General features: G+C 41.1%; 10 protein-coding genes and 1 long non-coding RNA gene across 13 annotated transcripts; 4 read left to right on the top strand and 7 right to left on the bottom strand.

The window, feature by feature from the left end:
* Positions 1–4562: 4562 nt before the first annotated feature.
* On the bottom strand, positions 4563–29216 carry sass6 (SAS-6 centriolar assembly protein). The gene is made up of 16 exons (XM_084355372.1): positions 28967–29216; positions 25421–25481; positions 25166–25245; positions 24955–25059; positions 22327–22495; positions 21772–21849; positions 19908–20027; positions 19581–19772; positions 15207–15401; positions 13475–13564; positions 13044–13223; positions 10976–11057; positions 7827–7930; positions 7006–7109; positions 6686–6765; positions 4563–4990 (listed from the first exon to the last, which is right to left on the bottom strand). Exons 1-16 carry the CDS (start codon positions 29026–29028, stop codon positions 4938–4940), a joined length of 1755 nt encoding a protein of 584 aa, XP_084211498.1. The 5' UTR covers positions 29029–29216; the 3' UTR covers positions 4563–4937.
* A 160-nt stretch (positions 29217–29376) lies between these two features.
* Positions 29377–38236, top strand: LOC311258784. The gene is made up of 5 exons (XR_014622777.1): positions 29377–29450; positions 30975–31078; positions 35183–35226; positions 35534–35675; positions 37916–38236. It is a non-coding gene; the product is annotated as an uncharacterized lncRNA (long non-coding RNA).
* Positions 34062–77316, bottom strand: slc5a9 (solute carrier family 5 member 9). 2 transcript variants are annotated; one of them, XM_084355368.1, is made up of 13 exons: positions 77293–77316; positions 76188–76259; positions 75136–75240; positions 72124–72288; positions 71930–72035; positions 69822–69902; positions 69345–69550; positions 68151–68286; positions 67542–67649; positions 53315–53465; positions 36683–36851; positions 35172–35387; positions 34062–34525 (listed from the first exon to the last, which is right to left on the bottom strand). In XM_084355368.1, the coding sequence occupies exons 1-13, from the start codon at positions 77308–77310 to the stop codon at positions 34214–34216; spliced, it is 1845 nt and encodes a 614-aa protein (XP_084211494.1). In that variant the 5' UTR covers positions 77311–77316; the 3' UTR covers positions 34062–34213. The 2 variants fall into 2 exon arrangements, with proteins under 2 accessions (XP_084211494.1, XP_084211495.1); XM_084355369.1 differs by lacking the exons at positions 76188–76259; positions 77293–77316 and adding an exon at positions 72457–72544 and having other exon boundaries at positions 34064–34525; positions 75136–75168.
* A 5340-nt stretch (positions 77317–82656) lies between these two features.
* mrpl55 (mitochondrial ribosomal protein L55) lies at positions 82657–84969 on the top strand. Its single transcript, XM_084354433.1, has 3 exons — positions 82657–82812; positions 83125–83338; positions 84512–84969. The coding sequence occupies exons 1-3, from the start codon at positions 82769–82771 to the stop codon at positions 84659–84661; spliced, it is 408 nt and encodes a 135-aa protein (XP_084210559.1). The 5' UTR covers positions 82657–82768; the 3' UTR covers positions 84662–84969.
* Positions 84970–86963: 1994 nt separating this feature from the next.
* Positions 86964–91617, top strand: ndufa11 (NADH:ubiquinone oxidoreductase subunit A11). Its single transcript, XM_084354842.1, has 4 exons — positions 86964–87089; positions 88229–88321; positions 89048–89170; positions 91427–91617. Exons 1-4 carry the CDS (start codon positions 87011–87013, stop codon positions 91537–91539), a joined length of 408 nt encoding a protein of 135 aa, XP_084210968.1. The 5' UTR covers positions 86964–87010; the 3' UTR covers positions 91540–91617.
* A 576-nt stretch (positions 91618–92193) lies between these two features.
* ctns (cystinosin, lysosomal cystine transporter) lies at positions 92194–107830 on the top strand. 2 transcript variants are annotated; one of them, XM_084355698.1, is made up of 11 exons: positions 92194–92295; positions 92948–93050; positions 93267–93345; positions 96632–96722; positions 98068–98171; positions 98763–98900; positions 101856–101955; positions 104880–104999; positions 105918–106088; positions 106603–106720; positions 107397–107830. In XM_084355698.1, the coding sequence occupies exons 2-11, from the start codon at positions 92975–92977 to the stop codon at positions 107543–107545; spliced, it is 1146 nt and encodes a 381-aa protein (XP_084211824.1). In that variant the 5' UTR covers positions 92194–92295; positions 92948–92974; the 3' UTR covers positions 107546–107830. The 2 variants fall into 2 exon arrangements, with proteins under 2 accessions (XP_084211824.1, XP_084211823.1); XM_084355697.1 differs by having other exon boundaries at positions 92254–92425.
* A 2651-nt stretch (positions 107831–110481) lies between these two features.
* On the bottom strand, positions 110482–152056 carry trappc8 (trafficking protein particle complex subunit 8). Its single transcript, XM_084355157.1, has 29 exons — positions 151748–152056; positions 145868–146077; positions 145038–145127; positions 143064–143238; positions 142524–142677; positions 141591–141687; positions 139373–139635; positions 138052–138167; positions 137001–137151; positions 134991–135091; positions 134569–134674; positions 130021–130152; positions 129465–129689; positions 126348–126453; positions 125202–125396; positions 124928–125091; positions 124739–124813; positions 123726–123831; positions 123257–123414; positions 121401–121834; positions 118405–118561; positions 118189–118285; positions 117233–117301; positions 117074–117132; positions 116350–116556; positions 116069–116170; positions 114923–115062; positions 113204–113293; positions 110482–111780 (listed from the first exon to the last, which is right to left on the bottom strand). Exons 1-29 carry the CDS (start codon positions 151902–151904, stop codon positions 111546–111548), a joined length of 4371 nt encoding a protein of 1456 aa, XP_084211283.1. The 5' UTR covers positions 151905–152056; the 3' UTR covers positions 110482–111545.
* A 4536-nt stretch (positions 152057–156592) lies between these two features.
* commd2 (COMM domain containing 2) lies at positions 156593–162808 on the bottom strand. The gene is made up of 6 exons (XM_084354381.1): positions 162642–162808; positions 161094–161171; positions 159773–159855; positions 158808–158882; positions 158591–158689; positions 156593–157082 (listed from the first exon to the last, which is right to left on the bottom strand). Exons 1-6 carry the CDS (start codon positions 162706–162708, stop codon positions 156885–156887), a joined length of 600 nt encoding a protein of 199 aa, XP_084210507.1. The 5' UTR covers positions 162709–162808; the 3' UTR covers positions 156593–156884.
* A 4437-nt stretch (positions 162809–167245) lies between these two features.
* Positions 167246–184494, bottom strand: lmnb2 (lamin B2). Its single transcript, XM_084355250.1, has 13 exons — positions 184076–184494; positions 182644–182780; positions 180204–180360; positions 179624–179749; positions 178966–179064; positions 178094–178165; positions 177759–177884; positions 177386–177606; positions 175495–175726; positions 175105–175212; positions 172580–172699; positions 172330–172407; positions 167246–171199 (listed from the first exon to the last, which is right to left on the bottom strand). Exons 1-13 carry the CDS (start codon positions 184283–184285, stop codon positions 171164–171166), a joined length of 1722 nt encoding a protein of 573 aa, XP_084211376.1. The 5' UTR covers positions 184286–184494; the 3' UTR covers positions 167246–171163.
* Positions 184495–188308: 3814 nt separating this feature from the next.
* On the bottom strand, positions 188309–211607 carry LOC311258690 (leucine-rich repeat-containing protein 24-like). Its single transcript, XM_084355206.1, has 8 exons — positions 211007–211607; positions 208711–208889; positions 206083–206169; positions 197670–197861; positions 197336–197504; positions 195421–195683; positions 194139–194714; positions 188309–192390 (listed from the first exon to the last, which is right to left on the bottom strand). The coding sequence occupies exons 2-8, from the start codon at positions 208870–208872 to the stop codon at positions 191980–191982; spliced, it is 1860 nt and encodes a 619-aa protein (XP_084211332.1). The 5' UTR covers positions 208873–208889; positions 211007–211607; the 3' UTR covers positions 188309–191979.
* Positions 211608–216361: 4754 nt separating this feature from the next.
* lonp1 (lon peptidase 1, mitochondrial) lies at positions 216362–236962 on the bottom strand. The gene is made up of 21 exons (XM_084355816.1): positions 236361–236962; positions 233924–234012; positions 233407–233526; positions 233145–233304; positions 231442–231555; positions 231274–231335; positions 230509–230638; positions 226572–226655; positions 226411–226479; positions 225936–226087; positions 225065–225203; positions 224731–224909; positions 224189–224276; positions 222033–222155; positions 221833–221949; positions 221496–221636; positions 220162–220327; positions 219913–219999; positions 219670–219797; positions 219272–219436; positions 216362–217176 (listed from the first exon to the last, which is right to left on the bottom strand). The coding sequence occupies exons 1-21, from the start codon at positions 236928–236930 to the stop codon at positions 217021–217023; spliced, it is 3039 nt and encodes a 1012-aa protein (XP_084211942.1). The 5' UTR covers positions 236931–236962; the 3' UTR covers positions 216362–217020.
* Positions 236963–243490: the final 6528 nt, after the last annotated feature.

Below are 243490 nucleotides of genomic sequence, written 5' to 3'. Positions count from 1 at the left end.
AATTAAACAAATCATATCATATTTTCAATATTATGGATAAGATTATCACAATAGTTTACAGATAATTCACAAGATAGTATAGTAAATAGCTCCACCTTTACCAGCTGCAACTGCATTAATGTTCATACTAAAACATCAGTATTTAAAATTCAAAAACATACATTATTCTGAAATGGGCCATGGTACTTACTTACTTTTTGTATAGCAAGTATATTTTTATAATGCTCAGGTCTTTTACTCGAAACTGTATTTCTACACTGTGCTGTTGTTATTTCTGCTTTATGAAAAGATCTAAATACTTCTTCCACCACTGATTTACAGTATGTGTGCCTTCATATTTTTCTTGTGCTTCTGTGGTGAGAATTACTCACATGTTATCTGAGACATTCACATAAACAGCTACTGCTGAATTTATGCCAAGAGAGAAGTTTGGTCAGTTGTGGAAAATAGACAAGGATAGCAGCTGCATTAAAAACAACAACATTGTAATATATATTTTGTACAGGAAGAGCATAGATATGTTATTTCATGAATCAGCAGTGTTCAAAGAAACGTATTCGTCATCCTACAGAAAGACAGATGGCAGAAAACAGTACAGGAAAGGCAAACGGGTCGAAAAAGGCCGATGCATTCTTCAACTGTAACAGTATGATGAAAAGGAAATCTGGACACCTCACTGTGAGCGCTCAGTTCATTTCACCTGATGATCAGTGCTCAGAACATCTCCAGACACACACACACACACACACACACACACACACACACACACAAAATAATCACAGAGTCAAATTCTTATCCTAGCAAATACATTGAAACTCCATGCCACAAATAATGTCACAGTTACTTGAATGTTTTGTCAAGATTATTCCACTGTCAGAGGCAGACCATATCATAGACCGCAGAGAAGACTGCGTCTTGAGATGAGTCAAGTTTTTCTCTGCTGAATAGAACCAGGAGTGGTAAAGAAAGATGCAACCCTGCTAAGGTTACTAAATTAAAGGACATATTAAATACACATTGAAAGCCAGTGTTACCCAAACATTTTCATGAGATTGAGATTACAAAAGTGAGCATAGACACGTAAAGTTATGTCCATACATATTTGGACATTGGCATGATTTCTGCTATTTTGACTCTGTATTCCAGTACAGATACTGAAATTAAATAACTATGGGATTCAACCGCATTCTCTCCACTTAAATTGGTGGGTAATGTCAGATGAATGAAGTGAACCATGCTACTGGACAAGTTGCTTTTTTTTTAATTTGACCAAATAATAAATACCCTCATACTGAAGCTAAAAGTCTGTACATTCTGTACATTAGACTTCTAATCTAAACTTCTAAGACTTCTTCAAAAAATTGTGTCACTGTCATTGCCACCTAAACTTCTCCTTTCTCCAATGACAAGGGTTTGGACATCGTAACCTGGAGAATTTACTCACCATCAGTTCATCCTATGCAACAATTTTGTAGTTGACTCTATGCGCGACCAGCGCAAAGCCCCATGTGGACGGGTCTGGTGACAAGCCATCTTGCTAAAAAAATTTATGAAACACAGGCTTAAATCACTTTTGAGATTTGTTTTATTTAGGTCAATTAATTTGCTTTATTGGCATGAATGTAACAACAACAGTATTGCCAAAGCATCAAGAGTCAATGAATTGTGTGTGTGTGTGTGTGTGTGCGTGAGTGTGTGTGTGCATGTGTATGTGTTTGTATGTGTCTGTATATAAGCAGAAAATTATCATTAATAGAACAAATACAAATAACATAGTAATTGTAGTTGCCACAACTATTATAAACAACCCATCAACAACCAAATATGTCATCTCACCTTTGGGCTTTGGTCTGGCTGTCATGTTCATGGGCGGCAGTAGCTCAGTAGAGACTTGACTTGGGAAACGGAGGGTGGCCGGTTCAAGTCCAGCTACATTCCATAATATGGAAGTGGACTGGTAGCTGATCAGCTACCAGTCCACTTCCTGGGTTACTGCTGAGGTACCCTCGAGCAAGGCACCGAAACCCCCATGTGCTCCCCGGGTGCCAGCCCAATGCTCCTAGTTTGCAGTGTGTGTGTGTGTGTGTGTGTGTGTGTGTGAGTGTGTGTGTACTTACAATGTGTAGCTAGGTATGGGTCAAATGCAGAGGACACATTTCAGGTGTGTTTGCATGTAAATAACTGACAAAATAAAGATTTGATTCTATTGACCACACAGTGGTCTTCCAGGCAGGGCCTCCGTCCTCTCCTGATTCATGGCAGAACTATACCTCACATAAACACAACAACATACTGAGAGAGCTGCACTCATTCATTACAACAAGCTTTCTCCTACAGTGTAAATTCATTTTGTGGGAAATACTGAACCTGTTACTACTTCTGCATCTCAACCCAGTGTGAAGTCTTCCCATGTAGAAATGACTACCGTCATCATTTTCATCAATTAAACAGCCAAAATAGCTTGTCACATACATTTCAGCACTGTATAAACGATCAAGACATTTTCGACACCATACAGTCTCAAAATTGTCAGTGATGATGACTTACAGTCAACTGATGGAGCAAATGAATGTGTCTCTCTTGCTCTTCACACTTCTCTATCACCTTCTAAAAGTGAGAAAAAGTGTTATCCTGAGGCAATGTCATCAAAATATACTAAGTGATGTTGGTCCAACAAGCACACTGTAATGTTCTCTCTAGGCAGAACTCTACAAAAACTTCATGCACACAATTGTTTAATCCGTTTAGTCATAGAAGAGCAATAATTCCAGCTCCACAGTAAATGTCCCCTTTTCACTGAAAGATATTCTAGTTTTGTCAGTGTATGCATTTCTTAACACACAAGGGACTGATGGGTTAAAGTGTCACCTCAGCAGAAGTGTACAGTGCTTCTTCCAGAGAAAGTTGGAATCACCAGCATGTGACCCTTCTCTTATTTCTTTAACATCCTTACAATCTCCAAGCCATGATTGGGAAATAAAAAAAATATCACCACCATCAGTCACAGGACGCCATCAATATGAGGAGTTGTGTTGTCCATCTTAAATTCTGTCACTGCATTCTAACCACCTTTAAAAAATATGGCTTCAATTTTGTGGCTATGCACAAGCAGCTGGCAAAAGCTGCCTTGGATGTTTTCAGTTATAATTCTCTCTCTGTTGACTCTGTAGCTGCTTGTAGCTCACATTACTTGTATGTCCCATTTACACTATTTACATTGATATCTGCCCAAATGTGGAGGAGTGCCTGTCCGGATGGAGCCGGTCGGCCCTATACACACTGTTCGCCCGCTCCAGCAGCTGCCTGCCACTAGTTAATCCAAAACAGAGGCCTCTGTTCCTCCACTCTGGTCTTTAAGCCAAATTAACAACAAAGAAAAACATATTATTTGTTTGACATTTTGCATATCATTTTCTCCAAAAGTCACCAACACCACAAATCCAGCCAAGAGGTGGATATAAGTAACTGAATTAGCTGAGGTGAAGTTCAGCAGAAGCTGTAACTCAAAGCGAGCACGCCCCTAATTATGTGTAACTTTAAGCCTTAATACAATAACACGAGTTCTATAAAAATTCACCCCCCGTACAGTTGTCATGATGGGATACATAAGCTATAGAGACCAAAACTGTTTTTCATACCAGGCTGTAAACATGTTTATTTCTACTGTACCTCTACTGTAGAGGTTGCAGCTTGGCAAACATGTAGAAGCAAATGCCACTACACCTTTAGTTTAATGGAGACTTCTGATGACAAAATTTAGAAGAAATTCCCAGATCCCTCACGTGATCTTCACCAAAAGTTAAAGCGATCTACTCTGGGCTGAGACTCATCCTCAATCCAAGTTTCGTGGAAATCTCTTCAGTAGTTGTGAAATCCTACTGGCAAACCAACCAAACCACCAGCATATCATGATTGTTTTCATTTCAACATATGTAAGCAGTGTGCCACCTAAATTTTAAATTAACTCCCATCCATGGAGCAGCAGTGGCTCTGATTGGCCAAAGGATTTTGACCAGTCATGGTTCTTGCTGCTGCTCTGTGGGTTGAGCATTCAACCTCAACGATAAGAACTGAAATTGTACCACTAGAGGTTTCCTGAATGAAATAGTAAACTAGACAATCGAACAGAACCGACATTTACATTTGACACATTTTTAATATATTCCTTGGAGCCCCAAGGTGAGAACACAACAATTATTTTATTTGAATTACAGCCTCCGTGCACCACTCAAAATGCTGTTCTGAAGCTATGACAATCAATTGCAGGAAAATTTTTATCCTATTAGACACTTGTGTAAAATTTCATTGTAATTATCGTACAAATTGTTGAGTTATGGCCAAAAATGTGTTCTGTGAGGTCACAGTGACCTAGACCTCTGGCCACCAAAATATAATCAGGTCATCCTTGAGTCCAAGACTATATTTGTACAAAATTTGAAGAAATTCCCTTGAGGCATTCTTGAGATATCACCTTCATAAGAATGGAATGGACAACCTGAAAACATAATGCTGTTGTGGAGACATAAAAACACAGCAGATATCCTGAAAATACTGTGAACACCTTTGAGCATGGAAAAGCTGTTTATTAAAGCCTACACTTCATTACTGAAATACTACAGAAACAAAAACATCAGCTAAACACTTAATGATGGCAAATTTAATAAACTGTATCAGGAACAACAAATAACTTAAAGACATCAATACATTTATCATGATCCATGGAAACTACCAGGAAATAAAGTTTAATAGAATTAATTTGAAACACAAAGTAGAAGCTTGAGTCGTAGACAATTGGCACATATATTAAAAGCAACAACTCAAAACAAGTTTATTCAATAAAGCAGGCCAGTAACAGTTTTGGACCCGGGCTCATAACATGCAGTACTGGTGAAGTCTGGATGGTTTTACTTCCACCTTGTTCTGTATGTTGGTCTGCATCATGCAGAGAAGTAAGCAGAAGTCAAGGAGGGCTTTGTTAGCTGAGGAAACTCTAAAAACAGAAGGAAAAAAGGAAATGTATTGAAACCTCTATCACATTATCCTTACTATCATCTAACATGTCAATTCTACAACAAATCAACATTTGAATGCTGCACAGCATAACATAATTAGCTTTCAGTGGTGGCTGTGAAGAATTGTTTCCAACTCGTGTGATTCAAACATTTTCATAACTCCAGAGGCTTTTATTACCATTTCTACGTATTATTATCGTTGTTATATTCACTAAAGTCGCTACATAAAATAATTTTTAAAAAATAACTACAAGCGTCAATAAGTGGTATTTTCTGAATTTCCCAAAAATCGAGTCAAAATCTATAGCTCCTAAACCACTTTTTCAATTACTACTAATTAGGGGGGATTTACAAATACAGTTGATTAATTTCTCTAGATAAAATTAAATTAAATTATACAATTAGCACATTTTACTGCCTTTGGCATAATGAATAAAGAATGATGGGGTATATTAAATGTGGAATCCCCTCTGACATGAACAACAGGATTCTACCAAATATGGAGACATTTCTTAAAGGATAACTACCGTTTTTTACAACCTGGACCTTTTTTCTAGCAAAAGATATGGTAATTTACTCACCCAGATAACTTTGGTGTCATTTGGCGTCGTTTGGACGAAATTAGATCCAGTGTAGCGCCGATATATCCATATAATGCGAGTAACGGGGCAGCGACACACAGCCTCTATATAACGCATTATCTGCCACGAAACTAGTTAATTTCACTAACATTTTGTTACGATATGCTAGCGCTATTCCCCTCTGAGTCCGGGCTCATCCGTTATCAACATCCGGGGTCAAACTAGCAGTAGCAGCTACAGGTAAACAAGCCGGGCTGTCGCGGGTGCGCGTGCAGCTCAGAGACGACATCTTCCAGGTCAGAGGTAGTAGGTCAACCTACAGACCCCGGATGTTGACAATAGACGAGCCCAGACTCAGAGGGGAATAGCACTAGCATATCGTAACAAAATATTGGTGAAATGAACTAGTTTCGTGGCAGATAATGTGTTATATAGAGGCTATGTGTCGATGCCCCGTTACTCGCATTATATGGATATATCGGCGCTACACTGGATCTAATTTCATCTGAACGACACCAAATGACACCAAAGTTATCTGGGTGAGTAAATGACCATATATTTTGCTAGAAATAAGGTCCAGGTTGTAAAAAACGGTAGTTATCCTTTAAAAGCCAGCGGTTTAACGATTTGTTCATGGCATCAATTTAGAAACATGACAAATTCTTTATCCAAAAATATTGATGAACTGAAATCAAACATTTCAAGGACAATTCGTGTACAATTATAAATATGCCTGCCTTTAATGCTGACTGGTATCTCTCAACATCTTAAATGCCCGTGTTGATTAATTCACATTCAGGTATGAACCATTTGTTTTAAACATATCCTAAATGGATTTTTAAATGACTTTTTAAAAAAGAGTTGTTTCGATTCCGATACCAGTATCGGAAATGCTGTCGATGCTGCCGAAAATGCAGGTATCGTTAAGTACGTGAGTCAATGCACCGATCTGATACCAGGTAATTTAGAAACAGGACCCTGCTACTTCCCAGTTAGCTCCATTAGCTCTGCTTAACGTTATACACCATGAGATCCCAAATATATGCAAATAGCTTATAGTCCATGCAGTGCTCTAAATGATTGTGGTTTTACCTCTGTTAAGATGATTAGACAACAGACCATTGATTGGGATGCTATCATCTCTCCTCTCAAAGTACTTAGAATCCAGACCACTGAGGACAGAAAGAAAAACACATGAGCACACTTTCAGTCCTCATGGCCTTAGTGCTGTTCTACAACAAAATCCCTGTACAGACAAAATAAAAGCAGACTTTATTAAATTTTTAAACAAAATTCTCATTCAGATGCTAAGTTCTCTTCAGACTGAATGTATTCCACACAGTATATACCTACACCAGCATATACAGTAGAAAAAACTAAAATACTTGGGGGAGGAGGTCATCCAGACTCACATGTGTCTGTTAGCTGGCTGGATTGTTTGCTGCTCAGCAGGTGTGACATCAGCAGTCGCCACAGGAGACAGAGCAGGTTTGCCTGTCTGAGGATAAAAGAGTGCCTGGAAAAATACATCGCTATCGTTAACTCCAGTCCGTGATAATAGCTTGTAAAAGGTGAAAAGTTGTATGTAATATCTTGTTTTTCAAGCCAGGCATGTACCTTTAACAATAACTCCCCTAGACATTTTATATGAATAAGCATCATTAAGTTGACCAAATTAAAAAGGTGATATATGTAAGAATTAGTCACCTTGAATTTATACTACCAACAAATTTGGGCAGCATATCACCAGAGTAACTGCTAACTGCTGCGAACAGTCTATGTTTTTATGCACTCATGACTGTAGCTACTGTTAGCTTATTAGCGCAGTTAGCTGTGCAGCCAGCCAGACTACCAGCGGAGTGTTGGTGTTTTCACTGCTAGCGCAGGAGCTTTGGAATGCTGAGAGAAAGAGGTTTTCAGGCCCAGGGCTGACTGGCTAGCATGTTCAGTATATGTCTTCAACACAAATCATAGACACCTTTAACATTACAGCCAAACAGTTATTTCTTCACATTCTGTTGACAATTTTAGTTAATTTTTGAACATTTTGAAATAAGATTCTTACATACTGCACCTTTAAGTTCAAAACAGTTGCATTCTATATTTGATGCAACGTACAATAACACTGCTAATGCTTAGAATAGTGTGTATGTGGGAAGAATAATGCCAACATGAGCCCATGAATAAGTTTGGCTTAGTATGGCTATAAGCACAGCCAAGAGATCTCTCTTACCCTCTGTCCTGTTGTGGCGGATAAAACTGAAGGACTCTCTAAAGATTCAGGTGGCTCTCTGGACAGCTGCTTTTCATTCAGCTGCTTATTAAGCCAACTAATAACTGTAGAAAAGAAAAATATACATTTAATAAATATAAATGCCAACACTTTTATGTTGCTTCCTTTTTTCACGGGTTGAAGTAAAAGATCTAAGACTTTTTCTGTTCACATGAAAAGTTTCTTTCTCTCAAATTTGGGCCAGAAATGTGTTAAAATCTATTAGTGAGTAGTTGTTTTGTTTTTTTCAAGATGATCCATCAACCTGACAGATGTCCATATCTGGTGTGACCACCATTGGCCTCAACACATCTCTTTCACATAGAGCTGGTCAGGTTGTTGATTCTGGCCTGTGGAATGTTGGTCCCCTCCTCTTCAGGCTGTTGTACACATTGATCCAGAACATCCCACGCATGCTCAATGGCTGACATGTCTGAGTATGCAGGTCATGAAGAACTGGGATGTTTTCAGCATTCCAGCAATTGTGTAAAGATCATTGCAACATGCAACATGAGGTGAATTGCACAGGGCCTTAGGATCTCCACACAGCATCTCTGTGCATTCACATTGCCATTAAAAAAATGCACCTGTGTCCATTCAAAGCTTATGCCTGCTCATACCATAAACCGACCGCCACTATGGGACACTCTGTTCACAACATTGACATTAGCAAGCCGCCCCCCGACACATTGTCTGCACTCAGCCCAGTACAGTGAAGAGAACACTTCTTCTGATGCTAAGTAGCTTATGGTAGTGAAATGAACATTACATTTACAGTGAACAGCTCTGCTGGACAGCATGCCAACTGCACACTCCCTCAAAAACATGGTGGTCCAGTCTACCAGTCTACAGCGACCTGTGCAATAATCATGCTGCTTAATCAACATTGTGAAATGTCACACCTCTCAGGTTGATAGATGATCTCAAAGAAGAAATGCTGAGGAGTTTAACAAATTTCTGCTCAAAATTGGAGTGCTATAAACCTTTTGTGTGCACAGAAAGAAGTCTCAATCTTTTACTTCAACTTGTGAATAACGGGAGCTGAATGTAATATGAAAGTGTTGTTAACAACTGACAAGGTGCTTTAATCCTCATACTTTTGGACGAAGATGTGTTATCATTATCAGTGTGATGTTCAATGTTAGGAATTATCCAAGTATTGTAATTCACTGTTTTGACACATCCAGTTCTCTACAACCTACCTCGTCTTTGTACTGAGAGGACAACACCATTGTTTCTTAGCTTTATTACAATGTCCAAACAATCATTCAAATATAATGCAATAGATGGTTATATGCTTCTTGTCAATTGTTTTAATTGGATTTACTTAATCATTAAGAAATAGTCCCTAATAGGACTGCTGAAGATAACATTTTTGTATCTTCCAGAAGAACTTCTTCTGACTTCTTGCTTTGTTACACTGAACCAAATTATGCCGACATAATGCCGCCCTGATGTGTGATTGTAAACCGCATGCTGGAATTTCAGAATCATACAAGGTGTGATGGACATGACGTGTAACATAATGGCGTGGGCATCTAGTGTGACAAACAACATACGTGTTGGGTAACACTTTCTAAACAATAACTCTAACCCTGTTTTATGGCCATTGATCTCTTCCTCTGCTCAGAGGGAATGAAGTTTAGAGACCTTGCTGGGCTCTATCAAAGCGGCACACAGCAAAGCACAAGTGTCATTGCTAGTTTCTGACTGACACACTTGTCATTTTCACACCCGGTGCCACATCGTGTAAGCTGCAAATGTACTTGTGCCCATCTGTGCACCCCTGGGCACGATGGTCCTAAATGAGGTGGGGTCAGATGCATCATTGGTGCACTGCTGTCTTTAGGTCGCAGAAAGCAACTAAACCATAGACCAACAAAAACCTGGTTTAAAGTCTGGCACATGTTTTTCCTGCTATTTAAAGGAAGCATGAGTCAGATAGTAAGATGCACTCACTAAGGTGGGTTCACAATGCTCGTACGCTCAGTTTTACTGATTAGAGATGCTGCTTTCAGTCAGTTTTCCATGAGCGCGGTACATTTTAGAAGCAAAAGTAAAAACAGAAAATTTAAACTTGACAGGACGGAGGGAACTCTCCAGAGGAATTAAACTTTTATTATGATTCTTAAATAATTAATTACTGATGGACTTTAAGACAGCTGCTTTACTCCAAATAATTTTGATCCGTTGCCGTGTCAGGAGATTTACAGATTCAATGACATAACTGTCCCTCAGTGAAGATGAGTGCCACTGTTTAAATATGTGGAGAGGACACTACTTGGTTTAAATGATGTTATGCTGAAAACACAACTATGACTTTTTTAGACTCTAAATATAACCCCTTTGTACCTTGCGCCTTACTTTGCGCCAAGATTTTGAGCCGTTTAGTTAGCAAAGGGGAGTTGGTAACGCGCTAAATGCACTTGCGCTGACTTTAGACTATGTGTTATAGATCATTTGAATAGGTCCCGTTATCTTCCCATTGCAGGTATTTTTGGTTGCTGTCTTTTTATTTGAGTTAGCTTCTAACTGCTGCTAGTTGCTTTTTAAATCCCCCGATTGTGGGCTGCAAACAACATGTTATAAAATCATCCCATCTCCATCCCAGCTTGCTGGCTCACTCTTTTTACTCAGATGTTGATACTCTGTTACTACCTCCGCTACCGGCTTTAAGATAAAATATATAACACAAATCTGTGATTTTACTCTCGGTAACGGTGCATTTCATTTGGTCGCCTCTCACTATATCTTCCAAGGAAACATCAGACGATACGCCAGAGAGGGAGGATGGATATTGGAAAACGCGTACGAGCGTAACATGAACAAAACAAGATTTTCTTGTCCATGAACATTTCTGACTGAATCACATCAGATAGATCATTGGCAAAGGTGGCTGTTAAACAACCCCCATGATCCTATGCTACTTTACGTCATTAAAAACTACCATTACTTCAACATTGTAAAAAACAAAACTTAAGAAAGAAAAACATTTCCAAGAAGTGTTGGTATATAAAATGTCTCCAGTGGATAACAATACCATATAACAACACCAATACAATAATAGTTAGTCCAGTTATCACTGGAATTAGTGAGACAAATGTCCTCACCATTTTCATTTGTTTTTAACACCTCTCTGCTTTCATTGAGCTTCTGCACCGTCGTCTCCAACTGCTCTTTCAGTTTTGAAACCTGTAACATACAAATTATATTGTTATCAAGTATACATATAAAAAAACAGAATGCAATGCCTTGCAAATCCTTTCAAACCTAGATTCAATTGAATACGGTTAAACTTCATTTGATTGTAAATGTACACATTCTGAATTGTCTTTGGACATCACGGACATCATGTACTCTGGACCACTGCAAACCACTTCGTACAAGCGTACTTAAAGGATAACTACCGTTTTTTACAACCTGGACCTTTTTTCTAGCAAAATATATGGTCATTTACTCACCCACAACTTTGGTGTCATTTGGCGTTGTTCGGATGAAATTAGATCCAGTGTAGCGCCGATATATCCATATAATGCCAGTAACGGGGCATCGACACACAGCCTCTATATAACGCATTATCTGCCACGAAACTAGTTCATTTCACCAATATTTTGTTACGATATGCTAGTGCTATTCCCCTCTGAGTCCGGGCTCATCTATTGTCAACATCCGGGGTCTGTAGGTTGATCTACTACCTCTGACCTGGAAGATGTTGTCTGAGCTGTGCGCGCACCCCCGACAGCCCGGCTTGTTTACCTGTAGCTGCTACTGCTAGTTTGACCCAAATGTTGATAACGGACGAGCCCGGACTCAGAGGGGAATAGCGCTAGCATATCGTAACAAAATATTAGTGAAATTGACTAGTTTCGTGGCAGATAATGCGTTATATAGAGGCTGTGTGTCGATGCCCCGTTACTCGCATTATATGGATATATCGGCGCTACACTGGATCTAATTTCGTCCGAACGACGCCAAATGACACCAAAGTTATCTGGGTGAGTAAATGATCATATATTTTGCTAGAAAAAAGGTCCAGGTTGTAAAAAACGGTAGTTATCCTTTAAGGGTCAAAATGCGTGCCGAGTACGAAAAATGCGTAGGTCTGCGGCTTCGGCTTGTTATAGGGGAAGTGCAGTTTTTCTGAATAAAAAAATCTTGCATTTACGTTTGTCAACTGATTTAGCTTTATGAACTACATTGAGTAGGATAACATTTTGTCTCAGTTACTTAAAATCCTGATTGTTAGGCTAAAATTACTTCTATACCCTCAAAAGAGTGTATCAACACAATTTCTTGTGCTCCAGTTTGTAACACAGCCTATTCACTTAGAAACGATGAGAAAAAAAAAAACATGCAAAAAAGTGCATCTGTAAGTACTAATAATTGTCAACCAAAATGGAACAAAATCAACAAATACAGAACAAATAGTACGATACTGGTGATCAGTCTGCTTTCTATAAGTTTACAGCCGTGAATGGATACAAATACTGTATACTCCAAGTGAGACAATCGCAAAGGAAGACAATTATAAGATAGAAAGAAATAATAATATGGTGCTGCTATACTGTACTGTAGTTGCACTACTCCAGCAGAACACAGTTCTTAGAGACCATTTAAGATGATGGTTATGTATCCCTGACGCTCACACACAATCTCTCTTAAGCATCTAGCAGCGATTATAGCCCAACTTTCGAGATTCAAAGTAACTGCAGGTTTTACATTTTTTTGTAGCTACATCATAAACCCTTGAATATAAAAACGACTCATCGAAATCAGTTGAGAAATGTAAATGTAATGTAAATATGTTTACAGGCCAGTCTTGCCAATATGGTGGTGATGTTGACATACAATTCAACTTCATTACTGTATTCAAGTGGTGAGCAGTGCTGGCTCTGGCCTGTGAGAGCTAACCAATCAGAGTAGACTGGGCTTTTTAGGAAGGGGGCCTTAAAGAGACAGGAGCTCAAACAGACAGACAGTTTCAGACACTGAGATAATATTGTGGGGCAGCAGTGGACATTGTGAGGAAACTGATTTATTTCTTGAACATAAGAGCATAAGAACCTATTTTAGTAGCAACCCAAAACCAAGTATAAACCTGAAAAATTTTAAGATATTATGAAAGGCCTAAAGACTATAAATGTATCTTGTCTGCAGTTCCATGATTTGAAGACGTACCTGCTCATTCTTGGTGATGACCTGCTGCTGAGTGCTCTGCAGATCCTTTGTAACACCCTGAAGTTTGTCTGATACATCCTGGAGGACTTTCTCCTGTGACACAGTCACAGTGTTTTTTACTTTTATTTTTCCAACTAGGCCTCGGACCTCCCCCTGCAGCTTCTTAATGATACCATTAGCCTGGATAAAAATGAAGATAAAACAAGTTAACATACTGGATTGGACCACATTCAACATAAAGTGAAGTAATACACCGAGTTGCCAGTTTATTAGGTAAATGAGCAAGTGTTACTATTACATAATGTCCACCCAATTTATTGCAGGACAGTTGGCTGTTGACTATCTAGACTTTAACAAGGTGTACCTTATAGACTGCCAACTGAGTATATGAAGAATACCGATATACAAGCATAGACTGTTTTTTCACTAACCTTAATTAGCTCCTCAGACAGTGATTTCACCGTTGCTTCAAGTTTTCTAATCTGGAGTTCTTTACTTTCAGCATTTTCTTCCACTGATTCCTAAAAAAACAAAAAACATTTATGTAAAATATATATAAACAAGAAGTACAAAGAAAACCCTTATTTACAGAATAAGTCTGGTGTTAGTCTACATTTTTCTCACTGCCTATAAAATCTAAATGAACAATACCAGCACCGTAGGCTGTGCAAAGGCCCCATACTGGAATTGAAGGAATCACAAGGTCCCAAGCACTGACCGGTTTGAGGACCCTATTCGAATGATTAGGGCATTATTCATCTATTTATTTTTTGTCCAAATAAATCATATTTTTGTCATGCTTGAAAAGTCATGAAACTTTGCACATATGGGCAAACATTTAGAAATGTTATAGCGCATGGGCGGCACACAGTGACTCGGTAACACCCACTAAACAGCAGCCCCCGTGGCTAGTTTGACCAATATGCATGAAATTTAGGGCACATGTATGTTATGGAGATCTACAAAAAAGTCTCTTGGTGCCATGACCTACAATACGGTGACAAGACGTCCCCATTTGCCAGGGGTACTCCCCGTTTTCCAGGGGTAGTCCCCGTTTTCCGGGGTTTGGCTCAGTTTTGGCCGCCTCTCCCCAGCTGCAGCTGTCCCTGGAAATGTCTGGTAAAAACAAATATATCTTGAAAGACCAGGGAGCAGACTTGACGTCTCAGTCACGTTGTACTTGTTTAGCCAGCACGCTTTGTGTTCCTACCATCCTCTTACACCTACCGCACATGGTCTTAATGTCTATGGTAAATGCCAGCCTGATTAATTTACAATACATGTGAATAAGTAATAATGAAGTTGATTTAATGTCCGAATGAAAATCTATTTTGTAAGAGACTGGGATTCGTTGGTGGGCCTTTGCTTTGCTTAAATTGCCTACTTTTAGACATTACGAGAAACCTCATCACACTCAACTTCTACCTCTGCAGCCGTGCATTGAATCAGAATCAGAATCAGAATTTCTTTATTGTCATCGCACACAAGTACAACAAAATTGAGTAAGCAGTCCTCCTGACTGGTGCAGAATTCTCCCATTATCTGGCTGGAGAAATACTGGTACAGCATTGACTTGTACATTGTAGACTTGTAGTTCTCGAGACTGGTCTTGGTCTCACTTTTTTGTGGCACACAAAAGCAGCACACTATATAACTTCACATAAATTAACGTGAATTTGCCAACCTAAATGCCTGGTGAACAAGCATGCTAGCTTGCAATTTACATTAAGCATTTGTCATCATGATCATACCCACTTCATATTTGGGTGAAGGCAGGGGAATAAATCCGGCACTATGATTAATTAACTATTCTTCTTTTGCTTTTCTTAAGTCTAGACGATGCTGCCTCTTACCACCAGACTTGAGTACTGCATGTGTACAATTCAACTGAAAGGCAGGAAAGGCTTTATGTGCAGTGAAGAATGACAACTCGTACCAGTGTACCTTGATGTCAAAATGCATACAGGTTAGCAGGTCTAGAATATGCCAAAAGTGTAACTTACTCTTAAATGAGATAATATAAGATGTACCTTTAATGTATCCCCTGTAGAAGAAATTAAATTTACTTAGCTGTAATTTACTGTTATTGTGCTGTTCTTTCTTACACTATTAAAGCTTTGACGGTAATTTGAGAAAATATGCATTCGAAGTTGCAACTCATACCTTCTGCTGCTGAGTGGCTTCCAGCATCTCTTTTGTGCGCCGCATGAGCTGGTCCTTATCTTTGATCTCCTGTTCTAGAACAGCTACTCTCATCTGCAGCTGGCTCAGCAAACGCTCCTTCTCATGAACCTCTGTGTCCAGAGTGCTGTTCTCCCTCCTTAGAGACAGGACCTGCTGCTTCAAACGCTGGCACTCCTACACACACACAACAATTGATGTTGTCAACAATAATCATTATTCATCTACATAGTTAGACAAAGAACACAAAACACCCCACCACACGAGCCCTGCATTAAAGTCTTTCAATCAAAGATGGTGGTCATTATAGAGGCCACAGTTTGTACTGTTATTGTACAAATATCCCACTAAGTGTCTGTCAGTCAGTCTTTGCTGGTGCAATTTTACTATAACATACTGTATAACCAAAATGTGGGAATTCCCAGTAAGTCATAATTGAGTGTATGCGTGTGTGTGTATCTGAGAACTAGAGATCATGTTATGCATATCTCTGCTGCACAGATGGAGATGCGTCTTTCTATATTAGGTATGTCTGTCGCAATTATAACGTGATTGCCTGATTGTCAATCAAGAAAGTTTTTGCCTGATGTTAAAAATTACAATGAAAAGATTGAAAATAATATGCATTTATATCAGCTGGGATGAGGCAAATACATTTCTACCTGGGCACAAGGCAGGAAAATATCATGGTAAATATGCTAGAAGAACTCACCTAGAGTCTCCCTGTTAATGTTATAGATTTTATAGATCTTGAAAAAAATCATGTTGCAAAATCCCATAGCTGTACTCAAAATACTTTTTAAGTTATGAATTTTGGCCCTCTGAGCCCTCACTAAAATGCTAAAATTTCTTATGTGTATTCTAAACCCTTGGCAACTTATTTGGTCCTGAATAAACAAACACTTTTTGGATTTATTATACTATTTTTAGTATCCCACAATGGGGAAATTCTCTTTTCCACTCACATTACACACACACACACACACACACACACACACACACACACAGTGTATAGAGGAGATGAGTGAGGCTGAGGGGGCATTGGGCTGCCACATGCACGGCGCCCAATGAGCAGTGTTAGGGGTCGGTGCCTTGCTCAAGGGCACCTCGGCAAGGCCCAGGATATGAACTAGCATTCTCCATTACTAGTCCACATCACACTTTTTTTTGGTCCAAGTGGGACTTGAACCAGCCACCTTTGAGTCCCCAAGCCATGTCCCTATGGACTGAGCTACTGCCGCCCCAAAAGAATTATTTTGACTGTAGATTTTCCCAAGAGGAATTCATTTAATGTCCTTGAAACTTTTGTTTGGGTTTATTTCCATTGTACATTTTGTACAAAAAATGAATAAGTAATAAAGCATCTTTGAATTTTTATATGTGTGTATTGTTTTACTCATTAACCAAAAGATATCAACAAAAATGCATATTCTAACTGAGGAAAAGTTAGGACACCCTACCCCCTAATAGCTAGTGTTATCCCCTTTGGCTGAAATAACTCCAGTGAGATGCTTCTTGTAGCCATCTACCAGTCTCTGACATCAGTCTGAGGAAAGCTTGCCCCACTCCTCAACACAGAATTCTTTCAGCTGTGAGATGTTTGAGGGGTTTCTTGCATGTTTCTTCCCATTGCATCTCAATGGGATTAAAATCTGGGCTTTGACTTGGCCATTCCAGGACTCCATTTCTTAGTTTTCAGCCAGTCCCTGGGGGATTTACTGGTATGTTTTGGGTCATTGTCATGTTGCAGGGTCCAGTTCCGCTTCAGCTTTAATTTTTTTTAAAGATGGTCTCACATGTTCCTCAAGTACCCTCTGATACACGGTAGAATTCATGGTGGATTCTATGATGGTGAGCTGGCCAGGTCCTGCTGCAGCAAAGCATCCCCAAACCATGATACTTCCACCTCCATGCTTCACAGTTGGTATGAGGTTCTTTTCCTGGAATGCTGTATTTGGTTTACGCCAAACATGTCCTCTGTTCTGGTGTCCAAATAATTCAATTTTAGACTCTGTCCAAAGAACATTTTTCCAGAAGTCCTGCTCTTTGTCTACGTTCTCTCTGGCAAACTTCAGTCTGGCCTTCATGTTTTTCTTAGAGAGCAAAGGTTTCCTCCTTGCACACCTCCCATGCACACCTCCCTCTTTCTTATTGTAGAGGCATGCACTTTCACATCAACAGTAGCAAGAGCCTGCTGTAGGTCCCGTGATGACATTTTAGGGTTTTTGGTGACTACTCTTCGCAGCTTGCGGTCTGCTCTCGGGGCATTGCTTGGACGACCAGACCTGGGCATGTTGGCAGTTGTTTTGAATGTCCTCCACTTGTAGACTATTTTCCTAACAGTGGAATGGCTGATTTCAAATTCTTTCAAGATCGTTTCAAATCCCTTACCAGACTCATAAGCTGCTACAATCTTCTTTCTGAAGGCCTCAGACAGCTCTTTCGATCTCACCATGGCGTTCAATTCAATTCAATTCAATGGGGGCTTTATTGGCATGAAAGTTTAACAACAATTTTGCCAAAGCATCTGTCCAAACACACCACCAAGATTGATTTATATTAATTATATATACAGTGTGTGTGAGTGTGTGTGTCGGTCACTCACTGTCCCTCAGGTTGTGGCATGTTGACACATATTGGGCAGCAATGTATGCCCTGTCTCCTTCTCCCAGGAGTATTTTTAATTTTGATATGTCTTTCAGCTCTTTGAACTCTGAGATTACCGAATTCAATTTATTAAAATAAATGTTCCTGGTTTCGTTGAATGCTTTACATTGTAGGAGAACGTGCATCTCTGTCTCAACCTCACCTGTCGAGCAGTGAACACATATTCACTCTCACTTCAACAGTCAGAAGTACACCAAACTAAATGTCTGAGGTTTAAATAGGGCAAGCCTCCTTCAAAATGCTGAGTAATTATGTTCTTACCTATTACCTATATTGCATATAGGGGATGTCATCCTGTTCTGTATGTCTAGACAAAATGTTAATCGTAGTTCCTTAGCTCAACGCACATATATTATATGACAATTTCAAACTCTCTGAGCTAATTTCTGACATAATCAAGTTGCACTGAAACAATACAGAAAGTCTGCAATTATCCCACTTGAAACAGGTTTTGGGTGGATACTGCAAAATGGAATGCAAAATAACCAGAATTATTTAAAAAGTGCAGTCATGATTTATTCCATCATTAAGCAGTTTGATGTGATAGTGAGATCATGGAGCCCTGCTCAATTAGGAAATCCTAGAAAAAGAAGCCAACTGTCACAAGATAGCCTATGGAGAAGTTGATTATTTTTAAGTTTCCCTGAATTGTTGATGTCAGAAATTAGCTCAGAGAGTTTGAAATTGTCAAATAATACGTATCTTGGTCATCACACATCACCACCTGGTTTAAAAAAAAAGCACAGAAAGGCTCTTCCTACAGAAACTTAGGAAGGCTAAATTCTGGAGCAAGATTCTGGTCAAGTTTTACAGAGGAGCAATAGAAAGCATCCTGACTGGAAACATCACAAACTGGCATGGCTCATCATGGCCCAGGACAGGAAGCTCTGATTAAAACCACCCAAAACATCAATGGTACCATCTACAGAGCATCAGTGATATTGGTGAAGTGAGATGTCTTCAAAGAGCCCAAAGATACTAAAAGACAACACCCACCCAGCCACAGTCTGTTCACCCTGCTGCCATCTGACAACAGATACAGAAGTATCTGCTGACATACCACCAGACTACAGAGCAGCTTCATTCCCCAGGCTGTGAGAGTCCTCAATTCATCATCACCATCATATTTTCCAAAATAGATGTAGCAGGACTCAAACATTGTTTCATTATTTAAACCCTTGTGATTTAAAAAAAATACAATACATTTAACTTGGAACCTTGTAACACACACACACACACACACACACACACACACACACACACACACACACACACACTATTTACGTGTGTGTGCAATGTGCCATTGCTTTCTGTGGCTAATGCACAGTAGATTTGCGGCGAATAAACACTCGTTAGAGAAATGTGAATAAATACAAATGTCAAACTGGTTTCACTGGTGGTGAACATACCATTAAACAAACAAAACTGCTGATGAAACTTCCTCTCAGGCCCAAATGTTCTTGGATAAGGTAATGGTCCTCACTTTTTGGATTTCAACAGGCAATCAAATGAAACGCACTGTTATCTTGAGTTAAATTGTGGTTTTCTCTGGTTAGAACATTGTTGGAAACATTTGGGATAATGTACGTACACAGCTCAACAAAATGTACAACGAAGGTCTAGTTGTTTTAAGACATTTAAATGCAGAAATGCCAAGTCATTCCTCACCCACACTCTTTATTCGCTTACCTCCTCTATGCCTACTAGTTTGATCTTCTGGTCTCTGATGACAGACTCGTTCTTGTATTTCCTCTCTGTTAGCTCTTTGCAGGAGGCCTCCAGTTCTGACAGCCTGCTCTGAAGCTGTTGGCTGCTCTTCTTATGTGCACTATCCAGCTCCTGACGCAGCTGTTCAGTCTGTTGCTGAAGCCTGCCCTGTGACTGAAACAGCGTAAAGACAAAGAAAAAGAGACCAAGAGAGTTAATGTCTGTTGTAGAGAAAAAATATAGCCAGTACAAGCCCTGTTTCAATCTCCATCAATTTAAAACATACTCCATGCATGTCAGGAATCTTACCTCTACAGCCTTTTCTCTTTCTGATTGTAACTCCAGAGAATGACGGCTGGACAGACAGCTGGTCTGACTAGTCCAGTCTGAACGCAGTTTGTCAAGCTCTTTAGTCTTCTCAGACAGAGTCTGTGAAGGAAATACAGAGATGTTAAGTAGTGTTTCTTTGTTAATCATGCTAATAACAGTGATAACATACTAATTTTACATAAACCTCTGTTTGTATACATCATTCAGCATCAAAAATGTCATGAGGTTAAAGCAGTCTGCAACCAACTATATATTAATATAGGTGATCGTTACAGTATCTGTTGTCAATAGCTTTTTTAACGGATTGAAAAAAAAAGTATCCTCCGCGGTGGCAGTTGAGAAAAAACGTAATTTCAGACTCTGTTCACATGGCTTTTTTATTCCCTGAGAAACTAATGATAGGCTTAATGATATTCCAACTATCCAGTTAAACCTGATCTGTTATTTGGCATTCAATGACATGCATTTTGAATGATATAAACATAATTATAATGGCATTAATATTCAGGAAATATAATTAGCCTGCATTATACTTGATGGTTGGAAGTAAAGGACCTGGACAACAGATAGAGGGGCACTAGCCCAAAAAAGGTTTAATATTTTAGACAGAGACCCAACAATGTGGTGTTCTGTAGAATCTGCATAATAGAAATGGCTTAACACAGCAGCACAACTGCTACGCTAGGACACTAGAAGCTAGAGTTTCCCTAAGTATTTTGTCAAGGCGGCAGCAACAGCAATTGTTATTTGTAAATGTTTCTCCATGTTTAAAAGTAACCTCTGCACCGCTGCTGTTACAGCAACATAATGTGACATCATTTAAATAACGAAATCCCTGTTGCCACCTAGAGGCAGCAGGACAGATTTGTTGATTAATCTGTAGCCTCCTATTTGTGGCCCCACCAGATTGCTAAAACCAGATTACTTAACCATCCCTATATCTCATACGAGGGATGCACTGGCACTATGATAGAACGAACTCCACATTCTCCCATCAAATGCAACGTGACTTAGGTAAGCACGTTTCCACAGAGTATTCCGTAGCAGGGTAAACAGTCACAGACCAGGAAGTGTCCTTCAGAACTGGCAGCATTGCATTGTGTTATAAAATACTTCAAAGTAAGTTATCACGTCTCCTGAATCTCCTTTCTCACCTGGGTTAATCAAATGAACAATAATGCATCAACACAGGCTGCTAAAGAATGATCCCACACACCTTTACAGACATCAAAAGTCATCGGTTATAACCCATAATTATGCCTGTTTATGGGAAATATTGGATTTATCACAGCCCCAAAAGGTGCATGTTGGCACTACCTAATACATGCACTTACACAATTAAAATAATGCAATTGCAAACTCAAACTCCACTCACTTTTTCTTTTCGCTGCTTTGTTATCCACTGTTTACATGACGTTGTACATTAACATCAATGTTCACTCTTGATGTACAAGTGACATTCTTACAGGGTTTAAAGTCTTTACAATATCATTTTAGACATCTTTTATAAATTAAAGATTTTCTGACAGCCCAATTTTACTCCATGCAACAAAAGCTACAGGCGTCGAGACTCCAGCCTCAACCTCAGTACATGGGACACACACTCTACTAGTTGAGCTATCTAAGAGCTATATTAAATTCAATTGCTCATCCTGCCTTCAACAAGTAGGCTATTTTTCCTAAAGGTTGGATGACCATAACGCAATATTCAATAAATCTGAAAACATTGTGTGGCCAATATACTGAGGTTGAGGTTGAAAATTGGGCCATCTTAAAAACATTATATTTTGAATTGTTCACCAGAGAAAAGGCTTTCAAACATCAAGTCAATGACAAAGCGCACCTGTTGGGCATAACTCAGCTGCCTGGACAAATCATCTTCAGTCTTCTTAAGCTTCATCTCTAGGGCCTGCTTTTCTGCCTGAAACATTGAGAAGACACATCTTTATAAACATGACTTAGGAAATGAATGCTCCACTGAAAGCATTATTTCATCAGCTAAAACCTACATATTTCTAAAGATATCCATGTGAAGGTTTGCATATCTGTTGATTTTCAAATTTGAATAGATTTCTACATCTCTTTCTCTATTTGTTGTCTAATATGTTGTTATGACTTCTTAAAAGGTAGGTCAATACAAGAGCATCAATTCATTGAACTGCTTTAACTGAACCAGCTGATACTGTATGTACAAGCAAATTACATAAGTAATGAGCCCAGTCAACCACTTCAACACCAGATATAAAATCTCTTGGCATTGTTTTGATCAGCCTCTCCCTTTAGAGAACTCCACAAGACAAAGTCATTAGTTGTTTTGATAAGATACACTTGAGTTTTTAAAGGTTTAATCAAAAGGCCAGACAGTATTATAATCATGAATTATGCAGAATGAGCTGACCTTCAGAGAGGAGAGACACACTGCCAGATAGTCTTTAATCTCTTTGTCAGAGCCTTGAGCAAGCCGTAAAGACAAGTGGTTCAGGTGTTTGAATGCGTTTGTCTCTACAACACTGAAGTTGGCAGGGCCTTCAAGCACTGGAGACTGACACGACAAGTGCAGAAGAAACCTGTGGAAAAGGAAAATAAATAGTCATGTAGTGTGTGATGTTGTTTTATTTGAGTACATTATCATGAAATGTGTCTAATACTTTGTATACTCCACAGATTAAGGGTGCAACACGTGGAATTGGCCATCTGTTGAATTCATACTCCAAACAAATAGGAGCAGCATATCACCATTGTAACTGCTTACTGTATTCAGGAACTTCAAATAGTCAAAAAAGGGTCATCCAAATCCATAATTCTCAGCATTATTTGCATTTTTTTATGGTTTTAGATATTGTTACAAATTTAGCATTTGTTGCGATTCCTTGTATGAATATTCTAAGCATCAGCAATCACTTATTTTTCATCAATGAAACCCTAAGAAAGCCTGACAACATGTATGCGTATATATACACACGCATACACGTATATATACATACACACACGCATATATACATACACACACACGCATATACACACGCATACGCGTATATATACATACATATATACACATATACTGTATATACATATACATATATATATATATACATATACATACATATAAACATACACACACACACACACACACACACACACACACACACACACACACACACACATTAAGAGACCACTGCAAAATTATTCTAACATCTCTGATGTTACTATTTATAGGTATGTGTTTGAGTAAAATGAACAGTTTTGTTTTATTCTATCAACTACTGGCAACATTTCTCCTAAATTCCAACAAAAATATTGTCATTTAGAGCATTTATTTGCAGAAAAGGACAAATGGTCAAAATAATGAAGATGCAGTGTTTTGAGACCGCAAATGAAACAAAGAAAACAAGTTCATATTCATTTATAAACAACACAATACTAATGTTTTAACTTGGGAAGAGTTCAGAAATCAATATTTGGTGGAATAACCCTGATTGTCAATCACAGCTTTCATGCGTCTTGGCATGCTCTCCACCAGTCGTTCACATTGCTGTTGGGTGACTTTATGCCACTCCTGGTGCAAACATTCAAGCTGCTCAGCTTGGTTTGATGGCTTGTGACCATCCATCTTCCTCTTGATCACATTCCAGAGGTTTTCAATGGGGTTCAGTTCTGGAGATTGGGCTGGCCATGACAGGGTCTTGATCTGGTGGTCTTTCATCCACACCTTGATTGACTTAGCTGTGTGGCATGGAGCATCGTCCTGCTGGAAAAACCAATCCTCAGAGTTGGGGAACATTGTCAGAGCAGAAGGAAGCAAGTTTTCTTCCAGGATAACCTTGTACGTGTCTTGATTCATGTGTCCTTCGCAAACACGTATCTGCCCGATTCCAGCCTTGCTGAAGCACCCCCAGATCATCACCGATCCTCCACCAAATTTCACAGTGGGTGCGAGACACTGTGGCTTGTAGGCCTCTCCAGGTCTCTATCTAACCATTAGACAACCAAGTGTTTGGCAAAGCTGAAAATTGGACTCATCAGAGAAGATGACCTTACTCCAATCCTCTATGGTCCAATCCTTATGGTATTTTGCAAACCTCAGCCTGGCTCTTCTTTGCTTGTCATTGATGAAGGGCTTTTTTCTAGCTTTACATGACTTGAGCCCTGCCCCTAGGAGCCTGTTTCCAACCGTTCTCACCATGCACTTCACCCCAGCTGCCATTTGCCATTCTTTTTGTAGGTCACTTGATGTCATCCTACGGTTGCTGAGTGACATTCGAATGAGTTGACGCTCATCCCGGTCAGTGGAAAGTTGTTTTCGCCCTCTGCCGGTCTGTAGCTTTGTTGTCCCCATTGTCTGCTGCTTGACCTTGTTCTTATGAACCGCCGTCTTAGAAATTTTAAGGATGGAAGCAACCTGACGCTCACTGTATCCCTCTGCCAGTAAAGCCAGAATTGAACCCTTCTTTTCCTCACTCAAAACTTTTCTTTTCAGCTCTTTTGACATGGTCAATAGTTATTTTTTGATTCCAATTACTTTTGAGGTACTACTAGCACTGTATTTGCCATCCAGCTGGTCCTACTGCAAGAGGATAGTGATGACCACAGCAGTGGTTCTTATACTTTTCCTCGTTAAATAAGATTTGGATACAGGTGATCACCTAATCAGTACCTTATTAAGTAGAATGAGGTGTGCTTGTGTTGGGATTCAACAGACACTGGAATGGAACGGCTGTCATACATGTAGAGATGCTGATTTCAGAAAAATTTGCAGTGGTCTCTTAATTTTTTCCAGAGCTGTATATACTGTGTATGTATGTATATATATATATATATATATATATATATATATATACATATATATATATATATATATATATACACACACATACGTATACATACATACAGACCCACAATATTATTTTAAAAATGGAATTATTAGGAGGGACAGAATTAAGTACTAGTTCATAGAATTAGCGTGATTGAATGCTGTTTTTTTTTTTTGTTGACGAGTGTGATGTAGTGCAGTGGTTTGCATTCATACCTTGGATTGTCTGACTCCTGTTCTGAATAGCATAGATTCAGGAGGTCAATAAATTTCTGAGGAAATGAGGCAAAGTCTATCAGCAACCCCTGCTGGACTTTCAAACTACACAAACAAGGACAGAGAGAGAACAGTGAGAGTTAAAGAAAGCTTGTTCATCTTAAATTCAAACACTGAGCAATATGATTTATGCAATTCTACCAGTACTTACCTTTGGAAATCTTCTTCTGATATAGAGAGGTTGAAGAGGAAATATGGATCTATATCATCTGTTAGTTTTACTAGAAGATCCTAATATAATCAAAAGAACAGAAGGTTAGTCACCAGGAAAAGAGCCTGTCTTTTATAACAGTTATACAATAGAGGCTGAAGGGCTAAAGTGTAGTGTTGAGAGCTGCCATATTTTTACAATTAGCTGACTACAGAATTCTCAATCTCAAATCGTTAACACCAAACTCCAACTCACCCTTTTGTGTACTGGACTTGATGACATCTGAAGGTCAATGGTGACACGGATATTTGCTTTTCTGTCAAATTAAGACATTTAAACAGATGAATAACAATCAGACAGTATGCTGATGTAGGTTTGAGTCATCCAGGTCATGGTGATCTTAAGTGCGGCAACTGGACTAGTTTCAGTTTCTTGAAGACGTTTCACCTCTCATCCAAGAGGCTTCTTCAGTTCTAACTAACTGGAGGGGAGTTTGCAGGCTTTAAAACTCTGTGTGGGAGTGTCCTTACAGAGTTGATAAGGACACCTCTTCATTAACTAATGGCACAACACAGGAGGGCCAACTCCTCAGGTCAAGACTCTGCTGTCCACTTATATCTGAAGGAGAAAAATCATTCCTTTGAGGACAACAATGTAAACATCTTGGCCAGAGAAGAGAGATTATTTGAAAGAGGAGTAAAAGAATCCATCTGTGTCAAACTGGAACGACAGTCTTTGAACAGAGGAGGTGGCCTACGACATTACTTATCACTAGAGTTTAGATTCTCTGCCCGAGCCCGAACTTGGCCACCGGCCCGCTTAAAACAACAAGATTAGTGCTACATGTTTTTTCTGTTACCCTCAGTGATTCACAGACAAACGTGAATATTGTATTGGACTCATGATAATACAATGTTTTGCATGTTAGTTTCCACGATGAGAGCATTTTTGACTCTGATGACGAAGACACGCCAGAGCGAAGCACATCATCCCATCAGAGGATGACGTGAGGGCAACCAGCAGTGTCCGAGGACAAGAGAGAGGTTGATTTAGTCTCTTGAATATAAACTGAACTGCCATTTTGGAACTCTGATTATTCAACTTAATGACGACAACCATAATTACCATCAATAGCTAGTAAAAGTCAAAGGATTTCAGAGTGCTTAACAGAGTAGAGATTGGCGACATTCACTTTTATTCAACATTAACTAGACAGCATGGAGATTCAAAAGCCTTTCATTTAACACAAACAACAAACAACTTATCTAGCTAAAGACGTATTAAATACAGGTGTGGGTGCGTGTCTGGAAGCACCAAACAAAATGGAGTTTCGGGTTCAAAATGCCATGCACCATGGAGAGGATAAAGGAAACTACAATATGGCCAACGAGGGATGGATGAAAACAAAATATGTCTTTGTAAGGAGAGGGACAGATACAAACTCAACAGAGGACTGACTACAAGAGTGCATCTTCTCATGCTGCTACCATAGTTATCTCTGTCTCCAATACTGTGTCAGTACTAGTTACAATCCTTGGCTGGCTACTCAGCGCAATATGAAGTGTTAATATCAGAAAAGATGCAGTAAACTCTATTGATGTGTGCCTCATAATATTTTGTAATGTTTTCAACAATTCTGTTTTGAAGTTGTGATTAGCTAGCAGCAACTGAGCAGCAGAGCCCTGCTGTGTTTGGTTAATGGAGCAAACAGCTATGGAGCTAATAGCTTACGGTTAGCAAAGCTGATGGAATTAATGTCTAAACACACAACAGGACTGGGTTTTTGTTCAGAGGAACATCAAGCGTGAACTGCAGTTTAATGTGAAAACTAATCAAGTTGACTACTTCTTTAAGTTTTAATGGCAGTTGGCAAACCAGCCTATAGGTGCATTACCGCCACCTACTGGACTCAAGTTTAGCAGTAGATTGGCAGAAAAAAAACAAAAAAACAATATTCTCTTTTTAAGTCCTATGTTTACATAAAAGAAATAATTAGAAGATTAGGTGATTAGTACAGAAGCCCTAAAGGGCCATGCATTCATACACTTTATTTCCTCCGTTTTCCCATGATAACGAGTTAATTTCATTTGTTTTCTCGAGATCTCAAGTTATTATCTTGAAATAACAACTGCCGTTTTCCCGAGATAACGGGATAATTTTCTCGAGATAACGAAACTTTGTTTTCCCGAGATAACGATATTATTAATTCGAGATCTCGAGATAATGACTGTGATATGATAGGCCTGAGATTATGGAGACGCCCGGGACCTCGTAGCTGGTCAGCTATATAGTTAATGACGACATCAGGCTCACTTAGATTGCACCGCCGATATAGCTGAAGCCTTGCTAACCGTCTTTTTAGATTACACACACTAATGTGTATATTATCTGTAATAGCAAGGCATAATGCTATTTCAGCCTGTGTCAGGCCTTGATTGAAAAGATATGTGGCGCGGTGATCAATATGCTCCTGCTCCTCTGTCATTGTTACACTGAATGATGTTTCCTGCAATGATTTAATATACAACACTATTGTTTTGTTTTCTCAAGATCTCAAATTAATTATATTGTTATCTCGGGAAAACAAAGTTTCGTTATCTCGAGATCTCAAGAAAATTATCCTGTTATCTCGGGAAAACGGCAGTTGTTATTTCGAGATAATAACTCGAGATCTCGAGAAAACAAATAAAATTAACTCTATCACTGAAGTACTTCAGCTCAGTACAGATTGGAGGTAAAAGTTCTTTGAATGCTAATACTTTGCATTAACAACTATAGATGATGTGGAAAAAAAGTCTTACAAAACAATATTTTGATTCTGGGACGATTTATATTCACTTCGGGACAGTTTAAATAGTTTTTTGGGAGGGTGGTGTAAAAACTTAGTCTGGAGCCTTGAGATTAGATATTATAAAACCTTTTTCGTTGGAGAAGAATTGTTGCACTGAAGGAATGCATTGAAAACAATAATTTAATGTCAACCACAGAGCAAGAAAATATTACCCTGTTATCCAAACCTGGTAAGGACAAAAAATATATGATAACTTGGGACCAATAACAACTGAATGTGGATTACAAAATATTCACATGTTACAGACAATAGGTTGAAAGTGAGTTTAGGACAGATGCAGGGTTTCTTATAGAAAGACATCATATATAATAAACACAGTAACACTAGGGTGGTTCTGGATTTAATGGATTAAAATAATCTGATAAAAGACAATGGTTTCATTTTGTTTTTAGATTTTCACAAAGCCTTTGATTAATTTAAACATCCATTTATAAACTTTTGAATGTGTTGGTTTGGGTTTTAAATGTATTAGGGTAATTAATATGATGTATTAGTTATGTCCTCTTCCTCAGGGTATATCCAAAAGACCTGAGGTTAAACAAGGAATTCTTCAAGGTTGTCTTGTTATTTATTTTAGCTGCAGAAGGGCTGGCTTTTTTCTATTTAATCATTAGTCCATAACTCAGCTGGCAGATGATACTATCATCTATTCTATATCAAGACTTCAGGACAGATCCCGCTTGTTTTCAACAGTGCTTAGAGGCGACTACACTTAAATTAAAAGGACGTGAACTAGCTAATCTGTATAACGCTACCTGACCACCCTCTCATAGACATTACCTGGCTGGTCAACACTGTTGTTGATGTACACTAACGCTAGGTTACATCGACAGTGCATAACAAAAGACAGAAAGCGTTTTTTTAATGCTGCCAACAGATTAGAAAGAATTAATCATGACTCTCGAATGTACTTAAGATAGGCAATTTCACGTCAACGTCCACAGTCTTACCTTTCCTCACAGTCCGAGCACCTCACCTTCACTTGTAATACCTTGCTGAAAAGTTTCTCCATGTTTCTACCACACTAACCGAGTCGCTCACCGGGGTAGTAAACTGACGCGTTCGTACGCCGATTAATGTTAAAGGCACAAATACGTGTGAAGCGGTTAATAATGAGAGGCGTCTGCGTCGCACGAAACGTTCACATTTTCATGTAATCTCCACAATATTATTGAATTGGCGCTTTTTAGCCGCCAACTGAAACGCTCTGGAAATTGAACGTTAACTATCTTCTTCCTCCTGACGTATAACAGCTTTGGGCAGCCGTAAAGCCCCTTACCGCCACCTACTGGCTGGGAGTGTAACATACGTGTATAACTGTCGGGTATAACCGCTGACACATGGGTTCGGCCCACAGCATCAACATTATTAGTCCCGCCCAGCTGGAAGCAGTAGGGAGAGTACAATGGAGTGTTGAGAATTGGTGAACCACAGGTAATTAAGATTAACGTTTTGCAGCAGCTTGCTGCTAGTAGTAGTAGTAATCAGTGATTCAGCTGTTCACAGTGGCCCTAATCCTCTTCTGTATGTCATTAACAACTGAAACCACCATAACTTTTGGTAAATGTTTTTTTATTTGTTATTTTTCCATCGCTTCTCTACTCATCTAAAGTGGACATTCCTTGCACTTTGCCATGGAAAGTGGGATGTCTTGGTTTATTTTTTGTTGGTTTGTTTTTTGGTGTATGACCAAATCGGTGATAAACTCAATAGAATGCCTTTTTTGCTGGAATTAGACTTAGCCTATTTGTATTATATTTTGCTATAATGTTGTATCATACATTGTGAAATCAATAATTTTTTTACATAGTAGCCTACTCTGAACTGCTTCTGAGTAGGCCAGTTTAAGGTTGGTAATAGTCACTCTATGCACCAGCAGACATTTCCTCTAGTACTAGAAAATGTTCCTGTGGGATTCATGTGGCATTACCATACAGTACAACAGGTAAAGCAAAGTCTGTGGAAACGTATCCCAGAACCTGTGGTAGATTGACCCTACAGTAGCCAACATGCCCTGTGGTACTGTACCACAGATGTACCTCACTATATGCCCTTTGGTATATACCTTACCTTTGGTAGTATACCAGGTTAGCCACAAACTACATTTTCTAAAGTGCTGTACAAAGTGTAAGTGTTGTGTAGCTGGTCCACCAGCATGGACCAGCTTGATTACCAGGCTCTCCAGCTGTGGGCAAGCTGGTTCAACAGCAAGGTCTCATTCATGATGCTGGTCCACTAGCAAGGTATTGCTGCAGAAGCTGGACTACCATTTTAGCTCATTATTTTGTAAATGTTTAGGCAGACAGTACTTATAGTCCTTGTAGTTGGCACTTCTGATAGTTTCTAACCCATTAATCTTCAACCTCAAGCACATTCAAGTAGAAACATTCAAATTAAAGCTGCAAGCAGCAATGAGTAGGCACTCACACCTTTGTGCTTGACATAGTGTGGGGCAGTCGCAGCCTCATTGCTGGATACTGACTGGTTGGCACAGCTCTAAATATTTATGTGAATTCGACGGCGCACCAAGAAGTTAAATGTCACTTTCTTGACGGGGACATCCTTACAGAATTTAAAACAAAGTTGTGAGGGCTATTTCTTTTGAAATTTTCTAGGGGGCACTATTACACTATTTTGCCACACCCGATCCTGAAACTCATATCAGACGTCTTCAGGCCAGGACTTTTTATCAAGCATGTGAAGATTTGACCATGCGCAGTTTCTGATAACTCATTTTTAAGGTCTATCGTATAGGCCGACCAATCGGGTGGATTGGATTAACCCCCTAGTCCTCCTAGGGAGTTAATCCAATCCACTTGAAAGTGGCCAAAAATACACCCAATTTCACACAAAATTCAAAGTGGCTGACTTTAAGATTGCTCAAAGAGACTGTTATTTAAAGCCCCCCTCCAGTCAATTTTTCTTCCAGTTTAACAGTCAACCTTCTTTCTCAAACAGATTGAGGCGGTGGTTACTAGTCGTGCTGGACCTCAACTCACAGCTTCCAGCTGTGCTTGGAACAGTGGTGGCACATATTGGCAGTGACCACGCAACTTTTTACCGTGAGTCTAAAACTTTAAAGTAAGATTTTAATACTTTTCTCACTCACCTTAAATCAATTTGATTGCAATCTGCTAATCAACATTGCAATCTATGGACCCTCACTGACCTACAAAAGGGGCATTGAAAAATTCAGTTGTCTTTTCTCTCTTAATTCATGGCTAAAAACTGCATGTAGCAATTTTAACTTCAGTTCTATCGATAACTGATATTTTCTGGGGTCAGCCTGGGTTTTTTTTAAACATCCCAACCTCAGGGGCTCTCAGGCGCTTGTCTACAACATAATGCACCATGACTAATTGCTCTCCCACCCACCACCGTTTATATCATTAAACCCATCATCTCAGCTAGACACATACTGCCAACAGAGCTACAAAAGGACCAAACATGAAAAACCTGGTTACAGTGCACATAAACAGGAACTCTTGGGCAGAGATCAACATGGCACTGTTTAAAATAACAGTGATAGCAAACAAATCTTTTCATATCAATTAAATTATCACAATCTGGACTGTCTTTTTCTGACTGAGACTTGGCTGGGCACATCCCTCCAGTAAAAATGAGTAACACATCATTCAGTACACAACATTTTGAGGACAAATCAGGAAAGACATGGTGATTATATGTTTGTGAAGCATGACGGAGTCTAATAAATTTCATTTTGTTATGCCAAAATAATAAATAAAAATTAAAAAAATCACCTGGACCCTTGATTGGTCAGCCTGTGCAGCTGGACAGGAGAGGAGGAGATTCCTGTTAGTGCTCCTGCCTGACACTCCCTTAGATTTGAAGCACAAAAACTACCACTGCTCACCATGATCTACCTTCAGTCGAGGACACATAGTCCAGGGTCACATTTGAATGAGGACTAGTGTTACAATTTGTAGGTGAAGTTGAACCCAAAAGTGGGCAACAAGGCAGACAGTGTAGCAAGGAAATGTACTGAGGCTTCACAGGGAGTATGCAGGTATGAGTAGTCACTGGCTCTGGCCGGAGAGGAAGAGGAGGAGAGGTAGCTCATGGTGGCGCAGGTGGATAGCATGGAGTGTGGAGCTCAGGGGAACTCAGGGCAAGGCTGTTGGCTGCAGAGGTGCTGAAGGCTGGGTAACTGGAAGTGGAGCCGCTGGTAGATGAACAAGGTCCAAACACTGAAGGCAACATGAGCAAAAAAGTAAGATGTCTTTAGTAAAAGTCAACAGGAAAAACAAGAGAAAACAATCAAAGAGATTAGCACAAGCAGGGGCCATGCACCACGCAGTACTGACCAAATCATCTGGCAGCAGGTAGAGTGGAGACCAGGGCTTATCAACAGGCGCTGGTTGCTGCAGGTGTGTGAGTCAGCGAGGGGAAACCCCGCCCAGCCTCTCAGTGCACCTCTGCAAGCACAACAAGCACAGAAACAAAAACACCACAGCACAAATCCACCACAGAAAATGACTGACTGTGACAACCATCCCTTTTCCACTGCAGAAATGTAATGAGTAACCATTGTTACTGTACACCTGCTTCTGGACAAATTCCCACATCTACATTTTAGAATTTTTTAATATTCCATACTTTGAGGGACTGGTGACAGTGCTGTAGATTGTGAATGGTCAAACAGATTTGATGTCATATTTAAAAACTGACTACAACAAACACAACATCCGGTGTGTTAGCAGTATTATAAGCTCACCAGATCCAGGATCCGCATCAAATTCTACTCACTCATAGATACCAGCCATCTACATATGCCTGCTTTTCATCAAGGTCCATGCATTATTGCCTGAGAAATTAACAAAAATGTGGAAAAACGGCCCGTCTCTCAATGTTAAAGAAAGTGAGAAAACATTCCTGGATTTGCCGAGACCCACACCAAAAGTTAATGGGGTCTATCCTGGGCCAAGACCTATCATCCATCACAGTTTTGTGGAAATCTGTTTAGTTGTTTCTGTGTAATCCTGCTGACAAACCAACCATACAAACATACACAGGTGAAAGCATAAGTAGTAGGACCTCAGTGTGTACTGTGGTGCAAACTGAAACATTACAAAGGGGTTCCACAACAGCTCATGCTGTTTTGTGTAGCATGAAGGAGTTTATTAACTTTAATTCTGTTATGCAATCCTGTGTTTTATAATAACAAAAGGAAAAAAAAGTCACCAGGACCCTTGATTGACAAATCAGCAATAAGTAGCTCTTGATTTCTGAATCAAGAACTAAATGAGGGGTGATTGATAAGTTGATGGCTGAAGGTAGGAGTCAATTTCAGAAAACTGAGTGCATTTATTTTTCAACACAGTCATCTCCTACATTTACACACTTCGTTCAGTGGTGATGGAGCTTCTTTGTAGAAGTTGGTGTCTTGGACCTCCAAGTGGTCTACAGTAGTCAAAATGGCGACCACTGAGCTCCTTCTTCTAAATCTGAGGGTGCTAAATTGGGTGAATAGGGCAGGTCTGCTTTCATGGATGGCAGACGGATGGATGGGCTATTCTGTGCTGACTTGCAATTTTAAATCAACTGAAATAGAAATACCCCAAAAGTTATCAACTTCAAACTTTCAGTAGAGTTGAACTGCATGGAACAAGGACTTATCAATCACCCTGCATAAAACTGATAATATTGACTTAGTAGAGAAAATATTTGAGCATACTATAATTGTAGAAAGGGTCAACAACAGTGGTAAGTTAGGGTAAAATAATCATGAAGTCATTAGGGATTGCTTTGTAACCACTATGTTTGATGCACCACCACACAAAAAGGGAGCATTATTTTGATCATGAGCACAATATGGATTGTGAGTTGCATGAAATATCTTCAGAACAACATTTTTCTTTTTCAAAATGTCCCATTTATTGCCATCACATATTGCAACCCCACTTCTGGGATAGGTGTCACAATCAGTGCATTAATGCCACTTAGGTAGAGCGCTCTCAGGTTTGTTTTTAGTGTGGTTTAGAATGTTTAAACAGTTGTTAAATCAGACTGTGCCATGATCATTGTTATTTGCTAATGTATTTCCTGATAAGACACTTTTAAATAAATAGTCTGCTGAAGCATTGAATTAACATCCAACATCTAGGTTAAGCCTTTTATTTTATTCATTCATGGTTCAACAAAAGTACAGTACATCAGTCACACACGTAACCTGCACATTAGGCAAAGTATCCCCAGAGAAACACATTAACGGTCAGGAGCAGCAAGGCATTAACATTACAGACTTGTCTCCAGAGTGGCTCCTCCTGCAGGGAGTTTAGTTCACTGTTTTCAGTTACTGGAGATAGAGACTCAGAGCTTGAACCAGTCAGACCACAGAGCCGCAGAGCAGTTCTGCACCACCAGGAACCTGACAAGCTGTCAGAGTCAGGGCTGAGGTCAGAAGGAACTGGGTTGGAAGTCACCTGGGGACCTGTGAGGTCAATCCGGGGCTCCTGGCTATATCTGGACCACCAGGTCAGCCTGTGCAGCTGGACAGGAGAGAAGGAGATTCCTGTTAGTGTTCCTGCCTGACACTCCCTTAGATTTGAAGCACAAAAACTACCACTGCTCACCATGATCTACCTTCAATCGAGGACACGTAGTCCAGGGTCACATTTGAATGAGGACTAGCCATTTTCCACTGCAGACATTTGCATAGTTTCCATTGTTTTATATCTGCTTTGGAATAAATTCCCACATCTACATTTTAGCACTGCCCAGGGGATGACACTAAAGACATTCTTAAGCTCACCAGATCCAGGATTTTTTCATCAAGGTCCATGCATTATTCCCTGAGAAATTAACAAAAATGTGGACAAACGGCCCGTCTCACAATGTTAAAGAAAGTGAGAAAACATTCCTGGATTTGTGGAAACCCACACACATTACAGATGTTGTGATTGTTATTGAGAGCAGCAGATGTGTGTTGCAGTTGGAGTCTTTATGTCTCGTCTGTCTGTGTGTTTGACACAGTTTGGGTATAGGACTGTTGATGGCTTTGTAAACAGAGGCCAAAGTATGTGTGATGTTCCATTCTGCAGTGCAGTAACTGTTTCAGTTACTACTTCTGTGCTTCTGTTTTGTTTTTTTAAAGATGAGAATATAAATGAAATGAATTTAAGACATGTTCCTTACATGTTCTTTAGGTATCGGGGCAGTAGCCAAGCTGACAGCAACAATGATAAGGCAGGTGAGAGTCATCAGGATGAGAGCAAAGTACAGGTAGTGTACATCAGCCAGGATAGCAGGTCGATGATCAGGCTGACCACAGGAAGGAGCTTGATAGGAGAACTCCAGAACCATGCGGATCAGTCCCACCACTAGCCCAGACATCAGACCCCAGAATGCCCCCTGAAACACACATACACAAAATATTAGCTGCACAGTCATGCAGAATAGGAAAAAAATGTGATTTCTTCTTCTGTGATCACCTCTCTAAACTTTCATTCATTACTGGACTTTCTGTTTGCTGTGTTGCTGTGTATCTGTGTTAACAGGCTTTTAGACAATCCTTGCCTTAAAAATAACTGAACTGGGATTTTGGACCGTAGCTTTTCTGCCTCTGGATAAATGTTGGCTTTCACCAATGCCTGGACTACAACAATGGATTAAGAACACAGACTTGAGCAAGTAACACTGGTAAGCTTAAAAGCTAGCTTAGCCTGGCTTTATAACCTTATTATACCTGAAACGTGGATTACTATTTAGATCTTGTTTGTTTTCAAGCAGGAGGGAGCTTCACCTCCTGGCTATGGCTTTTGCTTGGTTTGTTTTATAGCTTTGTTGCTATTGCTAGCTGACCTCAGAAACAGCTTTGCATCACCATGGCTGTCAGGGCTTCACTTGTAAATTGACCTCTCTTTTGTTTAGGAATGTCAGTTGTCCAGGTAAAACTGACAATAATTTATTTTTTCATTTTGTTCGTGAATGCAGAATTCAAATGAAAAACAGATCTGAAAGCATCCATACAGTGTCAACATATAAATGCTTCAGTTTATTTCATTTTTGCCTATGTGTGACATTTTCACCTCAATAAATCATTTTATTTTATATTTATTTAGAATGCAATGGCAAAAGAGAGGGATACCAGTAAATTGTTGTTGGTTGTTTGTCAGTTTCATTGATTGTGTTATTTTGCAGTCAACACAGCATTCAGTGTCACTGAGAGGAGCATTTTAAAAATTCATTTTAAATTATCGATGAAAGTTATCCTTATATTTATTCATTATTCACATTGAAACTATCGTCTTCAGCTACGATCATCCCTCTGACGTTCGATGAATGAGATCTCTCTGGTTTATAGGCACATGTGATGAATTAGTGGTACAGGTGCTATAAATATCCACATCCATGTGTAACTATAATGACAACTGTTCTGATGCTGTAGGAAAACCTCGCTTGTGCTCTTTAGGTTGAGTTTGTTTGAAAGCAAAATTTTTAATTAAAGGAAAAATATATCAAAAAAAAATATATTGTTAAATTACCCCCCCAAAAAACCTACAAACCAAGTAACACATGATTCTTTCCATATGTACTTGGAATAAGTAATGAATGTTTTTTAAGGGTGGGGAAATGTAACAGCCATGTAAGTTTGTCAGTGAGTGAGTGAGTGAGAGAGAGAGAGAGTGAGAGAGAGAGAGACCTACCTGCTCGTTGGCACGTGGCCAGAAGATAGCCATTAGGAATACAGCGGTAATGGGCGGCGCTAGAAAGCTGGTCACTGACTGGATATAATCAAATAGCTGTCCACTATTAGCTGTTTGGATGACTGGAATCCACATCAGACTAACACACACCAAGACCAGGATGAACAACCTGAAAATACAAAGAATGGTATTATAATGTCAGCTTTGGGTGATGTCAAAAGAAAGGAAAGTTTCAGGGAGATGTCACAAAAGTAGATTCAAATGGCAACTGAAAGACAGGACCATTATCTGACACTCTTTAAGTTGAGTTTGTTTGAAAGTAAAACTTTGGATTAAAGGAAGTTCAGAAGGAGGCCTGGATCAGAAAGGAAACATATATAAACTTATAATTTACTTATAATCAATTAAGAACTCAATCCTCACTCTCTCCAAGGTCATTTTTAAGAGATGCCTGTTACTCAAAGACAGCTCTGTTTTGTATTCGTATTTATCCAGTGAGACTGTATAGAAATAATTGAACAGGCCCCATCTGGCACCAGCAACATCACATATTTAGGTTTTAACATTTCTCCTAAGCTGTCAGAGCAGTCCATCCACAGAGCAGCAAAGCTCAAAGCAAAAAGTTCATGGTTGTAAACAATAAAGGATTATTTAAAGTGCTATCATTCATGGGAAGAAAAGCCACAATCAAAAAGACAATACTACCAACAGTTAAAAAAAATAACCGTTAAAAATGGGAAAACTGATGGAGGGCCTTGGGTTTCAATTACACAACTTCCCTCAGCTAGAAAGATTGGGGCAGCAAAGACTGACACACATTAGAAATGTTGAATGAAAATAGGATGTCATGTTATATTGTATACTATAGGGCCTGATTATGGTTTGTTTGCTTTGTTTATGTAGAGCATACACATCAACACATGTTGAAAGAGGAGTTGGAGGAAATGAAAATGATGTACTCTTACCCCTTTATCTAGAAATATAAATTAATTAGATCATCATTGTGAAGGTTTGAATGATTGTAGATCCTGGTTGTCTGCTAGACCCAATAGCAGACCACCAGGCTGGAGAAGGTTTAATGGTGATTTATTTAACAATTGATGAATGAAGTGTAGTTCAGGGGTAGCTCGTTGAGGCAGGATGAAGAGGGCTCCGTGAGAATGCAGAGAAGCATAGCGGCAGGCTGGGTGGTGGTAAAATGTTCTCCCATGTCTGCCTCTGTCTTGTCTACAGGTCTTGCATTCACAACGCCTGAGTGAGGAACCACTCAAGCCTTGGGCCATCATCATGTCATCAGGGGCTATAGCCTCTGGTCACTGCACTTGTATGGCTGGCATAGCGGAGACATGCCCACATGTTGCAGCTATTCTATTTAAGTTGGAGGCGGTAGTCCGATACAGGGAAACAGCAACCGTGTCTGGCCAGCCTGAATACTGTATGATACCCATCAGCATCACAAAGTGGGAGCAGGACACAGAATAGACTTCATCTCCTCAAAATGAAATGCTTTTGTATGCATGGCACAACACCTTGCTAGTACAGCGAAATGTTGATTTGAACAAGGGAAAAAATCAAAAACACATTTATGGAATAGTCTTTTTGCATACTTTATTGATTATGTAAGAACAGGATAAATGAGCACAGAGAAGGTCATTTTAAAAATACAAGAGTATTGATTATTAGTGGGAAACTACAAAACAGAGTGTTTAAGAGTAACTGACATACTGTAAAAGAATAATGTTACATAACTCATGGAATTCATCAGCACACAGCACTTTTCTAAACAACAGTTGGACATTGGTTTGTTAGTGCACAGCAGACAGTGACAATCTTGTCCAAAAACCATCACATTGACATCATCACCATCACATGGTGCAAGGTACATCTCCTTTCTTTATTTGATGTTTCCTCGCTCCTCAATTGAACCAGAAGTCGTTCCTGTCCGCCATTTTGCAGGAGTGAGGACTGTGGCATCGTTAGCCCTGGGCTTCCGGTAGGGTTGTCAAAAGTATCGAAATTCAAAAAAGTATCGATACTAAAATGTTGTATCCGGATACGATACTCATTTTCAAAAGTATCGATACCACCCCACCCACACCCCCCCGCCCCCCGGCGCCGAGCCGGCGACGCTGCGTCCTTCTCCCTCTCTGCCTTCACACACAGCAGCGGCACCCTCCCCCTCACCGTGACGTGCACAATAACAACAGAGCATGGCCAGTGCTGCTGCAGGAGGGCCAAATCAACCAGTTTTGGTTGAAAATGAAAGAGGGAAAAGTGTTGTTTGGAGGTATTTTGCCTTCGAGTCTAACGAGCACGGAAAGCCGAAGGACGTGGATAAGCCTGTGTGCAAACACTGCTACAAGGCGGTGGCGACCAAGTCAAGTAATACTTCCAACTTCGCGAAACATCTTTAGGACCTACACCCTGCCCTTTACAGTGAATTTCGACAAGTTAGTGTCTTTCGTTTCAAACTTATTACTGATGTTATCGTGGCCGGTGGCCCGCATTGTTGTTGTCCGTGTTATTATTAGCCATTAGCCGCAGCTAGATATTAAAGGCTGACGTCACGTTAATGATTATAAACAACGTAAAAAAAATAAATAAATGAATCGGGCATGCCCATATTACGTTAATAGACACGGTGTCAGTATACTAAGTTAACATAGATGTTGGTGACTGAAAAGTGTTATTTTCTCTGTTAAAGTCCCAGAATGAAGCAGAGAAAAGTCGACCTGCAACCAAACAGCAACACACACAGCCGACTCTACCATCTGTGTTTGACCAACAACGAAAATATGATGCCAAGTCCCCAGAATATTTAACGTGTGGTTCTGTTAATTGTTACATGTTGTAACAGAGGTTATTTTTGCATTTTTCTCGTTAATAAAAGTATTTCTTTTAAATTTTGGGGTCTTTTTTTTTATCCTTGTGGTATCGAAAATGGTATCGAGTATCGAATATTTTCCTGAGTATCGGTATCGAGTTGAAAATTTTAGTATCGTGACAACCCTAGCTTCCGGGGCTAGAGCCCCAGATGTTTTAAACCTAGCCCCGGACGTTTTTCTCCGGCAAAAATTACAGTTTTTAATACAGAAATAGACACATCAAATCGCCCACTTCAGACAGTCACAACCCTATGACTCTGGTCACAACAGTTACACGCTGCTATTCCGACATGCCCCTATTTAGACAGTGACCTCTAATTGTCAGAATAGCGGCATTAAAGTTATTTTTCAAGCGTCCCACTATTTCGACATTGCTTTTTGTCATTGTCGGAGACATGTCAGAATAGCGGCATGTCTAAATAGAGACATGTCGGAATAGCGGGATGTCGGAATAGCGGGCGGACCCCGGTCACAACTCTCACCCGCCCTCACAAGCCCAGACCTAACTGCACAGATCACTGCGCGTGAGAAGTCGCCTCAACAACGTAAAAGTAACTCCTTCACAGAGCATGACAAGCATGTGCAGACGTCGCAGACATGGATATCCGTAGCTTTTTCAGGCCAAAGGCAATGCTGGCAAAGAATCAAGAACCAACTTCAGGTAATGTTACCTTAGGTAACGATAACGTTAGATAGCACCTCACCTGTAGGCTTTTCATCTGCACAGTGGTATTTTCTCTTAACGTGGAAACAGAGTAACAGTTAGGCTAGCAGTAAAATATTGTGTTTTGTTATGACAGTTGCAACAACAGCTTAACCTCAGTTTAATTGCAACCACATGACATAACGTTAACGTTACTTGGCTAGGCAACTGTTTAGCACAGCTGCCTGCACGAAAAATTAAAGAAAGCAGCATACATCATAAAATGTTGACGCTCATGAAGCTATAGCTTCTATGTTTCAACTGTGAATACTCTGATTTCACATTTTTAGAAAAAAACATTGTGCAGATGTGAGTGCAGTTTTGTTGTGATTGATAATGTGTAGGCCCAAGTCACATAAATCCATCTTGGTGCAGCTAGTCGAGCTAATTGTTTATTTAGTGACATATTGTTACAGGGAGGAAAGCAGGGAGAGAGAAGAGAGGAGAGAGAGGGAGCACCAGGCCCCAAGACGAGTCAGGGAGGAGAGCAAAGAGCGAGAGGAGAGTGGAGAGAGCTTATGAGGAGCCAGGAGGGAAAGCAGAGAGAGAGAGAGACGACCTGAGCGAGAGAGGAGCGAGAGAGGAGAACGGAGAGAGAGACAGGGACCATCAGAGACAAACAGGGGCCAGGGAGGAAAGCAGAGAGAGAGAGGGAGACCACTACAGCGAGACAGGATCCAGGGAGGAGAGCGGAGAGAGAGAGGGACCAGTCAAGGATTAAGGGAGCAAAGAAACTGGCCCAATGCAGATTATTCTCGACTTTCCTTTCACTGAATTTGGAACTCAGAGGAGGGCTTTTCAAAAGACCTGGTACGAATCTTTTGAATGGATGGAATTCTCTGTGAGTCATGATGCAGCTTTCTGCTTCGCTTGCAGGTTGTTCGGGAAGAGTCACCACACAAGAGAGGGCAGAGACTCCCTCATCAGGGCCCGACAGTGCGAGCACCTCGTCGCAAATGCTAGTAAAAAATAGTTCAGTGCGAATTGTGAAATGCAATTAGTAGCACGTGTGCGACTACCGAATTTTACCGTTCAATAAATGTTTAATGATGTGTTGCTGACGTTTGGAGGTTGTGGCCGGTTGTGCACTTGAATGCAGCCTCAGCTGAAAAAAAAAAAAACGTGATTTACACGTAGTGAGCGTGCTTGCCAACGTGCTGCGGAAGGAGGGAGAAGAGGGAGTATCTATGGTAACGAGGCGAAGCCGAACAAACGAAAACAAAACGTATGAACTATGAAGCGCATTAGCGATTATTTTAAAAGAGCGACAGAGCTAGAAGCTGTGGACCCAGGCACCGAGGCCGAAATGGTGGACGAGGACGAGGAAGAATTAGAGTTAGATGAAGAAGCTAACGTGACTGAAGAAACCGGAGGAGCAGGTGATAACGCTACATTCCCAGCCGTAAAAAGTGTAGGTTTAATGCTGACTGGCAGAAAGCATTACCGTGGCTCCTTTACGAAAACCAATTAATGTATTGTAAGTACTGCAAAGCGCAGAAGCAAGCAGCTGGAAAGTCCGTTTTTGTCACAGGCAACGCGAACTTCAAACAAGAAAATTTAGTGACACAGTAAATCGCATAGGCATACCGCGTGCAGAGATGCATTCATAGCGGCACAACAAAAACCCTTGCAGGCGGCTGTGAGGAGACAGGTCGTGCTCTCTGAAGAGGATAAAAGAAGACAGCTCAAGATCAAATTTAATATCGCATATCATATTGCTAACGAAGAGCTGCCCTTTGTGAAGTTTCATCCACTGATGAATCCACCTAACCCTGCCTGTTGTATGAATGTTCTATGTTATAACACAGGCCAAATAAGCTTAAGTCTGTTGTCAGTACTTGTTACAGTATTATTCTCTGCACTCTTTAGAGAATATAACTAAAACTTAAAAAGCTATGAATTGAATTGTTTTGCTTATAAATGCCTCCTCGTTGACCTCATATCACTTTATTAAAGAAAAACACATTATTTGGTAACTTTTCATCGTGCCCCTAAAATTATTTGTGTGCTACTAGATTTTTCAACTTAGGAGCACATGTGCTACTTGGGAAAATGCTAAGCGTCAAGCCCTGTCCCTCATACACACTGGATTTTCAAAGTGGAAAAGAGCTCTCGACTACTTTAAAGAGCATGAGAAGACAGCTCTGCACAAAGCAAGCATGATCTGCTGGAAGAGCTTTCAAGCAACAAATGTCCAAGGCGACATTGTAGAGCAACTGATGACTGCCAACATTGGTGAAATCACTGAGAGGAGGGAGTACCTGCGCCACATAGTAGCCGTTACAGCCTTATTGGGGAAGCAGGGACTACCACTCCGTGGTCACCGTGAAGGAGAGGAGGGCCTCAACCAGAGTAATTTCCTGGAGACTATGAAGCTACTCAAACAATTCGACCCCTTTCTCCAAACCTGCACTGCACCATCAAATGCAACATACTTGTCTTCAGAGTCACATGAGCTCATTACCTGTTGCTCAAAAGTCATCACAAACAAGATTGTCAAAGAGATGACAGAAGCCAAAGTCTTACTGATGGCAGATGAGGCCAGGGATGGCCTGTGTGAACAACTGGCAGTGTGTGTGCATTACGTTGCTCCCGATGGAGAGGTGAAGGAGCAATTCCTGGTTTTGCAAAAGCTTGACCATTTCGATACCAAGTCCATCACTGATGCCATAGAGGAGGTCCTGGTTTCCAATGGCCTGGACGGTCTTACATGCGTGGCTCAAGCATATGATGGTGCCTCAGTCATGAGTGGGGCGAAGGGTGGAGTACAAGCACGCTTTCGAGAAAAACACCCCCAAGCTATATATGTGCATTTCTATGCGCACGAGTTGAACCTCGTACTATGTCACACATGCAAAGCAATTCCAGAAGCCACAGAGTTCTTTGAACTTTTGGAGAGCATGTACTCTTCTTCCACGTATCTCTAGTTTACAAGTTTAGACAAGTTTGCTGATGTCCAGAAACACTTGGGGTTGGACAACAGTGAGCTCATTCAGTTATCAAAGACCCGGTGGGCATGTCAGCTGCAATCTGTGATGGCCATGCTCAACAACTTTTCTGCTGTGAAGCAGTCATTGGAGAGCATTCATACAGCAGTAGCTGTAGGACTCCGGTCCAAGCTATGCAAATTCACCACAGTCTACATGCTTGTTATGTTTAAGCACCTGCTCAGCATCACAGAGGAACTACACAAGTACCTGCAGAGGGAAACTGGGGACCTTGCACAAGCACTGCAGTACAAAACAGCTGTCTATGACTCCCTCAAAGACCTGCGCACAACTCAGACCACAGAGGAGATCTATATGTATGCAAAAGCCATCTGTGAAGCACATGACATCCCAGAGCTCACTGTTGGTCAGAGACAGAAACAAAAGAGGATGGAGGAGTATGTCATGGAGCATCGTGTGGAATGCGGTGCAGCTCAGATGTGAGTACACCAGAGAATCTCAAACAGAGTTTGTTCTTTCCCTGCCTAGATCGTATGACACAGGAACTTGAGGATCGATTCTCAGGCGTGGAAGCAGAACTAATGATGGGCATACAGGCGTGCCACCCAGCCTCAGAGGCCTTCCTGTCTGAAGAGTCCCTCACACCCCTTGCCACACACTACAGAATCCGGCTTCAACCAGAAGAGCTCCTGGTAGTGAAAAGGTACTTGGCGAATAAACCAGCACAAGCCATTCCTGACATTCTCAGTGTCTTTAAGCTCCTGGATGCTGATATGTTTCCGACCCTAAAATCAGTCTTCCAAGTGGCACTGTCCCTGTAAGTAGTTGCAGCTGCGAAAGATCTTTCAGTGCTCTCCACCGGCTCCACACATGGTTTAGACTGACTATGGGCCAGGACAGGATCAATCACCTGGCATTGATGTCCATTGAAAGGGGGCTTCTGGATGAACTGGATCATGACAAGGTGATCAATACTTTTGCACAACTAAGCAACAGAAGGCACAGTCTGATGCTCCCAAAAACCTAGAGAAAGACTGACAGACGTGAAGAAAGAGGAGAGACTGACTGACAGACAAGGACATGAATACTAGACAGTACGGAAGACAAGACCATGGAAGACCAGAAGAACAGAGACCAGGAAACAGAAGTCACAAGTACAGACAGGAGACTGGCATAAGTACAGACATGTCACAGATAACAACAATGATAAAACAGAAGACACACAACATGGAAGACCAGGGATAAAAGAGGAAAATGGAGACTAGGAAACAGAAAAAAAGAAACTGTCATCTCTGAACTAGACCAATGAGAAACCAAAGAGAGACTGTCAATCTTTATTTTCTTTGTCAAATGGTAAAAGTCTATATGCTAATGCATCATGTTTATTAATCTTATGTACATGCTGACTGGATTGTAATTCCATATCTTTGTGGTAGTGTTTTTCAGGTCTTAGGATGGATGAGAGGGAACTGTGGGGTGACGTTAGAGACGGGAGACTTTACCACAACTATCGTCTACCAGGCTGGGCTGGACTGCATCGCTGCACCCTGATGGTCCAGTTCAGGTACTTAACTAAACCAATGACAAGAGAGACTGTCAATTTTTATTTTCTAACGGTGAAAGTCTTATTAGTTTTATTGTGCTGACTGGATTGTAACTCCATATCTTTGTGATTATGTTTTTCAGGTCCTGGGATGGAGGAGAGGGAAGCAGAGCAAGCAGAGTGTGAGCACACACACACCCACACACACACACACGAAGCAGACCAACAAGGAAGACACACACACAAAGAAGCACACTGACACTCACCACAAATGTTCCACGTGCGCGTAAAGCGACGAAAGTCTTTTGACCGGCCAACACACCCCCTTAGTGGATATAAAGCTCATTCGGGAGACAAAAGGAGACAAATCATTCCTTTGAGGACAACAATGTAAACATATTGACCAGAGAAGACAGATGGTTTGAAAGATGAGTAAAAGAATCCATGTATGTCAAACTGGAACGACCGTCTTTGAACAGAGGAGGTGGCCTACAACATTACTTATCACCCACCTACAATGCAGTACTGAGTTCTCTCCCCAGACAGTTTAACAACCATTCACACCTGGGCTCACCTAGCCCTAGCAACCCACATGAAGGCCGGTTGGGTCAACGACCCACAAGTGGCCCTAACAACTCTGAAACTCAGAGCTCACACGTGTCCTCAACGACTCTGTAAGGACACTCCCACACAGAGTTTAAAAGCCTGGAACTCCCCTCCAGGTAGTTAGAACTGAAGAAGCCTCTTGGATGAGAGGTGAACCGTCTTCAACAAACTGAAACAAGTCCAGCTGCCTACGATACAGCACTTAGAATTAATAATCGTTGTCTATATTAAAGCTCTGGTCTACGATCTGAGAAAGGTTTGAAAAAAGCATCCCCCCCACACACACCCCTCCCCTCTGTGCTCCTTAACCCCTCCCCTCCGAGCTCGTATCGCTCTCCCCGCGGAGCCTCCCGCACCACACCCCCTCCCTCAACAAGCACCAAGAGCAACAAGCCGGCCGGCAGAAACCAAATACAGCCCAGCTTTGAATGCAGAGTAACGATGTCGGATTCACAGGTAAAGTTATTACAATGCACATTGAAACTCACGTAAATCTTGTAAGTCATTACAATGTCCACAGCTAAGCTCCACAGCCAAGCTAGCCTAACGTCATTAGCATGCTACAGCTACGTTACCTTACAGCTACGTAATAAGTTACAACAGCTAAGTTAGCCACTTCTAAAAGTTATTGAGGGCCAAGAGACTAACAGATGCTGCCGTCAGCTTTCATCACAACGACTGTTTCCACATTGTGGCTGAAAAATAAACCTGTGTGAGTCTCAGACCAGCTGTGTCCCAGCTGTTGTCTGAGTAGCACCAGACGGCGACACAAACGTGCCCGTAAACCATAATCTCTTGTTTATGACAGATAAGACACACAAATACACACATCGTAACGCCTATATGATAATCCATCATATTGATTTAGCAAAGGCTTCGTTGAAAACAAACGGACAAGACCGGGAGGAGGGTTAGCAAAACAGTTGAGTAGTGACCGGGCGAGAGGTTGTTATGGAGAAATAAATCCGGACAAATAAAATAAAAATCCGGAAATAAATCCGAAACCCCTCCGCTTCGCGTTGGGGTTTCATTCATTCATCTTACTTGCTGCTTCATTTAGCTGCCACGAGCAAATAAATAGGCTGATTTGGTGTAAACATGATAGCAATGTTAGCTTGTTGTTAGCTTACAATGCTAGCATAGAGGCTAACATCTCTGTCGAACAAGTAAACAAGTGTTGACAATACTGCAGAGACAGAAATCGTCTCGACGCCGTTTAATAACACAGAAACAAACTAACGACAGCTTTCACAGTCATAAGCCAGCACCAGCATGGAAGTTATCTGTGTCACAACATCCACAATAAAGACGAAAGGTTACCTGCTCAACAGAAACTCCGCTGTATCAGCATCGGGTCCATATCTTCACGGACCTTTCGCCACCGTTCAAATGATGACCCGATGTTTATTTGGCTTTGAGCCCTCTTTGTTTCACATCTCGCTTTGTGTCTTTTCAGTGACAGACTTTCTTTCTTTGACTCTTTGTCGGTGGGGCAAGCAGAGGCCGCTGAACTGCTCAGGGCAAAACAAACCTCTTGTCCGCTTGTAGTTTCAAATGCGGAAGTGGGTCGGGACCAGACGTGAGCAGGAGCAGGAGAGTGAGCGAGGATTGGATCGGAAAATCGATCCAATAGGAGCCATCCGGGCCGGATGGTTCCTATTGGTCAATTTCTTTTCAGTTTTACAGGCACTAGAGAGAATGGGTTTATTTGGTTCCTTTTACTCTTCACATTGTGTAGGTGGTACTATTGGGTCATAACCACCATCTAAATGATGTTAATAATAATAACAAATCTTTCAAATCGTAGACCATAGCTTTAATATTGGACTAATTTAAATCAGCCTGTAAAATATTTAACAACACAAAAACTTGGTAAGTGGGATGTGAGGATTCAGATGTGAAGCCCCGAGAGTATAAATATCTGACAGATCAATAATGAAAACTATTGTCTTGTATTTCTTTCCTTCATGTTGTATTGTTAATGTATTCCATTTATTAATGTAGTCTGAGAGGGACAGGTCTGCTCAGATGATTTATAAACAGCAGCACACTGACATGCTGATTTACTTGAGAATTTGTGTAAAATGGAGGTTGATCCATGAACAGAAATAACAGATTGCCAGTGTAGCATTTTAATAGGCTGTCATGTCATAGTTAACTACAATTGAAGACTGCATACAAACTGATAGATGTATCATGTAACATTTAAATCAATCGGTATCAGATCTTACAGCATGTGAGTGTTTCTGTGACTTCCTGTACAGTAGTGTTAATTTTGGCAGCTATTTTAGATGTAGTCATGGTCTTAGTCTTCAAACAAAAATGCTTGTTAGTTTTAGTCACATTTTATCCTTCATAGTTATAGTCTAGTTTTAGATGACGAGAGCTCAAAACATTTTTGTCCAGGTTTAGCCAAAGAAAAGTCTTTACAATTGAGTCAACTTTTAGTCATCAATTTTCAATTTTCAAATTTTAAACTTTTTTAAAAGTTGTTGTCTGGCCGACTGACCTGATGAAGCATGAATTCAGGCTTTTTACAAGGCGGCATGATGATGTTATTTCAGCATCCTTTTAATCCATTTACTGCAGTCAGATCACAGAAAAAATTGCTTCACTTCAAACAGATTAATTCAGTCTACATCTACTTGCTGGTCACAGTAACTACTCATTGATTTTAACACACCAACTGAAAAACTGCCCCTCACTGGAGATGGACAGGCACTCTGCAGCTGAGAACTGGGCACTGGTCAACCTCGGGTAGCGCTGGGAACAAAGTAACGCAACACAAATATTTTCTCCGCATTTGGTCTGAACTGGTACAGTTTAGTCCCGCCCTTTTTCGTAATTAGAAACAAAACCTATATTTCGTCACAGTTTTTATTATGAAAGATCTATTTTTAGCTCGTCAATGTCTTGTCAGTCATGGAAAAAAGGTCATTGACGAACATTTTTCGTCATAGTTTTAGTTAACGAAATTAACACTGTCATTGTCTCTACCATGGTTCTGAGTCGATGTTTGCTGATTTTCCTCTTGTTCGATTTACCAGTGTTTAACGTAATTCTTCCATGTGCCTTGGGATCGCCTCATCTGCCAGCCCGTCTGCCAGCTTATCCACCGTTTATCAGATCTCCATTTTACCAATGCTCTGCCTTCTTCTCCTCACCACTGTGACCGGTGCTAAAATAAAACTTTCTTATTGCATCTTTCCCCATGTCTGTGTCTGCACTTGAGTTCTCTTAGCCACATTGTGACAGAATGATCCAGCCAGACATCAACCCAGCAGACTCATTTGATGATTTTGGACTTTATATGCCTCAAAGATATTTAAAGGCTATGAGTGACAATCACATAGAGGCAGTCATGTCTTTTGCACACAAACATTTTTCCTTAAAGCCTTGGTTGACTCCATACCTGGAGTGGGCCACAGACTTCCTCAGCAAGCCCTTGGTCTCCAGCTGTCAGCCCAAGCCCCAGCCCCCTGTGTCAGCTAGCTGTCAGCTTGCAAGACTCCAGATAGAGGCCCCTAGATTGCCCCAGTTGACATCTCGTCTGTTCCTACATCGGGGTCCCAGCTGACGTCATTTCTCCATCTGCGTCTGGGGTCTGGGTGAAAGCCTCTTCTGTTCCCGTGTGCAAATTCCCGGTCGACGCCTCTTTTGTTTCTGGGTCGGCCATCAAATCTCCTGTTCCTGGGTCAGCCTTTGCACCTCCTGCGCCTGGGTCTACCTATGCCTCTCATGCCCCTGGGTTGACCAATGCCTCTCCTGCCCCTGGGTCTGCCGACCTGGTCGGTGGTACAGCGGACACCTGCTCCTGGTTCCCCGTTGGCAGCCCAGCCAACTCTTGATTCTGGTTCTCTGTTTGGGGCCTGCTAGTCTCTAGTGCTGCAGTCAGACTCCGGTCCTGGTCTCAAGCCTGGTTGCCCGCCTTTCAAGGGGTTCTGCCTTTGTCACCCACCTCCTGCCCAACCTCCAGAGGGGTTCCGCCTTCACTGCTGGCCTCTGGCCTGACCTCCAGAAGGGTAAGACCGATTTCTTAACTTTCTTGTTGTAGATGAGGTTATCCTCTTAGAATTAGCTTTGTAGCCTTAAAGCTGGGGTTGGTAAGATGGAAAAAACATCAAGTCCAGGCAACATTTTGAAAGTATCCAGCCAGTAAATACCACCCCCTGCACTCAGGCCTCTCTCCAAAACCATTCCCCCCAAACCATGAACGTGCACTGTTGACAACTGCCAAATACCAGCAACGGAGTCCAAGTCGTCACAAGCGGTCGGAAGAAGAGTGTGTCAGTGTATTGTTATCATCACAGCATCTAACTACAAGTAACTACCTCATGTCTAATATAATCATATTGAATGTAAACAACAAAAACAGCCATTGCTACTACTGATAGCCATCAGGCTAGCTTTGTTAGCGTTCAGAAATTGTTTTGAAAGTGTATTTTGATGTTGTAACTTATTGCTGGTTAGCTAGCGGCAGCTGGCTATGGTAATATTAGATAGTGCTAAGCGAAACAAGATTAGTAATGGGCCTGCTACACGTTTTTTTTTCTGTTACCCTGTGATTCACAGACAAACGTGAATATTGTATTAGACTCATGATGATACAATGTTTTGCATGTTAGTATGTAGGGATGTGCACGGTTACTCGGATACTCGGGTACCCGAGTAGACAATCTGCTAATCGGTTACGAATTATTAACCGGTTAACCTAGGATTATTTCATTGTCGGCGATGCCGGGTGTATAGTCGCTCTGTTTCTTGTCTATTTCAGCCTTTACACCGACCCCACCGGTGTGTTTGTAACGTTAGCTTACCCAGAAGCCGAGCAGTCAAGCCTGTCCAATAGGGACCCGTGTGCCGTCACATGACGGGCTAAAATCCAATGGGAAAACATGATCTGCCAAAGATCGTTTATTTACATCAAGATGGTTGCTCTGTTGCCGTGTGTGATCACTACTATCAGGAAATCTCCCGTAAATCCTAATAAATAATGCGTAAATTAACATGTATGCAATATTTCGGGGTCCGCCTGCTATTCCGACATGTCTCTCTTTAGACATGCCGCTATTCCGACAAGTCTCCGACAATGGCAAAAAACAATGTCGAAATAGTGGGACGCTTGAAAAATAACTTTAATGCCGCTATTCCGACAATTACAGGTCACTGTCTAAATAGCGGCATGTCGGAATAGCAGCATGTAACCGCATTTGTAACCTTAAACTGGCTTACAACCACTCAACGAGTTCGATGCGAAACCACTTAAGGTTCAAGAAACACGAAAGCATAAGCACCGCTAATTACTGAAAAAAAAAAAAAAAAAAATCCCGGGGTATAAATGCGCTCCGTCCAGAGGGGAAACTTTTTTTTTTCCCAGTCATAAACTCATATGTGCATCTTAAACTCCAATCTACTCTTATTAACCACCTGATATTTTGTCTGACGACGCTGTGTGTCAGCAATGCGCTGTCTGATGGACAGAGCGCATTTATGAGTCATATATTTTATTACTCGGTTACTCGATTAGGACCAGGTTCGGGTACTCGGTTAGAAAATTACTCGAAATGCCCATCCCTATTAGTATGCTGAGGTCAGTGTTGGCCAACAGGTTAGGCTGTTGATGTCATTGTTTTCTCAATCCTCTACTGTTTTGGCAGTGAATCTCCTGTAGAAAGAATAGCACAATTACTTATCTGTCAGTAAATGCAGCTTTTCAAAGACCTTGAAATTATTATCAATTTAAATCAAAATCAAATCAAATCAAATTTTATTTGTATAGCCCAAATTCACAAATCACAGTTTGCCTCAGAGGGCTTTACAATCTGTACAGAGACGACACCCTCTGTCCTTCGACCCTCGATTCGAGTGTGGTATTATCACACCACAACTTTGGTTGCATTTTATGCAGTGACAAATATTCCTGACATCAACCAGACATAGCCTGTTACATTCATTTTTACCAATTCTACTTTTCTGTGGGGTTAGCAAAATTTGGTGTAATTTTCATAGTTTCACGTTTTTATTATTTTTTACTATGCATTTTGACAGTAGTGTGTACAAGCTCTACTTTTTTTGTTGTTGTACATCTTGGAGTACCTGGCATAAGAGAAGGGAGTTCCAGCTTGGTGAAACTTTCAGATTACTTTACAAGTTTACCTGTCCAACTCCTCAATTCCTGTGGCAGTCATCATTCCTGCAAAAATTATAATAATTACAGAAAACCGGATATGGATGGAAAACTAAATGTGGGTGGCAAGTGATTATTTGAGGGGATTGGAAGGTGCATTGTGTGTTTCCCACATTCTACGTTGGTCAGCTGACACACAGAACATGAATTGAAATGCAAAGTCTACTTTCTTAAAAAATTTCTTATTAATATGCAATAGTCGCAAGCGGTAGGCTAACAAGTGACTGCTAGGACCAGTACTTGAAGCATTTTCCTGGTGCAGCATTTTCCTTTTTGTATGGTATCCATGCTAAGGAGCACATTCATGCACATTAAACAAACCAACTTGATATTAAAGAAGTACACGTCTTTATGAAATGTATCCATCAGAGATACATATTACATGAATAACAATGGTTTGATCCATGTTGCTATCAGCATCACGTTACCCTCATCTGTCAGGAGAAACATCAGGGCATGGTTCTGCTGTGAACTGACACTTCCAGGCTGGAAGTTGATGTGTCCCTCTCATAACTATAGGACACATAAATAGGATACATCAGCACATTTGTGAAACATCCAGTCTGTCTTTATGAATGAACGTCATATAAATACCATCTAACAACATCTGCTTACAACTACAATGCAAACTATATTCACAGATATATGTAATCTCCCCAGGACCTCCGAACAGTGGACTTGGCCTTTCACACGTGTAGCACACAAGAATTAGTCCTCTCACATACAGCTCGTCCAAACAGCCCAGGGTAGCAGGTCATGTGTGAACACTGCTGTATGGATTAGATCCACAGTACGTGTAAACGTTGGCCTGCGTGTAAACGGTGACGTTACATGTAAATATGTCTTATACGGCAGTCGTCTGTCATAGCAAGCTAGCTAACGTTAGCTTCAAGCTGACGATGCTAACAATGTTAGTGTTGAGCTAATACATATGACAGCAACATTAGCTAACGTTAGCTACGTTGACTACATAATGCAGAGTAATAATACATTTCCCCCAACCAAAACAAAGCAGCTCATTACCTGTCCAACAGAGACACAGCTAACATGGCGTCCGTTTTCAGGCCTACAACTCCATCAGTTGTCTCCATCGTTGAACAACCACTCCAGTGATGACTCGTTTCACCTATTGAGCCATCCAACTTCTTTTTGTTTGTAGCCTTCTCCAGTTCCGTCTTTCTTTTCTTGCTCTGTTTGGCAGTGCAAGCTGCTGTAGGTACAGCTGCTAATGAAAAGTGTGTCTGTACTTTCTCTGTCATTCTCGTCTGTAAACAATGACCTCACTCCACCACAGCTCCAGCAGTGCAGTGCGTAGACTCCGGTCACGTTCAGTGAGTGATGGCGGAGTCAGCGCAGGGTGGGCAGGTAAGGGCAGATTGATGTTCAAGGCTGACACTTTGATATGTCTGGGTCATTTGTCTGCAACCCTAGGCTGCAGCACCCTACTTCCCATATGAATTTTCCTTTATGCAGACATATGCACAGTTACATGAAACAAACCAGTACAATAAGCACTCCTCTTGGCCCTCGTTAATGCCAAGAAAACAATTCTCATGAACCAGAAATCAAGAAAAAACAATCAATCAATTTGACTTGAACTGGCTACCACTCATCAGCTTCCTGCTATCTTGACTCAATGTTTTTTTTAACTTCTCTTTTATTTTAGCATATATTATAGTGTACCAACCATTCACACTGACACAAATCTAAACAGCTGTATTGGTTTTCCATTATGTATGAGTTGGCCTTAACACCCCTACCTTCCAACAATCATGAGTTCCCTCTCTGATGCTTTTGGCCTGGCTCTGTGGTAGAGATCCAGAGTAAACAGAGTGGAGCTGCTGTTAAATATGGAAGTAAGAGATGACATCAGAGCAGCTAACATGACTGCTAGCATCAGACCACGAAGACCTGCAGAGAGAGAAGGGTCAAAAAGATGGCACAGTCATGAGAAAAATAGGGTGATTAAACATAACATTGATGTTTACATACTACAATCTAGGGTTCCAAAAATTGTTAATTTATTATTAAATCATTTTGTATATTTTTCCTTTGTAAATGAACAAAGGGAAAAACAAAAAAATGCAGAAGCAAATACAAGCAGAGCAAACATTTATTTGACACTGATTTGATTTGACTGATCTATACACTGTCTCAATCAGAGTTTGTTGCCCATGTGTTAGTCACACACTTTTTAAGAGATCATATGCAAAGACAGAACATTTCATATTCCGTTCTGTCATGTGGTGGAACACCAATAAAGAAAAATAAAATTAAAACTGCAAGTAGTGATGAATGGGCCCTCACATGGGGCTTGAGACAGCAGCTGAACTTCCACTGTCCAGAAGAGGTCAGCGCAACTTCCTGTGGCCACTATGTGGTGGTAGAGAACACTCACTAATTACACATTAGGTCGAAGTATATCAAGACTAGACAGAACCATGAAAATGTTATATGAGATCATGAAAGACCAGGAAACCCCAAGTATTTTTGTTATGTTATGGCATGGGGAAAAAATAGAAGACAGACTTCACCCTGAAACCACACTGAGGGCAGGGCTGTCTTCTCCTCACTGGCTGTTGCCAATCATGATGGTGATTCTGATTTTTGCAAAAGACTCAGACAATGAACGAACAGCTGCATGAACAGACATTTTGACAATATTAATATTCACTGTCTCACAGAGCCAGGCCCAGGTACCTCATTGGCAGTTAGGGGGAGAAATATGAAATTATTACTTTATACAAGTCCTGGTTAGGGTTCGGATAAGTGCAAAGGATAAGTCTTTGCAATCTCCCCAAAAATGACATGAATCGTGTGTGTGACATGAATTGGACGTAGACAAGATGGTGCTTGTGTGTGGCCTGCAGTCTGCTGCTGTCAGCTTTGTTTGTGTTTATGTTGTTTCTGTCACTTCTGTCACAACTCTGCACTGGTTTATGATCGCCAAGCACTGTTTAACATCTGACTTATCGCTGAAAAGCTGGTGAAATATGACCTGGGTGGGCAGAAAACATGTCTTCCCCCACTCCTATCAGCAATACCTGCTGGCCTCCACCGCAGTCAGGTGCCACTGCTCCTGAGGAGGCGTCATAGGCGCCGGGGAAAATGCGGCGGTCTGTCAGTGAAAATGAAATCCTGCCTGGCACTGTCTCCCAGGACTAATCTCCATGGCGTCTTGGCAATATATGGATCAGATTTGGATCATCATTGTTTCTGGCGCTCTCTTGATCCTGTGTACACCTGGCTGGTACCTGTTGTCGGCCGGGTTGAGGAGATCCAGACATCCTTTCCTCACTCACCTTGCCTCCGCAGAGCTGGGGTGAATCCCCGAAGCCTTTGGCCGCTGGGTCAAGCACCCCTGACAGCAAAAGGCCTGGCTCCAACCAGGTTAGCCCTGGTAAATGCTAGATCGATAGCAAATAAGACATTCATTCTGGATGATTTCTTCACGTCCGGTGGATTGGATTTTCTTTGTGTAACTGAAACCTGGCTGAGTGTTGGTCAGTCAGGCTCTTTCTCTGAAGTTTTACCTCTGGATTGTACATATTTTAGCTCCCCGAGAACTACTGGTCGAGGAGCAAAGGTGTAGTCAAGGGTATACGCGGGTATACGGCGTATACCCACTTATTTTTCAGTCAGCATTGCGTATACCCGCTTCTAAATCCCCCCTGATGCACACCATTCAGTAGTATCTGCGAGCCAAATTGCCCATTTCCCCCCAGTGATAATGAAGCGAGCACCCACGCTACTCTGCCTCTAATTGGCTAGTACTCGCTGCCTTTACCGATTAGATTGGTTAACTAACTTTAGGCATTAGGACTGATGAGCCAATCGGTGGCAGAGAAGGGCGGGTCATGCCGAGGTAAATATTGCTAACCGGCGAATTTACTTTTACGAGTTTACTTTAAATGATTTGCCGTTAGGATTTGTAATGAACCGGTAAGATGAAGCGAGCTATTCAAACAAAAAATTAATTTCACAATTACAAACGTCCTCGCGAATCAACATCAGCCAGCAGCTCAGCTAATGTTAGCGATGCTACACCGGTAAGCCCAACGTCACCGCCCTCTCTGGCCCCCACCTCCGTCGGAGAGGATGCTGTCAGTGAAGGAGATGCTGCCTCTTCGCCCACAGCCAAAGATGCCTGTACAACTTCGGCTGAAGAGGTCAACTACGGTAGGTGGGCGTGGGCCCTTTTTTTTTTTTTTATTGCTGGACCTTGTAAATGATGTTAATAACATGTCAGGGCATGTGTAATTACGGAGCCCTGGAGGTGACATGGATGTGGGGGTTTTTTTTAAACCCGCGCGCGACTAGCTATCTCGCACGCGCAACTTACTATCTCGTGTGTGCGAGATAGTAAGTTGCGCGTGCGAGATCCATATAGATGAACGCATCTTTATGAAATGGACTAAAAGAGCGGTCATGAGTCGTGCTGTAGCCAAAGGTTTATGTATTATATAAAGAGACTTGCTCCTTTTGTGATGAGATGAGAGACTTGATGTTTTGTGATGAGATTTAAATATAAATGTCTTCTGGTAATGGCTTACAATAGCAGCCAGTATGAATGAAGTCTGTTACAATACTCTCACACCTTGGAAGAATTGTCAATTAAATCAGGCAAATGTTTATCTGTTTCTGTGTGTGTTAATAACACTGTGTACATATAAGATCAGTTTCAGTTCCACTTGTGTACTATTTACTCTCAGCTATTCCACCCCAAAGCTGATGTGTTACTATAAACTTTAACATATAAGTTATAAGATAGTATGTAAAACATGCTGTGCAAACATTTTAAATAGGCTGCTCTATCATAAGAGTAAGCACAACTACAAGCCAAGTATACTTCAACTTTCTATATAAAGCAAGAATACTTCATTATACTTTTCTTAAGTATATCTCGATCAAAAGATTGTACAAGTATAGGCGATATATACTTAGACTTTTCTGTATACTTATATAAGATAAGCCAAGTATACTTAAGTATAATTTTGTTAATTATATCTCTGATTAGTACATAAAAAGTATACTGAAAGCATACTTTATTATTTTAGTTTAAAAGAAGTATACTAATAGCACACTTGAATAAACTTATTTTTCGTAAGGGCATGACCGCTCTTTTAGTCCATTTCATATAGATGCATTTATCTATATGTATCGCACGTGCAAGATAGTAACTCGCACGCACAAGATAGTAAGTCGCGTGCGCGAGTAAAAAAAACAAACAAACAATGTCACCTCCAGGGCTACGTAATTGACTGTTTAGGGGGAAAAAATTAAATAAATAAAATGAAACGGATTATGACAACACTTTTGAATGGGTTGTGGTCATTGTTTCCCTTGTTTCATTTATAGCCTGTATCACCTAAAATCACTTTTGTTGTTTTTCTGTAGACATTAATAATGACTGGCCAGACCTGTGGACTGCCAAACAAAAAGAAGATTTTAAATCCAAGAACCCCTGGTTGGGATCCAAAAACAAAAAAATGGGTAAGTTTAGGTAGATTGCTAGTTTAGGTAACTTCTGAAACAGTGGTCACAGAGAAATATTGTGTATGTGTGTGTGTGTGTGTGTGTGTGTGTGTGTGTGTGTCCTTGGATGTATGTGGAAGAAATGGAACATGCACACATACAGCTGTGGATACAGTAGTTGCATTGTTTGTTTATGCTTCACAGGATGTCTGGTCTGTAGCAGTGTGAACTCCATTGGGATCAACAAGGAGCAAGGTGTATCACTCTCAAGAGAATGGAGGAACTTTGAAATTCAAGTGTTTGGCCAGGGAAGTAGAACAACAAGTCTGTCAGCCTTTAGAAATAAGGTGAGGAAACATGCTTTGTCCAAGGCCCACACTCAGGACTCTAAAGGTGGCAGAGCAACAGAACAAAGCTGCCATTGAGAATGCAATGGAGGCTATGACTGAGTCCTACATGAAGGAAACTGAAGCTGTGTTTCGAACAGCCTACCATCTGGCCAAAAAGAACCGACCCTTTTCTGACCATGAGAGTCTCGTTGAGCTGCAGGAACTGAATGGTGTAAATATGGGCTCAATACTTCATTCACGTTACAGTGCAACACAAATAATACAGCATGTTGCCAGTGAGATGCAGAGAAAAATCGTCAGTAGCATTATAGCATCATCCAGTAAGTTAGCTGTCCTAATTGACGGGGCATCTTCTTTAAGTCATAAAGCTGTCATGACAGTTTCTATTAAAGCATCAATTCAAGAAGAAAGCCCTGAGTTCATATTCCTTGAACTTGTTGAACTGGAAAATCAGAGAGCAGATGGCATAGAACAGGCGTTACTCACCTGTTTAACTAATGCTGGCTTTACAGAAGAGTGGCTTCATGAAAACTGGGTAACATTTGTATCTGATGTAGCCAGTGTCATGTTAGGAAAGAAGTCAGGAGTAGCAACCAGGCTGACCTCGAGATTCCCAAAGCTTTTCGTATGGCACTGTATGAACCATAGACTTGAACTCGCTGTGTCAGATGCAGTTGATGAGGTAAACTCTGTCAATCACTTCAAAACTTTCATCCAGAAGCTATATTCTCTGTATAGTACGTCAAACAAAAATGAACGTGAACTCATAAATGCAGCAGCTGAAGTAGGCTCACAACTTCTTCGCATTGGCAGAATCTTGGATGTACGCTGGGTGGCCAGTAGCTTTCGGACTGTTCGTGCTGTTTGGACATCCCTGGGAGCTCTTGTGCAGCACTTTAAAAATGCTTGCTGTGATGAGACAAGGTCCACCAAAGAGAGGCAAATGTACAGAGGTTTACTAGACCGTGTTCAAAGTCCAGAATTTATTTGTGACCTTGGGCTCATGTATGACACTCTGCATGAACTAAGTCTCCTGTCACAGGAGCTTCAGTCTCGTTCAATAACTCTGCTCAAGGCAGAGCATCTGCTGAAACGCTCAATCAGAGTGATCCAGTCATTCAAAGAGAGTCCAGGTGAGAAATATAGTGAGGCTTTAGAAGCAAAACAGACTGGGGAGTATCGGTCCACAGCACTGAAAACAACTGCAAAGCTGAAGTCTATCAATCCAGGCCAGTTCTTACAAAGCCTTGTGAACAATCTGGAGAAACGCTTGTCTTTTGAGGATGAGACCATCAAGGACCTCAGCATCCTTGATCAGAGTAAATGACCATCAAAGCCCAGCATCCGCCATGGTGAAGAGCAAATTAAGCGACTGTGCAAGCGATTTAACTTGTGCACAGACCAAGCACTGAATGGGATCCGGGACCTACTGGAAGACCCCAGTAGTGAGCCCAAGGACCTAAAACCACTCATGAACTGTATGAAAACATTCCCTGTCAGTACAGCAGAGTGTGAGAGGAACTTTAGCCTTATGAACAATATAAGCTCAGACAAGAGGGCTGTCCTACTGATCTCAAACATATCAAACTTGATGATGATTAATATCAACGGCCCGCCTACTTCCAAGTTTGATCCCAGGAAATATACAAGGACCTGGTTGAAGAGCCATCATGCTGCCTCTTCTGCGCGTTCTAGACAGTTGCAGAAAGCAAGTCTGTCTGGAATATACTGTAGTATGAGCAAAGGTTAGAAACCCAGTACTGGGTTGAGAGAGTATATCACTGTTGATGTGTTGTAAATGCATATATATTGTTTCATTGTTAACTAAATATTGTTGTTTTGTTACATATTGTTTTGTTGAATAATTTGAATGATGATGTTCAATCATCATATTATATTTATATATATCTAAGGAGTTATGCTAAAATAGTGTTTATTTCAATTTTACGCCAGTGCACTTTTGAGTTTATCTGATTGGTTTTGATGTGTGGAAGAGAATGATTTTTTTTTTTTATCTAAGGTGAAATATGAACAAGGATGCATTGTCAAATTCAGATCTTAAGTATTTTATTTAAATAAATGTTAAAAAAACAACTGAAACACCATGTTTGCCTCATCTATATTTTACATTCATGCATTCAGGCTGCCTGTGTGACCAGTAATACCTACAAACTGCTCCTGATCAAGTCATGTTAATTTTATAATAGTGGCACACTCTGGCCCACGCTATCTGTTGCAAATCAGCTGTTCAAAGAGACAGTTTGCAAAAGAAACTACTGACTTGCCAAGTGAGAGAATAGGTGTCATTCCTTATTCCTTAGTCCATCCACAGTGTGGATGGACTAAGGAATAAGGAATAGTTCACTCAAAATGCATAGTTGTCTCTCACTAGTCTGTGGGCCAGTATTGGTTAAGTAGTTTCATAATCCTTCCTCCCTGAGATCAAGCAGCAGAAATTATGTGACAATAAGCAAATACTACTGATGGATTTTGGGGTAAACTAAATAGAGTAGTCTTACATGTCACTGTTGCTAAAACAGGCCGTTTTTCTGGGCTGCGTTAAAAAAAGGGAAAAAATTAAGAGTATACCCACTTCTCCAGTGACCACTACACCACTGTCGAGGAGGAGGAGTAGCGACTGTTTTTAAGGGAAGTCTTAACTGCAGACAACTGTTGTCAGACTTTTACGCCAGTTTTGAGTTAAATATGTTCGAGTTGGATCGATCAGTACTCTGTGCTGTCATATACTGACAACCTAAAAATAACAAGGACTTTATAACGACTTTTCTGACTTTTTGGCTGGAATGATGACAAAATATGACAGTGTTCTTATTGTCTGAGATTTCAACATTCATGTTTGCTGTCCGACCAAGCTGCTGGTTAAAGACTTTCTAAATCTTATTGACTCATTCAATCTTGTACAGTGTGTGACAGGTCTGACACAAGAGCGTGGACACACATTAGATCTTGTGTTAGCATGTGGTCTACCTGTTTTTAACATTGCACATGCAGTTTTCTCTGATCACATGCCTGTTTTATTTGAGATCTCTCTCCACTGTTTTATCGCTAAACCGTTTGCTCCTGCTCAGCGGCGACGTTTGTTTAACCCTTCCACTGCTGAACAGTTCTCTGCTACTTTTGAGCATGTTGAGACTCACTCAGCCCCCCTTTGTTTTAATACTGAGGAGGTAACCTCACTATTTTATTCCACCTGCCAAAACATCCTGGATACTGTCGCTCCATTTAAAGTCATGCGCTCCAAACCCAAAGCTGAACCATAGCTGAATGACTCTACTCTTGCTGTTAGACAAGAGTGCAGGAGAGCTGAACGCAAGTGGAAAAAAGAAAAGCTGCAGATGTCTTTTGACATCTTAAAAAAAGGCTGGTGCAGATATCAGAGAACTGTCAAAGCTGAAAAAACAAAATATTTTCTGTCATCATTTCTAGGAACTCAACCTCACAAACCTCAGGTTCTTTTTAGTACTATTAACAGTATTCTTAATACTCCCAAATCTGCTTGTCTTGATGGTTCCTCTGAGACCTGTGAAAAATGTATCCTATTTTTTGTTGAAAAGATTGCGACTATTAGAGCACACATCTCATCCACCTTCTTATGACCCGTCCATCACTATCACCTGCTCTGCTGTTTTTAACCAGTTTGAGCCTGTGTCTCTGTCTCTTTTAAAGTCCGTGTAAAGCAAATTCAGCCATTTTCTTCTAAACACATTAAATAGGTTATAAATGTATTTCCTTAAAACATGTAAAAAGCCATTCAGCCATTTATAATTTAGTTATGGAGCTAGGCTGCCAAACTGTATTTCAACATTTCTGTGTTCAGGATTTAATGGGCGGGTCAGAAATCATAGCCGCGTTACGTAACGCGGCTATGATTAGCATAAACCCCGCCCTGCTGCGGAAGCAGTATAAGTACGTTCAGTGCATTAGCTTCGGTGGTTTTCCGCTAGCTCTCGAGTCTCGGATAGCATCGCTTATGATAGTCTGCAGCTAGCTAACCAGTCATATCTCCTCCACGTAGCTCATGCATCTTTCCTGGATGCCACAGTGTGCAGGCCAGGGTAACGGCTCAGTTAGCCTATTTAAGTCTCCTACCGAGACAACGTAAGGAAATGGTGGATCGATGTTGTCAAGAGGAGCTACTGTGGAGAGTTCAAAATCACCACCAACACCAGTCTCTGCAGTGTCCACATTACCCCCGATAGTTACAGCACGGCCACAGGCATTACGTGCCCGCCACCGAGCCTCTCCGTCCGCCGACAGCGGCTGCTACCATCACGGCCACCAGAGAGAGAGCACCTGCTGTCGGTGGCGGGCACGTAATGCCGGTGGCCGTGATGGTAGCAGCTGCTGTCGGCGGACGGAGAGGATGTGCCCGCCACCGATCCTCTCTGTCCCGCTGACAGCAGGTGCTCTCATCTCCGCCACCGGCATAACATGCCCGCCACGATCTTCTCCGTCCCCGGCTTGCATCCTCCCGTCCTGCCGACAGCGGCTGCTACCATCACGGCCACCGGCATTACGTGCCCACCACCGACGGCAGGTGCTCTCATCTCCGGTGGCGGGCACATAATGCCGGTGGCCGTGATGGTAGCAGCCGCTGTCGGCGGGACGGGAGGATGCAAGCCGGGGACGGAGAAGATCGGTGGCGGGCACATAAGGGTGCCCGCCACCGATCCTCTCTGTCCCGCCGACAGTAGGTGCTCTCATCTCCGCCACCGGCATTACGTGCCCGCCAGTGTAAGTATGTGCTTATGTTATAAATATTGTATTCGTTTAATTAAATGCATTTTGCTGAAGGTGCAAATCCTGGAAGTGATTTTACATCGTGCCCATGTAATGTTAGCAAATGTTATTGCATTTAATCATGACATGATTTGGCCTGATTCCCTGAGCGAGTCCATCTGACAGCACAATGATAATCCACAGGTAATATTTTATGTGCACCAATATAGCTATGACAAGGAATTATATGTAGACTGGGGTTTAAATTACTGGGAAATAAATTACCATTCTGATGGAGCCTGTGAGGAACGAGGCTGAGCACTATCAGTGTCGGACTCAGAGTCAGTTTCTGGCTCTGATGGCTCAAACAGGTAGGGCTGGGTCCTTCAGACGATGCTGCTAGCACTAGCTTCCATTGTTGCTAGGCTACGTCCTTGTACACGGAGGGCTCCCCTCCCGCGCGTGGGCGTGGTTCCAGCGCCTCTAACTGACACGCCCCCAGCGTTTCACAGCAGAGAGAAGTGCTTGTTTTTCCATGATTTTGAGACCTAATTTTATATACTTAGCAATTTTTTTAATCTTTCAAATTTGGCTCAGTGGTCAATGATACATGCTACTGTGGTGTGACAAACTCATAACACAATTTTTTTGCTGCTTTACACGCACTTTAAAGGAAACCATTGGTCATATGAAACCCTCAGCTTGTCCCACAGATTTTGTCCTCTCTTGTTTTGAGATACTTGTGAGACTATGGGACCAAACATCCTGATGATTATAAATAGCAGTCTATCTGCAGGTGTTGTGCCAGCAACTTTTAAGCATGCAATAGTACAACCTCTGATCAAAAAACCCAATCTGGACACATCAGTCCTCTCCAATTTCCAAACTCCTGTTTCTTTCAAAAATCTTGGAAAAAGTTGCTCATGCAATTGCAGTCTTATTTAGACATACATGGCATCCTTGAAGTATTCCAGTCTGGTTTTAAACCCCTGCACAGCACTGAGTCTGTAAAGGTTTTTAACAATCTTTTATTAACTACTGACTCAGGCGATTCCGCCATTCTTATACTTCTAGATCTTACGGCTGCATTTGACACAGTAGACCATAGGATCCTCATCTCTCGCCTAGAAGGCACTGCTCTGGAATGGTTCAGGTCTTACCTGTCTGAAAGAAGCTTTTCTGTCAATTTTAGTGACTCTGTCTCTTCCTCAGCACCTCTCCCTTGTGGAGTCCCTCAGGGGTCTATTCTCGGAACTATTATGTTTTCCCTCTACCTTCTTCCCCTAGGGTCCATCTTCAGAAAATATGGCAACTCGTTTCACTGCTATGCAGATGACACTCAAATTTACCTGCCTTTGAAACAGAAGGATGAAAACTCTTTCAAATTATTGTTTGATTGTCTTACAGACATCAAAGCTTGGATAGCCTTAAATTTCCTAAACTTCAATGAAAGTAAAACTGAAGTCCTGATTTTAGGACCTAGTGGTGCCCGTGATGCCCCTCATATGCATCTGTGTTCCCTGGAACCATATGTAAGACCTGCCGTGAAAAATCTGGGTGTGATAATGGATAGTGATTTTAAGATGGACAAACAGATTAACTCGAGCTGAGGCTTTTTCTAAGGTCAAGCCATTTTTATCATTTCATGACTTGGAAAGGGTTATACATGCTTTTATCTCTTACTGGATTGACTACTGTAATGCCATTTATGTTGGTGTTAGCCAGGCTTCCCTCTCTCGCTTGCAGTTGGTGCAAAATGCTGCAGCTCGTCTTTTAACTGGAACAAGCAAGCAAGAGCACATCTCACCCATACTGGCCTCCCTTCACTGGCTCCCTGTACGTTTTAGGATTGATTTTAAGATTTTATTGTTTGCCTATAAATCACTAAACGGGCTAGCTCCAGCCTACCTTACTGACCTTTTACATCCAAATGTCCCATCAAGGTCACTCAGGTCCACGGACCAGCTGATCTTGGTTGTCCCTAGGTCAAAGCTGAAGCACAGGGGAGATTGTGTGTCTTGCCTCTGTGGGCCCCAAACTCTGGAGCGAGCTGCCTCTAAATGTTAGGCTGGCCCCCACACTACCTGTTTTTAAAACTCGCCTTAAAACACATTTTTATTCCTTGGCTTTTATTTCAGTATGAGAGTGGCCCCTGTCTGTCCTTGTGTCTATCTTAACTGGTCTTTGTGTTTTTACTGTGTTACTCGCAGATTCCACTGGATACGGTATGGCTACGGTATGGCTGCGTTACGGCTCCGGCACAATTTTGCTCCGTCGTTCTCATCCGGCAACCCCCACCAGCTGCGTTTTGAGTCTGCCATGGCGCAGCTCCGCCGAACAGCTGGAGTTATGAAACCGAGGAATTCCTGCGATAATTACATAATCACACACGACCGCAGTTATATGTATGTGTTATAAACACAACAACACAAAGTGTTCCCGACCGACGGATTAGAAGAAGAGCTTGTATTTGTCTCTTTTTTGAGGTTTTTGTGTTTGTATCAACACAGAGTGTTTTATTTTGAAAATCAACCGGATGTCTTGTTGTAGTTTCGTGTCTGACTTCCTGTCTGCTCTGTGCTAAATTCGGCTGAATTGCTGCATTGTGTTGCAGCGTCCGCCAGAATAGAAGTCCTGTGTATCTGATCCGCAGGGCTGCGGACTGCCGGAGCTGGGACGCAGCAGACACGCAGCGCAGCGGACCTGGTGGAAGTTAACACATAGACTAGAGTGCTACGGATCAGCTCCGCCGCCGTGGCGGAGCCATAACGCAGCCGTACCGTATCCAGTGGAATCTGCGGGTTAGCCATTTCAGTTTTATTGTACAGCACTTTTGTCAGCTGTTGTTGTTTTTAAATGTGCTTTATGATTTCCTGCACTTAATTGACTCCTTTAATTTAGTGCAATCTGTTACCTCCCCAACACATGTAAAAAATCATACCTTGGACCTAGTATTATCCTTTGGTCTCTCTCCTAGCAATTTTGCTTTTCATGATATCTGTGTGTCTGACCACAGGGTTATTCTATTTGACACTGAGCTTTTCTTACCTGCACCAAAACTCCCTGTCCCAACCTGCGTCCGCATACTAAATTCCACCACATCTAGTTTATTTTCCAGTGCTTATACTGCCGATCCCACTGTCCCTGTTATTGAATCTCCCTCTACCTACTTAACCATTGATGCATTGTTAGACCTCTTCCATACATCATGCCTGCATATCCTAGATTCCATCGCCCCTCTCAAAGTCAAAGCTAGGAGGAAAATAGTGAACCCCTGGCTGGATGAACCCACACGCTCTATTCGCAGGGAATGTCGGAAAGCAGAGCGTAAATGGGCAAAAGACAGACTACATGTATCGCATGAAATATATAAAGAACTTTTGTTTACATATCAATCCGCTGCTAGGCATGCAAAAACAAAATACCTCTCAGATATCATTGTCAAGAGCAATCATAATTCCAGAATTTTGTTTAACACCATAAACTCTGTTATCAACCCCCCTGCTGATTCCTCCATAACCCCCTCCCAGATCAGCTGCGAGCAGTTTAAAGACTTCTTTCTGAACAAAATTGATAGCATCAGGTCAAACATCCCACACTCAACCCTGGTTTCACCACTTCAACTTGGACGCATAATTACAAGCATGAAGCCAACCAGTTGCAAACTTGATATAATTCCAACAAAACTGTTAATACAATCACTTGATGCAGTCTGCCCTAGCATTCTGGCAATCTTCAACAGTTCCTTAGCCACAGGTGCTGTCCCGTCTTGTTTTAAGCATGCCATAGTCCAACCACTCCTCAAGAAGTCTAGTCTCGACCCGACTATTCCAAACAATTTTAGGCCAATTTCCAAGCTTTCCTTTCTGTCCAAGGTTTTAGAAAAGATAGTTTTTAATCAGATTTTGTCCTTTTTAAATCAAAACAATATGTTGGAAAAGTTCAGCTCTCCTAAGGGTAACTAACGACCTCCTCTGTGCAGCAGATGCCGGCAATTGCTCCATCTTGATTCTCTTGGATCTTAGTTCAGCCTTCGACACGGTAGACCACAAAACTCTCCTCCATTGCCTGTCATACTCGGTCGGCATTTCCGGTCCTGCCCTTGACTGGTTCCGCTCATAGATCTCTAACAGAAAATTCACGGTATCCATTGGTAGCTCCACCTCTTCAGTTGCAGACATTACATGTGGGGTTCCCCAGGGGTCAGTGCTAGGTCCACTTCTCTTCAGTCTGTACATGCTCCCGCTTGGAAATATTATTCAAAGACACAACATCTCCTTTCATTTCTATGCAGATGACACGCAGATCTACCTCCCCCTGAACTCGCAAAGCCAGTCTGACATCACTCAAATACAAAACTGCTTCTCCGACATTAAAGACTGGCTGGCTCAGAACTTCCTCCAGTTGAACGAGGACAAGACAGAAGTCTTACTTTTTGGTCCCCCACATCACACCACTGCTATCACCCACAATCTCAACCATCTCTCCTCCTTCATCACACCACATGCAAAGAACTTGGGTGTTTTATTTGACACCGATTTAAGTTTTAACAGGCATGTAAATTTAGTTGTCAGGTCCAGTTTCTTTCAGCTCAGAACCATCTCAAAAATTAAGCATTTTCTATCCCGCTCTGACCTAGAAAGAGTCATTCATGCACTCATATCATCAAGACTGGATTATTGCAACTCTCTCTACTCAGGTATCAGTCAGACCACCATCTCTCGCCTTCAACTAGTCCAAAACGCTGCCGCCCGGTTATTAACACGATCAAAGAAGCGAGACCATATCACTCCCATTCTGGCATCATTACACTGGCTCCCTGTCCACTTCAGAATACACTTCAAAATTCTTTTGATCGTCTACAAATCCCTTCATGGCCCCGCCCCTTCATATATCTCCGAACTTCTTACCCCCTACACTACCACCAGAACCCTCAGATCCTCAGATCGTGGCATGTTGGCTGTGCCTCGCTCACAGGAAAAAAAGTCAGGGGACCGGGCCTTTTCTGCTGCAGCCCCTTGACTCTGGAACAGCCTGCCAGAAGCCATTAGAAAAGCTGACTCTGTTGAGGCTTTCAAGAAGCTCCTTAAGACCCATTTCTACGTTTTGGCTTTTAACTAGCACTTAATCTGTTTTTTATATAATGCTGACATTTAATAATTTGTATCTCTTCCTTTGATTAATTGAAGTGTATCATGTTGTTGTGTTGTATTGATGTTGGTTTATGCTGTGACCTGTTGACTGTGAAGCACTTTGGTGCAAATGCTTTTTGCTTTTAAAGGTGCTATATAAATAAATTAAACTTAAACTTAAACTTAAACTTTATAAATAGATTTTGATTGATTGTGTGTGTGTGTGTGTGTGTGTGTGTGTGTGCGTGCGTGCGTGCGTGCGTGCGTGCATGCGTGTGTGTGTGACTTACCCACAGGCATTAGTTCCACCACCAGTTTAGGGTAGGCGATGTTGGAGCAGCCAACCGAAGCTCCACAAACACTCTGACACACTGCTGGATCCACGCAAGCTACCTCATCTACACACACACGCACACACACACAGAATGGTAGGAGAAAAAAATATGTAAAAATACAGTGATTGAGGGGTGGGGGGTATTCTGCAAGCACAATTTCTGTTTAATTTAAACACATTTGTGTATTTTCGTCAGACAAGTACGAATATGGTTGGTCAAATAACCTTATTTGAACTACAAATTACAGGACCAGCCGTATGGCTGTTTACCCTGCTGTAAATGGTTGTTTACCCTTTTTTGAAAAAACAATAAACACGTTTAAAAAAAAAAAAAAGTAAAACATTAGTTAGTTAGTAAGTTACCTACTTACTTAGTTACTCAGTTAGTTAATACGAAAAAAAACAAGATTATGGGGCCATTATTAAGATTTTTTTCAGACAAAAAATACTTTGACAGTAACAAATCGTAATTTGTCAGGTAATCAGTAATTCAGTGACAGTGAGATTCTTTAACACAAAGACGCATTGATATGACAGTCCAACAGAGAGAGGCAGACAGACTGACCTGGGAACAGTGCTCGGCTGATCATGCCTGGCATGACAATGAAGAACATGGGCAGCACTTTGAGGTAGCCTCCCAACACACTGCCTCCTTTGGCATGAGACAAAGACTTGGCTGACAGAGACCTCTGGACTATAACCTGCACACACACACACACACACACACACACACACACACACACACACACACAAAACGTAGGTGTTTTTCTTAAAATGTTTCTGAGGGTTGCAATTGGCCCACAGGCCACACTTCCTAACCCAGAATCCCTGCCCTAGACCATACCCCTAATGAGCACAACTAAATATGTAATCCCAACCCTTACAGGCTGGACACACAGGAGATGCATGATGAAGGCCCAATCCCTTTTCCAATTTTTGTCCATGCCCTTCATTTTCGAGTGAACCCCTTGCCTCCCAGAACAGAGGCATCATATGCCATCAAAGAAAATGCAACATTGAAATTCGGAAAAATGTGGATCTGTCATGTACACGTAAGCACTTACAATGCAACATTAGCTAGCCAGTTGGTTAGCTACTGAGACATCAGCATACTGGCCCCAATTGTTTTGTGCTGGTTATAAAGGAAAGGGCCATAAAACACTGGAACTGCAGATCGTTCTCGTAACCTTGGGTTTGAAGTGTGCATCGGAAAAATCTCAGTTTGGAGGGCCATGTAGCCCTACGCATCACACTACCACCCCAACAAGAATCGAGATAATCTATCCCTAAATGGAACGTGAAAAACGGAGGGGTAGGTAGTGCTAAGGGGGGTTATTTGGGACCCGGGCATAAAGTCCCCAGAAATAAGGAGGGCATGTCGGTGCTGTGTCTGCTAGTAACTGAGTAGAGGACATAACAGGCTGCATCGGCATCAGCAGAGGAGGGAATAAATGTTGCTATTGCCATGACATGCAAGAATTCCCTTGGTAGATAGTAAGACCTTGTGCTAACAGCTAAAAGCTTGATGTTTTTACAGCAGACCTGGGACGACCAACTCCAGATCTGTTTGTGTAATATTTTCTATCTAATGGTGATGTAAACCTCCTGAAATCAAAGCACAAAGTCTGCAGTTTAACCTCATGGTTGTTCCATGTGCAAAAAATACAGCTAAAAAAAATTATCTTTTTACTTCTCTTACTACTTTGGACTACATGCATGAGAGTATAAGATTAAAATTTACTGGACTACATAAAATCACCTGATCTGTGCACCAGACCCATGTAGCCAGTACAGTGAGCCCAAATAGCAGACCTGGCCAGGGTAAATCCCCTGACACTGGGTCTCTGAACATGTGGAAGGCGTCGCTGCGAGGTAGGTGGCAGGTAGTGTTGGCGACTGTCACTGAGGGAACAGCTGACATATAACGCTCCACAAGGCCTTCATACCATCCAACTTTGGAGAATGCTGGAAAACAAATACACACACACACGCACACACACACACACACACACACACACACACACACACACACATCATTGGAACTGTTGGAATACAGAGCTATATAGCACTTATTTTAGAAAAAAAATCAGCAGCTTTAAGTGTCAGTTATAAGTCCACACAGAAGATTGAAAATTATTCAGTAGGCTCCTACTGGCTCCACAAACTGTGTACCCAGCATGTTGGAACCTTTATTGACCATGTGTGTATACAGTATGCGTGTGATGGTGCACTCTACCTATGAACATTAGTGCAAAGGATCCCACAACCATGATCAAAGTCTGGAGTACATCAGTGTAGATCACTGCTGCCAAGCCCCCTAAACAACACAAACACACACACACACACACACACACACACACACACACACACACACACACACACACAGTTATTGTGCACATTGTGTCTGAGTATAAGGACAATTCTGCAATTCAAACTGGGCAATAAGAAGCAGTATTCATCAAGGAAGTGGCATCAGTCTTATTTGTCAATTTTAATTATCTCTACAGTGAACATCCCAACATCCTTTGACCAGAGACCCTCAATTTGAGTGAGGAACAAATTCCCAGAAGAAAAGCCTTGTAACAGGGAAAAAGGAAGATGGGCGATTTAGAGAGAACATACACAACATGGAATGAAAATATAATTTTAATTATTTGCTGACTTGAAATTGACAAAAAATTAATGATGCAAGGTCCAACACCAGACACCATCTCACCAAATTAAAAACACACAAAAAAATCAATACATTTCTAAGAAACCACAAACACCTGTTGTAATGTGACTTCCACACTTACAGTATTAGGTGCATCTATTTTGCCTTATTATTACCTATTCTAAGGAGATGATAGATTTGGTTGAGTTAGTTTTTTTGTCAACAAGACACAATAAAAGGCCACTCTAAAATGTGTAATATTATCACACATCACAACACAATGCTAGAGAAGTTGTACGTTTTGAGGCAGCGAGCAGTTGGCAAGCTGACTGCAGGAAAGTCTACCAGAGCTGTTTCCAGTGAACTGAATGTGTTGACTGAGTATGGAACCTTTTTTTCTGTTGCATTTGTTTGTCTGTGTATATGGTTATTCTGGGACCCAAAGATGAAGTTGTTCATTGTGGCTTTCAAAATGGACTCTGAACTGAACTCAGTTCCCCAGAATTCCCCAGTCTTCACACCTAGGTGCAAAGACTGCCAAGAGACCCTACTATATTGTCACAAGTTCCACTGATGAGTACATGGCTTTCAGCTGATGATTTGGCTAATGCGTTCATTAGTCCAGATAATTTGGAAAGTCTGATATTACCCAGCGGAGGCGTGTTATTGCAGTATGTAGATGATTTGATGATTTGTTCTGCTTCAAAGCAGGCCTGTCAAACAGCAAAAAAGCATTGTTGCAACATTTAGCAGACAACATTCACATAGTTAGTCTTCGTAAATTAGAATGGGTTCAGCCAGAAGTGACCTTTTCAGGACATGTGTTATATTTCACGGATTCAGATCACCTGTGTGCAGGGTGGGGAGACCAGCTTCTAATTAATGAGTGAAAGCAGCAGAGGTCATTCCCCTACCACGTTCTGAAGACGCCGTTTTTGTGAAATCTTAAGAGAGGAGGGGAATGGCACCCTGGTCGGACTTATTCCCATTCTGTTTCTGTCCATGACACACTGCAGACCCGATCCCAATATACTGTCAGCCAGAGACTCTGGTCAGTTTAGGCCCCATTGAGATTTCTTTGCTGCCCCATTCTTTCTAGTTGAGGGAAATTGTGTGTGTGTGCTTTCAAAAACCCAGTTGAGTGACCAGCCATAGTCACCTTTAACTAGGCTCCCATCAGGGCTGGGCTTACGGTATTTGTGCAAGTGTGTTTCTTGCCTTTCAAACAGCCTGATGCCCGCAGGTTTTCTTTTGTTTTTATCTTTTGTTTTGAACCTCTTGAAAATCAAGCCCCTCCATACACCTTCAGTTTTCCCATTTTATTTCATTGGGGATTTGACAGGTTTTAAAAGCATATTTCAGTTTGATTGTCCCCTGAAGAGCCATTTGTTGATAATTATCCAAGTATTTGGCATTCCCTGTAAATGATTATATTTTTTATTTATATTTGTATGTGTGTTGGGGCTGGTTTATAAGCATTTTACTGCCAGTACTGCCACAAAATGGTGACTACTGATTGGTAGGGGCAAAATATCAACCCCTGCCAAGTGGTAGTCAGCTGACTGAATCAGACTGAATGAACAAGATAAAATCAAATGGACTTTTTATTATTATTATTATTATTATTATTATTATTTGTGTTCAAGATAATGGATTAATGGACAAAGAACTGTGTGTGCATGTGTGTTTACCTGCCACTGTATAAATAGCAGTGACCAGCAGCAGTATGCCTGTGGACAGATAGAGATCCCAGCCAAACGACATCTGGATGAACAACGCCCCCGAAAAGATATCTGTCTGGGTAATACACACACATTTATTTGTACACATTCTATGTTGCTTAGGACAAAAGAGTATGCCAAAACTATAAATGTGTTTGTCTTACAGATATTTTGGTGAAAACGTATAGGATGAGGGACAAAACGGACATGTATAAGCGTATCCTCTGGCCTCCAAAGCGTTTGGCCAGATATTCAGGCATGGTGACCACACCAGCAGAGATGTAGACGGGAATAAAAATCCAACCCAGAGCCACCAGGACCCACGCTGCCTGTACACACACACACACACACACACACACACACACACACACACACACACACACACACACACAGGTTTAGGTTATAACACCACATTGTCAGTATTGTCTTGACATTAAACCATTTTTTTATTTGTCTGTATTGAATGCAGTGATTGTCACAACCTCTGCACATTCTACCTGTCTGTCCCTCCTTTCAAGGCGCAAGGTCATTTATTGGTCAACACAGGGTTGCATAAGGAAATGAAAGTTCTTAAACTCCTTCACACTATACAAAACACAGAACATATACACAGTTATTTATAAACAATATGCATAAACACGTAGTGCATCATTTGAATTTGCATCAGGGTGTATGTAAGCAACAGCAACAAGAAGGTGATGATAATGTGGTCGGCTCCTCGACATCTGGGAAACACTGTCCACCTCTCCTCGTCCAACTGTAGTCCTGCTCTCTGTCAGCTCAGAACATGGTTCACCTCGACTCTGTGGGCACAACCGTCTCTAATTTCACATTGTTTTGTGTTGAGTCCCAAGGAACCACGAACTGGGCCAGATGGGTCCTGGTACTTGGACCAACACTTCACCAAAATAGTAGTCTTCAATGTAGGCTGTAGTCAAGAATTAGGCTCAAAGACGATCACTGGAGAGGTGCAAAGTCTGGTACCAAGGAGTTTATTGGGTTTTACAACGCAGCAACACCAACAAACTGAGTGTGGTTCCGGAAGCAAACTAAACCCTTGTGTCTCGCGTTTGGGTCCTCACCATTTCATAAACTGTCTCATTTGTCCATTTTCTTTTCCTGAGACCAAGCATTAGCCAGGAGCAGCCTTAAACCAAGCTGGATTAGCATGGCTCTCATTCCTCCTTAGAGTGGTCCGGCTGGTCTGGATGGATGGTTGAAAGATGCAGTGGGCAGTGATTGCCCTAAACTCTGCAGCACTCAATCCAACACACCCGCTTTCTTCTCAGGTGCTGATGAATATATTTCTATATCCAACTGCAAGAATCCCACTTCCTTCCATCAAGCCTCCCGTCAGAGCCACTCCCTCAAAACCCATGAATGTACACTGACTGATGACAGACTCCCCGTAGTGTTCGCTGCTGGGCAGCTGGGAGATATATTAGCATCTACTTCGCTACGTCAACACACTCTCTTAGCTTTTCAGACAACTAAATACATACTCAAACAATTCTGTTAAATGTTGCAATAATGTAAACACAAGCAAAATAGCCATCACAAATGTACCTCAGCCCGAAAAGGCTACCCAGCTTTATGCTAACACTGGCCGCTACAGGAATGTGTTGCTGCCGCAGAGGCTTTTATTGCACTCAGGGGCAGTGTACTTTGTGGTGCTCAGTTAGCAGCTGAACAAGAGTCTGTCACTGCCGTTGCAGCTCACTTGTTCTTTGGCTCAGGGGCTGTGCTTAGTGCTACTGAGCTAGCAAGCTAGTTAAGAGCTGGCTCAGTGGCTGTGTACTGTGTGCACAGCACTTTCTCTGCCATGCTTGTGCCAGTAGCTCACTAATAACTTTAGCAATACATCTGCCTAGCCCTGTGGAAGACCGTGCACAGGCAGGCAGGTATATAGCAATGTCCTGTAAGTAGACAGACAAGTAGCCTGTCCAATTGTTTCTCATAGGCTGAATAAGATTGAATAGGGTTATTAGAGGCCTGCATCAGCCACAGATACTGCATTCTCTTTACTTGTATTTGTCAGAGTATTCAAATCACTGATTGCTGTTGGGATGTTAAGAGATTTTCAACAAATATAACAAATGCTGCTAGAATAACTTACCAACCCTAGCTTTAAAAAAACAAAAAATAAAGCGAAAATGTAGTGCATCTTCATGTATCACCATTGCCATAGCACAGCCCCACTTCCCCAGGGCACTGCAGCTGTATTAAGTTTTGCAGTCACTGCAATTCTCCACCTGTCCACCAGATGGCATCAGACTATCCCTCATGTGCCATTCCACTGACTCCCACATCCACTTATACAACCCCTTGTCAATGTTGATTTGTGTATTTGAAACCCAAAATCCAAATCTGTACCTAGCTGTCTGTCTACCAGTAACTTTTACTTGCCCATGCTTCAGAGGTTGAGATTGGAGAGACTGTGTATTCATCAACAGTTGGCTGAGTGCTTCACCAGTCCCAGATTTATGAGAGGGAACCCCCTTTAAAAAAACAAAAAGAAAAAAACTCTCGACAGCTTCGCTGTGGTTTGCCAGAAGGGAAGCACTTAACAATATAATACCATATTGCGCATGGGAGACACTGACGTCATCTGGATGAAGGTGGTATGGTCTAATAAGACCTAATTTGCGATTTCTGGTCATAATACTGTTTGGCATTATTAAACAGTATCATAAAGATGAAAAACCTGCACTACCTCTTGAGTCACAGCCATTAGCAGTTAGTCATGACTGATCATCTGAAGGCAGTGCGTATTCTTTGCAAAGTGTGATGCATAGTATTTTCAAGATGCTTCCTTGAAGTGCATTTGGCATTCTGGCATTCCAGGTGAACTGTCCAAATAATTACAATGTTTATGGGCAAATGCCAAGTATACTGTTGTTCAGTGTTAAATTGCATGGCTGTTTCTTTCACTAAAATATGCACAAATCCAGAACACATGATCTTCTTCCTGTATTTATTTTCTTGCTCCCACTTGAGACACATATGACAAAAGTAGAGTGAACGTTCTCATGTAGCTTGTAGTGATGCATTTCAGCTCGCTTAGGTTTTTCTCGGTGTGAAAAACAAACATACCGAGGGTAAACACTCCTAGTTCACAAACCCATCAACTGATTTGGACCAGAGCAAACAAACCATGGGTGTGAAAATGCACTTACATTCCATTCAAATCCTCCAACAGCAATGCCTTCAGCTGCTCCTGTTCCCGCTAGACCGATGAACAAACCGCTGCCAACATTACTGGACATCAGAGAGGCTCCAATCTGTAAACACATGAGAATAATGCATAACAAGAACATTACTCTAAATAAAATTACAGTGCTTGCTTTACTTAAAAAAGTTATGTTGGAAAAAAGTTAATAAGCCGGTACTTTTTGTCAAATTAGACAAAAACTAGAAATAATATGGTCTTCATTAGACAGTTAACAACAATAAACTAATAAGACATATAAAGCCATAATTTGTATCAAATTATGCAAAAACTAGAAATGATATGGTCTTATTAATAAAAAAAATAAAATAAAAAAGTGTTATACCCTATTTAAAAAGACAAGGTAAAGCAAATTTTATATCAACTGAGACAAAAACTAGAAATACGATTAAAAACTCACCCGCTATCATCCTCATACACAGAATACAACAATGTCTTAAGGCAAACGTCTCCCTGACATCTACTATATCTAGTAATCTACTGTATATCAAGTAATCCTCAACTAATATCCCACGCCAAATATTTGGTGTGGGATATTAATTGAGGGGCAATAAGACTGTGCATGCATGAAAGTCAATGAAACACAGTATATTAAAGTTTAGAATCATATAAAAATAGGCTATATTTTACTAAGGGGAAGTGCCACATGTAAATTGGCTCCCTATTACTTATTTATAAAACATTTTGCATTATTATTATTTATTCTGTTCTTAAAACTCAAGGCTGAAGTTCCATGCTAAAATATCAACATCACAATACCGACAGTTCTGTGCTGTTACTGTTGGTTTAAGAGTAGACAAATATAACTTATAGGAGCCATTCCTATGTGGGATGCTAATCTGCTATATAACTATTCAGTACAGAACAGGACTAGACTAGAATTCAGACAATAGAGTAGAACAGTATGTTGACATAGCCATACAGAATACAGCACATAGCACATCAACATGGAATTGAGAATAAAAGATCATGCACACCAGTCACAAGTTTGGTACTCACAGGCCACCAGGTCATGGAACGGCCAGCCAGGAAGTACCCCCCCACAGTGCTGCGATTGGCTCTCACTGATGACTAAAGAAGAGCCAGATGTTACACCAAACAACACTGAAAATGCCAGTGTTGTCATATGCTATATCACACATTCGCAATCAATATAATCTTCTTCGTAAGTATTTGTACTGTATTTGCACCTTTCTGGTAAATGGACCTGCTTATACTGATCACCTGCCCTCTCGTCCTGCTTCGTCATGGCTTTGCCAGCAAGCCAGGTCGAGCAAGGCCGGTGCAAGCAAACACCACAGTTGTGGGAATAATTAGAGGACCAATCTTTAACAAATGACTGTGTTTCCAGTGAGCGGTCACAGAGCGAGCAAGGCTGAGTCATTTGTGCTTGCGATACTGTCTGATTTAGGGATGTTGAGTAGCAGAGAGGATCCTCCTGCATTTTCAACTTTTCAAGTGTCCAACTTTGGTGATTTTTATCTTTTGCAGTGCTTTGTTTTATTGTTAATGTTAAGTCACCATGTAAGGTACTGTTTGAGGTACTGTTCACTGTTTACAGGACAGAGCATTTGGCCACTGTTCCCTACTTTATAATAATATTTTTTAGAAATGTCTGATCTTTCCGTACAGAGGTGCTCTACCTACGGTAAAATAGGAGTATCTTCCTGTTACATGACATTCATAATGACTGTACACACACTGACTCATTAAAAAACAATAGCCAACAAGAACAAGAGTCAGGTAGCCTAGATTATGAATGAAGATGTTTAGAATGTATAGAAACATGCTGTCATAAACAGGACACTGTCACCTGTTCATGTCAGCTTTATTTTTCACATAAAGTCAAGTACATCTTTTAGAGGTGAAACTGGCCTTTGATCGGGTACCTTCAGTGGACAGGGTTAAGCAGAGTTCCCCTCAGCATGTTTCAGGATACTTCAGTGGTATTTATGGAATCATAAAGAGTTATTAGATAACTTGACTGTTATATGTAAGCATTCAAACACCTGCTGTTCACCAGAGATAGGTCTTAAGACATTTTTAAGATTATATAAAATAACTGGGTTAGTGCACAATGAGTTGAGTCACTTCCAAGGCTTACCCAGATTCCAACCACCATGACAATGATAAAGTAGATGACAACCACAGCGATGTCAGCAATTTCCACTCCGAGGTCTTTGCTTGGAGGTGCTGCAGTGCTGAAGCCAGCAGAGCTGCTGCCTGCATTCCAGTTACAGAAAATAATTTCATTATGTTAATAATGTTCTTTGAAAAACACCCCATACCCAAATGTGAAGAAAACATGTATAAATACAAACTGCCGTTCAACAAGACCATAGGTAATACAAGTAAACAAGTCAAGTAAACAAGTCAGAATTGACGATGGTGGGTCAATTATATCCTATTATGAGCAACTGTGACCAGAGCTGTTCGGTGTTTCAGCAGTGCTTGTTTCTTTCCCATGAGATAATGAGCCGAGAGAAGTCTGCAAGCCGACTAGGAGACTGGGTCAATCTGACCTATTTCTGCTTTTGAGTTTTCTGAAATACTGGTTACCCTGGGTGATACTCTGCCCTGGCTCACAGCTGTCATGATGAAGCAGAGAAGGTGGACCCAAATGCATGAGACAGCAGGCAGGAAGAGCAATGGATGAAATTTTATTCAGGATAAAGGCAACGCGAGGAACAGGCAAACACGCCAGCAGAACCAGGGAAACTCAACAGATGGCTCGACAACAGCTGACCTAAAGACTGGACTTACAAACTAAATTAACAGGGGATGATGTGCAGGAGGAGAGAGGTGGAGAAACACAGGTGGGGGTAATGAGTGGAAAACTATAGGAACAGAGAAGAAGCTGATTTTTTGGAATAACACTGGGAACAGGGCTGGGCTAACAATAAAGATGCAAGACAGGTGTGGAGGGAACATCAGACTGTGAGGAACACAAGAAAACAGGAGGGAAAATGACACAAAAACCTTTAAAACACATGAAACACAAATAAAATGAAACTGACATTACCATGAGAGCAGCGATGGGATTTTTGACTGCAAGCCATTGTTGGAAATAGCATATACACAGTACTACTACTACACTGAAGAGTAGCTTCACACAATTGACATTTGATTTCATTGGCTTTCTGGAGGAAATGTTCCCACACCAAACTTCGTTGAGCATGCTTCATCTTTATCTTGGGCTGCTAGCTATAACTAAGCCATTAGCTAGCTTGTGTGTTGGTGTGTGTGTGTGTGTGTGTGTGTGTGTGTGCGTATATTTATTCATAAGTTTCTTTTAAGTATCCTTAATTGTTAGTCTTTGTACTGCTGTGATACATGAATTTCCCGTCTTTGGGATCAATAAAGGATTATCTTATCTTATGATGACAAATAAAAACCTTGAACCTTGACTTCAATTCAATGGGCTCATGCTGCCATCTCCTGCCTTATGCAAGTGCCAGGACATTAAAGCATACATGACCACAATAATCCAATAACTTGGAATAATCAGGTTTTGATAATTATCTGATTTGATGTGTTTACATGCACTTTAGTAATGTGATAATGGGTTTACATGATTCAGTCAATTAGTTGGATTTCTTTCCAAGTACATAATGTAAAACTGTTTTTTTTTTCATAACATCCCATTAACATGAACGCTTATCACGGTGCTCTACCGTTCAGGGCTGCCCTGTGGATTTGTTAGGTTGCAAAACATGCAAAATAATGCTCTCCTTCTTTGCATTATGCACATGAGCAGAAAATGCTTCCGCTTGTGACTGGTTTCTTTTACATTTTAACACATGCGCAGATATAAATGAACGAAAGAAACCGGTATACACGCACCAAATAAAACAGAATATCTGGCAAAGAACGAGGTGTGTTTATCGGATTTCCCATAATCCGATAACGACTTTTATCTGATAAAGCATTTCACATTATGCTGTTTACATGACCACTTGAATAATCTGGTAACTCCATAAATCAGATAATGATTGGTTTATTAGTGTGAAACAGCCAAATGCACAGAGCGCAAAAAGGTCACGGTGGGATTTTTTTCTTTTAATCTTTTACCCTCACAAAGAACTTTGCACTCCTTCAGTTTAGTTTTGCACTATCTTGCAATACATTTTGCTTTTTGTCAGACTCAGAGAAAGGCTGAGCTGGATTATGATATAGTAAGGTTGTGACCACAGTGCAACTGGGCGCATCCTCAGCTGTGGTTGGCTCAGGTGTAGGTCTGTATCATGGAAGCTACATAGATAACTGTCAGTAGATCACAAACTTCCTGTGAGGTTTGGAAGCAGCAATGAGAATGAAAATTAAATCCACCACCAGGACAAAACAGCTTGCCCTCAGGTGCGGTCATAACCACCTGAAGCTGAACTACTGTAGTGATGACTATAAAGGCCTATAAGAACAGCTGATAAGATAAATGCAAGAAATATCCTGGACCATGTGTATACAGATATTCCTGGTGGCTACAAAGCCCTCCCATGTCCTGATGTTGGCCTATCAGATCATATTTCTCTGCCTCGTTTACCTACTTACTCCCAGTTGATCAAAAGGTTCAAACCATCAGTTTGTGAAAAAACTACAGCTTTTGAGTGCACAGACTGGCAAATGTTCATAGATGCTAACATCATCTATCAGCAATTGTGACGTGGTGATCATAAAAACAGTAAGATCATTCCCAAACCAGAAGGCCTGGATGAATGGAGAGGTCAGGGCTCTATCCAGAGCCAAAAACACTTTCAGTCAGGTGACAAGGAAGCATACAACACCGCCAGAGCAAGACAGAAAGCTGGCATCAAGGAGACAACGAGGAGACATCAGCAGAGACTGGAGAGGGACCTCAACACCAGAAGGATGAATTGAGGGGCCCTAGAGCCTGAGAAAAGAAGCTGCTTTGTAGTTGAGTGGTACAGTAAATAATATCAAAATATGTTGCTTCTTTCTTTCACTCATTTTCACAAATGCACATGTTAGCCAGATCAAGATCTTTAGAAACAAGGCATGGTGCTCGTATTGCTTTTGTCCACAGGGGCCACCATTATAGAATAAGATGCTTCCTCAAAGCAGCCTTAAAGACAAACGCTTGATAATCCAAAGCTTGCTGTTAATACGGCTGTTGTATTGAAAAGCCGTGTGCTGCACAGGCATGTTAGGAGTTGCTAGATTAGTTATTTTTCTATTTATTCTCATTATAGTTTGAATTTCTGCTTTCCCATTTTTTAAATGCTGGAAATCTGTCTATAAAATCTGCTCCTGACTGCATTAAAGAGTAGAGTAGAGTGCATACCTCTGCCAAGGCACAACAGTCCCCTTTAATTCAATTAGGCTTAAGACAATATCAAATAAAACATGTTAAAATCTGGATTTTAATTTGGATCTGCGTCAAATTGTACTCACTCATCGATACCAGCCATCTGAAGACGCAGGTATTTCATCAAGATCCATGCATTAATCCCTGAGAAATTAAGTGAAATTCTGAAAGGACCCTATCTCGCAATGTTAAAGAAAGGAAAAAATCCTGGATCCGTCCCTTTATCTGGATCTGCACCAAAAGGAAATGGGATTTATTCTGGGCTGAGACCCATCTTCCATTCAAGTTTCATGGAAATCCTATCAGTAGTTTTTGTGTAATTCTGCTGACAAACCAAGCAATCAACAAACAAATCCACGGACACGGGTGAAAACATAACCTCCTTGGCGGAGGTTATAAAGCTTGTTGATGTAAAAGCAGAGCCTACAGTCGTAAAAGTAAAGTAAAAGAAGAATCAGACCTGTAGTCACACTGGCATACATGTTGACTTCAATCTTCCAAACTGTGTTTACTTCACATAGATTTCCAGTGTTTCTCCTATGTATGAGTTCTTCAAACTTATAGTTTGTCTACCCTGCTGGTAAACCTGACAAAGGTATGAGGAAACCTGAAGCTTAATCATTAATCAGTTGGTTCTCGAGACAGTCAAACTTCACTGGTTAGCCATTATCTCTTGGCAAAGACTGGTATACATGTTGTTTTAAAAAGGGGTCCACAGTTTGATGTAGTTCGATTTTATGAGCTAATTAGACCTGTTTCATTTATTCATTAGTTTGCCATGCTATTCAAAGTGTGTAAATTTCACAAGTGTCAATCGGCTAGTGTGTGCTAATGAAACCTTTTCATTCATATCACAATTTGTTACGTTGCAATGCAATGAGGAAATAAATAAATTACACTTAAAAATACACTGATGACAGTGCTAGCCTGCTAACTTAATCATCATCATCATCATCATCATCATCATCATTATTATTATTATTATTATTATTATTATAATTATTATTATTTTCAGACCTTGATCAGTAGAGCAGCACCATCTAAAGGTCCATTTCCATCTTTTTTTGAGTAATTCCTCAATAACTGATTTCAGGACAATATAGTAGATAATGATGAGTTACTAGAGAACAGGCTGGGATTATTGAATCATTAGGTAATGATTCATTCATAAATATCTGTGAATCAACATATTGACCACTTTCTTCATGAGTTGGTCTTGATTAACTATCAACGAGCCGCTGAGTGGCATGAACTAGTGACAACTCATAAATTCCTAATTACTTAATCATTAGTTACTCTTTTTGTGTACCTTCAAGCAAAGTGGAACATCATACCGAGTAGTTACCCAATACAGACTCATTAGTCACTGTTTCTACATTTAAAACGATACATAATACTGACTAGTCTCATTTCTTAATGATTAGGTACTGAGTATTTCCAGGGAGTTCACAATTAGTTCTTTAATGACAGACCAGACATAGAAGGACACTCGAAAAACTAACTAAACTAATTATATTCACACCACATATACACCAATATTCACATCCAAGTCATATTCTTTAGCATTAGTGATGTTGACCCTATAAAAATAGTTGTCAGTGCTCCATGAAGTCCTTACAAATACGAATACCTAGATATTTTACACATTTCTTAACAGGTATATTAGATTGTATCATCAGCTAATTGGGTCAATGAAATTTCCTTACCAAAAGTAGATAAATGTAAAATTTGCAATAAAAGGAATACAGCAGCAATCAAAAACCAAAAAGGAGTAAAGGAACATCCGTGATGGACTGATCTGAGAGCAGGAAATCTTTCTGAAGTGTATGGATACAGTATGACACAACAATAATTATTTTTATAAAACATTTCAACTGTTGATACATGTTTTTGTCCAAAATAAAAAGTTTGGAACACTTTGAATAAGAAACAATGTTCCACAGTATCAAATGCCTTATAAAAATCAAGAAATGCTATGAGAGTTTGAGTGTCAATGTTATGCTACCAAGTTTAACACCAATCAGAGGTAGATTACACACACACACACACACACACACGTAATTAAAAACCAAAAATGACGTCACAAACGTCAGTCTCCCGGAACTATTCTCTACATTATTTCAGCCGGACATCTACTCCGTGAACTCCAGTGTTTGACTTCCGGTTTCCTGTCAGTGTAAATGACGGACTGTACCACCACCTGACTGCAGTTTAATGAGCACTGAAGTCCTGATTTACACATTTCTTAATCGCGAACATGTTTCTGCTGAAGCTGTGCGCCTCACGGACTGTGTTACCACGGTGAGACTCTTGAAATAACGTTTGGAAATGCTGCTCTCTCGGTGATAAGGCTTCTGACGAGCAGGGCTCGTGTTAGTGCTCACACTCTGCAATGAAAGGTCACGTCAAATTTCGCTGAAGTCAGTCAAATGTTTAATTTCCTGCTGTGAAATGGCACAAGATAGCTCATTTGTGAACGTTACATGATGGTAATGTGCTCTATACTTACTTGAAGCAGACTTACGTGTCAGTTAAGCTTGTTGTGGTGTTGGTACGTCTGACATTAACAGTAGCTGTATTCTGTGTGTGGTGGTCGTGTGTATGGACGGACAGGTGTGTTTGCCCCACGCTCAACCGGACAGCTCCCCCGGCCCTGCTGGGCCAGGCTTCACTGCTCCACACGCACAGTCTTCAGCTCAGCTCCAACAGGACGTCAGTGGTGCGCTGTGGTCGGCAAAGGTATGAGAGACTGTACCCTGTGGTGCTGGTCCAGCCCGATGGATCTACAGTCAACATCAGATATAAAGAACCCAGGCGCATCCTCATGGTTAGTGCAACATCTTCATCCTCTGCTTTGTTTCTGGACCGTGCTTTAACCACTGATTTAGGAGAGATACAATCCAAATGTCTCATTTGGAAACAGTCGAGTCAAGAGAAAATTCTGCATAGTTTTGTAAATTCTTCTTTCTAATGGTAACCTCACTGACAAACTGAATTTGAGCTTTGTTACATGAAGGTAAAATGTGTGAGAACAGCATTGTGGGGAAGTACTGCAGTGCTGCAGAGACGTGAGACAACATGTTTGTTACTGCAGATCCCAACAAACGTCACATCATCATGTTTTAGTAGTTTTTTCGAGACTAAATGAAAATTGTGATAGAAAAAATATCATTCCCTCTAATCCTGAATCAAATCCCAGTATCTGTCCAAAATAACCTGTCTTTTTTAATTTAATTTAATTTTTTATTTTTTTTTTAACCATATTGTGCAATCCTAGTGTGATTACATTCAAAGTAACTGTTGCACTCCTACATTCAGCTGACAGGGTACTTTACACCAGTCAGCCACAACACTGAAACCATTGACAGCTCAGCTGAATAACATTGATCATGTCATAACATTGATCATGTCATATCAATGCTATGTTCTGCTGGGAATCCTTGGGTCCTGATATTCATTAGGGAGCCACTTGACACACACCACACATCCAAACACCATTGTTGACCACGTACACCCCCTCATTGCAACAGCAGTCCTTGTCCTAGTCCAGGTCAGAGTTGTACGAGAAAGTGCTGAAATAGACAGATTTTGCAGATGAACTGGTACATCATAATAACAACTTGTAACTTAGTAATATTTATCCTTTTTAATATAAAGGATCAGAACATGTACTGACAAATTACCTCTATTTAGAAGTTTAAAATAAGATTTCAAAGACATTGAAGTGTCCGTTAATTTAAATAAATTCTTCGTTTTACTTTTTAAAAATCTATATCTTGACAGGTGCATGTTGTAGATTCATTGAATAATTATAAGAAATAACTATAAAATGATAAAACATTTTTACATTTTTTTCTCCACAACCATCTGGCAGCTCCTGGAAGATAACCTGCTAACCCTTTGGGGGTCCCAACCCCTAGGTTGCGAACAGCTTTAGCATGAGTTTATTCATATTTCATGTATTGTAAGTTTATTGGTGTTTCTTCCTGTGTTTTTAAAGATGCCAGTCAATCTGTCCACTCTGTCTGAAGAAGAACGTCGAGCGAGACAGAAAAAGAGAGAGGCGAAGAAGACAAAAACACTGACAGTAGACCAATATGAGGATGACTTCAAAGCTGATAAATACAGCCACTTCTGGAAGAAGAAATAATGTCTTTTATATGTGCATGTAAATATCAGACTCTTACTCACTCTCAGGTTTCCATTTATATACAGGCTGTTTAAATTGGATTGTATTCATGTTAAAAAAGTGATTCCTCCTTCACTCATAGAACACTGAGACTCAGACTAATGACATTCAAATGGCAGGATGACTGACTGAACAGCATGTGTAGCAGTGGTAGCTCTGCTGCTCACATGTACTCTGACTTTGGGGTTACTTTCCTTGAAGTGTAAATAACGATATAATGCTGGAAACCATTACAATGTAAAATTAATAAATAGTTTAAAAGCTGTGTATACCTGTGGTTACTTTTCTTTAAACACACAAAATTGTTGTTCGAAAATCTCTAAATTCTGCTGTTGAAAAATGCAGTTGGGCTTGATGAGCACGTTCCCTGGTTGATAGGCCATCAAAACAGAAGACTGATGTGTTGCATTTATGTTAACTGAAGGAGGCTGAATAAGTTCATGTGATGACAGAGTTTTTCTGTTACAGTCAATTAAGAAAATGGCTGAACGCAGGTTTGTCACCTCCACCAAGGAGGTAATGTTTTGGCCAGTGTCCACTTGTTGGTTGATTGGTTTGTCAGCTGGGTTCCAAAAAGACTACTGAACAAAATTTCCACGAAACTTGGATCGAGGATGGGTCACAGTCCAGAACAGACTGCATTAACTTTGGTGCGGATCCGGATAAAGGGATGGATCCAGGAATTTTTTCTCACTTTCTGTAACATTGTGAGAGGGTGTTTTTCCACATTTTCCTTAATTTCTCAGGGAATAATGCATTGGTCTAGATGAAATACCTCCATATTCAGGTGGCTGGTATCAATCATCAAAGTACAATTCGATTCAGATCCAAAAAAAAGTGTTTAGATTAAAATGTTTTATTTGATATTGGATTAGAGTTGATTGAATTTAAAAGGACTGTTGGTGGCCTTGGAGAAGGTGCATGTGCTCTACTGGCATTATGTTTCCAGGTTGTCCATCTGTCCTATTCTTGTGGATTGGATATCTTCAGGAACGCCTTATGGGAATTCTTTCAAATTTGGCACAAAGTCCACTGGGACTTCGATTACATTTTGATGGTAGAAGGTCACAGTAACTTAAAAAAACACATTTTTGGCCATAAGCCAAGAATTCATACTCTAATAATTATGACCAATAATTTTACACAAATGATTAACAGGATAAAATGATGACGGGATGATGTTTCATATCTAAAAGGTCAAAGGTCAACTTCGCAGTGACGACTAACAAAAATACTTGTCTGGCCATTATTAAACACTAGCTCAAAACAGAAGGGCAGATTGTGACCATATTTTACATTTGGTCACTGAATTGGTGACTTTAAACTGGGCTGATTGTGGAGATCTTCTGTGCTGCCGGGTTACACATGTGAGTGACGCATTTATATTTTAGAATGTGTAGCTTTGCTGTCTTCTCTCAGAATCAGTTTTTTTGGCCAAATGTGTGAACACATACAACATACTCTCAATGAGCTTACACACTAATAGACAGACATACAACAACAGTAGTCATCTATACTGTAAGCTCATTGGTTTTGCTGATGTTCTTCAGGTGATGGTCGTTGCACCATATGATGAAGCTCTCTATCAGTCCTCTGTACTCCTGTAAAAATAGTCTCTATGTGAAGACAGCATGTTCTTCACTATGTACTCTGGGGCTTTCCAGGACTCCAGGTACATGCAGGACTGGCTGTCAACTAAAATTCTACTGCCCACTCCTCTCACAAGAGAAAATACTGTGTTTGGTGTTATCATGAAGGACACTGAGAGTGGCTTCATATTGAACAACCTGGTACTCCTGGTTATCATCAACCATGCAGTGAAATGGAGGACAATGAAAGCTCCTTTTTTTAAAAAAAAAGAAAAAACAGTCATTGTGGACAATAACTTTAGCGCTTTGGAACTGAAGGGCAAATATTTCAGTTCTTCATAAACTCCTCAGAGCTTATGAAGAACTGAAATATATGATGACCACTGGGACAAATAGATTTAGTATTATTGTATAATTATTATTTATTGTATTTCCTTCATTTTTTGACTTATTTAATTAACTTGTTTTCTATTTTCTACGTCTTTAGAGTTATCCCTATTACCTAATGTGCCTTGTATGTTAAGAGCTGTTCAGTGTTGACATCATTTCTATGCCTTAATGTTTGTAAATTAATTCTTTTTTAATGGTACCAAAGCACCGCTTCACACTCCATCCGGTAGGTGGTGGTAATGTTCCATAAACCTTGGCCGCCAAAAACCTACGAAGAAAACGATTCTCGCGACACTTCCGTTCCTTAGAGCCTGTCCTTCCTACGACCGAAATGGGGTACTGGGACCTACCAGAGGGCACAGGCTGTGTCGAGAAAACATGGATCACTACCAAACTGGCTACGGCTCTGGGTAAATATCAGCAATGATAAAGTATACAGGTGCAGGGTGCTGCGCTGGGCCGTGACAGCCAACGAACTGTACTGTTTAAGCATCAATATTTTAGCTAAAGCGAGCTAGCAGATTAGCCTAGGACTGATGTAAAGCAAGCTGCTGTCATGTTAATACACAACGCTAAACTAAACGACTTTTACTAAGTTTTTATTGAGAATTTGCAGGTGTTGTTGCAGTCAGTTTTCTTTTAAAGCCTCAAACAGCCACCGTGAGTTCCTCCAACATCAACGCGACAGTAACTTGTAGCACTTTAGCTAACATTAGGATGCTTGCTAACGTTACAGAAACACCAGTATTGTTGTCCCAAATAAGGATGTCCCGATACAAGATTATTCAGATGTTGACAATACAAATCATATGAATGTTTTCTTTTTAAAACAAAAAACCTGCACACAGTGTTGAAACTGAAAAAGTAGCTGAACACACGCCGAACAGAACACTTGTTGTTCTGATATTAATATCCGTGCAGCTTTAGCTGTACGCCGAACACTTTCTTGGTTCCGATTTATTTAAATGTTGGGCCCTCAGAGGTCTGGCTATCATTGGATAACCCGTAATTCATTTGTTATTTAAAAACGAAATAACCGTAGAGAGAAAACGGAAGAAGCCCTGCCACACCACTTTTCTATAGAACCATACAGGACTTTCTTCCTCACAGTGGATGACACAGTCCAGAACATGGCTTTGCCTTCATCAGAAGTTCAGAATCAGAGTTCATTGTTCTGAATGGAGAATCATCCAGAGTACAAACTCAATTAAAACTTACTTTTACTGCATATACATACATTTATTTCAGTAAAATAAGCTAAAGGTTTGCAATGCAGCATCACTTGATTATGTCTCTAAACAAACACAGGTTTGCTTGAATTAAATACAGTATGTAATTTGCAAAATGATATATCTGATAAGAAAGTAATCAAGACTATTGATTGAAAAATTAAGAACCAATTTTCAGTTCTGAACAGTTTTTCATGTTTCTGTGTGGACACAGAACCGTTTGACTCAATCAAAAAGAAATAGTGATCCCTGGAAGAGAATTGTGACTTTGTTTTGTCGAATTCATGTTTGTTTGTTTGTTTGTTTGCACATGTTTTCAGGCCTGGTTGGTTCAGCGTACCACATAGTGGCATTCCAGCCTGATTCTGCATTGGCAGCTGTACAAAGGGCTACAAATACAACTGTAACCATGGGTAAATATTGATGTTATCTTTTTTTTTAAAAATACACAGTAACCTGGTCTACAGACAATAAGTCCAACTGCATAGATTCTGCTCCTGGATAAATTGTGGAAACTGCAAATCTATGGAATTATCCCAAGGAAATATTTTGTTGGCAGGTTTTAAAATGCACTTGATTGCTTTGTCACAACCTAAAATAAAGACTGTCTATTGTCCCTGATATACCCTATAGAGAAGGTTAGTATTTGATATGCTCAGAAACCATTCATGTGTGTTGTTTTTCAGTCCTACTGCACATGCATCTCCTGGCAGGCACACAGAACACAAAAGCTATCTCGGCCTCTTAAGACAGCCTAAAAGTAACTGAACAATGTGATATAACCAATAGGAGCTTTGTAAAACCTACCAAAACGAGAGACAGATTTCAAACCCCAATTTTTATTTCATGACATGGTCCACTATTAAAATGAAAAAAGAAAAAGAAAATGGACACTCCACTACCAATAATAGAAACACAAGATTGGAGGTTGCAGTGAAGTATTATAAACCTGCTGCATTATCCTAAACTTTAAGCTGGAAGTAGGCACATAACTTGTTTTGTTTCCAAACTGTTGTAGTATTATGGTGTGTCACTGTCCAAATCTCAGTCATTTTGATCTTAATGTGTCCTAAGTACTGATCTTTGGATTCCAAAAATTGCATAAAATTTGAAAATAAAATCTGTTTGTGTTGTACTAGCCACCATGGGCGCCATCTTTGGCATGGCAACATGTCTCAGTGCTCAGGCTCGTGAAGCCCCAGATGACCCACTGAATTACTTCATCGGGGGCTGTGCATCAGGGATCTTCCTGGGAGCCAGAAGTAAGTATCAGTCCTGGCAGTGGCAGCTCTGCGGGCTTTCCATTAATTCATTTAATCCTACTACCTCGAGACCTCGCTCCCCCAGCATGTTACCCAGGAAAGTGATTCACATCCAACATCACTGAACATCTCTTAAATGCGTCTCAGAGGAGATAAGCAGGGTGAAGGCTCCCAGAGGAGCTTAGAGTGAGGAACCACAGGTGTATCATATCCTGTGCTTGATTTGTCTTTAATTGAAATTTATTTAAGTGGCCATCTGACCTGTTGGGATAGTTCAGAAAAGCTGCTGGGTTGCTGTGAGAACAGGAACCCTGTAATATTCACAATTTTGCATGAATGTAGTACAAACCCAATTCCAAAAACATTTGGAAGCTGTGTAAAAACAGATATTTATGTAAACAGAATTGCTAATCCTTTTCAACCTATAATCAGTAGAATTCAGTACAAATGCAAGATTATTAATGTTCAAACTGATAAACTGCATTGTTTTTTGCAAATATACACTCATTCTGAATTGTATACCAGCAACACGTTTCAAACAATTTGGGACAGGGGCAGCAACAGACTGGGAAAGTTGTGTCTTTCTCCAATAATGTCTGTGTGGAACATTCCACAAGCAAACAGGTTCATTAGTAACAGGTGACGGTGTCATGATTGGGTATGAATGGACCATCCTCAAAAGGCTTTGCCAGGTCACATTGGCTACTAGCCAAAAAGTTGAACAAAGGATGGAAGACTATGGAGAGAGGTTTACTGTCAACAGCTAGAAGCACTGTCATTATTTTGAGTTTTTCCTCAAAGATGCAAAGAACATTGTTGTTGTGCGAGCAGCAAAGCGCTTGCAACCGTGAAAAATACAACAGTTAATTTACTGAGTCATCTGTCAAGGCAGTACAGCAATGTGAACCTCCTGCTGCCAATGAAGCAGCATCCGAGAACGGGTTTCAGGGCAGGACACGTCTTTGGAGAGATGTTAGGTGCTAAAGATCCAAAGCAGCTTGTTTGCTGGGTATATCTTAGAGATGTTACCAATGTCCACAGTTGACTCACGCTTAGATTGATGTACTATAGCAAACGTACCCACGAAGGGTAATGTCGGCTCGGGGACAGCTTGCCGGTATGTCACCAACGTCTGCTGTATATCTAGCAGACTTAAAACAGTATCTGGTTGAGTCACAGATGGGTCAGGCAGCCGGGAACAAGGCACTCATTTTCTCTGTCCTCTCCTACCCTGTCAACCGCAGCAGCTCTCTGAACCCAGTCTCGTCGGACATCCATTTGTATAGAGTGGCCACAATAACAGCCTAAAGTTAATACCAGAATTCATACACACAAGCGTGGAACCATGAATCCTTGCTGAACCACAATATGAGCAGGCCGTTTCACGTTTTCAGTGCAAAAATAATTATTGCAGTCCACACATCATAATCCGCCCTCTCACCCATAATATTTTCTTTTTCTTCCTGTTTTTTTTCCACGCAAGTCAGTGCACAAACAGCTTGGTGTGTGTGCGCGATCCTTTAGTGTGCGAATCCCTATTGCTGATCAGTCACACAGTAGATTTTTGTTAAGCAAATCCTGGCAAAAAAAAAGCCAGAGCAGCGTGTCAGCCAAAGGTGGGAACGCGACAAATTTGTTTCACCGCTTCAAACAAAAGCAGACCATCGAGTACAAGCAGACTATGAAGGCTTGCCTGGAAGAAATGGCAGCTGATATAGCAGCGTGATGTAAACAAAGCATGACTTATGTTTACACAAACATTAGAGGCAAGGCAACTGTATTTTAAGTTTTGACAGTATTTGTATTTTATTTTTAAAAGCAGTGAGTGTTTATATTTTGACTGAAAGTCTGTTTGGATTGCTGCAGTTTGTTTACACTTGTACTTACAATTTGAGGTAAATGTTATGAGGTGATGATAATGTGCAGGCCCCTGAAGTTATATAAATCTACGATCTAGTATAAGTTTTTAAATGAAATGTTAAGTTCTGTTATACTTTTACTGAAGATTCCAGTAAAAGTATAAAGGATGAATGCACTTAAATTTTGTTTGCACTAATAAATGCTGCTGCCTGCAGCCATCGACAAAACATTGTTCATTGTTGGTTGATTCATTAAGTTATTTTTGTCATATTTATTACTATTTTATGGGGGAGAAAGTAAGAATTTAGCTGAGATTGCCTAACTAAAACTGTGTGTGTGTGTGTGTGTGTGTGTGTGTGTGTCTCTGTCTCTCTCTGTCTCTGTCTCCTTCCCTAGCCCACAGTGCTATGACTGGTACATCAGCGTGTCTTGGTCTGGGTACACTGGCCTTCTTTACAAAAGTCGGCAAGATGGAGGGCTGGAAGCTAGCTGCACCCCCCAAACTATGAGGAGGAAGATGGCTGTATGATGAGCTATATATTGTACAAAGAGTTAATGTAATAATAAAGTTCTTGTGAGAAAGTAAACTCTGTGTCCGTTCACTTAATTTCATCTGAGTTGTTGAAAAGTAAAGAAACTTTGATTTACTCTAAAGTAGCAGTGTCTTGATATTTCAGACCTTTAAATGATTATCATCCTATTGATGATATGAGTATTGTCATTATGTTGTGCATGTAAAAATAAAATTCTGGGTAAGACTCACCAGTTTTGAGAAACCTGGATATTGATCAACGTCGATTGGGTGCCTGCCCATGTGAGCATGAAAGGAAAGAAATGAAGGAGCAGACAAAATACCCCAAAAATGCAACAAATAGAACTATTGTGGATATTCCTACCAGGAAAGGGGAAGGAAAATAAATATTTATAAAAGGAATAATGAAAAAGTGGCAACCAAGATGGGGGAAAATAAAGGACATCATGAAGAAGTTAAGAAATTCATAAAAGCACATGCTGTCAGGAGAGGAAATCTGACCGTACCGCTTAGGTGGCGGCACGTTTAACATCGTAGAAGAAGAAGAAACGGACGGATTGAGTTTTCTTTTTTTTTGTCTGCCAGTCTAGTGCTCCACATACCAGTCCGGTAGGTGGCGCTAATGCACCTTAAGCTGGTTTGCTGACCGCCATTCAAATCAAAAGAAGAAGCAGCAGCAGAAGAAAACACTCGTGACCAACGAGGAAGTAGCCGCGGAAACACCCCAGCAGCTGTGAGTTGAACCCTCTTTTACTGCTCCGCAGAATGCAGCTGGCGGCATTAAGCTCCCTCAGTTTGCTTCCGACGTCCAGAATCTCCTGCAGTCTGTTGTGTGCAGTCGTTACAGCCTCCAGGACCAGGCGGTGAGACAAACAATGATGTAGGAGTCGGTGCAAGTTTTGTTGTCAGGAGTCAGTTGTCATGCAGAGGGAAACTGGACAGTAACGTTAAACTGTGCTTGTCTCTCTGGAGATGTTAAAGCTTTAGATGAAACATTTGGCACGTTGGTGGATCTGACCACCAGGTGGTTGTTGTTGCTCCCAGAACATCGTACCCTGATAAATGTTCCAGCCAGGAACATCATCACGGCGACAGTCCTGCTCTGGCGGTGTTGTATGCTTCCTTGTCACCTGACCATATGGCAGCTTTTTTGTGCACAGCAATAATACAAACACTGAATTCTCTGGGCAGATGATGGTCCACATCTAAGCATTAAAAACTTGACATCTGGTTAACACTGTCCATCCACTTTACTGTTTGCTCTGGTAGTTTCATGAGCCCAACATTTCACCTGAAGCAGTCTTCACTTGAATGATTTCACCTCATTCATGTGAATGACATTGCTCTGTCTAACTGAGAAGCTTTGTTTGCCTTGTGTCCTCTAGGTTGGCAGTATCCATCCTTTTGCAGAAATGTCTGGTCTTGACTTAGCAAAGAGATGGCTACCTGCTCAACTGCTGCTCCTGTGGATGCTGACCAACTTATCTGGTGACTGACTGTTCTGACTTTTTATATTGAATTCACTTACTTCACTGTTAAAAGTCCTGTTTGTAAGAAAAGTTGATTTTGAGTCTCATTCCCAACTCATATACTGGCTCTTTGGGATATATATATTTCTATATTTATATGTATATGTGTATGTGTATGTGTGTGTATGTATATATATATATTTATATTTATGTATGCACTTGGTCTGCTTTCCAGAATCCAGAGTGGACCTGTCTGTTCCTGATGCCGTCACACTGGAGGAATTTTATAAAGCCAACATCACCATTACCTCAAGGTAACCACAGACACACAATCTGCACAAGGTTTAATATATATATTTACACTACTAGTTATATAGTTTTTATATATATATATGTATGTATGTATGTATGTATGTATGTATATATATATATATATATATATATATATGTGTGTGTGTATGTATGTATGTATGTATGTGTGTATATATATATATATATATATATATATATATATATGTGTGTGTGTATATATGTGTATATATATATATATATATATATATATATATATATATATAAATATAAATAACTATATCTCATCCTGTATCTCGTTAAACATATCTTGATAAACCACCCAGCCCTAGATCAAGCTGTCTTGGTAACAGGGCAGTGCTCTGAAGTAACATATTTTAGTGTAGCTGTAATATGAGAAAGTTTCCCATAAACTAACGCACGCTCACAGGCACTAACATGCACGTGCAGCTACTAAACCAAAGAACAGAAGATCAGTTTACAACACACACAGATGGAGTGCAATGTCGTTCTCTGTACATAGAATAGAGTTGTTTACTCCTTCATTATTGTTCAAAATCTCATATATTAACCTTCAAAGAAACATTATGTAACTTTTTTACCTTAAACTAACAGCTTCAGAATCATGTTGATGTTACAGTGTCTTGTAATAAAGTGAATGGTGTATCTGTCACTTGTTTCTGCTCTATGTAGTGAGAGGGTAGGATCACAGTGTTACATACAGTCGTGGTCAAATGTTTATACACACTTGTAAAGAACATGTATATCATGGCAGCCTTGTGATGGAATGAGTGGAACACATTCTACTTTGTCACGAAAAACATTAATGAAGTTTGATTCAAATCTGAATTTATAATAGGTCTTCTGAAAATGTGACCAAATCTGGTCAAATCCTGCCTCAAATCTGGGCCCATTTTAATAGGGCTTGTTTGATACAGCCATTAGACTCAGCCACACACACAACAATGGGAAAGTCTAAGGAGCTCAGCATTGATCTGAAAGAGTGCATTATTGATTTGAACAAGTCAGTAAAGTCACTTGGAGCCATTTTACAGGTCCCAAGATCAACTGTACAAACAACTGTAAGTACAAAGTGCACTGCACAGTTGTGTCACTGACACCATCAGGAAGAAAACACAAACTATCACCTGCTGCTGAGAGAAAACTGGTCAGGATGATCAAGAGTCAACCAAAAACCACCAAAAAGCAAGTCTGCAGTGAATCAGAAGCTGCTGGATGACAGGTGTCAGTGTCCACAGTCAGGTGTGTTTTACATCAACATGAGCTGAGAGGCTGCCGTGTTAGAAAGAAGCTCTTGATCCAGACGCAGCACCTTAAAGCTCAACTGAAGTTTGCTGCTGATCACATGGACAAAGAAAAAACCTTCTAGAGGAAAACTCTGTGGTCACATGAAACTAAAACTGAGTTGTTTGGGAGGATTATCTCCAAATTCTTCAGGAAAACCTAAAATCATCAGCAGAAGATTGGCTCTTGGGTGCAGCTGGTTGTTCCAACAGGACAATGATCCCAAACACACATCAGAAGTGGTAAAGGAATGGATCAGTCAGGATATAATAGAGGTTTTGGATAATCTCAAAGTCCTGACCTGAACCCCATCGAGAACATGTGGACTGTGCTGAAGAAACAAGTCCGTGCCTGGAAGACAACAAATTTAGTTGAACTGATTCTGTCAAGAGGAATGGTTAAAATTCAGCCAGAGAACGACCAGAAGCTTGTGGATGGCTATCAAAAGCACCTGACTGAGGTGAAAATGGCCGAGAGACATTTAACCAAATATTAGAATTACTGTATGTATATTTTTGAGCCAGGAGGTTTGGTCACATCACTGAAGCAAACTTCATGAATGCTTTTGTGACAAAGTAGTTGAGTTGTAGAAATCATTGGAATTTAAGACTGCCATGATATACAGGTCAATCTAAAATAATTAGAATATCACGGAAAAGTTTTTCTCTCATTTAAAAACAGTGACACTTTCATATATTCTAGATTCAGTACACATAAAGTGAAATATTTCAAGCCTTTTTTTGTTTTAATTTTGATGATTATGTCTCACAGCTCATGAAAATCACAAATCCAGTATCTCAAGATATTAGAATTTTACATGAGAGCAATCAAAAAAAGGATTTTTAATACAGAAATGTCGTCCTTCTGAAAAGTATGCTCATGTATGCACTCAGTACTTGGTTGGGGCTCCTTCTGCACGAGTTACTGCATCAATGCTTGTGGCATGGAGGCCATCAGCCTGTGGCACTGCTGAGCTGTTATGGAAGCCCAGGTTGCTTTGATACTGTTGGGTCTGGTGTCTCATCTTCCTCTTGATAATAGCCTATAGATTCTCTATGGGGTTCAGGTCAGGTGAGTTGGCTGGCCAATCAAGCACTGTAATACCACGCTCAGCAAACCAGTTACTAGTAGTTTTGGCACTAATCAGCATCTACATACTGTATGGAGAGCAGGAGTAGTAGTGGTAGTGGTAGCACTAGCAGCAGTAGCATGATTATGTGATGAATAAAGATCCGTTAGAGACAAGGGGAAAAAGACGAGACGGATTCAATAAAAACCTGATAAAGTAAAATCATCTAAGACAAAACAAGGGTGGAATCAGGGGAAAGAATTGGCACCAATCTTCTTCCAGTCTGCTGAAAGCCTTTACTGTAACTTCATGATACAACACAAACATTTTTGGGGATATGTGCAATGATATGTGAGGGAAAGTTGTATTTGTTCAGGGTCTGTTGAGACATATTAACTGATTGTTTTAACAACCCTTTGTTCAGCTACAAAATTTCTCATTAATCAACTGATTATTAAACCAAGTTTAAATCTATAGTAGGCTACATTCTAAAATTCAGTCTTGTCTGACTTTTTGTGTTTTTCTTCAGTTTACAAAGGATATAATAGAATAATAGAATAATAATGTTCCCTTATTTAAAAGGTTCAAGCTCTGTCCAGTCTACATAGACTGGTACCCTAAAACATGTCAAACCAGGCGTGCTTCAGCTGTGTTTCTTTCTTAAACCAAAGAACGTGTCCGCACCGACTGTGTTAACAGCTATTGCGCACTCACACTTTACACTGTACTTCAGTGCTGACTGCACAGCTGTACTGAAGCTGGTGATGTACATGAATACAAAATAGGGAAAAGCTAAAAAAGCAAATATGCTGAGCAAGTTAAAGAAGTAAAATCCACATGTTGGTTTCCCTTCTAGTTTGTAAAAGCAGCTGTCAGGATCTGTGTTGTTCTGACTGGATTATTGTGTCTTTTTCTAGTTCCCCTGTCAACCACTCCGCTGTGATTCAGTTAAATGTTACCTACAGCTCCAAGCAGAACTACTCATCTGTGATCACAGTGCCTGAGCAGGTAACACATGTTACAGAGTTGTGCTACATTTTGCAGCTGCGGTGAAACAAGATTTCAATCTAGTCTTCTTCTGGACGAGTTTGGATGTGAGCAGATGTAACTGCACTTACACTAGTAACAACAAGCTTCTCCCTCTCCCTGTGTAGCAAGTTGGTCTGTTGTACCAGTAACCACACCCAGCTGTGATGTTTCTCAACATGTTTCCATGAAAATGACCCTTTCTACAGTTAACACTTTCACTTTTCTTGGGCCAAATTGTGAGTCATTGTGCACCAAAGATGATAAAGGGATGTAGAAGAGGATCAGTGTCTTTGAATCTGAAATGTTTTTGGTCCCCTCACCATCATAAAAATAGGATATTAATATATAAATTATATTAAAATATCCAGTTATACTCTTCATATACCCTGCATATGAATCCCATGAAATGCAAACTAAAGATGTGCTGCAGATACAGAATTTTGTACAAATCTGGGGGGATATAAGCAACATTAATTTGTCCTGCTAATCTGCATAGCCATAGCAGTGTATTTCTAGCTTATTTCTCTGTGCCATAGTTGCTCCATTGTTGTCCAAAGAAGACTTTAAGAAGCCAATACAAGGGATATAGCCCTGAATTCTGTAAAGCTGAACCACATGGATGCCCTCGTCACATGGGTATCACTCTAGGGTTGGAGGATGTTAACTGGATTGGCATATGATCATGTCCACAGTGAAAAATCGTGATGGATGATGACATCGTTGTTGGTGGGTGGGTGACTGTGAGCTGTTATTATGTGTCTCATAATTGGAGATGGCGTGTCCCCTAAGAGACACCACAAAGCCACCATCACACCAGCACACTAGTGTAATGGTGTGCTAGTGTTTCTCACTGTGTCTTTGATGGCAACCTTCAACTTTCTCACCCAGCCAACAAAACAAAAAATAAAAAGAAACACAAGTAACTGGCACAATTGAGAGAAACATGCTGAAAAGAGAAAACACTGTCACTAATGTGAGCGAGTGTCTTGGGTTCACCTAACTGGGCGGGTTTAACAAGAACATAACAAACGGGACATGAAGTTGTAATGTCAGTGCACTGAGCAGCAACAAACTTCTTCAGTCTCTTCCACACGTCACAAATGCCAACAGGTCCTGACTTTCAGCCTCTCTGAGGGGACACACTACTTTTCTGGGCACTCTGGTGGGGCCTTTGCAAAATGAATATCATGGATCAACTAAATCAAACACCAGGATCATATTTACTTCTATGTGCTCATTACTTAACCAAAAAGAGGATAGGTTGGACTGTCTGCCAATAGGTTTGTGACCAAAACCTCTTGGTGTTGTTTGTGTTTTTCTCTAGGTGTTGCTGCCAGTGGGTGCAGCCTCAGTCACATTCAATGTGACATCCCATGCTGTTGGCCAGGTGACCACATACCTGCTCAGCAACGACACAGACCTCAACAGGTTGGTAGCAGCACAGACGCAGCAACTGCTAAAAGCCTTAACTTTGATTAACTGTGTTGGTCCATTGTTCCATCACCCAGCATGATGATAACAATAGTTTTATCCAATAAGTACAGTAAATGAACAGGGCTTTGCCAGGGCTGCAGTGATGTCTGACAGCCAACACTGGTACAAAAAGCATTAACATAAGATGGCAGCTGTCCTAAAGGAGACTAACTATAACAGGATGTTGATTCAGCAGATCTGGCTTCCCTTTTTTCTCCCTCGAGCAGTCCTTTGCCTCTCAGTCCTAAGTGAGCACAGATCTGACTGTCCAGGTCAGGTCATATTAATACAGTAAGCACCAGTGTCAACAAGAGCTAAGGATGCTGGACTGAAACTACAGCCTATGCTCAGGATGAAATGCAGGGGTCTAGTTTATAGTGATAGATAGTGTATTAGCACTATATGTTATGTACTGTGTGCTGAAATTACATGAGAATACACATTCAAAAGCCTGTTTTGACAGCGTAATGATGATGCTACTGATGAGTACAATTTTGGCATTGTCCAGTATCTTTGTATATGTAAACTTGATTCTCTCTCTCCTAGTTTGTCCCTCAGGATTCGCTTTATGGTCGTCCATAGCAGCGTCCTGTCAGTAATCAATCAGGTGATTGGCTGGATTTACTTTCTGGCCTGGTCCGTGTCCTTCTATCCACAAGCCTGGGAAAACTGGAGAAGGAAAAGGTAGTTTTCTGTCTGCCCTCTGCCTTTCTCCTTCATCTAGGTTTTTGGATATTTCTCTCATGCGGTTTTGCTGAAGTGAACTAAATGGGAGCCATCTTTATATCGTCAGATATCAACATCATGACCTTTCATTTCAAAGGAACTTTAATATACACAAATGAACAATGGTAAACCTGCACCCAGAGGCCCTTCCTTTTTCACTGGCAGAAGTCAACTGAATGAAGCAAAATGTGTCATCTGCACAATTCCAGGCTGTTGTATCAACTATAGATTGTTGTTCCAGATTTTTGTATGCCCGCATCCACGGACAGAGTATAGGGTTAAGAGCACTGGTCACTGACAGGCGGACCACGGTCTGGACCCAGACCCAGACCCAGAGTTTGTGCTATCTGGACCTGCACCTATAACAGATAAATTATAAAGAATTATTACATTATTATGTGACGCTACTCAACCAATCAAATCTGTGCATTCGGACAAGCAATTGGCGACTTGAGTCAGTGAGTGAGAAGCACATGCAGAAGAGAGACAATGGTTGGATAAATAGGTGAGTTATAGATGAGGTACTTCACATGCTGTGCTCTGAAACAAGATGAGTGAACAACGAAAAACAGGGCTGTTAATCAAGAAGGGACTCTCACATGTTCAGTCATCCCATCGGCAGTTCGAAATCGGTATATACCACATGATCTGAGAGCATGGCTATTATTAAAAGCAGCTATCTGAAGCACCACTGAAAGATGAAGCAGCAAACACACCCTGAGAATACAGTACAGACCAAAAGTTTGGACACACCTTCTCATTCAAAGAGTTTTCTTTATTTTCATGACTATGAAAATTGTAGATTCACACTGAAGGCATCAAAACTATGAATTAACACGTGGAATTATATACTTAACAAAAAAGTGTGAAACAACTGAAAATATGTCTTATATTCTAGGTTCTTCAAAGTAGCCACCTTTTGCTTTGATTACTGCTTCGCACACTCTTGGCATTCTCTTGATGAGCTTCAAGAGGTAGTCACCTGAAATGGTCTTCCAACAGTCTTGAAGGAGTTCCCAGAGATGCTTAGCACTTGTTGGCCCTTTTGCCTTCACTCTGCGGTCCAGCTCACCCCAAACCATCTCGATTGGGTTCAGGTCCGGTGACTGTGGAGGCCAGGTCATCTGGCGCAGCACCCCATCACTCTCCTTCTTGGTCAAATAGCCCTTACACAGCCTGGAGGTGTGTTTGGGGTCATTGTCCTGTTGAAAAATAAATGATGGTCCAACTAAACGCAAACCAGATGGAATAGCATGGCGCTGCAAGATGCTGTGGTAGCCATGCTGGTTCAGTATGCCTTCAATTTTGAATAAATCCCCAACAGTATCACCAGCAAAGCACCCCCACACCATCACACCTCCTCCTCCATGCTTCACGGTGGGAACCAGGCATGTAGAGTCCATCCGTTCACCTTTTCTGCGTCGCACAAAGACACGGTGGTTGGAACCAAAGATCTCAAATTTGGACTCATCAGACCAAAGCACAGATTTCCACTGGTCTAATGTCCATTCCTTGTGTTCTTTAGCCCAAACAAGTCTCTTCTGCTTGTTGCCTGTCCTTAGCAGTGGTTTCCTAGCAGCTATTCTACCATGAAGGCCTGATTCACACAGTCTCCTCTTAACAGTTGTTCTAGCGATGTGTCTGCTGCTAGAACTCTGTGTGGCATTGACCTGGTCTCTAATCTGAGCTGCTGTTAACCTGCGATTTCTGAGGCTAGTGACTCGGATGAACTTATCCTCCGCAGCAGAGGTGACTCTTGGGCTTCCTTTCCTGGGGCGGTCCTCATGTGAGCCAGTTTCTTTGTAGCGCTTGATGGTTTTTGCGACTGCACTTGGGGACACTTTCAAAGTTTTCCCAATTTTTCGGACTGACTGACCTTCATTTCTTAAAGTAATGATGGCCACTCGTTTTTCTTTACTTAGCTGCTTTTTTCTTGCCATAATACAAATTCTAACAGTCTATTCAGTAGGACTATCAGCTGTGTATCCACCTGACTTCTGCACAACACAACTGATGGTCCCAACCCCATTTATAAGGCAAGAAATCCCACTTATTAAACCTGACAGGGCACACCTGTGAAGTGAAAACCATTTCAGGTGACTACCTCTTGAAGCTCATCAAGAGAATGCAGAGTGTGTGCAAAGCAGTAATCAGAGCAAAAGGTGGCTACTTTGAAGAAACTAGAATATAAGGCGTATTTTCAGTTGTTTTACACTTTTTTGCTAAGTACATATTTCCACATGTGTTAATTCATAGTTTTGATGCCTTCAGTGTGAATCTACAATGTCAATAGTCATGAAAAGAAAGGAAACTCATTGAATGAGAAGGTGTGTCCAAACTTTTGGTCTGTACTGTATATACATACCTAAAACAAAATATTATTCCAGGCTCACAACGAGCACCTCCACATGTGCATGAGGATGACTGTGACACCTTTGCAGCCCAGATGTAAAATCCTGGCAGGAAAGCTTGAGCTCACTGCTCTCACTGAACAACACACAGTGGGGTATGTTGAGGTTGTTTTTAAAAAGTTGGTTGAGAGTGTTTTTACTAGATGACAGCAGATAATGGGTGGCTTGTTCTGTCTGTCTGTTGATAGCTGACAGTTATTGAGGGGAGTGAGATGGAGTGTGACATGCAACCAAGGTCCTTGGCTGGACTCAAACTTGGTTGTTCCAAATGAATTGAATTAAATCCCATGGCCACCAGGAGGCCTCAACAACATGTTATAGATGGTATTCATATCTTTCAGTCAGCCTGTGCAGATTTTTGCGTAGTCTTTTAAATATGGTATCATAGATTCTAATGAATGTGTTGTTCCTTTGCTCCTAAATATATTTTTGGTGATATTTTGCTGCATATTGTCTAACTGGCTCTCCTGGGCTGTCCTGGTAACTCCTGGTATGTTTTCAGTGTTGTAGGTCTCAACTTTGATTTCCTGGCTCTCAACCTGACGGGCTTCATTGCTTACAGTGTCTTCAATATCGGGCTGTTCTGGGTGCCCTATATAAAGGTAATTTCATCCTTCAAAGTTTTTATACACACTAGTGCAGTGCCTGTTCAAAACAGGCTGGTCAGAAGGGGCCAATTGGTTTATCTGTGGTATTCCAGGAAAGCTCATTCTAACAAAATGACACCTGACACTGCATCCTTGGGTACTGAGGTATACACCTGCCATGACATTGTTGCATCCCCTAGCAGTGCTCGAGTGTGTACATCATGTGGGTTTCAAAGTTCATGGCTTCGATGAAGTCAAGGACTCATGTAATGTGTATTGCAAACACCAGATTTTACACGTATCATCTCCACCAGGTGTGGCCATAAACAACTCCAACCATAAAAATAGGTTAATTAGTGGTTTGCATTGACGTTACCACTGCTGTTATTAAGTATGCATGGATTTAATCAGCTTTGGTATTTTGCTGGTAACGTTGGTGTTACAAACCTACATAATTTGAGTTCCAGTGGATTCGAGATTATTTGTGACGTTCGTAAACGTTTGTAACGTTGTCAAAATGAACTGCAATCAATGAGCGGTGTAGAAAGCATCTTGAAGATGCACAGAGAAAGGTCTTGTAGACATGTGGAGAATGTTTCACCTGCATAGGAACTATACTATTGTACCATCAGCCCAATAAATATCAGACCATGCAGCAAGCGTAAGACTACAGTATCTGCAGAAGAAAAATAAATCAGGATATGAAAACTTACAGAGAAAATATGTAGCAATAAACAATAAATAGTTAATAGTTGTTGAGTCCAGTAGCATTGAAGGTGAAATAAAATTAAAGGAAAAGCTTCTTGAATTTGATAAAGTACGTACATTGGACATTGATACATTTAATGAGGTTTACTCCACAGGAAAGTTTCAATGGTGGACCAAGACAAAAGAACAAGCTCTATATCACACAATTAAAAAGCTATCAGTCAGAAATAATAACTGAAAAGGACTGCTGAAGAGTTTGCAAATTACTACAAAACTTTATATAGAAAAGAAGCAGGAGTGGATGGAAATCAAATTAAGATGTACTCGAGACATTTTAAACAACCAAGACTTACAGGAAAAAAACAAAGTACTCAGCTAATAAAACCAACGACTTTAGAGGAAACTGAACAACAAAAATGAAAAACAGGAAAATCTCCAGGATTTACAAATTAGTTTTATAAAACATGTAGAGACCAAATAACTCCCTTACTATTTAAAGCATGTAATTATGCATTCAATACAGGACAATGGGCACAGTTAAGCTACTAGCAGGTAATATTAGGTGATCAATAACTCTAACTGATTATGCTCAAAAGCACAACAAACACTTTTGCTCCTACAACATTACATGCAGAGAAGGCTGTCCATGTAGTGAGCTGGTCTTTTATGTTTGAGATTCTAAACAGCTGTGGCGTGGACAAGAAATGTTGCTCATGGTTACAAGCAATATACTCTGATCCAATCTCCAGAGTAAGATTCACAATACAAAGAGGAACCAGGCAGGGAGATCCAACTCCCCCCCTTGCTATATACATTGAGGTGCTAGCTATAGCAGATAGGCAAAATGTAGATATAAAAGTAATCCAGCTGAGAAAGGAAATGCATAAATAAGCACTTTATGCTGATGACAGAATTGTTGATCTTACATCACCGGAGGAATCAGTGAATACCATATCCTTCAATTGTTTTCCTAAATGTAAAGTCTTGGGATACAAACTTAAGGAGAACAAATGTAAATCATTAAAAATAGGAAAACAAGTTAGCCAGGCCTTAAAGGATGGTTATAAGATTGAACAGGACACAAAGAAACTAAGAAACTTGGGTATTAATATCAGTAAAAACCTAGGTGAAGTGTTTGAGAGTAATTGTGTGGCGAGTAAAATAAGAAAGGATTCAAATAGAAGGGGATTAAAACCAGACGGAACACTAAGCAGAGTAGAATTGATAACAACGCTGATTTCTATTTCAAGCATTACCAATACCAGTAACAGGATCATACTGTAGTACATGGAATAACATGACTACAAAATGTATTTGGAATTACAGAAGACAGAGAATCAAACTTCAAACCTTACCAGGACAGAAAGATAAATGCCAATTAGGTGTTCACTTGTACTGTTACTTTCATACAACACAAATCTTCACAGTAATGACATGGATGAAGGAAAAAAGGAAACTAAATGGATCAATATAAAAAAAAAATGGCAACAACATTAACAGGGACTTCCTTTATAAATGGCGAACAGGACAGAACCAATGGAGCAGGATGTTACTTAAGTTACAAGGGGTTTGTGTGCATCTGTTTGTCCAGCACTCACAGCTCCAGGATAGTTCCAATAACGATGATCACTTTGGTCACTTTGCTTCAGTAGCTGGCTCTGATGCCACTGCTCCAGCACACTGCAGCAAACAAATTTGCCCTTGCAACAACAGACCAATAAAATACATTCAACACATTGTTCTACACATTAAAGGAGCTATGTTTCCTCAGGCGGTGGAGTCTGTTCTGCCAGCCTGTGTTTCAACTCCAGTCAGGTCTGTAGGACCACTTGCACCTCTTCTCCATGAATGTTAATGGGTTTGTTCTCCTGAAGTCAATGGATTACAAATGACCGTATTATTTTCCTAATCAGACACAGTTCACATTTTTGTCTGATACATGTTGCTCTCAGGTTACTGTGCAAGGTTTGAAGCTCAGGTCACTTTGCAGAGTATGTTCACTCCTTGGGACAGAAACTGTGAAACACACCAATAGTCTGTATTTCATAGTAAGTGCAGCCACAGGCCATATTGGGCATCTCTTCATGTTTATACGATGAGTTTCGACCACTCATAAATGGCTGAGTTGTTGCTCACCTTGCCTTTGTTTAGACTTCCAGTAGGTTTTGAGTGAAAAATGTACAGTATATTGTGTCTGTTGGCTGTTGAGCTGCTGTGTGTCTGCCCTGCAGGAGGAATATCTGAAGAGGAACCCTAATGGAATCGACCCTGTAAATGCTAATGATGTCTTCTTCAGTCTCCATGCCGTCCTGCTCTGTTTGGTCTACGTTGGCCAGGCTGCTGTGTATGAGGTGTGTGTCTGTAATGTAGGGAAGCTTGTAATAGAGTGGACTTTAAAGGAGACACATTATGCTTATTTTCAAGTTCATACTTCTGTTTTGGGCTACTACCAGAACAGACTTCCATGCTCTCAATCCTAAAAACAACCACACAGAGTTTCTCATACTGTCCAGTGCTGCAGCTCTGTGCTCTCCCTCCCACATGATGCTTTAGCGCCTGTTTCTCTAAGGCCCGCCTCCCGAAAAGCCCAGTCTGCTCTGATTGGTCAGCTCACACATGCCTTCCTGAGCCAGCACCCCTCACCATGTCTCCAGTCGCCTCTGTCATGTTTTTAGCTTGCAGTTAGCTTCACTTGTACAGTTGTGAATATCATCACAAGAGCCACTTCTAAACCAAGAACTTCACTACGGTGCATGTTAGAGAAGGAGTATGATCCGTATCAGCCCTACAGCTTTGTAACAGTCTCTCTATGGTGTTGCCAAGCAAATAAATTCCTGCGGTCCTCGCTCGTTAAAAATGTGCTAGTCTGTGCAGCCAACAACAGAGCAGCTGTGCTAAATTCATTCTTATGAGCCAAACTAGCCGCTAGCTGCTTTTTTAAATTTCAGGACCTTTTACATACACAAGAACTTATTTAACAAAGGGGAAAAGTATTTTTAAAACGTTGTCTTTCTTTCATTTGCTTTTAAAACAAATGCTACTTTAAAAAAGAGACATGACGTGACATGTTGTTGTTCTGATGAAATTACCGCTAATTCACCATCTGAGCCATAATAATACTATTGAAAATAGACATTAACATTTTTCCATTTAGAAATGCATGTGTAGAATGACTTGTAGTTGTTTATAGTAGTTGATTCTGTCATATGTTGTGTGTGATTGTTTGAAGCTGCAGATCAGTGTGTAATCTTGTTTCTGCTGTCTTCCAGAGGGGGGGTCAAAAGGTCTCCTGGACGGCCTTGTTGTTGTTGCTGATTGGCTGGATATTTGCCCTGGTCATCTTATTTGTTGCTGTAGCCAAACACATCACCTGGTTGGATTACCTCTACTATATCTCCTACATTAAGTTAGCCGTCACTCTGATCAAATATGTGCCGCAGGTAAGCTGTACACAGACGCTGAGGACCAAAACATGGCAACACCCTCACTGAGTAATGCATTTCACTACAGTAGCCATGCAGTAAATACTATCTCTGTCAAAATGTTCTGTTTTTAGAGACTGTAATTATGGTAGTGGAATATTTTAAACAATACAGTGCAGTTTAATACAGCAACAGCACAAACTACAACTACGTCAACACATTTGACAGTGTCAACATACAGGTTGGATCTGTGATGGCTGCTGAAGTGAAATGCAGTGCAGCGTACACATGTTGCTGTATTTTTCTACTCACTCTGCACTGAAGATACACTGATTAACAGGATGTAATGCAGTGTGATTTGTTCCCTTCATTCCATGTTTGTCATAAAAATAATCAATACAACTGTAAGAGTCAGTTTTGATGCTAATCCACAGAACTCTTATACTTACTATTATATGTAGTCGTTTTACTCATTTATCTTCATCAGATGAATTATCTCTAACAAATGGTCACACTGTTGGTGATTTTCCAGGCATACATGAACTACAGAAGAAAGAGTACTGAGGGGTGGAGTATCGGCAACGTGTTGCTGGACTTTACTGGTGGAACCCTGAGTATTCTACAGATGATCTTACAGTCTTACAATAACGGTATACTATACCTTATAACTATACCTTTTAATATTTGATACTGTGTCTTGTGCTGTACTTGGTCTGATATCATGTGGAGCATTTGGGCAGCCACAAATTTAAATGTACTGTATGTAACTTCTGCTGCTAGGAGGCTCTGTATCAAAGCAAAATATGTTTTGTATTGGAGAAGAAACACCTGGAGTCACTTCAGATTCTGTTCTGATCCAGAGCCGTTTACCAACAGCAGGAGAGCTCAGAGACCACTTATTAACTTTTGGGATTAAAGAATGGATTTATGTTCACTCCTGTTTATAAACCTGACTGCAGCAGTGATCCACATACAGTTGTGTTCATTTATACTTGGTCGGTGCTCCCCACCAGTTACTTGTCCTGCTGGAAAAGGAAATCAGCATCTCAGATTTCCTTTTCCAGCAGGAACTACTAGCAACTGGTTTGCTGACCTGGTATTGCTTTGCTTGATTGGCCAACTCACCTGACTGATTGCTGGTCAGGCGAGTTGGCTGGTGGTCCACAAATTATTGTAGGGTACACAATTTGCATAAAGACTCAAATAATCAAAAAACGAAAATCCTTTCACCACCTGCTGGGGATAATGCTCATACAGCAAAGGATATAGTGTATTTGGAGTGAGCGAGCATGTGGTTTGTACTGACTGTCATGTGTTTCTCCACAGACGAGTGGAGGCTGGTATTCGGGGACCCTACAAAGTTTGGTCTGGGACTGTTCTCTGTGGTGTTTGACATCCTCTTCATGACTCAGCACTATTGTCTCTACAGACAGCCACCACAGTACGAAGCTATTTCAGATCAACAAGACGAATGATGTTAATCGGTGCTGTGTGGAGGAAACACAATCACAAGGGAGCACACGACCGATATCTATCAGCTGTTTCCTGATTAAACAATGTATGACGCAAGCTGCAAAAGAAAAAAAGAGCTCATGTTGGAGACACTTATACACAATGTGCCTTTACTTAAATATCTCAGGATCAGCACTTGTCTCTTTTTTTTTTCCACTGTCTGATAATTTGGGTTGATAGAAGGTATAGGAAATCTGATGTAGTTATGTCAATGTTAACACTTTTTATTAAATGCAATATCACAGCCAGACATGTCTAAGAATGTTGGATACATTGTCTCCATTGCATAGATTGCTGAGCAGAGAACACTGACATGTTGACTCTTCCACTGTGTCATTCTGGGGGATTGGTTTTTAATTTTATCCTGATGGATGGCGCCTCCACAATGACCATTCTCTCATACACAGCACATGTTGGCTCACTGAATGTGTGAAAGTGAATCTTCACAATCACCAGATCTCAACCCGACTGAACACTCACAGATGTTGCAGCAATGTGTCAGTCATCAAAACATTAAATGAGGGAATAAGTTTTACGAAGACTGCTGTTCCGTCTGTCCTATATCCTGTAAATTCTGCACAAAAAGGGCGTGCACCTCGTCTCCCAACCTGACTTCACTGCTTGTGTGACAGAATACCAGGAGAAAACCATGGAAAACAGTCTAAACTGACTAAATCCAAATGTGAAACTCTCATGTGAACTAGGGATGCACGATAACCTGCTTCTCATGGCCAATACATACATATATATATATATATATATGTATATATATATATATATATATATATATATGTATATATATGTATATGTATATATATATATATATATATATATATATATATATATATATATATATATATATATATATATATATATATATATATATATATATATGTATATATATATATGTATATGTATATGTATATATACATGTATATATATATATATATATGTATATATATATATATATATGTATATATATATATATATATGTATGTATATATATATATATATATGTATACATATATATATATATATATATATACATATATATATATATATATATACACATATATATATATACATATATATATATGTAATATGATTTTTATATATATATATATATATATGTATGTATACATATACATATATACATATATATATATATATATACATATATATATACATATATATATATATATATATATATATATACATATATATATATATATATATATATATACATATATATATATATATATAAAAATCATATTTAAAAAGTTCCTAACCTGTTGTTTATGCACACCTGAGGACAAGAACGTCTCAGAGGTCTTGAGCAAAGATGATAATTTAGTGTTCCAAAGCTCTACTAATGTGTTACATTAAAACTTCTAGAATATGTTGGAAACTACAATCTGAAACTTGCCAGGCTGTCCTTGTTCTGAGAAATGAAGACTATTCTAAGCAAGACATTCCCAAGAAACTTTAGAACTGTGTGTAGCACTGCCTTCAGAGAACAGCACAAAGAAGTGGGCCCAACTGAGCAAGAGGACAAGTACATCTAGTCTCTAGTCTGAGAAACATGCTTCACAGGTCAACTGGCAGCTTCATTACATGACAAACATCAGTATTGAAGTCAACAGTACAGAGATGACTCCAGGATGCTAGCAGAGAAGAAGAGAAGGAAGCCACCTGAGACCAATAAATGGAAAAGATTAAGATGGACAAAAGAACACAGACACTGGACAGCTTGAGGTGTTGGTCCATGGAAGAACATTTGTGAGATGCAGAACAAATGAAAAGATGTTGGAGGCGTGATGACTCTGTCAGCACGGTGGAGGACGTGGTGGCCCGGGCTGCTTTGCTGCTGGTAAAGTGGGAGATTTGTACATAGTTGATTGAGTAAGAAAGGCTATCACTCCACTTTACAACACCATGCTTTACCCCATGGACAACGCTTGATTGGAGCCAACTTCATCCTCCAACAGGATAAAAAATAAGAAAAAAAATGATTTTTAATACAGAAATGTCGTCCTTCTGAAAAGTATGCTCATGTATGCACTCAGTACTTGGTTGGGGCTCCTTCTGCATGAGTTACTGCATCAATGCGTTGTGGCATGGAGGCCATCAGCCTGTGGCACTGCTGAGCTGTTATGGAAGCCCAGGTTGCTTTGATACTGTTGGGTCTGGTGTCTCTCATCTTCCTCTTGATAATAGCCTATAGATTCTCTATGGGGTTCAGGTCAGGTGAGTTGGCTGGCCAATCAAGCACTGTAATACCACGCTCAGCAAACCAGTTACTAGTAGTTTTGGCACTGTGGGCAGGTGCCAAGTCCTGCTGGAACAGCATTCATGAGTGTGGCAGCGACCCTCCCTCTTCTTGCCACGGCCCCGACCTCGGCCACTGCTGGCTTTCTGAAATGACCGCTAGTCGACCATTTCATTAAAGACAAGAGGGAGAGTGTGCATGTGCATGTATTAATGAAAAATGGAACCAAACTGCCCGTACGGGTCAACATACTTTACTGTTAAAGTGGAATTTGATTCTTATAAAAGAAGTTGTCGTGAGTATAGCTGGAAAATACCTGAGTTCACGCCCTCCCCCAACAGACCCCGCTGTGAATACCTGCACCAGACACTGAAATTACTTACTTAAATGTAATTATATATTTTAATTTAGGTTATTTTGTAACTATTATATGACAAGTTATATCATCAAATCAATTACAGTTACATATAGTGTTATAGAGGGCTGCAACTGTGAAGTCTGGTCTAAATGCCATTTCAGTAAAATTATGTAACCATTATGTGTTTTTTTGTATTTGTCCGTACTTTACAGTTCCAGGTCCTTAAAATGTCATTTTCCCTGCCCAGATATCAGACAGTCTCTCATAGTACATACGGTATCATTAGTTACATTTTTATTTTCTATTTACATCCAATTTGTTATATAAATATAATACATCATTTCCAGAAAAGCTGTCCAGTCAATGCATACAAGAGCTCAATCACAATATGGTGAGGTTGAACACACAGGTCATGGGGAATGCTGATTGGATAGGTGGGACTCTAGAAAATCAACTGCATGCATATGAGGCAATATGGGTAGTGTGTTGCACTGGTGGAGAACGGGCAGTGTTATGGGGCGCAGTACCGGCCTCTTACCGAACACTTCAGGAGGAGCTGGAGACCCGGAGAGAAAACAGCTGGATTGTGAGTTGAGGTGTACAATATTCAGGATGTAAACAGCTCTTGTTAGAATGCCACGGTAAGTGACGTTTGTAACTACTATCAGTCAACTGAGGAATTTTTTCGCATCTCATTTCAGCATATTTACAGATCAGACAGCATCAGTCTATGAGTCTGGAGCCACAGCTGAACTGGAAAAAAACACACAAACTGATTCCCCAGTGATGAAAGTATTCTTGTGATGTAGCTCAATGTGGGCATACACCTTGTTCAGAATAAGAGCAGAAGTTTGTCTCTGACTTTGCTTTAAGGCTTACGATCAGAGGCAGCATTCTGGTCTACCTGTATCCTGTGTCTGCTTCTGTTAGCTTCCAAACAAATATTTGAGATGCTGGTGAAAGGTGAGTGAAACAGGGTGGGTGCAGACAGGAGAGGTACAGAGGGATGGATGGTAGGAGGGTAAACCTGTGTGCTGATGAGAGGGCCTCGTACAGAAAAAGTAACATGCAGGTGAAAACTCTTGATGCTTGGCAGGTGAAAATAGTTCTGAGGTCCATACACTGCCTGACCACTTCACCTGGAACATCAGCGCATCAACTTCTATAAACTATAAACTGTTTTCTAATTTACTAATTGATACAAATCATCTGGATTTCCTGCTGTCCCGTATTAATCAAGAAGAACTAGAATGGTCATGTGTGTAGAGGACTCTGCTCAGTGGTTTCTGTGTCCACACACTCCAGGATCTCCTGTCTGCAGGCCGTCATGCTCCGTTCAGGCGTTGTTGATGAATATGAGAGCAGGACTTGCTGTCTGCTGACTTGTCTCACACATGGCTCCCTGCTCTGCCGGCTTGGCGAAGACTCTCGGTGTGTTAAGGTTATAGACTCCTGCCTGGAGGAAACATGCTCGCAGAGTCAGACACAGCACCTCTTGAGGCTTCAGCTGCAGCTTGTATTGGGTCTGACCCACCCAGGTGAAGGAGCTGTGGACCTCCAGAGTCTCTGGGCTGAAAATGACATGAATGGATGGAGACCTTAGAAAACATGTTCATGATGACTTTAACTGGCCAGCACGTATGAGTCCTGCAGTAAACCTTTCCACTGTCAGACAGCAAAATGCCCTCACTGTTTTACAGATTATCGGATATACGTCTGTAAGTCTACATTTATTGGAATTTTACAGCATAGCATTCTGGTTATGTTAAAGTCATTGTAATTAAGTTACTTTGTATGGTTGAGCTATGTGATGGCCAGTTATTCTTCTGACAGAAATATGTAATAATTATACACAAACTAGAGAAGAGGGGGGAATGGGAAGAAAGAATAGTAGCAAGTCTATAGGATCAGCTCAGGAGGAAGGCTTTGTTTTGGGCACTCCACCAATAACACATCAAGATCAGTTAACTAACATCAAGAGCACACCTCAGCCTGTGAACACAGCTGGCTCTGGAGAAACACTGATTGATGATAGCCTTGATGATATCATAAGAAGTGCTTTTTGGGCTTAGAGGCTACAAGACGATACATAAATGTTGAATGGGGTTGAGGTCAGGTGACTGGAGCAAAGTACATGACAGTCAGGACTCCTTGGTCTTCTTTGGTCTTCAAATAGTTCTGTAGAAGCTTTGAGGTGTGTTTGGGCTCATTATCGTGCTGCAGCATGAAGTCAAGTCAAATCATGACTGAGGGGCAGTGCATGGAACTCTCAGATGTTTTTTTAGAAACTGAATCAGTTGTATCCAAAGCGTCACCACACCATCAGAAGATCAATACATTGAGTTCACTGACAGATACTGTAGAAAAAAAACTTCATCACAGATACAGGATTTAGTAAAGGCACAACACAAGAGTCCAACCAGCAGGCGTCCGTCAGAAGAAGGCTGTCTTGTAGTGTCTCAGAGGACGTGGAGCAGTTTCTAAACCACTTCTCAGGAGGAAACAAGGACAAACACTTGAGGTGGGCTCAGAAATACCAGATTTTCACAGTGGATGATGAAAAAAGTCTATTTACTGATTAATTCCTGTGATAGCTTAGTGTCAGTAACAGAAGGGTGTGTGTAAGGAGGCCAACAGGAGAGAGAATGATACCACAGTGTTTCAAAGCCACCCTGGAACATGGTGCTGGAAGATTCCAGTCTGGGGCTGTTTTCAGACTCTTCTTCAGAGACATGCTCCACCTTCTGGTTTGATCTTTGTGAAGATGGATTGATACTGCAGCAGGACAATGAGCCCAAACACCTCAAAGCTTTACACAACTACTGAAGACTGAATGGGGGGACATATCAACAGTCAATTTTTCACTTGGATTGTTAGGCTCATATAATCATTTGTAATGAAAAACAGTGTTACATTCGAAACAAATGCAAAATAGAAGTATCTGTATATGAAACTTTGGACACTGTGTGTGCGTGTGTGCACGTGTAAACTTACCTGGTGCTTTTGTGCCGCAAGTCTATGATGACATCCACTTGAGCCAAGGAACAGTTGGACAGAGTCAGAGTAACTGGCACCACACAGAGACTAGAGACAGAGAGAAAACCAGCCATGAACCAGCTCCTGCATGTGACATGAAAACTGGACTGATCAATTATTGTGTGGTTTGAATTATTTAAAGCTGATTTGATAAAAATGTTGTGATACGAAAAAAAAGAGCCATGTTTAATCATTTACTGTGTCTTCCATTCATCATTTATCATTCACAACACAAAAAATATTATTTATCATTTAAGGAAGGTGTCCTCCATAGTGAAAGTAACCAAAATGGAAGTGATGAAGTTGCACGGGGCTACTATTCATCATTCACAACACCCAGCTGACATTTATAGTTTACAGCGAGAAATTTTACTTACTTTGTTACTAAATTCACTCACACTCTGCAAACTTCCTTCCTTTTTTCTCTTTCCTTCTTCTAAGTAAATCACATTTCTGACTAATGGTGCTCAAAAACTCACAGGAAGTCTGCCATTTTAAAATTTATAATGAAGACTGAGGGCATTTTGGGGCATTTTCAGAGGTCATATTTGAACAAACTCCTCCGAGGGCGTTAATCTGATCCTCTTCAAACTTGGTCAGCCTACAGACACACATGCTTACCGCGGCAGAAGAAAGAAGAAGAAGAAGAAAAAAAGTTGTAAAGGAAGTTTTATGATCAGGCCAGGGCAAAGAGCTGTGTTCACAATGGTGACACTTTCCAGTGTAGAGTGAAGAGACCTCTGAGTTGAAAAACTGCAGTCAAGATGTATCACTGTTTGGAGCTGGTGTGCTGGCTGTGTTGTCCTCTGCATGTTAACTGCGCGTCCTGAGATCAACAAGAAAAACCTTTCTCCAGAATCACTCACCCCACCTTTAAAGCTCCCATGTTAGTCACCTACAGAACTACCACAGACAGCACAAATCTCTGCCTGTCTGACCGACCTGACTCAATGGATGCCTGCGCTATTGTTGTCAAAAATATAAATTCTGAATATTTGAAATGCTTTCTATACCGTTTCAGCAGAACACTAGTACCAGCAGCACCCTCTAATCCTCCCTTCTCTCCAACAGGAAGCTGACACTGCTGCAGATCCCACATGGCCCTGCCTCCTCCCACTCACTCAGTGCGAGCTCAGTAAAGATGACACGTGCTGAGCCTCCACAACCAGTTATGGTTGACAAAGAAAACAGCAGGAGTGCTGTTTGTAAAAACTGCATTTTAGCCAAAAGACCAAGGAAAGAGAAAGGATAAAAGCGAGCCCATATGCAAGCTGCATGTGGTGCTACAGAGCAGCTCTAACCAGATGTGCTAACACAACAAATTTAGCAAAGCAGCTGAAGGACTGACACGCTGGAGCTGGAACCAGAATTCTTACAGAGACATAAACAACAGAGTCATTTTGGACCTGACAAACATTATAAAATCATTGATAATAGAATAGAAGTATGTCATTTCTGTAAAATCATTTGTGAATTTACAGAAATGACATACTTCTATTCTGCACCATTCTACAAGCTCTGTATATGTTTTTTTATGATTTGTCTACATGAAAAAGTTATCAATATGATAATAATTTTAGATGTATCAACATCTGTGTGTGTGTGTGTGTGTGTGTGTGTGTGTGTGTGTGTGTGTGTGTGTGTGTGTGTATGTGTGCACGTGCGTGGGCATCCCACCTGTCCAGGACAAATGGATGTGTGTAGGTCTCAGGGTAGTGCAGGTTGGTTTTGACCAGTTGGGACAGCTCTGCAGAGGGCAGGACGACTGGAGGAGGTATCTCTGATTTAAACTTGAGCAGCACCATCTCCTGAGCTTCCTGCAACAAAAACACACAGACAGACTTAAGCCCCTTTCAGTTAGAAAATGCGCCACATTTGCAGCCAGGTAAAGTCTTGTCTATGTGAAACGGAGGTGTAACATTCCTCCTTTTCAAAAAAGCCACCACTGCGGTCGGCGTAAACATGTGATGTGACGTGAAACACGAAGTTGGGTGTGAAGAGTGACGAGTGATCTGGTTGTTAATGATTCTCTCGGATGTGATGGTTAGCATCTCCCGGATCTCAGCAGCTTTCCAGTTGCTCATCTTGCCGTCCGTGGATGAAGTGATGAACTGACAGCTGTGATCAGCTGTTTCCTGCTTTTAAAACTCCCGGCTGTGGGTCGCACAACAGTGCACGTCAGACACCTCCCCCCGTGTCACGCAACTGCCGGCACATCGATGACTTGGATTTACATAGCAATGGAGGCGGCAAAAAGTGTACCCTCTGAGGCGTCATATTGGCGGACCAAAACAGACCTCCGATATCCCGCGCTCTGTCTAAATTTGCGGACCTAGCCGCAAAAAGGACAGCCAAATTGGCGGCTTGCTGCCCAGTATAAAAACGCTTTCAGAGTCACAGTGCACAACACGTGCTCTGATCTCCACCTAATCAACCAATCACTTTATAAAATGAAGCCCAGCGGAGATATCACAACAGATTTGAAGTCTAAAGCTGCTCATTCTGTATTATTTTAAAGATGGTGGATTGTCTTAATGGCAAGATTACTATTTGTCTGGATATGTACTTCCAAGTCTAAAACCAAGCAGCAGATTATCTGCAAGGACACATGCTTTCATTTTTGCTTTCATATGTGTGTGTGTGTGTGTGTGTGTGTGTGTGTGTGTGTGTGTGTGTGTGTATATATATATATATATCTATATCTCTATATAGATATATATATATATATATATATATATATATATATATAGATAGAGATATATAGATATATATATATATATATATATGTGTGTATGTATATGTATATGTGTGCGCATACTGTACCTCTCTGGGAGTCAGAGAACTGGCCTCTTTGCCAATGGTCTGCAGTGCCACATGGAGCTGGCCCTCTAGGATCAGCTGCTTGTTGTCCTCAACCACATACGCCTGTAAAGACACACATCAAAAACTGTGCTGCTCTCTGCTTTCTTTGGTTAGATCTAACCAATGTGGTTTATCCATAGTCTATAGAACACAACATCTATATCACTAAGGAAAGCCAACATTAGGCCCTTTCTGACATTCTGGCTTCATTAAGCCTGACACTGTGGTTCTGTTATATGTACCTTCCAGATGACAATAATGTTGAGGTCCAGCTCATTACACTTCCTGACAATGTTAGTGATGTCAGAGGCTCTGTCCTCAGTGGAGACACAGCTCTGACTCTTGCTGCTGCATGATGTTCTGGATGATGGCACATCCAATCGCTGAGACTCTGATGTCCGACAGCCACGGAAGAAGAAATCTCCACAGGGTGTGGAGGAACTGATGATCTACACAGAGGGAACAGCAAGAGGTGAGGGGGAGGCAGATGGGGGTAGAGAGCAGAAACTACACAGAAGGAACACACAGACCATGGACTGTTACCATCATCACCTCCATACCGGCAATGTTAATCTTTTCATCATCCTCCCCATCTGTTACCTGTGCACTGCCACAAGCTCATCGCAACAGCTACAAACTCAAAAACTTTATTTCTTCATGAATAAAGTTGTACTAGGTAGCCCATTAGTAAGTACACCTGTGTACCAATTATTACATGCTTGCCACAGGCTACAACCTCCAGGGCTGAAAAATGAAGCCAACTTAAATTACCAAAAAACTACAGTTCCTGGAATGGCCACTTGAGGCTGGCTACAAAAGTGAGTCAACCCCCACAAGACCCTGATCCTTTGGAGATCAGATGACAAATCATTAGAGTTCTTTTACATAAAGAAATTACAAAGAATGAGAACATAAATAAATTAGAACATATCTGTGAAAAATGACAACATTTTGCTTTTGATTTACCCGTTCATTTCCCAGATTCAGGTCTGTAAAGCTGTATTTCTTTATGGCATCTGAGGTAGCTAGAAACGACAGACGGAACACAGAGAAATCAGTGCTCATTCAAAACCATAAATTGAAACGAAGCAGGTTGATGTGGTTTGTTTATTCTGTATGGGGTACCTTTGTGGGGCTTGCATCGTGTGGCCCTAAAACACAGCTTGGCTCTTTCTCTGCTGGTGAGTTTACAGTCTGGATGGGAAGAGGGCAGACAGAGAGAGGCTGTGATTGACACTGACATCAAACAGGTTTGTCTTGGGGAAAACATCATGTGTGAGCTCTGTATAGAGAGACTATAGCCAGCTGTAATAGATATATTCATGCCAGATGGTGGTGGTATGTGTTCACGGTTGAATGCGGACAGACAACACAATGTGTAGACATTGCATCACGGTGGTAACGTTTCAGAAAAGTTCATGGCGACTACTGACAGTTCTGTTCATTATGAAGACTGTGTGATGTTGAAAGTTCCAAAAAAAATGTTATATAAGTGGACCCTGTGAGCTGGGCTTTATTTATATGAGAACAAATATGACATGTACTACGGCCATTTTGCAAGATTTCTTTCTGTTTGAGATCAATTATTTATTGATTTTAAGCAAGGGGAAGCATCATCACAGTCACAGAACTGACACATGGAAAACAAGGCAAAGTGTGACACACCAGGCCTGTTTCTGCACTATGTAACTTGTAATGTTTTACTGCAGTACATCACACACAGCACCAACTATCAGCAATTTTGGTGAAACTGGATCGTATTTTATGGACACATTTTTTTCTGGTACTCCCTCTGATATCCTCCGGCTGCCCTGCCTCAACTCTCTGTGATTTACGGAGAGTGTTCCTGAAGGTAACTTGTAACTGCTGCTTAGTGTAGCTACACTTTCAGTTTTAGTTACACTTTTAGTTGTATGCAACATCTTCATTAAATGAACTGTGCAGACACTGACAACAGACGCCATGCTGGATTTTGTTCCTGTTGAATAGTAAGCACAGTTAGCTACTTGCTAAGTTGTATGTCTTGTGTTTTTGCATTTCTTGATGTTTGGCTACATTGAAAAAGTAAAGTTGGCTGGCACCTTTATCCTTGGCTGGGTTGATGCACTTGTGGAGGCGCCAGTGTTGACTGCTGCTGGACACCTGTACGATGTGGAACTCACGCATGCCAGCTTCACTCTAGGAGCCAAGCGTATTAAAACAAGGCTTGAACAGTGATAAGTTGTTTAACTTGACAGCAAGAGCAAAAAGGTGCATACGTTGTGTATTGGAGGTATGTTGCATGCTGTGTATCTCACCGTATTGATGTTCTCCACATCAATAAAGACCAGTGTTCCACCACCCCCTTTATCATCCAGACTGTGATGGGGGGGAACACAGCTGCGGCAGGCCGACGCCTGCACACTCAGAGACCGACTGGCACAGATAAACACTGTGTGACGTAACACCCGATGACTTCACATGAAGAGAGAGAAACAGAAATAGATGATTGAGATGAGTTGTCTGCACACAATAAGCATTCTGAGCTGCACTCACTGCTGAGTAAGTGCAGTGTCAATGAAAAGGCTTCAGACATCATATCTTAGATCAGTAACTAAGTTATGACAGAACTGTTCAATTCATGCATGATAAATTCATTTTAAATGCTACCTATACTATATTTCACGCTGTCAGTCATAATCTGTTTAGGATTATCTTGAGGCAGTAGAGACCAAACATGTCGCTCCTGACTATTAGTTTATTACCTTTAATACAACAGAGCTTAAAGCTGCTGTAAGCGCTTTATTTCTACTTTAATGAGTTTCAAATAGCTCTATGTATATTCCAACAGCAATCACTGTTATAGAGTGTTTGGTCAGTAACCCACATCTCTCCTTCCCCTGCTCATGTATTAAAAGAGAAAAGAAATGTTCTGGTATCCCTGCCCACTTTATCCAATCAGGACAGAGAACTCTGTAAAGACATGGTCCTGTCTGCACGGAGAACTGGCAGAGAGCAAGATCCTCCTGTTCTGGTACCTACACTGGCAATAGTGGAAGAGGGGAAAGCTACCAATTCCAGTACTCCTGGTGACGACTTATACTACCATACAGGCCAAATGAAGAAGAAAGAGGAACAGACAGCTGCCTCGAAGAAAATAAAGGAGTTGGGCAAGTGTGGTGACTTAGAGACGAGGGAGGGGAGTGCTACCTGCAAAACGGACAGGAAGTTAGCTGCAGTAAAATGACAACAACACTTACAGCCCCACTCCAACAACCAACACACACACCTATGAACGTCTCCCAGGACACTGTTGCATACTTCATGTGTGTGCAATGTGTCTCTACGATCCTCTTGCTCTTCCGTGCCTGAACATTACTACTTGTCACTTTGATTATGAAGGTGAGTATAGGCTGCAATTAAATGTAGAATAGAGTATTTATTCATGTATTTATCCATACAGAGTTCAGTTAGGCTGTCATGGTCAGGACCATAGCTTCTAACTCACACAAACCTCAGGCAGATAAAGGATCAATGACTCAGGCAGACTAGACTGTTCTGTAAAGTTAACCTAGTGCTTGGGGTGCCAGTTAGGTCAGTGCCTAACAGTTTTAGTCAGAGTCAAAGTTTGGAGACAACCACACACAGGAGTCAAGCATAGAGCAGAAAAACACACTAAAATCTTGAAAACTCAATAAGAAATGACCCAAAGCCCCATTAAACTAGGCTGAATAAACTCACCAATGCAAAGGCAAATTCGAGGCAAATTGTGTATTTTCACGACAGGCGCAGGCAAAACAATAGACAAACAATGCAGGCTTAAGAGTCCAAAAAGCCACAGATTATTCCCAAAAAAAACCAAATCCAGTCATCATTTTCCTTCAGACCACCAATCCCCGAAACAAAAGTAACTTTTCATTTTCACAGTTTGTTCAGTTCCATTCAGATCAATGCTTTAGAAATCAGTTGAGTGCAGTGCAGTTCAAAACTAAAAATAACTTGGGAGGAAAGAATAAGGAAACAAAAAGAGGCTTGTGGTTTTTAGAGATCTCTAGAGAGTGTCAATACCAGTCCGTGTTATCTGTACAAAGAAGTTACACCACTGCTGTTAAGAGATCTCTAAGGTTCGTGGACTCCTCCTGCCCGGAGGTAATGACCAGAAGCTACGACAAGAAACAATGATGGTGCGATATGGGACGAACCAAAGTATAATAAACCTCAGGTGGTAGGGATAACAGATAGCTACAGTTCAACATGATAAAGATACTAAGATGTTGCTGTGCTTTCACATTATTTAAAAAAAATGAAAAAATACCTGAATTGACAGAGTCAGTTGCAAATGATATAAAGCTTAACTGACTGAGCAGTGAAAGGTTTACATGAAAAACCTTTGTAAAACAAGTCCAGGAACTCGTAAATACATTTATGAATTTTAAAAGAGAAAATAACTCGCTCCTACCACAAGCACATTATCTCTGCAATCAGGCTGGTGGCCCCCTAATGGAGGGAAGGATCAATCGTGGTAATACGCAAAGACTAAACGGCAACCAACAAATACCAACGGCTGTTTTAGTGTAACAACTTTGTTACTCATATTACACATCCAGACCAGACAAGATTGTTTGGAGAGGAAACAAAAATCTTGTGATGTGATCACACCATCATGTTCTGACCAATCACAACTCAATAGTCATTACTACATGAGTACTCAGTACTCATGGGGAGGACCATGCCCAACTTCCCACCTGTAGTTTCCTGAGTGCATCTTGCACAGTTGTGACATTATAATAGAAAGACTGACATATAAACACCAGGCGAAATGCTGTAAACGGCTTCTCTTATCGTGCCTGCTACAAAAAGTGTCTCCAGGATCCATGTGCAGAGTGTGTCTATTTAATTCAGCATTTTTTATGTACCAACATGAAATTAAGATTAAGTTTTGATTCTCTCCTTCACTCACTCTCAGACTGTCTGCTTATACCATCCTATTTAATATGTTTGGCAATCGGGGCTGTTCATTGTGTGAATTAACCCAGGCACAAGGTCATTGTACCTAGGTTACATGATGGGCTACATGACAAACTGTGAGCATGATTCTATGGCTATGCTTCCGGTATGGCATTTTGCTCAGGTGTGTCTGAGCCCTTAGTGCCATGAGTCACGGGTTGGTACATATAGATTTCCTTTAGCTATTTATTTTGAGATTTTCCTTTTGTGATACAGGCTACGAATGTCTATGTGTAAAATAGTGGTCTGCACCGTTTAATCATATTATGCATGCCCTTAAACCAATTCACATCCCTTTAACTTTTACCTGATTTTGTTTCCTTTGACTGTGCTCTCGTAGTAGAAGAGGAAATTGATTTCATGGACTCCTTCCTGGTCGGGTCCTCTGAGCCAGAGAGGAAGCTGGGTAGACTCCCCCGGTTGCAGTGTGCTGCCATCTATTGGGATGTCTATCACGCCGGATGGCTGGCTGAAATCCTCAGCTGACACTAACATCTCAGATGCGGCTGAGCCTGACTGAGGGGGTGTGGCCAAGGTTTTATACGCAGAGTTGTTTTCAGCTGAGGTCGGGCTGACGGGTGTAAGAGGTGTTGTGGCCTGGCTGCCAAAGGTGAAGAAGTCGGGGTGTGTGGACACCACTCGAAGGCCGCACAAGGCAACACTGCTAACATTACAGAACTCAACGTAGGCCTTTCGGATCTCACCACACAGCAGAGCAGTGGGAAACTGCAGGAAGAAGACCTGACACACAGACACACATAAGATGATTACCAGGCAGCATTGGCATAATTGCATAACCTTCTTTAGCATTTTGTTTTGGCATGATGACTACAATGTGATTCTGAATCTTCAAAATATGATCTATAAGTTTATGGAAAATGTTACTGGGAAAAAACTTAATCTTGCTTTTTAGGGAAAATGCCTTGATTTGACACAAGCTGCATGGCCAGACCTGTTAAGACCGGGACTCTTTCCATCAAATTTAGATCCAAGTCAAGATTCTTGTGATCACTTTTAAAGCACTGCATATGTAGGCACCTGACTACATTAGAGATCTACTGCAGCACTACACTACGATCAGGATGTCTCTGAAGATTTGGGATCAAGGTTTGTTTTGTGTTCCTCACCACTCCTTCACACTGTATCCCAAACATGAAAGATCAGAGCCATGGCGACCGGTCAATGTTCAGTGATGAGGCAACTGCTGCCGCATGTCCAACAGTGGTGCGGAGGCCTGTTCAACACTGATTGCAGTTTTAATTGTTTGTTTTTTTTACTATCTAGTACATACTGTTTGTCTTTGTAAAGTCTACTTTTAAAATGGGCTATATAACATAATACTTAAACTACAATTATCGTGGATGGCATTGTGCTGGTATTCAGGCAGGGCAGGAGCTCGGCTCCTATTAGACTAAACCTCCTAAAAGTCGAGCTGTTGGACAGGAAATTCAAATCAACTATGGTTATGGCTTGGTATTTGAAGTAAACAGAATAGTTCAACATTAAGGGAAAATATGCTCATTGCCTTTCTCTCCGAGAGTTAGACAACAAGATGGATCACACTTTCACATGTGAATGTTAAAAATAAAGCTGGAGCCAGGAGATGATTAGCTTTTAGATTTAAAGATTTTGCCATGTTCATTTTGTGTGTCTTGTACCACCTTATCTCCCTTTCATTCCCCAGGCACATTTTAAAGGCTTCCTTCGACATTAACAAATCAGATATAAACACTATATTATAAGACTTTTTCATCAGTAATAATTTCAGTACTGTAGTAGTAATGTGCATTGGAAGTGTGTTTGTTTGGAACTTCTGAGAGAAATTCAACCGCTGAACTGTGCCTCTGAAAGACACCATTAAAGGACAGCTGAGATCATGCTTCATTTTCTCAGTACACAACTATCAGTCTTTATATTGAATGTGAAATGGCATTCCTCATAGGAAAGTTTGCCAGGTGTGCATTGGGCAATTATATTATGCAGGAGGATCTTAGAAGTAAATGCATTTAATGATATTCTTAGCTCATCATTAACATTAAATAACTTGGTTGGGTTCAGGGGCCATAAAAACCTGATTGACATCCTTCGTCTTAAGATATGATACATTCTGCTAGCATTGCAGGACTGAATGACTGTAAGTGACAGTCAGTGAGTCAATGGTACCTCCATTAGGGGCATGGGGGATGTTATGATGAGATTCAGCCGTTGATCAGGACCATGGCGAACCGTCATCTTGTCCTCTTTGGTCTGATTGAGTCGAGGGCCCTGGATCTTTAGGTCCTGTTTGCCATGAACCACCATCAAATCAAATGTCTGCTGGCCTATAGACAGGAGGGAATCCACACTGTGTATTAGTGTGGCAGCAAAACACAAAACATCCTGAATAATCTGTCACTGGAATTATTTACATCTTTGATAATTTTTTAGAGAAAACATTTATCAGAGAGAAGAAAAACTATGAGCAATACAGTTCATTTGTATCACATGAGTCAGAAGCATGCCATTAAGACAGTAAATCAATTTAGAATACAAAACTACATCTCAATAAAATATCACACATGTCTCCTGACACCAAAATGAGTAGTGATACTAAAGAAGCCAACAATAATTAATGCAAGTACATGTGCATTACCTTCACTGTTGGGAGCCATCTCTCCAGAAGAGGCTGCGGCTAGGTTGTACACCACACCCACAATGTTCAGCTGGCCTGTTCTGTGCGGCAGCAGCCTGAGTCGAGCCTAAGATCCAAGGTCACAGTGACTCTTAGCAGCACAACATAACAAGATTTGTGTTCTGCAAGGAGCATGATGTGAACCAAAGAACGTACAGCCTTACATTCTAATCTCTCTTCATGCATTTTTATGAACCATGTGAGCAGGTTTTTTGAGCATCTGGGACCTTCAATCTATACACACATGACCTCACATCTCCTGGAGATAGCTCATTAGTTGGCCAGCTGTTCATGCATTCTAGTTCCTCTGTGACTTCTTACATGTGAGCATGTGCAGGGCAAAGACTTCTGTTGTGAGGGGAGTTATGGTGTGAAATCAGAGTGCGTAGAGAGTTAATTAGCAGTGCGTTCTTACAGTCAAAATAGTGGCAGGGTTTATAAAATAAGCCTCACATTAACTCAGTTTCTGACTTACTCAATTATGTTTGTCCTGTTTCTTGGTTTTCTTTACAATTTTTTTTATGCTATTTCATCACTAACTTCACTTCTGGGAATATTTTACGCAAGAAATCAACTGTATAGATTTCAAATATGTGCAGTTATACTAGAATTGATGGCGAATGGAAAATATGCCCCAATTTTTTTGGAAATAAACTTTATAATAGCGTAAATGGCCAGAGGCAAATCCTCCTGACTCTTTTTATTCTCAGTAGCTTCCTCAGCCCAGAAGCCTGAGGAATGGAGCATATTTTCCATTCTCCATGAATTGTACTACAACTGTGTCATATTTAAAATCTACACAGTTGATATCTTGTGCAAAATATTAAGAGAAGTGAGGTATTCAAAATTAAATTGAATTACCATGAAATCATATTCAATTAAAGAGTAGCATATCTTGCTCATAAAGATTCTGCACTTTCAATAATGGTCAACAGTCCACAGTTAAGCTTCAGTGTGTCTCGTGAGCACCTTACCATTTTGGTCTCCTCTGGACCCATATGAAACTCCTGGATGACTTCGGTGGTGACAATGTCATCTTTCTGTGTCATCTGCGAGAGTAAACATATTAAAGAGAACATTAAAATCATAGATTTGGTTTTTATTCAGACTATCTACCAAACTGAATAAAAAACACAATTTTTTCAAGGATATATGCCCCCCACCCCTAGAGCCAGGGTCTCCTCATTGGTGATAGCCAACTCTTCAGTCGTTTTCTCCTTTGATGGAGGCGCATCATCAGCAGTGAACTGCCAGAGGAGTGAGAGGTTGGAAAGAGCCAGAGAAACCTTCAGAGGGTTTCTGAATGTCACCTCCACTATGATTGGTTCTGCAGAGACACAGGCAGAAAGAGGGCTGTACTTAGGTGTAGACTAGAACTAAGTCATAGTCTAGGTGTCATGTTGAATACAGTCCCACTGTCAGCTGAGGATCTCTTACCCTCCACCACAGCCAGTGGGTGGCGTTGGTTGTCTGTCTGGCTGTTCAGGCAGCACTGGGTGGGCTGGAAGTTTACTGGGACAATCCCCCGGTTGGCAGCAGCCACAAGCTGTTCCTCTAAGTGGCACCACATGGCTGCCAAATCCTGGTCATACTCCTGGTCCAGGGACACATGAGTGGCTGCCTGCTTTTCCCCTGCACACAAATAATTGGGATCAAAAATTGATGATTTATTGCTCAATATAATAATAATGATAATAATAACAACAACAACAACAACAACAATAGTTGACAGTATTTGCTTTTTCATGTTTACATATGACACACAATCTTTGCACAAATGCACCTCAGTAGTGGAAGCTGCTTTGATTTCTCAAATCAAACATACGAGAGGGGTTTGTGGTCATCCAAACACGGTATGTACAATGTTTGGTGAAGACTGGGTGAATATGTAGAATAGGAAGTCATTCATTAAACAAGCTTTCATTAAACCAGCCTTGGGGCATTTCCGCTGGTTTGGGATTTTTGTGGACTAAACTGAATTTGCCAGCTCTGGATGGAGTGGCTCACTTGGGTGCGTTTGTCATGCATTTCAATCATTCATATCTACAGCAATACCTTAAATAGCTGAATTGTTGACCCCTAAAATCAGCATTGCATTGGCCTCAAAAACACAGTCAGCTGTTGTAAATGCTGGAAATCTGTCAGGATGCCATTAAGGGTGTTTTCACATTAAATACGATTGTTGTGTACAATGACAGAGTATGATTGCATCCTTCCTCATTTTTCTATCGAGAAGAAACCATTGATCTAATGTGAACTTGTCTTAACAGCTGAACAATTAATGAATTTCTATGAAAAAGTGTCTAAGTTGTGGCTTCTTCAGGCAATAAAGTGTTGTAAAATGATGCAATAGGACTCAAGAAATCGTGTTGAGAATGGAGAATTTGTGGATGGGGTGAGTGCCCCTTTTTATGCTTGAGCCCCAGCCACCCAAAATGTCAGTGCACATCCCTGCTGCATCCCATCGTGGATACACAAAAGTGCTGTGTCTGTGTATGTTATGCATGAAAATCCCTGAGGAAGAGCCCAAAGCAAAGAGTCAAAGGTTTTGGAAGAGATCACAAATTACTGATCAGGTTTTACCTTCTGCAAGGCGGCGTTCATGTCCGAAGTAGACCCTTGTGGTTGAGCAGTGGATGCAGGGCAGTGGCAGCTGGGGAAGACTCACTTCATTTCCCTCTATCACACTCTGAAAAACAAAAAACTTGGTTATTTATGTGTCACTTAATTTTTTCCGCCTCTGCACCTATTTTTATTTTCTTAAATTTTCTTGTCTTTTTGTTTTTATGGCTTTATTGACGGGACAGCTCAGAGAGGTGACAGTAAATAGGATGAGAGAGGGGGGATGACATGCAGCAAAGGGCCATAGGGCGTACTCGAACCCTGGGCTGCTGCAGCAGGGGGAGAGGTCTATGTACATGGGATGCACGCTCTACCAACTAGAGGTCGACCGACAGTGGATTTTTAAAGGCCGATAGAATAGATAGTTGGGAGAAGGAAAAAGCTGACAGCTGATTAATATATATCTCCCTTTCATATATATATATACACATATACATACACATACACACACATATATATATATACATACATACATACATACACACATACACATACACACATACATACACACATATATATACATATACAGTATATACATAAATATACACAATTAAAATACAGGTACAACATAGTCATCTATATTCATATTTCAAATGTTTTAATTTCTGTTTTTTTAAATGTTACACCTTCAAAATTGAACAATCTTTGGTATTAACTTTATCAGAACTGTTGAACTGAACATTAGGGCCCTCTCTCTCTCTCACCCTAGTCCCTCCCACCCTCTCAGGCGTTATTACGTTAATAAATTAGAGTTACTTTAGAGATGTTCAGGACACAGTCTTAAATTTGAGTTGTAAAGCTAGCAGTAGCTGTCTGTTTGATATCAAGACACAAGATCTGGAAACGTGTGATTTAGTGGATTACATTGTTGGAATCTGTTCTATTTATAATGGATGATGCACTGTTCTGTGGCTGAACTGGCCAGGATTACTTCTGTTGTTTGCCCCGTTACATTGTTAAATGTTGTTAATGTTGGTGCATATTCCCGGGGTAATGAGGCTCCTAAAGTGAGCGATTTAATTTAATGAATGGATGGATAGTTACGTGGCACCACATTGGTAAGTACAGTATAAAGTAACGGAATGGTTTATGTTCCTGCCTGCCTGGCTGTCTTCAGTGCCCTGTCCCTATCATGGACAAGGGGATGGTGTTGCGTTATATATTCGATACTAGATAACTTTCTGAGAGAATAAACTGAAAACGGGTCAGCTACGAGACTAGATATGACTTGAATGCCACACTTATCAGCCTCCGGTAAAATCAGCTGTTCCAACGTTTAATGTTACCTCGGGACCGCAAAGATTTAATTGTAGCCCTTGTTTTCTAACCCTATCAGCAGAGTATTGCGTGGAAGGTATTTCATGGAGTGGAGAATTACTTTATGCGAAAAATAGCTCTGATGTAAAGCTAGTCTCTTAGTCTACATTGAAAAACCTGACATTAAATAAAGTCTGTTGTGCATGTATGGCTGCTGCATATCTAAGGTTAACGTACAGCAGTCACCTGTCTGTGTCAATTTGTATACTTTAGATTAAGAGGGACAGGGAGATAAAGAGGAATTTGATATTTTCAGCAGGAGTGACCCTCAAATGATAATGATTGACTCAACATATCCTCCATGCAAAATAGTGACGTACTCCCCCGCAGTCGGTGGAGGCTGCGCAGCCATTGGCAGCTATCGGAGTCAAGTTCAGCCAATAACAATAGTTTGTAAAAGGTCCCATCAGCGCTGATTAATCGGCCAAACCAATTAATCGGTCGAGAGGTAGTGAGCTACCGGGGCACCCCTAATTTTTATCATTTTCATTTCATTCATTCATTTATTATGATTATCCATTTTGAGAGTGCCATTATGATAAACATATTTAAATGTGATATTATTGAATGCTGATCAAGCTTCTCTTGTTTTTAAGATGGACGAACAAACTTCTCCCCAGCTGGCCCTCCCCAACTTTGGTTATTGAAGGGGACAGAATACGAAACTCAACCAAAGCGAAGTTTTTTGGACTGATAGACTGGATGCCCTGAAGTATCCAGGGAGCATGATACAAAGCATGATTTGTGCTTAACGAGGTAACTTCGGGGTTAACCCTGGGTTTTCAGTACTACAGAGGTGGAAAATGGGAGTTATTATTCATTGAAGATCCCATGGAGCTCCGTGCAGAGCTCATGACAGGTGTACTCCTGTGTAGGAGAGCCCCCTCCAGTCGTCTCGATTAATTTTTTTTCCTCTTGGCTGCAAGCAATATCAAAGCCTTTTTTATTGTGTTTTATATACCAATATTATTTTACAACAGAGACAGATGAAGCACTAAAGCCTTGTACTTGCTAAGATATGAAAGTGCCACCGTGAATTATGCTTTGATATGATTTATTTTGTATTTGCTCCCAAGTCCGTTTGACACCACAGGGGTTGCAGCTGAAAGAATGAGACTAAAACGGTCATACACACCATAAGAATACATATACAATGCTACATATTAATTTCATTGGAATGCATAAATGTCACTTTAGTCAGATGTACTCATGCCCTCATGATGGGGCAGTGATATTATAAGACGGATAAATAATGCTTTTGCACAGTCTGTGCTATTTCATTGTTTCACTATTTTTTTGTCTAGCCATTACACTATCCGGGACATGTCAATGCCTCCTGTTGGGAGTGGCTTCTGTATAGGAGCCACATCGTTCTGTGTGAAGGCCTGATGAAGACCTAAAGGTCAATTTTTTGTGTACATCGTGGACATAGAGCAACCAGTTATCTTTTTGTTCCTTATTTTCCCCAAAGAAACAGGTTTGTTGGCTTTATAAGGCAGACTAAGAATCATATTGATGGAAGAAGGATGTGATTTGGGTTGTTCACTTGCTACAAGATGAATAGATGCATTTTTGGAGGGCAATTTATGTGTAAAGAGGCTTGTGCCAACAATGAGACCTTGTTATGCATCATCTTTTCTGCACATTACATAACAACTCTGCGTCACAGATTTTGCAGGAGACACACCGAATGGCCTCCCAGTATTTGCCCTGTAAATTCAGCAACATTAGCATACAGAAATAGTCACAAACTGTTGTTACCTTGTAAACATAGAGATACTCTCTGAGAAAAGCGCTTTGCTGCGTGGCTGTCTGTCTGCTGTCATTGGTCAGAATCTGTCTGAAGGCTATTACAGCGTTCTCTGGTTGGCGAAGAGTGAAGGACTGACGGCCGATTGTGAAGTTGATATGGTCCTCTGCCAAAGACCAGCCCCTCTCCTTATAAACCTGCATGGCCTGGCAGTAACAGCGTAGTGCATGCCTCCGCTACATGAAGAGACAGTTGAGAGGGAGAGAGACAGGAGATAGAAGAGGTTGTGAGGTACATAAGGCAACCAATGAATAACAGGAAAAAAAAGGAGAGAGAAAAAAGTTTGATGTTCTCTAACAAAATATCATGCGAGTGTTTGCAATGCAGCACATTAAAGATGAAACTTTGAATGACACAAACAAATAAACATGGTTATGAAAATTTTAAGGTGTAGATGTGGGCAAATGTTGTGTTCTCACCCACTTTGTCACAGAAGCCTGTTCACAGGTATAAACCTGTTAAAAGCTCCAGGGCACCACATAGGTCAGTGATGGTTAAAAGGCTCACCTGTCCTGCTTTGCTGAAACGATGACCAGCCAGGATCATATGGAAGGCAAACTTGCGTACCATAGGGTTACGCATATTAATAAAGCAGTGGGCAGCCTGTTCCAACAGCAGAGCGCTGCGCAGATCAGAGTCCTGGACAAGAAAATAAAAACAAAAGGTCAAAACAGAATCAATACACCGCAATTTACTTGATTATTCTACTACACTTATTAACTATGAATGAATCCAACTCCATAAAAATGTAAAATAGTTTATGGAGTAAATCAGGCATCCAGTTTCTGGTGGTAACAGAAGTATTGGAAGTTTCCACAGTACCCGTTTTGAGTCAGTTCAGGCAGTGCATGATGGTGACCATCAATTCTACATAATTTTGAATACTGCATTGTGAAATACATTTTGTCCACTGTATAAAAAGGGGTCAGGGTGCTGACGTGCTGTAAATAGTAAAGGGTTTTGCCTTATTTCCGGTTGCTGTGTGTAACGGGTAGCCTATTTTGCTGCTCAAGCTCAACTCTGTTAATTTTGTTTGATTCTTCACTCCAGTGACTAGATTTAAATGTATAGCAGGTAATTATACTTGTTTGGCTCAAGCACTCATAATTGGGGGTGTAACTGTACATGTACTGAAAGCTGTTTTCCAGCCACCAATAAACAACAAACAGCTGAAGGTGAAGAAGAAGACACTGTTATGCGTAGGGCTGCACAATTAATCACAAAATAACTGAAAATTGCAATATGACTGAGTGCAATTATTTTCTAAAGGTAAAGTGTGTCACAAAACAGTGTTTTAATGAAATGTTGTAGTGCTGAAGAGATGCCCTGGCCTACAAAGCTTGTTCTCCAGATGTAATAAAACATGTTTGTTTGGCAGAGACCAGGAGAAATGCCTCATCATCATGATGTTTTTCAATGACAATGAAAACTGTGATGTAAAATTTAATTACCCATAATAATCATGAATTACATCGCAATCGCAATATCTGTCAAAATAATGGCAATATCACTTTTTGACCATATCGTGCAGCCTTAGTGATGCGCTGTGCGCCAATTCACATGAGACAGTGGATCGAGAGAACCCACCTGCTGCTTTCAAATCAGCTGTGAGGGAAAGTTTCAGAGATTTGTTCAACAGTTGTATGCGAGTAGAAACACGTCACACATGCTATCACATACTTGTAAGGGTCGCCCAAGTCTGCCTTAAGGTGTGGTAATTGTGGTGATTAGCATGTTTCTTGTTTAGTTTTTCTGCCATAATTGTAAGTGCTGTAAGGGTTAAATCTTATCATCAGGAGCCTATGATAAGTACACGGATTATTAATATGGACTGTTATTATTTATTACTTAATCATTTTAACCAAATGTCATAAATGGGTATAATAAACCTAACCATAAACCTAACCATCTGTGTCTTTTCGTTTCTATATAATTTAGGCCAAAATTATCATAGGTATAAGGGAGAGCTGTTTATTTTGGTGGTTTAATCTTATTTTCGGTCAGCCGTCAGTGTCCGTTCGTGGTAATTATCAAGGCGCCCGTTCCCTCAAAATCTGCATTTGTACTTTTCGTTTGAGTCATCACTCAGATGTGTCAATCACTGGAGTGATGCAAAACATTTACAAATAAACAAGCACTAGTCCAACAACATCCCCGCTGTTTAAAAGCCACCTTTAGATTTTCAAGCAGACAGGGCCAACAACTTTCACTAAATTATTAGCATATACATCACGTTTACATTTGTTTTTATCAGCCCTGCATAAAAACATGATGCAAGTGTATATTCACCGTTTACTGCTTAAAGGATAACTACTGTTTTTTACAACCTGGACCTTATTTCTAGCAAAATATATGATCATTTACTCACCCAGATAACTTTGGTGTCATTTGGCGTCGTTCGGACGAAATTAGATCCAATGTAGCGGCGGTATATCCATATAATGCGAGTGACGGGGCACCGAAGCGCAGCCTCTATATAACACATTATCTGCCACGAAACTAGTTCATTTCACCAATTTTGTTACGATATGTACGATATGTTGACAACAGACGAGCCCGGACTCAGAGGGGAATAGCACTAGCATATCGTAACAAAATATTGGTGAAATGAACTAGTTTCGTGGCAGATAATGCGTTATATAGAGGCTGCGCTTCGGTGCCCTGTCACTCGCATTATATGGATATATCGGCGCTACACTGGATCTAATTTTGTCCGAACGACGCCAAATGACACCAAAGTTATCTGGGTGAGTAAATGATCATATATTTTGCTAGAAATAAGGTCCAGGTTGTAAAAAACGGTAGTTATCCTTTAATGCACTACCAAGCAGCTTCTAGTTTCTATGCTCTCAACCTGTGGACCAAAGCTACCTGAATACCTGAGGTCTGCTAAAAGTCTCATTTACAGTTTATTTAAATCAGTGCTTAAAACTTTAGTGTTAACTGTGGCTTTACAATAAGTTAGATTGGCTTTTGTTTTATTGTCTTTTAAAATGCAATTTTTAGAATTTCTAGTGTCTTCACTAGGTGAAACAAACTGTAACTGCACTACTGAAAATATTAGAAAACCATCCTAGCCTTTTGGGACCCTTTTACTGTTTACTTCACATGTTCCTTCTTTACCATTTCATTTCATCCCTTTCTTTCTCTACCTCTGTTTTCATCTTTTGTCATTTGCCATCTTACTTACCTCTTTCAGTCAGTCTGCATGTCAATCTGCCTCGGTGCAAAGTAGCAGTAAAAATGTGGTATGGAGTTTCATTAATTTGGGCATTCTCTGGATTTAGTAGCTAATGACGCACAAATGCAGTGACCAAAGTAGTTCAGTCATGGCCAGCTCAACTTGGTCACTGCTGCTATGATGTTTGCCCCATTGTCCGTAGTTACACAGGCCAGTTTCTTTTCATCCAGGGACCACTCATCAAATGCATTGTGGAGAGCCACTGCAATGTCTTTGGATGTGTGGTTCTGGGTTAGATAATGCTAGACTTTTATAAGGAGTCATACTGACCACATATCAGTTGTGGCAGCTAAGTAGTCGATATTTTGGAGCTCACTTCTAATGGATGCCCTGACTGAGCCACTGTGACTTGCTTGTCAGATTTTTTTAAACATTGACTTGAATGCCGGTTTCCCCATGGTCAATAGGACCATCTCCTTAACCAGATATTGTGCAAGAGCAGCTGTAAGGCATTAATACCTGTCACTTTCACTGCTGTATTTGGCAACTCAGGCAAAGGCTTCACGGACTCCTAGCTGTCGGCTGGCACCAACATGAGCTGCTCTGCGACTTGGTGTCAGAGGGGGCAGTTTCGCCTCAATAGCTGGATGGTAGCTTGCTGGGTGAGACCTATGCTGTGCGAGGTTGTGTTTCCTTGTTTCACAGAGATTTCTTTTGGTGCAGATTTTAAATATTGCCTAATCTAAATCAGCTAGCTCTACCTTTTCATTTGGCTGAAAGTCGATATGCTCCCAAAGGGACAAAGTGACATTCAGTTTAGCCACCAGTGCAGCTGCCATTGTTTCCATCGGAACATGAGGTGAGGTGAGGTGACGTAAAGTGCGGTTGCGACAGTGAAGATGTATGAGGATTTCCAAAAAGGCTTTAGAGGGCATCAAAACCGGTTTGGACTTTGGATCTGATGAAGGACTTGTCTCTGAACTAGTGTTGTTAGATCTTAGTGCAGCTTTTGACACTATTGGCCATCAAATCCTACTACAAAGACTAGAACATTTTAGTTTCAAGTTAGTCACAGAGTTCCACAAGGTTCTGTGCTCAGACCAATACTATTTACTTTATATGCGCTCCTTTTAGGGAATATCATTAGGAAACACTCACATTAATTAACTAATGTTCATTATTATGCAGATGATACACCATTATACTTCCATAAAGCGAGATGACAGTCAGGCTTAATCACTTAGCTAAACTTCAGGCATGTCTAAAGGACATACCATCATGGATGGCCTACAATTTTCTGCTACTGAACTCAGACAAAACAGAATTTATTGTGCTGGGCCCTAAACATCTTAGAGACACATTATCTAATGATATAGCTACTCTGGACAGCATTACTCTGGCCTCCAGCACCACAGCAAGGAATCTGGGAGTTATCTTTGATCAGGATTTGTCCTTTAACTCAGATAAAACACATTTCCAAAGACTATCTTCTTTCCCCAACAGAACATTGGTAAATCAGAAACATCCTGTCTCTAAATGATGAGGAAATATTAGTCCATGCATTTCTTACTTCCAGGCTGGATTATTTCCCATTATCAGGCTGCCCCAATAAGTCTCTAAAGTCTCACCAGCTGATCCAGAATGAGCCATCCAGGTTCAGTCTTTCAAGTTCTCTGCCTGGATGTATTCCAGTTTCCACCTTTTCACAGCCATCTACACTATACATGTTTGTAATCAGGGTAAAAAGGCAAGCTGTAACCATGGTAACAACTTGACAAGGTAACAAAAACTCAGCGCTGCATCAGACTCGGGTTGGGTTTGGATGTAAGAAACAGAATGCCTGTTTAGTTCAGTCATGTTGCCGGTTTCCTCACCTCGCTGGTCATCTTAATAAGGAGTGTTGCAGCCTCTGAGTATTTGCCCTGGCTCTTGAGTATCTCAGCACTGAGTAACGCACAGCGCTCAGCCAGCACCATGTTCCTGTAGCAGGCAGAGGCAAGAGATGCCAACAGGAGAGAAAATGTTAACATGCTCGATAAAAACCAGAGATACTGGCTTGCCATAGACACAAAAGGAATTTCTGAAAGGATAAGAAAACTACATTGGAAAATTTGGACTTAAATCCATTTATTCATATTTGGATATAACAAATATCATTAAGACATATTAAGCACCTGAAACATTTATTAGAGTGCACTAAGACAACTTCACTTTAGTGACAATAGCACAATAATCTGACTTTGAATATCACTGAATTGAAACAGTGGACACAAAAAAAGATGTAATAAGGTCATACTTGCAGACATCTCTGTATGTCTGTATAGCCGTGTCCATGTAGTGCGCTGGATATGGTCTTGGAGCTCCAGCCTGCAGAAAAGCTGACACTGCAGCCATTTCCTACAGAAGATGCCAGGATAAATGGACAAACATGAGAATAGATGGGGGGATCAAGAAAGTAAGGGTAAGGGGGACTGAGGGAAATAGTCATGATTATAGATATGCCAGAGTAAAAGTTAAACTATAGCCCCTTTTACACGTGCACCAACTCGGGATTTATCCAGAGTTAACCTGGAGGAGTTGTATGTGTGATCACGAATGTCAGCATTATTTGCCCCAGACTTTACCCTGCCAGCTACCTAGTCCTAAATCCAGGTAATCCACATGTCTTTTCTGCTTGCCTGTAGATTACTTTCCACTCTTTCATTGAAATTGTGGATACATCAAAATACATGTAGTACTGACATCAACGCAAAAACAGTTATCATTACAGAGCAGTCTGTAGCCTCTTACCCAGGCGCCAACCCTCGTATTTCCAATATGTTTGAACCTGACAAGGACAGTCTCCTGTTGTGTGCTGCATGTGTGCTGCATGTGTGAACAAGCATATGTGGACCATATCCTGATGTGATTCTCTGGATATTGTCTGGAGTTCATATGTGAAAGAGGATTATGTGACTTTTGAAAGAAGAAAGATTCTTCTTTTTGAATTGATAAGCAGTAAAACACACAATTGCTAAATTCAATCCATGCAGTGGTTTTGCTGTTACAGCTTTGCTGGGTCTGGTATAAGCAGCAGGTTATGTAGCTTATTTTATACATTGTTGGGTATTACTGTGAAACTGAAATAACTGAGTCAGTTCAGTGACGTTATGATTTTTCCATATTGTCAACTGTTACACTACAGCCACATATTTTCAGCATTTTACTATGAACTATGGGGTTGTACTTACCCAGTTATATGAGAAAACAGCTTTCATTTCAATACCCATCCTAAAGCTAGATTTAAGACTTGCACTTGATACAGAAAACTGCAACCCACAAAGTGTCCTTTTTTAGGTTTCATGTCAGTTTTCTTCAGACTAACACGTTTAGCTATACTGATTAAGTTCTTCTAAGTTCTTTTCCTAATTCACATCACGGGGTTTCTTAAAAAAAGGATCATATTGAAACTTCTATTAAATTCATGGGACCTTGGAAAATCCTATAGCTGTACTCCAAATACTTTTTAAAGGTATGAATTTCTTTAAGATGGCCCACTGAGCTAAATTTCAGCAGTTTTGTGATTCTTTGTATGTGCTTTCTAAGCCTCAGCAACCACTTATTTTCTACTGGATTGGGTCAAAACCTGTCCTGAATATCCAAGAGGCCCAAAGGGAACTTGGCAACATGTATTCATTTAAATAGTTGTTGCTGAATGGTTACAGTGATCAAATTAATAACAGGAAGTCATTCTTTTACCAGAATGAAGAATCATTTTCATAAATTCACATCTCCACTAGTTTTCACTTAATTGCAATCATATTGATTATGTGTGGTATTGATGCAGTTCCATCACATCCACAATTTAATTGGTCCTGCAAAAAAAAAAAAAAAAAAGGGGGGCGGGAATGCTACAGGGGCTTGCTAAATATAGCTTTGGAGCTGAAATACACACTTTTGGGGTTATTTTGACTGTAGATTTCCTTAAGAAAGATGACTTTAATCTGCTTGACTCAGTACAAACTAATTTTACACAATGGTGCAACTGAACTCAAATTACGAGTTCCTCCTGTTTGGCATATTGAACAAAGATTAACACACAGCAAAAAATCTTACAAATGACTGAGAAATTGTCATCTGAAATTGAGATTCCTATTAGAGAGGCCTGCTTGAGACCAGGCCTCCTTAATGCAGCTTTAAGATTGAGGCCATGGAATTACTGCTATCAAGGCACGGTCCTCATCAGGGCATAGAGAAAGCTGTGTGTGTTTGTGTGTGTGTGTGCGCAAGCGTGTGTGTGCGTGTGTGTGTGTGCATGTGTTCTTACCAGTGCCCCTGCAGCATACAGCATGGCCTGGTCTGACAGGAAGTCTTTCTTGGCAGTGTGGTAACAGCTGTAGGCCAACTCGTAGTGCTGAACCAGGAAGCACAGGTCAGCCATCTTCCTGATCTGCAGCTCAGGGGCTTCTGGGGGATATCTGACATCACAGATGTGAAAGGTCAAATCAGCAATGTTTAGTGTTTATGGTGTAGCTTGGCGTTAATGTATAAATGCATGGGAGCCCTTTTTAAAGCCCCATTCACACTGGCCTTTCAAGGCGGGAATCATGCGTCGATACTCCACCTCGCCTGTGCTGTGGTATCTGGCACCAAGACATATCCTTCAAGCCCTGTAAGTTGTGAGGTGGGGCCTGCATGGATAGGACTTGTTTGTCCGGCACATCCCACACAGATGCTTTGGTAAGGCAACTGAGATCTGGCAAATTGTTTTTCATTCACACTTTTCTTTTTTACTTTTCAAGGCGGGATTATTCCACCTCCCCGTTGGTGTGAAAGTTACAGAGGCGGAATGGGGGACAGTTTCATTCCGCCTCTGATCCGCCACTGGAGGTAGTAACAGAGCCACAGCAGAGGCAAGAGGCCGTTTGTGTGAATGGAAAAGCCGGCAGCGCAGGAGAGGGGTGTGTCGGTCTAATGGTGTTCACAGTCTGACAACTAAATAGATCCTTCACTCATCAATTGAAAGAGAACTGACCCACACTTCAACACACAAAGCAACGTTACAGGACCAAACAACAGTAATGTGGTAGCAGGTAGTGTCTTAAGCATTTTATACATGGACCTATAGACTCTTCGTCACATTTCTGCCCAAAATACAGCGCGTGTCCTCGGCAGGCGGCTCCCGCAGTTGAATGGCAAAAAACATGCCATGAAATTACACACTGGAGCGGCTTTAAGTCAGTGCTACTTGGTTCAGTGTGAACAAACAAAGGCAGCATAAAGGTGAGCTTTCTTTGTAGTGATAATGTGGAATCTCTGTGTGAAAAGGGCTTAAGTCTCATATGAAGTGTGATGGGGGAGGGTGCTGGGGAGCTTACAAAAGGCCACACGTGCTCTTTGGTTCACTGATGCTCTTCTCTGGAACTTTCCCTCCACCAAACCACTTCTTGGTTGCAGTGAACAGAGATCGACTCAGACCTTTCCTGGAGACGAGCTGTGGACAGAGAGACAGATTCTGGTCAAGTTTTACAGAGGAGCAATAGAAAGCATCCTGACTAGAAACATCACAAACTGGCATGGTTCACCACGGCCCAGGACAGGAAGGCTCTACAGCAGATGATCAAAACCTCCCAGAACATCACTAGTACCATGTACAGAGCATCAGTGACATCGGTGAAGTGAGATGTCTGTACAGAGCCCAAAGATACTAAAAGACAACACGCTGCATTGTGGCAAGTAATACAGAAGTATCTGCAGCCATACCACTGGACTACAAAACAGATTCTTTCCTCAGGCAAACAACCACTGAACACACAGTTAGGAAATAATAACATGTCAGGTACACTGACAGGGGTTTTTGTGGCCTGGTCATCTCCTGGACATCAGGAGATAGAGATATCGGTGGGACCCATGGCCAAGTGCATGTTCTCGGCTGTCCTCCCAAGTCACACCCCCCAGGGGACTTGGAAATGCTTTTGCATCCATCCCCTGACTTATGCTTTTCAATTACCTTTTCACAGATACTACAGTCACTTGAGACACATTCACTGCACTCAGGTGATCTCCATTTCACTAATTGTGAGACTACTAGCACCAATTGGCTGGACCACTGTTGAATTAGGTCAGTCACTTTAAAGGGGGTGAATACTTATGCAATCACTTATTTTACAGTATATATTTTTAATTAATTGAAATTACGTTGTACAAATCTGTTTTCACGTTGACATTAAAGATTTTTTTGTAATTTTTTTGTTTTGTATATTGACCATGATTCCATTTATAAAAACAATAAAAGGGGAAAACAATTAAGGGGGTGAATACTTTTTATAGGCACTGTATATTGACAGACAGACTAGATGCACAATTGTGAGGAAATATAATTTATTTGTGAATGTCCAATAGTCCACCACAAACATTATAGTCAGGCGTGACTGTAAATGAATAGCAGTAGAGACTCGCACACTGAGCTAAAATCAAAGGAGTGCATATAATTGAGGTAAATTATATAAAATATATAGTTCCTCTCTTTCAGTTCATGCCAGCAGCCTACATAAAAGGTTCTGTATAATCTCTGCTTTTGTGAGTAGCATATGGGGAATATAAACTTCATTTGAATACACACCTGTTGAAAATGATAAAAATGAATTAATCTTGTATCTTTAAGAAGGTATCTTTGAGGTTGAAGAATCAGAGGTTTACCTGGTCGTTGAGCTGTCTGATGTTCTTCTCTATGTGTGGCAGCAGGCCTCTAAAGGTGAACTCTTGAATGAACTGTCTGATGTGGTCGTGGTCATTCAGGGTCAGACATGCCCCGTGGCTCCCTGCTCCCCCTGCCAGACTCTCTGGATCTCTTGCCCCCTTCTTCAGTTCAGTTTTGACAGCACCAAGGGTGTGGAGGCTCCCCGAGCTGCTTGGTATGTCCAGCTGGAGAGGATGGCTTTCCAGGCTGTTGGACACTCCATCTGGTAGGAAACAGAGTCAAAAGAATGCTTAGTCATTTGACCAGAGCTTTGATTTGTCACAGCAACTAAACAATCCTGTGCAGATCAATCAGGATATTATAGAAATCCATTTACCCTCAACCTGACAGATATTCAGGTCAAATCAAATAGCCTTCAGTATTGCATGGTGGGGTAGCAATGGAGTAAGCCAAGAAATATCAAAAGCTTAACACTATAATTGTGATTTACTTTTTTGAGATAACTACACACACACAACCGCACACAAGTTCTCACGCTACAACTCTAAAACCCTTTAATTCCACAAATGCGTCGCTATATAGCCAAGACATTGACAAGGTTAGAAATAATGATGTACTTGAAATAATAATTTTGTCTTTCAAACTTTGCTTTCCATTTGCAGCAATTACAGCCTTGCTGCCCGTCAGGTGGGTGGTGAGAATCAAATGCATTCCAACAAATTTATCTGGTCTTGATTTTTGACAAAAGTGACAGCCCTAATATGTATATAAGATGATCAGCCACAACATTCCACCTCTGATCCACCAGTGGAGGTAGTAGCAGAGGCGAGATGATCTCAGTGTGAATGGGAAAGCTGTGGGACAGGGGTTCGCCGGTCTGATGGTGTTCAGTCTGACAATTAAACAGATCCTTCACTCATCAATAAAAGAGAAATGTCCCACACTTCAACCCAAAAGCAAAGTTACAAGACTAAACAACAGTAATGTGGTAGCAGGTAGTGTCTTCAGCATCTTATATTAGAAAAAACATACAGAATTCATACGTGCAAAAGTCGCTGTCATCCTGTCTGTCCTACCAACTCTTTGTCACATTTCTGCCTGAAAAACAGCGTCCGTCCCCAGCAGAGAGAGCCAGGTAGCTCCTACAGTTATTATATGATGCGATTTTAAGCAAAAAACTTAAACTCACCATGTCTCCTTCCACTATTAGGTTGTTGTAGTTACTGTGTCTGGCAACTTGTATATAAAAAAAACACACTGTGACAAGCTAAGCTCTTCCAACCAAGTCTTCAGAGAACTTCTTCCCGGAAAAAACGGAATCCTTCCCCACGAGTGAAAGCCAGACAGGGTCCGGTGTTTATTGATGGTGATTATGTGATGTTATTAAGAGCAAAAAACTCATTCCACAATGCATGGTGGGTCAGGATTTCAATCATTGCACTTTATCACAGCATCTATATGATGATAAACAGTTGGCGAATGTTTAGATTTACAGGTGGAAACCGGTGGAAACCATTGCTCAACAATTTTTGCAGTGAGGTAGGGTGCATTTTACTGCTGAAAGAAGCCACTGCCATCAAGCAATATTATTGCAATGAAGGTGTATACTGGGTTTCCAACAAAGTTTAGGAAGGTTGGTATGTAACTTAACATCCACATGAATGCAAGCTTTTCTAGCAGAGCATAGCCCAAAGCATCACACTGCCTCTGCCAGCTTGCCTTCTTTTATTCCCACACGCATCAGTCAGCCTGGGATGTCCATGACCCTGTCGCCAATTCAACAGTTATCCTTCTTTGGACACTTTTAGTTGGTGTCAACCACTGCAGACGGGGAACATCCAACAAGACCTGCCTTTTTCGGGATGCTCTGACCCAGTCGTGTAGCCATCGCATTGGCTCTTGTCAAGTCGCTCTGATCATTACACCTGCCTGTTTTCCTGCTTTCAACTAATCAAATTTAAAGAAGTTGCTGTTTATTTGCTGCCTCATGTACAGTATCTTCTCCCTTGACAGGTGTCATTGTAACAAGAGGATCGATGTCTTTCACTTCAAATGTCAGTGGCTTTAATGTTTTGACTGATCAAAACAATTCAGAAAGGTTAAAAACCTACTTTAATAATTTCACCTGAAATTTCTGTAGGATAAAATGATAGCTATTGGTTATCTAACAAGAGGAAACTAAAGTTACTGCATTTAAGAGCTGCTGAATTGACCAACCTTTGTCTGTTGAGTAATGGCAGTCCACTTCAGCTGCACCGATATTGTTCTCAACAGTAGCGCTGTTCACAGCTGGAGTCACATCCTCGAGTGTATCCTGCAATAAGAGTCACTGTGTTAACACCAGGCTTGTTTTTGACAGAAGACATAACAGACTAATCCTCTGGCTGATTCATGTGTAGTACTTTCTGGTTACCCTGCCATTACTGTTGTGACAGAGCCGTACTGAACACAATTTTAATGAAAGTGAAAGCACTGTGCTGATTACTGTAATGTAGTACTTAAACTGGCATCACTTGCCAGTTTATTATTATAAATCAACAAACTTGACATTTCTGATTTCTTGCTCACTATTTAGTGGTCCTCATACAGAGGCCTGCAGATTTTGCTTTCTTTCTTTATACCTCAACGCCAGCAATAGCCTTGGCCAGGGGCATGATGTTTTTTTTTTAATTTAATTTCCTAAAATTTCAAACAAATTTACACTTGGATTAAAGGATGGACTGATTAGATTTCCAAGGTCAATGTGCCCTCACAAAACACATTTTGGCCATTGTTCAACAAAACATTTTAGCAAAATGGGTGGAACATTTTTTGGACAATATTGAGATGTCATGGTGAAGTTGAAGTTGACCTTTAAATATAAAATGTCATTTCATTACTTTATCCTGTTAGACACTTGTGTAAATTGTTTTTCATACTTATCATATGTTTTGTTGAACAAATGATAAGTATGAAAAACAATTTATTCTCCAAAAAATGTTCCACCCATTTTGCTAAAGCCACAGCTCAGGAACAGCATCTTGGCTGGTGTACAGAGGCACACAACCCCAAGGCGGTAATTCTAGTTTAATTTATTTTATTCTTTAGTTGAAGTTTACTGTAACTGACACTCATGATGTCACTGCATGTGGAGGAAGCTACAGTTCTTACCTGGGTATGTAGAATATTCCTGTGCAGGTATTGACTCCAGGGGTCGGGAATTTGTTCATCTTCTTCAGCTGAGAAGCTACGAGTGTTCATCTTCAACAGGTAGCAGCCCTGAGAACCATACCTCTGTTTCATATCCTCATACACAGCATCTGCCCTGGAGAGGAAGTAGCCACAATGACCATATAAAAAACAGCTTATTCTTACTCAAATACAACCAATACAACAGCATGACCCACTTATGCTAATTTATCTACAGGAGTTGATTTTTAAAATGTTCTACATTGCTACATTGTTGACTCTTCGGTAGTTTAAAGGAATTTTAAATACATCACTTTTAACACTACTTTCTTTATTCTAATCATACATTGATGCAGTCGCCACTGAAATGCCATGAGTAATGCCATCCATTTGTACCATAAGAGTATTATGATGATGTTTAACAACCTTAGATGGCACAATTGTATCTTGTTCAGTGCTAAAACACAAACTGGCAGATCTGCAGAAATGTATGCATGCTGATAGTGAAGCATCTTTCAGTACCTCTGTTCATCCCCCTCACTCATGTCATGGAGTAAGACGTAGTACTTGAGTGTGTTGGGTATAAACCACTTGGGGTTTGTGTATTCTCCACTGTGCTGAATCCTGTGCTGCTCCTGAGAAAGCTTAAGGAACTGCTCCACAGGGACTGCTTCAGTGGAAGACACCACCAGCAGGCCTGTCAGGACCAGGTCGTCAAGGACTCTACTATAGACCATGTGGATCATCAGAGAAGAGCAGATAGGCTACATCACGAGCAGCAGACTAAAAATACTACTACTACTACTACTACTACTACTACTACTACTACTAATAATAATAATAATAATGATAATAATAATAATAATTGTTTTTTCTGTTTCTCTCAGGACCAGGTTCAGTATCTCTGTGTGGGGGTGTTACATGCTTCCTCTCTGTGGCCAGGATCTGTCACTGATTGGCCTCTTGCCTGGCCAGGTGATAGCGGCTTGGCTGATTGGTGGAGATCCTATAAGAGGGGGTAGGGCACTAGGCTCTGGCTCTCTTGCTCATGCTCCTACTCCAGTCCACCTGACGCTGACGAGGGTTGCAGTGGTATTTTGTTTCTTTGTTTCGTTGCTTGTTGTTTTATCTGATGGGTACGGCAGTCTAGTTTTCGCGGTTTTATTTCAAGTAGGGTTAGTTGTTCCTTTTGTAGGGTAGAGGGTTAGCCTCCAGATCTGACGGCCCTGGTGGGTTGGTCTGGATGGCTGCCCTTCTTTTGTTTATTTTGGCTGGCCTATCAGTAAATTTGTTTGTTTGCTGTTTATTTAATAAATGTATCTTTCTTTAACTACAACTTGTTGGTTTATTTTATGTTGCGTCCTCTTTATGAGCCTTTCTTTTAGAGGGTCCGTAACAATAATAATAATAATAAAACAAGTACTGGTAAACTTTCTGCAAGCACACAGCCTAATTGTTTTGGTAAGCACTGGTAACACAATTGCCAAGCAACTGTCAAAAGAGTAAGGCTTATTCAAAAAAATGTAATTCATTCAATTATGCCTCATCCTGGTTCACAGCTGCAATAGCCTATACTACACAGATTAGATATAATATCAGCAATTCCCAATCATGTAATAAGGTATTACATTATCGGTGAAAATATTATCAAGATATCAGTTAGGAAATTTTAATTCATTTTTAATCAAGTCAATAATTTTCTCGAAATTATTACATCATCGGCTGCTACAGAGTATGATTCTGGCTGTCATGTATTTCTGTGCACCAATCAGAATGTAGCAACATTTGAATCAAAATCTGATTCAATTTAGGATTAATTGCATACTATTGTTTGAAGCTCCTACAAGGGGATTTTATTCTGGTGGCCTCTGTGAACAAAAGAAAAATTTGTTTTAGTGCCATACCACCAGACTAGGGAGCAGCTTCAGGCTGAGAGACTCCTTAATTCGTCTTCAGCACTCCGCTGCTTTAATCAAACCTGGATAAGAATAACTTCAAAGAAAGGGGCAAGCTTCTTGGTAATGGTCTCATTTGCTTATATAGGTCATATGGAGGTATGAGTATTAATATTGTTTTATAACACGTTTAAATTCAATGTAGTGTGTTTAAGAAGCAAACACCGATTTAAAATTTAGAACTACATTTTGTGAGGCTTTAAACCTGTAGTGGGGGACTTTTACATAAAAAAATGAACGTCCTTTACAAAATAGTTCACACAATTCTGATAAAGCCGTCAGCACCAGGTAAATTTCCCTGCATTTCTCAGTAAACAGAGTTTTTTGTTGCCTGCAGCAACTTTCCTTCGCTGAAAGCAAAGACTGGTTTGCCAGAGCTGAAGGGGGGAACTGCAGCAATGGAGTGAATAGGAGACTGGTGGAGCATATGGCGTTATAAGCACTTCAACAGTGTTAGTGTAGTTACTCTAACTGGCAGAGGAAGGAGACAAAAGTTCCACACTGCAGGTTTAAGATGATTTGTGTGCTGTTGGAAGGATACAAGCGAGGTAGTGGTTGAGGAACTCGTGGTCAGAGGCAGGCATTGACTGCAGGAAGTTCTCCCTGTAGGTTTCAAACCAGGGCGTGGTTGCTAGAGAGAAAAAAAAAAAAGGAGACTATTATCCAACAACCCACCACTGTCTCATACTGTTTTTCCTTGTGTACCAGATGCTCATGACAAAACTGTTGCTTTCACTTTATGATTTTAGTCATAGTCATATATCAATCATACATGTCGTTTACCATTAAGCAAATGCCACAATTGTATCAAGAAAACACAACATGGGCTGCTAAATAAGATCTAATCTTTTTTCTTAAAGTCACTTTGTGTAATTACTTCTTATAAATCACTTTAACTGCACAAGTTTATATTTGTTGAGAAACAATGCCATTGAAAATTGGTGCAGTCTTTGTGTTGCTTTGAGCCCATTCATCCCAGTGTCAAAGGGTAAGGTCTGTGGGTGGTTCTGTGATTCATTCTGTGATTCAAATATGGGATGGTTTCGAAGTAACAAATTTAAGCTTATATATAACAACCAAACACTGAAGCTATTATTAAAAAATCTTTCATGAGAAATTCTTCAAATGTTCATATCATATGTAAAAGGAAAGTGGTTGGTTATAAGCATTTTCCATCAATTCTACTTGCATGGTTTAACCAAGCTTCCACCACGAGGTGCCATGGTACACATACACAAGCTGGAATAAATCCAAGAAAAGGTTAGACCTGTGCAGGATTTGCAAAGTGGCATTTGTTAATCGGGATTTCCTAAACCTTTAATATCGGCTTTGACCTTAAAAAGCCTGAACCTTTTGAGCTCTAGTCCTTACCACTGAAGTTGAGATCATAGTCTCCTGCTGTGACCACATTGTTCACAACTCCCTCTTGTGGCTGGCAGGATAACACAACATCATTGAGAATTCGGCACTGGGCAGGGCTGAGGGCAGCAGACGGTGTGTTTGGACTTGTCACCACATTGTTGACACAGATGCGCAAGTTTTTCACAACTTGCACCTGGTTGTTGGGGTCCCGGATGTGACCTGAAGAAGAAGATGAGAACAACGCTTAGTTCAACACCAGTATCACTGCAGTCACAACATCTCTGATAACATTCACACATGTGAGGCTGAGGTTTGGAGCCTTGTAACATATTTATTTATTGCCATTAACCTCCTCCTATTCATTGCAGTTGGGTTTATTTGTATTCAAAGAGCAAACATTAAATCGCTTAATTAGCATATGCCCAAAATGTTTTCCAACAGAACTTTCTACCCCATTACCACAAAGTTGTTAGAGCTGAATGATTACTTTTATATTGCAGGTAGGGCTGCATGATATGGTCAAAAAGTGATATTGCACTTATTATGACAGATATTGCGATATAATTTATCATTATCATGAATTGTTCAATTTTAAATCACAATTTCATTGTCATTGAAAAACTAGTAAAATCATAATGATGAGGCATTTCTCCTGGTCTCTGCCAAACAAACATGTTTTATTACATCTGGAGAACAAGCTTTGTAGGCCAGGGCATCTCTTCAGCACTACAACATTTAGTTAAAACACTGTTTTGTGACACATTTTACCTTTAGAAAATAATTGCAGTTCTTGCGATTTGGATATTGCACTGAGTCATATTGCGATTTGGATTATTTTGCAATTAATTGTGCAGCCCTAATTGCAGGTGCTGATTCAAATGCAGTGTGGGAGCCGATCCTTGACAGAACACATGCAACATTCTTAGGGGAGCAGGACCTGTCTCAGTTTTTTCAATGCATTATTAAGTTTAACTCACATAGTTCTATCAGACCATAGGGTTCTGTTCTGCCACTTAAGGTCATCTGTCTAAGCAGCCAGATAGCACTTTAAAACTACTGTTATTGAAAAACAAAGCATATACAAATCAATTCATAGCAGAATTCAGTGAATTTTTGGTTTTACTGCTGGTACTGTGAAGGGCCCCAGATTACTATGGAATGTGAAAAAGGGCTTCACAGCAATACTGTTTAGTTCTAATGTAAATAAAGCTAGATCTCCACTTTACAAAATCTTGAGGCAGAATTTACTCTGTTAGATTCCAAGATGCGTCGAGAATTATTTGCATTAGAAATGTTTACAGCTGAATCATAATTGCGTTGTAGGGCCAGTGGGGATTCACACCTTTCAAGTATACTACAGGGCAATGTATGAAATGTTTACAGAGGTGTCTGGTTATTCATGGGGTGGCTCAGTGGCGACAACTTTTAAAATATCTGCTGTATGACTTCAGGCAATAGGGGACCAGTTGGGTCTGAAATTATAAATATAATTTCTACATGTCTGAATAAAGAGCAGACCAGAATAAAAAGTAAAGGGTTTACCCAGATCTATGATTCTAAATTTATTTGCAAAGCTCAGCGGGTGGTCATTCTTTTACAAAGAAATGTGCTGTTTAAGGAATTAAGCATCCTTCGAGACGATGATGGACGATACATAATTGGTCAGGGAACACCAGTGACACAGGGGACATTTAAGATATGGTAACAGTTTTGGATTCACTTTAAATATAGACAAGGCCTTCCCATGGCCTTTGAGCAAATGCTTGGTTTCCCCCCTCTCTCACTGACTCAGCATTTTCTTTGGACAAGAAAGGGTGTAGATTCTGTGAGTGATCTTTTAAGAGATGGTACTTTTATGTCCATTGAGCAACAAAAAATATAAATCTCCATCTCTTCAGACCCCACAGAGCAGCTGGATAGATGACCTCTTAATTGTAGACCCGTTAAAGAGAGGAGCCATATATATGAAAAATGAGTTTTTTTACATAGCTGCAGCCCAGTTGGGGGTGGAACTGGGCTCAGATATATCTGATGCAAAATGGCAGACTATGTATCAGGCATGGATTGATACAATTTAAGGTGATTCATAGGCTCCACCTGTCCAATAGCAAGCTTGCCAAATTCTTTCCGGGTACAGATGAAAATTGTGCAAGGTGCAGATGAACCCAGCGCTCTCAGCCATATGCTTTGGGCCTGTCCAAAGTAGGCAGGTTTCTGGGCCAGGGTCTTTGATATCGTCTCCAACGTTTGTGACAAAAGCTTCCTACAAACCCTATGACAGCTATGTTTGGGGTGGCCCCAAAAGTGTCGGAATTTCAGTCAATCAGGCTGCAAGGTGAGGTGACCTTCTCCACCCTTCTTGCATGCCAACTCATCCTGGTCAGATGGAAAGAGACCTCACCGCCTTCCCATCAACTTTGGGTGGAGGATGTAATGAGGCACCTCAAAACTGAACAACTCAAGCACACAATTAAGGGTTCACTTTAAGCCATTCTATCCACTATATGTTAGAAGAATCCTTGTTCCTTAAACAAGGAATGTGTGTTTTGTTGGGTGTGTTTATGCTTTTTTAAAATCATTATTTTCATCTTACACCCCTCTTTATTGTTGATTTATGTTTTATGGCTGTAGGCAAATGTGTTTATTGGTATGTTTGCCATATTCCCATGTTGCCTGTGGACGTGTATGCTACACGCGCAGCATGTAGCATACATGCCTCTGCCACAGTAGGTTAACCATGCCGGTCCTACAGTGACCGTTGACATCCACAGATGTGTTTTAAACTGGTGCAAACTGAATTAATACACACAACATATTACTTTACACTCCACTGTTGCTTCAGTCATAGGCTGATCACCATCTTATGTGATTGGCAATGTGATGTCGGGCTGCGTTTCTCCAAAAGTTGACTCCGTCTCAAACTTTTCAGCATGCACCACCGCAGCCAAAACGGACTACCCTCATTAAAATGAATGTGAAAACCTGTGTTTTCACCACAACGCCAGATCCAATGTGAATCCACTCACTGCCCTACAACATGCTGTGTGTTTTTTTCCCCCCTCTTGGCACACCTGCTGGATGTGACACTGGGGGCATGACTAAATCCTCCATTCCACTTTTGATTTAGAAGGTCAAGATCGTGACATAATTTCGATCAATATCCGACTTACAATTGAGATTGTGACACTCCTAATTGATGCATAATCTACCACGTCCACATGCCGATGTATCATAGAACCGAGACATTTCCACACTTCTAATATTTAGACTTAAAAAAAACTTTCAGTCTCCTTAAACTCACAGCTTCAGGTCTCACTACTTTGTCAGTCTTTTTCAGACATCAGATTTAAAATGTATCAAATCAAATAGAATATGAGGAGTTTTGTTTTCTGTGACTGAGGAAAAAAACATCCAATATTACTGCACACATAATTCCACACATGGCGACTTTTTCAACAATTAATACAAGCAGTCAGATAAATGTGAGCTCCCTTTTTACTTAGAAAGTGCACACTGTTACAGCTTATAACATTAAAAACAAAAGCTGCATCTAGAAAATGTGGCCCCCTCAGTTAGTTCAGATTTATTATAAAATAAAACATTGTCCATTTCTGCAGTGCAGGTGTGCTGTTGTCCACAAAATAAAATGTTCCAATAGCAGCTCTGAGAAAGGGCACTGCCTGAATATGGCAGCAATCACAAACATGGCAAAATTAACAGCGCCTCCTCAATTCCCCTATGATTAGCCAGACTCGCTGCAGTGTTATGCTCTGCATTAGCACTGGCAAATGTTAGCTTCGGGTGAAAACGGCTCACGTGGTTCCTTAAACTGGTTGTATTCCCAAAGTAAGGTAAAGGGAGTTACTCGCTCCCACAGAAAACACTGATCTTGCATTGCCTGAAACACCTGGTTTGGAGTCAAGCCTTTGCTTCTGTAACTTATGTGCATCACTATGTAACAGGCATTATATATACATATACATATATATATATATATATACACATTAGAAAATATATACTGCTGTAGCACAGCCATGCTTATCAGCTGTAGCGACATTGTTTTGGATCAATTATAACATCCTTTGATCATACTACCTTGCTCGGCATGACCCACCCTACTCTGCCTCTGATTGGCTACATCCTGCCCATTACGTAATGCGCATGTGAAACTCTCATCAAAGATTGAACAGAGGCAAGTCTCAATCCATAGTTAAACAGAGCTTTCAAAACAGTGTATAAAGTGGTGCTGAAGCAATACACCATATGAGAGAGTGTGTATGTACAGACTCAGTGACCACAGCCTAGCTGTAGAGAAGGGTCGGCATAGACAGAGCTGGCTGCCAGAGGAGGAGAGACTCTGCTCCCACTGTGACAGACAAGAGGTAGAGTCAGAGCTACACTTCCTCACCTCATGCCCCAAATATCAGGCTCTGAGAAATCAACATTTTCCCCAAATAAGAAAAATACACCCTGAATTCGAAAACCTAACAGACACAGAGAAACTCCCATACTTACTCGGAGAAATGCCCAAAAGTTAGAGTATTGCAGCGAAATTCATCACGTCATGTCATGACCTGAGGACAGCCAGTGGAACCTGAGAAACTTCATTGTTTCTTTCATAATTATTTATTTATTTATTGTATATATATCACCAACATCAACACACACACACACACACACCAACATCAACCCACGCACACACACACATTTTTAATTATTATTAATTATTAATTGTCCATGCATTCTTTTTTCTGTAATCTTTTGCTTTGGCAATATTGTATAACACATTCATGCCAATAAAGTCTGTTGAATTGAATTGAATTAAACTGAGAGAGAGAAAGAGAGAGAGAGAAGTTCTGCAAATATTTTTTTTAGCCTACTATTAATACTATATTTATGTTTACATAACTACTTTTGCGGGCTGTTCGCCAGTTTAACAACTCATTGTTACCACCTCCAAACATCCCTTTGCCACCCAGTCTTACAAATTCCTACAACCACCCCTACATACTGCAGACAGCAGTGACTAATGAAGTATCAACATTGCTTTCTCAAATTTGCTTAAAGGAGCACTCTGTAGTTTTGGGAAGAAATGTTAATGAGATGAGAAAGAGCTTCATTTTTCTGCCTAAACAAACTAAATAAACAAACCCTCTTTGTTTTCATGACTGTATAAGCAAACTGACCGTAAAGGACAAAACAATTTACACTGCTTTACTTTGTTTATATGTGGCGGACCCTGCCACCTTTCTAGCTTCAAACAGTGTTCTGGGACCTTATTTCCCTCTGAGAACATCTTGTTTATTCCAGTATGGAAAAAATACATATTTCTGTTTGTGTCATTACCTCATTAATATTGCAAATATTAAAATTATGAGTTTGAATTTCTTCTCCAAAACTACACAGTGCCCCTTTAATGTCTTCAATGCACGTTTGTCAGTGCACCCTGCTGCCATCACCTGCTCGCCTTCAGACGGGCAGTTCATCTGTAATACTCTCCTGACAATGTTGTGAGGAAGCTTGAGTTAAGTTAGCCCTCGTGAGTGACTGCAACTAACCGAAGCAGCTTGCTAAATAACGTTACTTCAGAAATATTATTTTGACTGATAAACCTACATCAACAGAGCTGTTCTTGTCAACATTATTCCGAGGCTGAATAGTCAGGTGTCACTTGGCCCTCTCAAATGTCAAGTCTGGACTTCATCTGTTCAGTCAACGCACAGCTGCTTAGTCACAATCCAGTCTGCTAGCCGGCTGTTAGCGCGGAGCTAATGTCAACTGTCACGAACGTCAGGCTTAAGTTGCTAGCTGCCTCGCTTGAGCTTGATTTGTGACGGCTGTAAGACTGACAGTCGATGGTTATGGTGGGTTTAAGATAGTTGTTCTTACCTTCTGACGTTAGTCTGCAGAAAGGCCTCAGCAGCTCAGCGAAATTCAGGTTGTTCTTGCGAGTCACTCTCTCCGCTTCTTCACTACATAAGACGGCTACCATCGGCACAAACGAGTCCTGAACGAACTCCTGCACAGACTGAACACACTGGGCCATGTCGGACCGGCGTCAGAACCAGCTAACACACTGAACTGAGTCAACTGTCCTACGGTTTGCGAAAGCCTGATTATTTCATTGCTTAAGACAACTCCTCATCTATTTGCAGACAACAGCCATGTTGTATTCGCGAACCAACTTCCTGTGTAGAACTGAATCGGTCAGGTGATGCCCGACGTTGCGTCATTTCCTCTTTCCTCTCCTGTCTGGTAGTAACCTGCATAGACATATATACATGTATATATGTCTATGGTGACCTGCCTTCAACAGGAGGCTGTCGTGTCTTCGCTCATGATAAACAATGTGCTGAGGCTGGAACGATTTTCGCACCAAACTGGACCGTATATTTACTACACAAACATATTATATGTGAAAAAGCAAGACAACACAAGAGATCATACTGTGAAATCATGTGTATTAGCGCTGATGATGAGCAAGAGCTGCTATAAAACAACATGTAACAATTAAATAATTACATAGAAAACGCATTTCCTGCAGAAAATATTGTGAAGGCTGACAGCTCAACTGAATCTCAAAACATTGCTACAATTACAGAAATGTGGAATAAACTGATGAAAATCTTCAAGTGGAAATGCATTCTGCACTGCTGAAAACCTAGAAGCAAAGAGTTGAAATACATTACTAGAAAAGTTGGAGGCTAAACTTAAATATGGTCAAAGCTTGGAGTTAAAATGAACTGCCTTAAAGGCTAAAAGAAGGAGTGCTCTGTATTATTATCACACAGATGAACTGAAGTGTTAGCACTCTTGAACAGAAAAGGCACTGGCCTAAAGAGCTGAGAGTTGCCTATGACAACTCATGGATAGTAAAACGTTAAGCCATACCAGATAATAATAGTTACCACATACCTAAAAAAAAAAGGACAAATTTGTTGCCAGCCATTGAAAATGAAAACTATTTCCCCTGTACTAGTCTCATACATAAGCAGACCTCCCTGAGGCCCTAAGCAAGATCCTGCCAAGAGGTCCTCCTCCTGAGCCTGAGCCATGTTAACCATTTGGCACTAATATACAGTCACACATGACACCCCAGTGCTCCCGCTACAATGCTCCCTCCTTCAAACCAGTTTGCTCCATCTGTCTAAAATATGTAGGGCTTCTGTATACAGAACAGTATGAGGTGTAAACAAACTTTATTGGATTTAATATTGCCATAGAATATTGCCTTAAGTGAATTTAAACATTAACATAATTAAGAGGTTGTTGTAAATAAATAATAGAGAGAATAATGAAATAGAACACTGGGCTTTAGCTCTGCTGCCTGGTGATAAGTCCAGTCCTCACAATAATATACAATTAGATTTGGCTTAACAATGTAAACATAAGCCTGTAGGCTATGGCTGCAGCTTTATGTCTCAAATGGTAAAATAAAGAGAGATGTGCATCCATATTGCCCAGCTAAACAACATTTTAACTTCAATAATTAAAAAATAGTTAAAGTCAATCGAATGCTTTCCATCTTGCCAGAGTTGTAACCAAACCTTGACTGAGACTGGTGCTGCTTTGTGAGAGCACCAGTGCATGGTTTAAGTTGGATGTTGGGTACAGTAGTTTGAGGGAAAAGTACAGTGCGCATATTTAAGAGGACCACAAGAATGGTGTATGAGTGGGTGGTATCTGACTGTCAGGGCCAAAAGGGGCTGATTCTTTTGTTTGAGTCAGGATATACACAAGCCTTGTCAAGCTGATGTTTCAGAATCCTGTGGTGCGTTCCACTGTGCTGTCTAAATTCCTGTGAAGTTCGCTGGATTTGCCACAGGTGTCAGCAGGAAGGGATTAAAGGCAAATCTTTGGTCTGCGAAGACGCACATGGTTCAATTACCACAAACTCTGGATAGTTCTTGTGTAATAGTAAGTGTGCATTTATCAATAAGCCAACCAATCACCTGCAACAGTAGTTGTTGCTTCAATGATGAGAATTCAGAATCGAATAAACGTGTGTATGGGATGGCCTTTACAGTATGTGAACTGTTAGCCTGTCCAAAGCCAGGATGAGCTGCTGGCACAGATCAAGGTTGGCCTCGGTAAACAAAACTGACTTAGCAGTAGCCAATCCCTCTCTGCAACAAGGTCCCTAAGAATAAGTCTTCTGTGCACAGCACTCCATTTGCTAAAGTGCAGCCATTGTCTCCATTTTATTTCAAGCCAATTTCTGGATGTGCTTCTTTTTTTTTCTTTTTTTAACTTTTTTACTTACATTAAGTTACCCTAAACCATATATGATCTGTGAACTTTAATTGGTAGCACCTGTGTAGACTAATTTCAATAAATGATCTAGACAGCCATGGCAACAGTGGCGCATCTCCTTTATTGCTCCTTTAATCTTGCTACATTTGTTATATTTTGCTACCTTTTTGGCCCTTTCTAATGAAGCACACATTGCCCTGATAGAAATACACCCATCAACATCGGAAAAAGAAGTGTGTGGTTGCAAGTGAGTGAACAGGATGGAATTTTTATTGTAGAACTGTTGTAAAACCAACAAGCATCCAGGGAGCACAGAGTGCTATTGTGCACAAACAGCTACTCATAAATCAACAAGGTCACTGCTTAAAAGTAAGGTCATAGTTCACAGTGCTAAGAGGTGCAATAAAACGTGAGGTTATAGATAGATACGCGAAATAAAACAGTGCGAGGTAAAAGGTAGGAACAATATGTGGTTAAGTGCAAATTATACATTTTGCTACTACATCCTGTACCTAAAAAGTCTGCTGTGTCTAGTCTTAATGACTACCACCCTGTGGCCCTCACCCCCATCCTGATGAAGTTCTTCGAGAAACTGGTTCTCCAGCATATCAAAGACAACATCCCTGTCAGCCTGGACCCTCACCAGTATGCTTTCAGAACCAACGGATCCACAGAGGATGTCATATCTACTGCCCTTCACTCAGTCTTCACACACCTGGAGAATAACAACAGCTAATCAGGATGCTGTTTGTTGACTTCAGCTCAGCATTCAACACAATCTCACCATGAAGCTGATTGAAAAACTAAACTCTGAGCTGCAGTACAACACTGGACGACACCACCATCATCGGCTGCATTATAAACAACGATGACAGTTCATATCTTCAGAGAACAATCTACTGCTCAACACCAACAAAACCAAGGACCCCACTGTTGATTTTAGAAAAAAGGAGGCAAAGACACACACCCCTGTCTACATCAGTGGAGCAATTTTAGGTTCTGAGGAATTACCATCTCAGAGAACCAGAGAACCAGAGAATCATGTTAATCACACATCACCACCCTGGTTGGAAAAAAAAAGAAAAGAAAAAAGAAAAGAAAAAAACTTGTGAAGGTTAAATTCTGGTGCAAGATTCTGGTCAACTTTTACAGAGGAGCAATAGAAAGCATCCTGACTGGAAACATTACAAACTGGCATGGCTCATCATGGCCCAGGACAGGAAGCTCTGATTAAAACCACCGGAACATCACTGGTACCATCTACAGAGCATCAGGGACATCAGTGAAGTGAGATGTCAGCACAGAGCCCAAAGATACTAAAAGACAACACCCACCCAGCCACAGTCTGTTCACCCTGCTGCCATCTGACAACAGATACAGAAGTATCTGCTGACATACCACCAGACTACAGAGCAGCTTCCCTCCTCAGACTGAGACTGCTCAATACATCATTCCACACTCCGGTTCACTCCACAAAACAGTTTTGTAAGTGAGTTTGTGGGAATTGCTTTTCTCCTATGTAGCATAAAGGACCTTAAACTAAATTTCATTTTGCAACCAGTATTGTAAAATGACAGATAAATTAACCATGAAACTTGAAGACCAGCTGGCAATTTGCATTTTGTATGTGACTCCAGGGGTATCTGCATACACTGAGTGCTTTTAAATTTGCTCAAATAGAAGATGATTCTGATAAATCACATGCTATGTATTGAAAACATTTGTACAGTTTACATACAATGAGGTGTGTAATTCTTTAAAGTTTTTACTGAGCTTAATGTGCCTTGACAAAGTGGAGCTCAGGATCAACAGACATTCTAATTTCCTTTGAAAACTATTATGCAGCATGCAAACTGATCTGAATAAACAACCACAGCCTTCCCTGAAAACTGCAATCTGGGCATAAAAACTCATCAGCAGCATCTTACTGTGTATGTTATGTTCAAGTTCTTTACTTTCAACAATTACAGTGAAACAGTCGTTGGCCATGATACTCTTTCATTCTATTCCAATTAAATGCTGATACAGATGTACTCTGCCCTGCGAAGTCAAAGTGCATTAACCGTAATTTTACTCAAGAGTGAGTTATGACTTCAACTTTTAAAAATCTGATTTCTCTTGTGATAAATTGTGTAGGTTAAGCCTCGCTTTATCTTGCCTTTGCACTACCTATATACTGTATCTTTTCAAGGTAATATAAAAGGCACCATCTGGCACTTTAGAGTCATAGGTCAAATAATTGGTCATGATTTTTAAGCCATGAACATTACAGAATAAAAGAGAATACATATTTAATTAAAAAGGACATAACTGCTGTTCTAACTGTAACACATTTGGCTGGACAGTCGTGATCTTTGAAGCCATTTTTTTCACGATCATTGTTTGTGTAGTTACTGCAGGTTGCTTTCATAGGGCAGGACTGTACTCAAAAGTCAGGGCCTTCCTACCTTTATATTGTTGGCTTTCACAGACCACAAGACAGGTGTTTTATCTCTGTATTACAGTTTTATACAATAACAGTAGCAATGTAGAAAGCTATATACAATACAGTCAATATCATTTGGCAGACAGAAACTCAAGGGTAATAAAGTGAAGACCAGTTGCCAGTCAAATGGGCAGAAACTTGACTTACCATCCAGGATCAAATCAAATCAACATTCAACACTGTACTGAAGAATACAGACACTGCTTAATGTTCCCAGGTATGAAGGCAGTAATGTGGTGTTTTGCAGGTGGCAGGAGGCACACGTCATATAGAATGTGACCTAGGGGGTTATTTGATGTTGCGTAATATGCGGCGGGAGTGGCTGGTTTTCATGGCAGCCAGCGCAGCCTCCAGTGTGGAGATGAGGTGCAGGAGAGTGCTGGGGTCTGTCTGGAGAACCCTGCTGCTGCTGTCACAACCTCTCGTCAGGAGGAGATGCATCGTGAGCATGGGAATGACCTGCTGCCGGACTGATCGACTCGCCAACTGGCAGGAGGAAATGGGGAGTGACATAGATGCAAGGGGGAGAAAGGCAATTAAAATCTGAATATTGATAAACAGATCCTAATCCTAAATATTTAGAGTGCAACCAATGCAATGTATATGGGACTTCTAGCCATGGCTAATCTGCAGTCCTTGTCCCTGGTTAGGCTTCTGGAGAAAGAAACATGATACGACACAATACTAAAATAGACATAAAAGCTAACAATCAAGCTGACATAGACAAGCAGATTGATTGTAATGACTAAGAATGACAATTAAAAACAAACAAAAAGAAAAGAGAAACAAAGGTGAAATATACAATGTGGTATAAAACATAGTTAGTGTTCAGAGATTTGCCATTGTTTAAGCCATAGTTTTGCCTTAGTATTGAAAGCTTCGAAATCATTTGTTCATTTCTGATGCTAGGGTATTCCAAATCTGTGGGCCTTTCACTGTAAAAGAGGACTGGCCAAATGCTCTCTGGCATTTTGCTGGTTTAGTCTCCACTAACTGCACCCCTTATGGTGGCTTCTTTACTGGAGTATTTTAGAATCATATGACTGACTAGTTCTGGGACAAGGCCATTCACACACTTAAATATACATTTTATCAGTGAGAGATTTCTGAAATTGTCAAAGCTTAATAGATTATACTTTTGTTGATATTGCAATAGGGCCATTTCATTGGCTTCTGTTCCAATATTGTAAGGGATTGTTTGTGGAATGACAACATAGGTTTCATTGCTGATTGGGTGGCCTGGCCCCAGGCAGTTACACAATAGGAGACGTGTGATAAAATCATGGCGTGCACATATAGTTGGACAGCGTTAATTGGTACACAAGATCTTGGCATTGTTGTGGCATGTACGTGCCCAGGTTATACATATGGACATATGTATGAGTATGTTTTTTCAGTTAGAAGTGTACTGTCTCTGTCCTTTCCATATTTCATACCTGTAGGCTCATAGGGTCTGATGATAGGAAGTTATTGATTGACTGATGGTCTTATCTTGGTAACTGATTAATTATAATGACTAAGGGAAGTGAAAAGAGAGCACATGGAAGAACATCACACATTCTCATATTTACATTCTCAGTTTTAATCCACAGCAGCTGAATTATATTCAGGGTTCCCACACTTTTAACCACTGAATCTTCAAAACTTGTCCATAACTTTTCTGTAATATTTCAGCCCATTTCTGTGGATGATGGGACAGCACTTCAGTCCTGAGCCCTGCAGTACACTATGAAGAGAAACTGTCTTGTGCATATCTCATGGGCTCTCCTTTTCGGCCTTCATAGTGACCACCGTTCAAACTATTTCAAACAAAAATCGGCTAATAACAACCAGTGGCTGATCAATTAACACACTGTTCGTTCATTTCAAACCCTTTTCCAGGTCTGGAAACAGTCTTTCTAATTTCCTAACCCTTCTAGGAATTTCGTGACCAAGGGAACCCTGTATAATTTCTATAATATATGGTATGCACATGAACACACACACACACACACCTGTACATCCAGTCTCCATTCTAGGCTGTGGTAGGCAGGCAGGTTAGAAGGCAGCTGACTCAGGATACTGCGGATCTGACTGTGGTGCTGCAGGTACAGCTGCAACAGAAACCCTCACACGCTCAGCTGGAGTGCAATGACCTGTCCAACATACTGACTGCATAAAGTCAAACAATGCTCAAATCATGTCAGATAAATCCAACTGATTTAAAGTCACCTGTAAGAGGATCTGGTTAAGCTCTTCACTGAACCCCAAAACCAACACCGAGTCCAGGAAGTCCACTTCAGAGAGCTGCATACACAAACACATACACACAAGGAAGAGTGACACTGGGGACAAGTGACTCCTTCAGTATTGCAATACACAAATTCATACATTTCTGGTTCTTGTTATTCACCGTTTTCCTCTTGTAACAAAAGGGAACCATTCATTAAATGTACTGTAGTTGTTCTCCTTGTACACTACAGTACAGTTATGGTTACGGTTCTCACTAACATCTAACAGAACTCTTTCTGTGCCTCTCCTGCGATGACAAGTGAAAAAGTCTGCTGCGAAAGGAAAAGGGAAACTGATCTATTAACCCGTACACACAGTACACACACCTGTAGATTCGAAGTTATAGTTATTCACCTACTCACACTTACCAAAGTTTTCATTAAAAGTTCTCTCCTTCTTCCTAAGTGTTTTACATCACAACACACTGTGTAATACTTCTCACTTCATTTTTTCATATGAAAATAAATAATAGAAATATTGAAAAATGAAGTGATAAGCATTACCAGGACCATGACAGAATGGGTTTCTGAATAGAGTGTTGCAAGTTAACAATGAATCTGTTTGGCCACCTGTGTGATGGATCATGGCATGCAGAACTTAAGAATGAATGTATGTAGTAGTGACAGAGCCCAATTTGAAGTTGGAAAATCTTCTGGGGCCCTCTTTACATAACAACTCTGATCAACACATGAGACTAAACTGACACATTTCCCTAAAGCTTTGGATAACTATTTCATAAACAGGACAATTCTATGTGAATCATTGTAAATGACCTCTGGCAGCCCACCTGCAGTCGCTTCAAAGCCCACACTTTGGGAATCACTGGTCTGGACCATATCAAAGAGTGTTAATGAACCTCAGCCATTTCAAACACAGAGACAAGTGTTAGAGTGTGAGTGGGTTACCATGTGTTTGGAGCTCTCTGTCATCAGGAACATCAGGCCCTCCACTCCATGATGCACCATTTCCACAGGAACACACAGCTTCCCTGAAAGTAGTGGCTCATTATGGATTACTGTAAAGTCCTGGCAGGTTTGTAGTGTGTCATTATGTGAAAGAATGTCTGACAGCTGTCTCACTCTGTTTACATGTCTTTTGTCTGTTCATTTACTTGGTTCAATAAAATGCTTGAATTTATTAGCTGTTGATTCTGTGTTATAATTTCAACACTGCCTAAGAGGAGCTGTGAGTGGGCTGTTGTCGTATTCACACCATAACGTCTGCAACACTGTTTGTAGTTTATATCTGTCACACTGTTTATTTAGTGCTGTGTATTTATTGGGGTTTAAAGTATACTGATTTTTATAATTCACTGGTTTTGCAAAAGAAAAACTGAAGTTGCTTTGTGTCTTTGGCATAAATGTGGAAAATACGACACTGGGCAGGAGCGGATCAGTGAAGATCTTTTTTAATGCCACTGCCGAATAGGCTTTTTGTAGTTTAAATATGTTATATTAATATGTATATTTTTGTTTTCTGGTGATCCATTTTCTTAGTCTGATCTTAATTATTATAATTATTATTAATTTGAATTCCACAAATGAGGCCATCAAATGTTTATCCTTGATCTGACTTGCTGATAATATACAGTATTCCACCCCCGAAAATAGCGGCAGGTTAGCGCCAAGTATTACATATCCCTCGCCGAAAGACATGACAGTCATGTTACATAATCCTCGAGAGAGAAATTACACTCACCTGGAAGAACATGGGTAGTTCTCATCCTACTTAGAACATGGGGTAGCGGTGCACTTCAGCCTCTTGTGGTCAAAATTTACATTACAAAAACAAACAGTTATGCCTTACAAAGAAAAAAACATGTTTTCCTCTTTAAAAAAAAAAGATCTTATTTTTCAGTTGGTTCAACACACAAAAAGAAATTGTCCTGAATTTTTTTTTTTAATGTTTCACTCGGTTCCACACATGAAAAAAAAAAAAGAAAAGTTTTTTCAGGTCCTGCAATTTCATTATTTTATCCTTGAAAAACTTGTTATTAAACTTATTTAAAACTTTCCCCAAGTCATAAACACAGGAGAGAAAATTATTTAGATCAGACTCAGAAAATGGATGACCCTCAGGGCTTCTATAGCAAATCTATACTGGGCAGCCCAGTACATTTGTGTGATGCTGTTTTACACCATATGGTTCACGACTAGTCCACTACTGCCCACAGTGTAACTGGTGCTGGTAGATAAGGGGTGTGTAATAAAAGGTGCAGAGTCTTACTTGCTGCTCCCTCATAGATCTTGGGGCTGGTTCCTCTCCTCAGGAACTCCAGTGCTATGCGACCAAACTCTCCAACCACTGAAGACAAAAAAACACATGGACATATGAAATGATGTTTTTTATATGTAATAAAATTGAGCACATATCTGGGGTTAGGACAATATATAGAAATAGTTGATGCCTGTGTGTGTGTCTGTTCACTTTAACAAGATATAGATCATCGTCATAATGACAGCCACATGACAAGGCTGCGGTGTGATCATAAATGGTTTGACTGGTTCAGCATATCACAGATTCCAATGACTGTGCTCCAAATCATGACTGCCTCTCTCTGTCTTTCATTCATGTATTTCCTCTCTTCATTAGATTTACTATTCAACCTTTGTCATTTAGTAAGATTCCTACAATCCCATGTCGACACGTGCCAGTTGACATGAAAGAAAAGTACACAGTAACATCAGATTGTATGTTAAACACAATTCTTCTGGAAAAATATATGCCAACATATTTTAAAATTCATGGAGTGCAGCTCTTGCACACCTTAAGGTCAACAGGTGCGTAGGAGAAGACAGAAGGCTGACAAAAACACTGTCCACTTCACCTGCAATTAAGTGGATTGACAACAACGTTTCAGTACTTAGACCTTCATCAGGTTATCTTACAAGACAAAGGGAAGGCTGTCTTAAGTAGGGTTGTGGACTGGCGTGGCCCAGCAGACATCCCTCAAAATCTCTCGATTGCAGTGAAGTGGACAGTGTGTGGGAGGCTCTTTCTTAACACATTTCAAAATAAAAAAATCTTATTCCTCCATTGAATGCCTCATTTCTCTGCTACTTTTCTCCTCTCTACGTGACTCCAGTCTACCTGTTTCACACAGATGGTTTTAAAAATTGTGTTAGTTAGCTCTGGTAGAGTTTCACTGAATGTTTCCACACACCAAGAGAAAAGACTACAGCACGCACATTCTTTTAAACAGGCTTAGAAACAGATTGTGAATTTGTGAATCACTTTACCTTACATTTAGTTAAGAAACAAATATTTGTCTCAGATCACAGAGAGGGCATATATTTTTTAATGAACGTTTTTTTCTTACAAATATTCTCACGTCTGACGGAGGTTCTATGACTGATGTGACGAGAAACTTCTCAAATTGAAGAATTCAGGTAAGAACAACGGCAGCACATGCACATCTCATTTATAAGCCAAACAAATACACAAAAGGAACATGAACAGAGCTATTCAAAATGAATAATCAACACAGGTACATAAAGTCCCACAGACACAGGGTTCAGGACTCTTATTAACGGGCGGAGGGTTTCAGACTATGACAACTCGTGACGCGCACGTGCAGCTTCGTATCCTGATGTTGGTGATACAGACAGACACATTCTGTCCAGCAGAACATCCTCACCGGAGACATCCTAACTACTCCTGTCTGGTCACAGTCAGCTGACGGTCACACATTAAGAGAAGAAGCAGCTTCTGGGTGAGAGCAGCCAACACGTCGGCATGCTCCGGACCGTGGGTCCGTACAGAGCGCTGCTTTACCTGCGGTGTCAACCTTCGGCAGGAAGGCGAGGTGTTCTTTATGGTCCTCAGACAAAACCAGCAGCATCCTGGACAACTGCGTCCTGTTCGACACACACACAACGGTTCAACAGTCACGGACAAACACGTCCATTAAACCGGAAAGCCGTAGCTGTGTCTTCTTCTGTGGTGTCTTGGTGCAGCTACTTTTGTTATTATTGCATTACTGCCATCTTCTGGAGCTAACCATCTTGTCATTATGTGTTTGTGTGCGTGCGTGCGTGTGTGTGTGTTATTCCCCTGGGAAGTGCATGAAGCCTGTGTATTAATCACCATCACTGGAGGGGAAGTTTCCAAAATGTGCAAAACCAATTTATCCTCAATAGGATAACACAACTATTTCCCTAATCCTGCTGTTGAGAAGAGACATCTGGTGATATTTCATCATAATAGTGTGATGCCTTTAAAGGAGGGATTATATTCTGATATCACTGGCATTCACTTGTGTATGTCTGTAAATGTAAATATGTCAATCTCTTATATTACCTCAAAATGCTAAGTGACCAGTCAATGTTTATTTTGTTTGTGAGTAGAATATTACTACATATCACTTATCATGCCAATTCAAATGTCAATTTTTAACCTCTAAACCTGTGTGTTTTGCTGCTACAGAATTAGCAGTACAGGAGACTTACAGTTTCTTACCTTACAGAACAACAGCAAAACTGCTGTTGATCCAGTTAAATCCAGTTAAACTTGACGTGCCATGGCAGTAGGCTTAGCATAGTACTCCAGATGTCCCTCTGCCCTGCAGTGCTTTCCAGCACTTCCTGTTGGATCCCAAGGTGTTATGAGGCCAGATGAGATATGTGATCCCTCCAAGTTCTTGAGCTTCTTGGAGTCTGCTCCCAGTTGGTTGTGCTCAGAAACCTCCAAAGAGAGGCGCCCAGGAGGCACCCGTATCAGATTCCCTAACCACCTCAGCTGGCTAGCTTCCACATGAAGGAGCAGTGGCTCGATTTTTAAAAACAGGTATAGATGGGGACATTTGCATGTCTCCATCAAGATTGTTTCACACCTGTGGACCTTTACAAACAATACTGAGGCTGGTACATTTGAGTTTCCGATTTTTTCCCTTAATAAGATGCTTCTTCTTAGTCTGATATGAATGCAGAGGAAAGGAAATTGGAATCAGGTCACAAAATCTTTCATTGAGCTTATTAACAACACAAAACATGGTACAAGCATTAGGAAAAGTATTAAGTTCAGTAATTTTCAGAAGGCCATAGCGATGAAAAAGCGGGTCGGAAGGAGCGTCAAATTTAGCCCAGGACATAGCTCGAATGATTTTCTTCTGCAGAATTGTCAATTTCCCTAAATGGCTGGGTATTGTATTGCTCCAAATAATATTGCAGTAATTAAGATGTGGCTCAAATAATGACCGATATAATGTTACAAGTGCTTCACCAGGTAAGAAATGCCTCAACTTAAAGAATAGTCTGACATGTTTTGATAATTTTTTGGTTAATACATCAATATGCCCCCTGAAATTTACGAACTCGTCCATTTGAACCCCCAGGAATCTAGTGGTCTTCACTCTCTCAATAGGGCTGTCATTTATTTTAATATCAATAAGTTCAAGGTTGCTTCGATTTCTGTTGGAACGAAAAATTATAAAGTTTGTCTCAATTAAATTTAGTGACAATTTATTGCATTTTAACCATGTATCAACCTTGATCATTTCATCATTTAGATTCTTTTGCAGATCGTGTATGTTCTTGTGTGATAAGAATCAATTAGTATCATCTGCGAACAGAACTTTGTGTAGAATGTTAGAACAGTGTATAAAGTCATTTATATATAAAATAAAGAGGAGCGGTCCGAGGATAGATCCCTGGGGGACACCGTACTCTACTGTTCTACATTCTACGTTCTACATTAAGTGTGTGTGTATATAATACATTTAACTTTGTTCTTCCAGTGTTTTTTTCTTTTATATTTAATTATTTATATGTATTTATTTATATGTATACTTTCTACTGTGTGTGAAATAGTGCTGTGAGTGACATGGAGCTAACCTCCCAAAAGGATTAATAAAGTTGTCTGAGTCTGAGTCATATTGTTTCCTCCCAAACATGTAGCTATGAAACCAACTGAGAGCAGTACCTCTGACACCATAATATTTGAGCTTATTCAAAAGAATTTCAAAATCAATCGGTCAAAAGCCTTTGACAAATCAAGGAAAACTCCAATGCCTAATTCGCCTTTATCAATACAATCATGAATTTTTTCCGAAATATTCAACATCGCCATAGAGGCCGAGCTCTCTTTCCTAAAGCCATACTGTTGCAGAGATAGGATTTTACATTTTTCTAAAAAATCACTCAGTCTACTATAGACAACTCTCTCCAGAACCTTGGAGAAGACAGGTAGAATAGATATGGGTCTATAATTATGTAAGCTATTTTTATCCCCTGACTTAAACACTGGTACAATTCTTACAATGTTTGACATATCAGGCACAACTCTGCAGAATAAGGAGAGATTGATAGAGTAGACCAGCGGCTCCAGAATTTCACTTATAATGGCTTTAAGAATTTTACTGCAAATGTTATCTGCAACTGCTGTGTAAGAGCTCTTCATTTTCATAACAATTTTCAACACTTCGATGTCTGAGCTCCTCACCCCATCTCTATGAGCTCAGTCAACCTGACGTGGCAACTCATTTCAGTCCCCTGTATCTGCAATCTCATTCTTTCAGTTGCTACCTGGAGCTCATGACCATAGGTGCAAGTTTTAATATAGACTAACTAGTGAGTTGAGTTTTGCCTTCCAGCTCAGCTCTGTCTTCACCTCGTCAGTCCAGCACAAGGCCTGCATTACTGGTGACACTGCACCCCTGTCAATCTTGCACTAAAGTGTCAGAACCATGGCCTCAGGCTTGCAGGTCTGGACTCTCTTAACAGACACTTCACATTGACTGATGAATGCAACAGAACTATATCATGCAAAAAGGAGAGACACATTTCTGAGGTTCCCAAATCGGACACTCTCCTCACCATGGCCATGTCTTGAGATCCTATCCGTGAAAATCATAAACAGGATCGAGACAAGGGACAACTTTGTGCTGAGGATTTGGACACAGCTTTAGTTATATAGGGACCGAATGTGCTGTAGCAATGGCCCCAGTTTTTCATTCTAATGCAGTGCCCCCCAGACCAGAACGCAAGCCATATTCTTCCCTCTGAATCTGAGGTTTGTTAAATCAGTCTGAGCCTCCGTTCCAGCACTCTGGAATACACTTCCCCAGGGAGGCTAGGCAGTGTGATGCCCTGATAGCTGGAACATACCCTTGGTTTCCCATTTTTGAAAATGGGAATCACCACCCCAAGGTTACTGTCCCCAACTTTCCATGCGACACTGAAGTGTGTTGACCAAGACAACCAGACAATGTCCAGAGCCTTCAACATCTCAGGGGGAATTTCCTTCACAACTTATGCTTTGCACCAAGGAACTACCTCAATGACCTCTACCAGGGATATGGATGAGTCTTCCCCCAAAGTTTTCTTTCCACTGCCTGACAATATCCCCAGTCTGAGTCAGCAGTTCTCCTCCCCAGCTGAACACAGCTTAGGCCAAGCATTACTTTCCCTTCCTAAATTGTCAAGTTGTTTGCCAGAAGTTTTTGCTTCAGCAAGCACCTAAGATGCAGACCTTCAGGCCTCCCGGTACCTGTGTGCTGCTTCAGGAGACCCCATTTGGGTTAACCAGGTCTGTCTGGCTGCCTCCCCCACCTGATCCAATTCAGCACCAGGTAGTGATCAGCTGACAGCTCTGCTCTTCTATTCCCCAGAGTGTCCAAGACATATACACTTATGAACAACCTTATGCTCAAACATAGTTTTCTTTATGGCCAATCTATGACTAGCACAGAAATCAATAACAAAGCACCGCTCAGGTTCAGATTAGGCACACCATTCCTCTCAATCCCCCCCGTTTGTCCGTCACTGCCCATGTGAGGGTTGAGGTCCCTTAGGAGAACTATAGTCCCCAGATGAAACTCCTTCCAGGACCAGACCCGGGGGCTTGTAAGTATCCCAAACCTGCCCGGCTTTCTTCACCCTGAGCAACTCTTGCAAAGATGAGTCCAGCCCCTCTCCAGGAGTTGGGTGGCAAAACTGGCACCATGAGCCACCTCCCGAACAAGCCCTGGTTCCTTCTCTACCAGATAGGTGATGCTCCACACTCCTAGATCCAGTCTGTGATGCCAGGGCTCTTGATGTCAAGGTTCCCACTTTCACCTGCCACATTGCACCCAACCCTCTTCAGGTGATGGGCTGAAAGGGTAGTGGCTCCATGTTGTGTTTTGGGGCTGTGCCCTATTTTTACCGGAGATGTCACAAATCACTGTTTCTGGTACATGCTACTGGTGTGAGTCAGATATCAACATTTTGACCAGTTTCTCTTATCTGGACCATGATGGCAGAATAATCAGAATAAATCAAATATAAACCATAAGTGCTTGCGTGTATGTGTGTCTAAATAACATCCTTGAGAAGGATTCCTCAGCTCAACCTCTGAACTTGTCTCTTGTTTATTAATAACCCCCAATGATATCAAATGCGTATATGTAAAACATTTATTTTGTGTACAAAAAGTAGTTCAACAACAGTTAATCATGAATGAAAATTGACATTTAGCATGCTTCCCCCCCCCCCACACATGAATAACACCTGGCCTGTTTCAGTGATTAAAACTTGGGTGTTTTCAACAGAACTATCACATAGTTGTAATCACATCAATTTACATTTTAAAACAATTTGTCAGTTCCAAGTCATCAGTCCCTCCAGGACCAGAGTTGTTTTTTGGTTTTATTTTGCTGTTGTTAGTGCAGCTAAAAGTAACTGAATACACAGCATATTTTCTTAAAAAACTGTCAATGCATTCACTTCGGCCAAATTTTGTTCTTTATATGATTTTATAAAACTCTTCTGTGATAAGTTTAAAAATTACATCACCTGTAAAATGTTTAAAAAATGAACTAAAGATATTCCTTACTAATATGCAACAGAAGGCTAAGAAAAACAACTTACTTGATTCAATTACAAAGAAGTTGTTATTAAGATTGAAGCTTATTTGATTTGAGGTGAAACGTTCTATATTAAATTTAATTCCATACTAAAATTGCAGTGAGTGGCAAAAATTAGATTGTTTTTGCAAATGAAAGATATACAAAAAAAAACTTTGCAAGCTCTTGAAAATATTGCAGGGATTGGTTGAATTTGCATTACTTCTTGTGGTTTAACTGAAAGATTGAGAATTCCTGGAGGGACTGAATTACAATTGTATATCAAAGCATCAAAAGACAATGTTTCAGTTTAACAGAGCAATCAAAATCAGGTCAGTCTTAACTTAAGAGTCGCAGTTCATTAAAAACTGCTGGACTTTATCCAATTCAAAAATGAAATTTGCTCATTTATAAATTAGCTTACGGTTTTTCTATCCTTCTCTCCCCGAGTCAAGACGTTAAACTCTCAGAAGAACACTACAGCAGTAGTGTTCACCATTGTTTTATCAAAATCCTGCAATTTATCCAAAGCCAGTATCAGCTTCTGTGTAGGTCATGAACACCCAACCTTTATCACCAAGAAATCCTAAACACAAAATATGTAAACAAATTGATTACATAAAAAAGAACTCTATAAAAAAAGAACTATAGAAAAATAACTAAAATGCAACACACAGCATACAAACACACAAGAAAACTGAATTTGAGATGACACACAAATCGTGAGAGCAACACTCCAACCCCATTTCCAAAGAAAGTTGTGGATGTTGTGTAAAACAAATAAAACCACACTGCAATCATTTGTGACTGTTTACTGACAAGTTTCATAAAGTGATCCTGAGCCCATGTAGTAATGTCCTGATAGCAGGGCTGCTCAAAGTGGGGCTGGTGGGCCAGAGTTGGCCTGCTGTATGGTTCAATTTGGCCCATCACTTGTCTACAGTGGGAAAAACATTTAATAGCTGGTTGCTTTTTGGCCCTTGGCCCACCATTACATTTCAGTTTGGGCCCTCTAAGGGAAAAAGATTGGGCAAACCTGCTTTATACAATCATGTGTTTGACAAAGCTGGCCCTGTCCCAACTTACTTAAAATGTGTTGCTGGTGTAAAATTCAAGATAAAATTCAACAAGCATGTCTTTACAGAAATACATGTTGATGAGTTAAAACATCGAATACAAGTTTTTGTACTGTTTGCAGTTGAGTATATGTCACACTGTTTGACTTATGTTTTACACAGCATCCAAGCTTTTTTGGAATCAGGATTGTATAATCCAAAATAATGTGGGAATACAGTAAGATGATGATGTTGCTTTCACTGTTTACCTTGTGTGTACTTAAAATATAGCCAATGCTTTGTCAGTTTACTATGTCAGATTGCCAGAGCCAGTCCCAAGGCTTTGCTTTAAGTTTATACTTTTAGTGGCCCAACTGAGGATCGAAACATCAAAAGCACATCTACCAGATGTAACTCAAACTACTTTTTTGGGTCACTCAGTATTTAAGAGCAATGTTGCTTTGAGTGGTTCAAGGAGAAACGAGCCAACAGAGAAAACCTGATGACTGTTGTCTCAACAGAGGTGACAAACAACATTTTAAGATTTAACCATGAGTGAACAAGTTGTATGGCTATAAACTTCACTAACAAAACAACCCTTTCATACAGGAGATGTATGTGGGTCCATTCCTATGAGACAGCTGCCCAAGGGTCAACTCTGGTTGTCAGTGTTAGCAGAGCCTCTGCAGTCAGCAGTGTAGTTCAACACAGTTCACTGCTAGTGACATTGCATGATTGCCAGCAAAAGTTAGCGTTTAATTTCTCTCCCCGTCTGTATGCACACACTTCCTGTTACTTTAGCTGTGTATGCAGGCCTGCTAACTGCTTTGGCTTAAAAAGACTGAACATCTAGCAAGCCTAAGAGTCACTAAATTTTCAAGTGTTTGCACACTGAATCAAAGCTGAAACATCAGTGAACACTGTAATGGGCTGCTCATGGTAAGGAACTGTTAGACATCTGCCAAAAGCAAAAACCCTGATTAGCTGAAAAAGAAAATGATGGAAGATTTTACCTAAGTTCCATTTGTTGATGGACTTCAGATATTAGTGAGCACAAAAGGTTTTCCCTAGTGTCCCTAGTGTTCAGAGAAATCTTGCTGCCACCAATGCTAGCAGGGAATCAACATGTCCTCGAAGGGCTCGAAGGCAGCACAATGGACCTTTGACCAGTTTTCAGTATATGCAAAAACTGCTGATCACCATTATGAAATTCACAAACTTTTTTTGGGCTGCATGAAGGCATAAACAGCCCGCTCTCTGACACAGATCATTTTCTTTCCACTACAGACTACACAACAGCAGGACAGCTAACCCATTTACCTTTTCCATATAACTGCTTGAAATCAAAGGTTGTCAGTCAAAATGAACCTTTAGTGTTTCTGGTTAAGAGTTGGCCAGCTGCAAGAAGCCCCTACAGGTAACAGCAACAGTTCACTGAAATACAGCTTCAACACGATCTGGAGTTTAGTATTACATTGGCTTTAAAACACCTCATCTTCCCCAAACCTTTATAGTAAGTTTCAAATGTCTTCTGACAAATCTGATGAGCTCTCATATTTCACTACCATCTTTGGAGGTTTGGAGTTAATTTGTAATGGTCTAAGCTCTGAAGTCCAATACCTGCAAACCAGCAGTGGATTTGCTGGCTAACTTTTGATTAGGGAAATCGATTGCAATTCCCTCAAAATCACCAAAACACATAATTTCAACAGGCTTTGCGTTCCATCTGTAATTTCAACTGCATATTCATGCAGATCTTTCAAAGGAAGACAAATAATAATATAAAAGCAAAATGTACTGTGGTGCAAAATCTATCCAGGTAGCACCACAAATAAATGGTATAGATGCAAAATACCTAAGACCTCTGTGTGAGAAAGGTCACGATTTTTGAGGAAAAACAATCCTTCAATTTAGTTCAATTACAAGTCGCTCATCATTTGTTCAACACTAAAGTTATCCATTCATTATGTCTCAATGGCCATACAGCTGAGGTCCTTTATCTTCTGAACTCAAATGACAGGTTCTTTTGGATGATGTCTGTGCAATAGTTACACATTGTGTTCTAGTGTTCATAAAGGATGAAACCAAAATGTTTACTGCGGAAGATTCAATGTCAGTGGAATAAATGACTGACATGTAAGGTACTATTAGTTAAGCAGGGAATATTTAGCTAAACCCCAGAGTTTGACTCAATATATGGATCCAAAATCGTTGCATGACCCACAAATGTTGGCATTGTTAGTAATAATTAAGCAAATGACTCATATCAAAGCAGGTCCAGAGAGTCTAGTTCAAACATTTCTTACATTGTCTTGAATAATGAAAACACCAAATGATGAGGCAATGGACAGGATCATATCTGATTGGCTCTAGAGCGAAAAAAGTATAATGGCGAAAACAAAGAAATCAACAGGAAGGCTTCACATGATGGCACACTCTCTGGATGACACCTTGCCCTGCAGAAGAAACAAAAACATTCAGATTATCATAAAATATCACTAATTAAATACTTTGAACCAAAAAGGAGTTTTGAAAAACAATTAGATTCATTTATAGTTGGAGCCAGATGTATAACCTTTGTGTACACACAAAAACCACACGTTGAGCCATGCGTCCGCACTGTTGAGGACGTTTGTCAGTTTCACTGCGTGTTATTATTTTGCAGTCTACACAGTGTTCAGTTATTATTTTCTGTTCTTCTGGGTCGAATCAGTGGCGGAACAGGCAAAAGTATCGATATAGAAACAGATTATCAAGGTTGTTTCTACACCTACTTATAGATAAATGTGGGAGTGGAAATGAGGCTTGTGCACGTTTCTGTTATATAAAAACAATATCAGGCATATGGAAAAAGTTTAGAAAGCTGATGAAAGAATATGTGTCGGCTGTAGCTCAGTGGGTAGAGCAGGTGACCAGCCACCAGAAGGTTGCTGGTTCGAACCCCGGCTCCCCTGGGCGAAACTGAGCTACATGCCGAAGCATCCTTGAGCAAGATGCTGAACCCCTACACTGCTCCTGATGTGCAGTTGGCACCTTGCAAGATGCCATCAGAGGGCCCTGGATGAACTGGCGTCTCATTCAGGGGTGTCCCCTGGCCTTCGCCCTGTGAGCTGGATTTGGCCCCAGTAGCCCCGCAACCCCCCGAAAGGGGGGATAAAAGCGGCAACACCCCGCGACCCCAATAGGGAAAAGCGGAAAGAAAATGAGATGAGATGAGATGAAAGAATATGTATGCACGTTTCTTCTTTGTGCGTACACACAGTTTTAGTTGTGAATCTACACCAAGTTTTGTGCATCTGCATCACAATTGGACAATAAATCAACTAGGGATGGGCATTCCAAGTAATTTACATATTAAGTACTTGCATTCAATTATTGTTGCGTACTCGAGTACTGACATTAAACATAAGAATAACGTTGGGAATGACCACAAAGATTGGCAAGCATTTGAACCTTCTTGCTGTGAGGCAACAGCGCTCATTCCAGGGTCAAAATGTGTACAGAAAGATCAAGAGCATGAGGACACAAGAATAAAACACAAAAACACGACCCTAGTCACCAGTGTTTCTATGAAGTCATAGCTCACCATTTGTTCAACATCCTCCTCTTCCTCTCCATTCTCTACATCTACCTGAGTCTTGGTTACACTTCTTCTGGCCACCTCCTGTAATACAGTCAGTAAGCCCACATAATTGTAACAGAAACACCATATGCAAAGCTTAAGTACATAACATACACGGACAACGACAATATAACATGTGGTGGCCTGCCACCAAATCAAGGACATTAAAATGAAGAGGAAACGGAAATAGTAAGTCATGCACGGATGCCCTTACCTCGCCATCGGCGTTGATCAAAGAGGTAACAATATCACTTCCTGTGCCCCAGGAAGCCTGGCTCTTCCACAACAAGTCAGATGGTGGACTGTGGGCGACACCGGCATCAGCAGACCACACCTGTAAACACAGTCAAAGTACATATGTTACAATGTCAAAGATAGTTTTTATACTGAAGAACTTCACAGAACCATTATAGCCTCTGAATTGCAGATTGTAATCAACTAGTGCCCAACCATTCTACAGGTGCCTTTTCAGAGTGGGCCCACTGCTTGTGTAATAGAGTTAGAAATAACATCATCATGAATTCCTTGAAAACGGATGTGCTTTGTCTTTCGTGTATATAGTTTTTAGAGCAACCTGGTGGGGTGCTCGCCCACTGAGCCTCAGCCAGAACACCCCCGAGAAGAAGAATGGTGCACACAAGCAACATGGCAATCACCGTTTCTATGTTAGATGCTTTAAAGTTGTTCTTGCTGCTGTTAGTGACTGAATGTATTTTGACACTGAAAGTTTTGACACGCAGATGCATGTGCAGAAATACTAGCTTGATCCACAATTAGCACTTTTGTTGACATGTTGAGCTACCTAGCCATGTAGTTCCTGGCTTGCTCAGAGCCATGTTTTCTTGAATTTTAGATTGCAATTCTTCAATTCTTTGTTACAAAGATCTGAGTGCTTGCATTTGCATAACACACTGTTGATGACGACTGTGTGCTGTTGATTTTTATATCAAATAGGCTCAAATCAAACAATCAAACTTGGACACCCGGTTCAGCAGTAGCAGGACAAAGACCCAAGACACTCCCAAGTCCCACAAGAATCACCTGTAGGCCAAAGAAGACAACGGGGCCCTGACCGCCACAAACTCCTCCTCAACCCCACCAAGTCACAACAGGGGGATGAAGACTGAGAAGGCCAGACACCAGACCTTCAGAACACTGCCAAATCATACCAATATACCATGAGACACTAGGCCTTGCACAAACCCACGGATCACCAGGACTGCCCAAGACCCATGCGCACCCCCACAGGGACTCAAAAACCAGATTGGATTTTCCAAAATAATGCGCATCTTCATAAAATCATTTAACTGATTAAAAACAAGCTTTTCTAAAATTTTACTTTAAAATGGCAAATTGAATTAAGGCCTGTAGTTATCTATGAGTGATGCACCTAAACTGTTTCTCTTCAGAAGAGGTTTAACTATGCCAGTTTTCAGAGCAGTAGCAAAAAACACCCGTCTGAAGTGAATAGTTTACAATATTGATTAAATATACATCCAAAAAGCTGTAAGCTGTTTTAAAAAAAGAGTGGATGGAAAAAAGCAAGTTTTAATTGGTAAATAACAACATCTCAGCATCAAACAGGTCAAATTTCTCCAGTGTTTCCTCACGTAAAACAAAGGTTCTGGGGTAATAAAATCATAGGCTGACATTGACATAAGTTTGATGCCTCTCTGAAGTGGATGGCAAAAAATTCACATGATGAATTGTTTAACATGCTGCTAGACGTCATAAAAACTGGGTTGATTAGTCAGTCAGTGTTTGAAAATTGGATCCTGGGGTTATTCCGATTATCCGTTATTAATTAAGAGGAGTGCTCAGGGTTTCCCCCAGAAAACTTGTTAAGCCCCACCGGTGCCCAAGCGTGTTTTTTTGTGTCAGGGGCCTGACCCTGACCATTGACTGATGGCAGGGCACTTTAGGTAACAGATTCATTACTGGAGTAGTAGAATTTAGAAGGAGTGATTCCATAAGGCTTTAAGATCAATGTTAAAAGTTGACTGGAAATTTGAAAATATTATCATTATCATGTGTTATCATAAGACATTTATGTAACACCAGGTCTTACAGATTGCACTCTTGAAATGCTGTTCAACCAACCACAAAAATAAATAAATAAGGGGCAAGTAAGACCTGGCGGCCTGCCAGGCTTGTAATACACTGGGGGAAACCCTGAGTGCTCTTGGTCTTGCATATTTAAATGCCTCATTGAAGATAGTCAGCTGGTCACAGTAAATTTGATAATTCAATTGTTGTTTCTCCATCTTCTTTAAGCAGTTCAACAGTTTTTCCAGCAGCACCAAGATCGAAAAGTTGCTGATGGTATGCTACTAGTGGCTCAGCGGCACATGCCGATACCTGGAGTGGTATGTCACTCTTGTTCCACCAACACAAGCCGTTTCTTTAATGCAGACCTGCCAACCTTGAAGAAATTTCATGAGTACAACTGCAGGAGCAGCTCAGCCGCCACGCACTACACAGGTATCCAGTGTGGCCAGCTTGTTACAAAGACTCTTTCCTGAACTACTAACACTTTTCACATCGAGCTCTGTGGATTATCCTGAGTGAGGTGGTTGGAAAAACACACTGCTGCTCAGTGTCTCAAATGTCCTTCTTCAACTGATTCCTTTTACCTCCACTGCAGTAATAATCATTTTAAAGAAACCTGTTAAGAAAACACAAGGCCTCGCCACATGGAACACAGGACATACACATTCTATTCTACTTCATATTTCTCACCGTGACTGTCTGTCCTGCTTTGAGGGTAAACTTTGGGGAGAACTTGTAGATAACCTCGTCCCCGTCGTCAACCTGTCTCTTCAACCTCCAGTTGCCCAAAGGCTGGTCCTGCAACACACAAGGTAGTGTAACACACAAGTAAAGAACCAAACCTATTGATCAACACATACACTTTTCTGCTCAACTTATTGGAGACCTCAGGATGCTTAGTCTACCTTTAATGATCAGCATTTACCGCTACCATAGTAGAATAATTCCGACCTTCATAAAAACTTTTATAGTCATTTTTTGTTGTAATACGGATAATCTACTAATCACCAGGTCTTGGTCATCTAAATAGACTAGAAATGCAACAATTAACATTTCTAGTCTTAGTCCAGTCTTACACACCTGCTCAGTCTCATTGGTCAGTGTGACTGCATTTCCATCCATGTCAGTGGGTGATATGGTGACCGCTCCGCTAGCTGTTGCCTCTTCTGACACCAGCAGCTGCCCCTCACCTATTCCCACCTCTGGGACATCCTTAGCCTCCGCTCTCTTCCTCTTGGAGGAGCGGGAGGAAGAAGATCCTGTTATCCTGGAAACAGTGACTCGAGGTGATTGGCTGGGGGACAGCTTCAGTCTGAAAGAAGATCACCAGTTACTAGTTAGTGAGCAATGCAACACCAAGCAGGGTGTGAGCTGTCAGAGGTTAGCAGTCACTTCCTGCCATTCAAATGAGACACTGAGAACAGAAATTAAATAACATCTGTTATCACTGATCTCACTGATAAGCATTTTAACTCCAGGAAATCATAAACACCACTTTGGCACAATCAAAATTCAACTGTGGAACTGGCTTTCTTTTAAAACATTTAGCTCTCTCATAGTATGTTAAAACATCAAGTGTAACCCATTGGTTTAATGGGTGACACCATTTTGCGTTTTTTGGAGCCAGAAATGACCTTATTTGGACAAGATTGTGGGGCTGGGAAATATACACATTACTACACCCCTATCAGGATGATTGGATTTGACTGTGAACCCTTGGACAGGTCATTGTAGCAACTTGTCAATCACATGGCAACCATGCTCTAAAGAATACCTTGATTTACTCCAAATTAGGGATGCAACAGTTACCGTACTGGTTTCATGAAAAACCAGCAAAATTCTAGAGGATTAGTATTACAGTTTCAAATTCTAATTATCATTAATATTGTGTTTGATTATCTCGCTTTAAAGAACTCACAGTAAACGCTGTACAGCATCAACCAATCAAATGTATTATTCCATTAACAAGTAATAAAGAGTAGCTTATTATACTTCCTGACTAACTTGCCCAACACTGTGACTGACAAATAAACAGATCAAGAGATATACTGTCCAGCTCACTTAAGGTGAACAGGACTGACAGACTAGTGAGAAATTGACTACAAGCTAGCACATCAACTTAACGTTACTGTTATTTGAGACCACAAGTTCACCTGATAGCTGTTCTGCAGCTTCCTTGTGGTGTTTTTTTCTTTTCTTTTCATGACCAGAAGGATAGTTCCGCCCAATTGAAGATGTAAACTCTAACACCAGCTTTGATACAACAGGAGGCGGCGTGACTCGTTGGGCCTCGGATCGGACTGTGTGTGTGTCTGTGTGACTGCACGTGTGACTAGAGCAAGGAGGGGGGAGTGAGAAACGCTTTGCTAAAGCAGCGGTGCAAAGAGCTTTAAAGTCATTATGATAAGTGAAAAATACTTCTGGATCATTATGAAACTATGGCGACACATACTAGACTTTTGCAGCCTGCCATAGTCAAGGTAATTAACGGAAAACATTGCACACCACCAACACACCAAATTCAGTTATATTTACTGACACCACGAATAATTTGCGGATTCACTTATTTTACATTATATATTTTTAAGTTATTGACATTACTTTGTAGAAATCTGTTTTCACTTTGATGTTTGTTTTTTGTAAATTCTCAAAAAAGCCAAATTATATTGACCATGATCCCATAAAAGCGATAAAAGGGGAAAACATCCAAGGGGTTGAAATGTGCGCAACTACACATGAGGGACGGCAGGTTAACTTCACTGATTATTTTAATCTGCCAACAAGCCGTCAGGATCCAATGCTAATTAATGTTCTGTGTTATTTACACACACAGTTCAGGTCATACAGTGAAACTGTTGAGAGTGAGTCAGCCGTCCACCTGATAAATCCTGACCTCCATCAGAGCTGTTTAAAAATATTTATTTCAGAAGCTAAAAGTTCCTTGTCGAGTGCGTGTGTGTGTGTGCTGTACCTGTGCTCCTCTCCCTCCAGCAGTTTCCTGTATGCATTGATCTCCATGTCTAGGGCAAGCTTCACGTCTAACAGCTCCTGGTATTCACTGAGCTGAGCATTCATTCTCTCTCTCAGTTCGCTCATCTCTTGTTCTTTTCCTTCGATGGCACGGCGGTGCTTGTCTCGCTCTGCTGACAGAATTTCCTCCAGCTCTCTTATACGATCCTCTGAGGCAGCCACCTACAAACACAAACGTACACACATTCAACCAGAATAACCCATGATTAGCTGATGAGCAATATAATTCATGGAGCTACATGGCATTAATACCCAAAATTGTGAGTTGTGGAAGAGGTCCAGATGTGTGTGTACAGGCAATAATTAAGCAGTACCTGTTTCTGCAGGGCACTCAGCTGATATCCAAGGCTTTCAATTCTCATACGGGACTCCTGCAGCTCCTCCCTTGCTGTGCCTATCGCCTTGTCATTAATCTCCGAAGACACCTTGGCATTTTCCAACTAGGGAGAGAAAAACTATGAAAAATAGTTCTCGGTGCATCTTCAAGCAGTATAAAGCTGAATCAGCTGCTTCTCGGCTCCAGGACAGCCATTTTACAAGAGAAAAAACTGAACTGGACCACACTGGAAGATTTGCAGTATTTTTTCTCTTGGAAGGAGAAGAAGTGTGAGATTCAAATTGTTAAAAGGAAAAAATAATTGTCTCTTACCTTGGCCTGGAAAGTTTGCTCCAGTTCTTCCTTATAAAGAGAGACTTGCTCATCATGTTGCCTCCGTAGGTCCTAGTGGGATCACACAAACCTAATTAATGCAAATCCACAAATAAAAGCACACAGCACTTTCACAAACTCAGAACCAGATCATTAGCTGCCGTCTGTTTCTCTGCTTGACAGATTTCTGAAGTCACACAAGATGTATGCTCGTATCAGATATTTCACTTTATACCCCCTTAAAAAATTGTCCGTTGGTTTCAGCTAAATATAGGTTTAGCTGAAATATTAAGTTATCTCAAATATTACCAGGTAAGTGTGGTGCTGTAGTGCAGTGCTAAGCATTGGTTGGTGGGTCTTACTGCTTTCAAAACTCTTGATTTTTCTTATGATGACTCCATCAATTAATTCTAGCAAAAACATATGCACAATCTGCTTTTTTAAATTTAGATTTGATAAATTCAAATCAAAGACAATTAAATGATTTTTACAGCCTGGTATTTGTTCAATTCAATTGAATACATTTAAGACTTTTAGGGACCTGCAGACACCCTGTCATATTCACTGTGGGTAAACTTGTTTTAACGGCGCTGCCAAATATAATCATATTTTGTGCTAACGTGCAAGTGTGATAAGATGGTCGTAGCTATATTTGTAGCAGTGTAACATGCATACTTGAACATTTGTTGAACAGCATTTCCCAAACACAGCTTTAAAATCACAAATGTATGACATTCATCTCTTTGCATCTTTGACTGACTATCACTCTTGTCAGGCAATCAACGGTATGTTGGAATATACAGTGTATTGCTTTCCATTGCCCACCTGTACCACAAACACAACAGCTTCTGTAAACTGACCCCTGAACATACCTGTAAAGCTTGTGCCAGTTTGAACTCATAGTCCTGTCTGACTCCAGAGTCCACCTCCACTATTCTCTGCTCCTGTCTACGCCGAGACTCACGCACCTCCTGAACACAAGGAGAAAGATGTGCAACTGGGAGAAACTCTTGATGCCACAGAAATTGTACTATTTCACACCTGTTAAAACAGTCGTTCTGCGTTGGATGCGGGTGTGACTCTCTAAGTAACTGTATTTTATTCCATATACTTTGCATGCACATGTTTTACGGTAAAAAAAATCAAAACATAAGAAACATAACTAAAGCATTCTGCCCCCAGAAAAAAGAAAACAACATCTTATTTTGACAAACAATTGAGTTTTATAGGAGGGAGAACACACATTATGATCAAATGCTTTTTTCATCTCATTAAGTACATACTGCTTGGTTGCTTGTGAATTTCCCCATTGGGACCAATAAAATCTTACTGATTTAATAATATCAGGACATATTTATTGTTTATATCTGACAATCAATCTTCAATCAAATAGACAAATCTAACAACTGATTGGTTGTCAATGTCATTTGTGCTCTGGCAACCTGAGAGGGGAATCAGTCATTCATTTTATAATAAGTAACAGTCCTGTGCACACATCACTGCCCTTCACACAGCACACACACTTCTTACCTCTTCAAACATGCTCTTCCTGAACTCTAGCTCTTCACTCAGTGATTGACAGCGGTTCTCCAAGTCTACACGCATCAGTGTCTCTGCCTCCAGCTGGCGCTTAGCAACAGCATGGCTGTCCTCTGCCTATAGAAGACCAGGTCATAAGAAAGGTTAGCACATGGACACTTTAACATAAGTTCACCAAACTGCTCCTGATGTGCTGGTCGGCACCTTGCATGGCAGCCACCGCCATCAGTGTATGATGACTATGTATAAATTACTGTAATTCACTTTGGACAAAAGCGTCTGCTAAATGCCCTAAATGTAAGTGTAAATACAAACGCGTGGGTAGAACGTTGAAGAGAGAACCTGAAACCTTGGATCGATCCAAGTGACACTGGAATCGATCCTTCAAAGGAGTACGGACTACCAATAATATTGAAATTTTGGGATTGACCCAGCCAGCTCATGTTTTGGTCTCTATAAAGGCTACTGAAGAACTGTCTTTCATTAAAACCACAGTCAGACTTCAGACTATGTATCCCTTCTATTTTCATCTTTCCTCCTTTTTCTGGAGAGATAATGTTGCAGAACATACCTTAGCCAACTGGCTCTTCACATCAGCCAGCTCAGCAGTCAGAGCTGCATTCTGGCTTAGAGCTGTAGAGAGAGCTGCTTCACTCTTGTTCAGTTGGCCTTCCAAACCACTGGCCCTAGACACCGCTGCAGCAAGGTCATTATCCTTCTTCTTGGCACTGGAAGACAAGGACAGAGGGAGAAGACAGTTACTGCCACAAACTGGTAAAACAGTGCATTGATAACATTTCCATTAGGAATTATAAATAAGAATGTTTTTGTGATAAAGTATTATGTGTTTCTCTCATTCCATCACAGAAAAATGAGAGCTGTAGAAATCATTGAACCTGAAAACTGCCATGATATACATGTTCTTGTAGTGTAGGTAGTAGTGTAGCGTAAACTTTTCACCATGACTGTATGTGACAGTCTAATTAGGAAACATCCCAAAATTGAGGGCAAATTTAAACAATAAACGGTTCTATTTCTGTTGAAAATTAAGGTTGCTCCAATCAGGATGATACCAATAAGAAGGATGTTTCCTCACTTTTTGTGATTGTTAAAATTGTACATAGTTGTTAGTTATTAGTGGCATAGTAAAATCATCATTAAAATGTGGAGGAAATAAATAATTATATTTATCTTATATTGATTCAAAGAAATAGGTTCAAAACAAAATGAAGTTATCTCCAAACGGTGAAATACAGAATTCAGAAAAAGTAAATAGGATAGAGAATTTAGGAAAAATTCTGTGTTTCCATCTCAGTTGTCTCGGTCTCTGGTCTTTGTGCCCTGCTGCGACTACGCCACCACCTGCTCACTGCTTGTACCTGCTTACTTTAGATTGATAAAATGTACACTGATGTAAAGTGTCTCTAACTTCAAACTCAAAGTACTTTCACCTACAACACTGTACTCAGCTAAAGAACTTAAGTACATTTATTTGTGTAAATTGTTGTGTTGTCACATGAGGCTGCAGTTCAGTTTTCACACTTTCCACTCAAGCTATTAGCTCAGTCAGCTGTTAGCTCCAGTTGCTGTTAGCACTCATGATGCAGGGCTCGAAACAAACAGTGTTACACTGTCCACCCAGACAATCCCAAATAATAAATTGAACTGTAATAATAATTCAGTGGTCAGGTGGTCATTGCCATACAGACCTCAGAACCGTGCTGGCATTTTTGACAGTTATTCTGAATTTAGAACAGGATGTATTCCATACAAACTAGCTCATATTTAGATTCCTAACTTATTCTTCAGTTTGGGTGGTTCTGTAGCCAATTTCTAACTATCCTAAGATTAGATAGGATTTTTTCCTCAAAGCAGTCAGGAAACATGTTTCTGCAATACAAAACCCCCTAAAAGGCATCTTTAATTGATGTAAGATATAGGGGTGTAACAATACACAAAAATCGCGGTTCGATACGTACCTCGGTTTTGAGGTCACAGTTCGGTTCATTTTCGGTACAGTACGGGAACAAAATGCAAAACATAAATTTGCTTGTTGTTTATTCGGAACTTTTGTAAACCAACAATTTATTGTAACATTATACAAAATATGAAAATAAAATTAAAAAATAGAATACTGTTGTAAAGTGCTGCCTGGTAATAAGTTAAATAAATAATTTTCACTGTCTCTTTAAGTCCCTCTGCCAGGTGTGCACTGGTGTGTTGTTCATATGGGCTGAGTTGCTAGGGAAAGGCTGCTTGATTGCCAAAGTCAGCTGCGTTTGCACTAAGGTCATTTTTTTTTCTTGTAGCAGTGATATTCACACTCGGGTGGTGCCGTTTCAAGTGCCGCGGCACAACGCAGAAATTCAGCCGAATTTAGCACAGAGCAAACAGGAAGTCTGACACGAAACAACAATACATCCGGTTGATTTTCAAAATAAAACACTCCGTGTTGATACAAGCACAAAAACCTTAAAAAAGAGACAAATACGCGCTCTTCCTCTAATCCTTCAGTCGGGAACCCTTTGTGTTATGTTTATAACACGTATAACTGCAGTCGTGTGTTATTATGTAATCATTACGGTTGATGTTTCGGTTTCGTTTCTCCAGCTGTTCGGCGGAACTGCGCCGTGCTGGACTCGTCTTTCTCCGTTGCAATATTTAACCAGGAAGCCGAAGTGTTCCCAAGCAGGAGGCTTAAGCGACAAGGGAGGGTCTTCAAGCTCTGGTTTCGCGCTAGCGTTAGCCATGATGTAAACGGGCTGCACGTGTAGCTGCAGGCAGAATATAAACACAGCAACTTCTGTTCTGGAAACTCACCCGTGCACAGCCCTGTACCGAACCGAAAGTCCTGTACCGAAACAATTCAATACGAATACATGTATTGTTACACCCCTCGTAAGATAGCATTTAAGACTCGAAACGTCTCTGTAATGAGCCCCTGGTCCCCTGATTAATCTGATCTCAACAATGTGACATGTATGATTATTGAGTTTACCGCATCATATTACCTGCGTGTGGCTTCGTCAAGGTCAGCCTGAGCCTTGCCCAGGTCTATCTGGAGCCTGGCTCTCTCTCTGGCAGTTTCATCCAAAACTCGTCGAGCATCAGCTAACTCTGCCTCATACAGAGACTTCAGGCCCGTCACCTGAAAAGAAGGACACATACATTACTCGAAGGCCTGGCTAGGTGGGGGAAGAAAAGAAAAAAGAAACATTTCAATTCACTGACTGTTGTGGGGTGGATTTCTTCCAAGGTGTGACATACTGGAAATAATATGCACACTTGCAGTTTTTCCCCCCCTCCAAATCCAATGTTATATCACAGGGACAATCCATTCAGCAGAGAGGTGCATGTTTTTTCACTGCTTGTTAGCTCACCTGAGTGGGATTGTAAACATCAAATAATCTGCCTAACTGCAAAGCTAGCTTTGCTGTTTTCTTTCAATATTAAAGTCATTTTCTGATTTTGAAGGAATTAAACTGAGCATAAAAAGTCATCATTTGTTGTTAAGTCATTTGTTAATCTCTATTTTACATGTGTGTGTGTTCATTCAGTTGGACGCAGGAAGTGTGTTTTGATACAAACAAAATCTTTCTCAGGGCCTGCCCTGCTACTCAGTACTGCTGGAAGGATGAATGGAGCTGTACACAAACAAACCACACAGTACAATCAATGGTGTGGAAATATACATTTTTAATAAAATATAGCAGGTGACAACTAACTAATGTAACCCGGGGGAAACCAGAGGGACCTAGATCTTCATCAGTACTTATGCATTACATTACAGAGAGAGGGAGGAGCTTCTGGGACATTACGGATAGCTCGAACAGTTTTCCCTCAAATATCTATGGATTCAGGGAGAGCGTTAAAATAATCCAAGTTCTGATTTCAGTTAATGTTTGTGCGGAATTTGAGAACATTGGTTTCCTGTTATTCAGTAGGACAGAGACTCAAAGCGGTGGCAAACAGCACTAACTGAAATGATATGCGGCTTAAATTCAAGGTTCCTGAAAAATGTTGCAATGCTTCCACGAAGTACACATAATTAAACTCACAGGTCATATTCATAGATTGGCGCGCATAGCTCACCCGCTCAAACCCACCGGTCCAGTTATGCAATCACTTCACATTTAGCGTGAACAACGTCATCTGTGATCGTAAACTAAGGCATTTGGCCATAAACACAATATTCAAGCAAAACTGTTAAAGTTAGTTTACACGTTTTATGACCAGTTATGGACCATTGTTAACTAACGTTGCAACTAACGTGGGTTAGTCACCATGTATCAGTAGTATGGCTCACTTTTATTGATTCCTTCACAACGACAGCTTGTTTAACTTGAGTCGCGCTAGCTAACATCTATAAGGACTTTGACTCCAGAGATCCGATTGCTTTAAGTGTGGACTGGTGCAAACAGTTCAAGCTGGTGTTTGACTCACCTCTCTGGTAGTCACCTCCTCTTTCTCAGACACTTTGACCATCAACCGGTCGTTCTCCAGTTCCAATGCCCGGACACGGTCAATATACACGGCCAGCCTGTCGTTCAGGTGCTGCAAATCTTGTTTCTCTTGTAAGCGAGAGATCCGGGTCGGGGAGAGAGGTGTAGAGGCCGACCGGCCAGCTTCACGGCTTGGAGTAGCAGTCGCCATAACGGATCTCTAAACAATCCTGAGTTTGCTTTACCACTTGGTGAGCAATAGAAAATAAACGTACCTGCGGTCTTCGTTAAATGAGGACGCAAAAACAGTTTATCTTCTTAATTAACGATACGATGTCAATCAATGAGTAGTAAGCTCATGCAATGTCTCCGACAGTTGCCAGAAACAGTGATGTGATTCCAAGATGGCCGACACCTCTATCAGAACCGCGCCAAAAGCAGAGAATGCTTCCTGTCTTGCAATGGATGATGGGAAAAATAGAAAGAAATAGGCGCCTCCCCTGGACAGCAGAAAGAACAGCAGGCACCGTCAACAGGAATCAGGTTGGACAGGCTTCTTTACAGCAATGTGCAGATAAAACCAAATATCAAATTGAATAGTCTTAATGGATGTTTCCCCGTTAGGTGAATTGATTCATTTAACTCTGCATCCTAATCTCAGTCTTGATATGAGTGTTTGCTCTGTCGAGTTCTTCCACTTTTTGCCTTACTTTAAATAGATGCTGTGCTTTGATTCCTTCATCCCAGTGCTTTTGCCAAGCAGTCATTTTTGCTCCATATTTAGCTTAAGCTCTGGCTAAACTGAAAGACACCTCAAATGAAAGAGTCATTACAACACACATTTTTGGTTTCTTTACTTCTTCAATGATTTATGTAAAGAAAAGGTTGACATTTCGGTCACAAAGACCTTTCTCAAGACATAACGTTCACAAAGTGACATAGCTTAAATCCAGCCCATAATTAAAGGACGATCCAAAGCTGACACCAACCAGAAAATTTTTCACTTGTAGTATTATATATACAAAAAAGAGTCAGGTAGCATACAAATTCCCTTAAGGGCTCCTATATGGAGTAAGATAGCTATCAAGTAATCCAGGTGTACGTATATAAACAGAACTACCAAAATACTTTGTCAAAAGGATCACTATGGAGGAGAAACTTGTGCATAATACTGCTGAAAATAATATGACCAAGGGTATTAAAGGATTCAGATCACTTATAGTAAAATAGAAAGGCACAATTCTTTTAAAAATGAAAATATATTTGAAAATTAGAAAAACTATATACACATATCTGAAAGACCAAATCTTAGTCATCTCTGTAAAATATTCTACATCATGATACAATAACTTTAAAAATACACGTCAGAAATAGAAAGTTTATTTAGGAATTTGGCCATATATCTGGTTAGTTATATTTCACGGGACATTTCATGAGAAGACCCTGAGATTCAGGTCTTCGTTCATTTCCAAAGGTGCAAGAGTCTCTAGTTCAATGATCCACTATGCTACACGCTTCATGAAAGCTTCCTTTAAGTTACCTCCTCGTCTGTAAATTTGAACCCTCTCAATACCAGCATACCAGTATGAGGTTGGGGGATGTTTCATTTGCGCAGAGTGGAGGGCAACTGGACTTTATCCACAGTTTGAATAGTGGAATGATGCTCCACCATTCTAGTCTGTAAGGATCTGGTTATCATGCCGATTTATACTTTACCACATGGACACTTGATGAGATAGATGACTCCATTGGTGGTACAGAAAATAGTCCCCCAGATTTTGTACTCTTTTCCTATTATAGGGTGAGAAAAGGAAAAACAGATGTGTGTTGGTATTGTGTGCACCGTCTACATTTGAAATTTCCTTCTGGTAATGAGGACAACAGTTGGGTTGGTTTGGTATAAAGGCAATCTGAGTGTACCACACTGTCTGTGAGGTTTCTTCCTCTACAAAAGGTTATCCTAGGAGGTTCTTCATACAGTTCACCAACTGTTCACTTGTGGTCCGCTAGTTAGGATATGCCAATGTTATGTTTGATTTGATTTAATGTTGTGTTTAGCTGCTCATTGACATGAGCACTGAGTGCAGTGAATGTGTCTCAAGTGACTGTAGTATAAAGAAACCTGTGTCTGAAGGTCCAGTCACTGTTAATCAGTATTCCTGGCTACAAAAGGGATACAAAAACATTTCCAAGTCACTGAACATCCCCCAGAGTTCAGTTAAATCCATCATTAAGAAATAGAAGGGATATGGCACATGTGTAAATCTGCTTGGAGCATACCGTCCTCACAAACTGAGTGACGGTGCAAGAAGGAGACTAGTGAGGGAGGCCACCAAGACACCTGTTACTACTCTGAAGGAGTTAAAAGCTTTAGCAGCTGAGATGGGAGAGACTCTGCATACAACAACTGTTGCCTGGGTTCTTCACCAGTCAAAGCTTTATGGGAGAGTGGCAAAGAGAAAGCCACTGTTGAAGAAAGCTCATTAAATCTCCACTAGAGTTCACCCAAAGGCATGTGGGAGACACCGAGGTCAACTGGAAGAAGGTTCTTTGGTCTGATGAGACCAAGATTGAGCTTTTGGCCATCAGACTAAATGCTATGTTTGGCGAACACCAAACACTGCACATCCCCACAAACACACCATCCCCACCATGAAGCATGGTGGTGGCAGCATCATGCTGTGGGCATGCTTCTCAGCAGCAGAAGGTTGTAAAGAGGGTAAAATGAATGCAGCAAAATATAAGGAAATCCTGGAGGACAACCTGTTTCAGTTTGCAAGAGACTTGGAAGAAGATTTATTTTCCAGCAAGACAATGACCCAAAGCATACAGTGAAAGCTACACAGAAATGGTTTAAAGACAACAGGGTGGATATTCTGGAGTGGCCAAGTCAAGACCTCATTCCAATAGCGAATTTGTGGCTGGACTTGAAAAGGGCTGTTCACGTCCGTTCCCCATGCAACCTGACAGAGCTTGAGCAGTTTTGCACAGAAGAATGGAGTAAAATTTGCAGTGTCCAGATGTGCAAGCCGGATTGAGACCTATCCACTTGGCTTAGTGTTGTGATTGCAGCCAAAAGTGCATCTACTAAATACTGACTTGAAGGGGGTGAATACTTATGGAGTCACTTATTTTACATTATATATTTTTAACTAATTGGCATTACTTTGTAGAAATCTGTTTTCACTTTGACATTAGAGAGGTTTTTTTTGTAAATTCTTGTCTAGAAAAGCCAAATTATATTGACCATGATTCCATTTATAAAAGCAATAAAAGGGGAAAACATCCAAGGGGGTGAATACATTTTATAGGCACTGTATATTTCAGTAAATACAAATTCATAAACACAAATCTATTGGATGTGTTCCAGATGTTTTAAGGTTGATTTAACTTCACTCTGAGGGCAGCATGGTGACTCAGGGGTTAACATTTCTGTTCTCTCCATGTCTGTGTGGGTTTTCTCTGGGTGCTCTGGTTTCCTCCCACAGTCCATATATGCCAGATAAACTGGTGTGTTTGCTTTGAATTGGCATATTCTATTTGAATTTGGCTTATACAACAATAAAGAGATTGAATTGGAACTTCTTTACCCTGTGTTGTAGTCAATGATAAATGCTCTCATCATTCATCCATCTTGCAAAATCACAAACTGATCATGTGACAAATCCAATAGCCACATGTATAAAATAAGTGTAACTACCTAATGCAGGCCTTGTTGGCTTCAGAACACAATCTTCATGTCAAAAGATCCAAATCCAATGTGCCCTCAGTTGCAGCAGAACTTCCCTGTTATATTCAAACTGCAGCTTCTATATGAACAAACTGCATGTTGGCAACAACAATTATTAATCAGGAATTATTCACTGTCCTGGTTGGTTCTCGGGTCGTTCTGGCAGCAAAACAGCCCCACAGCATAATGCTACTAGCACCATGCTGGACAGTAGGTATGGTGTTCTTGGTGTCCTGTGTCTGGATCAAGAGCTTCTTTCTTACATGGCAGACTCTCAGCTCATGTTGATGTAAAACACACCTGACTGTGGACACTGACACCTGTCTTCCAGCAGCTTCTGATTCACTGCAGACTTGCTTTTGGTGGTTTTTGGTTGACTCTTGACCATCCTGACCAGTTTTCTCTCAGCAGCAGGTGATAGTTTGTGTTTTCGTCCTGATCGTGGCAGTGACACTACTGTGCAATGCACTTTGTACTTAGTTATTTGCAGTTGATCTTGGGACCTGTAACTGCTTTGAAATGGCTTCAAGTGGCTTTCTTGACTCGTTCAAGTCAATAATGCACTCTATCATATCAATCCACCAGAGCAAGACTGAAAGCTGGCATCAAGGAGACAAAGAGGAGACTGGAGAGGGACCTCAACAGCTACAGCACTAAAGATATGTGGCAGGTGATTCAAAATGTCACAGGAGCGCCCCCATCTGTCAGTAACCACAGCAGATGTGAGAAAAATCCTGCTGAGAGTGTCTATAAATAGTGCTGCTGGTCCAGATGATGTACCTGGCCATGTACTAAAAACATCTGCTGATCAGCTAGCTGATGTTATTACTGACATTTTTAACATCTCACTCTCACAGGAGACTTTTCCTTCCTGCCTCAAGACAGCCATCATCGTTCCTATTTGTAAAAAGTCTACTGTGTCTAGTCTTCATGACTACCACCCTTTGGCTCTTATCCCATCCTGATGAAGTGCTTTGAGAAACTGGTTCTCCAGCTCATCCAAGACAACATCCCTGCCAGCCTGGACCCTCACCAGTATGCTTTCAGAACCAACAGATCAGTGATTTCAAGCAAAAAACTTACAATGTCAACTTACACTGTTGTGTTATTGTAGTTACAGTCTTTGGCAACTTATACAGAAAATAGAATCAAAACATTTTGTGTGAAATAAGCACTGTGACGGTCAGCCCTCCCTACCAAGTCTTCAGTGAACTTTGTGGGAAATAAATAGCTTTACATTCAGAAATGTACGGTAGAGAATATATCAGGATGTGAGAGGAGGGGACATCCACTTCACCTCAGGTATGGAGAGTTGTCAGGAATAAACAGGTCAGGACGTCATATGAGGGGCAATTCTCTGGGGCAAGGAAGGTAGCCAAGACACTTATTGTCCTGTAAAACATCAACAGGTAACTGCCTGGGGAAGGCATAATAAACACAAACATCAGAGGATCATTGCTTTGGGAAAGGCATGGATAACAACTGTCATAAAGTATAATAAAGTATATATAAAGAGATCTGATTCATCACACAGAGAGAATTGGCACCTCTCCACCTCAACAAGGAGAATTTCTGTTACAACTTCCTCCAGAAAACAGTCACAATCCCTCTCCAGGAGTGAGAGACAGACAGGGTCCGCTACTTACCTTTTGTTACGTCCAGCCAAAAACGTTTCTTTGCCACCTTACACGATGCATGGTGGGTCAGGATCTCAATCACAACACATTATAACAGCATCAATGCGATTATGAACAGTAATCTACCCCCCCCCCCCCACACACACACACAGATCTCAACATTATGATGTATGAAATGACACACTGGGTTCAGTGTGAACAAAGGCGGCGTAGAGGCGAGCCTTTGTTGCAGCACTATTGTGGAATCTCTGTTTAGAAAGAACTACTGAGAACCTATCATGTTCATCACACATCACCACGTGGTTAAAAAAGCATAGAAAACAGAAAAGGCTCTACTTCCTTCAGTAACTTAACAGGGCTATAGTCTAGAGCCAATGATACGTAAATGAACACTGAACCTTCACTGTCTAATTTTCCATTTTGAGAGCATTATGCAGAATTCAAACACAGCTTTCTGATGTTGCCACTTTGCCTTTCACTTTCACTCATTGTGAGCATCAGAGCATTGTATCCCTAACCATGCTCAGTACCATTCTTCAAGCATGTACCAGACTATAGAAAGAGCTACAGTTGATAACCAACATGTCATCCTGTTTGAGCTTCATAAGGGCACAAGGTCATTTTCTTCTTTTGGTTGAGTATGGATAGTCAAGCCATTTCTTCTGTTCAATTTGTATTTAATTATGTAAAATGGTATAAATAAATAAATAAATAAATAAATAAATAACAGAAGAACATTTAAACATTTAAATGCGGATTCAGCTTTCTCAGCCATTAAGTTGCATTGCATCATGTCACAGAAGAAGCATGAATTTTCATCTGAGATTATGGCACAAAGGACTACAACATCCAACTCTGTAGACTTAAAAATGTCAACATTTCTCACAGTCCCAGTGGACTGATAGCAGAACTGTATCATCATGCGAAATTAGTGTGTTAGCTATCTTTAATCTTATTTCAGATCAATGTTGATGCAATTGTGATTTTGGAAAAAATCATCCACACACTCTTATCACATGGACTGCCTTATTAACCATTCCTTTTCTTCCATTCTTCTAGCCTTTATGGACAACAATTTCCTTTCTGCTTTGGCAGAAGAAGTGAAGGGAAATGCTCATCCGAATAGTTTGTTTATCCTGAGACACTAGAATACGGATCATGTTACTGGTCATTTCAATAAGGGGAATGTATAGTAATTCCAATAATTTATGTTGGCGTCACTATAAAGTGCTATTTCTTTCTATAGCTTCTCATTTAATTTAAAAATATTACTTTCTGCCACTGCAACAGCCTAATTTCCCCACTCTGTTAACATTTTCATGTTATTATAGTAGTATATAGTATACATATGTTTTTGCCAATGTCCCTTTGTTGGTTGGTTGGTTTGTCAGTAGGATTACGCAAAAATTACTGAGCAGATTTCCACCAAAACACTGGGAGACTATTGTCTCACCCAGTATTTGGTATTTTCAATATATTTATGTTAATGTCTCAGGTAATAATGCATGGATTTTGAGGTGGCTGGTATCTATGAGTGAGTACAATTTGATGCAGATCCAAATACAAATCCGGATCTCGCACATTTAAATATATTTTATTAGATATAGATTTAGGCCTGATTGAATTAAGGGAATGTTGGGCCTTGCCGGAGGTATGCACTCTAATTTCATTTTAAAGACTCTGCTCTCAGTCTGTTGAAGGTGCATATGATAGGCCTTTGATTAGGAATTCTGTCTGTTTTGTGTGAAGACAGACAGAGTTTAACTGTTTCACTGAACAGGAAGTTAATCAGAAGTGATCAGTGGGACAAAAATTAGGAGATTAAAACTCAGAAAATAACCAGAACTTTCCTTTAAAATCCTCTCTCTGTCATGATGAACATGTCCCCACACTTTTAAACAAATAGTTACAAAATTCAGTTGTTGCTGTCCCATGCTCACCGAGATGAAAGTAAAACATGGCCGGACATTAACAACAGTTATAAAACACACTAGGGTTCTAACGTAGACTGAAGATTCCATGATTGCCCCTTTTTATTATGTTCACCCTACAAAAACAATGAGCTTTGAGTTCTTGAGAGGACAGATGTTAACTCCTGTACAGCTGATGGTGGAAGGTTTCTCGTAAGAGCTGAACCACATGCTCATGTACAGGACAGACCAGCCATGTGTGACTCTGTATGTACCCATCCAGTTAAATTGTTTATGAGTTTAGGGCATTTTGCCAGCTGTCTACCCACCAGCCGACTCACCACCGACGTGTTGACATCACTGTATGTCCACTGAAAACTGTCAGTGTTACTGACTTATGAAACCAGGTTGTGAGCTCTGCCAGGTATGTAAACGTTCTCCAGTCATAGTAAAGCATAGTTAAGTCTTGTAGAAGGTCAGTGGTTCCACAGGGATGAGTTTTTCTGTCAGTTACTGGTAGATTCCAGCAGTGGCACTCTGACTTTCTTCAGATAAGATGTGACAGGCTTTGCCATTAACCGTGTAATGCATACACAAATGCTCTGAGCTACAGTGGACACTCCCTACTTCAGCAATGGATCTCATAGGCGATCTGAGAGTCCATGAACAGACCTGTGTGATTAAGAAACAACCCTTCAGCCTCTGATGTGATCACAGGCTCGGCCTCCCCACCCTCCCCTGCCATTCTCCTCATGGTCCGTATATCACCCTCCTGCTGCTGCTGTTGCTGTTTGTTGGGGGCCAGAGTTGGACTCATGGTCTGGCCTGGCCCCGAGGACAGGGTGTGGCTGGAGGTGTCAGATGGAGCAGGGCATCCCAGGCTGGTGGTAGAGACGGCTGTGGGTGGAGCAGGAGGCAGCACAGGCTTGGCCCTGTTGAGGACATACATCTCATGGCCGCGCTCATCACGGTACTCCTCCAGCTGGGCGAAGGTGGTGGGGCCGTCAGAGTAGTCGTTCACATAAAGGATGCTCTCCTCCTGCAGGTTACAATTCACATTCATCACTATCGAGGTACAGCTATCGCTTATAAATTATTATTAATAGAAATGTTGCATTTGTACTGAATATCACATATTTTCATTGTAATAGGAGAAGGCAAGATGTTGGAAAGACTTTATCATGCCAGGTAAAAAGGTACTTATCCATCACAGTTTTGTAGGTGATAGATTATATCATGTATTCACTATTTCAGCACTCCTGTAAGCCTGCACACTGTTCACAGAGTTTGAGTTGTATGTGGACCCTCTAATGATGCTGTCAGTTTGTTCTGTATCAATTATCATAACTACATGCCTGTATATAATATGTTTATGTTTACTTATCTTTGTTGTTGTTTCTTGTCTTTGTTTTAGCTGTGTGTGTGTGTGTGTGTGTGTGTGTGTGTTTGTGTGTGTGTGTCATCCTGTAAACTTAATTTATGTACAAGGACAGTTCATTTTCTCTTTACGTGCTTCCTCACACATCATCTATAAGGTCAGTTCTTAGAATTAATATTCAATACAATAAGATCAAGTTCACACAGGAAGATGTCAGAGGAGACAGTCTGCCCTTCTTGGACTGCACAGTACACATTGAAGAAGACAGAAGCCTCAACATTGAGGTGTACAGAAAACCTACACACAGATCAATACTTGCTGATCGACTCTCATCACCCACTGGAGCACAAGCTGGAGGTCATCAGAACCTTAAACCATCAGGCTGAGACCGTGCCCACTAAGACAGAGGGGAAGGAGAAGGAACAGAAGCACATCAGGGGAGCACTTAAAACCTGTAGCTACCCAAACTGGACCTTTGTCAAAACCTCTAAAAGATCCAGAGCAGACAGAGAGGAGGAGATGTTAAAACGTAACAACATCATCATTCCCTATGTCGCAGGAACATCTGAGAAACTCAGGAGGATCTTCAATAAACATCATATTCCAGTTCACTTTAAACCTACCAACACACTGAGGCAGAAACACCCAGGCATAGGACAAAAGGACAAAACACCCAGGCATAAACAGAGTAATGTAGTTTATGCTCTTCACTGCAGCCAGGACTGCACAGATTTGTACATTGGGGAGACAAAACAACCTCTCCATGAACAAATGGCACAACACAGGAGGGCCAACTCCTCAGGTCAAGACTCTGCTGTCCACTTATATCTGAAGGAGAAAAATCATTCCTTTGAGGACAACAATGTAAACGTCTTGGCCAGAGAGGACAGATGGTTTGAAAGAGGAGTAAAAGAATCCATCTATGTCAAACTGGAACGACCATCTTGCACCTACAATGCAGTACTGAGTTCTCTCCCCAGACAGCTTAACAACCATGCCACCTAGCCATAACAACCCACATGAAGGCCGATTTGACCAACGATCCACACATGTCCCTAACGACTCTGTAAGGACACTCCAGCACAGAGTTTAAAAGCCTGCAACTCCCCTCCAGTTAGTTAGAACTGAAGAAGCCTCTTGGATGAGAGGTGAACCGTCTTCAACAAACTGAAGTCCAGCTGCCTACGATACAGCATATAGAGTCCATATTACCTAGTGTGCTTTAAAGGGTTTCTTTTTTCATCTTAGCCTCACACAGACATTAGATCATAGTTCCAAAGTAAAGAGTTTAAAGCTTGGAAACTGTGAATAGCCTGCTTTCATCCACGTAATATGTCAGAAAACAATTGCTTGTTATGCTAAATGTATAAATGTGCCATTTTCCATTGTACAGTCAAACAGACACACACCTTCTCAGCTCCATCAGCTTCCTTCTCTCGTTGGTGATGACGGCTGTAGATCATGGCGACCAACAGCAGAGCAGTCAGAGCCAGCAGGCTGATGCCCACAGCAATGGCAGTCTGAGTGGCAGCTCCCAGAGAGCTGAAGGCCATGCTGCCCAGAGCGTACAGGGGCTCCCTGCTCACATCTGAGCCCAATGCAGGACCGTGGCTCCTTAGCCGGGGCCAGGCAGGGGAGTACGGCGAGGACACCTGGGACCATGTGGCCCAGATGGAGGAGGAAGAGGAGGAGGAGGAAGTAGATGAGTTGATGGCAAGCTGAAAGGTCACCCTGGCCACACCCCCTGCATTCCAGGCTTCACATTCATAGAAACCTGCATGAGCCACAGTCACATTACTGAGAAACAACATTCCACTGCCAGTGTCAGGGTCGAAGCGCTCGCCTTCAGTCTTCTGCAGACTGACTCTGCCTTCCTCTGACGGCTCCTCTGCTCTGCCTACTGCACCTCCTCCAGCACCCAGCTCCTGAACCAGGCCTCTGGGAGAAAGCACCACTTTACCCTGGGATGCCTTCCTCCAGGTCACCTGTAAAGATTTTTAGTGTTTCATCAGTGGTCTTGTTAAGAGGGTTATAATTACATTATTAGTAATTTTAAAAAATGACGTTACATTGTCTGTCTGTCTGTGGAGAGATTTTTGGCAGCGAGATAGCATCACAAACATGAAATGTAGTCAGTACTCATGCAATAATGTAGTAATGACTACTGAGTAGACATGGGTCTACAGACATCGTGGCTGGTGTGATCACATCGACAGATGGTCTCTTGGTCTATTGTTGATGGTCTATCTTTATTATCATTATCGTTATCACTGTAGTTATAATAAATGATCATATCTTTATCATAGTAGTTACTTATTAGAAGCAGCTAATAGTAGCAGATTAACAGAAATCTCAGCACGACGTATCTTCCTGGTAAAAGTCAGGTTTTCCTTGGCGCTGTGGCCAAATGCTTGCTCTATGTCTCATGTTGACCTGCTTAATATGGAAAGTGTCATGTGATAACTGCTGTTGTGATATGGTGCCATATAAATAAAATTGACTTGAGCTGACCCAAGCCATCTGTAACCTTTTTTGTGACAGTAATGAGTCACAAATGACTTACTTCAATGAATTATACAGGCACACATGAAACTTTTATTGACATCAGAATGGAAGTTCTCTCACACTCTTCACATTCTAAAATACAGCAAGTGAGTAATCTTCATGTAATGACATGCAAACTTTCCCTACCTGTGGCCGAGGGTAACCAGAAGCGTGGCAGGACACCCTCAGGCTCTCTCCGAGGTGCACAGCTAGCCGCCTGGGCTCCAGCTGCACCAGTGGTGGGATACACACCAGGCTATTGAGAGGGACCTCCACAAGGCTTAGGTGGGAGAGGCGTGGTGGCTCTGTGCAGACGAGCCGACGTTCTGCAGAGCTGAGCAGCCGCTGGCCCTCCTCGTCAATCCAGCTCCTCAGCCAGTGGAGAGCACAGTCACAGCGCCATGGGTTGTCTGCAGCAGAGCACAGGACAGGGCCTTAGGTCAAAATCACTTGATGCTGAGCAAGTTGGGGTCCTGGCCATTGGTGTTGGTATGAACATGATGAACACAGGACATTTCAGTGAACTAAAAGACAATGTTTTGTATTGAGTTAATAAGGTACATATAAGGCACATAAGGAATGCATATGTATTTATGTAGAGGAGAATTTTGAATGGCTTTGGACTGATCTCTAGGAAACAAGGACACTTCACATAGTGTATTCATAACAATAATAAAAATATGTTTTTTTATAGCACGTTTCAAGAACAGACAGCGCAAAGTGCTTAAAATAAGAAGAAATAAAGAAAACCAAAAGCAAACAATGAAACAAGCAATAGACTTTAAAAGCAGACAACCAGCTACAACAAGAAGGGAACAAAGGGAAAAATAAACAAAGAAATCTAAACAGATGGGTTTTTAACTGCTTTTTAAAGGTGTCATTAGTGTCCAAAGGGAAAATAGTTCCAGAGAGCAGGAGCTACTCCTACACTCTCCTTTTGTCTTGTGTTTTGAGCCTGGAGTGAGTAACAGATAACAAACCCTGATCAGAGAACTCCAAAGTCCTACTTGTGTAATATAGCAGCAGCAGCTCTTTAATGTCGGCAGGTGACCGGCCATGCAGGGCTCTAAATGTGATAACAAGGATTGTAAATTGGATTTTGAATGGGATGGGCAACCAGGGTGAGTTTTGCAGCAGCATTTTGTGCAACTAGTAAGCGTTTTTTGGATGTCTTGCTAAGACCGGTGAAAAGAGAGTTACAAGCTGTTACAACGCCATCTGGGGCAGAAACAAGAACTTCAGTTTTGCCAGTGTTAAGCTGTAGACAATTAGCAATATTTTACAGAGTTGAGGCAATTTAGTAGAACAGAGAATTTTGAAACATTATCAGGCTTAGGAGAAATGTATGATTGGATATCATCTGCATAACAATGGTAGGCAATATACTTAAACTTGCTTTTCATCTGCCAGAGAGGAAGCAAATGCAAAGCACACAGCACTGGGCCCAGGGCAGAACCTTGGGGAACCCCAGAGAACAATGACTCAGTTGATCAGGCGTAATTATCAATTGGAAATTGAAAAGGTTGTCTGACAAGTACGTGGGGAACCGATAATCCAAAGGCGATCCACCCACTGCCTGAGCCTATCTGTCAATACATGATGGTCCACAGTATCGAAGGCTGCACTTGGATCTTGCAATACCAAAACAGAACATTCTCCTGTATCAGCCTGCTTTGACAGATCACTGGAGAAATTGAGAAGAGCTGTTTCTGTTAAATGCAACCGACAGAGCCCAGACTGAAACTTGTCCAAAATGTTAAAAATGTTAAAGGTAACCATCAAGAGAGAAATGCATTTAGTGCATAAGGAATAACCTCAAGAAGAATGTGGAACTAACTGATCCAATAAAACGAATTTATCTGAATTTGACAACCAGTGTTCAGTCACAAGGGGTCTGTCCCCTTGGTTCTGTCTTTATGAACCATGCATGGTACAACTCATTGTTTACAACTGTGCACAAGCAGCCAGTTGCAGTTTTAGGACAGTAAAAAGACAACCATGACCGTCAATTGTCTCTAACCACGTTTATACATTAATATGTATGTCGGTAATCCAGTCTCACCTGTGATACGCAGCACCTGCAGGCTGACCAGAGGGCGCAGGGATGCAGGGCCAATTGTGTGAAGATTATTCCTGCTCAGGTCCAACAGAGCCAGAGAAGTCAAACCAACTAGAGCCTGGTCTGCTAACATCTCTATACTGTTGTGCTGCAAATGGAGCTCCTGCAGACGCTGCACAGACATGGAGGAAAGGGTACATATCCATGGAGCTTCATTCAGAAATGAAGAAAACTGCTGTTCTGAGCAGGAAACAGAGGACGCATCCTACATAGCTCTGTACTGAGCTTATTGTTAGAAATGTAATGGACACCAGACATATTCTCTAACATGCCTTACCTGTAAGCCATGGAAGGTATAGTCCAGCAGGCGCGTGATGTCATTTCCTGCTAGGTAAAGAATGCGCAGATGTTCGAGCCCCTGAAACATGTCAGCTGTCACAAGGTGGATCCGGTTTCCGTTCAGAGCGAGCTCCAACAGCTGACCCTGGTTCTGGAAAGAGCCAGGCTCCACTGCTGAGATGGTGTTGTTCTGGAGGAGGAGAAACACAAGAAGATGACCAAAGAAAAATATAAGCTGCTGGTTATTGCTCACGGACTGCAGCTTCTACTGTCATACTGCTTCACTACATTAAAATTAGTGGTCAGACCGATGGAGCCCATTAGTCATCTCTGCTTCGAGCTAGTGCCTGTCGTGGTTTGAGTTTGTGGTTCATATTTGCTTTTCACTTCCTCCCATTGTCTGTTTTCCCACCCTTTCTCTGTGTTCACCTGTGTCCCATCAGTTTATCACCCCCTGTGTATTTAGGTCTTTGTCTTCCCCTCTCTCTTTGTCTGTTCTGTTTGTCATGTGTCTCAATCCTGTTTAATCCCGTGTGTCCTTCGTGTTCCTGCCTGCGTTTCAAGAGTTTCTTTGGTTCTTGCATTTATTTAGTTTTTGTTGTTCTTTTCTCTTGGTTTTGGCCTGCCTGCTCCTTCTGTTTCTGTTGCCTTTTGTTGCCAGTTTTTGTGCTTGAACTTTGTATTTTGGACTTTGGTTTTCAGTTTTGATTTCATTTGTTACGTTACCTGCCTGCCCGTGTGTTTCACATTTGGATCCCTTTTAGTTTCACCCTGACAATGCCTTGAAACTACATTAGCTGCTACTAGCATAACACACCTGAACCCCTGACTGCACTGTTAGCAGTCAAGAAGCATTGTGGTAATGTAGGTGCCAGGTTGTGACAAGAAAGATGAGTGGGTGGAATAAAAAAATGGTAAACGCACAGCATTTATATCTCACAGTGCTCTACAATACTAGTTACATAACACATTCACACACACATTCATACACTGATGGCAGAGGCTGTCATGCAAGGTGCCAACCTGCCCATCACGAGTGATACAGTGCCCCTATCCAAAGCACCACACCATATTACCATGCTCAGCCATTCACACACTAATGGAACAGCTATCAGGAGCAATTTGGGGGTCCAGTATCTTGACCAAGGTCGCCTCGACATGCAGCCACAGCCTGGGATTGAGGTAGAGTGGGTAGGTGACCCAATCATATCAGTATGAAACCATGGTTTTATATCCAAAAAACAAGTTAAAGCAGTGTGGAAATAACTGTTAGTTACTGAGTTATGGGTGATGGTGTTCCTTAAACCTGGAGCAGCATAAAGTTCAGCTGCTGGTGCATTCAAGCTAGAATAACTGAAAGAAAACATCTGAATACAAATGTAAGTGTTTTCCTCTGTTCTGAGTATTTATTTCTGACTATACAATGTTGAGACTACACTGGACTGGAATTACTTAACACAGTTAAAGTTTAAATATCAAAAACTGATTAATTGCTTGATGTTATTTGTTTAGTGTTTTATGGATTTGTCATAAAACCTGAGCCTTTCACATTGGAAATAAAGTATCATTGAACTCTTTAAAAGCTATTACCTACCGGCTTATTAAAGTTTTTTTTGGGCCCCTTCATGATTTGGAAACGTGGGTACACAGATTTCACACAGTGCCTCATTTATTATTATGTATTTGTTTCATTTTTTTCTTGTTTTAGGAGGACGGAACTATTTGCATAAATGGAATACAATATTCATAATTATGTTTTCACAAGTGTATAATCATCTGAAAAATAGGAATGTCATTGTTCTGTTATTTTAGAATGAGCCCTTTATATCTACAGAGAGAGCGGGTCCTCTTCCTTCCACAATTTAGCTGCCACTGAAGGTTCATCTACACTGGGGGTTCTGAAAGTTATTACTCAAAGGTACGCCTCGGATTTTGTTCAAGGTTAGGGTCCAGACTGCACATCTCACGTCTTTAAGGTACAAGGTGTTTTATGCATCATTACACAACACAGGGTTGCATAATGTAATTTACATTTGTAAACTCCTTCATGCCACACAAATAACAGAACATATATACAGATATATAGAAATAATAATATAAAAATATAGAAATAAACAGAAATACATAGTGCATCTGTTGAATCTGCGTCAGGGTTGAATGTGAGCAGCAGCTTAGATGATGATGTAGTCGGCATCTTCATATCAAAAGTTTGACACTGAACTTTATATATAATTATTCACATTTAAAAAATAATAAAAATAAAATAATTTTAAAATAAATCAAAGTTAATTGTTTAAAAATTCAGCAGTAAAAAAACACTAAAATGATAAAAACAGGTTTCTTTTGTGGAAATGAATGTTATTTTAGCATCTCATTATTTAAAGTGTTGTTGTGAGACAACAAGAAAAATCCAAAACTTTCCCATCTAAACAACCTTCATGGCCGTGCAAGTAGTTTTTTTGAGTTTATGAGGTGCACTTGAATACACCATGATTTCCTTGTTGATGCCAGACTGCCATTTAAAGTGACGTAGATTTCAGAGTTTATAACCTGAACCTGAATGCAACATGAAGTCCTGGTCCATCTTTGTGTGTCTCAAACTCTGACACAAGACAACGAAGGACAGAAGCACATTTATATCTGTGAACTTGGATGTGTATTCAGACCGGAGTTGTGACTTTGAGAAGCCCTGTTCTACACACTTGTAAGGTGAGGGTGAAGGGAGGGTTATTCAGGTCTATGCAATCTACAACCTTACCGGTGGATGCCACTAAATCCTACATACTGGACTTTTAACTTAGCACATCATTTTTTGCTTTTAGTTTTCAAGCCCCAGAAGGACAGAGCCATATTGTTTGGGATGGTTTACTGTGTGAATGCTGCAGCAATTACACTTAGTGTTCTGTGCTCTGTACTTTCACTATTCTTACTCTCTCAGCTGAGTACTCCTGAGTAGTCAGACAGACAGAATTCAGTATTCACATTGTTGTTCTTCTAAGCGTTATTATTATTATTATTATTATTATTGTTATTATTATTGGAGGTAATGCTTGTGTAGTATTCACACTATTGTGTGCTTTGGTATTTGTTTTCATCTTCTGTACATTCTTTTGATCAACTACAACTTCTTCATACTTTCAGTTAAAAAAAGATTTAAATATTAAAATGTTCAGATCTTTTGCTCTTCCTCCTCCTCCTCTCCTTTCCCCCTCCTGTTCTTCTCATCTCCTACTCCCTTTCTCCCTCCTGCTCTCCTCCTCCTCCTCTTCCTATTAGACCTTATTTATATACAGTTAGAGCATTTGCAATGAAGTCACCTGTCTTCAGACCCCGCGGGTCTCCAGCTGCATTTTGAGGAATAAGAAACTACACCAGATTTCTCATCAGCATGAGGGTGAGTCGATAATGACAGAATTTTGTTCTAGAGTGAACTATTCCTTTAAACTTTGGTGAATCCAGTACAGATGAGCCCACATCTGGTCCGTCCAATCACATGAAGACAGTAAGATTAAAGATGTGTCCACATCAGTCTGTCATCTTTCTGAAGATGTCTCATATCAGACAACTCATCTGACTTCATGTCTTCACTCTAACCTGAAGACCCTCTGTGGTTGAAACATTACATCAGTAGTTTGTTTCGTGTGAATAATTTGGTCTGTGCTTTTGTCTTCATCACTACACCACTGAGCGTGACTAGTTCAATGCACATTTGGCTACATTACAGCAGAAATCAGGAGTAATATTCTTTTTGAAGCATGTACGGTGTGTATACATTAAACTTATACGTTTTAACACAACACACACACGTACTGCTCCTGTCAGCTCGGTGCTCTGATGCCTTCACAGCTGTAGCCTGCTGCACTGAGCACTGGTAGCTCATCTGTTAATGTTAGAGGTCAGTGCGATTTGAAAACCATCCTCCTGCTGCAGCGTCTGCCATTATGCTGCTTTGAACAGTCATGTGGAGGAGTGCCTGTGGTAGAATAACCAGCAGACCTGGGACCAGCTGACCAACTCTTAACGTATTATGCATGAATTTATAAAATAATAGATTTATAAAAGTAGAGCTGCCACACAGACATTAAAGGACTGGCCAGACATTTCAACCCCTGATTATACAGTTATATAGCATCATTTTTTATTTTAATATTTAGGACACAATTACCGAGGTCCGGACCTTGGTGACCTCATAGCTGGCTATGGCCATGCTTGGCAGGTTTGTTGCTGAGGACCCAAGGACATGCAGTGTCAAATTTGGTGCGAGTTAGACACACAACACGGTCAATACTAATACAATTTGAATAAACACCGCTCTGTGAAGCAGTGGGGGTGGGGAGTCAGAGAAAAGGCTTTTCACACAGTGTGCTCTATAAACAAAAAAGTAGACAGTGAAAACAGAGATTGCAGTCAGCATGCCCCCAGTGTGGAGAAGCAGTGGGAGTACCAGTGTAGGAAGCTGAGCAATAAATGCACTGCTGTGTTCAGGAGCAGCAGCAACCTAAAAGAGGGTCCACCGACAAAAATCAATATCACTTTGCTCACTGCTTTCTCCAAAGCCAACAGTATCTTCATCGCCCAAATGTTAAAAGTCATTTCTATACTGCTGCTGTTATGGTGACGTAAAGTTACACTGTTGCACCATCTAACTTTGTTATTCGACTGTTTTATATTATTTTTGTTCACTTAAAGGCCATGTATGAGCAAGAAAAATGGCTTAAACAAATGCTGCAGACAGTTTATAAATAATTTCACTTATTTTCCCAGCACTGGTGCAAAAATACATTTGCCAGTAAGTCTCTTAAATGCATGTTACTCAAGTGTCATAACCATTTTAAGTTTTAAGTCAAATACTTAACTAAAGATAGTTAATCTCCAGTGTTGAGAAAGGCTTTCAGTGACATAGTGATGAAATGAATGTGTGTCACAGCAGCTTTTGAATTTGAGGTCCAGTATTCTTCTGATCAGGCATCTGACAAATAGGGTCTATTATTAATATTATATATTATATTATTATAATATCATAACACAGAAGTGACTTGGATATTAGATGATGATTATTATAAGATGATTAAAGAAAAATGTTTGATATTTATTTTGAGTAGATTCTAGTTATATTAATCAAGTAATTCAAAAATAATCTTCAAAGTCTTTACTAGCACAGTAGTTAAAAACATGGCTTGCCGACAATTACACCTGCACACACTAACATATGGCTGTGTTATTTTGCGTCATGATCATGGATGCTGCCTGTCTATACAGTACGTGATGTCTGTCCGCACTCCTGAATGTGATTGTATGTGCTGATGTGTGATTATGTTTTATGTGCTGCTTCTGTGTGTCTCGATTATGTGTTGTCTCTGCATGATTGTACTGATGTTTCACTGTTCTCGCCTATCGTCATTGATTTATCTTGTCTCCCAGCTGTCCTAACGCTCTCTTTTAATCAATGTGCTGTATTATATTGTTTTTGTTTTGCTTTTTAGGGTGCCTATTGTCATCTGGCCGGGGACTGCAGCAGGATATTAGCCATGTTGCTAAAGCTGCCCTTTTTACTGTTATTGATACAGTTGATTAATTAGGATTGTCTTCGACATAATAAACTAATAAACTAAACTAAACTAAGTTAAACAAAGCAGCAGAAACACAGCAACAAAAACAGAAGCAGATTGTGCAGGTGAGGCTCAGGAAACCCCTGGAGGCTTATAGAAGGAATCTTACCTGAATGTGCATTACAGGCAAACAGCGTAAACATAGGATCAAACATAAGGTAGCCCACATGGAGCAGCAAAAACATAAAAAAATACAAATATTCACAGAGGGTCTGTGGACTTTTGTGCGCATGTGTAAATGTGAGTGAATTCGTATATTCATTTGCATGAATGGGAGTGTGTGCAGGCCAGATACTAAATACTAAGCCTCTGCTAATTTCACTTTTAATGTTGACCTATGCAATCAATGTGGAGTGTGAAATAGAGGCCAGGCGACAGTCATATTTTTGGGCACTGCACTAGTTTATTACAAAAGAAAGAATTTGACAATAATACCATTTAGTTTCCAGTTTTATCAGCCATGCATTACAGCTCTTCGCCTCCTTTGGTAATGCAATTCAGTTTTCAATTCTAGCTTTTCATTTCACACTTCTGAATTGCTTTGCAACTCTCAGGCCTTTAAACCAATCAATGCCTTTTCTGTGTCAAGCAATTTATCTGTGCTATGACGCTGCATTCCAGACAACCTGGAACTCGAAAATTTCCACCCTCCTCCCAGAAAACGTTCAATGAGGGAGCAGTCTGTCTGTCCTCAAACAATGGCAGCACCCATGGAAAGGGTGTAGGGTGTAGACTTCATTATGTGTAAAAGGCTAGTGAATAATGTGTGTTGATGCATTTCCAAGTATTAAAGTGCTGAAAAAAAATGCAGTCTGTTATCTTGTGTCATTTTTCTCCTCTATTTCACGTATAATGCAAGAAGGCTGCACTGCTGAAGGTACTATTGTGTGTACACTTGTCAAATAGGAATCAAGGCGTCTTGCACTTGGAACACTTTGAGGTTGGAAGCAGCATTAGTATCTGTATGATTTTAATATAAGGTGTTTCGTTCAGTTATTTCAGGCTATCCATTTCAACTTCCAAATTTGACAGTGGTCAAACTTAACCTTCAGGGTTAGTAGCTCTGCATGCAATGCAGCTCCAAATTGAGACAGTTTTAGATTTCAGCTTCCAGGTTTTTCAGCAGCACAGTGCAGTTTATTTCATTTTTAAGATTTTTCAGGCATGAAATTCATGTTAGGTGTCAGACACTGTATCCACACTACATTTTCAGATTTTTTTTACATATACAGCATACTTGTTTCAACTTAGCCCTTTCTTTTGATACGAATATTGTAGTGTAATAACTTTATGAACGGCCATCCATAGGAGTGTGCACATATTCATCAGAATTCATAAACTTAAGCATTCTAGTTTTGGCTAATAACTCATGAACCATTGGGAGTAGAAGAAACATTTTGGTACAGCGGGTTCTTTGGATGAACCTACTTTGACCATGGGCCATGTCGTACTTCATCCAATCCTCAACACATTTGGTAAATACCATATTTAGACTGTTTGTCTTTAATTGGTCTTCTAAATTTTTAAGGTGTAGCCTGATGAACTTAATAAGCTTTAACTTGACATATTGAAGCATGGTACCAACAGCGCCACCTTGTTGCCATTTTTATAAAATGCAGCTTTATCTCTTAAATGCATGATTCAATTGCCACCAATTTTGTTTCTATTATGAGACTAAAGTCACCAACGCTGCTGTGAAATGGGATGTCGATAGCTGGCGTTAAAGTACACATAAAATTTATCTGACAATGCCAAAGCTCTTGATCACATAATTTTGTGATAAACTGACCAATTACAGGACTTTGATTATTGCACACATCACTCACCAGAAGCAGCTGATCCACCAATAACCTCCATTTTCTTCATGGAATGCAAGTATTCTAGTTACTATTACTTGTCTGCCACATTGGCTCAGATTGCCTTAAGGTGGAATGTATAGTCAGTACATGACCATTTAGTTAAAAGCAATAAAGGGTTTGATCGTAGCCAGCTAAATATTAGTACATACATTTTTGAACATTTTTTCTTGAGAAGACTGGCTTATAACTCCACTGTTACAACTTGTGAGAATATGTACCAACAATAATATGAACAAAGAATATCTTTACTTGGCCAGTGTTGGGACATGAGAGTGCAAGCTTAAACATTTCAAATACATATTCAACAAAGATTAATTAAATGGTTTCCTAATTGTTGGTTGAATATTTGGGGAGCATCTGTATGGCATGGGTTGAGTGAATGACAAGAACAAAATTATTCTGAGAAGATGCTGGTATGTTCATGAATTGTCACATATAGCACAAAAAATATAAAACCAAAATATTTACCTCAAAACCTGATGCAGGAATTTCACTAATTAAGGTCTGCATGCTCTGGTGGCAAGTATTAACCACAATCTGAAGTGCCATATTGTTTGGTGAAAGTGAGCATGATCAGTTACATATTTGTCATATCTCAGGAGTAATTCAATTAACTGGGTTTAGGTTTAAACATCCTGCATTATCTCCTGAACACACACACAATTTTTGTTTGAATCTGATGAAGGGGGGACAAATGGTGGAACTTTGAGCACACAGTTGAAATGCCACATGCTTTGTGATGATGAACCAACTGTGTTAGTGGTTTCCCTCCTTTTTTAAACAGAATTGAAATAGCTGAAGCTATGAATGCGTTTCGCAAAGCTTTCATTGCTGCTTGTGGCTTGACGTAGACGAAAGCTCAGTAGGTAAAAACTTTGCACTTTACAAAACCAGTTCTTTATACCCAACCCTTCAGGTTTATGTGTGTATGCTGTGTTATTACCTGCAGGTACAAGTAGTGTAGGTGCCTCAGCAGAGTGAGGTCCTGTCGCCGGATCTGGCCAATCACATTGTCCTGGAGAAAGATGGTCTGGATGGAGAGAAGACAAAATAAATAGGGATAAAAAGAGAGTTTCAGGAAGTTTGATGTGTGAAAAGCCCCAAAGAAGTGTTGCCTATTCTGTGTTAACACCAAGCACTCACTCAAGAACTGCTCCAACGTATGTGGGTCCAAGAAAATAACTACTACTGGTGCTGTGGTAGAAACTATCAAGCGGCCAAGTGTGACCTTAAAATCTGTTGCAAAACTTGGAATAATCAACAACGCCTTGCTCTACCCGAGATCCCCCTACCTCAAGGTTAGCAAAGTGGTGCTAAGGAACTGATGTCAATCTCTGGAGACATAAAGGTGACAGAGTTCATTTATTAATCATTTTACAACACCAGGGCTGCAAAATTGAAACTGAAGTTTAGTCTCTTTATGCTACATCACAGAAAAACGATAACTAAAACTACTTTAAAGAGTGGAGTGCTGATGATGAATTGAGGACTCTCACAGCCTGGGGAATGAAGCTGCTCTGTAGTCTGGTGGTCTGGCAGCAGATACTTCTGTATCTGTTGTCAGATGGCAGCAGGGTGAACAGACTGTGGCTGGGTGGGTGTTGTCTTTTAGTATCTTTGGGCTCTGTGCAGACATCTCACTTCACTGATGTCCCTGATGCTCTGTAGATGGTACCAGTGATGTTCTGGTGGTTTTAATCACCCGCTGTAGAGCTTCCTGTCCTGGGCTGTGATGAACCATGCCAGTGTGTGATGTTTCCAGTCAGGATGCTTTCTTTTGCTCCTCTGTAAAACAGAATCTGGCTCTGAAAATTAGCCTTCTTCAGTTTCCTTAGGACTGTAGAGCCTGTGCTTTGTTTTAATATATGAGTGAACGGCAGTAGATATGTACACTGGTGAGGGCCCCGGCTGGCAGAATGGGGTGAGAGCCACAGGGTGGTAGTCATAAAGACAAGACACAGCAGACTTTTTAGGTACAGGAACGATGATGGCTGACTTGAGGCAGGAGGGAAGAGTCTCAGAGTGAGATGTTAAAAATGTCAGTAATAACATCAGCTAGCTGATCGGCACATGTAATTTAAGTACATGGCCAGGTACATCATCTGGACCAGCAGCACTATTTATATTCACTCTCAGCAGGATTTTTCTCGCATCTGCTGTGGTTACTGACAGTGGCCGGTCCTCTGGAGGTGGAGTAGACTTCACAGCTGAGTCTTTGTTGAGGAGAGGAGAGCAAAGCCAGCATAAAATGTGTTCAGCTCATCCGGCAGCGTGGCCTCACACATGATGGGGGCGCTCCTGTGACATTTTGATTTGCCTGCCACATATCTTTAGTGCTGTAGCTGTTGAGGTCCCTCTCCAGTCTCTGCTGATGTCTCCTCGTTGTCTCCTTGATGCCAGCTTTCAGTCTTGCTCTGGCGGTGTTGTATGCTTCCTTGTCACCTGACTGAAAGGATAGAGCCCTCACCTCTCCATCCATGCAGGCCTTCTGGTTGGGGAATGATCTCAGTGTCTTTATGATCACCACATCATCAACACACTTGCTGATATATGATGTCACTGAAGATGTATATTCCTCAAGACTGATGTTGTTATCCTGAGTGCCAGTATGTGCCAGTCTGTCAGAACAGTCCTGTAGGGCTGCTGTAGCTTCATCTGTCCACACTTTAACAGTTTTTACCGATGGTTGAACCCTCTTTATCACCTGGGAGTAAGTAGGCAGAAGAAGCAGAGAAATGTGATCTGATAGGCCAAAGTGAGGACGTGAGAGGGCTTTGTAGCTGTCAGGAATATTTGTATACACATGGTCCAGGATATTTCTTCCTCTGGTGGCAATATGAACACGCTGGTGAAAATTCCATCCGCTCGCTCTGTCATGTTGCTGCTGATGACATCATACATTATTAAAGGCAGCAATATGAAGCACCACTGAGGGACGATGCACAAGTCTTTTGAGCAAACATACCCACTCATATCAGAACTAGAGGCACAGAAAATAAGGCATTTTTAAACCAAACTAGAATGGCATTTAGTAGGGTGCATACCTCCAGCAAGGCCCGACAGTCTCCTTTTGTACCAGCCACCTATATGTACCTTTTATTATTCATTTTAATTGAATACCACTGTTTTAGTGATACTTTGGCATTATAACTGAGTTTGATGTGTGCAGTGTGTACCAAAAAGCTGGATTGTAGGTTCACTCATTAAGTGCAAGTCGTGCACAGCACATGTAGCTCAGCAGGTAGGGTGACCACAGGTAGTACTATCCTGCATTCATTTAATCAGCCAGTAGAGAGAAGGGCTGTCTCGGTTGTGGTGGTGGAAATAAAGGCTTTGGAACTGAAGACTTCTGTGTGGTTCTGATCAATCACCTGCAGTGAGTTACTATTTAAGTAATTCCAGCATAGAAATAGCAGGGAAGCTGCATCTTTTACACATGGTGAATGTTTCACAGAATTATGACTTATGGTGAATTGCATGTCATTGGTGCTTTAAGTCTGGTATCATTCCCGATTGATATGACATTCGCTGTAATGTCAGTGAATGTCTTCTTTCAGTACAATGAAACTACCTGTGTGGATGCAGGAACATGTTTGGGGATGTCCCTCAGGCTGGTGGAGCCACATTCCACCGTCAGGCTGTAGCAACGACAGCTCAGCGGACAGGAAGGAGATGCACGACTTGGAGTGTGGAGGGACAGGAGGAGCAGATGAAGTACCAGCAACACAGCCATCACACCAACAGACAGGACTGAGCATGAGGAGAGAACAATGAACAGGTCAATCATGATCAACATTCTGCATTAACAACTGAGTTTAGCTTTTCGACTGATTGGGGCCAGGCAGAAAGGTCAATCCAAAGGAAAAGACTTTGAATGTATGAAAGCAAGTATCAGTGTAGCAGCTCAGCTTCTACAAAAACATGAAAGAGAATTATTTTACCAGCAGCCACAATGGTCATGTCCATCAGACCAATCATGGTGACTATCGTATGCTCATTGGCCACTGTGGCCTTGGTGCCTTGCTCTCTTTGCCGATTCTTTTCAAGTCTTACCATCAGCAGAATTTTAGAACTTGTACTTGATTGGACTGCAGTAATGTAATCAACAACTGCATATGTTCAACTCTCAACAGAGATGGGAAGGAAGTGAGATGGCTCACTCGTCATCAGCTCCGGTAAAATACAATGTGTTTAATTACGAATGTTAACAATCAAGTTTTAATAATGTTTAATGTTTAATGTTGTAAAACATTAATGTTTTTCAAACGTCTTAATCAGCAACATTCTGAGTTGAACACTAAGTTTTTTTCCAGAGCTGATGATGCAAGTAGCTAACAAGTGAGCCATCTCGCTTCCATTGCACAACAGCAATTAAAACATGGAATGAAACTTGAACCAACAAACTTGTGTGAAGGATTTTTGACTTTAACGTGTCTGGTTATGAAAACCTTTGAGGAGGCTTCACTACAAAAGCCGGGTGCAATTCCAGAGCCTTGAAAGATATTGAATGTGACCTGGTCTTCATGATGCCAAAGGCCCTTCCTATCTCAGAGCAGGCTTTGTATGATGCCTGTTGAACTTTGTTGCAAGTGAACTTCTCACTAGCTCCCAGTAGGTTGTTATGACCCTTTTTTTGAGCCTGATTGATTTGTGTATGACCCTGTGCATTTTTGCACATTCGGTTCCCCCGTCCTGGACATCTCTACATGAGACAAACTTTCAACAGCGATAGCTAAATGTGTGGCTACAGCTTGCAGGACGATTAACATTGTCTAGTTAACCTTTACAAGTGTAGAGTTGGACACTACATTGTGTTAGTATTACTAAGGACTGTCACATTCAGGTCAGTATGCCCATCTGTTGTTGCTTGTTGGGCTTCAGTTTGTCATGTTATGCTTTCAGCATATTTTTTGAGCATGCTATGCCTTTGACATTATTCTGGAGAATATTCTGGACAGTATTTGTTGTTGTTTTGGATTGTTGCAATAATAATAAACATACATTTGCATGAAGCAAGTGTAATTATCCACTCCCATGTTGATAAGAGAATTAAAAATGATCCCTTTAAGGTACATTTATTAATTTTGATTAATTGCGAGTGAACTATGGGCATCATGTGATTAATCGTGATTACATATTTTAATCGATTGACAGCCCTAATATATTTCTTTATTTGGTGTAATACATTGTTGGACACGGGGGGCAGTTGCCTGGGACTGCATGTATACACGAATGGTAAATGCTGCCAGGTGTGTTTGGTACCAGGTGTGTTTGGTGCCAGGTGTGTTTGGTACCAGGTGTGTTTGGTGCCAGGTGTGTTTGGTACCAGGTGTGTTTGGTGCCAGGTGAGGCAGGTTTTTTTGCAGCCCAGCTGTCGCTCAGATCTCCTGAGGCTACCAAACGGTGTGATTGATGGTGGTGTTTAACATGGAGGCCAGCAACTTCGTTAATACCCGCTGGCAATAAATAAAGCAGCAAAAAGCAGAGGTAAACATCTGGACACTGGTTACACAGCTGATGCCACCACATGAACTCTGGTGGAATCAGCCGCTCAGTCATGACATGATTTCAGATTTGACTGAAGTCATTTTGATCCTGTTTATCTCAGCATTCATTCAGCCCCCAGCTCCGGTCAGGGCTCTACAAGCTGCAGCTGCAGCAGCAGTCACTCCATCAGGCTAATGTGGACACAGTCAGGTGCATGTGTCGTCTGATGGCAGTGTGAAATGCAGTGACTGGAGGCAGAATGTAATCCTGAGAGCTAACGCGTCTGAATATCCAGCGGTGCTGTAGGCCATGCCACATTAACACACAATAACAGATAACAGGATCTGATCCCAGTACTGTGCATGCCCATCAGTACTTACATGACCACAATGTCGAAAAACCCGACAGCAGCAGAACAACAACGTTCCAGATGTTTCTGTCCAAACGGATCAGGAGGGCTGATGGTTGTTTCTCAGCACGCTGAGGGAGGACGGAGCAGTGATGTCTGCCGAGCACGACTCCTCCTCACTCCCTCCGCCGTGTATGATGCTAATTCGTATGGTTTATTTCTGGCGTTGAAGATGGAGCTCCGGGCGTCCAAAAGCAGAGCGGCAGAAACGGATGATTCCACAGTGCGCAGAGCACCGCGGGCCCGTCTCATCCTGCGGACACAGGAACCGATGGAGGCAGTAAAGGGACCCAAGCGACGGGCAGCGGAACCTCAGGCGGAGCGTCAAACAACGGCAGGCCGGACGGTGTATTCTGCAGCACTAACCCGGTTTGAAGCGGACGGAGGGATGAGTGTGTTTAACACCCTCCTGCCAGGACCACAGTCACGTCAACGCGCTCCGCCGGCTCCAAGAAAGCACTTCCGCTCGAGCCAAAGCCTTCTGACCAAAATCTGAACTGGATAACAGATTACATGTACTGATCTCACACTATCACATGTTAAATGTACTGATCTCACACTATCACATGTTAAATGTACTGATCTCACACCATCACATGTTGATCTCAAACTATCACATGTTAAATGTACTGATCTCACACCATCACATGTTAAATGTACTGATCTCACACTATCACATGTTAAATGTACTGATCTCACACCATCACATGTTAAATGTACTGATCTCACACTATCACATGTTAAATGTACTGATCTCACACCATCACATGTTAAATTTACTGATCTCACACCATCACATGTTGATCTCACACTATCACGTTAAATGTACTGATCTCACACCATCACATGTTGATCTCACACTATCACATGTTAAATGTACTGATCTCACACTATCACATGTTAAATGTACTGATCTCACACTATCACATGTTAAATGTACTGATCTCACACTATCACATGTTAAATGTACTGATCTCACACTATCACATGTTGATCTCACACTATCACATGTTAAATGTACTGATCTCACACTATCACATGTTAAATGTACGAATCTCACACTATCACATGTTGATCTCACACTATCACGTTAAATGTACTGATCTCACACCATCACATGTTGATCTCACACTATCACATGTTAAATGTACTGATCTCACACTATCACATGTTGATCTCACACTATCACATGTTAAATGTACTGATCTCACACTATCACATGTTAAATGTACTGATCTCACACTATCACATGTTGATCTCACTATCACATGTTAAATGTACTGATCTCACACTATCACATGTTGATCTCACACCATCACATGTTAAATGTACTGATCTCACACTATCACATGTTGATCTCACACTATCACATGTTAAATGTACTGATCTCACACCATCACATGTTGATCTCACACTATCACATGTTAAATGTACTGATTTCACACCATCACATGTTGATCTCACACCATCACATGTTGATCTCACACTATCACATGTTAAATGTACTGATCTCATACCATCACATGTTGATCTCACACTATCACATGTTAAATGTACTGATCTCACACTATCACATGTTGATCTCACACTATCACATGTTAAATGTACTGATCTCACACCATCACATGTTGATCTCACACTATCACATGTTAAATGTACTGATTTCACACCATCACATGTTGATCTCACACTATCACATGTTAAATGTACTGATCTCACACTATCATATGTTAAATGTACCTATTTCACACTATCACACGTTAAATGTACTGACCTCACACTATCACATGTTAAATGTACTGATCTCACACCATCACATGTTAAATGTACTGATCTCACACTATTACATGTTAAATGTACTGATCTCACACTGTCACAATAACCAAGGTGGAAAAAAACCTGAGACACTTTGACGTAATACATACAGGCTATTTAAGGGGCACTGTGTAATTTTTGACTCATAATCTTAATATTTACAATGTTAATGAGGTAATAATACAAACTCAAAAATATGTTACATTTCTTTCTCTAATGATTAACACTGAGTGCACCTTGAGAGTAATATAAAGTATTTATTTTAGATGGACCATTACTACCTTAGAAATACTCTTCATGGAATGACTGAGCGTTTATCTGGAGACACTGAAACACTGTCTCCAGTAACTGATCATGGTGGCTGTGTGTAGGGAGGGGGAGCTGAGCATGGGCTTTGCCTGGATGAGTTGTGAGTGAATGTGAGCAGAGCAGGTTCACTAAAGAAAGTTATGTGTTATTTGTTAGAGACCTGCTTATATTCTGGACCTGACAACAGTGTTAAACAATGCAGGGGCCAAGGGGAAACACCTGGCTGTGACCAGTGACGGCAGCTCATGGAGACGTGGATGTTGCTGTGCAGGATGCGTTAACCGTGCTACCTTTGACCAAGAAAATCAAAAAGAGAGGGGTGGGGCTTGTGTGGTCTCACAGAATTAGAACTTACAACATTTGTTGGATTTGCGAGTGGCAAAACACAGTGGTTGAACACACCAGCATCCTATGAGCGTGGGTATACGGGTGTGGTTTAGGTGTGAACCAGTGAGAGAAGCATCTGTTCATTTGAAAACCACAATGGCAGCTACTGAAGAGGTGAGTGTAGATGCTATAGTATGAGTTCTATTGAAGGAGAGAGTATATTTCATTGAAGGAAGAGCAAAGAACAGCCTGAAGATGTGTCAGCTCTTCTCTCTACTGGCTACAGTAAGAGTTTGATATACCAAATGGCTCAGGTGGTGGTCGCGTCTGCTCTTACTCATTTCTGATTGGTTAAAGTTAGCACGAGATATACAGTAATCCAAAGATGGTTTGTCCAATCACCTGCCAAGTATCTTTTGCAAGTGGCTGCCCTTTTCCAAACAGTTTCTAAGGGCACCTTCCCACATGGTTCTGTGTAACAAACCATGTGCCACCTCAGATTATTTACAGCACACTTATAACTGAGAATGGATGACACGGGCCTAATTTAATACTAAAATCAGGAGAAGAAATAGAAGTCAAAGGCCAAAGGGGCAAGTGCTTGGCCCCCCCCAGGGTCCATATGTACACATACCTGCCTGAGATGGTACTCCAGGGATCAGTAAAGACCTTGCCAGTCCTCTGTGCTCTGGTAGTGTACAGATGAGGGCCAGTCACAGGTAACTGATCATCTGTCAGCACAGTGGACTGCAGTGCTACATGTTTTTACGATTTGTCATGCATTTTCAGTTCTTACAAACAAACAACTTTGAAAATGTAAAAAACAAACAAAAAAAACCCAAATGGCTCCATACAGGAGGTCAGGCATAACCCAAGTCTCCAGAAGCCCTGAGATCCCAAACTGATTTCAAAAGATGTTTTACTACAGTTTTCACTGTAGCTGCTAAGCTAAAAGCGTTAGCACACACTATCTGATGTGGGTTCACAAGCTTGATTGCACGTCAAGGATGTAAATCTTTTCAAATTTTTTTTTTCTTGGTTAAGACATGTCCATTATATGCCCTGTTTATCGTATGTGAGAATTGCTTGCCTAGTGCATACGCGAATGAAGTTTTCTGGCTTCCGCATTAACATCCTGGTTATGCAGCCCATTGAATAATGTGCAGGAGAGTTTCCCCTGCTCCACGCATAGACTTTACATTGTGATGACGACATGGATTTTTAAAACACTTTTCTCAGCTTGAGGGAAGTTATACAAATATAAAACCTCCATGGGTCAAAAATTCATAATAGAAAAAGCCATTATCTAGCTTTTTTACAGTTCTTGGTGTCCTGTCACTTTTTTCTTTTACAGACGTCTCTTTTATAATGGCGCTCTATGTGGGAAACGCTTTTTGCTTTTGGCTGCAGGGGAATGTTTCACTGCAGTGGCCACCAGGCCAGATTGGAAGGCTGAGCAGCACCCTCCAGGGCCTGCTCCTGACCCTGTCACATCCTCAAACCGGCCCTACACCGCTGCTACCGTTCATGTGCATGTTCGTGCATATGCATTTTCTGAGGACGTGCACAACTGACAATCCAAACAGACACAGGATACACGAGCCAGCACTCACATGTACCCCAAACGCGTTGTTAAAGCAAGTATGTGTTCAGCATGAAGACTCATTTATACTCATTTAAATATGGATACGGACGAAGCCTTCTGTCTACACCCTGCATTTATGTCATCTGTATTTCTGCACGCTTTCTAAATGCCCACGGTGTGTCTGGCCAATAGTTCAAGCGAGACACAACCACAGGACAAGAGGAAGACGTTTTTACAAATGGTGGAACTATTTCAGGAGAGGTAATGGCGCTGTGGCGCTCTCTACTGGCTGTATGACTTAACATCCGTACCAACCTGAAGGAAGCATTGAAGTATGTGGGCAGTGAAGGTAATATTGTTTGAAACAAACATATCTATCTTTGTACATAAAGAGAGCATATCTGAGCCTTTACAGTTTTCATGTGATTACTCACACTCGTAGATTTGTGAAATGCCGGTTTGCTTTGGCATATCCAGTACTCAACTTTTTGGGGTCATCTTTGCAAATTTTGAAGTTATTCTGGCTGTCACACGGTCACGTGTCACTGTCCAAGGTTCAGTGCAGTGCTGATGATGCACAAAAGAATCCAGCTTAAATCTCCTTGACTACTAACGATCATTAATGCAATGCATAATAAATAATGTTGCACTTCTACTACTGGGTTATTTGGGATTGTTCGATGTAATGCACTAAAGACAAACAAAAGCAAAAGCAAAAAACAAAAAAAAAAACCACAGATGCCGTCAAATACTGATGTGGGCGTGGATTCCCATGGCATTCAGGTCAGCCCGAATGATTTCAGCCTTCCAGTACGAAGTTTGTTGCTGATCATCTACAATACTTCTCTTGTGCCTCTCTTAACTGAAATGTCAGCATTATTTCCAATTTCTTGACCTTGGCATCAGTAAGCTGTGACAAAATAATATTGACTCGATGCTACTGACAACCCCAAAAGGGAATTTTGAGTTGTATGGAGATCTAAACCATTTAATAACCAATAAATAAGACAGAGATGAAAAACAAATCCTAAGAAAAAACATACATGCAATTTTAACATAAACTTGTTGTATAATCAAACACATTTTATGAAAACTGCCACTTTTCAAGTCAACCAAGATAAATGTGGTATTTGAATGGTTGTTGGTCCGTCCAAACAAAGAACAGTTCTGCTGTATTAGCTGTGGTTAAGTGTACAGTCTCCATCACAAAAACAGTTTGAATCAAACTCAAAAGAAGCAGGATCCATTCACAGGTTCGGAGGTTGTTTAGAACAGATAACAGCAGCTAGCTGACAGTTGTGATCAATATTTAATTTATTTCATCATCATCATCACATCTGGCCAATAATAATATAAGAAATATATAAAAGAGTCCTTCCACGGTCCTGTCTAATGAGAGCTGTGGGTTAGAGGCAGAGACAAGTTTTCACCACAGCTTCTGTATATTGAAGACATCATATCCTGTGACACAGGCCAGTGTTCATCATCACCATCACTTTACTGTGTTTGTCCATCTTTGGCACAGTTAGCTGCATGGTTTCAGTCCAGTGATGTTGTCCTCTGTCACATGACGGTCTTCCTACATTCAGGGATCCTGCGGTGGCTGAAACTGAATTATATGTGAGGGATCACCGAGCCAGCTGTTCCACTGGATGATTTTGGAACCGATGATGTGGAGCCGCTCTCCACATCTGCATATTTGCAGGAATCAGTCAAAAATAAATTACTGGATTTCAATAACTATAACCAGAATGATAATCAGTGTAACGTGGTGACAAACTGGTTCTGTCTTCTGAAGTGCCATGGAAAATAGACCTGGTCCACTGGTCCTTGGCTGTAACTATTCTTGTGTAGCATACAGGGCCTAAAACTTGTTATTGTACAACCATGTGCTGCAGAATGACAAATAAATGAACCATGAACCTTTTAGTGTAGTAGTTCAAAGCAGGTTATGACTGGTTCTGTGGAAAGACAACAGGGTAGATTTGGCTGTAGTGATCCACAAAGTGGACCTCCAGGCCCTGGGTGATGTAGTCTGGCAGGTCAGAGAAGTCCTTCCTGTTCTCAGCTGGCAAGATGATGCAGGTCACACCGGCACGACGGGCCTAACAGGGACAAGACAGTCCAGGTCAGATTCTGGAGCACATTCATTAGAAACCTTGAAACTTATTTCAAAATGACGTTTACATAATGTTGTTGTGTCATGTTACGATATTATGTTGCCATTTATGACATGAGATTCAGACATACAGTAGAATTAAATCTGAAATAGCCTAGCATGTATGCAATCATATAAACTCCACTAATATTTTTCATTATTTCTTTCTATCTCTGTGTACTAAATAAAGAGAAACTCAGCACCACAAATCTGCAGGCAAAGACAGATGGTGTATGTATCCAAGTTGTGTCGCTCTGCACCATGATATGATGATATACAGTATACACCGATGAGCCACAACATCAAAACCACCTACTTAATATTGTGCAGGTTCCCCTTGAGCAGCCAAAACAGATCTGACCTGTCGAGTTTGGAGGCCAGGTCGACACCTTGAGCTCTTTGTTGTGTCCCCCAAGCTTTTCCTGAGCAGTTTTTGTGGTTTATCAGGACACGTTGTCCTGCTGGGGGGTCACTGCCATTAGGTAGTGCTGTTGTGATGAGGGGGTGCACGTGGTCAACAACAGTGTTTGGATGGGTGGTGTGTGTCAAGTGGCTTCCACATGAATACCAGGACCCAAGGATTCCCAGCAGAACATCGCATTGTAACGAGATGATTAATGTTATTCACATGAGCTGTCAGTGGTTTTAATGTTGTGGCTGATCAGTGTACACCTAACTACCCCCAAAAGACAATAACCACTTTTGTTTTTGCTTTCATTTTTCAGGAGTTGTAGTTGAAGATACAAGACTTTTTCTGTGCAGACACAAAATTAATTGCTCTCAAATTTTGAGCGAAAATTTGTTGAAATCCATCTTAGTGGGAACTTCTCCTTTGATATATCAGGATATTGATTAAACAGCATGATAAGTGCACAGGTGTGCAAAGTGGCCACTCCCTTAATTAAACATAACCTGAAAACGTAAATTCTCCAGCCATTTTGGAAAACAGTGTTTCTAAATCATTCTCATGCTTTTTACAGAACCAAGCGTCTTTCGTAGTTTCGGTCCTCGTCTCAGAAAAAGAAAAAAATCAGATATTTTCGTTGTTTTATTTCTTCTGGTCAGCCCAACACTTTCTCCAGTTGCCTCAGTTGAGGATGGGAACACTTCTGATAGCAATAACCTTGTTGGGGAAAGATTTTCCCCAACAAGGGGCAGGACTCTGTAAAGAAGGTATTGATGCTTTGGGCTATATATAAAGTTATTGGAACCAACATTTTGAATGCAGGACTCTTGCCATCTGCAGCACCTGTGATAGCTTATATTTCAACACGTTTTTAAATCATCTCTTCTATCTGGGACTATGCCTTCACTGTGAAAAGCAGCACATGTACTGCCTGTGCATAAAAGTGGTAACGCCAGCTATAAAAGCAACTTTTCTAAGCATTGCATTATAAATCCACTTCACTGGATTCACTTAACATATGTGCCCCTGTGAACACGGTCGAGTTCAGTGGTTGTAGGTTGTGTGTGTGCACTGATTTTGTTGTTATGAGAAGCATGGCCCGGTAAAGGAATGACTACACCCACAGTATTTAGAAATACCCGCGCCCTCCTAATGAACATGAAAGCTTGGAGACACCCACACAGCTGTGCACCCACACCTACCACTCTGCACTCACTGCACTTGTGTAGTGTCTCCAGAGGGAGCTGTGTGAAGTCTGATAAATGTCCTCAAGTGATGTCACTTGTTAGAAAATAAGAAATACCTGAGGGTGTGGAGGATGGATGTGAGCTTACCACACCTCTCTACCCCTCCTCATCTCTGCTGTAGTTTAGCAGCTCAAGGCTACATAAGCATAATCATAACTGGGCCGAATAGTGCTGAGCTGCATTGTGGGTAATGCAGGTGCCAGCTTTTGAAAAACAAGAAAGTTTGGAATAACAAAAGACATGTCAGAAGGTACTATTGAAGTGCAATGCTGAATTGGAGGAAGAACTCTTTCAAACACTGGATATATGAACTGAAGTCAGATAATGGCCTTGTCATTTTATCGCGTTGTCGCTGTGTGTGTGTGTTTGTGTGTGTGTCTTGTACTTACAGCTATAGTTTTCTCTTTGATTCCCCCTACTGGCAGTATTTTGCCAGTCAGTGACACTTCACCAGTCATGGCTACGTTGTGACGCACTGGCTGGTTGGTTGCCAGGGACAACAATGCCGTGACAATGGTGCAGCCAGCGCTTGGTCCATCCTTGGGAGTTGCTCCCTAGAGACAAGTAACAGTTTCAGACAAACAGACAGGAATGATCATTGCTGCCAAAGCAGGAGATTTTCAAACGTGCAGATTTATGCACTACTGTTTTGAAAATGCTTCACACATAAAATGTATTTTCAGTTGCAAACTATTTAGCAGTTAGTATAAACAAGTTAAAAGAATAAAAAGATGCTGCAGAGTGAACAGTCTGTCATTTATTTACAGCACTGTGTTGCCATGGTTACCTCAGGAACATGCAGGTGCAGGTGGGAGTTGACCAGGAATAGATTTTCTGGTTCTTTGGTCATCAGAAAGGCTCTGGCAAAGGTTGAAGCAATCTTTGCACTTTCCTTCATAACGTCCCCCAGCTGACCTGCAGACAAGCATAAACATCTTCAGTATGCTTTCTGTTCAGAGAAGATATCAGAGCAGTGCTCGATTAACCTCTGGCCTGCAGGATGACTCAGTTCAAGGCCTTCCTGACTGACCTGTGACCTCCAGTGACCCCTCTCCTTTAGAGTCAGCTCCTCCAGAGGGACGGCGCAGTGATGTCTCGATGAACAGTGTCGTCCCTCCTACAGAGGACGAAAAGCAGGCAGACCTTCAGTATGTTACATTTTCTACTGACATAGGTGTGTGTATGTATGTATGTATGTGTGTGTGTGTGTGTGTGTGTGTGTGTGTGTGTGTGTGTGTGTGTGTGTGTGTGTGTGTGTGTGCGCGTTTGTCTCTCTCACCCAGAGCAGTCCAGGCCAGCCCCATAACCACACCTGGTGGAGTGACATTGTACATGCGATCCACTGTGAAAACAGGTTTACCCACATAGTCCTGCAGGTTGTCAGGTGTAACAGTCACTGCGGTGTTCTCAGCACTGACGATACTGAATGCCACCTTACGGAAAACCTGACAGGTATACAGAGAAAGGATTACATGCAAAATAAGAATACTGGGGATGTGCTACTGTCCGCTGTGACTCACTGTGCCTTCCTTTGTATACATTACACTTTATATACACATGCACACACGCACGCACTCTCTCTCACACACGCAAACAGCATGTCCTGGTGGTCCACTCAAAGGATAAAAAAGGAGCAGGATTCAGTTATTGTGACATGCAGAATGTTCTGCTGACTAAGACTGAAATCCAGATGAAGCCTGATTCCACTGGCACATCTCTGTGAGCGTATGCAACGCGGTTTTGTTCTGTTCTCCATGCAGCTTCATATCCCACTGGGAGGGTTGCAGGAAGGGAGCGTCATGCCTGCCTGAGTTGCTTGGATTGTGTTTGTTTTGTCATTTTGCTTGATGTTTGTGCTTCTACGATGAGTGAGGAGGCTGTGTAGCTGAATGGTGCTTCTGACCTTGTTGTCTGCTCGGGGTGTTTCAAACTGACTGGATTCTCTTTGCTGTTCAGTTGACAATGTTCAAAAGTTATCAACAAAATGTGAAGAAAAAGCCAGTTTGAAATTATGATATCTATGTATTGTGTTGGAGAGATGTCTGCTGAATTTAGCATGCTAACCAGCTAGCTCCGCCCACTCTGTTCCAAAAATTCTACTAGTGTTTATAACACTAACACTTCCCCGTTCACAGTTCTCCAAGTCTGGACCACTAGCTGCACAGCTAACTGAGCTAACTAGCTAAAGGCAGCGACAGTTAGCAGCAGTTAGCGGTTATTCTAGCAATACGCTGCCACCTACTTGCTTGAGTATGAATTTGTCAGGTGGTCAATTTTTACAAATTGCACCTTTAAAAGGCATCAACAGAGACAGTGTCAGAGCCACCACTTCAAACACACACAGCCCTCCAACACCCCCAACATACAATGTCCCAGTATACCATTTGTTTGCTAAAAAAAAATAGACTCTACGATATTCTCTGGTGAGCAGAGCAGAGAGCTGCCTTCTCTTTGTGAAATGCAGCCGGCTGAACCACGAGCATTGTTTAGAGCGGCCATGATCGGCTCTGGTGGCCATGTAGTGGCTGGAATGTGACACTTCTCAGTGGCCTAGTAATGCATGTGAACTCTGGTTCAGTAAACACAGAAGAACAGAACTTGACAGCATTTTACCTTTTCTACTTGTTTCTGCAGATTCCTGACTCCAGACTCCCTGCAGTACTGTCTGATGAGCAGACTGAGGGCATCAGATGAGATGGAGGCCTTCTCCTCAGTCAGGCCACACAGAGAGCGGAGCTGAGGGACCAGGTAACGCTGCACAGAGACACATCAATGCAAATTAAAAACGTGGTGTACTAGTAAGGCATATTGAATGTATATTTCCTACTTGCTCCTTAACTGAGAGAGCAAACAATCTGCTATTCTTAAAAATATACAATAATCAGAATAATGACATTACATTATTTAAACAGATAACCCTTCTTTCCCTATCTTGTCAGAGTCGTGTTACCTCAGCAATAGCCAATTTCTCCTGGGCCACATATCCAGATACATTTATCATCTCCATCCGGTCTCGTAGAGGCTCTGGGATGGTGTCAGTCACATTGGCCGTGCAGATAAACAAAACCTTCATCGGAGCAGAGAGTGATGGATGGGTCATTATTTACTCCAACTGTGGAATTGTACAAAAAGAACACACACTCTTCTTACCTTTGACAGATCTACGGGAACATCGAGGTAGTGGTCGAGGAAGTTGGCATTCTGTTCAGGATCCAGAAGCTCTAGTAATGCAGAGGACGGATCGCCCTGGTAACCACGACCAATCTTATCTACCTGGTAATGACAGGTTAGAGAAATACACATTATCATCATTATTCTCCAGCACAATACCCGACCTACATCTCCCCACTATTACTTTACTCACACACACTCACACGGTCCAAAAGTCTAACACAACTGGTCAGATTACTTCTGTTTGACATTTCTTGCAAATACAAATTTTTTTTTCATCACAGACGATAACATCAGCTTAAACTGGCATTGGACAACTTTTTGGCTTCTACTTCTAACTCAGCAGTAAATACTGATGTCACAGTGTAATGTCTGTAGAAAAATGATACCCTCTGCGTAAGACTGGTTCCCTATAAACATCACTTTCACTCTGCTACTCAGTCTGACACCAGGCTGAATTTTCCTGGAAAACTGAAGGATGAATACGGCACAAAGAAAGCACGTCTGCCATTGCACAATCTAAACAGGAGGAGGCATTGTTTTCCCCTGTCCCCGCTGGATAGGGAACGCTGGAACAACTGGAAGAACCGTGGAAACTCTACACTGCAAAACAAAAAGAACCCCGCTGATGGAGGAGGCAAAGAAGGTGAAGTGAAGTGATACAAAACAAGGTAAAACAGGGGTCAACAGATGGCATTCACTGGATGGAGAGGGCTTGTTAACTCTGCCTGTTCACAGCACTGAGATCAGGGTTTCTAGCTCGCGCTAGGATTCTTATGGGTGGTTTATGCATTGGACAGTAGCCATGCTGCTACTGGTAGCCAGGTTGCTAACACTGTGTTTGCACACATTACACATCATGACGTTGAGATTTGCGTTTTTTTTTTTTTCAACTATTGTCCCCCAGTTCCCAACTGTTAATCTAAGCATGTGTTCAACGTCTGTTTCTAATCGTATGGATGCAGTTATAATGTGTTGTGATTAAGATCCTGACCCAGCATGCACCACTCAGCTCACTCTGAGTTTTGGCCTCAGGATCATTTCAGACAGAGATAGGAGAGAGGTCAGGCATTTCACAGTCCTCTTTGAGCCTGAAAGCAATAATATCATTCATGCCCCAGTACATATCATTCCTGTACACTGCTAACCAGCAGGTAGAGATCAAGAACGCTTTTCTTTGTTGTAGCTCCAAATATCATTGGTGCTGTAGACCGCACGCATATACGGATCAAAGCACCCCCTCCAGATCCATTCCTCAACCGAAAACTGCATCACTCTTTTAACGTCCAAATAACATCAGATGCAAACTGCCACCGTCTGAATGTGTTGGCCTGTTGGCCAGGGGGAGCACACGACTCCTTTGTGCTGCAGAATAGTTCCGTCGGGAGCTGGTGGAGATGGGTGGCTGATTGGTAAATCATTTGTAATTCTAAAAACCACCATCCAGTTTAACTTTTATAAAACTCCATTTTATAAAAATGTAACAGGTGGCCGAGGTTATGCCCTCACTCCATGGCTGATGACCCCCTGGCAAATCCCTAGATGAGACAGGAGCGTCCTTACAACCACCGGCACACCTGCTCTGTGTTAAGAGCGCACAATTGGGCTGAAGGCCAGGTGGATGTGGCCTGACACTGTGTTTTTGACGTTCCTGAAACGCCAGTGCTGACGCTGTGGACGGTCACGTGTTCACGTTGTTTTATTTGATTCAACAATACCTCAAGTTCACTGCTGCTGACATTCTTCTTCTTCTTACTACCTTTATTTGGTGGCATCTCTCCAATCGCTGTGCCAGTGTAGGCTATTTGCACACGGCACAACACCCTTATATGGTGTTTAGTGGGCACGACCTATGCTAATTACAAACCACATTTAAGAGAATGTTGCTGCATGAGGCCCAATGTTAGAGATTTCCAATGTGGTCTCAGGCTTTTGGACCCTACTGTATATACATATATATGGATACACTCAGTCACCTACAGTGACTTAAGTTAACTAGTTGGCAGAACAAATCTGTTCATTGCAGGCAGTAAGTACGACATGAGCAGACTTAATCCAGTATTATTAATGTTGCTCTGATACAGATTTATATTAAACTCAACAGACAACTACAGGAGCAGCATCAATATACTGACCTCATCTATGAGCACCAGAGGGTTCTCTGTCTTGGTTTTCTTCAGACACTGGATAATCTTCCCTGGCATGGCTCCTACATATGTCCTCCTGGACACACAAAACACATTTTAGAAAATCTGTTAATGGAATTTCAGCTGATGCAAAGTCTTCTAATGCAGAGTCATGGCTGTAGACTGCCTCTCTGCTTCCTGTGCTGGAGCCTATTCTTTCCCCAAGAGCTTAGAGACAGAAAAGAGATTATACTCTATAGATTTATGCAATATAAGACTAACATTATCTGTTACCATATCATATCAGCAACAACAAACAGGTCATTATAAGTTATTGTTATCTGCCCTGAAATTTTACATAAGTGCATCTCTAGTTGTCACCCATCACATAGTTGTTTCTGTTATGTTAATTCTAGTGTACAGCTGTTGCCTCATCAATCTTCATAACCATTTCCCACCCAGCATCTGCCCAATACCAGGGACAGAGCTCTGCACAGGACACTGACACTGACAGTTATCATCAGTAATAATGACAGTATAGACTTCCTGACCTGTGTCCTTTAATCTCAGCCACATCGGTCATGCCTCCGACGCTGAACCTGAAGTACTGTCTGTTGAGGGCTCTGGCTATTGAGCGGGCAATGGAGGTCTTTCCTACACCCGGAGGACCATAGAAACACAGGATCTTCCCCTGGGTGGAGCCACGCAGCTGACTCACTGCGATGAATTCCTGCACAAGGACAGAGAGGCGTTCAGGCTCATTTCTACCAGAAACACCTGCACAGTTTTGAGGAGCTAACAGATGTATCTGAACATTTGCCATCTGAGTAAACAAGCAATTTTTCAATCCTTGTCATTTTAAATGTTGTGTTTGCATTTGCTGACCAATATGCGTTTCTTGACATCGTCCATTCCATAATGGTCTTCTTCCAGAACCTCTTTGGCTGTCACCAATGATAGGTTCTCTTCACTGTTGGTACCCCAGGGCATGCTGGTCAGCCAGTCCAGGTAGTTACGGGTTACACTGAAACACACAGTTGTTGTTCTTTGTTTGTTATAGTGTAAAGCAGAACACAAATATGTTCAGTATCCTCAGTGTGAAATGTGTCCTGCAAACGTGCTGAGGGCACTTCCTTCCTCATAAAACAAAATTCAAATTCAAAGTCATTTTTTGGAACATAGACGTAGATATTGCTACTCTTCTTTCCTCACTGCAACTGATACTTTCTTGGCATGTAATCACTATATGTTAACCCTTGGGATAATGTGAACCCAACAAGCTACAGCAGCAGTTTCAGATCTGCAGGTTGAACAGGTGATATGCATCATCTTCTGTTAAAGCTGTTGCAGTGACATAAATGCTACTTGCATGCATTAGTTCACTTTACTATGGTCTGGCCTCGAGTACAGCTGCACAATTAATTGCAAAATAATCGAAATTGCAAGAAGCTGCAGTTATTTGATAAAGGTAAGATGTGCTGCCTACAAATCATCTTATCCTGATGTAAGAAAACGTGTGTTTGGTACAGACCCCAACAACTGTCACATCATCATGACTTTAATAGTTTCTTTAAGTAAAAGTGAGAAGTGTCATGCAATAATGATCATATGTACAGCCCTAGCCTAAAGTATCCAACATGGAAAGAGTGAATTTCCTGTGCAGCATGACTGTCCTGGTGAAATTGGAAGTAATATTTGAGAGATCATAAATACTAATAACAAAAAAATACAAAAAAATACACAAAAAAAGACCAACTTGAACTCTGACGAGTGGTTGTCCAGCAGTCCCAGTTTGTTGAGTTCTTCATTGATGACGTCCATTATGTGCTGAGGGACGGTCCTCTCTTTGAGTCTCTCTCTAAACTTCTCCTCGATAGCTTCTTTGTCCTCTTTTTCCAGACCCAGCTCCTGAAAACCCACAGCCACTCACATTGTTTAAATGGGTCCAAGTTCAAAGACCTTGCTCTGTCTCTAGTCTCTGTTCTGGGATCAGCCTCAGTGGTGGAAATCACAGCACAGCTAACATAAAGATACCACCACCGTACTGTATGCTGCCTATCAATGTACAGCTGATCGTGTGATATACGGCATTTTACAGTCACATTGGTGATGTGATTGTCTCACAGTAACACACAAACTGTAAAAAACATTCTGCAATTCAGTACAGTGGCCCTGCAATTACTGCATAGGACAGGGTCCCTTTAAGGAAAACATGGGGTCCACGTGCCTACCTTTTTAATGATCTTGAGCTGCTCCTGCAGCAGGTACTTCCTGTGAGTCTGTTTGATCTTCTCTTCCACCTGTAAGCAGAGCAGGAAGACAGATGAATGACTGAGAGTGATAGGTGATGAGTATCGTAGCTGATAAACGTTGATCTCTGATGACCTCTGACCTCTCGGCCCAGTCGCTGCTGCAGTTTACTCAGCTCATACTCCTTCTTCAGCAGAGACAGAGCCTTGTAGAGACGCTTTGGGATCTGTAGAGACACACAGCAACAGGTTTCAAGGACATGCACATACAGTAATATGCCAACCTAAATGTAAAGAAGTAAACCAGTGAAGGTGGATGATCTGATCTAATAGACAAAAAGTATTATAAGGGAAGTCCTTTTGTTTCCCGGGATTACTAAGGATGCACAATTACAATTTCTTTTTTTAAAGTTTGACTTGCCAATTCTGATTTTGATCAACTCCCATTGTCTTTCCAAGGACTATAATTGACAGTATACACACACATCTGTATGTTCTGAATAAAACATGGACTATTAAATAGGCCTTACTCTTACAGGACAGGACCTTCTCTCATTCTTCAAAATAAAGTGCTCTTTTTACTGGACAGAACTTTTTGTACAAATACAATCAAACCGAAAATGGATTGCAGTGTATCCCGGGCAGCAGATACTTCTGTATCTGTTGTCAGATGGCAGCAGGGTGAACAGACTGTGGCTGAGTGGGTGTTGTCTTTTAGTATCTCTGGGCTCTGTGCAGACATCTCACTTCACTGATGTCCCTGATGCTCTGTAGATGGTACCAGTGATGTTGCGGCTGTAGCTCAGGAGGTAGAGCGGGTCGTCTAGTAATCGGAAGGTCACTGGTTCGAATCCCGGCTCCGCCCAGTTACATGTCGAAGTATCCTTGAGCAAGATACTGAACCCCAAATTGCTCCTGATGAGCAGCTGGCGCCTTGCATGGCAGCCTCCGGCATCAGTGTATGAATGAATGGGTGAATGTGGCATGTGTTGTAAAGCGCTTTGAGCTGTCCGAGAGGACTGGAAAAGCGCTATATAAATGAAGACCATTTACCATTCTGGTGGTTTTAATCACCTGCTGTAGAGCTTCTTGTCCTGGGCTGTGATGAACCATGCCAGTTTGGGATGTTTCCAGTCAGGATGCTTTCTATTGCTCCTCTGTAAATGTTAACAAGAATTTGGCTTGGGGTCTGCTTGTAAGGAAGTCCATTAGCCAGTTGCAGAGTGTTGTACTGCAGCTCAGAGTGTTTAGTTTCTCAATCAGCTTCATGGTGAGATTGTGTTGAATGCTGAGCTGAAGTCAACAAACAGCATCCTGATGTAGCTGTTGTTATTCTCCAGGTGTGTGAAGACTGAGTGAAGGGCAGTAGATATGACATCCTCTGTGGATCCGTTGGTTCTGAAAGCATACTGGTGAGGGTCCAGGCTGACAGGGGTGTTGTCTTTGATACGCTGGAGAACCAGTTTTGGGGGCCTCCAACCCCCTACTGGTCTCTTCCCCTTCCTGCCTTTGGTTTTTTATTTGCATTCAAACTAATCAATGCCTTCCTTTTTTATTTTACCTTTTTTTTTAGTATGACCTACAAACTGGAGTGGGATTATTTTTTTGTCTACGGTATACAGTCGTGGTCAAAAGTTTACATCCGTTTGCACATTCACGAAGTTTGGTTCAATAATGAATTCATTACAGGTCGTCTGAAAATGTGACCAAATCTGCTGGATCAAAAAAACCAAACAACAACTTGAACAATCAATCCCGGTTGATTATAGAAAGTTGTGTGAATCAAATGTTCTCTGTAGCATGGCCTCTTGGCATGGTACTGCTGATCTAATCAGCAAGACATTAGGCAACAAGTAATAAAAGGGGAAGTCCTTTTGTTTTCCCATGATAACTAGAGATTACAATTACAATTTTCTTGGCTGGTTCTTCTTCTTTTCTTTTTTTAAGTTTGACCTGTCGATTCTGATTTGCATCCTTCTTTGTAGCATGGCCATGAGCCAGCAGATTTGGTCACATTTTCAGAAGACCTATAATAAATTCATTATTGAACCAAACTTCATGAACGTTTTTTGTGATTTCCATCACAGAAAAATGAGAGCTGTATTACTCATTGGTACTGAAGACTGCCATGATATACATGTTCTTTACAAGTGGATGTAAACTTTTGACCATGACTGGACCTGGTCAAGGATATTTCCTCCTCTGGTAGGGATCTGGACATGCTGGTGCAATTTAGGTAAAACAGTTCTGAGGTTTGTTTGATTAAAATCACCATCTACAATAAAACATTCCATCCAGTTGATTTGCCATGATGCTGCTGATGACATCATCCAATCCTGCAGTGCATTTTTTGAGTTTGCATCTGGGGGAATGTACACAGCAGCGAAAAAAAGAAAAAGAAAACAACACTGGTGAATTCTCTAGGCAGATAATATGGTTGAAATCTCGTGAATCCACTGTCCATCCACTTTAACTCTGTTTGAGCACCAAGCATTATTTATGTAGATACAGAGCTGCCCTCCTCGCCTGTGTCCTGTCGTTTCTGAACAAGGTCCACTCATCCAGTACAACAGCTTATTCCGGGAAATTCGGGTTTAATCAGTTCTCTGCGAACAGAAGTCTCTGATTTCCCGTTCCTATTTGAGCCTCAGTTGCACCTCATCCACGTTATTCTCCTGTGACTGGACATTAGCCAGAAGAAGGCTTGTTAGAGGAACTGCTCTTGGTCCAAGTTGGGTCAGCTTAGCTCTGATGCGTTAATTCCCACATGTCTGGCCGCTCAGCAGATGTTCAGATCAGCTCACAGTCTCCTGCACTTAACACAAAAACCACACTTCCCTTGTCTCTCTATCGCAGGCAATGCGTGCCTTGGTAGGAAGGGCCTTAAGTGTAGTGTTTGGTTTTCAGAGGAAAAGAACTGTTTTTGTGACTATTGTAAATACATGTTTATCAGTTCTTTGAGTTATTAATAAATAACTATGCATAAAAATATGACAGCTGTGTGATTATTAGTCATGATATACACTGTTATGGAGCTTAATAGGGAATCAACCTAGCAGATGAACCCTTGATTGTTCTATGAATTAATTCAATGTGAGTATAAGTACAGGAATCCTGCTCCTACCTCGGCCCGATATTGCAACATTTCGCGAAAAACTTACCAAAATGTAAAACATTTGAGAGCCCTTTTTCTATACTTTTTTTCCCCCCATGGTTAAATCCAATCACGTGTAAGTTTAAAGTTAATGCTGGATAACAGTTTAAATTGGAGTGAAAACTTTTGGTGCAACAGAAACAAATTTAATCCAGGTTTAGGTTCTAGGTTAAGCTAAACTAAGGTTTAACTTAAATCTTTCTTAATTTTAAAATAGTTAGAAAAGGAGGTTTAACAAAATAAAGCATCGGTGCCCTAGCACCCTGTACTGAGTAGCAGACATTGATATAAATCTTGTCTCTGTGCCTGCAATTACAAATGTAAATCTAATCTAATGAAAAACTGAGACGTGTTCTTTATAAAGGTTGGAAAGTCTTGTTTTTACATTTGCCAAATTCACCACTTAGTTCACATCTATAAATTTGTTCTCCTGTAACTAAACATACTGCTTGAAAAAAACAATCTCATACATCTCACCTTTGTGTCATTTGTCCAGATGTGTTTTTTTTTTTGTTTTTGTTTTTTTTAATTGTAGAATGGTCTCATTGCTGCCTCGTCTGGCTGATGGGGTAAAAAAGAAGCACCTACTATGACTGTGGTTCACACCAACCACAGTTACAGTGGGCGTGTCCTTTCCCTACTAATGCTAATACTACCATTCTCGCCCTGCACATCAGAATGTGGAGAACAGGACTTGATACTTGAAATCAAACTTGGGCAAGCTGTTTAAAGTTGACACTCACGCTTAATGTGAACATTTTTCAAACAGTATGGTTCAGTTGAAGTTTCTGGTTTGGTAACTGCTGATTCATTCAACTTTCCCGCCTCTGTTAAAGAGCAGCACACAGCCACTTCCCCCAGCTTTCATATAACACAAAGTAGATAGGACAGTCCCAAACAGGCCTTTAAGCATGCAGACTGCTCACATTGATCTCCTCCAGGACATCCTGTAGTTCATGCGACTCTGCTCCAGTCAGAGCTGCTCCCATGTCGCTGAGGTAGATGGGATTATCGACAACTCTCTGACCAGCCTGCATCATCTGGAGGACTGACTCTCTGACACACACACACACACACACACACACACACACACACACACACACACACACACACACACACACACACACACACACACACACACACACACACACACACACACACACACACGTTTAAATTATTTTTCCAGGACATGTCTTTTTCTCCTACATGTGTTTTCCATGATTGGAACAATTGGTAACTGTTTTCCAGGGTGTGTGGGAACCCTGTTCACTGCATCACGGTGCACAGTGTTGTCATTGTACACCATGTTGTTCCAGCAATCATCATCATAGTGTGATCAAAGCTGGGAGACTCATAACAGAGATACCTCACGTGAATGTGCACAGGTCCTTTATCGTTTTGGGTTGGGTAGTGGTTAATGAGTTCAAGAAAATATAAAAGGAGGATGTAAACATCTAAACCCTGTAATAATATTACTTAAGGATGTCTCAAGCATACTAAAATACTACAGAACACTATGGGAAATATTATTAGGAAGCTGTGAAAAAAGAACCAAGTAGTTGTCAAAAATAAGAAAATGGCTTTACTAACTTTAATTAGCCTATAGGCTGAGTGGAACTGCAAGATGTAAAATGTAAATACACATTTTTATAAGGACAGACTGTGGACAGGAGTTTAGTGTCAGAACTGACCTGTAGAGGGGGTTGAGTGCGATGATGTCCCTGATGGTCTTCACTATCTCTGCTGTCAACGCCTACGGGACACAAACATCGCAGAGATGATAGTTTTTACATTTTACTGCTGTCAGGATGTTCTTTACAAGTTTTCAGCACAACTGTGTTATAATGTGTGTTTTGTACCTTGACCTCCTCTGTAACAGTGAACTGTTCATGTTGAATATTGTCCACTTCGACCATCAGAATGTTGGAGGAGGGCAGAGGCTGGAGCTCTGGACTCAGGTCTGCTTCTGAAATCTGAAAAACAACACTGTTGAAATTCTTCCTATCCATATGAAAATGTATATAAACTATAATTACATGTACTATCAGCCCTAATAACCTGTGGCCCTGGCTCTACCCAGTTGCAGCAGTTTGATGTCATGAGCGCTGCAACAGCGTGCTGCCCTTCTTTTTTTCTTGGGTTAGCAAATCAAGTTTAAGGGTGCATACCGCCACATACTGTATCGCAGCAGATGTAGATGAATGAGAGTGGTTTTGTATTACTGGCTGTATTTATTGGATAGAATTTCATACTTGGCCAGTAGCTGATAACTTACATTTCCCATTATTGGGCTGACAATCTCTAACCTGATGTAAATCAGGCACTCGTCCATTGTAAATGTTCCCCTCTGTGTTCAGTTAGGTCAGGTTTGTGTTTGTCAGTAGGGATGCACAATTATTTTCCTGTTTACTTTTAGTCTGTACTGCAGCTGCTCTTACAAAGTACATACTGTTACATGCAGCATGCATACAATTGGGACATACTACTTTGTAATGACAGTGCGCCTTGAGCCCTCTTTGCCTATATCTGTCACAGCCTTAGTACAACATTTTCAAGTGCAAAGAACATTGTACTGACACTTAACTGAGTCGTCATCTGTCAGTGAGCTGTGAAATGTTCTCTCAGCTTTGTTTATATTCATGTGTCACGTCTTCCGATGAAACAGAAGAAGAAGAATACGAAACAGAAGAGGAAACAGAGGAAGAAACAGAGGAAACAGAGGAAACAGAGGAAACAGAAGAAGAAGACGAAGACGAAACAGAAGAAGAAACAGAGGAAACAGAAGAAGAAGACGAAACAGAAGAAGAAGAAGAAACAGAGGAAACAGAAGAAGAAACAGAAGAAGTAGTAGCAGTAGAAGTAGTAGAAGGAAAAGAAGTAGCAGTAGTAGTAGAAGAAGAAGAAGAAGAAGAAGAAGAAGAAGAAGAAGAAGTAGTTGTAGAAGAAGAAGAAGAAGAAGAAGAAGAAGAAGAAGTAGTAGTAGAAGAAGAAGAAGAAGAAGAAGTAGTAGTAGAAGAAGAAGAAGTAGTAGTAGTAGTAGAAGAAGTAGTAGTAGAAGAAGTAGTAGTACCATACCATGCATCTCTATTTGTTAGGTCTGTGTAGTCTGTTCGAATCAATTTATGTTAATCTAGCAGAGTTTAAGTTCTGTTGAGTAGACCTCTTTGTGTTTTGTAATTTTGGGGTGGATCAGCTGTCATTTCTGCCAGCTATGTCTCTCACAGTCTCCCACGTGAAAAGGATTAATACAAATAACACTCAGCTGCTGTGTGTCTGCACAGTATCACCCTTAAGGCCAGTCATAGACTATTTTGTCAGAAAACAATTAATGACATGGGTTTTTTGCGTTCCATCCGTTTGTCCACTTCTGGATAAGCCAGGAGCTGGACGGAGTCAGACACTGCCAAGACGGTGACGACACTGAGCTTGGGTGATGTCATGGACATGATACATCCGGATTCATAGAGTCCATGCTAAAGTGTTTGAATAATGCTTGAGGGCTATTGACTGACAGCATGTGTAGAAGGCTGAGGAGGTGGCATGTGACGGTCATGTTACAGACCTTGTCCTCCAGCTGCTCTGCCGGAGAACTTGGCTGGTCCTTGCGGCCTCGTTTGGCTTTGCGTCTTGGTGGAGGTTGGGGTTGTGACTCAGACTCTGTCCACTCAGGGGATGTTCCTGTCTCCTCAGGCTCCACCTCCAGCTGTCTTGTGATCTGGATCCTGACAGACCAGAGAATACATATAGCAGAGGCTACAGAGTGCCATGGAGAGGATCATTCCAACCAATCACTACATCTTTTACCAGTCACCAGTGTCTCTAACCTGCGGTGTCCCATGACAATCATCCTCAGTTTGTCTCCCAAGTCCTGCATCTCATGAATCTGAACAAAGGTCCCTGTTGAGTAGATGGCATCTAAAGACTCCACCACATCTGACTCATTACTGCAAGAGACACAAACAGTCATTACTACCAACATGCAGGCAGCACGTCAAGTTCTTAGCACATTTCACTGATAACTACGGACAGTCTACAGTTAGTACTGAGGCACTGTCCTAGTTAGTAGATCACATCAATTTATGGCATTTTTCTAAATGGATAAAAAATAGATTGCATTCCTGAAAGTATCCTGTTTCGCACCCGACAAAGCTTTTATTGTGAAGCAGCAGCAACACAAAATGTTCAGTTTGCATTACATTAAAGGAGAGCAGCCAGCCCATTAACAGGAAGTTTTACAAATCAGGTAAAAGCCAATAAGATCAGACTGTAAAGCACACGGTCAAGGCAACAGATGTCCCTCTCAGGCCTGTATCCACCGGAGGAGGGAGTCATCTCACTTACCTGTCATCTTTTTTCAAGAAGACTCCAGCATACGGCTGAGCCAGACGAACCTTCCTCCTCAAGAGCTCCATCAATGCTTTATTCTTCACCTAACAGGAAGACAAAAATAAGCACATCGAACACACAAGTCAGATCTTAGGTCTTTGCCTGCAATAACAAATCTGTAAGTCATGCTCTGTAACATGGAGGGAGACACAGCACTGCTCCTCTGTTATAAACAGTGTGTTCATTAGTCTTCTCAGGGCTGGACAGTGGGACACAGGAATCAGTCTGTGCAGGGTTTCCCCCAGTGTACTACAAGCCTGGCAGGCTGCCAGGTCTTACTTGCCCCCCCGCCAGGCTAAGCATCGTTTATTTATTTTCTTGAAATCAGTTTTTGCGCTCCATCAACACGTGATCAGGTGTCTTTTTCATCACCTGACAATGTCACAACTTCGTCGCGCATAACGGGACATGTCACGGACATCATGCTCATCAGACCGCTGCTTCACCAGCTGACCGAGAGGAACTCGACGTCGACCTCGCAGCCGTTACCGTGAGCCGAGCCACGGCTCTAGAGGCTCAGCCAGCTGCTGCAGCGGCTAGTAGCTGTTAGCTGTTAGCACGTCGTCCCCTGCAGCGTCAGAGCTCCGGACTTCTGTGAGCCGAGCTGCTTTCACCAGATGTGAAAATGACCCAGCGTTTCATTTCTCAGCTCGTATGGTTCGCGTTTACACACGTTTGTTTTCTCTGGTCCAAACAGTAGATTACAGAGTATCTTTGGTAGATCCGTGATTGTCACGTTTCCATGACAACCGGAAACAGACGCGTGGTCATGTTTACGTGACTCCAGATTGTAAAAATCTCTGAGGAAAAAAACAAAAATCTCTGGAGACACCAGGCAGTTGTTTTTTAGTTTTTAGTGCAGACAGTTGATATTATTTATCTAAATAGTGTTTTTATTATTTATTTATTTTTGTGGTTGGTTGAACAGCATTTCAAGAGTGCAATCTGTAAGACCTGGTGTTACATAAATGTCTTATAATAACACATGATAATGATCATATTTTCAAATTTCCAGTCAACTTTTAACATTGATCTTAAAGCCTTATGGAATCACTCCTTCTAAATTCTACTACTCCAGTAATGAGTCTGTTACCTATAGTGCCCTGCCATCAGTCAATGGTCAGGGTCAGGCCCCTGACACAAAAAAACACGCTTGGGCACCAGTGGGCCGCTGATGGGCCACCCTACCACCGGGCTTAACAAGTTTTCTGGGGGAAACCCTGTTGTGCAATGAATGAAATGACCGCAGCAGCAACAGTGCAGTCTCTCTCTCTGTCCATTCATTATTAATATGAAGAAAAGAGATTTCAAACAACATGAACAAATTCAGACATTTTGTAAAGCCAATATAATCACCTGAACTCCTTCCTAAGAAGTTTTACAGCACTAAAACAATGTCACACTACTTGTGCCTTTGCTTCTAAGAGAGGCATCACATATTTGAGTAACTATTTGCATGATTTGCACTTTAACAAGGAACACTGTGCAGTTTTTCTAGGAAAGACAGTCAATGGTTTACATCTGAACTACTGAGAGCTCTGCGAAACAGAAACTGCAAACATTGTTCTTAGATCAACGTGTTTTTAGGTGATGACTGTTTAAATAAAAGTGACATCTGTGTCACCAGCCTGAAAATATGGAGTAATGAGGGGACGGTCTTTGAAATGACCACACAGGGAACACAGTTTGGGGACTTTCTAATGATTGATCATATTATTGCCATGATAAAGCAAACACACGTGTCTTTGTTTTTTAAGACAACACTTTATGTTTTTGGTTGTGAAGCGGTTGTTGAAAAACACATCCTAGATATATAACTGTGGACAGCTTTACACTGTGTGGTCCAGCTTCAAACTGCACTTGGAACACAGGAACAGTCCAACACAAGAGACTCCCACTAACACAGTCCTTTTCCTCTACATGAAGACCAGGCAGACTTCATCTGAGGAGCAGCAGGGTCACTCCATGCCAACTCACAACTCTTCTCAGTTCATGTCAGGGACTTATAACAAGAACAAGCAAACTCCTAGAGCTGTACTCCTGATGCTTACTCGAACAGTATTTTAGTTATGATTTGAAGTCCGGTCCTCGAGCTGAGGATGATTGTTGTCATGATTCTTTGTACTACTGTAAGTCACCAACTGCTTATTTTTCACTGGGCTGGGTTGAATTTGTACTGATCACTGTGGAAACCCTCAGGGTAGTGAACAACATGGATTCGTTTTAATAGTTGTTGCTTCATATTTCACAGTAATCAAACTAATATCAATAAATCATTTTGCACCTCTCATTCTTAAACATGTACTGTATATCCAAGAGTTTCAGTCCAAACGGTTTCATCATACCCTTCAGCCCAATGACAAGAGGACATGCAACGTTACATCATCCTCACCTCTATGATCTTGATGAAGCGGGGGAACACCGGGTTCCTGCTCACAGCGATCAGCGGCACGTTGGGAAATACCTCCGGGACCATCATGGGGGTGAGAGCCGTCATCTGAGCTCCACTGTACGGCACTCCCCCATCTCCCCCGGACTCTTCTCCCCCGGAGCCTTGACTTTCCCCGCCGTCCTCTCCAGAGAAGCCTGCACCGCTAGCCCGGTTCCCGAACCTCCTGTCCAGACTCACGTAGGGCGGAGGGGCCGGTGTCAGGAGATCGGCTTGGCCGCGGAGAACAGCCCCGACCCGCATCCAGCGATGACATCTGGGGGTCAGCCTGCTGCCAGCTTTCGTTGATGCGCTGACTTGGATGTTGGAGAAGCGGTTTGTGCATGTTTTATGTGAGGTCCTGGTGCTGGTATAGAACCACGGGGGCTGGAGCTGGCTGTGGGCCGGAGTACCGCTCAGGGGGTACCGAACACAGCCGGTTCTGAACGACGCTGACGAGTTTGGTTTTACAACAAGGGCAGAATTTCTGTACAGCTGTCTCGCAGCGCCGAGCATCCTTATGCAGGTGGCCATGTTGGTCTAGAGCTTTCTAAAACACGTGACCAACCTTCTTCCGTCGATGTTTGATGACGTAGTGGTAGTTGCATCATGGATCTATATGAGTTGCATTCATAGACATATATACATATATATGTATATATGTCTATGGTTGCATTTTACTCTGGTGCGTTCCATTGCACTCGGAACTTCTTCGATTTCCTTTATTAATAAATCACATCATTACAATAATAACAGCAATGAGAACAAATCTTATCTTACATAGTTTTCTTCATAAAAGGAGATTATATCTCTTTTTCTTCATGTTAATCTTGGTCACACGTAACATTTCAAAAACATTTATAACATCAATCCAATTTTCTTTTTTACATGAATGCATTCATAAAGTAGATGTAGAATAGTTTCAGTGACAGTATTACAGAATACACAGGATTCAGAAATATTCATTGATTTTTATTTGATTCATTGATTGAAATCTTTATTTCGAACATGTACATTTTTTTCATAAACAAACAAAACAACAAAATAATAGTGCATATGAAAACAGGCAACTCTAATGACATTTTCAAAAAGGAGTGGGAAGAAGTGTAAACTTATCTAATCTCACTCCCCCTCTATTAATCTTTAGCTAATAACTCAGCATAGGCTTCCTTATTTAATAATTACTAACGAATAAATAGATAAATACCGTTTATATTATATGTATATACATATATGTGTGTGTGTGTGTGTGTGTGTGTGTGTGTGTGTGTACATATGTATATATGTATATATATGTACATATATATCTATATCTATCTATATATATATAGTCTATGTATATATGTCTATATTGCCAAGTGTCTGGCAAGAAATGATGTATCAATCCATTCAGGGATTTTATTTGTTCAGTGTTCAGTATAAGGTTTGAATAAGTTATTTAAGATATAAGGAAAAAAGATGTGCACCAATGCTTTAAAACCTGGCCAGAAAAATGGATAGAAACTCGTTGTTTTGTTTTTTTTTTGTTTGTATGAAAATATGAGCAGAAATGCAAATGTAATTAAGTACAAATGTATTCAGTGATTTCATTTGTTAGTTCAGTGCAAGATTTACTTTCATTAAGTTATATATGGACAAAAGTTTTAAACAGTTAAAAAATGAAAAATGTATACAAACTGGTGTTTGCATTTAAGTAACATTCTGTTTTCAGAAATATTGTGCTTTCTTGTAGTACCAGAACGCTGAAGTGGCCTTTCTACAAAATAACAATACCAGCAGTGGCCCCCAGCTTATTTGAGTTTGAGACCCCATTAGGCTTATTTATGTAGGCTAGGAGTAATTGATGATGAAAAAGTTCTCTCATTTAGTTCTCTCATTAAATGGAGTCTGTTGCTTGTAAGCCCAATATAAGTTCAGTGCAATATTTTTCAAAATTACTGTGTCAACAAGTCAGGGGTCCTCAGCATTTTTGTCATCAAGTCTCAAGTCAAGTCCGGTCTCACAACATACGGACAGCTCAATGACAATCGAAGCTGCTGAAAAGACATTTAAAATGACTATAACACCTGTAATCTGTATGTAGTCTTGTAAACACTCATGGCAGCTGTGCTTCATATCATCCTCAGAATCTGTAACTGATTTTCATAATATTAATAACAAACTGAGTTAAAGTCAGTTGTTATTCTAAATTATTCTATACATTTTAACATGACAACTCCCCTGTCCCAAATCTGAACTGCCAGTGCTCCAGTGCAGCAGCCAGCCCCTCATGGGGAGAGTCTCCAATAAAAATTGGCGAAGAAAGTAACATTTGATGTGATTAGAGCACGACTGATATGGTGCTAAATTCACTGCTGAATAATTGGAAAATAATCTTTATCGAAATCAACTGCTGACATTGTTATGTAGCCTATGAAAGCAACATATTACACACAGGGTGCAGAACATACAGTCAATCTCTTTTTTGTCCTCTCTCTGGGTAAATACAGCCTTCTTAGGTGTCACTTCAGGTGTGGCAACATGATGACATTGCCGATACCAGCTTCACTCAACCCTTTACCGATACGCCACACCTGTGGCACACAAAGCCCAGAGGGGCAAGAGAAGAATTTTAAAATCTGATTTAATTTATTTCTCTCCTGTGTTTATAACTTGAGAACTGGTGGGGAAAAATTTGCCACAATAAGTGTTAGTAACAAAAAATATTACACATAATTACTTAATTCCTTTCCATCTGTGAAAACATGTGGAAAAGAAAATCCAGAGGAATAAAAACATTTCCATGTTTGATTTTATTTCAGCAGGATTTTTTTTCATGTGTGGAGGCTGAGTGATCTTTTTTAAGGATAATTAGTTTTTTATGTGTGAAAAAGAATGAAAAAATATTTCACTTTATTTTGATAGGCTATTTTTTGTTTGTTTGTTTCTGTAATAATATTCATTTACTCCCCCATGTTCTAAATAGGACCAAAAGCATTCATGTTTTCTTCCAGGGGAGTTTTAATTTCTCTGTGCAAACTAAACACTAGATACATTGTGTGTTAGCAGCTTATGTAATAATACTGCCATGTCTTTCTTTTGGCGAGGAATGTATTATAATTGGCACTAATCTGCCATCAGTGCTACAGATGGACTGTGTATTATCAGCAGTCCCATTTACTGGCCTCATTCTGATATGAGCCTTTTCATGTTACATCATAGTTTATGGTTTATAATGGATACTGTCAGTTGCAGCAGAGAGTACAGTACTTTTCTGTTTTCTTATGGTTTATGTTCAAAGTGCCATTATAGCACCAAGAGTAGTGGGTACCATGGGGCTCCAGCAGGGGACGCGTACAACTGTTGTGGGACAACTGCATTGTGGGAAACCTGGCTATATCCTTTCAGTCATTATATACTTGTTGCCCACCATATTTAGGTGATCTTTTAAATTTGTTACATTTTTTCAAATATTACTTTGCTGCTTTTGCTGTTACCATTGTGTTAATTATTTTGTTCTATTGAAGCACTTTCTAACTTGAAGAGTATATAGTAAAGGTTTATATCCATATTTATTCAGCAATAACTCATGAGAATATTCATTTATGAATTCTTTTTGTGGAATTTCGACTTGATCTTTATGTAAGATTTATGAAATGTCTCATTCTTTCAGTCTGATATTATTTACTGTATCAAATCAAATCAAATCAAATTTTATTTGTATAGCCCAAATTCACAAATCACAGTTTGCCTCAGAGGGCTTTACAATCTGTACAGAGACGACACCCTCTGTCCTTCGACCCTCGATTCGAGTGAGGAAAAACTTGCCCCAAAAAAGGCCCTTTTAACAGGGAAAAAAATGCGGAAGAAACCTCAGGGAGAGCCACAGAGGAGGGATCCCTCTCCCAGGACGGACAGACGTGCAATAGATGTCGCATGTACAGAGCAGATCAATGAGATCACAATGTATTCAATTATAAGCGATGGTTGACAGGAGTGAAAGTACATAAAGATGTATTACAGCAATAATAATGAAATGCACATGGAAATGTGATTACTAGTGATAACAGTAGTAGTGATTAATGGTAAGGATAGTATGTAGTAATGCATTAAATTAATAGTAGTGGAACATATGTAACAGATGTGACTAATATTAGCGACAGTAGTGGTGGGTGTCAGGCAGGGTCATGGCAGTAGGCGCATCCACGATCCGGCAGGGTCATAGCAGTAGGCGCATCCACAATCAGGCAGGGCCATAGCAGTAGGCGCATCCAGGATCAGGCAGGGCCATAGCAGTGGGCGCATCCACGATCAGGCAGGGCCATAGCAGTGGGCGCATCCACGATCCACGACCCGGGCGCGGCCAGGATCCATGGGAGCCTGTAGGACTAGAAAGCACAAGGACTCCGGGGAAGAAGTAAGTCAGTGACATGCAGAGATGGGGCATGTATACAGGCATAATGTATACAGATGGAGAGGAGAGGAGAGAAGAGGGGAGGAGAGAGAAGCTCAGTGTGTCATTGTCCCCCGGACTAGGCCTATAGCAGCATAACTAAGAGCTGGTCCAGGACAGGCCTGGGCCTGTCCTGGACCAGCTCTAACTATAAGCTCTATCGAAAAGGAAGGTCTTAAGTCTACTCTTAAAGGTAGACTTAAGACTCGAGGGGGGGGAGAACCCCCCCCTCGAGGGATGGCCCCCGACATCCTAAAAGCCATCAAGCTGGGTGGGAGGAGGGGGAACGGAGGCGGGCCTAAAACTCCCGGGAGCAAGACAAGTCCATCGCCTCAGCCGGGCGGGTGGAGGGGGTCTGGAGGAGGGTTTCCCTGACACCTGACGTAGAACGGTCTCCAACATCCCGAACAGGCGGGGGCAAGATGTGGGTCCCTGGACGAGCCGACTCCTTGGCTGGCTGGTCGGGGTGTTGCTGATGAAAGTTGGTCACGAGGGTGGGGTCTACAATATGGCGAGCGGGAACCCAGGACCTTTCCTCTGGGCCGTAACCCTCCCAGTCCACAAGGTACTGAAGACCTCTACCCCGCCGACGAGAGCGAATCAGGCGCCGCACTGCATACACCGGACCACCATCGACGATATGTGGAGGGGGAGGTGGTGGTGCCGGAGGGACCAAGGGACTGTTGTGGACTGGCTTAATCCTGGATACATGGAAGGTTGGGTGAACTCTCATGGAACGCGGGAGCTTCAACCGGACTGCCACTGGGTTGATGACCTTCTGGATCGTGAAAGGCCCGATGAACTTAGGTGCCATCTTTCTTGACTCCACCCGAAGGGGTATGTCCCGGGTGGAGAGCCACACTTGCTGTCCTGCTTGGTAGGTAGGTGCAGGTGTACGGCGCCGGTTGGCAGTGGCAGAATAGCGACCCACGGAACGAAGGAGGGTGGAGCGAGCTTGGAGCCATGTTCTGCGGCAGCGGCGGATGAAGGCTTGGACGGACGGGCAGGAAATCTCCTTCTCCAGGGCTGGGAACAGTGGTGGTTGATAGCCGTATGCACACTGAAATGGAGAGAGGCCGGTGGCAGAGCAGACAAGGGAGTTGTGAGCATATTCAACCCACAGTAGTTGTGACGACCAGGATGAGGGGTTCTGGGAGGCCATGCACCGTAGGGCTGTTTCCAGTTCTTGGTTCATGCGTTCGGTCTGTCCATTGCTCTGGGGGTGGAATCCAGAGGACAGACTGGCGGTGGCACCCAGCAGACTGCAGAACTCCCTCCAAAACACAGACGAAAACTGGGGTCCACGGTCCGACACCACATCAATGGGAAGGCCGTGCAGGCGGAATACATGGAGCAGGACCAACTGAGCCGTCTCTTTAGCCGTGGGGAGCTTGGGCAGAGGCACAAAGTGGACCATCTTGCTGAAGCGGTCCACGATGGTCAGGATGACAGTGTGGCCATCAGAGGTGGGAAGACCAGTAACAAAGTCCAAAGATATGTGGGACCATGGGCGATGAGGAACAGGAAGAGGTTGAAGCAGCCCAGCAGGAGGCCGGCGGGAGGATTTGTGTTGATTGCAAGTTGGACAGGCTCTGACGAATTCCTGGATGTCCTCCTGCAAGGTGGGCCACCAGAAGCGTTGGAGAATGGCATGCCGTGTTCGTTGAACCCCCGGGTGGCAGGAGAGCTTGGAGGAGTGGGCCCATAGTAGCACATCTGACCTCAAGGCTGGAGGGACGAAAAGGCAGTTAGACGGGCAGGAGCTGGGACCCGGCTGTCCTTCTGTGGCTGCTCTCACCCTCTCCTCTATGTCCCAGGTCAATGTGGCAACAAGGCAAGACGTAGGAAGGATGGACTCAGGTTTATCAGCGGATTCCTCTGTCCTCTGGAACTGGCGGGAAAGGGCATCGGGCTTAACATTGCGGGACCCTGGACGGTAAGAGAGGCTGAAGTTGAAACGGGCAAAAAACAGGGACCAGCGGGCCTGGCGAGAGTTAAGTCTTTTAGCGGAGCGTATATATTCCAAATTCTTGTGATCGGTCCATACAAGAAAAGGCTCCTTGGTGCCCTCCAACCAATGGCGCCACTCCTCTAGGGCCATCTTAACTGCCAACAATTCCCTGTTGCCAATGTCATAGTTTCTCTCAGCAGGGGACAGGCGGCGAGAGAAGAAGGCACAGGGGTGGAGCTTATGGTCAGTACCAGAGCGCTGAGACAGGACAGCCCCCACCCCAACATCCGAGGCGTCCACCTCGACCACAAACTGCCGTTCAGAGTCAGGCATCAGGAGGATGGGTGATGAGGTGAACTGATCCTTGAGGATCTTGAAGGCTGCTGCAGCTTGAGGTGACCACAGGAAGGGCACTTTGGAGGAGGTCAGGGCGGTGAGAGGGGCTGCCACTGAGCTGTAGTTGCGGATAAAGCGACGGTAAAAGTTCGCAAACCCCAGGAAACGCTGAAGCTGTTTGCGGTTTTCAGGAACAGGCCAGGAAGTGACAGCAGAGACTTTGGCGGGGTCCATCTGGATGTTGCCTTGTGTCACAATGTTCCCCAGGAAAGACACTGAAGAGACATGGAATTCACACTTCTCTGCTTTCACATACAGGGAGTTCTCCAGGAGGCGCTGAAGGACGGACTGGACATGGTGGATGTGTTGCTCCTT

This window comes from Pagrus pagrus (assembly GCF_965226575.1).
Source record: "Pagrus pagrus genome assembly, chromosome: 6".
Classification (NCBI taxonomy): domain Eukaryota; kingdom Metazoa; phylum Chordata; class Actinopteri; order Spariformes; family Sparidae; genus Pagrus; species Pagrus pagrus.
This window is presented reverse-complemented; position numbering and strand designations above follow the sequence as displayed.

Bases quoted from the DNA above. Each gene is read 5' to 3' on its own strand.
- lmnb2 (XM_084355250.1), bottom strand. From the start codon at position 184,285: ATGGCGACTGCTACTCCAAGCCGTGAAGCTGGCCGGTCGGCCTCTACA. The intron at 182,781-184,075 runs GTGAGTCAAACA...CCTTCTTTTCAG, and splicing joins AGGAGGTGACTACCAGAGAG to GTGACGGGCCTGAAGTCTCT. The intron at 178,166-178,965 runs GTATGTTCAGGG...TGATCCCACTAG, and splicing joins AACTGGCACAAGCTTTACAG to GACCTACGGAGGCAACATGA.
- lonp1 (XM_084355816.1), bottom strand. From the start codon at position 236,930: ATGGCCACCTGCATAAGGATGCTCGGCGCTGCGAGACAGCTGTACAGA. The intron at 233,305-233,406 runs GTTAGAGACACT...CTGGTCTGTCAG, and splicing joins ATTGTCATGGGACACCGCAG to GATCCAGATCACAAGACAGC. The intron at 230,639-231,273 runs GTCAGTTCTGAC...TGTGTGTGTCAG, and splicing joins GCACTCAACCCCCTCTACAG to AGAGTCAGTCCTCCAGATGA.
- trappc8 (XM_084355157.1), bottom strand. From the start codon at position 151,904: ATGGCCCAGTGTGTTCAGTCTGTGCAGGAGTTCGTTCAGGACTCGTTT. The intron at 146,078-151,747 runs GTAAGAACAACT...CTTCTTCTTCAG, and splicing joins CTGCAGACTAACGTCAGAAG to GTCACATCCGGGACCCCAAC. The intron at 139,636-141,590 runs GTTGGTCAATTC...GTTTCCTACCAG, and splicing joins CCATTACTCAACAGACAAAG to ATGGAGTGTCCAACAGCCTG.
- ndufa11 (XM_084354842.1), top strand. From the start codon at position 87,011: ATGGGGTACTGGGACCTACCAGAGGGCACAGGCTGTGTCGAGAAAACA. The intron at 88,322-89,047 runs GTAAATATTGAT...GTGTTGTACTAG, and splicing joins AAATACAACTGTAACCATGG to CCACCATGGGCGCCATCTTT. The intron at 89,171-91,426 runs GTAAGTATCAGT...CTCCTTCCCTAG, and splicing joins GATCTTCCTGGGAGCCAGAA to CCCACAGTGCTATGACTGGT.
- commd2 (XM_084354381.1), bottom strand. From the start codon at position 162,708: ATGCTGCTGGTTTTGTCTGAGGACCATAAAGAACACCTCGCCTTCCTG. The intron at 159,856-161,093 runs GTAAGACTCTGC...CACTACTTTCAG, and splicing joins GATCTATGAGGGAGCAGCAA to GGAAGCTGTGTGTTCCTGTG. The intron at 158,883-159,772 runs GTAACCCACTCA...TTGTGTATGCAG, and splicing joins CAGAGAGCTCCAAACACATG to CTCTCTGAAGTGGACTTCCT.
- sass6 (XM_084355372.1), bottom strand. From the start codon at position 29,028: ATGGAGAAACTTTTCAGCAAGGTATTACAAGTGAAGGTGAGGTGCTCG. The intron at 25,246-25,420 runs GTGAGTTGGAGT...TGATTATATTAG, and splicing joins CAAGTCCAGTACACAAAAGG to GATCTTCTAGTAAAACTAAC. The intron at 20,028-21,771 runs GTGCGCTTTGTC...TTTCCTTCACAG, and splicing joins AGCTGAGTTATGCCCAACAG to ACTCTGTCTGAGAAGACTAA.
- ctns (XM_084355698.1), top strand. From the start codon at position 92,975: ATGTCTGGTCTTGACTTAGCAAAGAGATGGCTACCTGCTCAACTGCTG. The intron at 93,346-96,631 runs GTAACCACAGAC...GTCTTTTTCTAG, and splicing joins AACATCACCATTACCTCAAG to TTCCCCTGTCAACCACTCCG. The intron at 106,721-107,396 runs GTATACTATACC...GTTTCTCCACAG, and splicing joins CTTACAGTCTTACAATAACG to ACGAGTGGAGGCTGGTATTC.
- slc5a9 (XM_084355368.1), bottom strand. The intron at 72,036-72,123 runs GTAAGACAAACA...TGTATTACCCAG, and splicing joins ACGTTTTCACCAAAATATCT to ACAGATATCTTTTCGGGGGC. The intron at 69,903-71,929 runs GTAAACACACAT...TGTGTTGTTTAG, and splicing joins TGCTATTTATACAGTGGCAG to GGGGCTTGGCAGCAGTGATC.
- LOC311258690 (XM_084355206.1), bottom strand. From the start codon at position 208,872: ATGGCTGTGTTGCTGGTACTTCATCTGCTCCTCCTGTCCCTCCACACT. The intron at 197,505-197,669 runs GTAAGGCATGTT...ATGTCTGTGCAG, and splicing joins ATACCTTCCATGGCTTACAG to CGTCTGCAGGAGCTCCATTT. The intron at 195,684-197,335 runs GTGAGACTGGAT...GCTCTGCTGCAG, and splicing joins GCAGGTGCTGCGTATCACAG to ACAACCCATGGCGCTGTGAC.
- mrpl55 (XM_084354433.1), top strand. From the start codon at position 82,769: ATGTTTCTGCTGAAGCTGTGCGCCTCACGGACTGTGTTACCACG. The intron at 82,813-83,124 runs GTGAGACTCTTG...ATGGACGGACAG, and splicing joins TCACGGACTGTGTTACCACG to GTGTGTTTGCCCCACGCTCA. The intron at 83,339-84,511 runs GTTAGTGCAACA...GTGTTTTTAAAG, and splicing joins AACCCAGGCGCATCCTCATG to ATGCCAGTCAATCTGTCCAC.